This window comes from Equus asinus, chromosome 30 (assembly GCF_041296235.1).
Source record: "Equus asinus isolate D_3611 breed Donkey chromosome 30, EquAss-T2T_v2, whole genome shotgun sequence".
Taxonomy (NCBI): domain Eukaryota; kingdom Metazoa; phylum Chordata; class Mammalia; order Perissodactyla; family Equidae; genus Equus; species Equus asinus.
Window position 1 is genome coordinate 5,138,868 of NC_091819.1, and position 288,358 is coordinate 5,427,225.

General features: G+C 36.2%; 4 protein-coding genes across 12 annotated transcripts; all 4 read left to right on the forward strand.

Annotated features, from left to right (window-relative positions):
• Positions 1-2,892: 2,892 nt before the first annotated feature.
• ZBTB41 (zinc finger and BTB domain containing 41) lies at positions 2,893-44,945 on the forward strand. Its single transcript, XM_014829026.3, has 11 exons — positions 2,893-3,010; positions 3,647-4,901; positions 12,787-12,994; positions 13,723-13,792; positions 15,517-15,664; positions 22,794-22,923; positions 27,146-27,241; positions 28,658-28,764; positions 30,195-30,300; positions 34,143-34,231; positions 43,087-44,945. Exons 2-11 carry the CDS (start codon positions 3,779-3,781, stop codon positions 43,740-43,742), a joined length of 2,733 nt encoding a protein of 910 aa, XP_014684512.1. The 5' UTR covers positions 2,893-3,010; positions 3,647-3,778; the 3' UTR covers positions 43,743-44,945.
• Positions 44,946-56,995: 12,050 nt separating this feature from the next.
• Positions 56,996-114,638, forward strand: ASPM (assembly factor for spindle microtubules). 2 transcript variants are annotated; one of them, XM_070501428.1, is made up of 28 exons: positions 56,996-57,517; positions 59,831-59,974; positions 60,132-61,617; positions 66,019-66,123; positions 66,531-66,677; positions 68,009-68,254; positions 68,533-68,600; positions 70,877-71,018; positions 71,580-71,710; positions 72,489-72,664; positions 75,027-75,172; positions 75,257-75,342; positions 75,752-75,973; positions 76,643-76,850; positions 76,951-77,093; positions 77,212-77,340; positions 79,777-79,971; positions 85,271-89,590; positions 92,905-93,071; positions 95,252-95,348; positions 96,477-96,686; positions 97,705-97,854; positions 98,708-98,899; positions 99,420-99,612; positions 99,754-99,908; positions 101,400-101,576; positions 102,638-102,807; positions 105,975-114,638. In XM_070501428.1, the coding sequence occupies exons 1-28, from the start codon at positions 57,221-57,223 to the stop codon at positions 106,075-106,077; spliced, it is 10,005 nt and encodes a 3,334-aa protein (XP_070357529.1). In that variant the 5' UTR covers positions 56,996-57,220; the 3' UTR covers positions 106,078-114,638. The 2 variants fall into 2 exon arrangements, with proteins under 2 accessions (XP_070357529.1, XP_070357530.1); XM_070501429.1 differs by lacking the exon at positions 79,777-79,971.
• Positions 114,639-114,886: 248 nt separating this feature from the next.
• On the forward strand, positions 114,887-181,377 carry LOC106823391 (complement factor H-like). 3 transcript variants are annotated; one of them, XM_070501431.1, is made up of 17 exons: positions 114,887-115,028; positions 127,070-127,243; positions 139,278-139,467; positions 139,907-140,083; positions 150,234-150,416; positions 152,120-152,296; positions 157,004-157,180; positions 157,969-158,151; positions 158,262-158,441; positions 161,273-161,443; positions 167,082-167,264; positions 167,739-167,948; positions 168,670-168,843; positions 169,569-169,745; positions 170,847-171,020; positions 180,315-180,497; positions 180,955-181,377. In XM_070501431.1, exons 2-17 carry the CDS (start codon positions 127,100-127,102, stop codon positions 181,149-181,151), a joined length of 2,880 nt encoding a protein of 959 aa, XP_070357532.1. In that variant the 5' UTR covers positions 114,887-115,028; positions 127,070-127,099; the 3' UTR covers positions 181,152-181,377. The 3 variants fall into 3 exon arrangements, with proteins under 3 accessions (XP_070357532.1, XP_070357531.1, XP_014684514.3); XM_070501430.1 differs by lacking the exon at positions 114,887-115,028 and adding an exon at positions 120,356-120,637; XM_014829028.3 differs by lacking the exon at positions 114,887-115,028 and adding an exon at positions 120,360-120,637 and having other exon boundaries at positions 139,273-139,467.
• Positions 181,378-211,301: 29,924 nt separating this feature from the next.
• LOC106823392 (complement factor H-related protein 2-like) lies at positions 211,302-283,927 on the forward strand. Of its 6 annotated transcripts, XM_070501432.1 has the most exons (13): positions 236,403-236,560; positions 247,049-247,225; positions 256,348-256,530; positions 258,119-258,295; positions 263,823-263,999; positions 264,795-264,977; positions 265,071-265,250; positions 267,715-267,885; positions 275,670-275,852; positions 276,329-276,538; positions 277,470-277,643; positions 278,351-278,527; positions 279,557-279,858. In XM_070501432.1, exons 1-13 carry the CDS (start codon positions 236,482-236,484, stop codon positions 279,841-279,843), a joined length of 2,358 nt encoding a protein of 785 aa, XP_070357533.1. In that variant the 5' UTR covers positions 236,403-236,481; the 3' UTR covers positions 279,844-279,858. The 6 variants fall into 6 exon arrangements, with proteins under 6 accessions (XP_014684516.1, XP_070357537.1, XP_070357533.1 ...); XM_070501434.1 differs by lacking the exon at positions 275,670-275,852; XM_070501433.1 differs by lacking the exon at positions 256,348-256,530.
• Positions 283,928-288,358: the final 4,431 nt, after the last annotated feature.

The following is a 288,358-nucleotide window of genomic DNA, read 5'->3' on the forward strand; positions in this document are numbered from 1 at the left end:
GTTTTGAATAATTTGACCATTTCATATTGCTGAATTTATTGGAATAATGTCTTATTAATTTTTAATAATTGTAGCATATATAATGTTCTCACTTCTAAAATGCCTATAGTCAATTTTGGTACAGGTTTATCAATATTATTGTTTTTTTAAAGGATCAACATTTGGATTTGCTGATCTATAAGTAAGCTTCCTTTCTATTTCATTCATTTCTGTCATCTTTTTTTTGCTTTCCTTTTTCCTTATCTTTAATTTACTTTTCTAACTTCTTGAGAACTTAGATGCTCATTAATTTTCAGCCTTTTTTTCGGAAATACATGAATTTAAAGATATAAACTACCCTTAATGCATGGTTTAAGTTCTCTCTCACAGGTTTGCTATGCTGCATTTTCATTGCCATTAAATTAAAATTATTTGGTTTCTATTGTGATTGCTTTCTTGAATCATAGGCTATTTGGAAGTTACATTAGGTTCTAATATGGTAATTTTTAATTATCATTATTATTGTTGCTATTCACTGATAATCTCATTACACTGTGGGTGGAGTATTTGTTGTTATTCCTAGATTCTTTGAAATTTGTTAATAATTGCTTTACAGCTTAATACATGATCAGTTTTTCTCAGTGCTCCATGTGCATAGTGTAGCTGCTAGGTGCAGCATTTCACTTGTGCCATTTAGGTCAATTTTGTTAATAATTTGAAAAAATTGATCTACATTCTTAGTGATTTTATCTTCTGATCTAATCAGTTACTACAAGAGCTGTGTTAAACATTTCCCTGCTCTGAATTTAGCTTGTTTTTCTCACTTTAGTTCTGTCAATTTTTAAAGAACAGGTTGAAACTATATTGTTAGAGGATTATATCCATCATTTTAATCACTATTGCTTTCATAGTTACATTCTCGTTATGTTTCTAAGATTTGGCTGTCCATAAAACAGACTTACTGCTCAATTCAGTTAAGCATGCATTGAATAATAGGTTAAAGACTAGTAAATTCCATCAGAACAAACTGTTTTGCATATATAGACATTATTAATAATGGAATGTTTTTGTAATTTTTAAGGTAAATTGTAAATAACTCATCTGAAAAGAGTGCCATTATACGCATTCAACAGGAATTACAAAACTATTATGAAAATAAGCTCTTTAGAGTTTATATTTTTTCACTTTTATTAATAACTCAATCTTTCCAGAAAGTTCTCAACTTTTAAAGTATTCTAATTTCCAAAGTTTAGCTTTATTATTTCTCTGTATCACATATTTCACTATTTCATTATTTGCTCTTGTTAAAAATTTTTTCTAGGGGCAGGACCGGTGGTGAAGCAGTTAAGTTCTCACTTTCCACTTTGGCGGCCAGGGATTCACCGGTTCAGATCCCGGGTGTGGACATACGTACCACTTGCCAAGCCATGCTGTGGCAGGCATCCAACATACAAAGTAGAGGAAGATGGGCATGGATGTTAGCTCAGGGCCAGTCTTCCTTGGCAAAAAGAGGAGGATTAGCAGCAGATGTTAGCTCAGGGCTAATCTTCCTCAAAAAAAAATTTTTTTCTACTTCTTTGGATATATTCATTTTCCACCTTGTTTTAGCCTTTCTTCTGTTTTAATATAAGACTGTATAATTATACATTTCCATCTATGTTCTAAATACTAACATAATGAGAGCTTTCATTTCGAAATTATTTTCTTAATCTGCTTCGTTACTTTTAATAATTTCTTGTTTTTTCATTTTCCTCTTAATTCCTTTTATTTCTTAAATGTTTTAAATATACTTATTTTACTTTGTTTTTGAGAATTCCGTATATTCAGGCTTTGGGTATGCAAGCCCTGCAGATACTACTTTAATAATTCTTCCACTATCTTGTTTTCACACCCACTCCCATTTAAGATGGCTAGTTTTCTCAGGATGACTCACCCAGATGATATGAATCCTTCCTTGTCTGAATTCATGCGTGAATTTTTGCTAGAAGTTTTCCTGAAGAGCTTTAACAATTTATTTTCAAATCTCCAGAAAATTAGAGACAGTCAAGTTTCCTCAGTTTCCCTCTCTCTGTAGAAGGAATTTTTCCCTCAGTTCTCCCATTGAGAGCGTGGCCCTTCCAGGTTTCCCGCTATACCTGTGTGTGTGAGGGGTGATGGATGGGGCGGGGGAAGGCGTGGGGTCACCAATCTAGTCACTCATCCTATTCGGTCTCAGCCTCTGTCTTAGTTCCCCTGTGTCTGTAACATCACATGATCTAGAACCTTGCTACCAAAACTGTGGTCCTGAGACGAGCAACATCAGCATCACCTGGGGATTCCGTTAGAAATGCAAAATCTTAGGCACTGACTCCAACAGTTGTCCTTGTGCATTTTTCTCATTTTTCTTTTGGCTTCCTTTCCTGTCCTACCAGCTGCATACTCACATACACTTGTCTCCTATGTACAATAAGAAGTTAAAACATAATTTCTGGAGCAACCGGCTGAGCCGTTTAAATCACAAAAATAACGCAACGACGCCAACATCGGTTCTCGAGATGCAGTGAACCGGGTGCTGGGACCGGCTCCCGCCCGCGGCTGCCTGGTCCATTACAAACCAGCCAATACATCCGTGAGGATGAAAGCCGTTCGTGCTACCGCGCCTCTGCTAGTTTCCTCTCAACTCCCCATCCGTCCTCTCCTCTGCCTTCAATCACCACCAAACCACCGCGAAAACCCGGACTAACGGACTCGGGGCGTAGCTGGGCTCCCCGACGGAGCAGGGAGAACTGACGGAGCATGCGCGAAGCGGAGTGCGCGCACATGCGCAGTGGCCGGCGCAGGGCAGCGCGCCCGTCTCCCCGGGTGGCTGCGAGGCTGCGCGCGCGGGTGACGTGTGCGGCGGCGGCCGAGGCGGCGAGGCGCAGGGAGGGGAAGGAGCCGCCGGGGGGGGGAGGGGGAGGGGGCTGAACCCGGAAGTGGGTAGGCGCTGGAGCGAGCGCGCCCAGAGTGGAGCTCAGCGGCTGGGAGCCAGCGGGGGAGCCCTGGGTTCCCGGTAATGGATCTGTGGGGCGTCCGCCCAGGGAGACCGGGGTGGGAAGGGGAGCGGGCCCGCCGTGGCCGAGCGCAGTCTCCGCCCCGGCAGGGCCTGGCAAGGCTCCTCTGCCTCCTTTAGCCGTCCCTCTGGTTGACCCTGCTCCGCCTGCCCTGCGCCCCTCCTGGGGCCGTGTCCTGTCGGGTGGCCTCGGCCGGGGGATCCCCTCGGTCCCCAAAGAGGTGTGCCTGGCCGCCCTGGAAAAGCATGTTAATGGAGAGACTTGGATTTCGCGGCCGCGCTGGCCTTATTGTCACCATACCAGCGCCCCTAAACCACCCATGTCGCCCTCCTCGACCTGCACCCTCAAAGATCTGGAAGGGGTCCCTCTCTCTTCTGCCTTCCCTTTATCCACCCTGTTTCTGGATCAGCCTTGAAAGGTGTTGTCTAGCTTCCTTTAAAATTATTCTTTTGTTGGCTGTCTTTTCCAACCCGGCCGTCCTTGTTCCCCGCCCTAAAATCTTAGCCACAAATGGGTGGAAGCCGTGCCTTGATCATAATTTAGTTCGAATTCAGAAAAGATTCGTGGAAATGCCGTGAAGGATTTAGGATTGCTTTGCCGTGGAGTTATTTTACGTGGTTCTTCCTCTCTTGCAGACCATGACACCCTCGGGCACGCCCCTCCAGAAGCTGTTATCCAAGACAATCTAGTTTTTTTCTTTTTCTTTTTTTACAATAAATCCCTCAAGACACTTATGAAGCTTCTTGTTCTGAAATTGTTGTACTGCAATGAAGAAAAGGAGAAAGGTTACTTCAGATCTTGACGAGAAGATCCATCTAGGCTATCATAAAGATTCTGCAGAAGGCAATGTGGCAGTGGAGTGTGACCAAGTAGCCTATGCTCATCCCACAGAAAGACCAACTCCTGAAGCTCTTCACTGTTATCAGGAACTTCCTCCCTCTCCAGATCAGAGAAAACTTTTGAGTTCTTTGCAGTATAATAAGAATTTGCTAAAGTATTTAAATGATGACAGGCAGAAGCAACCGTCTTTCTGTGACTTGCTTATCATAGTAGAAGGAAAAGAATTTAGTGCACACAAAGTTGTTGTTGCTGTTGGCAGTAGTTATTTTCATGCGTGTTTGAGCAAAAATCCAAGCACTGATGTTGTCACCCTGGATCACGTAACACACTCAGTTTTTCAGCATTTGCTTGAATTTCTTTACACATCAGAATTTTTTGTGTACAAGTATGAAATACCTCTTGTTTTAGAGGCTGCAAAATTTCTGGACATTATAGATGCAGTTAAGCTGCTGAATAATGAAAATGTTGCCACTTTTCAGTCTGAGCTAACTGAAAAGTCATCACCAGAAGAAACACTAAATGAACTAACTGGAAGACTCTCAAATAATCATCAGTGTAAATTCTGTAGTAGACATTTTTGTTATAAAAAGTCTTTGGAGAATCATTTGGCTAAAACCCACAGGTCCCTTTTGTTAGGGAAAAAACATGGGTTAAAAATGCTGGAGAGAAGTTTTTCCACAAGAAGATCAAAAAGGAATCGGAAGTGCCCTGTTAAGTTTGATGACACCAGTGATGACGAACCGGAAAGTGGTGATGGGTCAGACAATTTGAATCAAGACAATTTCGAAAAGGAAAAGTCAGATAGAAATGATTCTGAGGATCCTGGAAGTGAATATAATGCTGAAGAAGATGAGCTAGAGGAGGAGATGTCAGATGAATACTCTGACATTGAAGAGCAAAGTGAAAAAGATAATAATGAGGCAGAAGAGGAGCCTGAGGCTGGTGATTCCTTAGGAAATATTCATGAGGGGTTAACTCCTGTAGTCATTCAGAACAGTAACAAAAAAATATTGCAGTGTCCTAAATGTGATAAAACTTTTGACCGAATAGGTAAGAAAAGAAAGCTGCTTTTCTGTCTTGTCATAACTTAACTTTTCATGGATATTTTAAGGTGATAACTAAAAACTAAGCTTTGAAATTAACTTTTAAAAAGAATACTTAAGTAGGATGGATATTTGATTTTCAATACATACTTTACCCTGTTATTTTAAATTTGTTGTGATTCAAGAATTAATTTCAGTATTTATATTAGCCTTTACTTTCTCTTCCTCTTGCCCCAACAGGAGGTGACAGTTCATTAGTTCATGTATTTGGTATAAAAAGCTCCAAAGTATCAAGAATTCTGAACGTAGAGCTTTGATTTATATGCTAATTTAATTTCATAGATAAGGGCTATTTTTGAGTCATAGAAAGTTGAATTAGATTATATCAGATTGTTTGCTATTTCCCCTTGAAGATGGTAGTATGTGAGTTAGAAATATAGTCACTTTTCCCGTATCTGGTACTTTTTAGAATTGGGATGTCTCAGATTAGACTGATAGTTAAGAATAAAACTGTACTGAATGCAATTTAATTCTGTAGGTAGAGACTTTAGGAAATGTCTTAATTAGTAGTATTCCTTGGTTATGATAATAGTGAATAAATCAACTTTTCCTTTGTGGGAAAAGTCTATGTAGGAAATGCGGTGTATAACCTTAAGTTAAAAATATGTCAGTGAACATTAATTTTAAGAGATCTAATATTTGCTAATAAAATACTTTTTGGAGGTGTCTTAAATGAACGGTTCTAATGTGAACTTTCAAATTGTAACAATGAAGCGATTTCCTTATAAGTTAAAGTTAAGGAATTGTGAAATGCATTCTACCACCTATAATGATAATGGGAACATGTAAGTGCAATTCGACCTTGTGAAATTACTGGTACAGTTTGCCATATCCCCAAGTTTCTTGCAATTTTGAGTTACACGTGTAACTGATATAGGTGGAAATTGGTTTTATAAGGTATTGGTAATCATTTGCTCTCAAAATATGTGACAGTATGCACTATGGCATAACCGTGGTAACCTGTTTTTGCTTTTTATTACGCCTTTGAATATTTTTCTCTCTAAATAGGAATACTTTTGACAATCGAATTTAATAATTATTTATTACTGTTTTTACTGTGTTTGAGGCTCTGTACAACCTTGAATAAAATAACTTCTCTTGAGTAACTCAATTGGAAGCGCATACAAATACAAGTGACTTGTTAAACTCAGGCTAGATAAGTGCTCTTGTAGAGCTGTGAACAAGTGCTATGAGGGGTATACGGGGAGAAAACGACGTTTTTGGGGTGAGATATCTGAGACTATTTTATCTTTCCAATAGATTCTGCTTCTTAGACTTTGTATTCTTAGCACATATTCCTTGTATTCTGCCTTAATTTTACCTAATTTGACTTGAGATGAGCGAGCAGGGGCCAGTTCATAAATGGCGTTGAAGGCCCGGCACATAGATCTCTAACTGTTCTGTTGAATTCTGGGCGTGTGAGAGAGGGGTTCTATGTTTGAGTAAGATTGGTGAAACTGTATACTGTAATTCACAGTCGGTATTAACTCTGTCAAATTCTCTACTAAAGAAACCTGCTAATTTTACTTAACCTGGCATTTCCTCTAATTATTGTACCACAGGACACTTTTGGGATATTTCTTTCATTATCCCAAGAAACTAGAGTTCTTTTGCTTACAATTTGGGAAAATACTGCTCAAGATTAAGGTTCTGATATTCTAAGAGGAAGGTGTTTTGCAGCTTTTTTAACCAAGGGAGGCCCAGATAGTTGTGGGAATCAATAGGTCACATTGTAGGCAAATTTCCAGCCTACCTTTCTGAATGTATTTACATTACACTCCTCTTTTCTCCACTCCCCGCTTTTGCATAGCCTCATTGGGACTGCTTACGTTTCCCCAGTTTTTAGAGCAAGAGATTGAGATTGAGATTATATCATTCTGGCTTAAAAAGCATGAGCTGTGGTGATGTCAGACAGCCTGCATTTTTGAATCCAGGTCTTGGGCAAGTTACTTAACCTGTCTGTGCTTTTGTTTGCTCTTAACATAGAGTGGGATGATGCTAATAGGATGCTAATAATACCTTCTTATGAAGGTTATTAGGAGAATTAAATGAGATAGTCCTTGTGAATCACTTAAGATATTTTATGGAATTTAGAAGGTGTTCAAGGAATGCTAGCTCCTCTTATTATTCATTAATCTAATATAGTTATTAAGTGTCTTTAATATGCCAAATACTGCTAAACAGATATGAATTGATAGATCATCTGTCCTCAAGAATCTTAGAGTTTAATGAGTACATGTAAAAACACAATCATATTGCAATAAAGATAATCTTATCAGGGTAAGTACAGAGGACTGAAGGAATCAGGAAAGATTTCACAGAGCAGATAGTGTTTGAGCTGAGACCTGAAGAATAGGGAGGAATTTACAAGGTAGAGGGACCAACGTGTGCAAAGACGTTGAGGTGTGTTGTGTTCTGGAAATTGCTGGGGAGTGGGTGCTTTCAAGGTGGACAAGGAGGCATAATGGACAAGACAGATGAGAATTGGCAAGTAAATTTTGAATGGTTTTTATGCTATACAGAAGAGTTTACATTTTATCCTGTAAGTGATAGAAACTTGAAAAAACTTTGACAAAGCAAGTGACAGTCTATGGAAGTTTTACAAAGATCATGCTGGCTTCAGTGTGGAGAGGGAAATTGGAAAGGACCATAAGGATATTGCAGACTATGAAGATGGGAATTGGGAATGGGATGTGGAATGAGGGTAGTACAGAGAGTTGTGCTGAGTATAGGCTAAGTGGACTGGTGATGGCTAGAACGAAACTATGTAGAAGGAGAGGACCTATGTTTCTTAAATGTGTTCCTTTATCATCTCTATCAGAAGTCCTATTTATTCTTCAAAACAACAGGGCAAGGGCCATTTCCCAATAATCCTTCTCATATTACCCACATTCCTTTCACAGGATTTAGAAATGTCCACCTAGGCTTTTGGTTGTTATTTATCTATCTCATTAGATTGTGAGCCTGAAAGCATTATATCTTACTTTTGGTTAGTATCCTTTGTGATACTCCAGGTCATTTCAAATAAGTTTTCAGTAAGTTCTTGTTTAATTGAACTAGGCTGAAAGGTTGATGCCTGACTTTACTTTGGACTTGTAAACAGCCAGTTAGGTTTCCTTATAAACTTCCAACATTTCTGTCTCAGAGTGGGTTTATGAGAGAGAATGAATAAGCTGAGACCTTCTGCTGGAACCATTAACTCCACAGTATGTAGTGGACTAATCTGATTCCATTACTTTGGGTCTGTTATCCTTTCTGATATATTTAGGAGTTGCTTGGAGTAAGACTCCTGATCCAGTTATATTTTTCCTTAGGCTACCAGCTGGCCTGTTCTCATGCAAATGAGAGTCCTTTGACCTTTTCCCCTTAAACCAAAAACCTAGTGGGTGAAAAGGCAAAAATAGGGAGAAGATGACAGATGGAGTGAGAGAGAAAATTTGGATAATTTATCTTTTTTATTGTTCCTACTAGGAACTAAAATCTTTCCTTGGATTAAATTTACAGTCTCTTCTAGAGGTAGAAAATGTTTTATAGCTTTTTGAAAAGATGTGACTCAGACCATCCTGACAGAGATTGCACTTGGTTCTTAATAGAGAAGCATTATAATAGTGGCACAATTCTCTACTTTAAGGTTAGATATTTTAGTATTCTTTAGGGTATGTCCTATGAATAAATTCAAGGTGTAATGTAAGATTTAGCAACATCAGATACATAATGAGCTAATTTGTTGATGTTTCTCTTTGTAAAAACTGCATCCAAAATCTGATTATGGTAATTTTTCGTGACCCATATAGGGGAATAATAAATTCTGAAGCACAAGGTAACGTTTTTTCATGTGAAAATATCTTTAGTTTGTTTCTGCTGATTTAGGACACAATTTATATTGGGTTTCAGTTCAGAAAAATACTGTGGACGAAATTTCTTAATATTATGTATTTTCCGTTGGTGATCAAGAATGGTTGCGTGTAGTTTAGTATTCTCTGAAGGAATACTCTTTTTTGATTGAAAATTTGTTTGAAATGAACATTTTGATATATTATTGACTTCTCTTCACTCCGTAGAAAAAGAAGAAATAGATGTGGATGTTGACTGTGTTTGTACTGAGGAGTAGCCCCCACTCCCCTACCGTTTGATTTAAATGTGGGAGTTCTTTGCAAATTAAAATTAAAATGTGCATTAGTAAGAAGAAAGCTTTTTCACTGTAGAGATTCTTCATGTCATAGTGGATTATTCAAATTTATATATTTTCATTGGTCTCTTTGGACTTTGCTGAATTTATTTAAATCATTTTTTAAAAATTTTGGCTGTCTCAGTTTAAATTTCCAAACTTTCTGTTTTCTTTTTCGTGGTTAAGTCTTGCTAAGTCTACTAGTCTGCAGGAAAATGGAAGTTAATAGTTAAAAGTGGCTTTGACTTTTAATTTAACTGCCATTTTATTGGTTTTAATATTCAACTACATGTAACCTACTTTTTATTTGCAAGTAGGAAAGAATTTCTTGCCTTTAAATACAGGGAAAATGTAACTAATTATTAATTGAACATCCTTCCAGCAAAGGCGTTTTCATAGAAAATAAAGATTTGGTGAAAAATTTTTCGTATACTTTGAGATTTTTATTAAGTTGCTGTTCCTGTTCACTTGGGTATAAAAATGAGGAGATTTAAGCATTTGAGGCTTGATAAGTTATCTTTCAGTCTTGAGAATCTGTGTGAAACATGCATGGTCAATCCCCAGTTAGGAATGGACCTATTCCAGAAATCACTTATAAGTTAGTCATTTAAAAATTGAATAGTGTACTCTTGATTTGTTTACTTTTTTTTTTTTTTACCACAGGTAGGTATCATCTACATAATTTAAAAAGCAAGTTTTAAAAAAACGAAAAAAATCTTTTTTTTAAATTCCATACAGTGTCCTCTATCTTTTCCAAATTAAAATTGAAGAATATTAATACATATTGATAATGTTTGGATTCTGTAGCTTATCTCATATCTCATGTGTAACAAATGTTAAGGTATCCAAAACAAGTATGCCATATTATAATAATAAAGAATAAAATCAACTCAGAAAACATTTTCCCCAAGAAATTACATTATACCAGTAGTGTTCTGGTTATACCCTGCAAAAAGTAATGTAAATCCGTGTTTTTCCAATTTTTTTGGATGGTTCAAGGTCAGCAATATGTTATTATGAATATACATACTTATACCTGTGTGCTCATACATAAATCGAAGCAAAAAAGTTTTATGAAACTAGTGTGAATGCTCTGTTTTCTACTCTATTCTATTCGTTTTTTCCTCCCAATGCTAGTCACAACCCAAGGAACTGATTTCATGAACACTGATGACCTTAGTTTGTCAAACACTGATCTAAACCATAATGTAGTGCACTCTTGTTTTACAGAACCTATTTATTATTTGTGATGTCTGTAAAAAGTCATTCCAGGTTTCACCTTGGGATGCACAGGAACACCTTTCGCCCAATAAAGTCCTGTATTAGAGCTCATCCCTTGAGCACAGCAGGGGCAGTGGTGGTGGTAGGGTGTGTATGTATGTGTAAGTGAAGCGTACGCCCCAGCAGTGGCGGAGGAAGAGCTGAGATACGAGGCAGTTTTAGCAGTGGCCAGGAGAGAAGGCGAAGTGCTTCCAGTGTTGTGAGACAGCTGAAACCTCAGTTTGAGCTGTTATAACATATACTCATAAATCAGCTGTATCCATATTTATATTTGAGATGTCCCTACACGTCCATACTGTGACTTGTAATCTATATAATAGTAATAATGACTAATATTTTAGTGCTTACTATGTGCTGGGATGTTTTAAGTGTTGTGAATATATTTACTCATTCACTTCTCACAACCTCATGAAGTGTTAATCAGTGTTGGTAGAGAGAGGTTAAATTATTAGCTTAATTAAGATCACACAACTAATTTAGCACGTGCCCAAGCATTGACTGAGTTTTCTGACTATATGCAGGTAAAAAAGGCGTAGACCACTATCTGTATGGTCTGTATCTAAATACCTAATGGATTTTTCATTATACTTTTGTTTTTCTTTGCTTATGATTGTTATCTTCCCTACCTTAAGGAAAATACCTTGTTCCCTTTCCTCAGTATTCTTTATGTAAGTGCAATGTAATTAATTTTTAGATAATATTCTACATGTTCATTAAATTTAATCATATATAGGATACATAATAAATTGGTGAATTTATTTTATTAAGTAGACAAGTAATTATGATAACCTTTTTTTCTTCAGTGCCCTTGGAATACTTGGGTTTTTTCTGATTTCCATTATATATGTGTATATATGATGTATCTTTTTTTTTTTAAGTGTGTGACTGAAATGCTAGACTTTTGCATTAGCCTTCGCCTGAAGAAAAATTTATACATTTACTTTGCAGGACAAAGCAAAGCTAAACTGCTAATTGAAAATTGCTCTTCATATGGATAGTATTTTTTCTTATTTTTATTGCCTGTTGCTTGAAAGTGTCCTTAATTGAAATTTCTACTTTCAGCTGCTAGGTGTGCTCATTCACAGCTTTGATTACAGAGTAATAATAATAGCCAGCATTAATTGGTAGCTTATAATGCCAGACACTGTTGTGAGTGCTTTATGTATATTCATTTATTCTTATGACAGTCCTCTGAGGTAAATATTATTCCATTTTAATTTTTATTTTATACATTTTTAATATTCGATTATTACTTTTTCAGATGAGAAAGATTTGACGCTTAAAAAGGTTTTGTGTCCAAGGTCACATAGGCTGCCATTTAAAGCTGCAGTATTCATTTCCAGGTCATGGATCCAGGGTCAGAGCTCTGGCCTTTGATGCTGCTCTGCCTCTGTAACGTGGACATCTATATTCTAAATAATGATGTAAAAGAATTTTAGTCTGAGTAGGAATATAAGTAAAAAGTAAGCCACATGTATATTTTTCCTTCATTTTTTTATTGTAACTTTTCTCTTTGGAAAGTCTACGTTGAAATTCTTGATTCTTTCTATAGGAAATACCTGTAATATTTGTATAGAACTCAGAGATGTATTCAAATTATAATACAAATTTCACATTAGTATGACTGCAGGTGTCTACATATTATATCTGTTCATCTTACTGTTTTTCCGCTTTCTCTGATATTGCCCGTGTATGTTGTTGGCTTCAGCAGTTTATTTGAAGCATGTAGTCAGGTACAGGCGATTTTCTTGTTTCCTAGTGTTTCTGAGTTGGAGGGGTCTCATATGAAAGGGCTGTGGTGAAGTTTAGGGTTTGTTGAGTATTCCAGAGTTGTAGTACCCTTTCCGGGTGACCTTTTGTGGGAAGAGAGATGAAAATATCATATATTATAAGATATATAAAATATCATTTTGCCTTTTTAGGATTTTTTAAAAGGACTGTCAGATCTGAAAATTCCTCTGTTTCATGCGTATACGTACTGAAAATGAAATGTGAAAATACTATATCTTAAATGATGAGTGGATCTTTTCCTGAAGGTCACTTTTAAACTAAAAGAATATATTTTAAAGTTTTTATTTAAGCTCAGAGAATTTGCCAACAGAATCTTAAGCAAATTTCCCAAAATTCTTGATTTTTAAAATGTTTAAATATGAATAAGTGGTTTTTTTTAAATGACCCAAGTTTTTGAGGAAAGGGATACTTTGAGCAGTAAGCTCGTCTGTGAGGTTTATCAGAGATATATACTTAGGTAAACTTTTTTCTAGTTTCTGATGTGGGTGTGGGTACTAAATATGTTATTATTCATGAGATTTTATTCCACTGTCAAATTGCAGCCACTATGTGGTAAGTGTACTGAATTTAATTTTAATTTCTCTTTTTATAGGGAAATATGAGAGCCACACACGTGTTCACACAGGTGAGAAGCCCTTTGAGTGTGATATTTGTCACCAGCGCTATTCGACAAAGTCTAACCTAACTGTTCACAGAAAGAAGCACAGTAATGAAACAGAATTTCATAAGAAGGAGCACAAGTGCCCTTACTGTAATAAACTTCATGCAAGCAAGAAGACTTTAGCCAAGCATGTTAAGAGGCAAGTATTATCTTGCTTCCGTAATACACTTGATTGTGCCTTCTGATTTAAGTATGGAGTAAGCTGAAAACATCTATGGAGTGCTGCTCTCCAGTTCTTTCATCGCTTAACGTTTTGCAGACTGCAAATTTATTAAGAAAAGAGCAGCCAATGTTAGTTCATATTTTTTATTAATGCTGTTGAGCTGAAGTTTTTTGATGTTGAAACCAGATCTGTAGTCTATACTATAGAGATTTAAGACAGAGCATTTTCATTATCCTGTTTTCTGTGTTGGGTTTGGGCAAGTATGTTTTCAAAATGTAGTGTTTTAGAACTCTAGGAGACTTATTTCTCATGCTCAGCTTTGTCTTTAGTGTATAAAAACTTGTGTGAGAAGAATGCTTAGTACAGTTTGCATATTTAACTCTAAGAAATTAAATTTACTGAAATCTGGACTAAAAAAAGAATCGAGTGAATTACCTTAAGATTGATTATCTGTGAATAGCTAGGTTCCTGAATATATTTAGAACATGATTAGGCTTTTCTTTGACTATTTCTGCATAAATTTAGGCGTACGCATTCATTTATTAAAATGATAACGATACCTATAATAAAGTACTCACATGTGCCTGCCTCTTTAAGAAAAGAATCGGTGATTGGTTCTTATAATCACTGTCAACAGATCCTATGGAATATTGACTTAACTACTGTAACTTTTCTCTAATAATCTTTTTATTTTTTTCTTACAGATTTCATCCTGAAAATGCACAAGAATTTATTTCCATTAAGAAGACTAAGAGTGAAAGTTGGAAATGTGATGTAAGAACTTTTCATTTGCAGTAGAAAACCAAAATAAATGTAATGTTACCTTTTGGGAAGACAATTAGATTTTAAAGTAAAGTATAATATAAGTAATATAAACTTATCTCACTTTTAGATCTTTCTTTTATACAAAGTTATCCTAATATTTTTATAAATTAAGCCTGGTATGAGTTAGTTTTTAGGTTATGGACCTGAGAAATAAAAATTGTACTTTTTATTTCTATTATAATCACTAAACCATATATTTACTGTGGCGTTACTGTTGCACAGAGTATAAAATGTTAGAATTTTCCCTCCATTTCTGATTATTTGTTGCTACACACGAACACCTCAAAACTTAGTGACCTTAAACAACCGTTTTATTTTATCTTACCATTTTGTGGGTCAGTAATCTAAATTTGGGGCAGCGCTTTGCTAGGTAATTCTTCTGTTCCACATGGTTTCAGCTGAAGTCACTCAGTTGTTTTCAGCTGGTGGATGGTCTGATCTGGTCTGGTTTGTGGCCACTGTTAAAGCTGCGCACTCTCACGGCCAGCAACGTGGTGCTGACCAACAGCTAGTTGCTCAGCGAAGACAGGTGGCTGGGGGCCTTGATTCTTCTCCACTTTGGTCTCTTCCTCGGGCCCCTTGAGCTTCCTTGTAGCATGGCATCTAGACTCCAAGAGTGAGTGCGTGTTCCAAGAAGCCTGGGTAAAAACTATAAGGCTTTTTACCGACCAGCCTCTGAGGTCTCAGAGCACCACTTCCAACACTTTCTGTTGGTCAAACAAGTGACTACAGCCAGGGGAATTTAAGGAGTGGGGAATTAGTCTCTATTTTTCATTGGTAGGAGTAGCAAAGAATTTGTAGATATCTTTATTCTACCACTCTCCCTAAAGGACTTTTCCATTATTTAGGTAAATATTGTTTAAAGGAACCACCAGCTATCATTTTGTCTTCTTTACGCCCAGGCTTCAATTTATATATACAGCAAAGTTCTCACATTTCTCTGATTTTCGCCTATAGGAATTGAAGTTAATTCTTAATTATTTGGATCTACATGAGTTGGTTTCTTCTCTTACTAAGTTTCATCATCCTTAGCTGTAAAATGATGATAATTATATCTACCTCATGGGATGATTGTGACAATTAAGTAAAATAATCTGTGGATTACTTAGCATTGTGTCTGGTATATAGTACATGCTATATTATGATCACTGTGCCGTTGTTATTAGAGCAACCCCTCCTTCCCCTTTTTAAATCTGATGTCTGCCAAATTTCTTTAAAAAGCTATGTCTCTTCTTTCTGCCCACTTCAAGAAATAAATTTTAAAATGATTTTTCTGTAGTTTCGTACTCCTGTTTCTAATCAAATATATGGCAATAATGGTAAAACCATTTATTCGGGACATATAAGTGGTTTAAAATATAAGTTTAATGGATTTAGAAATCTTGACTAGAATTAAGAATGTAAGATTACTCTCCAATCTTGGAAATTAGCCTATTAGAAATGTAAGGAGTAGAAATTTGTCTCCCTTGAGTACTAATTTAAATAATTCCTTACTGTAATTCATCCAAGGTGTTTTTCTGTACAGTTGGAATTTGATTATACTTTTGGTAAGTTTTCTGTTGGGAGAAATTTCTCTTTAGCTGCTTGAATTTATGTGTTTATTTCTCATCATGAGCTTTGTATTTTAATTTTTAATTCGGGTTCCCTTACATTTTATGTACATTTTCTTTTAGATTTGTAAGAAATCTTTTACTCGAAGGCCCCACTTGGAGGAACACATGATTCTGCATTCTCAAGATAAACCTTTTAAGTGTACCTATTGTGAAGAACATTTCAAATCACGATTTGCACGGTTAAAGCATCAAGAAAAGTTCCATCTGGGTAAGCGAATTGCTTTTTCTAAAAGCAGCCGTGGCAATGACTGATTATCATGTCATGCTGGAGGAGCCTGCTGCTGTTGGACCACTTATGAGAAGGAAGTCATATAAATTGGGGGGAGTACTGGATCTGCTGCAATTCCTAGAGATGAGTAAATGTGTGTGTTTAATTTTTTGCTGGCAGTGTGTCTGTGGTCATAAACTGCATTTATTCACAGATGGTTATTGGATATGTTTGTGAATTTTTAGGATAAGGCTTTTTGTTTTGGAAAAAACTCATTTTTCAGAGAGTGCAATAAATTTTAGTATATTTGGAGTTTAGTATTGTATTTGATGCATTCCCCTCTATAGCTTATGGCCAAGGTGGAGACTTGTGTCCTAGATGGTAGTACATTTAGGTACATTTATGACAATTAATCCCAATAATAAATTGTCACCCCAAGTGGAGGCCTTTTCCTTGTTGTCCTCTTCAGTGTTTTTATTGAGAACTTGGATCAAAATAGATACTTGATGCTTATGAAGTTTGCAGATGACATAAAGCCGGCAGGGGTAGTTAATATAGCAGAAAATGAAAATGTAAAGAAAATCCCTGTGCTGTACAAAAGGTTAAAACAAATTAAGTTAATTAAGAATAAATGCAAAGTCATAAACATGGGAATGATCTGAGTTTTAGTCGTTGGGGTTTGCAGAACTGAAAAATACTGCAGAATCCAAACTCCTCATTCCACAGAGGTGCCGAGTGGCAGAAGCTTTTTAGGCATGATCTGAACCAATAACGTCAGATGACTGACAAAAACCATTGTAGTCTTAAACTATATTCATAGAAATGTATTGTTCAGAGTTAGGGAGATAATCATCTCACTGATTTTAAATTGATAGGGTTAGTATTTCCTCTCAGCATTTCTAAGATGCCATCACATGGAAATACATTTTGTGATGACTGGAACCGTGGTTGGAGACATTTATGGTTGCATGTTGCATGTGTGAAGTTTCTTTAGGCATTAGTTCCAGGAAAAACAGTTTCTATTGGGGAATTGGTGGACTTCTTCCTTTTTGAAATGAGAACCATAGGTAATCTTTTTTTGTCCCACCTTGTAGAAACATCAGAGCCAAATCTAATAATTTTTATTATTAACGTATTTGCTTCCACTTCCTTTTTCTGTTCTTGATATTGTATTTCAACTTTCATTAAATACATCAGTTGGTAAATAAATAGACATTCTAAGGACATTGAGTGGAAATTCTAAAGTATAGGTTTATTTATTTTTTTTTTATTAATGTTATGATAGATTGCAACCTTGTGAGATTTCAGTTGTACATTTTTGTTAGTCATGTTGTGGGTACACCACTTCCCCCTTTGTGCCCTCCCCCCACCCCCCCTTTTCCCTGGTAACCACCGATCAGATCTCCTTATCAATATACTAACTTCCACCTATGAGTGGAGTCATATAGAGTTCGTCTTTCTCTGACTGGCTTATTTCGCTTAACATAATACCCTCGAGGTCCATCCACGTTGTTGTGAATGGGCCAATTTTGTCTTTTTTTATGGCTGAGTAGTATTCCATTGTATATATACCACATCTTCTTTATCCAATCATCAGTTTCTGGGCATGTAGGTTGGTTCCACGTCTTGGCTATTGTAAATAATGCTGCGATGAACATAGGGGTGCAACGGACTCTTGAGATTTCTGATTTCAGGTTCTTAGGATAGATACCCAGTAATGGGATGGCTGGGTCATAGGGTATTTCTATTTTTAACTTTTTGAGAAATCTCCATACTGTTTTCCATAGTGGCTGTACCAGTTTGCATTCCCACCAACAGTGTATGAGGGTTCCTTTTTCTCCACAACCTCTCCAACATTTGTCGCTCTTGGTTTTGGATGTTTTTGCCAATCTAACGGGTGTAAGGTGATATCTTAGTGTAGTTTTGATTTGCATTTCCCTGATGATTAGCGATGATGAACATCTTTTCATGTGTCTCTTGGCCATACTCATATCTTCTTTTGAGAAATGTCTGTTCATGTCCTCTGCCCATTTTGTGATCGGGTTGTTTGTTTTTTTGTTGTTAAGCAGTGTGAGTTCTTTGTATATTATGGAGATTAAACCTTTGTCGGATAAGTGGCTTGTAAATATTTTTTCCCAATTAGTGAGCTGTTGTTTTGTTTCAATCCTGTTTTCCCTTGCCTTGAAGAAGCTCTTTAGTCTGATGAAGTCCCATTTGTTTATTCTTTCTATTGTTTCCCTCAACTGAGGAGTTATAGTGTCTGAAAAGATTCTTTTGAAACTGATGTCAAAGAGTGTACTGCCTATATTCTCTTCCAAAAGACTTATTGTCTCAGGCCTAATCTTTAGGTCTTTGATCCATTTTGAGTTTATTTTGGTGTGTGGTGAAAAAGAATGGTCAATTTTCAATCTTTTGCATGTGGCTGTCCAGTTTTCCCAGCACCATTTGTTGAAGAGACTTTCTTTTCTCCATTGTAGGCCCTCTGCTCCTTTGTCGAAGATTAGCTGTCCATAGATGTGTGGCTTTATCTCTGGGCTTTCAATTCTGTTCCATTGATCTGTGGACCTGTTTTTGTACCAGTACCATGCTGTTTTGATCACTGTAGCTTTGTAGTATGTTTTGAAATCAGGGATTGTGATTCCACCGGCTTTGTTTTTCTTGCTCAGGATTGCTTTAGCAATTCGTGGTCTTTTTTTGCCCCATATGAATTTTAGGATTGTTTGTTCAATTTCTGTGAAGAATGTTCTTGGGATTCTGATTGGGATAGCATTGAATCTGTAGATTGCTTTAGGTAGTATGGACATTTTAACTATGTTTATTCTTCCAATCCATGTGCATGGAATGTCTTTCCATCTCTTTATGTCATCGTCAATTTCTTTCAAGAAAGTCTTGTAGTTTTCATTGTATAGATCCTTCACTTCCTTGGTTAAGTTTATCCCAAGGTATTTTATTCTTTTCGTTGCGATTGTGAATGGGATTGAGTTCTTGAGTTCTTTTTCTGTTAGTTCAGTGTTAGTGTATAGAAATGCTACTGATTTATGCACGTTAATTTTATACCCTGCTACTTTGCTGTAGTTTTTGATTATTTCTAATAGTTTTTCTATGGATTCTTTGGGGTTTTCTATATATAAGATCATGTCGTCTGCAAACAGCGAGAGTTTTACTTCTTTGTTACCTATTTGGATTCCTTTTATTTCTTTTTCCTGCCAAATTGCTCTGGCCAGCACCTCCAGTACTATGTTGAATAGGAGTGGTGAAAGTGGGCACCCTTGTCTTGTTCCTGTCCTCAGAGGGATGGCTTTCAGTTTTTGTCCATTGAGTATGATGTTGGCTGTGGGTCTGTCATATATGGCTTTTATTATGTTGAGGTACTTTCCTTCTATACCCATTTTATTGAGGGTTTTTATCATAAATGGGTGTTGGATCTTGTCGAATGCTTTCTCTGCATCTATTGAGATGATCATGTGGTTTTTGTTTTTCATTTTGTTGATGTAGTGTATCACGTTGATTGACTTGCGGATGTTGAACCATCCCTGTGTCCCTGGTATAAATCCCACTTGATCATGGTGTATAATCTTTTTGATGTATTGCTGTATTCGGTTTGCCAAAATTTTGTTGAGGATTTTTGCATCTATGTTCATCAGTGATATTGGCCTGTAGTTCTCCTTCTTTGTGTTGTCCTTGTCAGGTTTGGGGATCAGAGTGATGTTGGCTTCATAGAATGTGTTAGGGAGTACTCCATCTTCCTCAATTTTCTGGAACAGTTTGAGAAGAATAGGTATTAAGTCTTCTTTGAATGTTTGGTAGAATTCTCTAGAGAAGCCGTCTGGTCCTGGACTCTTATTTTTGGGGAGGTTTTTGATTACCGTTTCTATTTCCTTACTTGTGATTGGCCTATTCAGATTCTCCATTTCTTCCTGATTCAGTTTGGGGAGATTGTAGGAGTCTAGGAATTTGTCCATTTCTTCCAGGTTGTTCAATTTGTTGGCATATAGTTTTTCATAGTATTCTCTCATGATCTCTTGTATTTCATTGGTATCTGTTGTGATTTCTCCTCTCTCATTCCTAATTTTATTTATTTGCGATTTCTCTCTTCTTTTCTTGGTGAGTCTGGCTATATAGGTTTATTTTTAATTTAGAAAATTTTTTAAGTATTGGAACTTACAAATTGAAGTAACTTGTCTTGTACAGTAGTTACTTTCCTCCCAGTGAAAGTATACAAGCAGGTACTGAACTGATCAGAGGTTAGTGTTGTCGAAGAGAGCATTCCTGAAAAGGTGGTCAAACCAGGAGATTTTTATGATTTGTTGTTAAAGGATTATTTTTCTATCATGCTCCAGGGTTTCAATAAGGAGAAGTGTCTCAGAAATCCTAGGTAGTAAGATTTAGCTAACCTGCTAACTAAAGTTTACTGAAGCAAATACCCAAGGGAAGTACATTCACCATGCAAAGTAGTAAATATTTATTGAACAACTGTTAACTATATGATCAGCTCTGCGTTAGGATCTAGAGACACAATTCCTGCCAAATTAAATTACAGCCCCCTGGGTAATCAAACTAGTAAATAAACCATTACATTATAATGCTATGCCCACTCAGATATTTCACAAGTGATTAGATAGTTTGTATAATTTTTAATAAGAGTTGACATTTACTATGTTAGGTTGGCATTTACGGGAACTAAAGTTTAATAGGAGTGGCGTGATATAGAACTGGAAGGTAGGAGACTTTATATCCAGGCTTGTTTTCCACGTCTGACTTCGCTGCTCACTGTGTGAGCTGGTGCAGCCTTGCAGAGTGCCAGCCTCGTTTATGAAACAGGGTTGACACCTGCCTCCTAGACATTGTCATGAGGATTTAATGAGGTAACGCGTGTGGAGAGCCAAGGATAGAGCCAGGCCTGGTTTGCTTTGCTTTCTCTTTCTCTGAATATATTATCGTTTATAGTATTATAAGTATTAATTTTCAAACCTTTGAGAAATACGGTTTGTGAAATAAAACAGTAGCTTTCCATTTTTGACCGTCATTATTTATGAAAAAAATATACCAAATAGGATATACACACACACACTTAGATACTCAGCTTTGCGTCCCATTTCTGTACTTCTCTTTCCTGGAATCACTGAATATTTCAGATAAGTGGTTCAAGTCTGGGGTGTGGTCCAAGTATTTGCATTTCTAACAAGTTTCCAGGTGATGCTGGTGCTGATGGTCCAGATACCACACATCTGACACACCTGAGAATTACTGCTTTAGGTTATTCAAAGCCACACGTGTGCTCCCCACATTAGGGTTACATATTCTGTAAATCAGAGGGAGAGATATCTGAGAAACACAATCTGAACACTTAGGGGAGAAGAATTTTTAATATAGCTCTATTTATAAGTGCAGAAGTTACAGTTTGGCTTTAAAAAGTCAGATCTTCTCATTCTGTCCTATCTAGAGTGTTGGCATGAAAATCAGCTTTAGTTTTAAGTTCCCAGCACAGCTTCATAAATAAAAGTTCAAAGAAGTTTGGCTGCATGCAAAACTGGATATCCAGTACAGGAAAAAAACTATAGTTGGTATTTTCTTTGAAGAACCCTGATAAGTAACAACATGAAAGAGAATGCTCCTTTCTTCCTTCACCCAGCTGGAGTCTTCAGTAATACATACAGTTATTACTTTATAAAAAGTTTTACAGGTAGCTATTTCACTCTTCCCTAACACGCACTTCCCATAACAAGCACATCTTGGCACTTTTATTTGCTTCCTCTATTTTTTCAACTCTGTAAATGTTGACTCTCGTTTTCCCAACTTCTTGGAGCCTCTTGCTAGGGGGAGGGATGTGAGAGGGAGTGGAGGAATTTTTCTTAGTGCTTTAGTAAACCTAGTGCTAGGTATGAATTAAGAATCAATCAATACTTGTTGAATGAGTTAAGGAATGAATAAAAGACTCAGATGCCAACAAAGATGAAATATTAGAGATTTTAAATATGCTAAAGATAATACCATATACATTTTGAGGTCATCTCTCATTTCTCATGTGCAAAAACATGTTGAAACTCCCCCAAAACTACTGTGGCTATGCACACTTTTGCTTGTAGACATTTTTCTGAATTCTAGTGTCCAAATGCCATTTTCTTTCCATTGTGCTATTATGATTAATTCTTCCTTAGAATTTTCTTCTTCGGTTTACTTTTCCTAATTCTGAGACATCTTCTTCCAGATACACAGCTCCCTTGACCTGCATATACTGTACTTCTTTTTCACACATCCTTCGTCTTCCTTTTAGTTCTCCATTCAGCAGAACTCTGTCTTCTTCTCTCCAGTTGTTGATTTGGTAAAATCGTGGTGAAATTGGGAATCCAGCTAGCGTCAATATTACTGTGAGAAATCTGGGTTTAATGTTGTAAGACTGAATAGAAATGGGCCACAATATTTTCAATCTGGTCAACATCATTCCAAGTTTGTGATTATAAGGAACAGCAATACATCTCCAAACCATGAGTTCTCTTAAGTCCTCTGTTTATTCTTCCACAGTTTCTCATTACCTCCTTTTCCCAGAAGTTTACTGTGTAACATTTTCTACTTGTTTCAGTCTGATTTCAAACTAGGAATCGGCCATTTCAATTTGTTAACTCATTAGCTTATTTTTTTTTTTTTTTTAAAGATTTTTTTATTTTTTTTCCTTTTTTTTTTCTCCCCAAAGCGCCCCGGTACATAGTTGTATATTCTTCGTTGTGGGTCCTTCTAGTTGTGGCATGTGGGATGCTGCCTCAGCGTGGTCTGATGAGCAGTGCCATGTCCGCGCCCAGGATTCGAACCAACGAAACACTGGGCCGCCTGCAGCGGAGCACGCGAACTTAACCACTGGGCCACGGGGCCAGCCCCCTAACTCATTAGCTTATTCGGCATTTATTATATTAGATGCCAGGCCGTATACTCAGCTCTAGGAAAATAGAGATGATTGTAACCTGACATCTGCAAATAAACGATCTAGAAGGGAAGAGAAAACTAAAAATAAATAATTACAGTGTGTTATGATATATGCACTGATGGTAGTAGGTATAAATTTATAACATAGCTACTAAATTTCATTTAGTATCTACTCTTTAAACTTTAGATGCACACTCTTCTTTCCTTTTAGGTCCTTTTCCATGTGATATATGTGGTCGTCAGTTTAATGACACTGGAAATTTGAAACGCCATATAGAATGTACCCATGGTGGGAAGAGAAAATGGACTTGCTTTATCTGTGGAAAATCCGTACGAGAAAGGTGAGGAGTTACCTACACACCCAGAAAAATCCTGGTAGTGTGTGTAGAAATCATTAACAAATATAGTTTATAAGGATTAGGGTAATGCAAGACACAAGATACTTGAATCATGCTTTAATTTAAAATTTAAGGATAAAAGAAATTATGTAAGATGTTATTGAAGGTAATATGAAGTCAGGATTTGCAGGTTTAGATTTAATGTAGGTATCATTTTTTCTGTTTCTGAAACCTCACTATGAATACATTAAAGGTCGTTCATTTATTTTAAAGACAGTAAGCTACAGAGACGGGGGAACAGAAAGGTGACAAGAGCAGCACAGGTTTGGAAGCTAGAAAGCAGATGGATCAGTGGTAACTGACTTAGCAGATCTAAGAATGGCAGATCCCAAATTGGCAATGGAGAAATCAAGAACCTAGTTTACATCACAGAACCCACAAAAGGTACAGTGAGCGGCAGTATCAGATACCTGTGGGACTAGGGTGAAGGACGGAGGAACAAGGAGCACGAGAGGAGAAACTGCTTGAGAAGTTAGACCGTTGGGTCCTCCATCACCCACACAGGCCATTGCTGCTGGCACCTCCCATCTCCCACCTCGGCAGATGTCTGGACCAGAGTAGCCATGATGCTGTAGGATGGAATGCATTCTGAATGCTGAAAGCAGTGAGCCCCAGGCCTTATCTCTGCTGACACCTTGGCTTTTAGATTTTACCCTCTGAGCAGCAGATCAGAACACAATTCCTTGAAAACCTGAGCACCGAAGGTCCAATATATTTGCTAACAAATAGTACACCCAGCTCACCTACAGTGAAGCAGGGTCATCAAGGCCCACCTGTGCTTTGACCTTAGCCACTCACACTTAATCATCTGCAGATGGTGAGGAGTTACAAGACAGAACTGTGTTGTGTTTCCATCACAAACAAAGCAAAAACCTGAAGGAAACGTTATACAGGAAGGAAACTTACAAAAAAAGAAGTAGACAATTATTATTAATATCCCCAGTGGAAGCTATCGAATCCATTAGGCAAGAACAGAGTAACTCTATAAGAACAGAGTTGCTATATAGAAGAGTCACATAACAAATCACAGCTCCCAGAAATTCAAAGCATGACAAAGTAAACACCTTAATGGAAGGATTGAAAGGGACAGTTGAGGGAATCTTCCAAAAAGCAAAGCAAAAAGATACAGAAATGTAAAATAAAGATTAGAACTTTAGAAAACCAGACAAGAGGTCCAGAAAGAAAGAACAGAGAAAATGGAAGGAAAAAAAATCGTCACTGAAATAATGCAAGATGATTTCCCAGCACTGGGGGACACAAGTTGTGAGACAGAATTGACCATCATATGCTTAGGACATTAGATGAAAATAAACCCACTCCAAGGTACATCGTTACATTTCAGAACACTGAGGACAAAGAGAAGCTTCTCAATGCTTCTGCTTTTTCTAGGGAAAAAAGACACACACATTGAGGGGCCGGCCTGGTGGCGCAGCGGTTAAGTTCACATGTTCGGCTTCTCAGAGGCCCGGGGTTCGCTGGTTCGGATCCTGGGTGCGGACGTGGAACGGCTTGACAAGCCATGCTGTGGTAGGCATCCCACATATAAAGTAGAGGAAGATGGCCATGGATGTTAGCTCAGGGCCAGGCTTCCTCAGCAAAAAGAGGAGGACTGGCAGTAGTTAGCTCAGGGCTAATCTTCCTCAAAAAAAAAGTTAAAAAAAAAAACACACACACTGAATTAAGAGTTAGAATTACTTGGACTTCTCTCTCAATAGCAACACTAGAAGTAAGATAATGCAGTTGTACCCTTCAAAGTTCTGAAAGAAAGTAATTTTCAACCTAGAATTCTGCTTTTAGTCAAACTAACAATCAAGTCTGAGGATAAAATAAAGACATTTTTCGTGATGTCAAAAAATTAGCCTTTGCTATACTCTTTCTCATGAAGCAACTAAAAGGTGTGCTTCAGCGGAATGAGAAAGTAAACTGATGAAGAGGAAGACAAGAGCTACAGGAAACAGAAATTCTAATACAGGAAGGAGGGAAAGGGAGTTCAAAGGAGCATGGTGAATGAAGATCCCAGGATGTCAGATGTGCAACATATGTATGTTATGGGTAGCCAGTCCACACTAGTAGGAGTCATGACCTATGACATGTTGAGGGTGGTCACTGCTAAGATGTCTGCTGGCATGTCTCCTCTTTTAACTATGGACAGACTGCTAGAGCAGGTCTGACGCAAAATCTTTTCTTTTTTTAACTGTGGTAAGAACATTTAGCCTGAGAACTACCCTCTTAACAAATATTTAAGTGTACAGTACAGTATTGTTAACTGTAGGCACAGGTTGTACAGGAGTTCTTTAGAACTTACTCATCTTGCATAACTGGAACTTTATACCCGTCAAACCGCACCTCCACATTTCCCCCTCCCTGACCTAGATTCCTATCTGTACTCTGCCACCATATAGTACCTGTATGCTAATCAGGTTCCTACTTTTGTCTTTGTGCCTTGCTGTTCAATTTAACTGAGAATATTCATTTCATTTCACAGAAATGTTCTTTTTTGACCTATCCATGAGAATTAGAGGTAGGTCATGGGAAGCTTAGAAGCAAAATATATACAGCAGCCTACTTACTTTGTATTTCTGCCAGACTTCCAGTACCTGGTCCCCTCTGGCTTGTCAGATGCTCTGATTGTGACGAACCCTATGTTTTCCAGTATTTATTCCTGACTTTACCCACTGACATGCTGGAAAGGGCTCTCGCTAATGCTCAGGGAAGCTACAGCGAGACTTCGACACAGAGACCCTGTGCATCTTCTCTTGTGGGTCCTTATCTAATAGTGGCAATGTTGATACGTTTGTGCTTGCTACTCAGGTGTTCAAAAACATACGATATATTGTTTGGTGATATGTACTACATAGGTAGTAGAACAAATGAAAAAGAAAGAGAATCCTTGACATAAATGGTTATTTCTGAGAGAGGGAGGCTGAGATCAAGGAGGAACATGCCAGTCATTCTAAGGTGTGTAACGTTCTGTGTCTTTTCCTGCATAGTATTCGACACTATTCCTGAAACAGTGTAATTCAGTAAATAAAAGTTCCATCATTTAAAAAAATTATAAATGCCACTTTCTTGAAATAACAGATGGATATGATGGCAGAATAGGAAAATCAGTATGCTGTATTCATCTGAGAACTTATATTTACAGATTGATAAATTACAAAGTTTATGCATTATAAATTCTTTTTTTCCTCTTAAAGGTCTTTCTGTAAAAACAGAAAGCAAACAAACCAACAACCAAAACAACCTTTCCATCTTTTTACTTTTATTACTTAGTAGGTAAGGATCTAGGAATAGTTTTGTTGGTATTTTCCGCATGGCTGGGCTTACCTGCAGACTCACTTGTTGGGTGCTGGTGGGTCTGGTAAAAGAGCACCATCTACTGGCAGACTCAGCCTTTTCGCTCACTAGTTATGGGATTGAAATAAAAACCAAGTGGTAGTGACAGTAAGAAGCCTGCAAGGTCAGACACATTGCCTTTTACTTTCTTTCCCCCCAAAATAACCTTGTCTGTCCTTACTCAGCACTTTACATCTGTGGGAAATCTCTGAATGTCAGAACTATAGGAAATGCTGGGGATGTGTGTGGAGCAGCGGTGGTTACACAGCGGTCTGTCCAGGGGTCCGTAGGGCTGGGGAACTCAGGATCAGCCATGATTGTATCTTTTCTGTGGTTTCCCTTTTTCACCTTGGCATCTGCAAATTACAAGTACCTGTGAAGTTTTCTTTGCCTTAAAACATTCTTTTAACAAGTGTTGAGCACATATTTGAAAGGAATAGTACTGATAAACTGGATTCCTTATGTATTATTAAACTCTCTCCACTAAAATTCCCATCAATTTTACCTAATTCAGTAGTGACAATTGAGCATTTTTCATTTGTGCTTCTTGAAAGTTTGCTTAAGCTATCTAGTTAAATCTTTGAGCAAACCATTGGCAAACGATGCCAAAGTTAAATGTTTTCCTTCTTTTAAGAGAGAGACATAACAAGCACGTTTGTGTTCTGGTGAGACTAATCCAATAAGGAGCAAAAATATTGTAGGAGAAAGGGGACAACTGCCGTAGTATCTGTTAACTTGGACACCTTTCTAGCAAGATTTCTGGAAATCTGTGGTAATACATACGTTGGCATTAAAAAATCTTTAGTTAAATGTATGCTTTTTAACACAGAACTACTTTGAAAGAACATTTGAGAATCCATAGTGGAGAAAAGCCTCATCTTTGCAGTATTTGTGGGCAAAGTTTTCGTCATGGAAGCTCGTACAGGTCAGTCAAGCCATTTTTTTCCTATATTAACTAAGATAAAATTATATCTCCATTTTAATTCTGTTTTCTTAGCGTTGCATCAGTTGTTTGTTGAATTAAAACATTTCTTAGCACTTACGATAAGCAAAGTTGTGCAAAAAAACTTTATAGACTTTTTCCCTATGTTATAATTTTAATATTGTCTTCCTTCTGTGCTATAAACAAGTATTAAATATTTTCTCATCTCCAGGTTTGCTGAATGCTTTACTAAGTCGTTTAAATATTTATTTCACTGCCTTTTTTTTGAATCAAAATTCATTAAAACTCTGGTGTTCTAAACTTAGCGTATTTCTTCATTCTTGATTATCAAAGAATATTTTGGTGTGAAAGTATGGCAAAATGGAAAACTCGAGGATTCTCAATTTTAGGAAGTTTTCTGTGCATTAGTTGTAACTTATGTAATTATTTTTATAGCTGAATCTGGCACATTTGCAGTTGATTATGAAAAGTTGTCTTTTTCTGAATAAATAGTAGGTGGCTACCTACTGTGAGATATGTGTACAATTTTAATTTTTGTTAATACTCTTAAGAATTTTAATCTTAAGTCTTTAATTTTTACACTTTCATTTAGTATTTACTTCTTTTTAAGTTTTAACAGAATGTTTCCGCTTTAGATGTAGTCCAGCCAGTTTACTGGTTTTGGTCATGAGAATCAGCACCTGTTTTGGCAACTTGAATGGAGAAGCTGTTCATTTCACTAGGATATACATAGGTGGAGGATTGTGGGGATAAAAATAATTGAAGTTAAATGAATTTTAATAAATTAAACCTTTGATGATCTGTCTTTGGGTGACTATAAAATGAGCCACATTTTCTGTGGTTAGTGTGAAGAAAAGTAGTAAAATGTAATCATCAGAAAGTTGATTACTTATAAAATGTACTAGATTCTCAGCTGTCAGTTTAAGTGTGGTGTCAGTTGTCCAGAATAGGAGTAATCCCTAATTATTTGCTGTATCATTTGCTGTCATTGTATGTGGAAGTCGCTTGAACACCTACCCCATGGGTCTGAATCTAATTCTTTCCCATTCAGTCCTACTTTGGCTGTCTCTGACACTGTCTCAGTCAGACAGACAATGACCCTAGACGTTTGTAGGCTCAGTGAAGTAGGTTTAGGATCTAAAAACTCAGGAGGGAATATCATCCAGAAGCAGTGTGAGCGTGTGCAAATGTTGAAGTGCTTTTCTGAAAGATGCTTATATGAATCCTGGAGTCAGGTAGTGAAAGAGTGGGAAGAACTCTGAAAGTCACAGAAATGGAGCAAAAATAATGTGTGACGGTGGTTGAGTAAATGGTCCAGATTTCATTACTTAGAGTTAATCAAGTTTTTTCCTTCTGTGTCACCAGTTTCGATGGCCTTCAATTTTTTTTTCTTTATAGACTTCACTTGCGAGTACATCACGATGATAAAAGATATGAGTGTGACGAATGTGGGAAAACGTTTATTCGTCATGACCACCTCACAAAGCACAAAAAGATACATTCAGGTGAGGTGTATTTTGCGATGACATTTCCAAAATCCGTTTAAAAAGCACCTGAAAAGGACAGACTACCTCATGTTTGTGTTGGCTATAATTTTAATAATTTATTATATTTTGGTCACCCCTTTGTAATGCTGGTTCTAAAAACCTTTTCTAAAAAGCATCTGAAAGGGACATAATTCTATGACATATTTTTGTTCACTGTAATTTTAATCATTTGGTCACCCATTATGACTACAAACTATATTTTAAAGTTTGTTTTCATCAAATTCTCAAAATTTGCATTTTGTACATTATGTGGGTATGTGCAGTGATTGCTACTGGCACTTCTCTAAAGGGAGAAGCCAAAATAATATTTCTCATTTTGATTGGATTTGAAAGAAGTTAACAAAACTTAGATGTCTGAAGAGAAATGATTATAATTGTGTGTTAAAGTTTATGTTAGGGAATTTTTAAAACCCTATCTTTGGAAAAAGAGTACCTTAATAATCCTGATCAGTTTCAGATCTTTATACTGTATTTATAATTTTTATATTGTGAGGATTTCTTTCATATTTTCCTCTCAGATTGATGTTCAGGAAGTGCTAAGAGAGCCAACTCTATGAGCACAATAATGGGAAAGAGCCATCTCTATGAGCACAGTAGAACAGGTGATTTTTATTATTATAAACAATTTAAGTAGAAAGTATGCAACAGGTGTAATTACCTTCTTAAATGACCCCAGTGAGGCAGGTTGCAGTTGTTATCGCACTTTTAAGAGATGCTGAAGGTCTGATGACTTTTTCACTAGAATTACACATTTTTAGGAGAAGTCCACATTCCTAATTCTAGAGGTCACATGGTTAAATTTCACACTGGTATTGAGACAGTGGTTTTTAAAGGCCAAACCTTTGTAATTGAACATAAGAATAGAGATGAGAACTTGGACTCATCTAGAATTTTCCTTTATATTTGTGTTTTGGCTCATTACAAATGTAAGATATCCCTACAGATGAAAAATCTTTTAAAAGTAGAGTCTAAAGATCTGAAAATGTTCAGGTTCTTTTTATAAACAGTAAGATGGCCTCATCTTGATTCAGTGTATGTTCTTTTGAGGTGTTTGATATCCAGACCTTTATATTCCTAAAAATATCCTGAGTTTTGAAGTAATTTCATTTATCTTTCTCTGTTGTGTTGGAAGGTAAAATTTGAAGTCTACAGCTAAAGGTTACTGATTCCTTCTCCACCTGGGGAGAAGGATTCACATCCGTGAAAATAAGCATAGATTCATTGAAGAAAGATATTTGAGTAAGGAATGTAAAGCAAATAGCCCAGAATACAGGGTGGCTTTACTTTCGTGGTGTATGTCTCAGCATGTTATCGTACTGTTTGATAATTTGTCCCTGGGGGAAAAACCTTGAAATGCGTATTATAATCAAAATATTTGGGTCTTTAAGGTGAGAAGGCTCATCAGTGTGAAGAATGTGGGAAATGTTTTGGTCGTAGAGATCATCTCACTGTTCATTACAAAAGCGTACACCTTGGAGAGAAAGTGTGGCAAAAGTAAGTGAAAAAGCTAAGTTTCTCATAATTACCAAATTGGGTAAGGTTGGAGTAGTCGATTTTGTTTAATTGAAAATGGGTTACCCAGCTCTCTTTCCCTCGCTTCTCTGGCTTCTCTGCAGACCTAAAGGAATTGAAGGAAGCATATTTTCCCCACTTGTTTTCAGTTGATTCAAAGGCTAGGAGGTGGTGGACATTGAAGTTAATGACTAATATAAAATCTTGGCATTCTTTGGGGGTTTTGTTTGGTTGCTGTGGCTCTTTGAGAGCTAAATATAAATATACTGTCTATATATTATACTTAATAAGATAGTAATCATTGGGAAATATTTCTAGTCAGCATTTAAATCTCTTTCTAATCACACTAAGCATTTAAAATGGTATTTTATTTGACGCAGGCATGTGCTGTCCTGAATGTCAACTTTCTTAAAAGAATTTAGATATCCAAGTTTAACTGAGATTAGTTGTTGAGTGTAAAATGTTCAAAGAATTCACGTTACTGGATTAGGTATTTGGAGGAAATGCTAAGTAACAGACATGGTCTCAGGTGCCAGGAAACTTAGTTTAGTGGTACAGAGTGTGATCAACAAAGTATACATGGTATGTATAAATGTAGTAAATGATGGACTGACTTGAAGAAGAGTAGGAAGTGTCGACTTGTATTCAGCTTTTCCATTTTTGTTTTACTGGTTTATTGTTTCACTGATTTTGTTCGGTGATGCTCTTATTGAATCAGTGTATTCGTGTAGTCATTAAACTCTTGTATTCATTAGATACTAGGAATGCTGCTAAATGCCGGGATAGAAAGATACACATGATGCTGCCTAGAAAAGGAAATAAGCTCTTCAACGTATTGTATGAATGGGTGGAAAACAGACTTAGAACTGCAGGCTCGCCTGCTCCTGAGATTCTAGAACTGTTTTTCTCAACCCCTTTATACCCTGAAAAATTATTCCATACCTCAGGAGCTTTGGTTTATATAAATTATAATATAAAAATTGTATTATTGTTTAAATATATAGATCATATTAGAAATTGAAATGAGAAAAAATTAGGTACTTATTTATTAATTCATTTAAAAATAATAATACATACCCATCACATGCTAATGTAAACGGCAGTTCTGTGAAAAATAGCTACTTTACAAAAAAATATTAAAAGAGCGGTATTGTTTTACATTTTTGTAAATCTCTTTAGTGGCTTAATAGGAGACAGCCGGATTGTCATATCTGCTCTCGTGTTATTTTGTTTGAAGTAAATGAAGAAAACAGATACACAGTTGGTCAAAGGAGGAGTATTAAAATCGGCTTCTTAGATAGTTGTGGATGTTATTCTCTGCTACTCCAAAAGTAAACAAGTAGCAGTTTCTTCAGGATTGTTGCAAGGTGGAATCTGAAATAAGATTAATGAAGTTTTCATACCCCGTTTCATTTAGTCTGTTGGTCTGTCTGGTACTTTGAATGGATTTTTTACCTATGCATGATATTATAATATCATGGGTTTGTTATTTGGAAAATACGGGTTATGCAGATTTTCCAAATGTTAGCACATTTCACAGTATAGGATCAACAAGTTGCATTTGTTAATATTGCCTCCCTTCTCTCAGGAGTATTGGGAAGCTGTCACGATCACAGGGGCAGATACAAGTTTTCTAACGTTTCTTCTCTTCTGGACTTTTTAAAATAGTGACTCTACTTCAGTATTCACTTCTTCACTTTCTGTTCACTGTTCAAACTGTTGTGCTATGACTTTTGACCCTAGCATACCTCTCAAATTGCTGTCAAGTATGAGTTCCTTATTGCCAAATCTAATAGATTGATTTTCTCTCTCTCTCTCTCTTTCTTTTTTTTTTGGTGAGGAAGATTGGCCCTGAGCTAAAATCTGTAGCCAGTCTTCCTCCCTTTCTTGAGGAAGATGGTCCTTGAGCTAACATCTGTGCCGTTTTCCTCTATTTTATATGTGGGACACTGCCATAACATGTCCAACGAGCAGTGTACTAGGTCCGTGCCCAGGACCTGAACCTGTGAACCCTGGGCTGCTGAAATGGAATGCACAAACTTAACCACTATGCCACTGAGCTGGCCCCACAATAGATATTTTTAAGTCCTTTTCATGCTGGGCATCTCTGCTTCATTTGGAACTGTTTATCACTCCTGCCCCGAAAGTATATACTCCTTAGCATCCATGTGAGAATGGAGAGGTGTGTGCCTAGGGCCTGACCCATGCAGGTCCTTGTTGATTTTATTTTCACCCTGTGTCCACTGTGAGACAATCAAAGTGTTTTGAGACGTCTGTGTTCAAAACATCACTATATTCATAGTATAGATTTCTTAGCCACAGCACTGTTGGCATTTGGGGATGGATAATTCTTTATTGTAGTGTAGGAAGCTGTCCTGTGCACTACAGGATGTTTATCAGCATCCCTGGCCTCTACCCACTAGATGGCAGCACCTATCCGCCCCTAGTTGTGAAAAACAAAAATGTCTCAGGCATTGCCCGATGTCCCACGAGAGACAATATTGCCCCTGGCAGAGTACCACTGCATCTCTCTATCTGTGTCCATGGTGATCCTGTTTGTATCTCTGCATTTACCGTGGATTTGAATGGAACAAGACAAACCAAGCTTACCGGTTACAAGTCTTTTGCTAAGTTTATCAGGGACACTCCCAATTCACTAAATCCAAATTATCTTTTTAAATGTCTGTTTCATCGAGTAGAAGTAAGTCCCTAGAAGACAGGGCCTTGCATGGCATCTTTGTAGCTACTTAGTAAATGTTGAGTTGGATGAATTGACAAGTGTGAAGGGCGTTTGAAACCTTAGGCACACTATTGCTGTTTGATGTTGGTTAACAACATGCTAAACATTCCAGGAAGATTCAGTAGATATGTTGACAGCAAACAGTCTTACAGACATTGTAATAGCCTGTGTTTGATTTAATTATTTTTCCATGTACTCATTAGATGCAGATTACTTCCAAGGTGAGATGCTGTGGCTTTCCTAAAAACTGCCACTTAAATGCTAATCATTTTACAAATATCTTAATCCTCACAGTTAAATTTTGAGTTTAGGATCGCTTAACTCAAACACATATTCTTAGGCACTATATTGCTTAACTTTTGAGTGATTTATAGCTTTTTGTGTCTATTAATAAAAATAAAGGACTAGTATCTCATTCACTTTTACTTAAGTGTAAAGTTTAAGTTCAACTTTATAATATTTATTTGTTATAAAGTGGACCAAAGAGAGCAATGTCATCTTTTTGATGGATGCACAGTTTGAGATGCTAAGGTTCTTTTCATTCAGCCTCAGATCTTTTTATTTTAAATTTAGTTAAGGTATAATGTACCTAGAGAGAAATTCACTCTTTTTAGTGTACAGTTCTGCAAGTTTGGACAAATGCATGCAATCATGTACGACTCATTACCACAGTGAACATGTAGAATGGTTCTATCACCCCCAAAATTTCCACCACGCACCTTTGTTGTCAGCCCTTTGTTCCACCCTTCAGCCCATCATTGATCTGTGTCTGTCCCTATAATTTTTCATTTGGTATTTTTTAATAGCAAATTATAATAATTGTAAAGTTCAATGATTTAAAGGTTAAAACTAAGTGGTTTAAAGTTGAAAACCTAATGACCTCTTTGTATAGATTTGTTTGTTGACTATAACTGGGGAGGAGGAACCAGAGGTAAGGTTGGTACTTAAAAAGTATTTCCTTGTTCCTTTGGAGTTCTGTGCTTTAGTCGGAGAATTATATATAAAGTTGTACATGAAGTTGTAACTTATTTTTTCTTATTTATTAAAATTATATTGAAAAACTGAAATCTTTTTATTTTCTTAGATATAAAGCAACTTTTCATCAATGTGATGTTTGTAAGAAAATTTTTAAAGGCAAATCAAGTCTGGAAATGCATTTTCGGACGCATTCAGGTAAAACTTAATGGGTACTTTATACATAGTTGTGTAATTATTCAGTAATAAAATATAGCCATTTAAACTTTTTGTTCTTGATTAAATTGTTTTGTTTTTTCCTTATGAAGATTTTTACACATTATGTTAAAGTTGATGTCATGAATGAGCAATAGTTGGTCTTTTATTCTCTATTATATAAGCTTCCGTACTTTTGAATATCATTTCGTAGAATTTGGGAAAAATTTTTTCCATAGAGAATTTACTCAACTCTTAGCTCTCGTTTTCCCATTTTCTGGTTGTTTATGGTTCCTCTATATCTGTATAACTCTGAAGACACTCAGTTTCTTCTCTTTAAGAGAGTAGTTCAGATGTGACCTCATTGTCTTGGTTACCAAGTTACCATTGTATACTTTTCCTTTAAACATAGTCAGTTGTGATTTTTACGTAGTTTTGGTAGAATAATTTGCTTCAGCAGTTTTCCAGAAATTGTCATTTTCTAAGCCTTTCTTTTTTTTCCCCTTGGCAGTGCTACCATATTTTGAAATATAGACAGTGTTGGATTCTTTCCTCTATATTGTCAGAGTCCTTATTTGACTTCTCCTATAAATTAACAATTTTTAAAGCTTTCTGTTTTTTTAAGAAAGAAGTCCATTTATGCATTTGTGGCTGCTTTGTTGTATATTTAGTTTGGATTTTCTCAGGCTGTTGCTCTGGAATATGTAAATATTGATTTCATAAATATCAGAGGAGGAAATATCTGGACTTGGGCAATTTTAGTTGCAAAGAATTGCAGTAAAGAATTTATTACTGATACATTGCTGCCGTTAAAAACAAAATTGGGCCTCCCTCCAAATGAGAAAGTCAGAATTTGGGGTACATAAATAGTAGTGTCAAATGAGGAAACTCTATTAATGTTATCTTCCACATTAGTTATAAGTGATAAGCCTCTCGGGGCCGCCCCATGGCCGACTGGTTGAGTTCACGTGCTCTGCTTCGGAGGCCCAGGGTTTCCCCGGTTCGAATCTTGGGTGCGGACATGGCACTGCTCATTGGGCCATGCTGGGGCAGTGTCCCACATGCCACAGCTGGAAGGACCCACAACTAGAAATACACAATTGTGTACCGGGGCTCTTGGGGAGAAAAAGGACAAATAAAATCTTTAAAAAAAAAAAAAAGAAGAAGTGCAGTTGTTTGTGTATTGACTTTTTATCCAGTTACTTTGCTAAGGTCTCTTGTTAATTTTTATAGTTAGTCTCTAGCTGTTTTTGGATTTTCTAAGCATACAAACTGGCCATCTGTGAATGACAATTTTATTTCTCTCATTTTAAATCCTTGTAACTCTCCTTCTCTCTCTGTTTTTTTTTTGGCCTTATTCCTTTGGTTGACATCACCACTAGTGTAGAAATAGAAATATTGATAGTGGACATCCTTGTCTTATTCCCAATTTCCAGGGAAAAGCTTTCAGTATTCCACAATTAAGTATGATGTTTTCTATGGATTTTTTTTTTGTAGATACTATTTAGCAAATAAAGAAATTACGTTCTATTTCTAGTTTATTTAGTGTTTGTCATGAATAGGTGTTGAATTTTATCAGATTTTTTCTGCGTTTATTGAGGTGATCATATATTTTTCCTTTATTAATGTGGTAAATTACATTGATTGATATTTGAATGTTAAACAAAACTTGCATTACTGAAAAAAACACAGATTGGTCATGATGTATTATCCTGTGACTATATAGTTGAATTTTTTTTTGTCTATGTTCATGAGACATACTGCCTTTTTTTTCCCTTGTAATGTCCCTCACAGGTTTTGTTGTCATGACTATGCTGGCCTCAAAAAATGATTTGGGAAATAATACATCTTTTTCCATTAACTGGGGGAGTTTATGTAAAAGTGGCATTATTTCCTCATTAATATTTGGACGAATTCACTGATAAATCCCTCTGAACTTGTTGTTTTCTTTGGAGAAAGGTTTCAATTAAAGATTTGTTAGGGGCTGGCCTGGTGGCGCAGCAGTTAAGTTGGCATGTTCTACTTCAGAGGCCCAGGGTTCGTATCCTGGGTGTGGACCTACGCACCACCTGGCCAACCATGCTGTGGCAGGCATCCCACATATAAACTAGAGGAAGCTGGGCACGGATGTTAGCTCAGGGCCAGTCTTCCTCAGCAAAAAGAGGAGGATTGGCAGCAGATATTAGCTCAGGGCTAATCTTCCTTAAAAAAAAGGATTGTTTAACAGTTACAGAGCTGTCAGATTTTCAATATCTTTTTTGATTTTTAAGGAATTCTATTTAATCTGAAAGATCAAATCTGTTGGCAGATTCAGGATATTTTATTATCTTTTTAATGACCATAGAGTCTTTAATGATAACCTTTTTTCATTCGTATTATTGATAATTTGTCTTTTCTTGCTGAGAACTTATTGATTCTATTAATCTTTTCAGAGAAATTCTAGATTTTGGTGATTTTTCTCTGTTTTATATTTGTGTTATATTTCACTTCTGCTTTTATTTTTCCTGTGCCTTCTATTTTATTTAGGTTTAATTTCTTTCTGTCCCTAGTTTCTTTATATGGATGCCTAACTTAGTAAATTTTAGCATTTCTTATTTTTTATTATATGTATTTTAAAGCTCTAAGTTGTCCACTAAACATTACTTTAGTTATATTTCATGCTTCATTTTGTATTTCTTGTCTTTATTATAATTCAGTTAAAAATATTTTCTAATGTGTTTTCTGATTTATTCTCTTATTCATGGTTTACTTGGAATTGTATTGCCCAATTCCTAAATATTTTGGGATTTTCTAAGTATTTTATGTTACTGGTGTCTAGCTTAATTCCACTTTTGTCAGAGAACGTATTTTATTGTTCAGATAGTCTACATTCTTATTGATATTTTTTGTCTACTTATTCTATAAGTTATTGAGAGATCTGTGTTAAAATCTCTAACCTAATTGTTGATTGTAAATTATCTGCTTTTTCTTTTGAGTTCTTTAACTTTTTGCTTTATATATTTCAAGCTGTTATTAGATGTATACAGATTGTTGTATCTTTCTGTTGAATGGTCCTTTTTATTATAAAATATCTCTCTTTATACTGGGATAAGGATGTACCAGCTCTCTTTTCGACAATGTTTGTATGGTTCCATTTTTTCTATCTTTTTACTTTCAATCTTTCTGTGGACCTATATTTAAAATGTGTGACTTTGAAGTATTGTTTTATTATCTATTGTGATAATCTCTTTTAATTGGAATGTTTAGTTCATTTAAATATCACGTGATTTCTCATATATTTGGGTTAAATCTGTCATCATGCTATCATCTCATCTGTTCCTTCATCCTTTTTTCTTGTCTTCACTTCCCTGTAATCATGAAGTATTTTTATTACCCACTTTTCCTCACTTAGCTTGTCAGTCTTATGTTCTTTTCTTATTTATTTATTTTTTTTTGAGGAAGATTAGCTCTGAGCTAACTACTGCCAGTCCTCCTCTTTTTTGCTGAGGAAGCCTGGCCCTGAGCTAACATCATGCCCATCTTCCTCTACTTTATACGTGGGACGCCTACCACAGCATGGCGTGCCAAGCAGTGCCATGTCCGCACCTGGGATCCGAACCCGTGAACCCCAGGCTGCTGAGAAGCAGAACGTGTGAACTTAACTGCTGCGCCACCAGGCCGGCCCCTGTTCTTTTCTTATTCTTTGAGTAGTCACTCTGAAGATCACAGTGTGTCTTCCTAAACTATTAGTCTATCTTAAATTAGTTCTTCATTGCTTTCTAGACAATGCAAAGACCTTACAACATCCTCTCTCACCTTTTATGCATTGTATATATTTTAATCCTACATATACTTTAAACCACCTGCAACATTATTTTTGTTGTTTTAAGTAAGCAATATTATTTGTTTTTAATCATATATTTACTCTTTACTGTTCACTTCCTCCTATATTACCATTCTTCCACTTGGAATCATTTTTCTTCTGCATGAAGAACTCCCTTTTGGTGCATATCTGCTGGTAGCAGATTCTCTTAGATTTTGATTGTCTGAAAATGTTTTAATTTTACTTTTTGGAGAATATTTTTACTGACTATAGAATTTATGTTGGCAGTTATTTTTCTTTCAACATTTAATTATGTCATTTTTTCCTCTTTGAGCTTCCTTGGTTTTTGTTGAAAAATATACTGTCAGGCTTATTGTTGCTCATATAAAGGAAGTGTCTCTTTAATTGGCTACTTTTATCTTTGATTTTCAGTAGTTTTATTGAAGTGTATCTAGATGTGCTTTTTTGTTTTTGTTTTTTGTATTTTGTGAGGTTTGTAGAACTTCTTGTATCTATGACTTGATGTCTTTCTCTTTAGGAAGATTCTCAGCTTTTTTTTTTTTTCCAAATATTGTCTTTGCCCTACATTCTGTCCTGTTTCTGGGACTCCAATTACATATATGTTAGACTTTTCACTTGTCTTATGTATGTTTCTCATGCTGTTTTCTGTATTTTCAATCTTATTTCTCTGTGTGCTTCCATCTGGATATTTTCTATTGATCTATTTCTCATTGTACTAATCATTTCTTCTGTGGTGTCTAATTTGCTATTAAATCCATCTACTGAATTATTCAATTATTTTATCTGTTCTAGAATTTCCTTTTTTCCCTAGATTCCAATTCTCCTATGAAATTCTCTTTTCCTATATTTTCTTGAACATATTAATCATATTCATTTTAATATCTCAGTTTTATGTGGTATCTCTTTACCTTTAGATGTATCTATTAGCTTTTTTTTTTCTCTCTCTTGGCATTTGGTCATTTGATCCTGTTTCTTGACGTACCTGGTAGTTTTGAAGTGAACTTTAGATTTTTGTGAATGAAAAATTGTAGAGGCTCTTGAAGTTGTGTTTTTTCCCAGACAGACTTAATTTTCTTTGCACGAGCTGATAGAATATGAGATGACACTGATCTTCTCTGGTCTATTTCTAGGCTACTTTTCATCTAGTTCATCATCATTGTGAGGTCTCAACTGAAAACTGTATAGTGTTTGTTCCAGAGTCCCTCCACTTTGGTGAGACTTGAACTCTAATGTCTGTCTCCCCAGTACCCTTGGGATTGCTGAAAAATCTGTTAACCCTTTAGCCTCCCAGCCCCTGGTGTCTAGCTATCTCATCCAGCAAACGTTCATCTTAGGAGTTGGCAAATATGGGTATTTTGGTTCATTTCTCTGTTGTTCCTTCCCTTCCAGGCTCGTGACCCCTCAAGTCCTTGGTAGTTCCAAACTCTGACTTTATCTTCCCATTCCAGTGAGATGTCCTCAGGCTGCCATGTGGGCTCTCTTTCCCTATACACTAAATCTGGAAGTGCACTGAGGAGAGAAAACACCTCCATCCCTTTGTGCGTCTCCAGAATCTTGGCCCCTTGAGTTCTGGCTGTCTTGGTTGCACTTCAGTGCTTCTAGAGAGTAGGGTTTTTGTTACAGCCTTTGTAATCTTTTCTCTTTCCCCCTTCACCAGCAGGAGGCACGGTATGGTATAAACTTCTCTCTCAAGTCTGAAATGGTAGTCCTCAAGTCACACTTTTCACATACTAATTTTAATATCTAAACATAACTGATCCAGTGGAATATATTTTTTAATTCTAAAAGCTCACAGGTTACTATGATTTTAGCTGAGAAATAGTTTACTTCTCTTTGAGTGTTGTTTTGTCTCCTTTGCCTCTTAAAATATAGACTCCTTTCTGTAAATCTTGCAAGGGACCTTACCTGTTTTTCTTATGTCTCTGATTTATGATCTTGGGATGCACCCAACTTGGGTTAACTGTTGTCAAATAGATAATTTTATGGCAGAAAGTCTTGCTATAGAAAATGTTTTGGGGGCTGGCCCCATGGCCTAGTGGTTAAGTTCGCTGTGCTCTGCTTCAGTGCCCCAGGTTCAGTTCCCAGACTCAGACCTATACCACTCATTGGTGGCTGTGCTTTGGTGGCAAGCCACACACAAAGTAGAGGAAGATTGGTACAGATGTTAGCTCATGGCAAATCTTCCTCAGCGAAAAAAAAGAAGAAGAAGAAGAAAAGCAAAGATATGTTTCTTTAATTTGTACTTCTTCTTTCATCAAGTTCATAGTACTGGCCCTTTCTACTTGTGTATCTTTAGGCACCCTAGATTTGCTTTTGAAATTTAATAATGTGAACATTTTCTTTGTGGATTGTTGTCTTTTTACAAACCTAAATTGATTTTTCTGTTGAAAATGACATTTGTTTAAAATGAGAATAGAGGGGCCGGCCCCATGGCTGAGTGGTTAAGTTCACGAGCTCTGCTGCAGGCGGCCCAGGGTTTTGCTGGTTCAGATCCTGGGTGTGGACATGGCACAGCTCATCAAGCCATGCTGAGGCTGCATCCCACCTGCCACAACTAGAAGGACCCACAACTAAAAATATACAAGTATGTATCAGGGGGCTTTGGGGAGAAAAAGGAAAAAAAAATAAATAAAATGAAATGAGAATAGAAATTTTTTCAAGAAATATGCCCAGCTGGGTCCCAGTTTTTTAAAGGTATTGGATACAGAGCTGATTGACTATGGCTTTAAGTTCAAAATCAATCTTTGCATTTATAAAACCTTTTGAATTAACACATTGAAGGAACCATCATGGCTAGTACTGTGCCAAAGGAGAACACTTAAAACCAATACTTCTGTCTTTATAAATAAATTCTGTGCTTCTCGGTGATGTTAGTAATGTTATGGTAGTGTTTTTATTTTCAAAAAAAAAAATCATAAAATGCTTCCTGCATGACAAATTTTGATGCCAGGGATTATAGAAAGAACTTTATACTTGTTGCATTTGGAAGTGTAACTTTTTTCCAAAACACTCTTTTACGACTTTTTCATTTTATTCCTGATTCTGGGTATTCTAGGTAGAATCAGGTGTCTGGGTACAGTGTGTTCTATACACAGTTGCAAGTACTTTCTTTTCAGAAATATGTTAACCCTTTATATAATGTATTACTTTGTGTCTTACTTCCTTTCTAGTGACATCAGTACTGATATTAGTCCAGAAACAAGTAGAAATCTAATAGTAGCAGGAACCTAGCATCCTGGCCTCTATAAATTTTCTGTCACTGAGATTTGAAAGTTCCAATGGGCCACAAAATAATAATTAAACAATAATATTTAACAAGTAATTCATTATTTGATATTGGTGTTTCAAGTTGAAGTTGTAATTATTTCTTCATTATCTAGGAGAATTGATGATGTTTTCAATGGCAAGATGAAGAAGATAATGATATCAACAAACCTATGTAACTATTAATATAAAATCTTTTCATTTTGTTTTAAAATGTGCCTTTCTGTCTATTGTAATATTAGTATGGCTGGCTGTATTAGTTTTCTCTTGCTGCTGTACTTTTTATAAATGCAAGTTATCACAAGCTTAGTGGCTTAAACAATACAAATTGATGATCTTACAGCTCCGTAGGTAAGAAGTCTGACACCAGCCCAAAACCGAGTTGTCGGCAGGGCTGCATTTCTTTCTGGAGACTCTCAGGAAGAATCTTTCCTGCTCAGTTGGGTTATTGGTAGAGTCGACTCTTCGAGTTGTAGGACCAGGACCCAGATTCTCGTTTTCTTTCTGTTTGTAATCTGGGAGCCTTTCTTGGCTTCTAGAGGCTGACACATTCCTTGAGTCCTGGCCTGCTTCTTCCGTGTTCAAAGCCAGCGCTTTGGGGTTTTGTTCTCCTCTTGGCATATCTCTCTGACCCATTCTTCTTCATTTATCTGTCACTTTTAAAGACTCATATGATTAGATTGGGCCCACCTGCACATTCCAGTTAATTTCCCCGTTTCAAGATCTTTAGCCTTAATCATATCTGTAAAGTCCCCTTTGCTATGTGAGGGGACGTATTCCCATTTTCCTGGGATTGGAATGTGTGCATCTTTGGGAAGCTATTATTCTGCCTACCATACTGGCTAACCTATAATGTTTCATATTGAAAAAACAAAAACCAAAAAATTACAGTGTGAGAACCTGACTCAGGAAAAATTGAAAACTGGTCCAGCTTCCTTATTCTTTATTCTGATAAACTCTCCTTATTTTGGCCTCAGGCTAGAGATAGGTGTCACTACTTCTAATTCTGATCCAAAGAACCAGGTTAATCGGAATTACTGTTTTGGTTTTTATCCTTCTTTGGTGGGAAGAAATCAAATGTTTTGGTTTTACAACTTTTTTAGAGGCTATAGTGGAAATAAAAGCAAGCAATAATAATAATAGCCTAGGTTTACCAGGTACTCATATGTGTCAGGTACAGTGTTAAATGCTATGACTTCATTTTCTCATTCAATCCATTCACCAGCTCTATGAGGTAGGTAGTGTTATTATTCCCTATTACAGGTGAGGAAACTATGCTTCAAAGTTGGGTAGCTTGCTCAGGGTTTGGCTAGTAAGTGGTATTGCTAGGATCCAAACCCAAATCTTTTTTTTTTTTTTAAGATTTTTTTTGAATTTTTTTCCTTTTTCTCCCCAAAGCCCTCCGGTACATAGTTGTATATTCTTCGTTGTGGGTCCTTCTAGTTGTGGCATGTGGGACGCTGCCTCAGCGTGGTTTGATGAGCAGTGCCATGTCCGCGCCCAGGATTTCAACCAACGAAACACTGGGCCGCCTGTAGCGGAGCGCGCGAACTCAACCACTCGGCCACGGGGCCAGCCCCAACCCAAATCTTTTTGATGTTTGACCCATTCTCTTTACCAACTTACTGTACTGTCTCTATTTTGTGACAGCATATAATATGACTGCTTTTATTAAGTTCTTATACATGTTCACATGGGAAATTGGCTACATAAAATCATTGTCTTAGTGAGCGAGTGCATTTTGTCCTTAATTTCATTTTTGTTCATACAGGTGAAAAACCATACAAGTGTCAAATTTGCAATCAATCTTTCAGAATTAAGAAAACTTTAACGAAACACCTGGTTATCCATTCCGATGCCCGACCTTTCAACTGTCAGCACTGTAATGCAACATTTAAGCGGAAAGACAAGCTGAAATACCACATTGACCACGTGCATGGCATAAAATCTCCTGACGATCCTCTTAGTACTTCTGAGGAAAAACTGGTATCCTTGCCAGTAGAGTACTCATCTGATGACAAAATCTTTCAAACAGAATCAAAACAATACATGGACCAGCCCAAAGTTTACCAGTCGGAAGCCAAGACTATGTTACAGAACGTGTCTGCCGAAGTGTGTGTTCCAGTAACGTTGGTCCCAGTTCAGATGCCTGATGCTCAGAGCGACCTGGTGCGCCATACCACCACACTTCCACCCTCTTCTCATGAGATCTTGTCGTCACCACCGCAATCAACAGATTATCCACGAGCAGCTGATCTAGCGTTTCTGGAAAAATATACTCTTACTCCTCAGCCTGCAAATATAGTTCATCCAGTCCGACCTGAACAAATGCTTGATCCTAGAGAACAGTCTTATCTTGGAACACTATTGGGCCTTGATAACACTACTGCTGTACAAAATATTTCTAATAATGAGCATCATTCATGAGTAAATCTCAACATTCCACAGACTTTTTTGATGGTTATGTGCTAATGGTAGCCTAGAGCTGATGGCTTTTAAATTAGTAGAGCTGCTGTTTTTTCATTTTCTCTCATTTCTCAAGTCCTCAGAACTATTTCAAATCAAGAAAAATATGTATTTCTGTTTACTGAACAGATGAATATTTGGACACATTTTGCGGTATAATATTTGAAGTGAACATTTTTAAAGATTAGTACTAATTTTTAATGGTTTCTCAAACTTTTCAAAATTATCAGCTGTTGACATTATGGGTTTTCTTTTTTTCAAAATCATCAGTGTAAATTTTAGTCTTTAATCCTTTTCCTCTTTGCTTTCTTCCCCATCTTCCAAACACATTTAAGGACCATGTGCCCTTTAAGAAAGAAAATAAGAGCATACTGATAATTGCAGCTGTTCCTTATCTTAAGATTCATTATTATTTCTTCTAGATTCTTTTACATTGAAATTAGGAATTTGAATTTATAAGACAGCCTTGGATATTTCTGTTTTTTTTAATCTGGCCATAATTTCAAGCTATCATTTTCCTTTTGTCTTTGGACAAACTCCAAGCCAGAAAGCTAACTAATGTAAGATTAGCTTGTTAAATGTAGAATTGAAATAATTATCCAAATGATTGGTTTTTGCCCATGCTTCAAATATTATGAATAAGAAATGCAAATATAGATCTAGGCATTAAATTACACAAGTTGAAAATGTGTTAAAAGCAAACTATGACAGTTTTAACTAGCTATCTCTCAAGGTAAGTTCACCTTTTGTATTTTGCCATTTATTTCAGAAACATTAACAACATGTCACAGCATATATCTTCATCTCACTAACGGAGGGGCACTTGTAACTAATTAATGAAATTTAATTAACAAGCTACTTTTGGTCTCATTTACCTTGGCTAACTGAAACTCTGGGAAACAGAACCTAGATTATTCATATATAATTGCTAGAAAAGGTGCCAAACAAATTAGAAAATTTGTGTCTAGCTGAACTTAATGTTGTTTACTTTAATTAAAGGGAACCACTACTTGTATACAGATTTACATGTAATCCAGATCTTTATTTTTGCTTTTTACATAAGCCTAATGTCTAATTATCCTTGATTTTTATTTTTGTATGAGGCAAAAGTTGAGGACTTGTTGAAAGGAAATAGCAGTTACAGCAGAACCTCACTGATTAAAATTAATTGAGGAGAAAGTCAAAATTATAAAATACCTTTAAAGATGTGCACTTTCCATATTTTCAAGTCAATTTAAACTTAAACTAGGATAATTTCCTAGTAGAGCTGCTTGAAGGATTAGAATAGGCAGGGTTGATTTATTATTAGCATGTCATTTGTATGTAAACTACTGGAAAATAGCAATTTTAAGAGTTTTCTATTTCCGTTTTGTTTACACTCCTAATTGCTTTAAGCACTTTTTTTGTGTAAACTGTAAAGTCTGGCCCAGCCATTGTGAAAAAAAATCACAAATAAAATAATGAAGTTTTAGTGAATAAAATTTAACCACTTATTGGGAAACTTGTTTGCTGAAGCACTTAAGAAATTAAGGTACTCTACAGGAACATTCACCATACTAGTGGAAATAAAACAAAAGAAAATGTTGAGAACTGAGGCAGTTAACGAAAGTAGCATAATAATAAAACCAACCTGAGTTTTGCCTCATTTATCAAGGTTTGGTTGTAATTATCCTAGGACCAGTAGCTATAATTAATGTATTAATTTTTCTTTTTAAAGAATTACTACTTTTGTGTGGAAATGTTATATCTGGGGTACTTTCATGATTGAACTTGACTATATGAGGTACTATTAGTCTGTTAGTCTTTCAAATTGACTTTTAAAAATACGTATCTTTATGATTTTTATCATAAAGACCAATGAGACTTTTAACTAAAAATTTACTATAATGAGAAGAAATCATACATGAAAATGTACCCTGCCTTACATGTAAGCCAATGTAGACAAGTTTGGACTTATAAAAAGGCAAATGGTATATATGTGTATGTGTATGGTATATTATATGTTTGGTAGCGGAAAAAGAGGGTGTTGCATTTTCACATTGAAAAGAATCCTTTGCTTCGCAGGTATTGACGTTAGGGTTCCTTTAATAATAATCTCTAATGCTTTAAATATGTGATTTGATGGTAGGAATTGGTTTACAGTAGAGAACTTTTCTGGAATACATCTCATATAAAGTGAAATATAATTATATTTACTTATTATTGTACATAACTTAAACTTGAATAGTGGTTGACTGTTGCATAAATTGCTTTTACAGTTATCTCACGTAAACCTCGTAGCTGGCTCTGGACTAGAACGGACGTGCTGTATCCCCGTCTTAGAGAGGGAGTCTGGGGGGAAGATAAAGGACTCAGTGCGGCTCGCATCCTCGGGGGCGGAGCTGCCCTTAGGGAGAGAACACCACCTTAGTGAGTGCTTCCTTGTGCCAGGCGCGAGGCAGCACTCTCGTGTCATTTTACACAGTCCTGGAGGCAGGTAGTGTGATGCTTATGAAGAAATCGTCTCAGCGAGGGTGAACACACAAAAACATCTGCTGCCTCTAATTTCCCGATTAGAATATAAGAAATTTTTAAATTGTGAAAACCTCATAGATTTGGGCAAACTGAATGTATATATAAGTTTTTGAAGTTGGCACAAAAAAATATGAAGTGAGGCCTACTCTTTTCAGTTAACCTGTTTGTAATATTTGATTTGGAGTATTTTGGACAAATGTTCCATTACACTCTAAAATCTATTATTTCTGCAGCTATACTTAAAATTTTGAATCTTGCAACTAAGTTTAGCCTCATTCAGAATTTTTTATTTTATGAGCATAATTTATTGTTTTAAATTAATTTTTTAGCTGATAGCAGTTAGCACTTAATATGTAAATTGAATAATTTATCAAGTGTAGAAACTTGTTAACCTAATCAGTTTTTACGTAACTACACCAAAGATTTTTAGTAGGTATTAAATAGTTTAAAAGAATTTAAATTCTTTGTTGTTTGAATACATATTTGTCCAAAGAAGCACAGTTGAAGTCCTAGGATTATGGATTTTTACAAAAATCGTTAGTTTGAATACTAAAATTAAGTGTTTATGTTATATGTATAAAAATAAGAACAGAAGAAAATACTCTGGGAATAGTCATACTGACAAACCAATTACAAGTAAGAATACTCAGTTTTTCTCAGTTTAATTAATTGAATGTTATCTTTTATGTGGACACTATTAAATGGTAAATAAGCTTATTTTTTACACTACACTATTAAAATAATTTTGCCTTAGAATTTTTTTTAAGACACATTGAAGTTGTTTTTGTGAGAAACCCTACCTATTTTTTGCAGCCTAAAATACCATTTTAAGGTTAGGGTTTGTTCTTGATGCCAGCAAGATTTAACCAACAACTGTAAAGGTAGCGACTTTTGCATACTTTTGAGTAATTTAGTCGTTTATTGCCGGGAGAAGAGAAGTATCAGGAAGAGGGTTTTAAACTGGTGCTTTATTTGAGTAACTTCCCTTTAAGTGATGGTAGGTCGTGCAATAGGTACGCTAATAATTTTCTGTCAACCTTAAAAGTGTCAAAACATCTTTGCAGAGTGACTATAAATTGTTAGTTAAGGGCTAATAAGTAATTAAATATCATTCATTGCTTTTGAGTCTATAATTGCAAATAAATTAAAAACACAGTTAAACTGGTATGTTTCTAAGTTTGAGTTTTCTTTCTACCAGATCATTCTAACATGTCGTTGACGAAAAGTCCGATGTGGAGCATTAGCTCTTTGACAGTGTCCTTTGACATAAACCCAGTCTCTTCTGGATTGAATGCTTTGTGCCTTTTCAATGTGTTGTAGTTGCTTAGAGTTGATTCTGCTGGCTAGACTGTACTGGTTAATAAACGATTTTGATTTTTTTGTTGTTGTTATGGGTCTTATGTTTGTGTGGCCTGCTGGTCAGGCAACACTTTTTTTTTAGGTTGATTTGTGTTTATGTAGGGCAATTGGCACTAAGTACTCATGTGAACATTGTTTTTGTTAAAAATCTCTATTGTGGCCTTTATTGTTACCGTGAAGCCACTCCTGGGCCTGTCTCTAGAGGTTTATTAGAGGAATCTGACAAATAAAATGAGTCGTGTGTCTGCCTCTGTCTCCTCCTCTCACCACTCCCCCCTTTTATTTTTGATAATCAGTCCCCATAACCACGCAGCTCTACACCGATGGCTCCTTATTTCAGTTTGCCTAAAGCTGAGCAAGAGGTGGTAGTTTGAGATGAGGTTCCCTTTAGGAGCAGCAACATCCCAGCCAAGGTACAACTTGAGTTGGTGAACTCAGGAAAAATTACGACTTTACAAGTCATATTTGGATTATTCTAAGATTTCAGTGCCAAATTTAAAATGACTGAAAATGTATTCTTTGCTGTGGAGCAAGTAGCATTTCTAAAACTTCAATTGGTATTATGGTAAATGTTACTTGCTATTAGAGTGAATAATGGATAATGTGAGAATAATTTTCTAAACAGTTTCTAGGAACTATAGACAATTCTTAGATCCTCCCCTTTCTTTTGCACATTCCTCTCTTGGTAAAATCTATAGTGGCTTTTTTTGGGGGGGATCTCCCCCTTGTTTCTTCTAAAGTTATCTTTTATTTTATTATGATATACTTTTATCATAGAATATCAGCATGCTTTCCGCTCTTCCTCTCTGAAAGTAGCATTAGTAAGATAGAAGTAATAGGATTAGGTTGTGTGGAAGATGAGAGAAAGAAGATTTTGGTAGAGCGAGTGCCTATGTTTTGTTTACTCTACTCTTCATGTTTCAACTTGCCGTGTATTAATCTTAAATCTATGACTCTTGAAAAATCCCCAAATGATTTAAACTTAGCCTCTGCAGCCACGTCCATAAAGAGAAGTTAAGAATTGTAGTCAGAGAATAGAGGTTATACAAAGATGGACATACCTTTTTTTTCCCCCCAAATTCTTAGGTACAGAAGTAATTTCAGTGTTTGCGTTACTGTTGGAGATTCTAAAGCATTTCTTGAATGAAGAGCATGTACACTTCTCATTGTTATTGCACCTCTTTGCTTGATATTCCTGCTTGCGTAAAGTGTACTGTGGTGTAATTACAAAATTTTTATTCCTTCCAACAATTGGATTTTTCTCATCCCTATATATAACACTGTATTACAATTCATGAATGTGGCTGCCAAAAAATGAGTGCAGAGGGGGGCGTTTAGCTGCTCGACGTTGTGAAGTGAATGTTCTGGTTAAGGGGATTTATGATGTACATTGAAATGGAAATGCTTTTGAACTTGGTTTTCAGTCTCAAATCATAATTTTTTGTTTTTAAGGACACTTTTAAAAGCAATTACAAAGAAAAATCTAAAATATCAAAATTCATTATTTTGTCAACTGTGTGTAAAGTATCTTGTGAGTTTTATAGATATTTTGGCTGTCTCGTGTTTCTTAAGTACAAATGTCTTTATAGAAAAATTCATTTCTCTGTGAAGAGTAGGAAGTGTATTGTATACTGAACTAGTTCTTTGTGTTATTTTGATATTTAAAATAAATATAAAGTTCTTTGGTCCTAATAAAGCATATCTAGGTTTTATTGAACACATTTACCAGCATAGGAACGCAGTATTCTGCATGCCTCCTTAAAAATTGAATACAGGGGCCGGCCTGGTAGCATAGTGGTTAAGTTCGCACACTCTGCTTTGGTGGCCTGGGATTTGTGGGTTCAGATCCCAGGCATGGGCCTACATACCGCTCACCAAGCTGTGCTGTGGCAGCATCCCACATACAAAATAGAGGAAGTTTGGCAGAGATGTTAGCTCAGCAACAATCTTCCTCAAGCAAAACGAGGGAGATTGGCAATATTAGCTCAGGGCCAGTCTTCCTCACAAAAAAAAATTAAAATTTGCAAAGATCATGAACAAATGGAAAACCAAGTGTCTTGGGGCACATTTATTTAAGTTTTATTTATTTCTCATAAGCTAGATACTATTTTGAAATATATATTAAATGTATAACTCATTAAACTATTTAATGGCTTTTAAATGGTTAATATAAATTCAAATATTAATAGTGACTATTGTCCTTGAAGTAGTCATATGCTGTTTTTTGGAGAAAAGTGAAGTGTAGCAAAAGTCCATTAATGAGTTGTTTCATATTATAGTGAGAAGGGCCACTCTTACCTCGACTCCTACCCCATTCCCAGAACTATACATTCCGGTCTGTTGCTGGTTTAGGCAGAAACTATGTTATAGGATGGTACCCCAACCTTGCAAGCTGTTGTCTCCTTCTGGCACCATAACTGAGCCTTCCACAGGCAGCTGCTTCTGAGTATTAGAAGACTAGTAAATTCTATGGACACGAGCCCATTTCTGCAAAATAAATCCCATTGGAGGCAATATTGTGTGGGATACTTAATTATCTATTGCTGTGTAACAAATTATACCAAATTTTATGGATTAAAACAATAGACATTACCTCGCAGTTTCTGTAGGTCCGGGATCCAGGCGTGGCTTAGCTGAGTGGTTCTGGCTCAGGATCTCTCAGGAGGTTGAAGTCAAACTGTTCATCAGAGCTGCAGTCGCCAGAAGCTTGAGTGGAGAAGGCTTTACCTCCAAGCTCACTTGGAGGGCTGCCGGCCTCAGCTCCTCACCAGATGGCCTCGCTACTGGGCTGCTAGTGATAAACAGCTGGCTTCACCTCAAGAAAAAAAAAAAAAAAAGAGTGAGAATATACCCAGGATTTAAGTTGCAGACTTTTTATAACCTAATCTAGGAAGTGATATTGTATGACTTGTTTGATTGTGAATGACTAAGTCCATACCCCTCAAGGGACACAAATTAAACTTCCCTTCTTGAAGAGAGGAGTAGTAAAGAATTTGGGGACATATTTTGAGAATCATCACAGACTCATTGGTTCTAGATAAAGCATTCTATAAGTCCATAGATAGTGGGGCAGGTACAGCAATCTATACCCAGAAAATGCATCTATCCCAGAGAGAAAAATACCACCTCTTCCATGCTGGAAAGGGTTACAAGTGACCAACATGCCACAGGTTGCTGGTTGGTCCCACTGAGAATGAGTCATACTGGGCGTCAGCATTGGCCTCTGTTAGCAGACTGGGCACTCAGCAGTGGTACGTCACATCAGCCTTGAGAAGGGGGAGACTGTGTTTAAGATCTTTCGTAGCCTCCAGCCCTGCTGCCATGGCCACTTTGCACATGGGTGAACTAAGCAAGGAATGGGGTCCCTGACGAAAGAGGCTGACGTCCAACAGGCCAAAGGTTTTCTTGTTTACCCGATTTTTGAGTTCCTTCTTTGCCACGTCTGCTTTCGGATGGGTATTTACATAGGACACAAGTTTCTTCCTATACCTATGTTGAGAGCCCCTGTTACATACCTCTTTGCCCCACACCTGATCGTCACCAATTTTCCATTTTGGTTTTCCCAAAGCTTTGACCAGCTGGCCAACCCGTTAGCCATTGCCCATAAATCAGCATAGAGCTTTACCTTAGGTCATGCCTTCCTCCTTATGAAGTGGACTACTAGCTGTACCATCCAAAATTCTGCTCATTGAGAGTGCTTCCCGTCTATCCTTGAGGGAAGGCTGTAATGTAGCTGTGTTCACATCTGGCCCACCATACAGGTCCATCCATAAACCAGGCTTTTTCTTCCTTTATGCAGTGGTCATAAGGAAATCCCTAATTTTCCCAAGGTGTAGTTTGAGAGAGGGGCAGCAAAATGGCAGTAGGAGATATTACAGGAATCTGAGTCATCTGTGCAGCTGACTTGTGAATTCCTGGCCTGCCCAGCCCTCGGCTTGTATATGCCACTTTTATTTGATAATGGACTGTTGCTTGTCCCATTCCGTTTTATGGTTCTTTGGATTAGACCCCTAGTCAGCAAACCTCTTTGTAAAGGGACAGATGCTGAATATTATAGGCTTTGCAGGCCATCTGATTTCTGTCACAACTATTCAACCCTGCCATTGTATTATGAAAGCAGTCATAGATAATAGGTAAACGGGTGGGTGTAGCTGCGTTCCAATAAAACTTTATTTGCAACAAAACAAAACAGCCTATGAGTGTTTTGGTCCTCAAGACATAGTTTGCTGATTCCTGAATTAGACAATTGTTGATGACGGGCAGTTGATGACGGGTCACACATCCTATGATCAGGCATTCAGTCTCTACCAGGACCCAACAGCTAAACTAGGAGCTGCTTTTCAAATGGTGGATGCTTGTCTGCAGAGGAAGGCACAGCCTTATTCCCAAGCCTGGAATTTTGTGCTGTGATGCTTCTCTTGAAACTTGCTGGGGCTTCTATTCCACGCCTCTAATTCTCCGATTGCCATGGACACTTGAGTCTTTTAGGCTATATGGCATAAGCAGCAGGGCAGCACACATGCTCTGGGCCCCACCAAAATATGTCAGTCTTACAGGTTACTAGGTAAATGGATTGGAGAGACATACGCTAATAAGGTATGTGTTGCCTCCAAAGTCTAAAGAGGCCTTCCCTCCAAATGGTACAAAGTACAGCAAGTTAGAAGGGATACCATGACATTTCTCAGACCCTTGGCCCCTTGAAAACTTTATCAATGTGGCAGAACCCTGAACTTTGTCACGCTTTCTCTCCTACTTTCTGGCTTACGTTTGTTTTCCTACTGGTATCTGGAATGCTTGCTGCTGTTAGAGAGGCAACTCACCATGGGCCCTGAAGCCCTGTGCATTCTGCTGGTTGTGCCAAGAATGCAAGGCCCTGACTAATCTTACCCAGGTCATTTCTCAGGATTGTGTGTGCAGCCAGCAGTCTTGAAGGATGAGGTGAAGTCTCCTTGCCCAAACATAGTTTATGAAAGTGGTTGAATCTCCAGTTCAGTGTTCTCCTCTTGTGATGCAACCCACTGGGTGGCCAGGCATCCAACATGGGCCCTTTCTATTGCCCCCATGAAACTTGGGGAGCAGGGGGAATCAATGTGAATGAATATGCTGACATTCTGGCTACTGCTTTTTCCATGAGTAATAAAGTCGTTAGTCTTTGACCCTGGAGAATTGTATCTTCTGCCCGCATTTATGAAACTGGCAAGCTAGGTGGGGTGGAATCTCAGACCCTCACAATTCTTGACAGCTATTTCTTGCTCATCAGATTTCATTAGCAAATGTCATCAATATAGTGAACGAGTGTGATATTTTGAGAGACATCAGGAAGATCCCAGTGCCTCTGGACAATATTACAGCTTAGGCAGGAGACTTGATCAGCCCTGAGGCCAGACAGTAATGCTGTGGTATTGCCGCTCTACATACATACAAACTGCTCCAGTTTTTCCATACTAGATGAATGGGGAGAAACTAGAAAAATACATTCGCCAGGTCAGTAGTTGCATACCAGCCAGCGAAGGTGTGTTGATTTGTATATAAAGATAACACAGCTGAAACTGCAGCAGTAATTGACATCATCACCTAATTGACATAATTAATCTACCGTCATTCTCCAGGACAAATCTGGCTTTTGCACTGACCAACCAACCAACTGTGCAAGGTAAGTGGGTAGATGGATGTAATCACTTTTCCTACGTCTCTCAGTAATCTCAGAATTGGAGGGGTGGGGAAGAGGGCATTTTCAGGGTCTTCCACTTGACCCTTTCTATCATAATAGCCCTCACTTCTTGAATCTGGGAACCAGTGTGAGAATCCTGTTGTTAAGTATTCCTATTTTGTATCCTGGAACTGGATGGATCCCACTGGACACTCGGTGAGACAGTTTCAGCCCTGGATGTCATGTATCACCTGATCTCCAGATCTCCAGAAGCTCTCACTATGGCTGGTGATCCACGATGGCATTTCAGGTTTCTGGAGTGTAGCAGAAAGGCAGAGCCATTATCTAATAACCCCTGGGAGGTCTGATTATTCCCCTGCCTCTAATCCATAGTCACATTGGTAAATGACTGCAGTTCCCTCTGGGGAAAGTTTGCAGGAAGATTTATGGTACGTATTTGTATTCATGTTGCAGAATCCTTTCTCATAGGGCCAAGACTTTTCTTGGTCAAGGAGATTGACTTAGGTCTGGGAACGAGGCAAGAAGCAATATCTACAACATTGCCCTCAGGTTTCTGCTTTGCAGATCTAGAATTTTTTCCACTATACAACTACCAAAATAATTGGCAATTATTGAAAATACCAGAGCATTATAAATCTGACACTTTGGAAGCTACAGGAAATCAACTTGGTGATGCAGCTACTAAGCAGGGAGCTTTAAAAACTTATCCAGCCTCAAGAATGCCCACTGCTCTCTGTTAACCCTGCTAACCCAGGGAAAAATTTCCCTCTACAGGCTCAAGAAATCACCATAGAAGAAGAGAAACAAAAATGGCAACAAAAAAGGGGAATTTTTCACCATGCCACACACATGCAGTTTAGACCTGGTAAAATCTATAGTACCTGTTGGAGTACAATTGCTGTTACTCCAACATGTATGTCATTTAACTCATTGGGCACCTGAAAAGATGATTTTATGGGGAAAACAGTGTTTTTGGAAACTCTCTCCCACAGTGGCTCATAAAGCATATGCTTGTTGTACCATCTGTCCTAAATATAATCCCAGGAAAACACTTCATGAGTCACAAGGTCACTTTCCCCTTCATAAGGGACCCTTTGAGGATGGCAATTGAACTTTGTTCAAATGCCACCATCTCAAGGATATAAATGGATCTTAATAGTGATTTGTCTGTTTTCACATTGGGTTGAGGCCTTTCCTTGCAGAAGAGCAATGGCTTTAACAGTAGGTAAATTATTATTAAAAAGGGTAATTCCTGTTTGGGGAATTCCTATTGAATTACACAGTGACCAGCGAACTCATTTCACTGGATGAATAATTAAATCCATTTGTGATATTCGGCCTATAATGCAGCACTTTCACAATGCTTATCATCCCCAGTCCTTGGGATAAATAGAAAGAACTAAGGACACTATCAAAACTCAATTGGCAAAACTTTCAGAAGCATTTAATCTCTCGTGGCCAAAAGCCCTTTTGCTGGTACTTCTCAGTCTTAGATCTACACATTTTGGTACACATCAGCTGTCTCCTTTTGAAATAATAACAGGACGGTCTATGCAATTAGATGAGGGAATGTAGGAACCAACTTTGCTCAAGGGAGATATAATACATTGTTGTCAGGGTCTTACTAAGACACTTAAAAGAAATGAGAAATTGGTAGCTGATTACTTTCACAGTGAGCTCCTGGGAAATGAAGACCTTAAGGATCACGGACCACACCCTGGAGAATTTGTTTATTGGAAGAGGCATCAAATAAAAGACTCTTTATAATCCCATTGGAAAGGAACACATCAGGTACTTTTAACCAATCCATGTGCTGTGAAATTAAAAGGCATAAACTCATGGATTCACATTTCTCATTTTAAAAAGGCCCCTCCTGAATAGATTTCAACTCCTGTTTCAGTCACCTAACTTCGACTGACCAAGACAAATATCTTCAAACCAGGTTGAGAAGAAGACGGCATCTGTTTAGACAGCTGTCCCAAGACTCAGGACCAGGCCTGCATTTCCAACCTTATGTCTCCTCATATAAACCCCTGTAATGCATAAACTATATGCCTACTTTATAATTGCAGTTCTTTACTCGCTGTTGTAAGACTGGCATGCAGGCAAGAATGACTATTGCTTAATGACTTGAGATGGTCAAGTGATCTTATAATTCTGGATGAATTTCTTTTCCTGAGGAAGACTATGCCTAAAACTCGTTCTTCTAAACTTATTACCATTGTTACTATATCTGTTCTATAATTGTTATAAACAATGTAATCATAAGAAGTCATATAAGAGCCCATGTACAATGTCTGTGCAATAATCTAAAAATACTTGCCAAATTACATAGCCTATGAAATGCCTCTCCTGTCAATATACACCTTCATGCTTGTATACCAACTTCTGCAAATTAAAATAAAGCCAAGGGACTTGATGGACCCAGGGCAGGAAGCAACCACCCTAGCTTTGAGGGAACCACTTTGATCATCAGTGCTTTCTGTGGAAAGATTATTGATCAAAAGGAGAAAATGATGTAAGAAAAATTTAAAATGCTAAAGTGTATGAAGTAGCTATTCTGGTTTAAATCTGATTTGACCTGATTTTTAACCAGACCAGCCTGTTTTACAGCCTGACAAACATATATTGTACATCTGCTTTAACCCACTATCTCAAAACAAAGGATGCACTCTTTGAAGACAGAAATGAATGCCTCCCTTCCTCTGACATCAATACGAGTATTCTTTAAGATGTTTTTCTTCCCCAAAACCAGGGTCAAGTTGACCTGCTGAGTATGTGTTAAACTGCAGCAAAATATCTCCTTGTAACTTTGAAAAAAAAAATGTATCCCTGTCATGCTTGATGTATGTTCTTTGTTCTGAAATGGTATATAATCATGCTGCAAACCACACTTCTCCAGAATGCTTTCTTCCTTTTGTGGAGACAGTCTCCTCAGCTCAAGTAAAATTCACCTTCTCCCTCCCATCTGGAGAATGGTTATTGGTTATTTGTGGGGACAACAGTAATAGATAAGCTATACTCATTATTATTAGATAACTACAATTAAAATAAAAACCAAGAAATTATTTGTCAGGGGCATTGCCTATCAAAACCATCACTTATGAATTATTGGGAATCTCAAGTTTCACTTGTTTATCTGGTTTTGCTCCCTGTATCCCTAGGTAAGGACCAGCATGCAAAATTACTGCACCCCTGCTGTGGTCAGTCACTGAAATAAGCATGTTCTTCCAAGCTATAAATTTAATTTTCTTTATTTTTCTCCCATTCAGCCCCAGGAAACCGCGAAAGGAAAGCTAATAAATATAATTCTGGGCGGGGTCTATTGAATGAGAAGAATTACCTAACCAATTTTTGCGTACTTAACGGTTTTGCCTAACGTTGTCCGGGGCAACGGCAGTGATTGCTGCAATTATCGTGGAAATGCCGTTCATCTCTTCCCTTCCTCACAGCCTGCTGACAAAAATCAACAGGCGAATTTCAATTCTAAAGCACAGGTTTCAGAGAGCCGCCAGGATTCCGCCTCCTCCGCGGAGAGCGACTGGCGGCGGATGCAATCATTTAAATGAAGCCCTGGCATCCCATTGGCCAAGGGCTGCTGCCCAGTGATTGGCCCTGCGAGGAGGTGGGCGGGGCCCTGGCGCGCCCATTGGTGGAGGCGGGAAGTTTAAACGGAGGAGAAGGGCCGCACTTGTTTTGCTCCTCTTTTGAGTCTGCGAGCTTGTGGGCGTTGCTTCCTCTTGCCTAGGGTGTGGGCGACGGGAAAAGAAAGGGGGCATTCGCCCCCAGGACCTGCACAGCCGCCCCGGGGAAGCAGTCGGCGTTCCTCCGCGTCCCCGCTCCGGAGCAGCCTGGTGGGAGCCGCCCTGAGGTCGGGGGAGAACCCAGCGCTGCCATGGCGACCCGGCGTGGGGGGCGAAGGTGCTGGCGGGTGAGCCCCCCGGAGCCCAGGCCGCCGGCGGGGCTGCGGGACCCCGCGGCCCAGGAGGAGGCGGCTGCCCCGCCGGTGCTGTCGCTCAGCCACTTCTGCAGGTCGCCTTTCCTGTGCTTCGGGGACGTCCGCCTGGGAGCCTCGCGGACGCTGCCTCTGGCCCTGGACAACCCGAACGAGGAGGTGGCCGAGGTGCAGGTGGCGCACTTCCCCGCCGCCGAGCGCGGCTTCAGCGTCTCGCCGCGCTCCTGGGTGCTGCAGGTGGGTCGGGGCCGGGAGCCCGGGGCGCGCATCCTCCCCCGCCGTCTGAACCGCCCCTCCTAGGACGGGTGCGGCCGGAGAGAAGGGACCAGACGGGAGACCCTTAGGGAGTCGAGTCAACTCCATCTCACGGATCTGGCGGGTCCAGTCCGATATATATGGAAGGTTGGGGTATGCGGTCAGTGGGGCGGAGACAGCGCGCGTGCACGTAGCATCAGGAGAAGCACTGAGATAGATTTCTATTCAATCAATAAGCGATTTTAATAGAATTCAGGGGTTGCGACAGACTCTTGCGGTTCTAAAGTAACGGGCGGCACTTTTAAAATGAATCCTCTTACTCTCCTGTCTGTCTTTCTGGCCAGCCCTGGTGATCTGGTGGTTCAGATTCTTTGCTCTCACTGCCTCAGCTCGGGTTCCTTTCCGCGGTCAGGGAATCACACCACCCGTCTGTTGTCATCCTGTGGCGGCTGCCTGTGGCTGTGACGCTGAAAGCTCTGCCACCGAGATTGGTGGACCGTTTCAGCGGGGCTTCCAGACTTAAGGCAGACTAGGAAGAAGGACCTGGCCACCCACTTGGGAAGAAGTTAGCCATGGAAAACCTGTAATTCGAAGCAGAGCATTGTCTGATACAGAGCTGGAAGGGCAGAGGATGTGCTCTCCACAGGGTTGCTAGGGGTTGGAATCCACTCCTGGGCACTAACGGCAACAAATCTATTTTTAAGATTGCCAGGGGTACTTTGGTTAGAGCAGCTTTTAAAAATATTTTTATTGCTTCCTATCAGTCACCTTGTTATGCATTTTAGTTTCTGTAAGTATCGGGGAAACTGACTCCAGGTAGAGTCAGGGTAACTACGTATTCTGCTGAAATAGTAAGCTTTGTTTTGGCTAAATATCTATAGCAAAAAAAGCAAAATCACCTTTTCAGGGCTATTTTCAACAAGGATGTGTGCTTTGATAAGCACACTTTAGTATTTTAATCCATTTTCTTTTTCCTTCGCTGTGGTGTGATTTTTGATGGTGAATCGCACTTTATGATCGTTGTTTCAAGAACTTCGTGGGTAACTTTTCTGCATTGCATTGGCCAGAGTAATGTTCCCATCCCTGTCCCAAAACCCAGTAAATTTATGTTCTTATTTTGGCTGCTGTAGCTTTTCCATTGGGTAGACCCTCTGAAAGCGTGAAAATAAACCATTAGCTGAGGGAGTCTGACAAGTTGTCTAAGTAACTGCTTCATAAGCAGTGAGAAGAGGCTCCAGTCTCAGGTCCATTGGTTTGTGTGTCAGCAGTGGTTCAGCTACACTTAAGAACCTACCCCTCCCCTCTATTCTAGCAATGCTTGCTTTTTTTTCTGTCTACAGAAAAAGAGATTTTGTTTTTCTACATAATGCCTTTACTTATTCCTTTTTGTTACGTGGAACTAAAAGGTTTGGTTTTGTTTTAGAATTTTCTGTTTTATAAAGTTCACTATTTTTATTTTTTAAAACCAGCTATTTATGATGTTTTATGGTTTAAAATGTTAAATGGCTTATATGTTTTATGCTTTAGAACAAAACATCTTTTTTCCCCTGAAAAACAACAGAGACAGAGTTTGCTTTGTCGTGTCAGGGTTTTGCATTTGGCAAATTCCTGCCAGGCTGTGGGTGCCCATATGAAAGTCTGAACTCGGAGTCAGGCTGCCTGGATTCTAATTACTAGTGGTTTGATTTTGGCAAAATACTTAAAGCTTTGTGGACCTTGGTGAGTTCATCTGTAAAATCAGAGTACCTGCTGTCTAGGGACATGAGGATTAAACTAGTTGCATAAGACCCCTGAAACTCTGCCCGGAAGATAAGAAGTGTTTAACAAATGTCAGTAACGATGACGTTGTGGATTATAGAGGAGTTTGTGGGGAAGGAAGAATTTAATTGATCATCTTTATATTTCTTTTTAAGAAAGTCTTCATAATGCAAGTTCATTCTATTTGAAATAGAAGTACTGTACATATTCTAAAGAAGTAAAAATATGTGATTAAATTTTTAAAAACTATTGAACTAAAATAGAATAATTTGGAGACTCTGTTGCATTGCTTTCATATACAATTAAGATTTTATTAGCATGTAATTTAGTTGTGAGTCTTGTTATTCCTAGTGGCTTTTTTCCTTATAATGAAACGAGATAGGGTAGGACAATATATTTGACTTGTTCAATGTTATTAGGCTGTAGAGTGTTGGTGACTAACACTCATTAATCCTCTAATGTATTCTCAGTTGTATATTGTCGGTTATTATACATCACTCTGTGATAGTCATTTAAAATGTGTTCTTTTGATTATAGCCCAAAGAAAAAATTGTTATTTCTGTTAACTGGACACCTTTAAAAGAAGGCCGAGTAAGAGAGATTGTGACATTTCTTGTAAATGATGTTGTGAAACACCAAGCTATCCTACTAGGGAATGCAGAAGAGCAGAAAAAGAAAAAGGTAATAAGTTTTAATCATTCTGTGGTTTACTCTATGAAAATAATAATATGTAAAAATTATTTTGACAGTCGAAGTGAGTAACATACGTAATATTGTTTATTTAAAGGTGACATTCAATACCTATCAATTTAATCTGTGTGACTGCTTATCTTTGCAGAGGAGTCTTTGGAATACCATTAATAAGAAGAAAGTTTCAGCCTCTTCGAGTCATAAGAAGAGGATTTCGAAGATTCACAATGTTAATAAAACATTTAATGTTTCCCCAAAAGTTGACAGAGTTAGGAGCCCACTACAAGCCTGTGAAAATTTGGCTGTGAATGAAGGCAGTTCCCCAACAGAAAACAGCTCTTTAATCCTTGAAGAAAATAAAATACCCATATCACCTATTAACCCCACTTTCAAAGAGTGCCATGGTGAGGCTTGCTTGCCGCTCGCTGTCCGCAGATCTACTACTTACACATTTCTTCATGCATCTGAAAATGGGGAAGTATTGAAAGAAGGGACCACCGTTTCGAAAGATTTTAATTTTAATGAGAAAGTCGTGACTGAAACTTCCTTTGACTCCCTAAATAACAGTAATGGCCAAATTGGCGAGAATAGTAAACTTCTTCTCACCCCAAACTATTCTTCAACTTCGAACGTTACACAAAACCATGGAAATTTTCTAAGTCCTGATTCATTTGCAAATGATCTTCATGCAGCTAATAATGAGCTAGACTTAGTAGCACGTTTTTCATCAAATACGTTTATGAAAGAAAATTCAAGCCCTGTGCATTTGGAATCAAAAACTGTGCATCAAATTTATCGGACAATTTTAAGTCCAGATTCTTTCATAAATGATAATTATGGACTAAATCAGGATCTAGAATCAGGGTCGATTAATCCAATTCTATCCCCACATCAATTTGTAAAAGATAATATGGCATATTTGTGTATATCTCAGCAAACATGTAAATTATCACCATTAGCAAATGAAAATTCTCAGGCCTCACAGTCTCTTCAAAATCAGAGTGAAAATGAAGTTTTACTTTGTGTTCCTAAATGTCAGGGTTTAAACTCTCCCAAGGCTGTTTTTGAAGAACCCAAAGCTTTAGAAATGAAGTCTAACTGTTACAGTTTTACAAAACAAAATCAGCCTAAATTTCCTGCAGCTCAGGATATTTCTAAACACGATAAACAGCTTAAGAGACGCCCAATACTTTCTGCCACTGTTACTAAAAGGAAGTCCACTTGTGCCAGAGAAAACCAACCTGAGACCAATAAACCAAAGGCAAAAAGATGTCTCAGCAGTGTAGCAGGTGAAGGTGAAAATGGAGCAGAGAATTCAAAAGAGAAGGATGCTTTTCCTTCTTACCTTCCAGCTGTGGATCCAGTCGTCAATCAATCTAAGAGTTATGAAAATGTCGCGACTCCTGCCTCAATGACAGCTTTAGTTGCTCGTAAAAGAAGGGGTGAGGGCAACATGGAAGATGCCAACGTGAGGGTTACAGTTACAGAACATACAGAAGTGAAAGAAATCAAAAGAATGCATTTTTCTCCTGTGGAATCGGAAACATCAACCGTTAAAAGAACGGAAAAGGTGATAACACTCGTCTCGAAACGCATTAGCAACAGAGAGAAATTAAGCCTGAGGAAGAAAAGTGGTGAGTCCTGTCTATGAAATCTTTGACAAAAGTACACCTCTACAGGGCATGTTTTCTGTTTTTTTTTGGTTTAGTTCATTTGCTGTCGATAAGCTTGAATTAACTTGTACTTTTCATTTACCAACTAGCTTAGCGGAAGATGGGGCAAAGGCATTGTGGGGCTGAGTTCTAAGATAGTTGCGATCTTGTTCTTGTTGAAACTTTTGATAGTATGTTCAACATGACTTTTCCGCATTAATTTTGATTTTTAACTACTATCGCATTCAAATACTTATCTCGATGACGGAGTGTTTTGGCCCTCCCTCAACTTGTGTACACAGGGGAAGTACTTGACTTGCCTCACCTTGGTCCAGGCCCTGATTGGAAGACTCAGTGAGGGGCCTGGCCCCTGCAGCACCATCTGAGGGAATGTGGAAGAGGCCTTTGCATACCCTGTGCTCCTGGTGACGTGATTCTCCCTCAGCCTTTCCTCGGCTGTTAATTAGGAATAAACATAGGGCCCCAGAGCTCTGCCTTCCTTTGGGGAAAAAACTCGTTGTTCCCTCCCCATTACTCACAGCCTGGCTGCCTCAAAAACAGGACTAATCCCACCAAGCCTGTTTTAACCCAAATAACCCCATGTGACCATCAAGGTCCAGGCAGGAAAACAAACCACGCTAGTTATTTAACCGCCAGTTCCAGTCCCAATCCGCCTCTGCATGCTCCATGTGGGCTGCTCTTTAAATTCATGACTATATATCTCAAGTAAGCCCTTCTTTCCTTTGGGGTACATTTTCCTGGTTTATTGACTTTATCACTTTGCTACAGACTATCTCATCCCTCCTTTTTCTCCTGAAACCTCCAACACCTGTCTCTCCTCTTCTCCCCTGATTGATAACAGTATCTAACATTTACTGACTGAGCACGGGGCTCTGTCAGACCCAGCTGTAAGTGCCTTACAATTACCTCCTTCAATACAACAAGGATACGAAGTAGGTGTTATCAGTCCTACATTTTTCAAGCGAGAAAGCCAGTGCATTGAGGCGTTGCCCGAGGTCACAGAGGTAGTAAGGGACAAAGCTGGTGTTCTCCGCCAGGCAGTTAGGCTCCAGAGCTGCTCTCTGATCCCCATCTAAGCTGATGATCTGCTTCCTACTTCACTGAGGAAATAGAAGCTTGAAATAAATAGGGAGCCCGATGCCTCCAGCTTTGTTCTTCTTTTCCAGGATTGCTTTGGCTGTTCAGGGTCTTTGCGGTTCCATACCGATTTTAAGATTGTTTGTTCTATTGCTGTGAAAATTGCCATTGGAATTTTGATAGGGACTGTATTGAATCTGCAGGTTGCCTTGGGTAGTATGGACATTTCCCAATATTTCTTCAAATCCATAAGCACAAAATATCTTTCCATTTGTTTATGCCGCCTTTGGTTTCTTTGATCAACGTCTTATAGTTTTCACTGCACAGGTCTTTCACCTCCTTGGTTAAATTTATTCCTAGATATTTTATTTTTTTTTTGATACAGTTGTAAATGGAATTGTTTTCTTAATTTCTTTTTCTGATAGTTTGCTATCAGTGCATAGAAACGCAACACATTTTTACATATTGATTTTGTATCCTACAACTTCTCTGAAGTCGTTTATTAGTTTTAACAGTTTTTCGTGGAGTCTTTAGCATTCTCTGTGTATAATACCATGCTGCCAATGGTGACACTTTTACTTCTTCCTTTCCAATTTGGATGCCTTTTATTTATTTTTCTTGCCCAATTGCTCTGGCTGGGATTCCAATAATATGTTGAATAAAAGTGGCGAGAGTGGGCATCCTCCTTGTGTTGTTACTGACTGTTTATCCCTTTGTTAACTTTCTTATCTCTGGTTTTCTCACTAATTCCAATCTTTCACTTATTTCAAGTACTATAATTAACTTATATTAACTCTGCTCCCTGCTGACTTTTTCCTCTAGGGACATTCTCTTAGCAAATTTGAATGTAGCATATGTGACATCTCGTATCTCTCTGTTAACTCTGTTTCTTTGCTTGTATTGTTTTCCTGCTTCCTATAAATATGTTCTGACCAGATAACAAATTCTTTGACTGCAAGGAACATATTTTGATCTCCTACAAGGTGTGCAATAAATGATGACCGAATGACTTAGTAACTGAATGAATGAGCAAACGAACCACTAGAGTGTTGACATTTGAACCTCTAGTTTGTTTGAGGTGGCCACCTAGTTGAGCCTCTTTGCAAGGTTTAGAGAGAAGTGGACTCGTTCGGTCTCTGATTTATAAGCCAATATGAGAGCATGATAACTCACTAAGAGTGGCTCTAGCTTCTTTGTATTCTGACAAACCTAGGAGAGCAGAGAAGTCCATTTCTCAAGATGCATTTATTTGATGTTGATAAGGTGCCTACTGTGCGCCGTGCATTGTTCTAGGCTCTGTGGATACAGGGAGAAAAGATATCATTCCTGTGCTCACGTTGCTCTAGTCCTCTGGTTGGACTGTGCACAGGGAACTGTGAAAGCACAGAAATGCAGACACTTCGCTTGGCTTTGTGTGCATGGCAAGGAGCAGTGCGGTAGTTCCAACAAAGGCTTCCCACAGAATAAAAGGGTGCCAGGCAGAGGCACTAGCTTCCGCAAGGTTGCAGAGTGAGGAATTTTTCCTCATAAATTTATTTTCAAAATGCTCAAATACTAAGACCCTTGTAACTTAATAAATATGATGTCATTATTTGGTCATGTTTCTTCTTTTCACAGTTGACATACATTTGCAATCCTTCTAAATCAAAGCTAAGCAAACTTTTCCTCCAAAGGTCCAGATAGTAAATATTTAGATTTTGCACACACACAAAATAATCTCTATTGCAACTACTGAGCTCAGCCATTGTCAGAGGGAAAACAGCCGTAGACAAATGTGTAAATGAATGAGTTGCTGTGTTCTAATAAAATTTTTACTTATGGACCCTGAAATTTGGATTTCATATAATTTTCATGTGTCAGGAAATATAATTCTTTTGATTTTTTTCCCACTATTTACAAGTGAAAAAACTATTCTTAGATTGCAGACTGTACAAAAACAGGCAGTGGGCTGGATTTTGCCTGTGGGCCTTGGTTTGCCCTCCTGTGCTTTTATTAGCTCTTTGTTTAGATTTAGCAGTGGTATAAGCTGGTGTAAAACCTGCTTTTGAGGGCGTGAACTGCTCTTCTGGTAGGTTATTTGCCGCCATGACTTCCAGTGCGCTTTCCTTTGTGGTTGCCACCTACCGTCTACCTCACTCCACCTGGGTTAGATATCTGGATATCGTCTGGAGTTCTCATTCTCCATCTCTCGCCTAGTCACTTGATTATTAAGGCTTGTTGGTTCTACTATGAAAATAATTCTTCTGTCTAATTTGTTTCCACTGCTTCTGTTTTAAATTCTTTTAGCTAACTTGGGCCATTGGAATAGCTGCCTTTTAGCTTTCTGTCTCTAGTCTTGACCCCTTTTATTCCACTGTCCATATCATGTTCTAAAATATAAATGATGGTGTTCCTTCCTAGATTGAAGTCCTTCATGGGCGTACCAGGTCCTTCAAACTGATGAACAGTGCAGGCTCTGGAACCGTACTGCCCAGCTCTGCGGCTTACTAGCTTATATATGACTTTGACCAAGTGGCTTAAATGCTCTGAGCTCCAGCATCCTAATTACATAAAATGTGGATAATCATATTACACTTCGCATAGGTTTGCTGTGATGATTGCATGAGGTGATCTACGCTAAAAGACTAGGATAGTGCCTGGCACACAGTATTCAAATATTAGCTGCCACAATTTTTTTTAATATTGAACTCTTTTCTACTTCATCCAACCTCTTCTTGTAGTTTTCTTGTATGGATTCTCTGCTCCAGTCATCTTGCAGTTCTGTCAGCAGGCCGATTCCTCATGCCCAATTTCTCCTTCAAGAGTCAGCTCAAGTGTATTCCCATTTAGAAAGGGTCTTCTACCCTTTTAGGTGAAGTGAGCTCTTCCTTCTTCTTGTTTTCATAACTGCTGATACGTACTTCTCCTTTCCGTGGTATATTATAATTCCTTTTAAATTTCTATACTCGACTGAGAACTTCCTAAGGGCTGGGACCATATCTTTCCGTTCTGCATTCTCAGCACCTAACACAGAATCCGGAATCGATACACACAATAAATTTTGGTTGAATCTCAATCATATTTCCTATAGGCACAAAATAAATTGTAGTGTCTGGTCTATAACTTCCAGATGTAGGTTTTCTTGACCACCGAGTTCGTAGCATATAGTGCTTGTGACAGCAGTTATTCAGTATTTGCTAAACGGATATGATTATGGAGAACCCAAATTTTAACTTTTAAACAGTTCATTCAGGGAATTTATTTCATTTTTTTAATGCTGTTATTCTACTTTCTAATTTATTTTAGATTCATTAGTCTACCGAACTCCTAATTCTAAAACAAACAAAAGGACGAAACCTATCTTTGCCGTGGCACAGTCTAGTTTGACCTTCATAAAACCATTAAAAACAGGCAAGTGTTTATCTTTTAAGTCTCTGGAAAGTTGACAAGGAATGAAGCCTTCATTGCATTTCAAATAGAAATGAACTGATCCTTTTTTGTTGAATAAAAGCCTTGAAGAATTGTCCAAGTGTGCAGTCAAATAACAATTAGCATATTTTCTGACTTTAATGAAACTGACTCACAGTGATTTGGTGTTTTTAAATAACCAGGAGGCACTGCCTTACTTGTTCCCTTTTTACTTTGAATGCATTTCGTACCCAAAATGCTTTCAACCATTTCCAGCTAGAAGCGGAAAATTAAATATTGTTGTTCAGTGTTTTAAAGCTGGTTTTTCCTAGTTAAAATGGTTTTTTGCTATATATTGTATAATAAGTTAGAGGAAAAGTTCTTATTCAATAACATAATTGTGTTCTTAGATATTCCTAGGCATCCAATGCCGTTTGCTGCGAAAAACATGTTTTATGATGAACGCTGGAAGGAAAAGCAGCAACAGGGCTTCACGTGGTGGCTAAACTTTATATTAACTCCTGATGACTTCACTGTAAAAACAAATATTTCTGAAGGTAAACGTTAAATTAATGTTTAAATGAAAACTCACTTTTACAGAGTTTTTAACATGAATTTTTCATTCTTTAATTAGACATATTTTATTTATTGTATGATAGTTAATGGCATGGTCCACTAATTCATTGCCATGAATGCTAAAGATTACGTAGGTGACAGTTTTTAGAGAATTCTGTACTGTGTGTATTGAACTTTTCTTTTTGCTCTCCATTCTCACTCATCAGCCAGTACAATTTCCAGCCTTTCAGGTGAATGAGTTTTATTTCAAAACAGATTTAATCTGAGTTAACAGTGAGACGTGGCTGCTAAGAAATCCAATTCAGTCTTAGCTACGTTAATAAAGTGTAATGTCCTGATGACTATATTTCACAGTCTCGTGTGGCCTGATCACTTGAGACATATTTTCTCCACTTTCTTCTTTTTTTGGTCTCCACTTTCAAGTACCTTAGTTTGTAGGCAAGCTCTAGAATTATGAGGGATCTGAAAACTGGTTGATATGGGGAGTTTTTAAAACATCTCAGTATTTATTCTGGAAAAGAGAGGACTCAGTTGTAGGACAAGATGGAAACATGCTGTCTTTCAAACATTTGAAGGATCTTCTCCTGAAAGAGAAGGAAGCTTAACTCGAGCTGCTATCCCACAGCAGCTATAGGGATCACTTCAACTCAAGATAAGGGAAAAATCCTTATAAACGTCTAAATTGTCAAACCATCTTATAGGCTGTCTTTAAGAAGATGATTTCTCCCTTGTTGCAGTGTTTTAACAAAGGCTGGTCTGTGTTCGTTGGAGAAGCTTGTACAGGATTTTTACATTAAAAGCCTCTTTGATTAGATGATCTCTAAGGTCACTTTTCTTTTTTTCCAAAAGTATGCAAAGCCTCATTTTTAGTTCTCTTCTTGAGAGAAAACGTGCTTTATAAAAACTCAAATTGCGTTTCAAAATGTAATTGATTTCTTAAAAAGCAATTCTTTAGGAGCTTATATCTTTAATTTACAGAGAGGATGGAAGCATTGAAACCAGGTGGGAGGCTATTTCCTTAGTCTGGTTTAGGATGATCACGTGTGAACTTGGATCACAGTAGTGGAGGTTATGAGAAGTGGTTGGATGTGGGATGCATTTTGTAGGTGGAGTACAGAGGCTGCAATGGTAGATTGGCCTAAGGTATTGAGTGAATGGTGATACCTTTATTTTGAGGTAGGAAAGAGAAGAGCAAGCTTGGAAGGGGTAGGGAGTAGAGTCTGTTTCAGTCATCTTAAAGAGCATTTATTGCTGGATTTAAGGACATATATAAATATTTAACCAGAAACATTCTTCCTTTGTTTCTACCCAGTAAATGCTGCTACTCTTCTTTTGGGAGTCGAGAGTCAACATAAAATAAGTGTTCCCAGAGCTCCGACAAAAGATGAAGTGTCCCTCCGAGCTTACACTGCTCGGTGCAGGTTGAATCGATTGCGTCGTGCAGCCTGTCATTTATTTACTTCCGAAAAAATGGTTAAAGCTATTAGAAAGCTTGAAATCGAAATCGAAGCTAGACGATTAGTTGTTCGAAAAGATAGACACCTCTGGAAAGACGTGGGTAAGAAGATTATGGAAATCTTGAGATTAATTCTTTAAAAACACACTAGAGATTTTGCATTTCAGAGTCAAATGTGTACATGATTTGTCCTTGCTGCCTAAAACCTCACATACTTAAATATGATCACATATATATTTAAGAGTAGAAGAATACCTTATTTAAATTATTTCATAAAAGTGATTATCCTTTCTTTCCACTGATTTTTCTCCATGAAATTTTATTTATTGCCTCTATTTGGTTATTGGTCTGAGCTTACTCACTTTTCACCTGCGTTTCAGGAGAACGGCAGAAAGTCCTGAACTGGCTTTTGTCATATAATCCTTTGTGGCTACGAATTGGCCTAGAGGTAAGTATACCTTTCAGTTATTGAAAAAAATTGTACTTTTTTTATTATATACTTTTAATAGACTTTAATAAAATATGGTTTCACTTATAAAGTCATTTGGTTATCATAATTGATCTTTCAATATAAAATTGAAGGTCATTTAATAAATGCTCACTAGGTAACTGGACCATGCCTTTATATATTATTGCCATTTCCTTGTGTAGCAGTTTTCCTGTTTGTTTCTTAAATATATACAATTTGGTAGTGCCTAGAATAACAGCTATAGTAAGATCCTTTTTGAACATTTACAAATGTCAATGTTAGGCTGTTTAAATACATTTTCTAATTTAAACCTCTTCAAAATCCAATGAGGTATATATTATTATTTCCACTTCACTGATGAAACAGAAGCTTTGATGTTAAGTGACTTGCTGAATGCCAATAATTGGTCAGGATTTGAATCTACACCAGTCTGATGCCTCTGGAACCATTTTGATGGAACACTGCTCCTAAAAATGTCATCGGAATTGGAGTTTTTCACCTGGTGCATGGCTCAATAATATTTAAAACGTTAACACTAACTGAATTAGAAAGCCACTAGTAGATGGCTGTGAAAAAGATGCTTTTAGTTTAAGAAAACTTCTGTGATTCCATTTCCATTAGTCTTTTACTTGTATACCTTTATATTTTCTTTTGGCTTTTTTACCTTTGTCACGTGGGATATCCTATTCTTACTTCAACTGATTCTACATTTTAGAGTAGAAAAATCTTTGGGACTGAGAGGAATCTTTTATAAAAGTCTGGCTTTATTTATCAAGAAATTGAGGCTGAGAGTGAACAAATGATGAGCTTACTACGGTCACATAGCTTGGAAATGTCATTGCTAAGATTTGTTTCAACTCTTATTTGAGTTGAATTTCAAGTCAATAACTTCTTTCAATGAAAGATTAATCAGAAAATTACATACCAACTGGTTCTGCCTCACGTGTCAAATAATCGGAACCTCAATTGAAGTAGAAACTCTGTTTGGGACATAGCTTTCTTGTGGCAGAGGTAAAAAGCAGGAGAATTAGGGAGAAACTTGCACTGCCTCTTTTTTTTTTTTTTTTTTTCGTGAGGAAGATTGGCCTTGAGCTAACATCTGTTGCCAATCTTCCTTTTTTTGCTTGAGGAAGATTGTCACTGGGCTAACATCTATGCCAGTCTTCCTCTATTTTTTGTATGTGGGATGCCACCTCAGCATGGCTTGATGAGTGGTGTGTAGGTCCACGCTCAGGAGCTGAACCCGTGAACCTCAGGCCGCCGAAGCTGAGTGTGCAAACTTAACCACTATGCCACCCGGCTAGCCCTTGCAATGCCTTTTAAAACATCTGCTTAGGTGTAGTGTGCATCACTTCTGTCCATATTCCACTGGCCAAACATGCATGGGGCAGGAAATATTATCCTCGCAGAAGAGACACAGCAAGTCTACGGCAGTTGGTGGGGATGTATAATAATCCTTTTAGGGGGAAGGGAGGGATGAATAATTTGAACAAAACTTCCTACCTCACCACCACACCTTAGGGTTCTGTTAGTGGGCATGATCTTTGAGGATTTTAAGAAAGCGTCAAAGGCCAAAAAAATAAGTAAATCAAGGTAAAGTTTTCCTATTTTGGCAGGTATTAGTACTTTTGCATGCCTTTGCCTCTATATTTTGTCAATGTAAGGTTATAGAACATAATTTGCTATGTTTTTAGTGTTCTCTAATTGCTTTAAAAATCATCAATAATAAGCATATTGATACTAAGCGAATTTCATATTTAAGTCATTGATTATAAACACATCTGAACTTCCTAAATTATGATCTTAGATGATTTACAAATGGTTTTCCACTTGTTAACTGTTAGGAAAGTTTGAATATTTAGGTTTCTCTTGTGCCTTCATGATATACTTAGCGGGACACTTATAGTTAAATTTGAACAACATGCCTGCCTCAGATAGTTCTTTAACTTAAAGGAAAAAATTCAAATGCATATATTGCTTGTCATATGCTTTTTAAGAATTTATCTCAGTCCTGAGTTTTGTCTTTTTTTATTGTGGAGCATGCCTTATATACTAAGAAATGCACAAAACGTATATGTACAGTTTAAAGAGGTTACTTGGCAAATATCCGTGTCACTTCCGTGCTATTTCACTGCTATTAACTACAGGATGTTGCCAGTTCCTTAGAACACCATTGTCTGCCCTTCTCTTACTGCTGCATCCCTTTGCTTCTTGGAGATAACACAGGCCTGACTTTACCTTTAATGTCTTTTCAGACAGTTTATGGAGAACTCATCCCTTTGGAAGACAACAGTGATGTCACGGGGTTGGCCATGTTTATTCTGAATCGCTTGCTTTGGAATCCCGATATAGCAGCTGAATACAGGCACCCCACTGTTCCTCATCTGTATGGGGAAGGTAAAGAGTTCTGTCTCCACTGCGTTCTCTCCACACCACGCATAAATGGCTTCTTCTCATTCTTTCTGTCTCTGTTTAAATTTTACCTTCCTAGAGAAACCAACATGAATAGTCTTTCTTTTCCCTGCCCTCCCTTCCTCCACCCCCTTCACTGTAATTATTTTCGCCTGTCTGTTATCTCTACCCACGCTCTCCCACCAAGTAGGCTGTAAGCCCTATGCGGATCACATTTGTTTTAGTCTGCCACTGCATTTATAGCACCCGGGATGGTGCCTGCATCGATTAGGTGCTCATTAATTATTTGCTGAGTGAGAAGAGCTAAATCAGTTGATGTCTCTGTGCCTCTGTTTCATTCTCCACGAATTGGAAATATTAAACGGCAGCTGCCCCCTGCCGTTTTTGTGAGCGTTCAGTGAATTCCATCGCGTAAAGCACTAGGAAAGGCACATGCTGCTATATGAGTGCTATTATTCTTTTACTAGCACATTATTATTATCATATTTTAAGGCGAAACTTGTCTTTCGCAGTTAACTTGCTACGCTTTTTTATACTTTCTTTAAGGTCATGAAGAAGCTTTGTCTAAGTTTACGCTGAAAAAGTTACTGTTGTTGGTGTGTTTCCTTGATTATGCCAAACTCTCCAGACTTATTGATCATGATCCTTGTCTCTTCTGTAAAGATGCTGAGTTCAAGGTAGAGTTTTCTTTTTATATTTTATATTTCACATTTAAGGCTTTTGCCTGCTTTTATTGTATATTTTCTCTTTAGAAAAAAATGAGTTTCTCAAAGAATAGTGCCCTGGAGGAGAGCAGGAATACTTATCTAGTGAGTCCTATCGTAGTTCTAACTCTGCCTAACTTGCTGGTTGACATTCTACCAGCACCTCACCTTATTCGTTTTGTTTTTTTTTTTTGAGGAAGATTAGCCCTGAGCTAACTGCTGCCAATCCTCTTTTTTTTTTTTTCTGAGGAAGACTGGCCCTGAGCTCACATCTGTGCCCATCTTCCTCTACTTTATGCGTGGGATGCCTACCACAGCATGGCATGCCAAGTGGTGCCATGTCGGCGCCCTGGATCCGAACCGGCGAACCCTGGGCTGTGGAAGTGGAACGTGTGAACTTAACCACTGCACCACAGGGCCAGCCCTCATCACATTATTCTTAGTTTTGATTTGAGAAGGAATGAAACTATGCTTCTAAGGAATTAATTTGGGGGAGAATTTCTTTCCTAATTTAGTATATCATCAAATTAATGCTGATTTTTAGAGTGTATTATTAATTATGAGCAGTTTTTTCCAAGGTCTTAAATTGAGATTTGCATTATTCCCATATGATATGAAGCTGACAATCTTTTTTATGCTACTGTTAATTTTACGTTATTTCTATATGTACAGAACGATTTGAAGGATTTGTTTTTATTGTAAACAAAATTATAATAGTGGAATACAATACCTGTAACTTCTTTCTCCATAGACTAGTAAAGAAATCCTTCTGGCTTTTTCACGAGACTTCCTCAGCGGTAGCGGTGACCTTTCCCGTCACCTTAGCTTATTGGGATTGCCTGTTAACCACGTTCAAACACCACTTGATGAGTTTGATTTTGCTGTTACAAATCTTGCTGTAGACTTGCAATGTGGAGTGCGCCTTGTGTAAGTACAGGAAATAGAGTTATCTTAATGGAAGAGAATATAATTTTCTGGAAAACACTTATTTCTATATTTCTACAACCTTTCTTGCTCTTTCATTTAAGGAAATAAATTTAGGGTTAAAAAAACTGGGATAAGTATCTGCAACACTTTTGAGAAAATAGTGTCAATTTTAGGCCCAGAAACCTTATCTCTTCTCCATACTCTTTTTCCCTGATGGCATGTGGCTAGGGTCTGTGAGTAGGAACGACTGATGCCCCAGAACAGGAGTTGGGAAAAGCATGGAACTAATTAAAATACCAAACATTTAAGTGGCACGCTATGTCCACAGTGCTTTCATGAGTACTGCATCACTGGAAACCAATTTTAGTAGCACTTTTCTTTTTTTAAAGATTGGCACCTGAGCTAACAAGTGTCGCAATGTTTTTTTTTTTTTTCCCTTCTCCCCAAAGCCCCCCAGTACATAGTTGTATAGTGTAGTTGTGGGTCCTTCTGGCTCTGCTGTGTGGGACGCTGCCTCAGCATGGCCTGATGAGCGGTGCCATGTCTGCACCTGGGATCCAAACCAACAAAATCCCACACTGCCGAATCAGAGCGCACGAACTTAACCACTTGGCCATGGGGCCGGCCCCAATTTTAGTAGTATTAGCCTTGTTTTACACATGAGGAAAAGTAAGATGAAGAAGTAAACTGGCTCGCCCAAGTTTTGTACAGGGGTTTTGGGACGTAAACTCAGGATGCCTGGCTTCCAATCACACAATATTTCCTCGTAACACCACATTTTTGGAAGGCTCAAAATCAGCTTTGGTAGGAGTACAGTGAGTTACCAATTCCTGCTTTGGCAGGAGTGGCCTTTAGCATGGTACCAGCCTTGTCCTCTTTTAGGATATCTGGATTGGGGACGTTCATGTTGTTTCGAGGAAATTCTCCAATTTTTTACGTCACGTTTGACATAAGTGCGGAAGGGATCCCTCGATCTTTACGAATCTCCAGTTCTTCAAAAACAACGTACATATCATTTGATTCCTCCTAAATTAAGTTTCTGTGAACACTCTTTTCTGACGATATATCCTCACAACGAGGTAACAGGCTTTTGCACTTTGCTGCAGCTTTCTCTCTCTCGAGCCATTTCCATATAGGCTAGAGCACTTGCTGACCGTGCTTCCCTTAGGACTTTTCTATTTGTTTCGTCTGTTCATTTCATAAACCCAAGCCACCACCTTGTTTTCTGGCTGATAGGAATTCACAGTTTTAGACGTTTTCCCCTTTCCAGGAGGAGCGGTGATTGGTTTTATGTTCAGTGCTATTTTTCACAAAGAGAGACATGTTTTATGTTTCTGCGCGAGTTACCGAGGACCTAGCAGTGTTGGATGCTGATGCTTCGTAGTCGGTCAGGAACTCTCACCAGTTAAGAGACTCTATCTTGGATCCCAAATATCTCTTTTCTTCAGTGTCAGCAAAATGATCGTAGATCTTTGAGGCCACCTGAGAATCCTTGGGAATGGTTAAGCCACCAAGGCCGTAGGTGACAGGTCGGTCTACTGTGGCAGACATGGTTCATACGTCAATTTAGTGGCTCGCCTAGAATGATGTTAAGTTGCTTTCCAGCCTTTAGAAATCATGATTCTATAAGTGATTCTGCCCAACTTTAACTATACACAGTAATCAAATGGGGCTTGCTTTTTCTGTGGAAACAGCGATTACTGTCCAGTAGATAAAACACTAGCGACACAGACAGTGTGAGGGGTTTGACTTTCAACTGTGGTATATATGTCTTTTTAAGGTAGCCACTCAAATATTTTTACAGTAATTTGGAATAGATACAAGAGAATGGCTTTGATCACTGATGAAACTAGGTTTTAGTTCTGATCTTAGATCTCTCATTCCTAGCTGTGTGACCATGGGCAATTTACTTAACTTCTCTGGGCTTTGGTTTCTTCATCTGCGAAAAAACTGGGATAATAGTGCCTAATTGTGGGATTTGTCATGAGGACCAAAATAAGTCAAGAAAGTACTTGGTTGTCATGTAGAATATGGTAACCCCTCAAGGAATATCCATTTTCCTTTTCTTTCCCTTTCCCTGTAGAACCCTGTTACCTTGTTCATGTGTGCGTCATGTGTGTGTGTCTCATTTTTCTTTCTTACATTCTGGTCATAGACCTCAACTCCCAGGCTTAAGATGAGAAATAACTCTATTTGCTAACTGTGGAGCAACAGAGTTTTGAGATAGTTTTTTGGAGTCTTTCTAACCTAAAAGTCTTGAAATTTGGGGGGTTTATGTGGGTGATAACTCTATTTAAATGAAGTTCGTTTTTCACATGTGCTTTTATATAATAATTACATCTGAACATTCCTTTACTGTCAGGCGAACCATGGAACTTCTCACAGGGGACCGGACTCTCTCAAAAAAACTCAGGATTCCTGCAATAAGTCGTCTTCAGAAGATGCACAATGTTGACATTGTTCTTCAAATTCTTAAATCACGAGGAATTCAATTAAACGATGAGCACGGTAAAAATTGAGTGAAGATGAAACTTCTCACTGAAAATCGATTTGTACATACATTGTGCTGACGGACTATCTTTTCATTTGCAGGAAATACAATCCTACCTAAGGATATTGTGGACCGGCACAGAGAAAAAACTCTCGCGTTGCTTTGGAAAATAGCATTTGCTTTTCAGGTATTGTACATTTGGTACATTTTGCACTTTTTATCAATTGTCAATATTCATTTATAAAAGCAATTTGTGTCAACTAAAGACTAACAATAATAACTATTACTTACTCGAGTTTATTCTATCCCAGAACTGTGATAATTGCTTTATGCATTTTCTAGTTTAATCCTCACAACACCCCTGTAAGGTCGGTGTTATCACGACTTCCTAGGCGAGGAAACCGAAGCTGAAGTTCACATCATTGATAAGACAGAGATGAGATTAGGACCCAGGCTCCTGTGGCCCCAAATCTCCTGTACTTATCCACTACACATTTGTTTGCCTTGGAAAATAAATAATAGAAGAATTTAACTTCTGTGGGTTAAAAAATCGTATATGAAAATATGAAGATATTTATCCTTTTTGTGTGTTTCAGGTGGATATTTCCCTTAATTTAGATCAGTTAAAGGAAGAAATTGACTTTTTACAACACACGCAGAATATGAAGAAGACAATGTCTGCACTCTCATGCCGATCGGATACTATTATCAATAAGAAAAAAGACAAAAGGAGCAGTGGTTCCTTTGAACAATATGGTGGAAACATAAAGCTGTTGATGGATTGGGTGAATGCCGTTTGTGCCTTCTATAATAAAAAAGTAAGTTTCTTTGTTTTCATTTGAACCTAGTATCTTTAAATAAATTTTAAAGTCAACTAAACTTAATGTGTAAAATCTTTTTTTGCATTTCTCAAATGATTTAGTTTATATGTGTAAGCAACCTTTTCCTCAAATGAGTGAGGATGTTATCACACTCTGTGTTTTATCTAATCTAAGATGTCACCAACTATATAATGCATGATTATTTTATGTATCAGTAAGAAAGAAAAAATCCCTAGTGGGTGTCTTAATAAGAGTGGGGATCTTAATAAGAGAGATGCTTGCACAGAACTGGGCACCGAAGCATCACACCCTTTTTACAAAGGTAAATGCAGATGAACTCACCATGTGGAAAAGGACAATGGAGAATATTACCACTAGGTAGAGGGAGGAAGAAAAAAATTTAATTTCTATCCTTTATAAGCATTTTTAGACTGATGTTGTATTTCTGCAAGAAATGTACGTTTACATGTAAATAATCAAATTCTACTTTTGGAATAGTTAATATGTTATAATTGAGAATTTGGCTATGACTGTGGTATTATACTAGGTACTATTAAAATTAATGTGATATTCTTAGCTATTAAAAGGAAGTATGGACTACAAAACGATCAGTGTCTATATTACTATCTAAATCCAATTAATTATTTTTCTGGTGTTTCCAATCAGGTGGAGAATTTTACAGTGTCTTTCTCAGACGGTCGTGTGTTATGTTACCTGATCCACCACTACCATCCTTGCTATGTGCCTTTTGACGCTATCTGTCAGCATACTACCCAAACTGTGGAATGTGCGCAGACGGGTTCAGTGGTGTTAAATTCATCATCTGAGTCTGATGCAAGCTTTGCAGAAATGTCTCTTAAAGCACTTGATGATGGTCAGTCCCTTTTGGTTGGTTAACTTTTCCAGCGTTTTCTTTGCCGTGTCTGATTTTGGGCCAGAGCAGTCTGATCTCTCTCTTTTTATTTGTATCGTAGAAAATACTTCAGAAGTCTACAAAGAACTCCTAGAAAACGAAAGGAAAAATTTTCAGTTGGTGAAGTCTGCAGTTAGAGACCTTGGTGGGGTTCCTGCCATGATTCATCATTCAGACATGTCCAACACAATTCCAGATGAAAAGGTGAGTAAAAGGGGAGTTTCCTAGCTAATAACTCTTAGGAGTAAGAGTCTCAGAAGACGATAGGCAGTTGTATATTCTCTGTCGATCTTCTGCTTTCATCTTTCCTGTTTTCTCGTAGGTGGTTATCACCTTTTTGTCCTGTCTTTGTGCAAGGCTTTTAGATCTTCGTAAAGAAACAAGGGCTGCTCGACTTATACAGACAACTTGGAGAAAATATAAACTGAAAACAGATCTGAAACGCCATCAGGTACTCCTCAAAAATGAAAACGCTGTCATGTAAATTGTGGTTCATAAGATGCTGGTTGACTGATGCTTGATAGGGTTTTTACATTTTACTGATGTATGAAATTATTGGGATTGCTAGATCATATGGTAGGTCTATTTTTAATTTTTTGAGGAACCACCGTCCTATTTTCCATAGCAGTCACTATGGGTCGCATTTGACAGTCCACCAACAGTGCATAGGGATCCAACTTCCCCACATCCCTGCCAACACTTGTTACTTTTTGGTTTTTTGGGTTTTTTAAAAGTGCAGAGATATCTCATTGTGGTTTTGATTCGCATTTCTCTGATGATTAATGTTGTTGAGCATCTTTTCCTATACTTCATGGCCATTTATATGTCTTCTTTGGAGAAATGTCTATTCATTTGTCCGTATTTTAATTGAGTTATTTGATTTTTTATTGTTGAATTGTAGGAATACTTTATATATTTTAGATATAAGTTCTTTACTAGACACACCATTTGCAAATATTTTCTTTTTCGTTCTATACCTTGCCCCTGCACTCTGTTGATTGTGTCCTTTGATGAACAAAATTTTTTTAAATCTGATGAATCACATTTGTCTATTTTTTGCCTTTGTTGCTTGTGTTTTGGTGTCATATCCAATAAATCATTACTAAATCCAATGTTACACAACTTTTCCTTATGTTTCCTACTAGGAGTTTTATAGTTGGGGGTCTTGCGTTTAGGACTTTAATCCATTTTTAGTTAATTTATGTTTGTGGTGTAAGATAAGGGTCCAACTTCATTTTTTTGTATGTGGAGATCCAGTTTTCTCAGCACCATTTGTTGAAGTGATTGTGTTTTCCCCAGTGAGTGGTCTTGGCACCCTTGTCAAAGATCATTTATCCGCCTACGTGAGGGTTTATGTCTAGGCTCTATATTCGGTTCCACTGGTCTATATGTCTGTCTTTATGCCAGTACCACACTGTTTGATTATTGTAGCTTTGTCATAGGTTTTGAAAGTGTTGTTTGTGTTGGGGGGGTGCTTTTAACTTGTATCTCTATAGCCTAAAAGGCCATAGGCTTCACAGGGGCACTGACAGTGATATGAGATGGCTTCATCACCTTGTTGGACATAATTCTTCAGTCTAATTATAGAATCGTCTAATCTTTTCTCACTCAGAGGAGTAATCTCATGTATGGCTCTCATCATTCCTTAGTATTTGCTTCAGTCCATTAAATCCATTAATTACCTTTTTCCTTTGTCAGAATAGCAGTTTGATTGCTTTTAGAGTTGAGTGTATTCTCATACGGTGCAGGTTCCATCCACAAACACCAGCGACTGATTATAGTTAAATAATAATTGGAATCTACAGGTAATCTCTGTGTAGAGCCGACCTTTGCATGGTGGGCTGTTACAGATAGTAACATAAAGAGTTATCAGACATGCTGTAAGTTGTTCCCTTCCGCCAGAGGAAATAACTTGTATTCTGGTCTCCAATTCAGTAGAACTAAAGTGATAAATCGAGCCTTGGAGAGTATAGCAAAGTGATTAAGAGCATGAACTCCAAAGCCAGACTGGCTCCTTCAAATCCTGGGTATCCTACCAGTGGACTGACAATCGGCTGGACCTCTCTGCCTTGGTTTCCTCGTGGTTATAAGAATAGTACCTGTTCATGTATTCTTAGGGTTTTTGTGAGGTTTAGGTGAATCTTTCATGAAGTGTTTAGGATGCTGCCTGACACCTACTAAGTATTCAATACATGTTATTTTCATGGTAATTCATTAATATGGGAAGTAACAAATAGAGACATGCAAGGTACTGGCTTCTAGAGCTCCAGGGCAGCCACCTCCTCTTTGGCCGTTGATGCTCTCGGGCAGCCCTGATGCCACTTCTGACAGCCCAATATTCTGCTCTCCTGAACCTCTGTAGCTCAAAGCCACAGTGCATCTGTGCTACAGGGGATCATTTTGCTTCTCCCTTTTTGTGGATTCCTTTGTCCAAATTGTAACAGAGCAATACTACCGTGTACTGTAAACCATATTGTTTATTTCAGAGTCTCTTTTTTTCTTTTCTTTTTTTTCATAACAATCTACCCCTTTCGTAAAAGTCAAGCATGAGTTCACTGCATACCACATTTAAATTTCCTTTATATTGATCACCGAGGATCTGTGATACATCAAACACGTCTATGATCTTTATCTTAAGATGATATTTCCTGGGAATCTTTGTTTCATCATATAAATATATCTGCAAGTCGACCTATTAGCTATTTCAGTGTGCCCAGAAGTATCTATATTCCAAACATGAGCATACCTTACAATAAGTCCATGGAGTGTTTTATCTCCAGGATCAATTTGATTAATATTTAACAGATGATTTTCTTACAAATAATAAAATAGGGTCTTAAGTCATTAAGTGTTCAATTCATATTTGCTTTTTTCCCCTTTTTTTTAGGAGAGAGATAAAGCTGCAAGAGTAATTCAATCAGCTGTAATCAATTTTCTAACTAAACAAAGATTGAAAAGGGAGGTTAACGCCTCATTGACCATTCAGAAACATTGTCGAAGATTCTTAGCACAGAGAAAATTATTCCTGTTAAAAAAGGAAAAACTAGAAAAAGTCCAAAATGAATCAGCATCCATTATTCAGGTATAGTATCCTGGAATTTCCAAATTTAAAAAGTTAAAATGACATTTTTAAGGGAGAAAGCAAAGTATGATAAAGCCTTAAAGTATTGTATTTTAGGCTTGTATATTTTATCTAGTACTTAACTTTAACAAATATTTAATACCTCTCTACTACTTATGAAACTCTTTGCTGTGTTCAGAATAAGGTTCAAACAATTCGAAATGCCTGCTTTGCTCTGATGGAGCAAACAATCTGATTCTATAGCCCTTGCTGTCTTGTTCTATATTAGAGATTTGCAGTCTTCCACTCAGTGGGACATGCTGACATCCTGTACCATTCCACTTTGTCTATCCATGTACCCAGCCAAGCTCTCTTATTTATCTTTACTATGAGTCCTGGAAACTTCTCTTTTGGGATGAATTTGCATGTTTCCTCTCTAGCCCACTTAGTTGGCACGTAATGGAAATATTGCTTATAATTAGTCTACAGAATGTCATTTTTCTATTGAGTAATCTAAACTTTTAACATATTTACATAACAGACGTGTTCCTTACGTCTGTATTTCTATTTCAATACCATCAGAGAGGTGTACTATTTGAATTTACCTGATGTAAATGCCATTGAACCTTTATCCCATAAATCTATCTGTTTTATAAATTTGGAAATATTTTGGGTCTGCCTCCTACTATTGATAAGTGAGGGATTCTGATTTAATAAATTACCTTTTTTTGTATGTGAGATATTACACATAGAAAATAGCAAAAAATGCAAATGTAGAAGCTACTGGTTTTTCACAAAGTGAACACTCATCTAACCCCCACCTAAGCCAAGAAATAAAACATCGCCAGCCTTTCAGAAGCCATTTCTCAGTCAATTAACTCCCCCACCCCAGCCCAGGGTAACCATTATCCTAATACATGCTAATCATGCATTTTTCCTATGCATTTGTTCTTCTTAAATACTATAATTTTGTCTTGCCTGCTTTTTACAACCGGATTTTTTGACTCAGCAGAATGTGTTTGACACTTATCCAAGTTGTTGCATGTGTCAATAGTTTATTCCTTTTCATTGCTGAGTAGTATTCCACTGTATGGATGTACCACAATTTGCTTACGCATTAATCTGTTGAAGGATATTTGCGTTGTGTCCAGTTTTAGGTGATTTCATTTCATTAGGGTAAATATCTAGGAGTGGGATTGCTTGATCATATTATAAAACTGTGTTTAGGTTTGTGAGAAACTGCCAAACTGTCTTCCAAAGTGGCTGTACCATTTTGCATTCCTATTAGCAGTGAATGAGAGTTCCTGTTGCTCCACTTCCTGACCAGTATTTGGTGTTGTCAGTGTTTCAGATTTTAACCATTCTAATAGATGCGCACTGGCATCACATTGGTGTTTCAATTTGCGATTCTGCTAATGACATACGATGTTGAACATCTTTTCCTATGCCTATTTACCACCTGTATATCTTCTTTGGTGAGGTGGTCAGATCCTTTGCCCATTTTTTATTTCTTATTGTTGAGTTTTAAGAGTTCTTTGTATATTTGGATGCAAATCCTTTATCAGATACGTATTTTGCAAACATTTTCTCCTCGTCTGTGGCTTATCTTTTTGTCCTGTTAACAGTCTTTCACACAGTAGAATTTTTAAAGGTTAATGAAATCCTACATCAGTTTTTTTTAATGAGAGGTAAAGAGTCAGTGTTTAGATTCATTTTCTTCTTTCATATGGATGTCCTATTGTTCCAGTACCATTTGTTGAAAAAACTACCCTTTATCCATTCAGTTATGTTGTTCTTTTGTCAAAGGTCAACTGTTGCCTGGGTCTGTTTCTGGGCTCTTTATCTGTCCCATTGATCCATTTGTCTATTTAATTGTGCTGGTACCACACTGTCTTAATTACTGTATCTTTATAGTAGGTTTTGAAGTTGGATAATGTTAGTTCTCCAACTTGGTTCTTCTTCAGTATCGTGTTTGCTATTGTGGTCTTTTGCCTCTCCATTTCAACTCTAGAATCAGTTTGCTGATGTCCACAAAGTAAAGCGGTGGGATTTTGATTGAGATTGCATTGAATCTCTAGATGAAGTTGGGAAGAACTGACATCTTAACAAAATTGAAGCTTCCCATCCGTGAACATGAAATATCTCTTTGTTTATTTAGATCGTCTTTGATTTCGTTTATCAGTTTTCCTCATACAGATCTTGTATATATTTTGTTAGATGTATTTCTAAGTATTTCTTTTGCTACTAATGTTAATGATGCTGTATCCTACAGATTTGCTGTAATTGCTTATTAGTTTCAGGAGTTTTTTGTCCTCTCTTTGGGTTTTATACATAGGTGATCGTGTCATCTGTGAACAAAGAAAGGTTTCTTTCTTTCTTCTCTGTCGGCACTGTAGCCTTTGCTTGTTGCATTAGCCGAGACTTCCGGTAGATGTAGAATAGGCGTGGTGAAGGGTACATCATTGCATCATTCCAGACCTTAGGAGGAAGCATCTGATTCCTCACCATTAACTTTGATGTCATCGCTAGTTTTGTATGGATCTTCTTTATCATATTAAGGAAGTTCCCCTCTATTCCTAGTTTGTTGACGCATTTCGTTTTTCAATCGTTTTTTTCTTTCTAGTTCAGCCTAGATAATTGGTATTGATCTTCAATTTCATTGATTCTTTTGTCTCTTATCTCTATTCTGCTATTGAACCATTCCAGTGAGTTTTTTATTTTAGTTATTGTGCTTTTAAGTTCTAATTTCTATTTAGTTCTTATTTGCATCTTTGATGTTTTACTGAGACCTTCCGTCCTTCCATTTGTTTCAACTTGCCGGAGCATTTTTACATTAGTTGCCTTATAGTCTTTCCGATGTAATTCCAATGTCTGTGTCATCTCGCCATTGACTTCTGTTAATTGTCTTTTCCTATGCAAGGTGAAATTTTCCTTGTATTTTTTATGCCAAGTAATTTTTAATTACATCCTGGATATTTTAAACGTTATGCTATGAGACTCTTTCTTTTTTTCTTTAAATCCTATGTGAATGTGATATTTTAGTTTTAGCAGGTAATGCGCCTGGTTGGGTTCAGGCTACCAGTTCTGATGAGCCTTCAGTGGGTAAGGCTTCAGCGTCAGTTCCTTCTCCAAAGTGTTTGCAGTGATATTTGTATTATCCAATGTGTGTCTCAGCCAGTGTGCAGTCCGGGGTCTGGGTGGTGATCTGTATCTTAATTCAGTTCTCTAAGTCTAGTCTGCTGCTAGATCCACATGTACACAGCTTGGTGATGAACCCAGGAATTCCTAAACACCGTTAAGGGATTTCTCTCCTGCGTTATCCCCTCTCTTTGATCTCCCTGGCACTCTCCAGTTTCTTAGGGCTGCCCTGTTTGTTCCTCTGGCCTGAAAGCTGACGCTTTTGTTAGTTACCTGCTATGTTGTGTCCTTTCTGTGACTGCACCCACATCCGGGGTCAAGCAGAGACTCTGCATCTTTAGTGAGAAGAAATACAAAGCATGGCAGAGGTTGTGGATGCAGTGAGAAATGAGGAATTGGGGCTATTAAGACCATCTGCCACAGATATCTACAGTAGAGTAGAAAGAACACTTTATTTTGGTATTAAAATCTAGGCCCTAACGTCAACTCTTGTCACTTGCTATGTGACTTTGGAAAAAGTTTTGCGACGTAAGTGTTCCTTTCTTTAAGTGAAGAAAGAATGCTAACTTATTCTGTTTGTGAGAATTAAATGAGGAAATTATATGCAATGCTCTTCAGTAAAAGCTATTTATTTTTTAATAGATAGATGGCAGTCCTGATAAAATTGCTATTATTATGAGCATTTATTAGGAGAGGAGATGAACTTACCTCCCATGTTCCATATCAAGACTGAAATGTTAACATCGCAGTAACAGTATTTAGAAGAAATGATTATTGAAGTGTAAAATAAGCTATCCACACTGACCTTTCAATTTCTGAGGTGGAAGGTTTTACAAACATTTAGGGAAAAAGAAAAGAAAAATAATGGTTTCCGCAACTCTCAACACTGTTTCAACTTTACTCGTTTTAAGGTGCCTTAATGATACCTTACATTTATATAGATCTTATAGTTTTCAAAGCCATTTTGCATAAATAAGCTTAACAGTAGTTGGATAGATGTTTTAATTACTTATGCATCTCTTCATAGTAAGAGAAACAATGTGGTGCACACATCATTTCCTATCAGACTGAAGGGTAGGAACAAAACTACAGTTGACATGGAGTAGAGGAATGAGGCAGTATCTATTGGGGAAAACTTAGGGTCAGCAGGATGCACATGTTCTCCCCTAACTCTCCTCACCCGTGGGTAGGGGTGCTTGGACCATGCACAGGTGCATCTGCAGTGGGCAGTGCTATAGGAGAGGAAGGTACCCAGCCCCTATACTACTTTACTTATATGTAAGGACAGTTAAGATGCAATAGGAAATCCCCTCTACCTCCCGCCCCAATCTTAGCAATATTTGTAGTGTTTTGGACAAAGGAGTGATCTTATTGCTCGAAGAACATCCAGAACTTGATGACCCATAGCCAAGGGTCGTTTAGATACCAGCCACCAGAATCAGCTTGAGACTTTGCAGCCCTTTCTGTTGAGCCAGCATGTTGCTGCGTTAGCTAAGGAGTTGGGGAATGTGGGGTAGTGTGGGAGGGAAGCAACTTTCAAGAGACAAACAGTTTACCGCTTCTCAAGTCTTTCCAGAATTCTACTTTTGAACCATGTATCTATAATTCCTAAATTTGGGAAAAGGAAGAAATTTTATTCTTAATGAAAATAATGACTCTGGAAGTGATCTGGCTCACTTATTTCTCAAATACCTGTGTTTATATTATCAGACCTATAAAGTGGTAGTATAGAAGCCCCCACATAAACAGTTTCCAACCATTATACGATAGCATAGCAACCTTGATATAAGGGGAAAGTATAAGATCCAGAGGTATATTCATAGGGAATTACTTAGAATCAATAGATAGAATGTTACTATAGTTTTATTTTGACTCTTGCTTCTAATATATTGAGTTTTTCTAATATAACATAACGTTGCTTCTATTTCTCATGTCTGTGCAATACAAACACGATATAAATATCATTAGAATTGAGACAATGGTTTCTGAATTGGCAACGGTTGTATCAATGTACCAACTAAACTACAAACCAAAGAGACAAATACCTTTTTCAAAAATATATTGTTTTTTAATTTAATGTGTTTATTTTTAAGCAAAGTGTTAGAAAAATTAATACTTTCAAGGGTGTTAAGTATAGGAAGTTATGTCTATTTTACTTTGTGTCTTTTCTTACCTTTTTCAGAAGTATTGGAGAAGCTATTCCACTAGAAAAAAGTTTCTGAAGTTGAAATATTATTCAATCATCCTGCAATCTAGGATAAGAATGATAATTGCTCTTACTTCTTATAAACGATATCTTTGGGCTACAGTTACAATTCAGAGGCATTGGCTTGCTTGTTTAAAAAGAAAACACGATCAAGAGAGATATAAAATGCTAAAATCATCATCCCTTAAAATCCAGTCTATGTTCAGAAGATGGAAGCGACGTAAAATGCATTTACAAATAAAAGCTGCAATAATATTGCAAAGAGCTTTCAGAGAATGGCATGTCAGGAAACGAGCTAAAGAAGAAAAATCTGCTGTTGTCATACAATCATGGTACAGAATGCACAGAGAATTACGGAAATATATTCACATTAGATCTTGTGTTGTTATAATTCAGGCAAGATTCCGGTGCTTTCAAGCCCAAAAGTTATATAAAAGAAAAAAAGAGTCTATACTGACTATCCAGAAGTACTACAGAGCATATCTGAAAGGAAAGATGGAGCGTACCAACTATTTGCAGAAGCGGGCTGCAGCCATTCGACTGCAGGCTGCTTTCAGGAGAATGAAGGCTCGTCATTTACACAGACAAATTAGAGCTGCTTGTGTCTTTCAGTCATATTGGAGAATGAGGCAAGACAGATCTCGATTTCTAAACCTTAAGAAAAATGTCATCAGATTGCAGGCACACGTAAGAAAACATCAACAATTACAGAAATATAAGAAGATGAAGCAAGCCGCCCTTGTAATTCAGATTCACTTTCGAGCTTACATTTCAGCCAAGAAAGTTCTAGCATCTTACCAGGAAACACGTTCCGCTGTCATTGTTCTACAGTCTGCCTATAGAGGGATGCAAGCCAGGAAAAAGTTTGTTCACATCCGCACATGTGTTACAAAGATTCAGTCATGTTATCGAGCTTATATTTGCAGAAAAAAATTTCTGAGCCTAAGAAAGGCTTCGATAAAGTTACAATCACTTGTCAGGATGAAAAAAACACGTAAACAATATTTACATTTAAGAGCAGCTGCGCTGTCTATCCAGCAATGGTACAGATCTACAAAACTGGCTGCACGACAGAGACAGGAGTACATGCAGGTGCGGGAATCTTGTATCCAACTGCAAGCTCTCGTAAGAGGATTCCTGGTTCGAAAGCAGATGAGGTTGCAAAGAAAAGCTGCTATTTCACTACAGTCTTATTTCAGAATGGGAAAGGTACGGCAATCCTACCTGAAAGCTCGGAAAGCAACTGTTGTCATCCAGAATTACTATCGTGCATACAAAACACAGGTCAATCAGAGGAAGAAGTTCTTGGAAATCAAAAGAGCGGCTACTTGCTTGCAAGCGGCTTACAGAGGTTATAAAGTGCGCCAGCTAATCAAGCAACAGTCTATAGCTGCTCTTCAGATTCAAACTGCTTTTAGAGGCCACAGTCAAAGGAGGAAATATCAATCTGTGCTTCAGTCGGCTATCAAGATTCAAAGATGGTACAGGGCACGCAAGACTGTTAAGGATACAAGAACACATTTTCTAAAGACAAGGGCAGCTGTGGTTTCTCTCCAGTCTGCTTATCGTGGCTGGAAAGTTCGGAAGCAAATCAGAAGGGAAATTCAAGCTGCAGTGAAGATTCAGTCTGCTTTTAGGATGGCCAAGGCCCAGAAACAGTTCAGATTGTTGAAAACAGCAGCATTAGTCATCCAGCAGCGTCTGAGAGCATGGGTGGCAGGAAGGAAGCAACGCATGGAGTATCTGGAACTGCGTCATGCAGTCCTGACACTTCAGTCTTCATGGAGGGGAAGAACAGCCAGAAGACAGATTCAAAGGCAACGTGCATGTGCTGTCATCATACAGTCATACTATAGAATGTATGTGCAAAGAAGGAAGTGGAAAAGCATGAAAAGAGCTGCTTGTCTGATTCAAATGTATTATAGAGCTTACAGTCTTGGAAGGAAGCAGCATCGTTTGTATTTGAAAACCAAAACAGCTGTAGTAATTTTACAGTCAGCCTACCGAAGTATGAGAGTGAGAAAAGCAATAAAAGAATGCAACAAAGCGGCAGCCACTATCCAGGCTACATACAGAGCTTACAAAGCCAGAAGGAAATATGCAGCCCATAGAGCTTCAGCAATTGTCATTCAGAGATGGTATCAAAATATTAAAATTGCAAACCGTCAGCGTAAGGAATATCTTGATTTAAAGCAGGCAGCAATTAAAATCCAAGCTGTTTATAGAGGTGTTAGAGTAAGAAGACGTATTCGACGTATGCACATGGCAGCCACGTTTATTAAAGCCGTGTTTAAAATGCATCAGTCAAAAATAAGATACCATAAAATGAGAACTGCAGCTGTTGTCATTCAAGTCAGATACAGAGCATATTATCAAGGCAAAACTCAGCGTGCAAAGTACTTGGCCCTTTTAAAAGCTGTTACTATTCTTCAGGCAAGTTTTCGAGGAATGAGAGTTAGACAGACCCTGAGCAAGATGCAGGTTGCAGCCACACTCATTCAGTCCTACTATAGAAGACACAGACAGCAAACGTATTTTAATAAGCTAAAGAAGGTAACCAAAATGGTACAGCAAAGGTACCGGGCAGTGAAGGAAAGAAACGTCCAGTTTCAAAGGTACAACAAACTGAGGCAGTCTGTAATACGCATTCAGGCTGCTTTTAGGGGCATGAGAGCCAGAAGACATCTAAAAGTTATGCATTTAGCTGCAACTCTTATTCAGAGGAGATTTAGGACTGTAATGATGAGAAAAAGATTCCTATCTCTCAGGAAAACTGCTCTTTGGGTTCAGAGAAAATATCGTGCAAATGTCTGTGCAAAGCATCACCTCCAACAATTCCTACAGTTACAAAAGGCAGCCATTACAATCCAGTCATCTTACCGAAGACTGATGGTGAAGAAGAAGTTACAGGAGATGCACAGGGCTGCGGTTCTCATCCAGGCTACTTTCAGAATGCACAGAGCCCACGTTACATTTCAGACTTGGAAGCGTGCCTCAATTCTAATTCAGCAACGTTACCGAACGTATAGAGCTGCAAAATTGCAAAGAGAAAATTATATCAGACAAAGGCATTCTGCAGTGGTCATTCAGGCTGCATATAAGGGAATGAAAGCAAGACAGCTTTTAAGGGAAAAACACAGAGCGGCCGTCATAATACAGAGTACATATAGAATGTACAGGCAGTATTATTTCTACCGAAAGCTTCACTGGGCCACAAAAGTAGTACAAGAAAAATACAGAGCAAATAAAGAGAAGCAGAAAGCTCTACAACTCGGTGCACTCGAGAAAGCAGCAACCTGTAGTCAGGCAGGTGTTCAGGACATGAGCATAAGGACACAGATTCCAGAAGAGCATCAGGCTGCCATTATTGTTCAGAAGCATTTTAAAGCCTTTAAAATAAGGAAGCAGTATCTGCATTTTAGAGCAACAGTGGTTTTTGTCCAAAGAAGATACAGAGCACGAACTGCAGTGCGTACCCGGGCACTCATCCGTATACAGTCTTTTTACAGAGGCTGCAAAGTTCGCAGGGATATCCAACAAATGCACCTGGCTGCCACGCGAATTCAGTCATTCTACCGCATGCACAGGGCCAGAGTCGATTACCAAACAAAGAAAGCTGCCATTGTTGCTATACAGAATCTCTATAGGTCGTACATCAGAGTAAAAATGGAAAGGACAAAATTTTTAGCCGTTCAGAAATCCGTACGAACTCTTCAGGCTGCTTTTAGAGGCATGAAACTTAGACAGAAATCAAAACACATACCTGGGGAAGAAATGGCAGCCGGTGCTCATCAGTCTGCGTTGTGCCGTCACGGGACTGAGACTCCGTGTGAAGCTGGTCAAAGCTCATCGGTGAAGATTCCAAAGTGGGATGAAGCTGCCCGAGTCGCTCCTTCACAGGAAGCAGAGGCTTCGCCAGGAAAGCCTGCAGTAACGATTCAAAAAGCTTCCCGTGAAATGGTCACCAGAAAACTGGAAACGCAAGAGCGGGCTGCCCTGCGAATTCAGTCCTTCCTTCGGATGGCTGTGTGTCGAAGAAGATTTGTTCAGCAGAGAAGAGCTGCTGTGACCTTACAGCAGTATTTCAGGACCTGGGAAACCAGAAAACAGCTTTCATCGTACGGAGAAGCAGCACTTGTCTTAAAAAACCACCACGGTGCCTTTTTGTCCGCAGAACGTCAAAGAGAAGTTCCTTTACAAATAAGGAGCAGTGTTAGCACTCTTCAAGCTACACTGAGAGGATCTATACAGAGACGGAAGTTTCAGAGAATTAAAGAGAGCACCATAAAAATCCAGGTATTTCTATCTTTCAATATAAAGCCTTCATTCTTTCTTTGACCGATGTTTGTTAGAATTCATAAAATGAGCTTGAGCAAGTCATAGGGAATAATACTTAGTTTACGTAACCATTTCATTTATCTGCCAACATGAAATATTTTTGAGAGTGGAGAAAGGGCACCCATACTAATTCAGCCGAGACAGCGCAGAGCTGGGGTTGTTCTGGGCGTGATCACCCACTCCTTCTGCATTTCAATAGGTGAGCACTCCTGGAAGAGTTGTGAAAATATAGCTTGATTAATGGGAGTTCTCTATTGGGTGAAATTATTTTTTTAAGTGAAAAATTTAAGCTAAGGTAAATTGGTGTAATTTAGGCCAAATGGGATAGCGTGATTCCTGTACTAATCTGTTCCTAAGAGCTGCATCGGCTGGGTGGACATACGTCCTTTATTCAGAGTTTAGCACTTCTGGTTTCCAAAGCACTTTTATATTATTTTGTTCATTGTGTTCTCACAGTGTATGAGAACTGTAGAGTATTTTCTTTTTTGAAATATGAGGGGGCCGAGAAGGGTTAAATGACTTGCTAACGTGGCGTGGAGAGAGGCAGATCCAGGAATTGAATCTGGGTACTTCAGCTATTTCTGTTCCACCTGTAATAACCGGGGCTTTGAACCTAGGTGTGAGATGTCGGGATCTTGCTGGGTTGCTGTGAAGCTTAGAAATAATGTTTTCATTCAACAAATGCCAAGTGCTGGTAATGTGCCAAATACCGTAGTGGGCAACAGGAGCGGATGGTAAGATACACTTAGCTGCTGTCCTCAGAGAACTGAATTGAGCCAGGAAGAGTCACTGGAGTAGAAATGACAAGTATCTGTTGCTGGGAACCTAAAGAAGGGAAACCTGAGTTCACCCCAGGGGTCAGAGAAGGCTTCCCAGAGCAAGAGGCATTGAAGTTAAGATGTTCAGCTGAAGGATGATTTGGAAATAGCCAAGTAAAATGTATGGAAGGAATATTCCAGTTAGGGAGGTAACTTGGAGCTCAAAAACTAGGGAGAGTGTGTGCACTGCCATTAAGAAGAGCAATATGGGGCTAGGTTGGCAGTGAAGGGAGTGAGATTATGGATAGCTTGGTGAGACATGGAAAAAAGTTTAGTCTTTATCCTCTTGACTAAAAGAAGTTTCTAGAGGAGTTTAAGCAGGGGGAGACCAGAATCATAATTTGTTTTTTAAAGAATCACTCAGGGCTGGTCCAGTGGCGTGGTGGGTTCATCGGTTCAGATCCCAGGTGCAGACCTACACAGCACTGGTCAAGCCATGCTGTGGCTGCATCCCACATACAAAGTAGAGGAAGATGGGCACGGATGTTAGTTCAGGGCTAATCTTCCTCAAAAAAAAAAAAAAGAGTCACTTTGGCAGGAATGTGGAAGATGGACGGACAGGGAGCAAGGCCAGAAGCAGGGAGACCAGCCAGGAGGCTATTGGCAGACGGTCAGGGGAAAGATGTCATAGTTTAGTATCGGCTAGTGACAGCGGGGCTGTCAGGGTGAGTGGGAGTGGAAGGATAGTACTGGCATTTCGTGGCACATGCACAAGGAACCAAGCCATGTTTATGGCTTCAGCAACTGGGCAGATGGCACCACTCACTGACAGGGAACAAAGGGAGGAGCAGGTGTTGAGATTGATGCTGAGCTCAGTTTGGGGACAGGAGGCTGAAGTGCCCAGCAGGTGTCCCAGTTGAGATGTCAGCTGTTTGTCTGGCGTTCGGAGAGTGGTGTGGCTTTTAGAATTTGACTTCTCCGTTATTGGCATATACGTGATAATCGACCTTGTGGTAGTGATGGGCTCACCTAGGAAGAATGTATAAAATGGGCAAAAGAAGAGGGCCTGGGGCTTGAACATTGAAGAAAGTCAAAATTTAAGGGTATCGAGAAGAGAAGCCAACATGTGGTATTAAGAGGGAACAAAGAAAACTAAAATAAAGGTATCAGGAAGCCAAGGGTCGAGGGAGGAAGAAAGGAACGCTCCAATTCCAAATGCTGCCCAGAAGTTAAGGACTGAAAGGTGTTAACTGGATGTGTTAGTTACGGTGATAGTTAGCCGAAATGATACAAAAGCCAAAATAACAACCTTGTGAAAACACAACCTTGTTTTTTTCTTTTATATAATTAAATTATAAAATTATACTTATACATCTAGTCGTTAACATAGTCCAGTGGTCTCAAACTTTAATGCACATTGAAATCACTTGGAATCTTTAAAAGTACTGATGCCTGACTCCCACAATGAATACCGATATGTTGGTATTCAGCTTTGTTTACATAAAAACCACGTATAATATACGGTGAGTGAGTTACGGCCATCACAAGAGTAGTTTTGACTCTACATAAAAGTCTTGCCTGTTAACTGAATTTGGAGCTTAATTCCCTTACAAGGTGAGGCTGCAGGATTTATTGTAGGTGTTTTGGAGTCAAACAGACTTTCGTTCGGATCTTGACTCTATCACTTACTAGCTATGTGGTAACAAGTCTCTTCTTTCTCAACGTCAATTTCTGTTTTGTAAAATAGAGATCTTAATAATCTCACAAGATATTTATAAAGATTAAATAAGATACCTCTGCTACTTATTACCTGTGACGTCAACAAGTTACTCAACTTCTCTGGGCCGTGGTTCCCTCATCTCCAGATTAGAGGGAATAATATTGCCTACCTGTGTTATTGTAGGGCTTACACCGCTTCGTACAGCACTAAGCGCTTTATGAGTTTAAGCTGTTACTGAAACTCTTAGTCGGCCACAAGGCGACCGAAATTGGAAAATCTGACAGTCCTCCGATAGACACCTGCTCTCAGGATACTGCTGCAGGCAGGACACGCAACCCTGGATGTGTGTGGGGTGGGTGGGTGGGGTGGGAGGTGGGAAGGATTCCTAGTTCTTTCCCGGAAGTGGAGTACTCAGGGTGTCCGTTTTCTTTCTGTTCTTCCAAATGGATTGAGATAGTGAGCACAATACACATATCTGGCTTTCCAGATGTTGTGCACATCGTACAGTTTTTGTGCGTTTGTCAGGGTTATGGTGGGCTCAGTTGTCTGCCAGCCACAGGGTATGCGTGATGGAGCAGGTGACAGGCGTTCACTGTGGTGAGCTCCACTGTTCTTAGAGGCTCGTTATGTGTCGGAGATGAATGAGTCTAATAGAAGAGTCGGGATCTGACTTTATTTCTGCAATTGATTTTTGTCTGCTTAACCTTGTATTAACTGTCTTTACTCGTGATTCTTCCAATTTACGAGAAAATAGACATCTCACTGCATCTTTGTTATATTTACGTGTTTAACAGGCTGTGTGGAGGGGATATAAAGCCAGGAAATATTTGCGTGAAGTGAAAGCTGCCTGTAAGATTCAAGCCTGGTATAGGAGCCGGAAAGCCCGTAAGGATTATCTAGCTGTACTACAAGCTGTTAAAATCATTCAAGGTTACTTCTCTACCAAACTGGAGAGAAGACGGTAATGTATCATAGCTGTGTGGGAGAGTATGAGGGGTGCCGTGTGTAGTAGCCAGGTCTTTATATAAAGTGATACTGCTTATTGATTTTTTTTCCTGAGGAAGATTCACCCTGAGCTAACATCTATTGCCACCTTCCTCTTTTTTTTTTTTTTTTTTTTTTTTTTGCTGAGGAAGATTTGCCCTGAGCTAACGTCTGTTGCCAATCTTCCTCTTTTTGTATGTGAGCCACCACGACAGCTTGGCCACTGACAGACGAGTGGTGTAGGTCTGCACCAAGGAACAGAACCTGGGCCTCTGAAGTGGAGTGCACTGAATTTAACCACTAGGCCACTGGGGCTGGCCCTGATTTTTCTTTTAAAATACTTGCTATACCTAATTTGTATAGTTTGATTTGTTGGTGTTTTCTCCATTAGTGGAACAAAATATATCTCTAAGACTTTTTTTGTTTTGTTTTTTGGTGAAGAAGATTGGCCCTGAGCTAACATCTGTGCCAGTCTTCCTCCATTTTCTATGTGGGACACTGCCACAGCATGATTTGATGAGCAGTGTGTCTGTCAGCACCAGGATCCGAACCTGCAAACCCCAGGTCTCTGAAGCAGAGTGCACGAACCCAACCACCATGCCATTGGGCCGGCCCCTAAGACTCTTATTTTTTAAGATAAAGCCTTGATGATATAATTCAGTAAAAAATATTTTCATGAACTGGATTACTTCAGGTTCATAGGGATGAAGGTAATGATGGAAGGGTGGGAAGTGAATAAAATAAAGCTAGTAAATCTTGGTTTTCTTATTAAAGTGCATTGGCCCCTTTTGTTTATTGATTCAGCTGCTGACAAAATTTGTTTTCTTACTCATTTTTCTTTTTTTTTCTTGTTACTTTGTACTGTTTCCTGTACTTTTTATCCTTAATGATGAAGACCTAATTCCCAACTTGTCTATGTTAATTGTATTTCCCTATTTCTAGTTCATTTCTTTTAAACACATTTTCAGAAGCTCTTACCAGATCACCTATATTATTTTTTATTTTATAGTTTAAGAATTTTTCTTCAGTTCCAAGACTTGGTGAATTATCGTATCAGTGATGGTTTTAAAGGTTGTTGTAGGAAAGCACATTGGTATTAGAAGAGTTCCTTAATGAGTTTCGTGGTGGAATCAGGGCTTCCCATATAAAGATGGAGTTGCCACTGTCCACTGAAGGACCAATATCTAATTTTCCTGTAGCAAAATGCTGCATTTTTCTCATTGACACTCAGCCTTAATTTCTAAGAGATGTGGCAACGTGACTTTAGTTTCAACTTTCTCCGTGTTACCAGGAGCAGGTCAAGGAGCCTGTCCATTCTCAATTTTCGTCTGTGACACTATGTTGATTGGCTCAAGTTTAGTCTCTAGCCCCCACGTTTTTAATTTTTCTCCAATTCTGTTTACAGACTCTTTCTGTTTAGATTTTTTTTTTCCTTTGAGGAAGATTAGCCCTGAGCTAACATCCACTGACAATCCTCCTCTTTTTGCTGAGGAAGACTGGCCCTGAGCTAACATCTGTGCCCATCTTCCTCTACTTTATATGTGGGATGCCTACCACAGTGTGGCTTGATAAGTGGTGCCATGTCCACACCCAGGATCCGAACCTGCGAACCCTGGCTGCTGAAGCAGAGCATGCGAATTTAACTGCTATGCCACCAGGCCAACCCCAGTTTAGATATTTTGATTCCTGCCTTTCCCTTCAGATGAGTGTCCACGTTGCACTTTTCTGGTGCTGCCCTCATCCCTCCAGTCTCTTCTTGGCCATGTCGTGTCTGCCCGTGACTCACGTGTGATATGGCCTCAAATTATAGACTCCACCATTACTTCCCCCACCACCCCCTTTACCCAGGCTGTGTCTGGTCTGCATCATCGCACCTTCTTTCGATCCTGTTCAGAATTCTTTGTCGTTCTACAACTTCCTATTTCTTGCCCACTGGAATATTGCCGGTTGCACAACTTGTTTTTCATTGTGTCAATTTCTGTGTGTAAAATTCTGATGGCTAGAACTCAGGAATAAGTTATACTCCTCCACTTTCCTTCATTCTCTCATTGCCTTTCTCATTTTTTCTTTCTGTTCTAGTATTTAAAACGGAGGCAATAAATACTTGTTGCATAGATGAAAATAATTTGAAATTGCTTTCCAATAACTACTCTTTAGGTTTTTGAATGTGAGAGCATCGGCAGTTATCATTCAGAGAAAATGGAGAGCTACACTTTCTGGAAGAATAGCTCGTGAGCGCTTCTTAGTGATAAAAGTAGGTGTAAAAAAACACAGCTCATTTGCAAAGAACTACTTTAGGAAATAGAAAACAAGAAAAATGATTTTAAGACCTAACTGTACATGTATTTTAAACACATCATTGCAATCAAGTAAAAATTATATTCACATAAAAATAGTATTTGTGGGTATTTTTGTTTATATATCTGTATTTATAAAATATTCTCAAACCCAAGTTTGAAGTGATTTTTAGAATAAATAATTGCTCTGGAGAAAGCCATAATAGATCTAGTATATTTTATCTAGTATAAGTCGAAAATTTAACATACTCTCTAAGCCACAATCGGTGATCTATATAAAATATTTAGCATCAAAGTTTTAGAATACCTGCAGTACCTATGCTCTTTTTTTAAAGAAATCAAAATGAAAATTTTACTTGAAAGTTCCGATATTCATGTAATATTCACTGTGATTGTATAGGCACTGTTGTTATTACACCTGCTCCTGTTTATTTACTGACTAATGTGATCCTTGTAATAACCTGCGAGGTAGTTATTACTACTGTACCCATTTTATGAGGAGGAACCTGAGGTCTAGAAAAGGAGCATGGCTGCCCAAGCTCATTCAGCTAGTAGGTGGGGATCTATGCTGTAAAACAAACCAATTCCCATTTCAACTCATTATACTTCTGTATGTGTCTTAGAATTTGGTCCTCAAGTGTTATATAATTAAGGAATAAGATGTGCTGGTTGTATGCTATGGTTCTTGAAGCAACAGCTTCCCTCATAGCTGTTTCTAATGCCCATTCTGTACTGTATATGGTAGCTAGCATTTTTACCAAAGGTATTTGTCCTGTAGTCATATTAGTCCTTTTCCCTTTCACAATGAAAAGTTTCAAGAGGATGAGAGAGAAAGAGCATCAGGCATCTCTTGACCCTGGCTTGCGCCTTCATGAAAACTTCATTTTTAGCTGTGGACCAGTATGGGTTTAGAAATCATACACCATCACCTTTTCTTGTCTATGAAATATGACATTCTTAAGCTAAAAATGTAAAAAAAGTCATAATTACACCATCTCACATTACAGTGAGAAATTCAAGAATCTCGGGTGCGTGGGAATTATTATTTCTATCTATTAATGTTACTTGCAAATGTTTTCTTATAGAGACATCAAGCTGCTTGTTTGATCCAAGCGAGTTTTAGAGGATATAAAGGAAGGCAGCTCTTTCTTCGGCAGAAGTCTGCCGCCTTGACCATACAAAGATATATTCGAGCCAGAAAGGCTGGGAAGTGTGAAAGAATAAAATATCTTGAGTTAAAAAAATCTATAGTTGTTCTGCAAGCACTGGTGCGTGGTTGGTTAGTAAGAAAAAGAGTAAGTATTTTTAAGTAGAATATCTCACTCTTTTGAAATGAAAGTATTTGATGTTAAATTGTGTTAAGAAATTTTAGATTTTGAAGAACAATTTCAGAACTAATATAACCGTTAACTTGAGTTTATTCAACTTCAGCAGAGCCATGGATCAAGATCCCTGGTGGCTGTAGATTTTTGTTCCATAAGCCTATTTCCCATAGATGCTCACCAAAAATGCAGAATAAACTTTCTCTTGTGTAATAAATCTTAACAAAGGAGCAGAAAGGAGGATGAGGGAAGCGCTCCCATATGTGAAGGAGGTTGTTGCGCAAGTAGCCTTTTGCTTCCACAAGCTACTCTTTGAGGTGTTGTAAGTACCATTCCTGTAATAACGTCCACGTCTTCAGCGGAGAGAATCCTTCGTAGGGAGTTCATGAGGTCTTGTGCATCCAATAGACGAAGCGCTGGCAAAGACAAAATAATTAAATTTTAGGTGAAAAAGGAGAAATCTTTTCCATTTTGTTCATTAAATATAAATTGGAAGTCTGACGGCCAAAGGCCACGGTAGAAAGCTTCTACGAAAGTCTTATGCTGGACTTGTGCTAGACCGTCTAATACGGGAGAAATCAATTCAAGTGATTTTGTCTGCTTAAATATCACCATCTCCCACAGTTCTGCCTGGAACACTGTAACCTTTTTAAAGTTTAATATTTATATACCTCTCTCATAATTAGTACATTCAAAGGTTTAGCTAGCTGTTATTTGGCAGTCTAGTTAAATTAAATGCTATTATTCTTTCGTAAAGTGCCTCAAATATAACTTTGCATTCTATACTCGATTACAGCTACACAATTGGAAATACTGTATATTAAAGAAGTATAATCACTTAGAGTTACAATGTAAATCATTTTAATAATTAAACGTTCATTCTTCATTGCTAATTTATATACTTTGTTATGGAAGATATACAAAAATAAACACTGATTGAAGTCTTAAGATTCAAATATTTGGTAATTAATATATTTCTTTTCTTCTTTAGATTTTAGAACAGAGAGCCAAAACTAGGCTTCTTCACTTCACAGCCGCTGCGTATTATCACCTGTCCGCTGTTAGAATTCAAAGAGCATACAAATGTCACGTGGCTGTGAAGAATGCGGAAGAGCAGGTTAATTCAGTTATCTGTATCCAGGTTAGCATTTCCTTTGCAGTAAAAATGTGTGATATAATTTTTGTTATAAATTTCTTATATTATAATAAGCAATTTCCAAATTCTTTATGCTAAGGTCGTATAATATTTAGCCTTTTGCCATATAGCTGTTGGGATGATTTGATGGGTTAGAAATAGGTCAATGTTTTACGACACAGGAATGAAGCCATGAATTATTCTCTGAAGTAATTGTACTCATTTACACTCCTACAAACAAAGTTGGAAGGTACCTGTTTCTCTACATCCTTGCCGACATGCGCATTAGAAGACCTGATTTTTGCCATTTTGATGAATGACAAATTATACTTCATTTTTGCTTGTAATTTCCTTGATTGCTAGCAGTTGTAAAAAATTTTTCTTGAGTGTTGATTATTCAAATTCTTATGTGTGTATTGTGTGCTTTTTTTTAATGTGTTTTTCCCCCATATACTTTGCTCATTTTTCTGTTGAGTATCTTTTTTCTTATAATTTATAGGAGTTCTTTATGTATTCTGAATAAGAATTATGTTTGTATATGTTAACATATATATATATAAAATATTGTTGGAAGAATAAATTGCAGAATGATATGTACAACTTGATAGAATTTTTATAAATTGTGAAATGAAGGCAATGTTGTGCAGGGTCAAATTCACACACACACACACACACCCACCCCAATGCGGACTGGAAGGATTTGCATCAAGTGGAGTAGAGAAGTAATGCCACAGGGAGGGTTGAAAGATAATTCGAGATAGTATTCTGTTTGTTTCATTTATATATGTATGTGTATATGTGTATTTATTTACTTTAAAAACCTGAAGTAAAGAAAAATATCTTCATGTGTTTTAAACAGAGATGGTTTCGAGCAAGATTACAGCACAGAAAGTTTCTTCAGAGATATCATAGCATCATGAAAGTTCAGCATGAAGTTCAAGAACGTCTGAGCCAGCGAAATAGGGCCGCATCAGTAATACAGAAAGCAGTACGCCGTTTTCTCCTCCGTAAAAAACAGGAACAGTTAAATGCCAGAATCACTAAAATTCAGGTAACTGAAAATGTAATGATTTTAGTTCAAGACTTTGGTTTGAAATTCATCCACATGATGTCTAACATGTAACAACACAGTCACATACATTTTAGAAAGCCTGAGATTAGCCAATAGAATAACTCATAAATACTGTACAATGAAATTATGATGAGGAAGATCAGCCTGTCATCTCAATACCTTTGATCTTCCCCACCATGATTTCATTGCTAGGCCTTTATTTTTGAATTTCCTAAAGGAAGTTTCTGACTGAAAGATGGAAAAGTGTTTTAGCATTTGGAGTACTTAGACATCTTTGATCATTGGATGATGTTTTAGTTTATACACAGGAATATTATATGTATTTCTTTTTAGAAAAATTGATTTTGCTATTTATTAGAACCTGAACTGAGGCATTAGTTGAATCTGCTCACATAATATACATTTACTGAAACTATTTACTTTGTGGAAATAGATGTAGATACACGTTGAAAACATCACGGGCTGTAACCTTAAAATTGCTATGTTTTATCTCCTTAAGGCATTATGGAGAGGGTATTCTTGGAGGAAGAAAAATGATTGTACGAAAATTAAAGCTATACGACTAAGTCTTCAGCTTGTGAATAAGGAGATTCGAGAAGAAAACAAACTCTACAGAAGAACCACACTTGCCCTTCATTATCTTTTGACATATAAGCACCTGTCTGCCATTCTTGAGGCTTTAAAGCACCTAGGTTAGTTGCTGTGTTTTAACGATACCTTGTATAAGGTTAGAAATGCATTTTTACCTTTGAGAATAAAAAGAATCTTATACTAATATGTTATTAGCTGAAACATTTTGTTGCTGTGAATTCATCCCTTTTTATCTCTTTCAGAGGTGGTTACTCGATTGTCTCCCCTCTGTTGTGAGAACATGGCCCAGAGTGGAGCGATTTCTAAAATATTTGTTCTGATCCGAAGTTGCAATCGTAGTGTCCCTTGTATGGAAGTCATCAGCTACGCTGTACAAGTCCTGCTTAATGTCGCTAAGGTGGTTTTCCATTTTAATAACGAAACGTTCATTGGTCAAGAAATCTGACTCAGCAAATTAAGTTTATGCTTGCTCGTCACGAGAACTTAGATCTCCAAGTTAAAATTCATTCATGTGCCAGAGTCTTAGGGGGAAGAATGTTTAATCTGTTAACATCACTGTGCAGAGAAATGTAGAAAAAATAGAATTTTTTACAATTTTATTTCTTCTGTCTTTACAATGTAAATAACAATGATGACTAACATTTGTTGAGTACTTACTGTGTGCTACTGTTTTTCATTCATCATTTAATTTAGTCTGCACAGTAACCCTCTGAGCTAGTTCCTGTTATTTTTCACGTTCATAGAGAAGGAACAGTAATTCTCATAGATGTGAAGTTCCTCGCCTTAGGCCTCGAGTGAGCTAAGTGCTGGAGCTGAATGTGGATCATTTCTGTCTATTTCCGGAGGTGGTGTTCTTATCCACTGCCTTGTATCAGAACAATAGGACCTCTTATATTCATGTCTGGGATAACACGATAAAGATACTGCTCTAACTTAGTCACCCTGTAGGACTCTGTTCTGGGATTTAAGTCGTTTGGCTTTGGGCTGGGAGCAGATAGCTGTACTAAACTATAATGCGTGCAACCCAAGGTACCGAGATGACAGATTGATCTTCGCCACCCACCCCCTCAGCCACAACTCAAAGCACTTTACCCAGTATCTTCTTATTGAGAAGGAGGGGTTAAGAACACAGACTCTGATGCCAAACTGCTTGGGTTTAAACCCCAGCTCTGCAGTTTACTGTAGGTTACTTAGCCTCTCTGTGCTTCCCTTTCTTTAACTGCAATATGGGTGCAGTAACAGTACCTACCTCATAATGTTATTCTGAGGATTAAATGAGTCAGTGTACATAAAGTGCTTGATACGCAGACGTGCCAAATTTTAAATATTAATTGTGAACATTGTCTTCTTGTTATCTTTGGCTTAGTGTCATTAGCATTATTTGTTACCATGCAAATTTCAATAGGAATCTAATGATGCAGTTGGATAACTGGGGCAGGGAACGTATATCCTAGACTTACTAGTGTCAGATTTATTTTGTTTTAAAGCAAGCTCCTCTTCCTCTTGAGAAGCATGTATTAGGGTCACTAAATCCTGCCTTTATCTTTATCTCCCCCTGTGATGAGCTATCACAGATAAGTTACCTTTTCCCTAAGAGGTTCTCACCAAAACGACCTTGTCTTTAAGCTTGTTTCTATTTCCTTTAAGGTGTTCATTTTCAGAGGTTTTAGATTTGATTCATTTTCTGTAGGCTGGGAAGAAAACAAAATGCCGATGTGCATAGGAGATGGATACAGAAGTGAAAGTAATGTCAAAATGTCATTTCATGAAGTCCTTGGCACTTGCTGCAGATCGACCCAAAATTTCTTTGAGCTTTCTTTTTGGTTGGGCTGTTTCTAAGAGTGTATGTGTTTGTTATAACTTTTAATTTCATTCTGTTCTTTTCAAGTATGAAAAAACTACTTCGGCAGTTTATGATGTAGAAAATTGTATAGATACACTGTTGCAGCTTTTGCAAATGTACCGAGAAAAGCCTGGTGACAAAGTTGCAGACAAAGGTGGAAGCATTTTCATAAAAACCTGTTGTTTGTTAGCTCTTTTACTGAAGACAACAAATCGAGCCTCTGTAAGTATTAAGCAGTTACTTTCTTTGAGGTTATTTTGATTTGTTCTTAGGTCTAAGACTTTTATACTTTTCCTTCAGTAACTATCACATCGTAAGTAGCATTTTGTGTGTGTTCAAACCTACTTTTTGTGCTGATATATGAGTTGTTGCTTATGTATTAAAGAAACTGAATTATAAAAGTAGAATCTTGCACCACCAGAAGGACCTACAATGAGAACATACAACTATGTACTGGGGGGCTTTGGGGAGGAGAAAAAGAAGGAGAAAAAAGATTGGCAACACATGTTAGCTGAGGTGCCAATCTTAAAAAAAAAAAAAAAAGGAATCTATTGCAGCCGTATTAGTAACCATTTTCCATTTAACTGAGGGAAGTGACAAATTATCCTAGCCAGGTAGAAAATCAGAGATGTGTGACTCCTCCTCCTTCTGTTGTAACCATAAGTATATTTCAAGCTTTTCTACTGTGAGACCTCTGAGTTATTCTCTTGAGGTGATACAGTCAATGTAGATGTGGTCATAGGCTGGGATAGGATTGTGGCCTTTCCTGAGAACAACAGGAAACCACTGAAGCCTTTTAAGCAAGGGAACGTGTTCCAGTCTAAGTTTTAACATCAGTCTGGCTGGTGATTGAAGGATGGATGTGGGAGAGCATGCGTGGATGCAGGGAGACCATTAGGGAAGGAGGCAAGTGAGATGTGCAGTGGTCCAGGCAAGAGATGGTACTTGACCTGGGGTTGTCTCAGTGAGAGGGAAGTGGATAACTTCGGGATCTTTGAAAACGTAAAATTCACAGGACTTGGTAACTGGATAAAATTTGCCTTTTAATTCAGTATGGAGTTAAGTGTACAATTTTTGAATATTTGCCTTCTTTATAATTCTTACATATTAATTCATAATTTAAACCAATCTTACTACTAAACTTAGAGAGCTTGACTTTTAATTGTTAAAAGCTCCTAAGTTTACTGCATAGTGTTTATTCATTATGATTGACTTTGTTAGCACAGAAGGGATACAAAATTTAATTCTTATTCATTTTAATAAAGGTAGATTTTCTTTTTTAGGATGTTCGAAGTAGGTCCAAAATTGTTGACTGCATTTATAGTCTCTACAAACTTACAGCTCGTAAACATAAAATGAATACTGAAAGAATACTGTATAAACAAAAGGTGAATTCTTCTATGAGCATCCCCTTTATTCCAGAAACACCTGTCAGAACCAGAATAGTTTCAAGGTAAGCAGAAATGTACTCTATCATTTTGTGTCATTCATTCATTCATTCATTCATTCAGCAAATATTTAAGTACCTACTATAAGCAAAATATTGTACTTGACATTGGAGAAACAACCTATGAAAAAGAATAGAATCCTTGGTAAATTTTTAAAGGAGATGGTCTCAATAAATAATGAAGTAATAACATGATAGCTTTGGGTATTTAGTAGTTATTCAATAAATTCCTTCTATTAAATAGTAAAGCACTAAGACTAAGAATTAGGTTTTTATAAGCTTTGCTATGCCAATTTTTTTTCTGCACGTAGGACAAGCTACACTGTTTGAGAGCTGTCAGAAATCCCTCTTGGCCAAAATATCAACCTCTAACCCCTCCTGGGATCACCCTGATACTGCAAATTTCTCCTTCTAGAGAGGTTCTCTGTGAGACCTTGTGTTAGTTTCCTAGAGCTGCTGTAACAGATAACCACAAACCTAGTGGCCTTAAACCACAGTAACCTGTTCTCTCACAGTTCTTGAAAGCAGAAGTTCCAAGTCAAGGAGTCAGTGAGGCCCTCATTTTCTCTGAAGGCTCTAGGGTAGCTTTCTTCCTGGACTTCTCCAGTTCTGGTGACTCCAGGTGTCCTGACTTCTGGCTGTAGAACTCCCTCCTCTGCCTGTCTTCTCCTTCTCCCTCCTCTGTGTCTCTGGAAGGACACCTGTTGTTGGGTTTAGGGCCAGTCTGCATCATACAGGGTGATCTGATCTCCTCGTACACAAGACCGTCTGAGTAGGATTCTTGTCACAGAATCAGACATGAAGCACCGCCAGCCCTTGTGCAGTGCTCCAGCTGTGACCCGCAGACCAGTGCCAGATGCAGACTCTGCTGCTGCTCTGTGTGGATGAAGGTCTGAAGTTTAGAGTCAGCACTTAGAAGCTTTATAGTCATTTCACTTTGCTATTGCATAGTTTTAAAGTCAAGTTTATTGAGATATAATTTGCATACAGTAAAATTCATCCTCTTGTACGAGTAATATTTGATGAATTTCCTATGACAAATATTGGTCTTCTATTGTGGAGAACTCCAGCAACATTCTTCTGTTAGATGACGTAAATTAGAATTATAATACTGATTTAAGGTACAGATTTGTTATTAGTCATGAATTCATTTGTAACTTTATAACTTTATATAACCAAAATTTATAACTTTAGAACTTGAGCTATGACTTTATATTTTGCTCAGGCAGTAAAATTTTATTTAAACGATCAATTTATCATTTTCTGATTTTCCCTTATTAATAAAAAGATTTAATTGATGAACTAAATTAGCTCGTGATATTTACTTTCCTTCCTTCCTCCCTCTCTCCCTTCCCTCCCTCTCTCCCTTCCCTCCCTCTCTCCCTTCTTCCTTTCTATGATTCAACAATTCTCTACTAGGTATAAATTCCATGGTGTTGACAATGCACTCTTTCTTGATCTGGGTTACATAGCAGTCAGCTTTATAATTACTCATAATTATAATCTGTATAATACTTGTAAATTGCTTTCGTGCACTCATATTTCACATTATAAAAGTAAAAATATCTCCTTGCTTGAAATTTTTAATGGAGACCCTTTCTACAAAGGATTTTTATTGAAGGACTTGGTAAATTTTAATATTAATTATGTTTTAAAAACTATTATTAAAGGCATATGAATGAATAGATTCTTCTTTTCCTTTTGATATAGTCAGGTTTTTTGAGGCAAAATGACCAACAGTGTAAATGCGCCCTAGTGTAGATATGTGGGTCAATGGAGTTTTGACCAGTGTATACAGATGTGAAACCCACTACCACTGAGACAAAATATTTCTGTCACACCAGAGTTCCCTTGTGCCCCTTTGCAGTCAGTTCTCTCCCTTTAACCCCTAGAGTCTGGCAACTACTGATCTGGTTTAGTTTTGCCTTTTGTACATTGTCACGTGAATAGAATCACGCGGTACGTAGATTTCTGTGATTGGATTCTTTTACTGCCCTTAAGGCGTTTGAGGTCCCTCCGTGTTGATGCAGAGATTAGATTTCATTCTCTTTTATCACAGAGTACGATTCTGTCCTGTGGCTATCGCACGCTTTGTTTGACCACTCACCAGTTAATAGCTATTTGGATTTTTAACAGCAAAGTATAAGAAGATGGAAATGCATATAGTAGTAGGGATTTATGTGAGAATGATGTATGAGCTCCCCTCTGATGGAATTAGCTCAGAAGCAGATCAGAAAGGGTATGGAGGGGACATCTGAAAAGAAGAAAGGAATAAGATCGTCACCTTGGGGAAAGAGAAAGGAAGCATATTAGGAAATATCAAATGCCCATTTAGATTTGCAATTATGGGCATAAATCACTCAGCCTGGTTCTATAAATTTCTTTAGCAATGTCCAGCTGTACAGGAATGAAGAAGGCAGATATTTGAATTCAACTTGGAATCCAAATAGAACTTTCCAGTTGAATTCAACAGGAAAGAGAAACAGTAGAGTTAATGCATCTGCAAAGGGGATTGTATTGATGGACCTAAGACAGCCAACAGAGGCGAGTGAGAAAAGCATTCTGATGCATGATGGGTGTGCGTTGAGGTCAAGTGAATTGGAGATCTCAGTGAGGTGGAAGAATATACCCAGTGGGTGTATGAAGTCAAATGATGTTGTTGAATCAGAAGTAGTGGTTGGAGAGTGGAAGTCCCCAAATGAGACGTCAGGGGTGGTGCACTTTGTGGTCACAAAGTCTGTAATATGATCATGTGAGAAGGGATTGGTTGTGGTGGAAAAGAAGGAAAGGGAAGCAAAGACTGAGAGATGAGGGGATTGGCTTTTTGGCCACATGGGTGTTGAAGTTACTGAGCATGGTGACAGGAGCTGAGAGAAGACCAGGAACCAAGTTTACAAAGCAGAATACACTGGAAGTTTGGGAGCTGACCCAAAGGCAATGGTGGAGCTAAATAGCGTAAGCTTCCAAAGGAGCCAGGATCATCTTTCAGGAAAGATGGAGAGAAATACCCTGAAAGTAGTAAAAGCTGTAACATGGAGCCCTCCATCCTGTCTGAGAGCCTTGTCAGGGAAGTGATGTGTTCGGGAGTGGCCACATTTTAGTTAAGACAGACAGGTAAAGGTAACTTTTAAGAGAAGAAGTTTGTTAACGCAAGATTTTTCTTCTCTTCACAGACTTAAACCAGCTTGGGTTTTGAGAAGAGATAACAAGGAAGAAATCACAAATTCCTTGCAAGCTATTCAAATGGTTATGGATACACTTGGGCTTCCTTATTAGTTAATGTAAACATTTTATCAGTATGTACAGTAAAAAAATATTAAAGCTAATCATGCGTAGTAAGGTGTTTTCAGCTTTGTATAACTTCAAAAATCTGACTTTGTATTAAAATTTAAAATGTATATAACAAACTTTTTATAGTCATTGTTTCTTTTATTATTTAATAGCTCTATGCATGTAACAAACTTGTATGTCATAAAATGATTATAACTCTGTTATTCATGTCTGTTATCTTAAGATATTATTTTATTTTGAATATAGGTATATTCGTAAAGGGAGAAAAATAGCTTATTACTCCTGTTTTATAGACATATTGAGGCATTTTTCTAAAACAGATGTTGGAAATTTAAGAGTCTGCCAACTCAGTGAGAAGAGGGTACAGTAATCTCACAAATGCCATAGACAACATCTCCATTTCTTTCCCTGCCTGTCTGGACCATCCGATAGGCATTGGGCCCCTGTAGGGAAATCAAAGGAATTCATATACTAAAAACCCTTATCTTTGAACTGATTAGTGTTATAATTGGACCTAGGATGAGCCTGGTGTTGCTTATAGTAGAACCTTGTTGTCCAGCCACATACCACAGGCCTGAAAATGATTCAGTGTTGAAATAAAAGCATATTCTTTTTCTACAGCTGTGGGTACTCTTATCGATACTGAACTGATGTGGTCCCAGGGCCATGGAAGCCTATTTCTAGCATCTATTTGAAATCTGGTAGAGTCCCAAAGTCTGTCCATACAGGGAAGCCATAAAGGTTTTTAACTATCTGAAGTAAATCAGTAGTATCTGGAAATGGAGAGAACAATTAACTACTTAATGTGTTAATTTTTAGCCTAAAGATTAAACCTTATTAGTCTGAAATTGTCAAGGATTTGGTTAGGATTGTTCTAAAGACCAGACTGGCATATTAAAGAGTATATTGAAATTAACTCTGGAGAATTTTTGATATTGTCATGCCTCTTTTTTTTTTTTGTTCCTTTCAATAAAGTATTTTAGGAACTCTTGGTACTTAGTATTTTCCGAACACTTTCTCTTTCATTTAACAGAATCTTAATACAATCAATCTATTACTTTGCTAAGTTATACTTCTAGGATATAATCAACCAGCATAAAAATAATTGCTAAAGATGAAGACATCTTTCTTTACTTTTAGTTCTGAAAATATTTTTAGTGGTTATAGCATTGTAGATTGTCAGGTATTTTCGTTTAACACATTAAAGATGTTATTCCATTTCCTCCTTGTTTTCATCATCTGTGTTAAGAAGTTCAACACTCATATTATTGCATGTTTGAAAGTAATGTTTTTTTCTCTCTCAATAATATTAAGATTTTTTTCTTTAGTTTCCATAAGTTTTACACTGAGCCTCCAATTAGATGTTTGATGGACCTCTTCTGCATTGCAAACCACAAGTCTGCATACTCCTACTTCTAGTACCATGCCACAAAAGTGGCCTGGGCACGTGCTTTTTCCCACCATGAACTTGAAGTTGAGGCATCAAGGAGACACCTGCACAAATACTGGCCTCAGGACCACGCCATGCTTACTGTATCGCTCTCAGCAGGAAATGCTCCACAACCTGCCCCTTGACATCCGTGAAGCTGGAGCTGAGATTCTCAGGCTTCTGCTGGAGCAGTTTTGGTAAAGCCTCGTGCCTCCAGCATTGTCGTAAGTAGGCCAAGTGGCCGAACCAACGCAAATGTGGCTTCTGCTTTATAATACTCACTTTGAGATCCATTTCTTCTCAGCATGCCTCTACTGGGTAGAAACTAGGTTGGTTCAAACGCTGTGGTGTCCTGATGTCTTGGAGGTGTACTTTGGCCTGTGGTTAGGGAAACTAGAGTAGTCGGAAAGGAGTGGAGGGGGTCAAACTTTTCTTATTTATCCCTAAAGTGCCAATTTTGGAAAAATGTTGGGTAGAAATGATACTTTGTCAAGCATGCATATAGCCCATAGACTATGTTGTTATATAATTAAAATGAAATTTTTATTATAACTGGCTCTTCAAAGCCAAATGAAGAGAGATTTTAGATTTTTATTATTGCCGAGTAAGCTTCAGAGATAATAAAAGAAGGAAGAAGGAAAGAGAATTAGAATGACACACTTATAATTTCATCTTTTAATATTTCCATTAAATGTATTATTGCCCTTTTTTTACCTGGATGGGCATATATTTCCTTAGAATGTATTTATGAAACTTGGCTTAATATTTTGTCTCTCAAACTATTTTTAATAGTGACTCTTTTAGGGATAAGCAAACTGTGGAGTACTAAATTATCCTCAGCAGCGTTTCTGTGATGTGCTTGAGGCCGCTACTATTTTTACCGTTATTTTAGAGATGAAGAAATGTGGGTACAAATGAGTGCTCTCTTTCCAAAGTTGCAGTCCGTATATTGTGATTATAAGTCAGAGCTGAGGGGCCGGCCCGGTGACACAGCTATTAAGTTCGCACGTTGTGCTTCTCGGCGGCCTGGGGTTCGCCAGTTCTGATCCTGGGTGCACACATGGCACTGCCTGGTGAAAGCCATGCTGTGGCAGGCGTCCTATATATAAAGTAGAGGAAGATGGGCACGGATGTGAGCTCAGGGCCCATCTTCCTCAGCAAAAAGAAGAGAATTGGCAGCAGTTAGCTCAGGGCTAATCTTCCTCAAAGAAAAAAAAAGTAAGTCAGAGCCGAGTGACTCGATGGTCTACTCCAAACCTGTAGTATTTAACCAAGCAAAACACGACAGGAAATTTTTGAAAAAGGACTAAAGTGTGAGGACTAGACGACTTATATGCTCTCATGTATTCTATAACTAGGGTAGCTAAAAGGATGGTACTAAAAAATATGATTAAACAATAAAGCACAATAGAGAATCTAAAAGTAGACCTAAAATATATAGTACAGGAATTGAACATATGAGGAAGGAAATCCACTGGCAAAAAAATGAATCGTTTGATAAATAATTGGAGCAGCATGGCAACTCTCTGGGAAAAAATAAGCTTGTGTACTTACCTGATATCATTCACAAAGATTTATATTATATACATTCATTCAAAGTTAAACCAAAAATGTAGTATAAGAAACTGGCAATATTTTTTTTAAAAAAAAACAACATTGGAGTAATTCTAACTATAACGCAAATCCCAAAATCTTGAAGGAAAAGATTAATTTACTTGCAAAATCCACTGTAACAAAGTTGAAAGATAAATAGCATACCAGGAAATGTATATACAACTCAAAGTCACAGACCAATGCCATTTATCTTAATATATAACAAGTCCATAAAGTCGGGGCTGGCCCAGTGGCATAGCTGTTGAGTTCACGCACTCTGCTTTGGCTGCCCGGGGTTTGCCAGTTTGGATCCCAGGCACGGATCTACACACTCCTCATCAAGCCATGCTGTGGTAGGCGTCCCACATATAAAGTAGAGGAAGATGGGCACAGATGTTAGCTCAGGGCCAGTCTTCCTCGCAAAAAGAGGAGGATTGGCGGCAGATGTTAGCTCAGGGCTAATCTTCCTCAAGAACCAAAAAAGTCCGTACAAGTCCATAGGAAAAAGCCAACAGTCCAACAGAAGAAGGAGCAAAGAATATGCACAAGTACCTCACAGAAATAAAGTAAAAATGACTTTGAGATTCATGTAAAAGTCTTCAATCTCACACATAGTAAGAGAAATGTGAATTAATTTATACAGTGATTATGCTTTTACTTATCAAATTGAAACATGAACTGTTTAATAATGCTGTGTGGGTGCTATGGAAAAACATCCTCTTGTACAGTGCTATTGGGAGAGTTGATTGGCATAATTTCCATTAGAAAAGCTTATCAATATTTGTATCATAAATGCACATTTTGCTTCTGGGGATTTATTGTACTTAATGTATTCTCACGTGCAAAACAACATGTACCATCCTAGACACTGCAGAAATTTTAGCAACAATAAAACATTGTAAACAACTTCATTACCCAACAAGAATGAATTTGATTTAAATTATCTGTCAATATACTAGAAAACTATACTGATTTAAAAACAAATAAGCAAGCCATTTATGCTCTGCCATGAAGCAATCTCCAATATATACTGTTAAGTGCGAAAGAAATCAGTTAAAAGGTAGATGTTTGCTGTATATGTGTATATGGAAAAATGCAAAAGGTACTGAGGACATTATTTACCCTCTTAGAGAGGGGAGCTGGGTGACTGAGGGACAGTATGGGACAGAGACATCTCACTTTACATCCTTTGAAGTTTGCACCATTTAAATATATTGACTATTTCAAAAAATATTTAAAAATTATGTTTAGTTTTGTTCTTACCTGGAATAGAAGATTCTTCCAGACTTATGATTTTTGAAACATTTCATGTACTTCCTCGCTTAGTTTGATTTTTAGACATAATACTCTTACTATATTTACTGAAATTAGTAGATGCTATAACTTTTAATTGATTAAAAATTTAAGTATTTAATTATGATATCTCAATACAGATCTTACTTTTTGAAAAAGGACTTTCTTTGAATCCTTGCTCTGACACTTGCTAGCGTAGTGATCTTTGATAAGCCACTTCAACTTCAATGCTTTCTAAGCTTCAGTGTATTCTTTTATAAAGTTGAGCACTAAAAAGAAATGAAGTACTGAATCAATAACATGGATAAATCCCAAAACATTATGCTGAAAGAAAGAAGGATTACGAAAAAGAGTGCTTGTATATTTCCACTTATATGAGGTTCTAGAACAGAAAAACGGTGTGATTGGTGGCAAAATCAGAACAAGTAGTTGCCTGTAAGAAGTGGAGGTGAGGACTGACTAGGAAGGAGCATGAGGGAACTTTCTGGAAGGATAAATGGTAACTGGTAGGGGTTTGAGATATACAGGTGTGTGCATTACTCAAGAACTCAAGACCTATACTTAAAAGTTGTGCATCTCTTTCTAGATTTCATATCAACAGAATAATCTATAAAAAATATTGAATTTGAGTTAATGAGGGGCCGGCCTTGTGGCACAGCAGTTAAGTTTGCACGTTCTGATTCTCTGTGGCCCGGGATTCACCAGTTCGGATCCCGGGTGCGGACATGGCACCGCTTGGCACGCCATGCTGTGGCAGGCATCCCACATATAAAGTAGAGGAAGATGGGCACGATGTTAGCTCAGGGCCAGGCTTCCTCAGCAAAAAAGAGGAGGACTGGCAGTAGTTAGCTCAGGGCTAATCTTCCTCAAAAACAACAACAACAACAACAACAAAAAAAGAACTTGAGTTAATGAAATATTTGCTTAAGTATGTAGGGGGCATGCACAGATAGCTGCGATTTACTGTGAAAGGCATCGAAAAAGGATGGGTGGATGGATAAATATGAGATTTTAGAAGTATAATAAAATGTTAAATGGTAGGATCCAGGTGGAGGTTATGTCTGAAAATTTTTTAATTAAAAAAAAGTTTGACAATAAGCAGAGATCGTATCATATCCCTAAACTGGAAGTCACCCAAATATCCATGAGCAGTCGAATGAATAGATAATTTGTGGCATATTGACAGAATTGGAATACTATACAGGGAAAGAACTATCTTCTACAGCCCAAGATATGGATGAATCTTGCAAGCAAAACGTTAACCAAAAGAAGCCAGATTAAAAAATAATACTACATGATTCCGTTATGTAGTATAAAACCAAGCTATTATAAGCCAAGATAGTGTTTAACATTGAGAGTGGGCGTGGGCTGTGACTTGGAGGGAAATTCTGGGCTGCTGGTACATGCTGCTTCTTGTTCTGGGTGCTGGTTTCATGGATGTGCTCAGTTTGTGAGACTCCATTGATCCGTGCACTTACGGTGTGTGCACTTTTCTCCTAATATGTTGTATTTTAATAAAAAGTTACAAAAGTGAAATAATAATAGCTCCCACCTCACAGTATCATTTTATAGTTTAAATTAAAAGCCATTAGAATGTAAACTCCATGATGGCGGTAATTTTAATGTATTTTTTCACTGTTATGTAACCAAGAGCAGACATGACCGGGTACATGGTGAACACACACAACATTTCTCATGAATGAATCATACACAGCGCAGTGCCCATCTCACCACCTGCCACAGAATGCACTCTTTAAACGTCGGACTCGCTTATCAATAACATTATCCTCTCATTGCTTGATGCAGTTAAGGTCATTTTTCTCTTTAAGCAGCGCGATCTAGACAACACCTTATTTTGCTATCAGGTATTCATGACCTCATGTTCCCAAGTTCATCTCTTCGTTTAATCAGTGGTAGTAAAGAAATCAAAGGCCACAAATGAACTTTACTCAATGGACTTACAAGTGGGTATTGCTGTTGAAAATTTACCCTGATTTTCATGCGGTCTGAGTTAATTATTTATGCTGCTTGTTATTGTGACTTCCATTGGTTATCATGTTCTTATTGAACTCCAGCATGAAAAGTATTATAAATGAATATAGCTGTGTTATTTTAGTGTAATTCAAAAATATTTTAAATGAGATATAAGGTCTGTTACAAAGGGACTTAAACAAATGTGATAAGTAATTAACTTTTTCTTCCAGAGGGACATTGTGTACTTAATGAGGAGTCCCTGCTGCTTTAGAATTGTTGAAATCTTTATTCAGCACACCACTGAAGATGAGGTCGAAAGCTTAGTGTTTATCATCTTATTAATCATCTCAGGAGAACTCTATGCAGAAGGCATGTATTAATTCTTAATGCTCTCTAAAAAACATAAAGGGAAATTCCAACATGCATTTAACTTGAGTTTTTAATATGCTCTTTCATTTTGGCATGTCAATTTTATGTAAAACATAATTCTTGTAAATATAATTTGTTATAATATTTAAACAGACTTTTCCCTTTGGGTGAAACTAGTAAACTATTCTTACAGTAACATAACTTAGAAAAACCAAACCAGATAAAAAACCCTTTGTATCGATAGGTTTGGGGGGATAAAAGAGCAGGATCTAAATACTCTAAAGGGCTTTCAGGCTAACAGTACTGCCATTTAGATGTTCTGTGTTAACCCTAATTCTCGTTTCACGCTAGAATCTACTCCTAACACTGACAAAGCTTGTACACTTTTAATTCTCTGTTCATGGAGTGAGCTTAATGGGAAATTTGAAAAAGAAATAACCGTAAATCATCAGCAAGATTTTTGACTCTCAACACTTTGATTTTTATCGTAGTGATTTATTCATTGGCTGAAGTCATTCCCTTATCTATTTAAGGATATTCATTATGCAAATTTTAATTTCTCAGTTGATCTGTTCCACTAACTGTGCTCCATGTGGTATTGATTGTCCAGATCATGGCCTTTCTTGCATTTTGGTTGAGCTCCTCACATTTCCAATTTTTTTTTTCTCATGAATCCTGTTCCCCAAGATATATCAGCTAGCTTGACAGGTAATGCCTCTCCTGGTGAAGGAGGGACATGCCCCAGGACAGAGAGTCCTTGAAGCCACAAGCTCGGATTGGCCACTCGTTTGCTGCCCCTCCCTGAGGAGCAGCCATACCTCTCAGGGACGCTTCTTGTATACTCACCACCACACTGCTGTTTTCGAAGAGTCTTGTCATTGTAAACCCCTGGTGGTATTGTCACCAGCTAACTGCCCTGAGTTGCTTAAAGAGTTACTTAGGCTTAAAGAGAGACTTAAAGGGTTGCTTTCTGCTTAAGTTGCTTAAAGAGCTGCTTAACAAATGCCCTCAGCATTCAGTAGTTCCTCAAAGTTGTTTTTCAGAAAGATGAACAGCTACCCACCAATTGAACCAGCTCAGACCAGTTTAAACCACACTGCAGGAATGACCTGTGCAGAAGAATGGAAAAGTGTACAAAAGTAACCTTTGCTTCATTATAATACTAGACACACTGCCTTGGGAGAAGCTAAAGTCCTATTAACGTAACATGTGATGTGTATGGATGCATGTATCTGAACTGCACACGTCAGCCTGTGTCTGCTACATGGAATAGCAAAACTCCCCTCTTGCATATTCATTCCCTATGCAAAATAAAAGGCACCCACTCTCTTTGTTTGGGGAGCCATAGCTTTGTGAAATTATTCCTTATGGTCTCCATTTTGTTTGCAGCATGCTGAAAATAAAATTATGCTTTGTGTGACAACTACTTGTGGTGCAGTTTAATTAAACAGGCAAGGAATGGGTTCACTTTGGTCCTGTAACAGTATGGGTAAGGAGAATGGTGAGAATGCTTTATATCGCTTTTGGAGCCAGTTTATTACTGTTCTTAAAGGAAGTTGTAAAAGTGATACCGGCCCTGATATCAGTTCCCCCACATTAAACCCAGCATATATGAGGTTAAAACCAAAACACTCATTCCCTGCTTACTCTCTGGCTTCCTGGCTCCAGAATCCACTATCCTCCATGGAGACAGACACTGTCAAGGACAAGTACCTGGATTATCTCCTCCCCACAAAGAGATACAGGCTGGTGGGAAAGCTGCTGACCAGCAAGGTCATGGGCTCCCTCCTCTCTGCAAGTGTCTCAAGGCCAAAGACAGGCTGGTGGGAAAGCTCCAACCAGCAAGCCCATATGCTCCCCCTCCCCTACCTAAAACTCCAAATAAAAAACCCTTCTTTTTAGCTTTTCGGGGAGTTTGGGATTTCAGCCTTAGCTGCCCTCTCTCCTTGCTTAGTGCTGTGCAATAATAAAATTCCTACTTTCTTCCACTACCCCCGGTGTCAGAGATTGGCTTGCTGCCCAACCTGTAAGCGAACTCACTTCAGGTTCGATATCAATTTGGCAACCTAGATGGGACAATGTCCCAGGTGGACATCTCGCCTGTGGCACACCAGCCTCTGGCTAAAGGCCTCTCTTGGAAGCTGTCCTGCAGCTGCCTGAGCCCCTTGTCTCAGGGACAGCCTCAAGCAACTGGCTGCTAACCAGACGTCGTTGGCCCACAGCGCTTTTGCTTTGGTGGTGGAAGAAACTAGGTTTAGGACTTAGGAAGACGTCTCTTGTAAGTGGCTGGTAGTTTTTGTCTTTGTCTTTGTGTTAACCTTTTCCAACAGGACCTGCCAGAAATAATGGATACCTTGGCAGCCCTCAGGGCTCTGTTTGTTTTGAAGTCACGAGGCTCCGGCCACATTTTGGTTAGTCCCCCTGGTGTGCACAACCGAGGTCCCTTGTCCTTGCTCATTTGGGAAGATCTGCGGGGCCGATCTTCATTTGTTGGGCGCCTGCAGAGTATAGGACATGGACTAAGCTGAGACTGGAAGCACTTTGGTTTTGGTTTTGGTCTTTGTTTTGGCTTCCGTTTGTGGCTGAGGGTTTTTGGGAAAGTGCGCTTGTTTGGTGTTTGCTGTTGTCTGTCTGTCTTTCCTTTTAAAAGTGTTAACATGGGAGGTGATGCATCTATTCCACCTAAGAGCCACTTGGGAAAAACTTTGGCTGATGGTCGACCTATAGCTATAAGCCAATGTCTAAAGAGGGATGATTTTCTTTTGTAACACCACGTGGCCACAATATTCTTTAGACTCCGGAGGAAAAAAAGGCCAAACAATGGATCCTTAAGTTGGGAAACTTTTTAGAGAGCTCTTATGATAAACAGCTGTTTTACTGGTACCTATGAAAAGACCAAATTAAAAGGAAACTATAATGACTAGTCTTAAGAACTTAATCAAACTTGGGGTCTCGGCTTCTCGTAGTCTTACAGATGCTAATGAAAATGTTAAGTTAACACAGAGAAATCAGAAAGGGAAGAGTCACAGGACTCACCCCAATGGGATAAAAATCTTTAGCTAGTTATTAAAAGAAAAATAGGGTAAATGGAACAGGTGTAAATAAGGTTAAAACAAACGTTTTAATAAAACGCTGCCTAAGGTTGAATGGGCTAAAGGAACCCCCCCCCCCATTGGCTCTCCAACATTAAAGGACATCAGACAAACCTCTTCTATTTACCCTAGTATGAAAAATTTAAAAGGTCAGGAGGCAGAAATCAGAGTGAGAAACCTGACCAACAATGGTTTGAGGCAACAGTTAGGCTACTAAGGTTAATAAGACTATAAAGATTAAAGTGTTTAAGCTAATATTATATGAAGAGGTTATGTCAACTTTCCCTGGATATCTGCTTTGGGAATAAATGTTATGTCTAACTGGGAATGCTTCCCCTACAAAATATTGTAATTAAAAAACTTGTTAGTGGAATTCTAATGTAAGTTATAATTAAAAGTATGAGTTAGTAAAACTAAGATAAAGTGTTGTAAAAATTGATATACTTAAATGGAACAATTTCAGTTCACCCAAACTGATGTATACAATTGGAAAAGCCAGCTGCAACAATGGGGAGCCTGTCTTAATCTTTTGAGGCTTCTAAATAAAATTAGAAATACTTTACCATCAGTTTAAGAAAACATAATTAAACATGCCAGCAGCCGAACCCAAATCTGCTGCTTTTGTCTACTCTCTTGCTGAGCTTCCCAGCAAGCTTCAACTCCCCCAAAATTCCTGATCTAAAATTGAACAAGTAAAACTAAGTAAACTTTTAAGATAATTTGAAATTGTAATGTCCATTCTGGAGAACCTGTTTCGGAAGAGGATTCAAAATCTCTCATAATGGAATGCAGTTTTTAATGAATATGCAAAAACTTCTAAGAGACAAAGTTATTTAACATGATATAAAATGGTCTTTGGCAAATAAGAACCTGTTTAAGTGTACTGGGTTTGATTTAAAATAGACATCTTCTCAGATTTATTTGCATTGGATATGGTGCAAACATACAGCCTGGTTTTGCTGGTCAAATGAGCTCATGTCATCTCTGTTAGAAAATTTATCAGCAAAACTAATAACTCAGTATAATAGCTAATTTTGCTTAATGTTTCATGGGGTTTTTGTAGACGATCTAAATAAAATTGTTACGAACAGGTAAACTAAACAAATGTAAAAAGATAAAAGTTTTTGGAAAAATTTTTGAGCAATAATTCTATGTATTATGATGTATATACTTAAAACAACTGAAGATGATAGTTAACTGCTGTAATGTCACATGAAGTTTTTAAGAGAAATTCTTAAAACTGGGTAAGAGTTTTAAGTACAATAATTATGTTTTATAGTCTGCATACTTAAGAAACAGCTTCCAAAAATCTTTTTGAAAACAAACTTTATAGCTTTACTAAGTTAAGTTAAATAATAACAGTTTATTGGGTATCCAGGTCATTTCCACATAAGATAAAATATTAAAGGTTAACTACTAAGCATATATTTATCTGCCTTTGGTTTCTTATATCAAAGAAACGGAAAAGTGCTTAGCTTTATTGATAAACATGTTTTATGTACACTGAGAAATTTTCTATGAAAAAACATATTTCTAAAATGTCTGTTTACAAGGAAAGTAAAATATATGTTTTCAGTAAAAAGATATAAAGAATGGAAATATTTTTGTTTCTTGAGTTAAGAAAAATAAATTTGTCCTAAAGTACTGGGACAAATTCTAAATGTAAAGAAAGTAACCAAAGGTTTGTAAAAGTAAAGCCCTAAAGAGTTTTAGGTATAGTCAACTTGGCTAAGATTAAAGTAAATCCAATTAATTAGAGAAATTTTGATGTTAAAAGTAAACTGGTGTAAAATTAAAACTTGGTCTCCTCTTTTTTAAAAGGATAATTTTCCTAAACTTTTAATATGCTCTTGATAAAAAGATTATTAAAGGGTTTTTAAAAAACTATTTTAGCTCTGTTTCCCCTTGATTGTTTCTGTTGTCACTTTGAATAGATACCTGAACACGGTTTTGCAGTGAACCTGGTTTCCCATCTGAACAAATGTTTTAAAGCTTTTAATATTTTTGACAAGCTTTCCCCCCTCAAAAAAAACATATTCAAGTCCCGAATAAAAGCTTTCTTTTGACCTAGAGGAGGAGGGAAGTTTTCTCTGGGGATTTTCAGAGGGCCCCTGGACTTCTCAAAGAAATTTTCTCTCTTTCCATAAGAAAAATGCTAAACTAAAAGGGTTAGTTTGTATGTTAAATTACATGAAAAACGTTGTCAAATAAGTGATGATAAACTTTCTTAAATGGTATTATATAAATGAGTGTTATTGATATAAGTATTTAAAAAATCATCTAAAACTCTGATCTGTTCTGATTGTCAGCCATAATTCTGGTTATTATCTTAAAACATTGTACATCGCAGAGATGGTCAAATGCCTTTGTCAGTTACCAGTTTTGAATGTTTTGTTATTTGAAAACAGTTGCTGTTTTACTTTGATGTTTGTGCAAATATATTTCATCTTCAGAGAAATTCATGGAAAAGGCTCTCATGCTTACTTTAGAATACAGCTTCTGATAAACGTTCAGATCGTAAAACTAAACTGGGTGAAAATTACAGAACTCTAACAGAGAAACTGATGACTTCACAAACTGCTGATAGAAGATTAAGATCAAGAACCAATTACACAAGACAGAATAAACTGATAGGGATGATTATAATTTTTATAACTTTTTGATTGAGATATTGTTGATTTTTGATGTTTTGTTTTTTCTAAATTTAAGAAAACCTTTTTCTCTATTCTATTAAGGAACTATGACTTACAGTAATTTGTAAACAAAATTGAAACATTTATCTTTTTCTCCCTGAGTCCTCCAAAATGTAAAAACTCCTGATGAGTAAGTATTCTTATTCTCGTGGCAATATGGTTATTTGCATAAGTCCAATAAGCCTCTGTTCTTCTTATAACAGGACACAATTGAAAACACTGGTTCTATTACCAAAGCTTTGAGTGGAACATCATATTTGAAAAAAAACATAAGGGCTTGGATATAACAAAACAGCTTTTGAGGAACGAAAGTTGACATTCTGGAATAAAGCCACTTGAAAATATTGGCCTGGTACCTTGCTTATGGGTTCAGTGACCTGGTAAAGTTGAGCAAAGAATGTCACTCCCTCTGGCAGACATAAGGAACCTCAATATTTTGGGGAACCTCACAAAGAGAGGGATTCACCCAAATCTGTAGGAACTGCAGGCAAAGTCTAATGACAGGTCCTTTGATTGTCTTTCCTTGAGAGGCCTTTAAAGTTCAACCTGAGATTCCTTATAAGTTTCCAGCAAAGCAGATTTAAAAGAGCTTATATGATCAATTACTAGTCTTGCTGTACTCATGTAAATAATTATACCAAATTTATTAAAACTAGAGTTATTTTGCAAGCCAATTAGCCTTAATTTGGCTATGTCTAGTGAAATTGAGGGTGATTTTAGAGAAACAAATTATGCTTCAATAGAAACTGTAATACACATTTGTGGATATTGGATTTTGGTTTTATCATTTGTCTTTAAGATTTTTGTTACATCTGTTAACTGGACTGGATCCTGACTTCTTTTAGTCTCCTGAAATATCTGGCTACAAACCTCCAAACTAACATTTTCAGGGGTTTTTTTTCCCCCATCATTTTCATTTGGAGTCATTGAAACTATATCTGCCCTTTTTCTTGAAGCCTTGCAAATTGAAGCTAAGGAACTTGATATAAACTTAAGAAAGATTCATGTCTACTGCTGTATAAGCCACTCAAAAAGCTACCTGAGTGCCCAGTGACGCCGTCAGAGACATTTCAAACTGCAAAAGATGTTTCAACCCTGACTTTGAGGAATCTTGATTGGCTGCCCCCTGGGCTCAAAAGCTAGTTTATAATTTGCTGCAACAATTAACCTTGTTTTTCTCTTTTTGTTTCTCTAGAAAAACTTCTTATTAAATACCTGGTTACTTACTTACATGATACACCCCTAACTCTGGGAGCCCACCTGCATCACTGCCTTATTAAAAGACTGGTTCAATGAGATGAAAGAACCTACACCCCATTTCAGCAGGAAGTAGCTAGATCAGTCACCATCCCAAATCCCTCAAGATTGAGGGATGGACATAAAATAGGGGGGAATTGATACCGACCCTGATATCAGTTCCCCCACATTAAACCCACCATACATGGGGTTAAAACCAAAACACTCATTCTCTGCTTACTCTCTGGCTTCCTGGCTCCAAAATCTACTATCCTCCATGGAGACAGACGCTGCCAAGGGCAAGCACCTAGATTCACTATCTCCTCCCCACAAAGAGATACAAGCTGGTGGGAAAGCTCCAACCAGCAAGGCCGTATGCTCCCTCTCCCCTACATAAAACCACAAATAAAAACCCTTGCTTTTAGCTTTTGGGGAGTTTGGCATTTCAGCTTTAGCTACCCTCTCTCCTTGCTCACCGCTGTGCAAAAATAAAATTCCTACTTTCTTCCAGTACCCCTGGTGTCAGAGATTGGCTTGCTGCACAACGGATGAGCGAACTCACTTCAGGTTCAGTATCCAAAGGATATCAGGGAATGAATTCAAGAAATTATTGTGAAACAACAGGAATTGAACAATTTTTCAAAGCTCTTTGAACTTTGATATTTACTAACTGACCTCAATTAACTTGCTTCATGGGAGTGCACTTAAATTTGGAGTCACACTTGATAACTTCTGATGACGCAGATTTAAAACCCCAAACATCACAACTGGAATATTTAGTATTAACATACTGTTGGGAATATCTAACATGCTGTTACTAATCAATGTCATTCTCACCTTCTGGGTTTCCTGTGCTCAGGGAGAAGGTAAGTTGAAAACAACGGTGAACTCTCAGCTTCCGTCTTAAATGTAACTCCATGTCGTATTGACTTTTGTGTCTCTTTTTTTAAATGAGTCAGCTAGTAGGAGTAATCTGTATTTTAACATCATAATAGAGAATAACTTTACAGAAAAATTATCTCATATTCATCTGAGGGGAAAACAAATTATGTTTTCTCTGTTTCCTGAGTTCCACAGATTATCCACATTAGGAAATATATCACAAGAAAAGCTAGAATCTCACTTCAAAATGTATGGTGATTTCTTATTTTTAATACAAGGATAACTTTGAGAGCAATGGATATCTTTATAATCTTTCATATGTTGATGGCTTTATGGATTCGTATGTGAAAACTCATTAAATCAGTCATTTCAAATATATGCAGTTTATTATATTTCAATTATACTTTAATAAAGCTCTCAGAGTCTTCCCCTGGTCCTGGATGGCAGTCCTTAAGTGGAGGGAATGAAGATTTCTCTTACCCTGTTCCACTTCTTCCAAGGGGGCTCCAGTCTCTCTGCCCTCCATTGTATGGCTGTGTGGGTCTTTCCAACATTTTTTGTGTTGTGTTTAGATGTCCTTTCTCGGATTATGGCTTTTTGTTGTTGTTGTATATTGGAGGGGAAAGATTTCTGTGAGACCTCACTCTGCCATGATGCTGACATCATTCCTCTAAAAGAAAACAAAATTTGTGTCTTTATATAATTGTGTCGTAGACACAGTCCTTTAATATATAACAAATAGTTTGGAATTTAATCTCCATTTAGAAATTTCCTGAGAGATGCTTGAAATTTTAAATGGATATTCTATATCTCTGAAGATAACTTATAAAGAAGATGAATGATTTCAATATAAATGTAATAACTACCATGAAGACAATACATCTTAAAATTTTATGTATACAAGGGCCATTTTGAGATCAATAGGTATGAATCTGTCAGTCTGAAGATAGTCATAAACAGGAGCAGAAAAATTCAAAGGTCATTAAGTAGATGGTGCCAGGCAAAAAGCAAGTTTAGACGAAAGCCAGGACTGTAAGAGTCTTCCTAATTCCCAGGTATATACACATATCAACAAGTAGATTGGTCTTCTAGAGCCAGCATTTACATTTAAAAAGTAATTTATATTAATATCATATGAAGAAACCCTCAGTTGACAATGGAATAAGTGGAAGAAAATGGAGATTTCAGTAGCCTAATATGAATCAACAGTGATGATGGCACTGAAAGAAACCAACTCTTTTAGGCTTTAAAATGGAAGGACGTTCTACAGAGCCAAAGATTTCTTCTCAACCTGTTCTATGCTCACCAAAACTTATGTCTGGAATATCATATTCTACTTAACTACTTCATTTTAAACGGGTAGTGTCAAACTCTTCTGGCCTGGAAGAGAGAATGTAGATAGTTGAGGAGTTGAAGAAATCATATCATAGGAAGAATAGCAAGAAGATATATCTATAGCCAAGTAAGAACTATGTTGAGATATTTGCAGACATTTATGAAAGTGGGGGAGTTAGTTTTTGATAAAGGCCGCTGCAGTGAGTGAAACAAGTGACCATGTATCATACATGAAATCAGAGGTCATGGGACCTTCTAAAAGGGTGACTTTAACTGATACTGTCATATTGTGGGGGGGGGGAAGAGAGCTAACCTCTCAAGAACCCTCTACTTTAAATCATAGGATTCTTAATTCCACATATAAACCTTGTTTTACTGTTCCTCTTTTACAAAAACTAGACAGTTTTTGAGTAGATTCTATTTTTTAAAAAAATGTTTTGATTGAGTTCATAAGCAGCTTCTTGGAAAATACACCCTCCTACACAACAGAGGGACCTCCACTTTCAGGCACTGTGAAGAAAATATTTTAACAAGAGGTTAACAAACACAATACAGTGATAACCCACATTAAATCCATTTTGGGCTCATGGTATGTTGAGTATGGCTGTTTGTCTACATGTCATCCTTGGGTCCTAAGCAAAGGAAGTGGGTGCACAAGTCCTCTGGCATTAACCTCTGCCATATGTTTTACTTCCAGAGCCTCTCTTAAATAATTGATTAGTTTATCTATCCAACCATCAAAATATAACATAAAAAATTTCTTTTATGTCAGGCCCTTTGTCTTGTATTGAGCATAAACAGCAGAATGAACCATCATTGCAGGTTTCAATTAATTCAAAGTAAGACTTCAAGAATTTAATTTTACTTGGAAATAGGACTCAGGACAGCATGACTGTATCATGGGAATCATATAATTATTTATTTTCTAGGTCACTTAGCTATCTACTTAAAACTCTTGCTTAGCACATATTTGTTTTAACAATGGGAAATCTGTTTTTCTTATACGTGTTACTACAATGCCTAGGCTTACTTCTCTTGAAATTTGACTTATTTACACACTCACAGACTCACACATGCACCAAAGTTTCCAAATTTATAGAACATCTTCCTTTTAGAATTTCTATTTCATTTTCTCAGTCATAATGTAGAAATTCAAGACTGTGTGCTTGAGGGTCCTGCTTTCTTTGGGCAGAGAGATGTCAGAATTGGGATGCACTGGGATTGGGCACTTTCTTTCACAAGATAGTTTACTGAAGATCACTATAAATACAGAGAGGTTCACCCCAAATTAAATAAGCATGGACTGTCTCGTACAACATGCTTCATCCTGTTGCAATGTGTTTTACATTAACTAGATGTAGGGACGTCTCTTATTAAAAGGAACTCCACTCTCTGTGCCTCAGCTAATACATCACAAATTCTTCTTATTTTCCTGGTACAATGGAAGGATCTACCTGCTGGTATGTGATGAATTCCAAATCTATATATCTTGTGTTATCCAAATCTTTAAAGAACTTAGAGCTAAATAACAAAAGAAAATTTACATAAAATAATCTACAATAAAATACGTAAATTTTCTTCCATCAGGTCTATGATTTGTATGTGTCAAGGGTTTTATTTGAGGATGATTTGTCAAAACTCTGTTCTCTGAATCCCATAAGGAAGTCTCTGACAATAAGTGATTTACAGGAATAATTAAAAATACCAAGACCTGCCCCCTTTGATCCAAATCCATCCGTTTCCTGTACAGACCAAATTTTCTACTGATTCACAACATAGAGTGCTAACTTTGAATTATTCTTATTTCAAATGCTTCATGGTTGTTTCTAACAAAAAAAAAACTGTTGCCCCACACATTTGGACAGTGTCAAAGATTTCTATTTTGAATAGAACCAACTGCCCTATCAATATTTTAATACCATCTTTTATCTTAATGGAGATTGTGAGAGTATAGAATTAAAATTTACCAAGGGATTTATGTCCACTGCTTGCAAATAATCACCAGAGTTCTTCTACTCTTAATTAATTTAACGGAAGTCTCTCAATATTATTTTGCTGGTCTCTTAGCAAAACTGATGTTTTCTAGATCTCATAGCTTTTGACTTCAAACATTGGTTTTAAGTTCAGTTATAATATGAGGTAAAAACTAAAGTATGTAAACTGGACTGCAATGGGTATATGAAAGTATGACAGGTATAGCAGACTGAAATGAGGGAGAAACAACAAAACAAAAGAAATGAACACATTTAAGGCTCATTTGAGGTTAGTGTCGATTAACATCAAACACTGAAGACGTATTTTACTTAAAATTTGTGTGTAGGTAGTCATATATTATTTCTAATATAACCATTGCTAATATAAGTATATTATCATGTTAGCAATAGAGGTATATTAAAGCTTGTTCTGGCAGAATGGTGTATAAATTGAAGACCAATTAAGAGACTATTGCAATATGTCTAGGACCTGAACATACACAGTGGAAGTACAGTATGGAGAAGATGAGATATATAAGCCATAATTACAACTTTCTAGAATATGCTGTTTGACTGAATATCAGAGCTATGGGGAGGAAGGAGTGTAGGGTAAATTTCCAGGCTTCTGTTGTGGGGTTCTTATGTTACAAATTAAAATGTTGAACACAGGAGGAAAAGCATCTATACAGGGGTGGAGGATGATTTAGTCTGACATAAATAAGTTGAATATACCTTTGAATTGTATACACGGACCTGTCCAGTGTGAAGCTTCAGTTGGACAGCTGGATTTGGATCACACTGAAGAGGTGATTAGCATAACAGTGATAGCTTTTCATCATGTGGCTTGAATCACACAGAGAATGTGAAGAGGAAAACAACAGAATCCAGAACAAATACTCATGGAGAACCGCCTGTAAAGCCTAGATATCCAATCAGACAATAGCTAGAGGGTCTCCGGGGAAGATATTTCTGAAATGGTGTTAAGAACCAATATGAAGATCTAGAGGAGAGTTATTCAAGAAACCAGGAATATGAAGTGTAGGTGATGGGAATAAGCGTGGCCTGTGTAAAGACAGGACAGAAGGCTATCATGTGGGAAGTACAGAGAGTGAGCAGGAGCGTTGTAGGAGATGAGACCTGGAAGCAGGCAGGGCCTAAAAATTAAATAGAGCAGAAGAGGAGCAGCTAGAAGTGAAACAAGTAAAATAAAATATGGCTGTTCAGACAAAGGTACAGATATCATAGGAATATAAGGCACTGGTGAACTTCAAGAATCAGTGACCAACAGTGTCAAATAGCTCAGAATCTTTTTATCTCTTCAGTTCAACAAATATTTAAGGAGCCCATAATATATACCAGCCACTGTGATATGTGGACTACAGAGAGTTTTGGATTTGGAAATTGGAGGATAATGGTGACATTTGTCAGAGCAGTGCCAGCACAATTTAGATGTCAGAATTCAGATAGTAGTGGGTTGAAGAGTAAAAGGGAGGTGGGAAAGTGGAGACAGTAATTGTAAGATGGTGTTTTAAGGATGTGGGCTGTGAAGGAGAGGAGAAATGTAGTACATTAGCTGAACTTGGACCCAGAGTTCTGAGAGGGAGTTTAAAATTGGAGAAGATTGGGTATCCACTTAAGATAGAGTGGTTGACAAAATGAGAGAGAAGCAAGGAATAAACAGTGGTTCAAGAGTCGTGTGAAAACGACAGACTTGAGAAGCTAGTTTTAACATGAAATTTTAAAAAAGCATCTTATCATCGAAGATTAAAGGAAAAGCTTAAGTCCAGAACAGCTACAGCTAAAGTTTAAGGAATATTAGAAAGAAATCTAGAGAACCCAAAGCTGGTAGTCTCGATTAATTTCTGTGAATGCAGGGACTTATTATCTACGAAGGGTTAATTGTTTTAGGTGACTTGAAGATAATGAGGAGATTATGGGTCACGTACTTTGGGAATGGAAAAGGAAGTAATTTACAGGCAAATGAATGGATTTCAGCCAACGCTGAATGTCCTCTACAAGCTTTTAGTGCAAAATACAATATGGCACCAATATAAGAGGTTATGTAACATTTTAACTCTAGTTAAAAGGCATGGTATTTTGTTAAAAAGGGAACATTGCAAATTGATCCATTGCTGAGATATAGCAAAGTTGATGGAAAGAACTGAGAGAGAACTTTATAAATTAGGATGGACTAGGTCAATTGATAGCACGCTAGAGCCCACAGGTCAAATCCAGCCAGGTTTTTTTTTTTTTCTTTTTCGTAAATGAAGTTTTATTAGAATACAGCCATGCTCATTTGTTTATCTATTACTTATGGCTACTTTAGTGTTACAATGGCAGAACTGAGTAGATGTGACAGAGACCTTTTATCTGATCTTTTCAATAAAGGTTTTCCACATCCTGGCCCCGGTTGTTCTATTACAGTAAGAAAAACGTATTCCAGAACCTCAGTAGCCTAATCAACTAAGGTTTATTTCCCATTCATGCTCACATCCAATGTAGGTCTGAATGGATTCTGCTCATTGTGTTCGTTCTAAGAAGCAGGGGATGGAGACATCATCTTTCCATGTCCTTCCTTAATCACAGCAGCTGTGGGGAAGAGACCATAAAAATTCACACAATGGCTTTTAAAACTTCCTCCCTAAATAGAAACTTCCACATTCATTTCCTTGTCCTATGCAAGCCATATGGCCATGTCCACTTCAAAGGGGAAGGGATATGCAATCCTACGAACTTTCTGGAAGGCAGAGACTCAGAACATTTGTAAGCAGTCCTTAGGGAAACTACAGAAGCCAAGGAAGTTGAAGGAAGTGGGAAGAGTAGTCAAAGTGATACATCATGAATTCATTGCCGTGCATGGAATATCATGATGTATGTGGTGGCTTTGGAGAAAGAAGATTCAAGAGTCCAGGAGGCACAAATACATCAGATGAGAGATATAGCCGAGGGAAATGTGTGATATAGGGTAAGGATACGAGTCTGTGCTCATTTTAATGCCCTTTGTGCTGCAGTAAAGACAAAAAAAAATAGCATCTACTTTATTTTCATGTAGTCGATTATTTTAATGGGCAGAGTTCTACCTTATCCACATATCCTTTTTCTTTTCAGAAACTACATGTGATCCTCCTTATATTCCAAATGGTGTCTACACACCTGAAAGAACTGAACACAGAATTGAACAGGAAATCAGATACAAGTGTAAAAATGGCTTTTATCCTGCAACACGAGGAAATACTGCAAAATGCACCAGTTCAGGCTGGGTACCTTCTCCAAGATGTATCTGTAAGTTCCATTCATATCTTGACCTACTTCTTAATTCTGAAATTACTTTCTCTTAAACACAAAAACATAGGGACACAACAGGTCCAAATATTTGCCTTACCATGTAAGTAAAGCAGAGATATTAAATGTATTCTTTGCTTTTCAAAGTAGCCAATTCTAAGTAAGATCAAAAACAGTTTTTGAAATTAATGAATTTTATTTTTATTTCTTTGAGGAAGATTAGCCCTGAGCTAACATCTGCGCCAATCCTCCTCTTTTTGCTGAGGAAGACTGGCCCTGAGCTAACATCTGTGCCCATCTTCCTCTACTTTATATGTGGGATGCCTGCCACAGCATGGCTTGCCATGTCTGCACCTGAGATCCGAATCGGCGAACCCCGGACCGCCGGAGCGGAACGTGTGCACTTAACCACTGTGCCACTGAGCCAGCCCCCAAAAACCATATTTTTGTAAATGAGAAACTCTTTTAATTTTTTGCTATTAAACATTAAATATATGTGTACATGTGTATGTGTGATTATATATTTCTCTAACTAATGTAATTCTAACATCTGAACTAAAACATCAGGTAAGACGAGTGTCTTTGAACCCCTAGTCTATTTGTTATTTATTTTTGCATTACACATTTATTCCAAAACATATTGGCTTAAAGTAACAAAACTGCATCATCTCAGAGTTACTACGGGTCAGCAAGTTGGGATGGCTTAGCTGGCTAGTTCTGAGTCAGACTCCTGTGTTGCAGTCCAGATGTTGGCCTGGGCTGCAGTCACTGGAGGGCTTGGCTGGGCTGGAGGACCTGCTTCCAAGACAGCCCACCCACGTGGCTTTTGGTAGAAGCCTCAGTTCCGTATCACATGGGTGTCTCCCATAGGCTGCTTGAATGGCAGCTAACTTTCTCCAGAGCCAGTGATTGGAGAGAGAGAGAGAAGGAATCCTCCATCCCGTTTATGACTTAGTCATATATTGTCACTTCAGCCATACCTACTCCTTAGAAGTGAGTCACTGAGTCCAGCACACTCAAGGGGAGAGGAATTAGGCTTCACTTTTTGGAGGGAGCTGTGTTGAAGACATTGTGGAATTTTCTAAAACCATCACGGAACAAAATGCCACTCAATTCAACAGAGCGTTTTATTTCTGGGGACGTTTCCTCTGCCCTTTTCCAAGTGTTTTCTGTCTCTACAAATATATTCCTTTTCTCTATATCACAGTTTATTGTAAAAGTGAACCCAATCAAGCTGGATATTCCATGAACGAAAAATGTAATGATACAAATAATAGGTCAATGGCCTCAATGTTAATTCCAGGCCTAAGTCCAAAATGGATTTTTGATGCATGAGGCTCATGAAGAAGAAGCTGTTATCAGTAAGAAACAGACTTCAATGTTCATTGGCTATAAGGAAAATGTTTATTTAGTTAGAATTGACATACAACATTATATTGGTTTCAGATGTACAACCTAATGATTTGATATTTGTATATATTGCTTAATGATCACAACAAGAAGTCTAGCTAACATATATTATTAACACACACAGTTATATACTTTTTTCCCCTTGTGATGAGAACTTTGAAGATCTACCCTCATAGAAACTTTCAAATATACAATACAGTGATAAAACTACAATCACCATGCTGTGCATTACATCTCCATGACTTAATTATTTTATAACTGGAAGTTTGGATCATTTGACCACCTTCACCCATTTTGCTGCCACACCCCACCGGCAGTCACTAATCAGTTCTCTGTATCTATCAATTTTTTTTTTTTTTTAGATTCCATATATAAGTGAGCTCATACAGTACTTGTATTTCTGTCTTTGCCTTATTTCACTTAGCATAATGCCCTCAAGGTCCATCAATGTTGTCACAAATGGCAAGATTTCCTTCTTTATTATGGCTGAATAATATCCCATTGTGTGCATATATATATATATATATATATATATCCATACATCCATATACCACATTTTCTTTATTCATTCATCTATTTATGGACGTGTAGGTGGCTTCCACGTCTTGGCTGTTGTAAATAATTCTGTAATGAACATGGGATGATAGATATCTCTTCAAGATAGTGACTTCATTTCCTTTGGATAAATACCCAGAAGTGAAATTGCTGGATCATATGATAGTTCTATTTTTAATTTTTTGAGGAACCTCCATACTGTTTTCCACAGTGGCTACAAGTTACATTTCCACCACAGTTCACAAGGCTTCCCTTTTCCCCATATCCTCACCAACACTTGTTATCTCTTGTGTTTGAGGATAGCCATTCTAACAGGTGTGAGGTGATATCTCATTGTGGTTTTGATTTTCATTTCTCTAATGACTAATGATGTTGAATATCTTTTCATGTATGTGTTGTCCATCTGTATGGCTTCTTTGGAAAAATGTCTGTTCAGATCCTCTGCCCAGTTTCTGATTAGATTTTCTTTTTTGTTTCTGGCAATTGAGTTATATGAGTTCTTCATATCTTTTGGATATTAATCCCTTATCAGATATACGATTTACAAATATTTTCTCCCATTTGGTAGCTTGCCTTCTCATTTGTTGATGGTTTCCTTTGATGGGCAGACACTTTTTAGTTTAATATAGTTTTCCCACTGGCTTGTTTTTACTTTTTGTTGCCTTTACTTTTTATGTCAAATTAAAAAATCATCTCCAAGGCTCATGTCATGGACCTTACACTCTATGTTTCTTCTTGGTTTCAGGGCTTAGGTTCAAATCTCTAATCCATTTTGAGTTAGTTTTTGTGCATGGTGTAAGATAGTGGTCCAGATTCCTTCTTTTGCATATGGCCATCCAGCTTTCCCAGTACCATGTATAGAAGAGACTGTTCTTTCCTTACTATATATTCTTGGCTCCTTTGGCATTAATTAATTGTCCATATATGTGTATGTCCATATATGTGTTCTGGGCTCTCTATTCTGTTTCATTGATCTATATGTCTGTTTTTATGCCAGTACCACACTGCTTTGATTACTATAGCTTTGAAATATAGTTTGAAATCAAGAAGCAGGATTGTTCTCCTTTCTTAAGATTGCTTTGACTCTTTGGGGTCTTTTGTGGTCCCAAACAGATTTTAGGATTGTTTTCTCTATTTCTGTGAAAAATGCTGTTGGAATTTTAAAAGGGCTTGCTATGACTCTGCAGATTGCTTCGGATAGCATGGAAATTTTAACAATATTAATTATTCCATGAGCACTGAATATCTTTCTGTTTGTGCTTTCTTCAATTTATTTTATTATTGTCTTTTAGTTTTCAGTGTGTAGGTCTTTAACCTCCTTGGTTAGATTTATTCCTAGGTATTTTAGTCTTTTTGATTCAATTGTAAATGAGATTGTTTTCTTAATTTCTCTTTTTCATAATGCATTATTAATATACAGAAACGTAACATATTTTTATGTAATGATTTTGTAACCTGTAACTTTACTGACTTTGTTTATTAGTTCAGATGGATTGTTGGTGGAGTCTTTGGGGTTTTCTATAATATAACATCATGTCGTCTGCAAATAGTGACATTTTTACTTCTTCCTCTCCAATCTGGATAATTTTGTTTGTTTTTATTCCTAATTGCTGTAGCTCAGACTTCCAGTACTATGTTGAATAAAACTGGCAAGCATGGGCATTCTTGTCCTGTTCCTTATCTTAGAGGAATAGCTTTCAGCTTTTCACTGTTGTGTGTGATGTTGGCTGTGGGTTTGTCATATATTGCCTGTATCATGTTTGGTACATTGCCTCTATGCTTAGTTGTTGAGAGTGAAGTTCATGCTAAATTTTGTCAAATGCTTTTTCTGCATCTGTTGAGATGACCGTATCATTTTTATCATTTATCTTGTTAATGTGGTATAGTGCATTGATTGACTTATGAATGTTAAACCATCCTTGTAATACATCTCACTTGATGGTGGTGTATGATCCTTTTAATATATTGATGAATTTGGTTTGCTAATATTTTGTTGAGGATTTTTGCATCTATATGCATCAGGAATATTGGCCTGTCATTTTCTTTTCTTGAAGTGTCTTTGTCTGGTTTTGGAATCAGGGTACCGCTGGCCTCATAAAATGAGTTTGGAAGTATTCCTCCCTCTTCTATTTTTTTGAAGAGTTTGAGAAAGATTGGCATTTGTTCTTTTTTAAATATCTGCTATAATTGACCATTGAAGACGTCCGGTCTTGGACTCTTTTTTGGGAGATTTTTGATTACTGATTCAATCTCCTCACTAGTAATTAGTCTATTCAGATTTTTTATTTCTTCATGATTCAGTCTTGGTAGGTTGTATGTTTCTAGAAATTTATCCATTTATTCCAGTTGTCTCATTTGTTAGTATAACTGTTCATAGTTGTCTCTTCTGATCTTTTTTATTTCTGTGGTATCAGTGGTAATGTCTCCCTTTTATTTCTGATTTTCTTTATTTGACTCTTGGTGAATCCAGTCAAAGACTTGTCAGTTTTGTTTATCTTTTAAAACACCAGCTCTTTGTTTTACTGATCTCTTCTATTGTCTTTTTGTCTCTATTAAATTTATTTCCACTCTGCATTTTGTTATTTCCTTCCTTCTACTAACTTTGAGCTTCGTTTGCTCTTCTTTTTCTAGTTCCTGGAGGAATAAAGTTGGTTTGTTTATTTGAGATTTTTTTATTTCCTGATGTAGGCTTTTATCGCCATGAACATCCCTCATAGAATGGATTTTGCTGCATCCCATAAGTTTTGGTATGTTTTATTTCCATTTTCATTTGTCTCAAGGTGCGTTTTGATTTCTCTTTTGATTATTTTCTTTGACACATTGGTTGCTCAGTAGCATCTCCATGTATTTGTGGATTTTCCAGTTTTATTCTTGTAATTGATTTCTAGTTTCATGCCATTGCAGTTGGAAAAGATACTTGATATAATTTCAGTCTTCTCAAATGTATTATGCGTTGTTTTGTGATTTCTCCTGGAGACTGCTCCACGTGCACTTGAGAAGAATGTGTATTCCATTGCTTTTGGATGGAATATTCTGTACATATCTATTAAGTCCATCTGGTCTAACATGTTGTTTAAAGTCAATATTTTCTTATTGATTTTCTGCCTGGATGATCTATCCAGGGGTGAAAGTGGAGTATCAAAGTCTCCCACAATTATTGTATTGCTATCTGTTTCTTCCTTTAGGTCTGTAGATATTTGCTTTATGTATTTAAATGCTCCTATCTTGGGTGCATAAATATTTACGAATGTTATATCCTGTTGTTGGATTGACCCCTTTATCATTTTGTAATGCCCTTTGTTTGCCTCTTATTCTAGTTCTTTTTTTTAGAAGTCTATTTTGTATGATGTAAGTATGGCTACCTCATGTTTCTTTTGGTTTCCATCTGCATAGAATATCTTTTTCTATCCCTTCACTTTCAGTCTGTGTGTATCTTTAGATTCGAAGTCTCTTGTAGGCAGCATATAGATGGGTCTTGATTTTTATCCATTTAGACACTCTATGTATTTGAGTGGAGAAATTAGTCCATTTACATTTAAAGAAATTATTGATAGGTATGCACTTATTGCCATTTTGTTGATTTCTTTCCTGCTGCTTTGTAATTCCTCTGTTCTTTTCTTCTCTTTCCTTCTTCCTTAGTGATTTGATGATTTTCTGTTGTGCTATGCTTAGATTCCTTTCCCTTTAACTTTTGTTTATCTAATATAGATTTTGTTTTTGGTTACCATATGGCTTACATAAAATAACTTATATTTATTACAGTCTAGTTTAACTTGATAACAACTTAAGGCTGATTGAATTTTAAAACTCTACACTTTTTTCACACACCCCCACCCAACTTTTATGTTTTTGTTGTCACAACCTACATCTTTTGATCTTGTGTATCTCTTAAGAAATTATTGTAGTTATATTTTTACTACATGTTTCTCTTAATCTTTGTACTGACTTTATAAGTGATTATGCCACCACTTTTAGAACATTAGATTATTCAGAATTTACTCTATATTTACCTTGCCAGTGAGATTTATTCTTTCATATGTTTCCCTGTTACTAATTAGAAGCCTCTCATTTCAGCTTAAAGATGATCTCCTTTAGCTTTTGCTTGTCTGGAAAATTCTTTATTTCTCCTTCAATTCTGACGGACAGCTTTGCCATGTAGAATCTTGTTGGTTGGCAGGTTTTTTCCTTCAGCACTTTGAATATATTGTGCCTCTTTTCTGGCCTGCAAAGTTTCTGCTGAAAAATCTGCTTATAGTCTAATGGACTACACAGACTTGTACAGAACAAGTTGTGCTTCTCTTGCTGCTTTTAGATTCAATCCTTGTCGTTAACTTTTGGCATTTTAAGAATAATGTGTATTGGTGTGGTTCTTTTTGGGTTCAACTTATTTGGGAATCTCTCTGCTTCCTGACTCTGGATTCTGTTTCCTTCCCTCGGATAGAGAAGTTTTCAACCATTATTTCTTCTAATAAGTTTTCTGCCCCATTCTCTTTCTCTTCTCCTTCTGGAACTCCTATAATGAGAATGTTGGTCTGCTTGATATTGTCCCATAAGTCCCTTTAGTTATTTTCACTGATTTTCTTTCTTTTTTCTTTTCTAATTGGGTGAGCTCCACTTTGACTTCACTGATTCTTTCTTCTGTTTCTTCTAGCCTTCTGTTGAACTCTTATATTGTATTTTTTAGTTTACTTACTGTATTTCTTGGCTCTGTGACTTGCATTTGGTACTTTCTTATATTTGCTCTCTCTTTGTGGAAATTCTGACTTATGTTCTCCTGAACTCAGCATCTTTATGAGCATTATTTTGAACTCTTTTATGGATAAGTCGCTTATCTTCACTTCATTAAGGTCTTCTCTGAGGTGTTATCTTGTTCTTTCATTTGGAACATATTCTTTTGTTTCTTCATTTTTCTTGACTATCTGTGCTGATTTCTGTGCATTAGAGAAAACAGCCACTTTTTCCAGTCTTGAAAGTGTGATCTTGCATAGAAGGTGATTTTTTTTAAAAGATTTTACTTTTTCCTTTTTCTCCCCAAAGCTCCCCCCAGTACATAGTTGTATATTCTTCGTTGTGGGTCCTTCTAGCTGTGGTATGTGGGACGCTGCCGCAGCGGGTTGATGAGCAGTGCCATGTCCGCACCCAGGATTCGAACCAACGAAACAGTGGGCCGCCAGCAGCGGAGCACGTGAACTTAACCACTCGGCCACGGGGCCAGCCCCAGAAGGTGAATTTTATAGTTCAACTCTGTCCCAGCTCTTGGTTGTCTCTCAAGTCTTCGTGATTTACTTTTAGTGGTTCCCAGTAGTTGAGGGTGTGTCAAAGTCCATCAGTGTCCCAAAGAGGAAACTCTCAGTCAGCCCCTGGATTCAGGCTGATTGGAAGCCAGGTCCTCAGGCAGCAGCTTTTACAGTATGCAAATATACCTCTTTCAGGGAAGACTGGAATATGGACATTACGGTCTGCTCTCTCTGAGCTGAGCTGTGGGGTGACAGCCAATTAAGAACACTTTCTTTCATTGCTTCTGTCTTGTTGAAACCATGAACATAAGCCCCACTGGGAATCAGAGCCAGACAATCAAGCAGTAATATCTGGGCAGTAGCCACAAAAACTGGGGCAGCAGATGTACAAACCAGGACACCAGTTCCCGTCCAGGAGATACTAGTGCTATTGAGCTTGGCAAAGGGAGAGCGTGAAGTTAGCACTTGCCCTTGAAGGTCTCTGGAGGGAAGATTACCATGGGCCCTTACTTGTGTTCAATTAGAAGTCTGCCCCTCAGGCCTCAGCTATTAAGATAGGCTAATAGGTCTCTTTCTCAGTAAGATGACTCCTCAGTCTCGTCTCTACTGTGCTCTGGGGCAGGTAGCTAGTTAAAAATGCTTTCTCCCTTTGTTATAGTCCTGTGGGACCCATGAACATAAGCCCCACTGGCCACCAAAGCCCAGCAATCTAGACGTATCCCCTGGACTTGCAGCCATAGAAATTGGGGCCCAGAGGAGGGTACAGATATTGGTGAGCAGGAGCAAGGCAGAGGGAGAGCACACAGATGGTGTCCCCTGGTCTTTGTCCCTTGGGAGCACTTAGCAGACTTCTAGATGTGTGGCAAACCAGAAGCCTGCCCCTCAGTCCAAAGCTTCAGGACAAGGTAATAAGCTTCTTTCACAGAAGGAGCGAGGTTGTATTTCAGTCTGCATCTGCACTGTGCCATGCGGGTGGTAGATGGCCACAATTGTCTCTCCATTTGCTACAGTCTCATGGGATCCATGATCACAAACTTCAGTGGCCACCAAAGCTAAGTGATCAAAGAACATCCCTTGAGTGTCAGTGACTAAATCTGGTACCACAACACAAAAACTGGGGAGTCAGACCTTTGTACCGGCTTCTGTCTTGGCGATACCGGTGCTCTGGAGCACTGCAGAGGGAGAGCGTGAAGATATCACCTAAATTTTAAGGGCTTTGGAGAAGATTACATTCAATGCTTAGGTGTGTGTTTAATTAAAACTCTGAGCCTCAGGCCACAGCCATGAAAATAAATCTAATAGACTTCTCAAGGAAAGATGGGCATCTCAGACTGTGCCTCTCTGCTGTGCTCTTGGGATGGTAGCCTGTTAAAAACTCTTTCTCCCTTTGTTATAGTCCTGTGGAACCCACAAGTATAAGATCTGTTAGCCACCAGATCCAAGCAATCTAGAGGTATCTCCTGGGTGCCAGCAACAAATATCAGGGCATCATAGAATGGTACAAGCTCCTTTCTAGGAGATACTAGTGATTTGGAGCTAGGCAGAGGAAGAGTACAACCTGGTGCATTTCAGGAGGCCCCTGGACGTGAGTTAAATTAAGTGTCTGCACCACAGACCAATGCTTTATGGTAGGAAAGTAAGCTTCTTCCACAGAAGGTCTGGGCACTTTTCAGTTGGCTTCCTATGCTCTGGGCCCTGGGGTTGGTGAGTCCACACACGTGGGCCCTTTAAGAATGATTCCTCAGGTAACTATAGCTTTGTGAGTCTTGTGGACACAAGCCCTGTTGACTTTCAAAGATAGATGCTTTAGGGGGCTCATTTTTCAGGTGCTAGATGTGGTGTTCAAACCCTTCACTCCTCAGGGAGATGCTTGGGGTTTTGAGTTCCCTCCTGACTGTGGGTCACCATGATTGGGGTGAGGTTTATGGTGAGATGTGTCCAGTTTCTCCTACCCATGTCAAAGTGGATTTTTCCTCATTTGCCTGATGTGTAGGAGTCACTCAGCTCCTTCTATTTTTTTTTCCAGAGGAAATTATTCTGTTCGTAGCTGTAAATTTGATGTGTCTGTGGGTGGAGGTGAGTTCAGGATCCTCCTACATTGCCACCTGAACCACTTCCATAGGGAAAATATTTAATCATGTTTATGGTTGATTTACGAAAATGATAGATCAGCCCAATTGTATCTGGGTCTCAGCAAGGTTATTCCACAGAGGACCTTATGAGGTTCTTGTGGACAACATAGTGAGATGGACGGGCTAGATGGTTTATCAGAGAGTTTGCAGTTTCATTAAATGACCTTCTCTGATTCTCAGATGCAGGAATTTGTTCTTAGGCCCACTCCATCATTCATTTGTGTCATCAAACAGTTTGACGATTTGGAGGAAATGCAGTACAAATTCACACCTGGAATGATACCGGGCAAAGAGATAGTGAATCTCATTGGCACAGATTCATCGTTCAAAAAGAATCCTATACACTAGGTTGAATCTAATAACATGACATTTAACAGTGAGTGATAACTATAAGATCCTGAGCTTGGGTCAAACATATTAGCTGTACAAGTATGGAGAGAGTAGAAACAGTTTTAAAAATTAGTGAATATTTTAATCAATTTTGAGATAAATTTGAGTCAAAACTATGCTGGAACTACCATAACTGCCAATGAGACCACAACCTGCATTGGTAGAAGTGTAAGAGGTAGAAGGAAGCTATTGTAAGTGCTGCCAATGTAAGTGCTGATCAGACCAAATGGGAAATAGTATATTTGCTTCAGCAATGATGTTGTTAGATGGTAAAGACAGATTGAAGTGTGCCCAAATGAAAGAGAAAAATAACAAAGGAGCTCAGGCCTGTGATAATAATAACACAATTTTAATTATACTTACTTTGTGTACCTTTAGAAAAGAAATCTCATTGGACTATTTTACTTATCTCATATCCTTTGAAACACCATAATGTGATGGACAACCACGCTTGTTCTGAAATCAGACAACTGGGGTTCAATTTTCTCCCCTATAATTCAATGGAAAATTTAACTGAGCTCCTTAAGACTCCAGTTCTTGCAAATCCAAAGTCTCAAGCTTGCCCAAGGTAGAGTTATTGTTGAATGACACACATCTTGACATATGATGGTGAAATTCGTCCAAAGGTAAAGAGAAAATACTCTCAATCTCCAAAATGTAGTGGGGGAAAAAAAAAACCTGGAATGTTACTGAAAAGGAATGAGATTAAATAAGCATTTTAATCTCAATATTAGAAGCTTCAAAAAAGTGGACAAACATCTAAGGATGAGAGTTATGGACTTTAGGCCAAGAATCTATACCTAGAGAAGATATCACTCAAAAATCTTCTTTAAAGAAAGACATTAGTATATGCAAGGATTCAAAGTTTATAATCCACATAACAAGCCTGTAGAAACTATTGAAAATTTTCTCCAAACAAAAAAGAAAATGGATCAGTGAACTTAAGGAAGATGAAGAAGATAATGAATACTTGTGTGTATATATCCATGTGTGTGTGTTTGAACTTTTTTTTAACATGTTGCATAAAGTTTCTTGTAATAGAATCATATTTCATGGAAAAAATTTATACTCAGGGGCCTGCCTGGTGGCGTAGTGGTTAGGTTTGCACACTCTGATTTGGTGGCCTAGGTTCGCATGTTCGGATCCCGGGCATGGACCTAGCATGGCTTGTCAAGCCACGCTGTGGCAGTATATCATATAAAGTAAAGGAAGATTGGCACAGATGTTAGCTCAGTGACAGTCTTCCTCAAGCAAAAAGAGGAAGATTGGCAACAGATGTTAGCTCGGGGACAATCTTCCTCACCAAAAAAAGAAGAAGAAGAAGAAAAAGAAAGAAACAAACAAACAGATAAAACCTTAGACTCATCTGGTAGTAAAAGTTGTAGATTATCTCTAAAGCATCCAATTAAAAGGGCAAAATTTTCTGAAAAATATTATATATAAATGTTTGTAAACAACAAAACAACATAGCACTTAAACATATATGTTAAAATTATTCAATATATTAGAATAACTGAATAAAATGTAATTATATTATACCTCATTTAAAAATATTTATCAGATATATTTAAAAGCATCTCATTCTCCAACTAAAATCAGAAATAAAAAATCAAATGTTTACCATAATCTTAATGATTTGGATATTAAGAAATATTCCTACTTCATTTGTCTAGTTAAATAAAGAAGGGAACATTTGCCTCAATGACTGGTTTGAGGCTTGAATAAGAATGCTATTTTTCTGTGTGTTAGGACCCATGGAAACTTTTTGTGCTTCTCTGTATTTCTTGCGTTGTTTCCAATAAATAGAAAATAAACTAATGAATGTTAATCTAAAAGAAAATCATCCCACTATCTTCCTACATTGAGTTGGGCTGAGAAGAAAAGGCAGGACTCTGATTTCTGATGAGAATAACAAAGGAAAAGAACACAGATGAGTGGAGTGATAAAATCAGCACTTTCATCTCTCAAATGAGAAGCTCATTTAATCAACCTGGGCTAGGATTTATGTACTCAAGGAGACCTCATTCAATAGGTCTGCACAGTTTTCTTCCTGGAGAGTCTTCATACAAGTTTATATATCATATGACCCACAAGACATAATTTTATCTTCATTACCAAGGACTTCCTCACATACCTCAGTCATCTGAATTTGATAACTTCTCCTGTCCTAGAAACTCTAATGCAATGAGGATAATTAGGCTAATAAGAGAATATAATTCACCAATGAAACAATTCATCTCTAATCTGACTTTTTATTAAATTAAAACTTTATTTATACTGGTTTTCTTATGTTTTTTATTGAAAGTGAAGACTTGTGATTTTCCAGACATAAGACATGGAAGTCTATACAGTGAAGACTATTATAAGCCAAACTTTCCAGTGTCTGTAGGACGTTATTATTCCTACTACTGTGATAAAAATTTTGTGACTCCTTCAGGACATAGCTGGGATTATATTTATTGCAGACCAAAAGGATGGTCACCAGCAGTACCATGCTTCCGTAAGTAAACCTCTTTATAATTGTATGTGTATCAGTATTTCAAAGACTGGAGAGAGAAAAACACATAAGTGAATACAATTAAGTCTTGTTTGAAAAAATGAGGCTAAGGAAGGAGTTCTATGGGAAAAAAAATCAATGTAGGTCTTTCATAAGGAGCTCTTCATGAGAATCACCTGAGAGATAAGGATGGAGACTTTACAAAAATATCTATGTAATTTATGCATATTTTAGTAATGAAACGAGGTAAATAATATTGAATATTAATTTTTATTTTTTAAGGAATACTTGGTAGTAGCTATAGTTTTCCTTAAGTTATACATTATTTTTGGATGCTTATTCATTCTAATTTAAATGCTGAAAAGATAATTGTTAATTTAGTATTTGGACCAAATTTGTGGATTTTAAAAAAATATTCATCTATAATTTTTATGATCCTTAGGACAATGTAACTTCAATTATTTGGAACATGGAAACTATCCAAATTATGAAAAAAAATATTTACAGGGTCAATCGGTAAAAGTTGAATGCTATTCCGGCTACAGTTTTCCAAATGAGGAGAGCTTAATGACATGTACGGAGAACGGCTGGTCCCCTCCTCCCAGATGCATCCATGTCAGTAAGTAAACTGCTCTGAGAATCACCATGTTTCTGATTTGCTATATTAACTGTGATAAAATGTTTATATCAACATCTTTGTTTGACAGTGGACCTGTTTGATTTTATTTTCTCCAAGGGTGTATGAATGGATCTAAAATTTTCTCGATACATATATAGCAAAATAAATTAGCTTGATAGACATTAGCCAAGAAAATAGCAAAAGCACCACAAAGAAGAAACCTGTAATGATAGAATGACATCAGCAAGATGGTAGAAAAGGAGTTTCTATTTTCTTTGCCACAAAGAACACTGACTTTGACAATCACCCATGGACAAGATCAACTTTGTGAGAGTTTGGGAATCTAGCAGAGAAGTTTCAGCACACCACTTGAGCAAAAAATCCAAGATTGGATGCATTGACGAGGGTGAGTTTAAAAGTTTCACTTACCTGAGTCACCCCTCCCCTAAAGTGGCACAGCTCAGTGCCAAGAAAGATCCACTCAGCCCGTGATTTATCTACTAGGGGAAAGAAAGAGCTTGTGAGTCAATGATTGGCTCCCTCATCTGTCTGTACCACTGACAAAAAGTCCCATTTCTTTCCAACTACATCCAGAATACTGAAGTGATATGCATCCTTGAGGGGTTTGAGAGAACCTTGGAGCACAGCAGCCAGGGCTCAGAATGCCTCAAGAGACACAGATCCTGCTAACCACTCTGCAGACTCTACCAGGAAGCCCACTCATTAGCCACTGGGGATCCCTTGCCTGCAGATCCTGCTCACCAAGGGGCACCCCCGACACAAGACACATCTCACCCACACACTCCCCTCCCTGTGTACACCCCCAAAAGTAGTGAGTGGGAGCCTTTGCCAATGGCTAGTGAGCAAATTCAGAAAGCAAATCTGACTGCACAGGAATGGGAGAGCACAAACTTGATCATTGAGCATTGCCCCAAGGAAAGCAAACAGGAAGCTGTTAGCATCCAGACTGGCTTTGCAAGATTTAGAGAAAGCATATAATGTAAGAATTCCCTCCCAGGAGGTAACAAGGCATGTTGAGCAAGTGTATTCATAAAAAGATCTGAAAAAGCCTCAGATTTCCTAGTAGGGGTGACAGAAGTTATTTCCTTCCAAAAGTTAGTCTTAAGGACTAGAGGAATTAACTTCTTCTTCAAATGTAAAGACAGCAATGCAACATTTCAGGAACCATGAAAAAATCAAAGAAACATGACACCACAAAATGCACACAATAATTTTCCACAAACTGACCTCAAATAATGAGAATCAATGATTTACCTTATAAAGAACTCGAAATAGTTATTTCAAGGAAGCTCAGTGAGCTACAAGAAAACAGAAAAAGACAATTCAAAGAAATCAGGAAAACAATGAGATAGAAATAATAAAAAGAACCAAATAGAAATTCTGGTATTTAAGAATACAATGAATGCAATGAAAAATACAGTGAGAGCATCAATAACAGACTTTATCAAACAGAAGAAAGAACATGTGAAGTAGAAGACAGGTTATTTGAAATTGTCCAATCAGAGGAGAACAAAGGAAAAAGAATTACAGAGTGAAGAGAGCCTACATGAATTATGGGAGATTATGAAGGGAAACATTTTAGGCATTAAGGGAGTCCCAGAATGGGATGAGTTGGAGAAAAGGGCATAAAGTTTAAAGAAATAGTGGATGATATCTTACCAAAGCTGGGAAGAGATACAGACAACCAAAATGAAGAAGCTCGTAAGTCCCCAAACGGATTCAACCCAAAGATATCTTTTACAAGACACATTCTCATAAAACTAGCTGAATAAAAAGAAAGAGAGAATTTTGAAAGCAGCAAGAGAGAAAAAAGTACCTCACATACATGGGAACCCCTGTAAGGATATCAGGAGATTTATCAACAAAAAACTTGATGCCAGGTGAGTGGGTGATATATTCAAAGTGCTGAAATAAAAAAACACCTGCCACTCAGGAATACTTTACCCAGCAAAGCTGTCTTACAGAAATGAAGGAGAGATGACTTCACCAGACAAATCAAAGCTGAGGGAATTCCTCAACACTAGACCTGCTTTACAAGAAACGTTAAAAGGAGTTCTTCAAGTTGAAATGAAAGAGCATTAATTAGTAACATGAAAACACATACAAATATATACCACATTGATAAAAGTAAACATATAGTTAAATGTAGAATACTCTAATACCATAATATGGTGGTGTATAAGTGACTTAATTCCAATATAAAGATCAAAGGACACGTTTAAAAAATAAATATAGCTATCACTTTTGGCCCTGGCGTTCTCAAATAGTGGCATATCACAAGATTCTAATGCATAACAGAACTGAGGATTTCATTTCTAGTATTATTAAATGGACAATCTAAATGAGTAAGTCCCATCCCAAAAGAAAAAGAAAACTTTATTAATAAGTATATGCTGATAAATTATCACATGAAAATGATCTAAGAATACCACTGAGGCTGAATTAGTAATCAAAATCATTCCTACGAAGAAAAGCCCAGAACCAGATGTTTTCACTGGCATATTCTATGAAACATTTAAAGAAGAGTAAATGCCAATCCTTCTTAAACCATTCTAAAGAATTCAAGAGGAGAGAATACTTCCAAAATCATTTTACTAGGTCAGCATTGCCTTGTTACCAAAGCTAGACAAGAATGCTACAAAAAAATAAAATGATAAACCAATATCATTGATAAACATAGACGCAAAAATGCTCAGTAAAATATTAGCAAACTGAATTCAACAGCACTTTAAGAAAATAATACACCATCGTGAAGTTGGATGTACCCATGAAATTCAAGGATGGTTCAGCAGATGCAAATCAGTAAACTTGACACACCACATTAACGATATGAAGAGTAAAAATCATATGATTATCTCAATAGACACAGGAAAAGCATTTGGCAAAATTCAGCATCCATTTATGATTAAAAAAATAAGACTGTCAACAAAGTAGGTATCAAAGGAATATACCTCAACATAATAAAGGTCATGCTTGAGAAGCCCACAACTAAGATCGTACTCAACAGTGAAAAGCTGAAAGCTTTTCCTCAAGGGTTAGGAAAAAGACAAGGATGCCCACTCTCACCATTTATACTCAGCATAGTATTGGATGTCCTAGCCAAAGCAATTAGGCGACAAAAGGAAATAAAAGCCAGCCAAATAGGAAAGAAAAAGTGAAACGGTCTCTCTTGGCAGCTGACATGATCTTATACATAGAAAACCCTAAAGAGGGCACCAAAAAGCTGTTAGAACTAATAAAAGAATTCAGCAAAGCTGTAGGATACAAAATCAATATATGAAAATCATTTGCATCTATAAACTAACAGAAAACTATCAGAGAAATTAAGAAAGTGATCCATTTATAATAGCATCAAAAATAACAAAATATCTAGGAATAAATTTAACTAATGAAGTGAAAGATCTTTAGCCTGAAAACCTAAGACATAGATGAAATATATTGAAGAAGACATAAATAAATGGAAAGATATCCCATGTTCATGGCCTGGAAGAATTAGTATTGTTAAAATGTCCATACTACCCAAAGTGACCTGCAGAGATAGTGAAATCCTTGTTAAAATCCCATGGGCATTTTCCCCAGAAATATTTTTTAAAAATCCTAAAATACTTGTGCACCCACAAAGGACCCCCAAATAGCCAAATCAATCTTGCAAGAGAAGAACAAAGAGATATCACACTTCATGATTTCATAATAAGGATAAGGATAATAAGGGAAACAATATGGTAGTGGCATAAAAAATAGACACACAGATAAATGGAACAGAATCAGCAGTCCAGAAATAAACTCATGCATATATAATCAACCAATATTTGAGAGGGGAGCCAAGCATACACAATGGGGAAAGGAACGTCTTCAGTAAATGGTGTTGGAAAAACTGGATATCCACAAGCAAAAGAATGAAATTAGACCCCTATATTAAACCACTGACAAAAATTAACTCTAAATGGACTCTCCCTATTTTGCAGCATAGATGAGTTTGTTCTTCTTAAATATAAGACTTGAAACCACAAAATTACTAGAAGAAAACATAGAGAAATATCTTCTTGATATTGGTCAGGGCCATGACTTTTTTTGATATGACGCCAAAAGCACAGACATCAAAAGCTAAAATAAATAAAGAGGACCAATCAAAATAAAATCTTCTGTGCAGTAAATCAACAAAACGAAAAGGCAACCTATGGAAAGGGAGAAAATATTTTTTAAAACATATATCTGATAAAGAGTTAATAAAAAATAATATGAGTAACATACAACTTCATAGCAAAACAAACAGTTCAATTAAAAAATGGCAAAGGAGTTGAATAGACATTTTTCTGAAGAATACATGCAAATAGGAAACCAGTACATGAAAAAATACTCAAAATCACTAATCATCATGTATATGCAAATCAAAACTTACAAGGGGATATCACTTCATATCTGTTAGAATAACTTTTATCGAAAAGGCAAGGGATAACAAGTGTTGGTGAAGATGTGGAGAAAAGGGAATCCTTGTACAGTTTTGGTGGCAATGTAATTTGTTACAGCCATAGAGAAGACAGTATAGAAGTTCCTCAGAAAGTTAATAGAACTATCATATGATCCTGCAATCCCATTTTTGGCTATGTATCCAAAGGAAGTGAAGTAAGTATCTTGAAGAGAGATCTTTAAACCCATGTTCACTGCAGCATTATTCACAATAGCCAAGCTATGAAATCAACCTAAGTGTCTATGACTGGATGAATGGATAAGGAAGATGTAGTACATATTTGTAAAATGGAATGTTATCCCACCATGAGAAAGAAGGAAATCCTGCCATTTAGGACAACATGGGTAAACCCAGAGGACATTATGTTAAGTGTAATAAGCCAGAGAAAGACAAATACTTAGGATAAAACTTACAGAATATTTTCTATAATAAAAAAAAGAAGAAAAAAACCCCAAATTCATAGAAACAGAGAGTAAAATGATAGTTACTAGGGGCTCGGGAGTGAGAGAAATTGGGAAATGCTGACCCAAGGCTGTAAGCCTTCAGTTATAAGAAGAATAATTCTGGAGATCTAATGCACAGCTTGGTGACTATAGTTAGTAATAATGTGTACTTGAGATTTGCTAAGAGAGGAGATTGTAAGCTTTCCAACTACAAAAACAAAAAAATATAACTATGTGAGGTGATAGATGTATTAATTAACTTGATTTTTGGAATCATTTCACGATGTATTTGTGTAACAAATCATCCCATTGTACACTTTATATATATGCTATACATATGTGTATATCTATATATGCACACAGAATTTTATTACTATTTTATATAGATATATATATATATACAATTTTGTCAATTATACTTTCATAAAGCTGGGGGGACTGTAATAGACACACAAAGGATAAGGGGAAAAGAATCAAAGCAAATAACTATGAAACATAATCAAATAAAGGAGGACATCAAGAAGGGAAGAGATTCAAAGAACAATTGTGAAATAGAAAACAATTAGCAAAATGGCAAAAGCAAGTCTTCACCTATCAGTAATTACTTTAAATGTAAATGGATTAAGCTCACCCATTAAAAGGAATAGAGTCTCTGAATGATTAAGAAAAACAGGAACAAATGATATGCTATCTATAAAAGACTGTCTTTGGACTTAAAGACACAGGTAGAATAAAAGTGAAGGAATGGAAAAAATATTTCATGCAAATGGCAACCGAAAGAATGCAGGAGTGGCTAAACTTACATAAAAAAATTACTTTATGCCTAAAACTGTCTCTAGAAACAAAGAAGGTCATTATATTATAATAAAAGAGTCAATTCGGCAGGAAGGTATAACAATTTTAAACATATGTGCACTCCACACTACAACTCTTAAATATATAAAGGAAATAGACAGATTTCAAGAGGAGAAATTGACAGCAATACAATAATTTTGAGTTGATTTTTGTAAGTTGTGTAAAATAAGGTCCCAATTTCATTCTTCTGTATGTGGATATCCAGTTTTTGTGACACTATTTCTTGAAGAAACCATCCTTTCTCCATTGTGTTTTCTTGGCACTCATGATGAAGATCAGCTGACTCTATATGTGTGGATTTATTTCTGGGATCTCTATCCTTTTCGATTGATTTATTTGTCTGTTTTTATGCCGGTAACATATTGCTTTAATTAATGTAGCTTTATAATATATATTTTTTTCAAGTAATTTTATTGGGATTATAATGGTTTATAACCTTATGTAATTTCGGGTGTACCTTATTGTTTATCAGTTCCTGAATACATTTCATCATGCTCACCCCAGTAGTCTAATTTTTATCCATCACCATACATATGTGCCCCTTTATCCCTTTCGCCCACCCCCCAACCTCCTTCCCCTCTGGTAACCTCTAATCTGTCTCTTTATCCATGTACTTGTTATCTTCCACATATGAGTGAAATCATGCAGTATTTGTCTTTCTCTGTCTGGCTTATTTTGCTTACTCATACACTCAAGCTCCAACCATGTGGTCACAAACGGGACAATTTTGTCTTTTTTATGGTTGAATAGTATTCTATTGTATATATATACCACATCTTCTTTATCCATTCATCTGTAGAAGGGCACTTTGGTTGCTTCCACATCTTGGCTGTTGTGAATAATGCTGCAATGAACATAAGGGTGCATAAATCTCTTTGATCATTGATTTCAAGCTCTTTGGATAAATACCAAGTAGTGGTGTAGCTGGATTGTATGGTATATCTATTTTTAATGTTTTTTGAGAAATCTCTATACTCTTTTCCCTAGTGGCTGCGCCACTTTGTAGTCCCACCAGCAGTATATGAGGGTTCCTTTTTCTCCACATCTTCTCCAACATTTGTTGTTTTTTTGTCTTGTTAATTATAGCCATTCTGACTGGTGTAAGGTGATATCTCATTGGGGTTTTGATTTGCATTTCCCTAATAATTAGGGATATTGAGCATGGTTTCATGTGTCTGTTGGCCATCTGTATTTCTCCCCTGGAAAAATGTCTGTTCATATCCTGTGTCCTTTTCTTGATTGGGTTGTTTGTTTGTTTTTTGTTGAGATGTATGGGTTCTTTATATACTTGGAGATCAACCCCTTGTCTGATAAATGATTTGCAAATATTATCTCCCAGTTGGTGGGTTGTCTTTTCATTTTGTTTATGGTTTCCTTTGCTTTGGAGAAGCTTTTTCATGTGATGTAGTCCCATTCATTAACTTTTTCTTTTGTTCCCCTTGCCTAAGTAGACGTGGTATTCCAAAAGATGTTGCTAAGATCAATGTCAAAAAGTGTATTGCTTATATTTTCTTCTATGAGTTTTATGGTTTCAGGTCTTACATTCAAATCTTCGATCCATTTAGAGTTACTTTTTGTGTGTGGTGCAAAATAATGGTCTACTTTCATTCTTTTGTATGTGGCTGTCCAGTTTTCCCAACACCATTTATTGAAGGGACTTTCCTTTCTCCATTGTTTGTTCTTAGCTCGTTTTTCAAAGATTAACTGTCCATAGATGTGTGGATCAGGGAGTGTGTGATATCCTTAGCTTTGTTCTTGCTCAAGATTGCTTTGGCTACTCAGGGTCTTTTGTAGTTACCTATTAATTTTAGGATTATTTTTCCTATTTCTGTAAAGGATGCCATTGGGATTTGATGGGGATTGTATTGAATCTGTGGGTCACTTAAGGTAGTATGGGCATTTAAAAATATTGAGGATTCCAATCCATGAACACTTGGTAACTTTCCATTTATCTGTCTTCTTTAATTTCCTTCAACAATGTTTTATAATTTTCACTGTACATGTCATTCGCTTATTTGGTTAAGTTTATTCCTAAGTATTATATTCTTTTTTGGTTATCATAAATGAGGTTGTTTTGTTAATTCTCTTTTCAGATAGTTTGTTGCTAGTGTATAGAAATGTCACTGATTTTTGTATATTCATTTTGTAACCTATGACTTTGTTGAAGTTATTTGTTCTAAGAACTTCTTTGTTCAATCTTTAAGATTTCCTAAATACATAATCATGTCATCTACATACAGAGATAATTTTACTTCTTCCTTCCCAATTTGGATGGCTTTCTTTCTTTTTTTATTTTTTAAAAAAATTTCTTATTGAGGTAACAATGGTTTATAACATAATATAAATCTCAGGTGTATATCATTATATTTCCATTTCTGTAGAGACACCTGGTGTTCACCATCAAAAGTCCAGTTGCCATCCATCACCATATACATGTACCCCTCTACCCCTTTCACTTCTTCTTGACTAAATGCTCTGTCTAGGACTTCCAAGACTCTGTTGAATGAAAGTGAGAGTGGGCACACTCATCTTCTTTTTGATTGCTGAGGAATCAATCAATCATCCCAGCCAGAGATTCTGGGTACCTCTAAAAAATCTGTGCTCATATAACTTACTGTCTTTTTACTTAGCATTCCCCAGGAGTATAGAGTAAGCCAAGTCCCATCAGTGCCCTGTGATAGGCGAGATAGTAGTCAGTCCCTCCAATGGTGGCCAGAAATGTTGAGGTGCTAGAGGTGTGGTCCAATTCCTTCTGTATTCAGGGTAAAGCTAGGAGTTGGAGTTTACCGTTCCACTCACTGTGCCCTGTGTTGGGGAGAGGAGCTATGGCAAAACACTCCTTCAAACCATATGCTCTTTCAAATCTTTATTTTGCTCTCTGAAGCCCCTAGGTGTCTAGCCAGTTGTGGTCTTTGTCATCTCTCAGAGAGAGGTTAAATGATGAAACCTATCCTTCAGGCAGCAGCTGGAAATGTTGGGGGTCTAGATGTGCAGTCTAACTCCTTCCAGAGAGAAGCTGGAACCTGGGCTTTATCACCTGCTCACTCTGCACTCTGCTGGGGGATGAACTGTGAGAAGTGCTTACACCCCTATTCATAACTGACCCTTTGTTCTCTGTAATCCCCAGAAGACCAGCAAATGCTGGGCCCTCTAGTTCCAGAGAAAGGCAAGTTAGAAACCAGACCCTGGAGTAGCAGTTGGAAACTTGGGGCCCTACGTATGTCATTCCAACCCTTTGCTCCACAAGGAGAAGCTGGGAATTGGGTGTTCCTTTCCAAATGGAGGATGGTGCACCAGAGGTGGGGTTTCCAATGAGAATGTACCTCAGTTTCTCCTGCTAGTTAGGCTGTTGGTATTTTCTCACTTGCCTGATGTGCAGGAATCTGTCAGCCAGTTTTTGTATTTCTAATGAGAGGAATTGATACATCTTTCGCTGTTAATTCAATGTCTCTGTGGGGAGAGGGAGAGGTCTAGGAATCCTATTCCACCATCTTACTAATGTCACTTTTTTTTTTTTTCAAATTTATACTTATGTTGGGTTTTGTTTGCTTTTCTTTTTCTATTCTCTTAACGTGGAAGCAATTCTTGATTTTCAGTCTTTATTCTTTTCTATTATAGCTATTTCATGGTAGGATTTCCTTTCATCACTACATTAGTGTCATCTCACAAAATTTTATTTAACATGCTTTTATCATCGTTCAATTCAAAATATTTAATGTCTTCCGTTTTGATTTCTTCTTTATCCACGCGTTATTTAATAAGTGAAGCTGAGTTCTGTGAGGAGCTTTAGTTACTGACAGAAGTCTAGTTTTACTGTGTTAAGTTGTATGTAATTTGAGGAGTCATCACTTTGGCCTTAGAAGATCCAGGAATATGTTGATCTTTGGCATCTTCAGTGAACTCCTTGTATCCGTATGGTTTTAAGTACGCGATTATGATGACCAACATTTCAAATTCTCAGAGCCAAAGGCAGCAGTAGCTATGGTGGAATATTCTCAGAGATCTTTACCTGATCTAAAATACTCCAATTGGTTAACTGAGTTCTGTGATTGCTTAAGAGATCCAACCAAGGGAATACCGAAAACAAGTTCCAGGAAAGGACCCATTGCTAAGAGAGCTCTGCCATGCTATAGGATTCCAGATCCACTAGACCAACAGATCTCAAATTATTTCTTGGAAGGAATTCTGAGTATTTTAAATCTTGCTTTGTTCCCAAAAATTTGAATAAATTATCTTGATTTAATATCTTTTGAAACTCACAGCCTATTTTCTCTGACACAAGAACTTGGATGCTTAGAACCTTTCTAGGTTATCATTTACAAACGACATGTGCTTGTCTTCTCCTTTGCTTTCTCCCTTTTAGAAACATGTTCAAAATCAGATATAGAAATTGAGAATGGATTTTTTTCTGAATCTAATTTTCAATATCCCTTAAATAAACAAACGCAATACAAGTGTAAACCAGGATATGTAACAGCAGATGGTAGAACATCAGGATCAATTACATGTCTGGAGAGTGGATGGTCAGCTCAACCCACATGCGTTAGTAAGTAATTGATGAGGTGAATATTCTTTATCCTGATGATCATTGTACAAAAAGTTACTTTTAAGATTAATTACTATTGGGGTAAACTATCAGTCCATCTTTCAGCTCAAGTTCTTCCCCTTTAAGACCTCCTGGGATTTCAAAACTACTTGAGGAAACTTATGTATATTCTGGTGTAAACTCATTTACTAGTAGCTGAGATCTTTTGTGCCTGTTGCACCCTCTTTTAAGTGATCAGACTTTATTGTCACAGTCTTTGGTCCTAGACATGAAAGGTATTTTTTTAAGTGAAGATATGAGTCCATAGGACATAATCTTAAATTATATATAAATTATATATTTGATGCTGTAGGGTCTGTCCATTTCTGAGTGATCCTCTCCGTTAGTAAATCTTCCTGAACATTTAATTAGTGGAGACTGAGAAACACTTCTACAGAGTACCAAATTTTGCTGTGTTGAAAGACTTCCCTGTTCCACTACCTAGATGTTTGTGATATTTTCTAAAAACAATTTGCTCAGTTTATCTTATTATCCTAAAGCCATACAGTGATATTTTTTGAAATTATATTAACTTATTCACTTTAAGTGAAGAGGATATTTATTTATTTACTTATTTATTTTAAGAGGTGAAGTAAGCTTTATTTGAATAACACTGGGTTGCAGTACAATGCTTCTACTTTTACCCATGTCTTTTTTTTTTAATTTTAATTTTTTTTGGATGTACATCCTATTTCGAATTCTGTATACATTACATCATGTTCACCACCCAAACACTTAAATTGTCCATTTAATTTCATTTCTTTTTCAATCTCTATGCTTACTATGGGCACTAGCCAAAGGAAAAATGATAAAATTTGCCCCCATATCAAACTCATTTTTTACTAAATTGTGATCAATTATCCATTGTAACACTATTGTGGAAGAGGAAATATCTCTCATTATTTTTTTACCACTATAATGTTGCTTTATTTTTTTTAAAGCTTTATGGTAGCTAGCTAAATAACACATTTTAAAATTTGAAGTAAATTATGTGAACATTTATTAACATCACTGGTATAATGTTTGTGAAAATTGAGATTATTTTTTAACAGTTTACTTTCTTATAGCTAACTAGAAACAATGGAACAGTCTCTACATTCAATTTTGATAAGCATTAAAGAATACACAGCATTTAAGAAAATATTTGGCAAAGCAAAATCAGCATGTGAGCTTTAAAAATTAGTATGTTGTAAAGTAAATTTTATAGAATGTTTAAAAATTTACTTGCTTTGTTGAAAATTAAGCTTTAACTCTGCTAATCCATTTTTCTCTGGCATATATGTCACAACTGTTAATAAGTTTGGCATCTTAATTCACAAAATGCTGTTCTGCTTTGCTACAATACATATGATACAAATGTAATGGCCTATTTTATTACTAGCATGGGATAGACACTAAGTATAACTGAATTGAGAAAAGTGTTCTTAAAATAAATTTTTCAGAGAGTTTAAGTGATGAGAAAAATCCTATGTAGAAATTTTTTTTCGACTATTGATTTCAGGACAATGATTATCAGTGATATTCTTAGATTGTTGTCACGTGATAATTGATCAGCATATACTTATTAATAAAGTCATTTTTTTTCTTTTGGGATGGAACTTACTCATTCAGATTGTCCATTTAATAATGCTAGAAATGAAATCTTCAATTCTATTATGCATTAGAATCTTGTGATATGCCACTATTTGAGAATGCCAGAGCCAAAAGTGATGGCATGTGGTTTAAGCTCAATGACACATTGGACTACGTGTGCCACAGTGGATATGAAAGCAGAGATGGACACACAATAGGTTCCTTAGTTTGTGGTTACGATGGTTGGTCTGATACAGCCACATGTTATGGTAAGTACTGTTTTCTCAGGTAATCTTTTGTTCAAGATTAACAAAATTAACATTAATTATTGAAAATTTGAATTATCTAGAGTTGTTTTATGGAACAAAGATTAAAATCAAGGTGTCTCCTTCTGGTTTAATGCAAACTGGGAGGAGAGGGTGTTTTGAAGGCCAAAGATAATAATCTACCTTTAACATCGTGCATTAAAGTAATGTTTCCCATGGGCCATATACATCGTAGGTTTGAGTTTAAAGTATAATTGTTTTTGTTATTCTAAATGCAAGTTTTCATATTATTTAAAATTGGGCGCTTATTGCGAAATTATAGTTTCTTCCAACTTACTCAGCTATTTCGCTCCTGAGTTTCTGCTTTATCCCTCCCACCTTGAGTGTTCATTTCTGCAGGTCCTGAGAGGAGGTCTTTATTTGCCAAATTGACAAGCTCTGTGGCCTATTACATGAATCCCTTTTCTGTTTGCCAATCAGCTGTCTGTTTTCCAGGATTAGAATAAGGCTTGACTCTCTGGAAAACTGAGTGGATGTAGAGTGTTCCAAGCCAAAGGAACAGTATCTGCAAAGCTTTGAAAACAAGACAATATTTAAGAAATATCAGGGTGAGCAGATTCTACTCAAGATGTGGGAGAATTTCACAAGCTGAGGCTGGATGGGAGGCAAAGGAAAGATCATCCAGATTATTTTAGGTTATGTTAGCATCTGGATTAATATTATGATTGATGAAAAATCATAAAGTAGTTTTAAAGAAAGGAATGATATAATTTTCTTCTGAGTTTTGAAAGTCTTTTTTTCCTTCTATGCTGTGCTTGTGGTGGACAAGAGAAGATTCAGGAGTCCATGTAGGGTAAGAAAGGGTGGAGATTGGGGTAAGGTGATTGCTGGAAGATGCAAGCAGAGGACAGATTTGGGATATGTTTTAGGGGTATAAAGCACATGTAATGTTACAAAATGACTTGTGTGCGAAAGAGTAAGAAGTCAGCTGAAATGTTTATTTGATTTTATTGTTCTAAAGAAGCAGGTAAATGGCAATGCCTTTTGGTGAAGTGGTTCTAGCAGGAGAGAGCACTTCGGAAGGATCATCACAAGTTTGGACTTTGACACATCATGGTTGAGCTGCCCGTGGACAGTGAAAATCAGATATGTAAACCACTGAGTTGGATGTATAGGTCTAGTCGAGAGATATACACGTGGGATTATCAACATATAAATGATGCTATCAAATTGGAAAAAAATGTAGAATGAAAGGAAAAGAGAGCTCGGGACTGGGCCCTGAGGCTTCCTGACATTTAGGCATCAGCTAGAAGAGGATTAGGTAGCAAAGTAGATGGAAAAAAGGAGGACCCAGGGAATTGAGAGGAAAAAGTGTGGAAATGAAGGTTCTCATAGATATGGAGAGAAGGAAATGACAGATGGAAAAGGGAATAGAGCAAAATGATTAATAGTGAAGCCTGTGGAGACAGCCTGGCCAGGTTTTACTTCCAGTTCTACCACTTGCTAAGCGTGTTTATTATGTCAACAACCAAGCGTATTTGAAGCTTTGTTTACTCTTCGTTATCTGTAAAGTGTTTTAATATTTGCAATTGTCATAATTTTTCTAAAGATTGTTTTGATTGAGACTAAATTATCCATATAAAATTCTTGCCACAGGGCCTGCCGTAAAATAAATTCATGGAAACTGTAATTTGATTACATTATTATGATAATTTGAGTTGTAACTATTTCTAATTAAGTTGATACATCCAGTTAGGAGACTAAAAATGCAATGGATTTGGCTATATCAGGGCCAACAATAACTGTATCAGAAACAGTTTTGGATGGAGTACATGGGGTGGAACCTAAGTAGAATTTACTGAAGAAAAATGGTTAACAAAAAGTTTCATACAGTATGTAGGCATAACTCTTCCAAGAAGTTTGGCTGTGCCAGAAATAGAAAATTCATAATATTTCTAGATGAAATCATGCACTGAAGAGAGTACATTTCTTTAAAGATGGGAGACCTGAGAGTGGACTGAGGCTGAGGAGGATGGAGTGGAGAGCCAAGCAGGCAGAGATGAGGTCGACAGTTCCCTGTGAAGGTGGGAGGGAAAGGGAACCAGGGCTCCTGTGGAAGTACCAGGCTTCTGGCGACAGGGCTACTTCCAACTTTTCACAGGAAGAAGGAAGGAAAATGGATGTGTAAATGTCATGCTGGGAAGAAGCAGGAGCTGATCGTTTCTACCTTCCTTTCGTGTATGAGACAAAGTCACGTGAGATTGAGTGGTGCATGGGGAAAGGAAGGGAAGGAACACTAGGTAGACTAAAATAGGTTTCGAATAGAGCCTTCTGAGAGAAATGCAGGTGAGCTTCTTGCAGAGCTGAGGTAGACTTGCTTAGCAGCGTCTTGATCCCAGTTAAATTTGATTCACTCAGGCTGTCGACAAATACCTATCATGGGCTAGAAATAGGCTAGGAGAAAATGGTGAAAAACACAAACATGGGTCTGCCTTTCAAGAACTTTCATTTTAGCATAAAAAAACAGACAAATTAAGCCAAATAATGAATGAGACAGTAAAAAATTTTAATTATATTTTATATATGACTGTGGTCAAAGAAACATAAGAATCCAAGAGCTTAGAAAATAGGAGGGGATTGAGTGATCTACTTCATACAGGAAGGCATCTGTGCAAAGAAAGATTGAAAACTGTTCAGGATAGAGATAGGGGCCTGTGCTACAGCTGAGGCAGCAAAGAACTGGACCTATTTAAAAAATTCAATGATAATAATGCTTGGAGTGTTGAGTGACAGGCGGAGAGAGATAGAAGATGACATTAGAAGTGCAGGCAAAGGAGGGGTCATAAAGAGCTTGGACTTTATTCTAAGTAAAAGGAGAGGCTTTCATGATGATCATGAATTTCTTTTCTGGGAACAAAGGCAGATCTAGGATCTATGAAGCCAGAAGCTTTTATTATTTTCAGGGGCCTTCTTTAGAAAAAAATGCGAAATCATGAATCTGTAATTCCCATGGTCTTTCCAATGTCACCACATGACAGGAAAACGTGAAGGAGAGAAAGCAGGAGTGAGAGACAGCAGTAGCAACTGATGTGGCCAACGTGGCTTTCTATTACAATTTTTACAAAAACTTATAACCTTGTGAACACGTTGGTAGGAATTTGACACGATGTAGGCCTCCAAAAGTTGAAGGAACAAATGACAGCTTAGTATTCTTTGCAAGTAACTTCCCTCAACCGTGTGGCAGAAAATTGCTCATAGATTGATTGATATTTGAATTTATTTCAAATATCCTGGGTGTTCTCTCCTTTGGGGAGAGGTTTCCAATGAATCATTGTTACTATAATCCACTTAAGCCAAACAATGTTTACAGCTATCTTAAATAAATTTTCACTTTAGTGTAAAAAATTCATACATTTCCAAGTCTCAGTGCTAGGATTTAGTATTTTGACTTTTGGATAAAGCCAAATACCTCTAATTCAGAGTATATCCATTCAAACTCTTCTTTAAATCATATTTCTTAAGTCACAATCTTTTTATAAGCACAACACTTGAAAAATAGCCAACAGCCAGGATATTTCATTGTCGTTAAGGCAGTTCTTCTTGCAATGTGATGAGATGGAGAATTTATACAAAATGAGCACAAAATATATAAACAAAGACTCATACAAATAAAAGAATTTCTACGTAGAAGACAGGAAAAGAATTTTAAGAGAGGATTCCCAATAGTTCTCATCAAATGTAACCTTCTCAAGTAAGCTACAAAACTCAACATTAAAACAACAAAAAAGTAAATTTAATTGAGTAATTTTTTGTGGCATTGCTTTTAAAAATAGTTAACAAATGCCTCATTTTATAATTGTGTTAATACTTGAGTTTTAGATAGTATAAAATTTCCTTTTAGTCTGATTCTAATTTTTGAATTCATTTTTAATTTTATAGGTTAATTAGCAAGACAGGAAAATTCCAAATAAGAAAAATGCATTTTTTGATAATATTTAGCAATGTCACAGATTTTACAAATTTTAAGGAATAATTTTAGGCAGTTCTAATTTGAATCAGAGTAATTAACAATTTATTAGTAACTAGTGTAAATTATAGGTGTAATAAGAATATATAGTTTTATATTATATGAATATTAAGAATAGTTACAGTACGCCTAGCTGTGAGGTCTTGAATATTTCTTCATTTTGTTTCATGTTTTTGATTGACTTCTTCACTTATAGAATATTAATCAGCAATTTTTAATGTTTCTCTAACTAAAATGCATTAGAAATATCTCTTTTGTGTGTTGTGGTTGTCCAATTATGTTCAACAATAATACCAATTTTTATTTAATTGTGCAATTTAAAAATTGTAGAATTCGTTTTTTTAATGTGAGGGAATACTTTTAGGTTTTGAGAGTACAAAAAATTTAACATTAAATTTTATAAATGTCAGTGAGAAAATCAGATCCAGTATAAGCAAGTTGACTTTACAAATAAATTTTCAGGACACATATGTTGCTATTCCATACCTGAATATTTCTCGAAAAGTCTCATATGGACTTAGAAGGTATACAAAACCTAATAAGTAATGTTTTTCAAAGAAGAGGATTTGTCTGTTGCCTCTCTCTGTATGCTGTTGTGAGCGCTTCATTTTTACATGACACACATAAAATTTACTTTGGCAATTTTTATATATTGTCATTAAATTATTTGTTCTCTCTTGTAGAAAGAGAATGCAGTATTCCTCAAATAGAAAGATACTTAAATGTCGAGCCCAAGAAAGACATATACAAAGTTGGAGATGTGTTGAAATTCTCCTGCAGACAAAGGCTTAGAAGAGTTGGAGCAGACTCAGTTCAGTGCTACCACTTTGGATGGTCCCCTGGTTTTCCAACATGTAAATGTAAATATGCATCTTACAATTTCTGAATCGTAAGTTAGAATTTTGGATATCAAGGTTCATTTTTCCTCTCTTAATTTGCTGTTGGCTTCCACAGTGTCTGTAATCTAATGCATTAAGCCAGAGGGATACCTATGAAGGACATGTGTTCCATAGTAGATACATCTTCTCTAAGAAATTAATCTCCAATTGTTTCTTGCAACATGTAGTGAAAGTCTCCATAGATACAGACATGATGTCTGACACTGGAGAGATTTATTTTCTTACTTTTCCTTTTGCCTACAATTCCATCATTAACATTGAACATTTTATAGAGTATGCACCTCACCTCAAGTTTTATTGAGTATGTCTAAACAATGTTCAAGCAGCTTATAGTCAGTTCAATCACAGGTATGACTTAATCAAAGCTACAATATGTTGATCAAATTCTTGCCTCAAATGGTGATATTTTTTCAAAAAGTTTTGATAAAATGTTTCCATGGAATATGAATACTTCTAGAATTAACACAACCATATTTATTAACTGGTTTGCATACAGCTTTAGAATATCTAGATTATTGAACATATTTTCTGGGCTTAAAATACACTTCCAATGTGCTAGTTCAGTTGTATGCAATCGAACTGGGAAACATGAATCTGAGGTAAATGCTATTGTTTTGTCATTGTTTAAGAACGCTTTAGTGAATTATATAATAATAAATTAATTAAAGAAAAAAACTCTCCATTTTACTGGGTTTTTAAGTTGTAAAATGGACAATTTACCCAATAATTACACAGTCTTTCTGCTGCAGGGAAAGTACAATCGTGTCATCCACCTCCTCAACTTCCTAATGGGAAGGTTAAAGGAACACAGAAAGAGGAATATGGACACAATGAAGTGGTGGAATATGTTTGTAATCCTAGGTTTCTATTGAAGGGTCCTAACAAAATTCAGTGTGTTGATGGAGAATGGCCAACTTTGCCTATATGTGTTGGTAATGTATACAAAATATGAATATTTAAACTTAAATCAACTTTTTGTTGTTTTCATATGCACAAACAACTTATATCCTAAAGATAAACACATTTTTGTGAAAATTCACAGAGGACAAGAGTACATGTGGACATATACCTGACCTTGATCATGGCTATGTCCTGTTTTCTACTCCTCCCTATCGCCATGGAGATTCAGTGGAGTTCAACTGCAGAGAAGCATTTATAATGATTGGACACAGATCAATTACGTGTATTCGTGGAAAGTGGACCCAACTTCCTCAGTGCGTTGGTGAGAATACACTTCTCAAATTGACACAATAGACTTTAATACTTTTGTTGTAAAAACTATATTTACAACCATATTTTTGAAATTTAGAGATATTCTTGAAAATTTCAGGTCTTAAGTTGTGATGAATCCAAACATTTTTTTGCTGATAATTCAATGTGTCTACAGAGAACAAATACAAACTGGCAATAGAATTTTATGAATTTTTCTGTCCCTGATATTGACATTGTTTATCTTTATAAGCATAAAGCTAAACTTTACTTATAGATATTTATATGATTAAAACATGAGTTCTAATTACCAGGAAAATGCAACTATATTTGTACAAATACCAGTTTTGTTTTTCTATGATACTCTTTCTTTCAGGCCCCTAAAGGGAGTAAAGTTGAGAAAATGTCCACTTGCTACACTCCTACAGGAATCTTGCCTCTCTCAGAGCTTCTACCAATGATAATTTCTCAGTCTGTTTCAAATGCAGTAAAAAAGAAGTTAATGAGCCAGAGAATGGGTGGGTCACAGGCCCTCTCAGTCAGGAGTGTAGCTCAGTCATAGGAGGCAGCTGGGATTGGGCCAGGAAACAAATCTGATTGATGCCCTTCACTCTGTAAGTGAATCATCCTGACCATTGGATGACCAAGCCTTTGATGACTACCTGGGAGAATCCTGGAGGCCCTCTTCCATTTTTCCTTTAGAATGAGTTCCTTCCTGGAGTTGTCCTGGGTCCTACACTCAAAGAGAGCCCTGGATGTCCAGTTTTACGAAATGAGAGTTTGAGTGGGTCATCTATAAGGGATCTTCCAACTCTGCTGTGTTGTGATTCTACAGAGGCCATAAGAGGTGCCAATATTATACACAACCTGCTTCATGTTTTTACCATGAACTTATCCATCAGATTTCTAGTCATTGCTTATCCCAAGGAGAAGGTAGAGCTGAGCCTCTGCTGCATTAGAGCAGGAAGTCGTAGCTGTTTTGTTCACGTGATGTATTCCTAACTCCCAAGAGACTGGCTGACATAAAGGAGACATTTATTAGGAATTTGTTACATGAATCAGTAAATTTTGTTATTCTTAATCCTTACATTTTTGCTAAACACATTCATGTCACAGGTATTGCCAGTCCTTCAAGAGTAAACTTCATCTTTGTCCTCTTCTATCTCCACAAATGATCTCACCTCACTTCATATGGGAGAAAAACCCAAGGTAGTAGCAGGCATGAAAACTCTCGACTTTTCTTCCTAACTTATACCAAACATCTGCTTTACTTATTACTCTCTTCTGATCTCAGAGTTTCCCTTTCTAAGGTGAATCCTCTACCTATATTCAACTTCACATAATCTCCTTCCAGCTGTCATAGGATTTATCCCAATTTTCTCTTCTCAGTGTCAATTTTTCACCTCTCTCCAGTATAGCTGGTCACTCTTCTCAATGTGTTTGTTTTCTCCTAATAAACAAAGAATCCTTTCAGAAACCAAGCAATCGTGAGACATAATGACAACAACCTCTATCACTCCTATTGACTGTAGCTCTTCCTTCAGTTTTCACTCCTTGAAGAATATCTAGTTTTATCTCCCTCAACACTCAGGACTAGTCCCCAAAATGGGACTATTTCTCCAGCCTCTGGTGTGTTTTGAATTAGTCTCCTTCAGCTTATGTTTTTTCAAGGTTGAAGTACAAAATCATTACTGTTTTTTGTCCAACTACTTGACTTTTCTTTATTCTGCTCATCTTCACCTGACTCTGATCATTAAAAAATAATGAACAAATACTACCAAAAACCTACACTGATAATTTATTAGAATCAATACAGACTCTTATCTGCTTTAAATTTTCTGTATAAAAAGCTTCTATAGTGAATTTTTTCACTCATACTGGAACCAGCAAAAATTTATTATTATGGCATTGTAATATTATTGAATTATAGGATGATTCATGAATAAAATGTGTTCTTAAAAATTCTAAGATTGTAGGGGCCGGCCTGGTGGCACAGTGGTTAAGTTTGCACACTCTGCTTTGGTGGCTTGGGGTTTGCTGGTTTGGATCCTGGGTGTGGATCTACGCACCGCTTGTCAAGCCATGCTGTGGCAGGCATCCCACATATAAAGAAAGGAAGATGGGCACTAATGTTAGCTCAGGGCCAGTCTTCTTCAGCACATAAAAAAGGAGGGTTGGTGGCAGATGTTAGCTTAGGTCTAATCTTCCTACAAAACAAAAGAAGTTCTAAGATTGTATATAGGAAAGAGGTCGTGACTTTAAGCTCCTAATTTCTTATTCCAGTTCTCTCTCTCTCGTTTAAATATCTGCTTAAATATTCACATTCTATATAATACATCTTAAATATATTTCCTATTATATTACCTTTCTTGAAAAAAATATATTTAAATTGGCAACTTTATATAGTCTAGTTCCACAGATAACTGTTTTTATTTTAATGTTTTAAGATTGTGGATTAAAAGTGATGTAGAGATGCTTGAGATAAAGAAACAAACGAATGCGAACATTTCCACGGATTTCAAATATGGAACAAATTTTAGTCATGAGATGACTTTTCACTGTGTAGATCATCCAAGAAAGTGACTCTCTTATGTTCTTCCAAAACCCAAAGTGCAAAATGTCTGTATGATGGCTATTGTCTCTGAAATTTCAAAGACCGGACACAGGACTTATGTTCATGCAGAATAGCCCATCTTATACAATATGATTGGGCATAACTTGATTGGTGGAATTTACAGGCATGCATTCTAATTTCATTATAGTATTGACTCTATAGCTGTTTTTCTGTAGTAGTTTCTTTGATGCTTTTAATTAGTCTTTTCAAGGAAATGTTTTATTTTACAGCAAGAGATGAACTTGAGACGTGCAAAACATCAAGCCTAATTGCACGTGAGGCAAAACTATCACAAAGGACTGAATTTTATCATAACACCAATGTGAGTTACAAATGTAAAGGAAAATACAAACACTCGGTCTGCATAAATGGAAGATGGGATCCTGAAGTAACTTGTAGAGGTAGGCTCTTATTTATAATGCTTTAAAATTTTATTCTATTTCTTCAATAAGTTGTCAAAGTAGTATTTTTGTGTCTTTTAAAATTTTTAGCTCTTTATTATTATAAATAATTTTCAAGCTGGAAGGTAATTTAGAAACTAACCTAAACACTGTTTCTACAAATTAATTGCATCAAGTGCAGTAGTCAGCTATATAGCAAACCACCTAGAAACTTGGTAGTTTTAAATTAACATCTGGGCAAGAGATGCGCTCATTACTATTAGAACAACATTGTTTCTAATTTCTTATATTACACACAAATCCAGCTATGCCTATTATGTGTCATTGTATCTATATATGTATGCATCTATGTGTGTACATATTTACCTATCTAGTCACCTATTATCTATTTGTTTATCTGTCTATCTTGAACACTCTGAGCCATACTGACAACATCAATTTCAAACAAATAGAGCAGAGTTCATTCCAGTTTTCCACTTTTCATATCTGTATTTCTCTTCTCTAAGTGTAGGGCACCTTGACTCACTGTCCTTGATATTTTTACCAATTTCCTCAAGCCTAGAACATACAGAAAGTAGTTTCATAGCAATATAAAAACAAATCTATCTACAATTTAACATATTTTTAGTTCTGTTTTAAAAGAAACAAGTGATATTTACAGGCAGCAAAGTACACATAATACATTTTCTTCTAGAAGCTGTATAGTTTCACCTTTTATGTTTATGTGTATTATCCATCTTACATTAATTTTTGAGTATTGTGTAATATGGGAATGGGTATTCTTTATTACATGTGGATAGCCAGTTGTTCCAACAATATACATGGAAAAGATTTTGAAATGAAAATCAATTGACTATGGAAGTGTTGATTTACTTCTCGACTCTGTATTTAGTTCATTTAGCCATTTATCTTTCCTTAGCCATGACACATTGCCTTGGTAACTGTAGTTTTAAAGTAGGTCTTGATGTCTGGTAGATATATTTCCCAATTACGTTCTTCCTTTTCAAGATTGTTTTAGTTATGCTGGTCTTTTCATTAACATAGAAATTTTAGGGAGCACATCAATTTCTATAAATTACCTGTTTGTTTAATGAGAGGGATGGCTTGTATAATGAAAGATAAATTAGGGAGAATTGACATCTCAACCATATTGAGTGTTCAATCTGTAGACATGATATATCTCTTCAATTATTTATTTCTACGTCTATTTTCCCAGTAATGTTTTAAGTGTAGAAGATTTACAGTTCTAAAAAAAGATTCGTATTTTATGTTTTTAATATTACAAATTAATTTTTCACACTTATATTCTCCTATATTTTTGCTGCAAGTATAAAGAAATGCACTTGAATTTGGGATATTAATTTTATCCTCTGAAACTGTACTAAAGTTCCTTATTCATTTTAGGTATTGTTTTATAAGTAACTATATCATAGCAAATGCAAAATTTTATCTCTGCTGGTCCATTTTTATTTTGATTTTTTGTTTTCTTATCCTATTGAACGCACTAGGACCTCCAGGAAACTATTGAAGAGAAGTGATGAGAACAAGCATCTTTGTTTTGTTCCTGACCACTGGGAGCGGATATTAAAAATTTTACCACAAATATAATGTCAGTTTAAGATTTTTGTAGATGTCCTTTATGAGATTATGGGAATTTCCTTTTATCCCTACTTAGCCAAGTGAGAAATTGTACCATCAACTGCCGTTGAATGTTTTTAAATGCTTCTTATGCATCTATCGATATAACTTTATTAATTCTGTTAACGTAGTGAATTGCATATATAAATTTTTGAATGTTGTTCAAATCTCTCATTCCTAGAGTTAAGTCTACTTGGTGGGGATATTTTATTCTCTCTATGTTTTCATGTACTTGATTTGCTGATATATTTTTAAGGATTCTTGCATCTGTGTTCATGGGGATATTAATCTACAGTTACTTTTTTTGTAATGTCTCTGCCAGGGTGTTATTAGGGGTAGTGTGGCCTCGTAAAACAAATTGAGAAGTGCTGTCTTCTCCTCTGTTTTCTGAAAGTACATCTGTAATATTATTATTGTATTTTTTTCCCTTAAATGATCGATAGAATTCACCTGTGAAGTCATCTGATATGTAGTTTACTTTTTTGGAAGGTTTTCTTCATGGAAAATTTAATTTCTTTAATGGGTAGTGGGCTATTCAGATTTTCTATGCTGTCTTTTGTCAAAATGTAAGGAAGTTGAATTTTTCAAGAAGTATCTCCATTTTATCTAATTTATCAAATTGATTGGTATGCAATTGTGTTTAATAGTCACTTAATATTCTATTTTCTTTCTAATTCTATAGTATCTTCAGTGATATCACATCTTTCATTCTTGATATTGACATTTGTTTCCCTCTTTTATCTTGCTAATTCTTCTCATGGTCTTTTTAAATTAATATTTTCTAATTAACTTTAACACAATTTTCTCTCTATTTTTTAGCTTTATTAACATTCACTATTTTAGCTTTGGTAGTTTTCTTTTTACTATTTGTCTTTCTCAATTTTCTCTATTTCCTCTCTTCCAGGGAATCATTTCCTTCCAAATACTTTGATTTTTTTTTTTTTTTTTGAGGAAGATTAGCCCTGAGCTAACTACAGCCAATCCTCCTCTTTTGCTGGGGAAGACTGGCCCTGAGCTAACATCCATGCCCATCTTCCTCTACTTTATACGTGGGACGCCCACCACAGCATGGCTTTTGCCAAGCGGGGCCATGTCCGCACTCGGAATCCGAATCAGTGAACCCTGGGCCGCCGAGAATCAGAACGTGCGAACTTAACCGCTGCGCCACCGGGCTGGCCCCTAATTACTTCGATTTTAATTTTACTCTTTTTCAAATTTCTTAAGCAGAAATGAAAACATGGATTTAAACCATCCTACTTTTTAAATATAAACTTTTAACCCTATATTTTTCTTTCTTTCTTTTCTTTTTCTTCTTCTCCCCAAAGCCCCCCAGTACATAGTTGTTTATTCTAGTTATAAGTCCTTTTGGTTGTGCTACATGGGACGCCACCTCTGCATGGCTTGATGTGTGGTGCGATGTTTGCACTCAGGATCTGAACCAGCGTAAGCCCGGGCTGCCAAAACCAAGAGTGCAAACTTAACCACTTGACCACTGCGCCAGCCCCCATTTTTCTTTCTAAATACTGCTTTAGTTGTGTCTGAAAAAATTTTATATCCATTTTATTTTCACTTAATTCTGTGTGAAATATTTTCTAATATTCTTTGTGGTTTCATCTTTGACCTGTCAGTTACAAGTTTGTTGTTTAATTTCCCAATATTTATGTTTTTCCAAACAATTTATTCTCTTTTTACAGCTTTATTGTGGTGTGATTGTTGTATAAAGTACTGACATATTTAATATATATAATTTGATAAGGATGATGGATGTTTGCATAGATGATTTATTCTTATTGATTTCTAATCTAATATTTTTGTCACAGAGCAGACTGTAAGATTTCATATTCTGAAATTTATTCTTGCTTCTTTTACTGCTCAGCTTATTTCTTAACTTTGTGATGGTTTCACTTTCGTATAAAAGCACACATATACTCTAGTTGTTGGATCAGGCTAAAGTGGTTCATGGTGTTCTTCACATTTATCTATGTCCTTTAAAAATTTTTGTCTAGTTGTTCTATCAGTCAGAGGAAGAAGCTCTCAGTATTGCTAACTAGCATTGTGGATTTGTCTATTTCTTCCTTTCGTTCTGTCCATCTATGCTTCACGTATTTAACGCATTTTTACATGCATCTACATTTATGATAAATCTGTTGTGAGTTATTTTTATAATGATAAAATATTTCTTGATCATTCCTGTAATACTCCTTGTCTTGAAATCTATATTATCTTATTGTAACATAGTCAATTTATTTAAAACAATTGTTCATTTCCGTGTCATAAATAAATTTCCAACAGATTTCAAGTAATCAATGTCCTCAAACCATTCTCTCTAAATTAAAAGCAAAAGTAAAATAATAAAAGAACTAGCCACACACCTTATTCACCCATCTTACACATCTCAAAAATAAAAAAAAATCCTTTTATGAATGATTAACTAACAGAAAATACTTTAAATCAAATGACATTGGTAGCAGTAGACATTGAGATCTGGGATACAGCAAAGGCAAACCTTTTGGGTTACTATTTATAGCTTTAAAACATGCGTTATAAAACAAAGAACAAAATGAAGGCAATAAGTATTACAATCTAGAAGCTAGAGAAGAACATACATCCAAAGAACATCGAAGGAAAAAATAACCAAAGCATCAATTATTATTATAAGAATCTTAAAAATGCATAAACAGCTGATTTGCAGAATAATAATTCAGCTTTTAGTGAAATTTAGTATAGACCAACCTCGGGCAAGATTTATCAAGAGAAAGTTCAAATTAAGACTATTGAGTCAAAGACGGTTAAACATTAGACAAGAAGAAAATAAATCCTTGCAAATATATAGAAAAATATGCCAATATATTTAAAACAGAACTATGAAAAAGATATTTTTGATGGAATATAACAAACTCCTATTGACTTAGGTAGAAACAAAAAATCTGACAATAATAATCATGAATGAAATGTATTAAGTCAAATATTTACCTGAATTGAATAGAAAATGTTGGACAATTGAAAGGATTTACAGGACTTCCCAGTGTATACTTGCAGAATTAAATAAAGATACAGTAGTGAAATTTTATTTCATTTCATCAATATTTCTTTCTTTCATCAATTTTTCCATTATTTTCAAGTTCAATATCTTTAACGAAATAGAGACATAGTATGACAAGAGAAAGTAAAATCAAGAAATCATGGAGAGGTTCTAAAGCTTCCAGATGTAGTCATTCAGAGTCTTCCCTTAGTTGAACAGGACATGCTCTATCTTCAGATTGGGAACTGCCAAGACATAGCTGAGGTATCTGAGTTTTATGGGCGTTCAGACACAAGTTTACAAAGGTATCTTTTATAGCCTGCTGGTCAGGTAACTAAAGCCAGATTGTCTAATCTGTTCAACTGGGTGCATTTCATCAATCCATATATCCCTTAGCAGTGTGTAGATAAGCTGGTAAACGGTATCTCAGGAGGAATTTTGAGCTTTTCACAACACACTATAAACCACGGTTGAACGTAGCTAATTCTCATCTTGGCCGAGAAGCTCTATCAAATTAATTGATCATGAACTGCATACAATTCTTCCTCTGTAATCACCTTCCATTGGTAGAACATACTGTGAGGATTTTAATCTAATCCCAATACATTTGATCATGGATATCTGTGCAGAAGATTCTGGTATCAGTCTTTATTTAATGCCTGGTATGGAATGACTAATTCAGGTAGAACATCTAATGGTTCGAAATAATCAAAGTTGGTTTTACATAAATTGCACAAGATTAATGAAAGAAAGAATAAAAGGAAGAAACTCCAAGGAAGATCATGAGAATATAAACCAAATGTGATAGATTAAAGGGCTTAACAAACTGAAAAGTATAACACATTGAAATATAGAACATAACTTTATTATTTGATCACTTATGGTATGTTATTATTGAGTTTTCTGTTTTCTGGATTATCCTTTGAATATTTGTAACTTATGATTTTTAACCAAGAAATCTAATTTTAATATTTTTAGAAGTACGCATACAATCGTGCCCACCTCCACCTCAGATTCCCAATGCTCAAGATATGACAAGTACAGTGAATTATCGAGATGGAGAAAAAATATCTGTTCTCTGTCAAGAAAAATATCTAATTCGGGGAACAGAAGAAATTGTGTGCAAAGACGGAAGATGGCAGTCAATACCACGCTGCGTGGGTCAGTAGTGCATAATTTGCTTCACGACATTCTTTCAAATAAGCTAATACTCCCCTGTGCTTTGTGTAGATGAACAAAATGAAGATCTGTCTCTATACCTGTTCGACTCTATCTTCAAACAGTGAATTACAATCTAGGTATACAAAGCAATCAGCATCCTTTCGCTTCTACTGTGAAATGAATATAGACAAAATCTTTGGGTTACTATGTAGATACCAGATAAAATTTCTGTTCAGGCCTATTTTACTCCTCATGATGAACAGGACAAGAATGAAAAGGCATATTGAACAAGTGGATAGTAGCATAGATTTAGTGGGACACACATCCTTGCAGATTTCAAATAGTTTTCAGTTTTAAAAGAATTCCATTTGTTCAAATTATCCTTATTTTAAAATCCCAAATGGTATTTAATTTTACTTTTCAGTTTAAACATTGTATTTGTGCTTGACTCTTTGATTTCTATTCTTCATATAGAAAAAATTCCATGTTCTCAACCACCTCATATAGAACATGGAACCATTAAATCATCTGTCTCTTCAGAAGGAAGGAAACAGAGATTTGAACCCAAGCTTTATGTACATAACACCAGATTAAGTTACATTTGTGAAGATGGTTTCAGGTTATCTGGAGGAAATGGGATAACATGCCACATGGGAAAATGGAGTTCTCCACCTCAGTGTGTAGGTAAGGACAGTATACAAACTAAAATCCTACTTTCAGTACAATTCATTAAAAATAATTCCTTTGTCATCAAAGTCATGAGACAGAATCCTTTAGATTTCTAAATATATAAAATCATTTATGTATTTACTATCATTTATATGTTTACATATTTTACCAAATAATTTTTGCACAATCAAATCAATCACGTTTTTGTTAATTTCTTCGATTTGTTATAGAATCACTTCAAATTCTGGCTTTTGTTTTTGGTATTAAAAGTGGATGTGTAGTGTAATTAAACCTACCTATTTGCAGTTATACCTATTCATTTTCTTACCTATTCATGTAAGTTGTAGTGTTTGCTTTGTCATTAGGTTTTAAAAAAATTTCTTATGTTCTTCCTACAATGTCCCTTCTGATTTCTTACAATATATAGTACTTTTCTGAAGACCATTAACTCTCAATGTGTTCTCTTTTATTGTTCATAATTGATTAGAGAGGTATTGATAGTTTTTCATAAACATATTGACATTTTTATTGAAGTTCTTGCTCAAGTTGACAGCTGGACACACACAAGAATGGTGGTTTTAGGAAGCTTTTTTGCATATTCTCTGTAATGTGATGGTAGCTCCTGTGTGATCATTTCTTGAGAAATGAAACTATGAAATATGACAACCAGTACATAAAATTAAATTTCAAAGTTTGTGAAACCTGGAGTCATTCTTTCATTTTTCTTTTTGTTTAGGAATTCCTTGTGAACCACCACCTTTGATTCCGCACGGTGTTCTATCTCATGAGTTAGACAGTTACCAATATGGAGAAGAAGTGATGTACAGCTGTACTGAAGGTTTTGTGATTGATGGACCTGCAGCTATAAAATGTTTAGGAGGAAAATGGCCCCGTCCACCAGAATGCATAAGTATGGTGCATTTAATTTTGTTCTAAGGCTGATAAATATCTTTAACTCAGAGCATAAATAGTACAAATATGAAACTAAGGAATAATTCTAGAATTTAAGAATGTATCACTGGAAAGTTCTGGATTCTGGTAGAGAATTAATAGCCCTAGTAATAAGAAAAGTTTGAAACGTGAGCCAAATTATTTCATTTTCGCATTATCTTGTGTGCACTTGCAGCATCCTCTGATACATTCTCAGACCTTTCATCTCTCGTCCTGTATCACATCTAGCCCCTGCACATCCATCTCATTATTATTCAATTTATGTTCGTTTATCAGTTATCTCCTTACAAATATATAAGTTTCTAAGATATTTAACATAACTGAAATTAAACATATAAATGTAACTTTGACAGAAACACAAAGTAGAAATACATCCATAATGTCAGTGGTCTGTATGGGCAAATAAGAATCTAGATGTAAGAAGTATGGTCTCAAGCATTACATCCATCCATATCTCTCCAGGCTTTCAAAACCACTATTGCCATGTTATACTTTTGATAAATGTAGAACCATTCAATGCAATTAAGTCAAGACTGCTAACATATTTTTTCAAATTATAAGAAAAATGTTGTACAGTGTTCACTGGTTTGATATGTATCTAACCATTATTGAAGAAAGTAATTATTGGCCGTTATGTATTTTTAACACTTTACTGAACAAATCTGTATTCTTTTTTTCTTTCAGAAACAGATTGTTTTAGCTTACCCAGCTTTGATGATGCCATACTCATAGGCCAGAAGAAGGAATCATATAGGTCAGGAGAACAAGTGTCTTATAAATGTCCAAAATATTACCAATTGGATGGATCCAGTATTGTCCAGTGTATTAATGGCCAATGGATAGGAAGGCCAACATGCAGAGGTAATTTGATGAAATTTTAAAATTTATTAATAAAGTATCTTAAGGAATATAATACAGAATTGCCACTAGCATCATTAAACACTGGACATAGATTATTTTTTTCAGCCAAGTTTTTAGGCCAAAGAATTCTTATACCTTAACGTAAAGGGATGGAATTGCGTACTCAATGGTTAATCTTATAGCCCAATAGTTCTCCAAGTGTGGTCCCTGGAATAGCAGCATCAGCATCTTCTGGGAATTGTTAGAAATGCAAATACAAATTTGCAAATACACAGGATCAGTCAGACCTGTTGAATCACAAACTCTGAGGGTGCAATCCTGAAACTGTTTTAACAATTCCCAAGGGATTCCATGCACACTTTGGGTTAGGAATCATAGTTACAGTCTACTATACTTTATATCCACCTGAATGAATCTCACTGATGAATTACACATTGCTCGTTGTAGAGTCCTTTAGCATTTGCCCCATCCCAATCATTAGAGAGTGTTTTTATAAATTATACATTTAATTTCTGTTATGTTTTTACACTTCCTATTTGAATACTTTGATTAATCATCATCTTCCTTCCACTATGGTATTCTTCAAGGTGTGTTCATTCTTGACTTATTCTCTAAGGAAGTGGCTACTTGCAATTACTTTTCTAGGAGCCTAAAATTACAATTCACAAACAGGATGATTGCAAACCAAATTACACTGTCAAGTAATCTCTTTATTATTTTTTGTGGTTTATAAATTCTTTTTTTAATTTATGTAATTTATAATATTTATTTTATTATTTATCAAAGGGAAATGTCTAGGAAAACTTACATTTTCACTGACCTACACACACACATGCGCACACACACACACACATAAATGTCTACCAACAGTCTAATAAAGGATGGGAGAGAGTTTAAGGTATAGTAGCTTAAATCTTACAAAACAGTACTTTATCCCCCTTTCCTCAATCTCACATTTAAGTTTATTAAAAGTAGCAGTCTTTTATGACAGATTAACGATTGATTTTAAATCTTCCTTGAGATATATTTGGAATCTCATTTGTTGATTTGCCATTCAAAAATGATCATTACCTTGGGGATACTTTTTTTCTTTCTCTTCAGATGTTTCCTGTAAGAAACCACCCAAAGTGGAAAATGCTGTTATACCAAATGAGATGTCTAGGTATCCATCTGGGGAGAGAGTACATTATGAATGCATCAAACCTTTTGATCTGTTTGGGGAAACAGAAGTGATATGTTTGAATGGAACCTGGACAGATCCACCTCAGTGCAAAGGTAGAGTATCTTATTTCCCCTCAAATTTGAGAGTATATATTAGGGACAAAATATGTTGATATTAAATACAGAATGAAGTAGTTTTTACGGAATAAATTTTTTAAGTGTAAATAAAATGATGGGGCTTAAATCTAATTCTTTTTGTGGACTGAATAAGTAATACGTTGTGTATATGTATTTATGAAAGATTTGATCAGATTAGGACAGTTTGTATCATGGATAATTTCCTGTTGTAAGCATTAAGACACAGTTATTTCCTGAGGAATAAATTCTTAAAGATACCTTAAGTACATTTGACAGCGCTTTGAAATTCTACTTTGAGACATGGAATAGATAGTGGGGGAGGACATAGAATGTGATTTAATTTGGGCTTTTTTAGCTTATGAATTATATTTAAGGGTGTGTTATTAGCTGAGCTCATCCATGGAATTAGTGTATATAGAAAAAAAGCATCTGAGAACTGGGTCATGGGACACTCCAGTATTTAGAGTTCAGGAAATAAGTGAAGCCAACAAAGGAGATATTATACTAGCCATTTATAGTTTTTTAAGTTAAGTTTTACCTGGTATATATTTTTCCAGTCTTTCACTTTGAGCCTTCCTATGTTTTCATGTTTGAAATGAGTTTCTGTAGACAGCATATAGTTGAGTCCTGTTTGTGTGTCCGCCCTGCCATATTCAGTCTTTTTCTAGTATATTTAGACCGCTTACAATTAAAGTAACTATTGCTATGTTAGGGGCTGTGTCAGCCATTTCATTCTTTGTTTTGTGTGCTTTTCCTGTGTCTCATTCCTGTCTCCTTTTCTTGCTTAGATTTTTTTGAAATTTTAAAATAATTTTATATATAGAGAGAGATATATATAATTCTTGAGTATGTCTCTTTGTACAGTTTTATTAGGGGTTGCTCTAGGTACGAAGATATACATATCTGGCTTATCACACTCTAATGGTATTGACATTTTACCACTTCAAGTGAAATGTGGAAAATTTACTTTCATTTAGGGTCCATTTACTCTCCCCACATTTTAAACAGAAATTATATTTACCCTTATTTTTTATCAATTCTTTTGTTTTTTCTTTCTTTGTCAAGTCTCAGTCCTCCTGTTATCATTTCCTTTCTTTTATTAAAAAAATTTCAGGAGTACATCATTATATTTTGATTTCTGTATATATTACATCATGTTCAAAACCAAAAGACTAGTTACCATCCATCACCGTAAACATGTGAGAATCACCCCTTCCCTCCTCCTCCTCTCTCCCCACTTCCCCTCTGGGAACCACCAATCCAATCTCTGTCTCTATCTGTTTGTTTGTTGTTGTTTTTATCTTCTACTTATGAGTGAGATCATATGGTATCTGATTTTCTCCCTCTGACTTATTCTGTTTAGCATAATACCCTCAAGGTCCGTTCATGTTGTCACAAATGGAAAGATTTCATCTTTTTTATGGCTGAGTAGTATTCCACTGTGTATGTATACCACATCTTCTTTATCCATTCATCCCTCGATGGGCACCTAGGTTGCTTCCCAGTCTTGGCTATTGTGAATAATGCCACGGTGAACACAGGGATGCAGATATCTTTGTGCATTCAGGCTTTCATGTTCTTTGGATAAATACTCCAGCATGGAATATCTGGATCTCATGGTAGTTCTATTTTTAAGTTTTTGAGGACTCTCTATACTATTTTCCATGATGGCTGCACTCATTTGCATTCCCAGCAGCAGTGTGTGAAGGTTTCCTTTTCTCCACATCCTCTCCAACACTTGTTATTTCCTGTCTTGTTAGTTATAGTCTTTCTGACAGGTGTGAGGTGATATCTTATTGTAGTTTTGATTTGCATTGCCCTAATAATTAGTGACATCGAACATCTTTTCATGTGTCTGTTGGCCATCTGTATATCTTCTTTGGCAAAATGTCTGTTCAGATCTTTTGTCCGTTTTTTAATTGGATTGTTAGCTTTTTGTTGTTGTTGAGATGTATGAGTTCTTTACATATTTTGGATGTTAGCCCCTTATCAGATATGTTATATGGTTTGCAAATCTCTTCTCCTAGTTGTTAGGTCATCTTTCAGTTTTGTTGATGGCTTCCTTTGCTGTGAAGAAGCTTTTTGGTTTGATGTAGTCCCCTTTGTTTATCTTTTTCTTTGATTTCCCTTGCCTGGTCAGACACAGTATTTGAAAATATGCTCCTAAGACAGATGTCAAAGAGTGTACTGCCTATGTTTTCTTCTAGAAGTTTTATGGTTTCAGGTCTCACATTCAAGTCTTTAATCCATTTTGAGTTGATTTTTGTGTGTGGTATAAGATAATGATCTGTTTTCATTCTTTTGCATGTGACTGTCCAGTTTTCCCAGCACCATTTATTGAAGAGATTTTCCTTTCTCCATTGTATGTTCTTGGCTCCCTTGTCAAGAATTAGTTGTCCATAGATGTGTGGGTTTATTCCTGGGCTATTAATTCTGTTCCATCAATCCGTGTGTCTGTTTTGGTGCTAGTGCCATGCTGTTTTGATTACTATGGCTTTGTAGTATATTTTGAAATCAGGGAGTATGATACCTCTAACTTTGTTCTTTTTTCTCAAGATTCCTTTGGCTATTCAGAGTCCTTTGCTGTTTCACATAAATTTTAGGATTCTTTGTTCTATTTCTGTGAAAAATGTCATTGGAACTTTGATATGGATTGCATTGAATCTGTAGATTGCTTTAGGAAGTATGGATATTTTAAGTGTTTTACTCTTCTAGTCTAAGTGCATGGAATATCTTTCCATTTCTTTACATCTTTTTCAATTTCTTTCGATGATGTTTTATTTTTCAGTATGCACGTCTTTCACCTCTTTGGTTAAATTTATTCCTAGGTATTTTATTACTTTTGCAATTGTAAATGGGATTGTATTTCTATTTCTCTTTCCACTACTTCATTGTTAGTGTATAGAAACAAAACTGATTTTTCTATGTTGATTTTGTATCCTGCAACTTTAGTGTATACTTTTATTATTTCTAAAAGTTTTTTGGTGAATTCTTTAGGGTTTTCTCTATATAAAATCATGCCATCTGCAAATAGTGACAGTTTCACTTCTTCCTTCCAATTTGGATCCCTTTTATCTCTTTTTCTTGCCTGATTGCTCTGCCTAGGACTTCCAATACTATGTTAAATAAGAGTGGTGAAATTGGGCATCTTTGTCTAGTTCCTGTTCTTGGGAAGCATAGCTTTCAGATTTTCTCTATTGAGTATGATATTGGCTCTGGGTTTGTCATATATAGCCTTTATTATGTTGAGATGCTTTCCTTCTGTACCCATTTTACTTACAGTTATTTTTAACTACATCTTTTTTTTAAGATTTTATTTTATTTATTTTAAACAATTTTCCTTCTTCTCTCCAAAGCCCCCTAGTACATAGTTGTGCATTTTAGTTGTGAGTACTTCTAGTTCTGGCATGTGGGACGCCACCTCAGCATGGCTTGACGAGTGGCGCCATATCTGTCAGTTTTGTTTATCTTTTCAAAGAACAAGCTCTTGGTTTCATTAATTTTTTCTATTTTTTTTATACTCTTTATTTCTGCTCTGATTTTCTTTATTTCCTTCCTTCTACTGATTTTGGGCTTTGCTTGTTCTTCTTATTCCAAGTCCTTTAGGCACACTGTTAGATTGTTTGGGATTTTTATTGTTTGTTAAGATAGGCCTGTATTGCTATGAACTTCCCTCTTAGAACTGCTGTTGCTGTATGTCATAAATTTTGGAGTGTCTTATTTTCATTTTCACTTGTCTCCAGATATTTTTTGATTTCTCCATTGATTTCTTCATTGACCCAATGGTTTTTCAGTAGTATTTTGTGTAATCTCCACATATTTATGGATTTCTGATTTTCTTCCTCTAGTTGATTTCTAGTTTCATACCATTGCTGTCAGAAAAGATACCAGGTATTATTTCAATCTTCTTAAATTGATTGATACTTGTTTTGTTGCCATCAGTGTGGTCTATCCTGGAGAATGTTCCATGTGCATTTGAAAATAATGTGTATCCTGCAGTTTTTGGATGGAAAGTTCTGTATATACCTACTAAGTCTAAGTGGTCTAATGTGTCACTTAAGGCCAATGTTTCTTTTGATCTTCTGTTTGAATGATTTATCCACTGGTGTAAGTAGAGTGTGAAACTCCCCTACTATTATTGTGTTGCTGTCTGTTTCTCCTTTTATGTCTGTTAATAATTGCTTTATATATTTAGGTGCTCCTGTGTTGGGTGCACCAATGTTACAAGTGTTATATCCTCTTGTTGGATTGTTCAGTTTATCATTATGTAGTGCCCTTCTTTGTCTCTTGTTACAGTTTTGTTTTAAAGTCTACTTCTTCTGATACCAGTATTGCTGCCCCAGCTGTTTTTCATTGCCATTTGCATTTCTCCACCCCTTCATTTTCAGTTTGTGTATGTCTGAAATGTGTCTCCTGTATTCAGCATGTATATGGGTCTTGTTTTTGCATCCGATTAGTCACCCTATGTCTTTTGATTAGAGCATTTACTCTATTGACATTTAAAGTAGCTATTGATAAGTGTGTATTTATTACCATTTTGTTACCTTTTTTCTGGGTATTTTAGTGGTCCTTTTCTGTTCCTTTCTTCTTTTGCTCTCTTCCCTTGTGGTTTGATGTCTTTCTTTAGTATTATGTTTGAGTTCTTTTCTCTTAATATTTTGTGTATTTATTATAGGTTTCTGGTACGTGATTACCATGAGGTTCATATATAATAACCTAGTATATAGCAATCTATGTTAAGTTAGTGATCTCTTATGATTGAACTCTTGCTAAAAGCTCTACACTTTTACTCCCCTCCTCTAACATTTTATGTTTTTCATATCATATTTATCCTCTTTTTTGTGCATGTATATTCATTACCTTCTTATCATGGTAATAGATAACTTTTTGTACTTTTGTCTTTTGACCTTCATATTGGCCTCCTACGTGGTTGATCTGCTACCTTTACTGTATTTTTGCCTTTACCAGTGATTTAATTGTTTTTTTGTGTGTGATAATTTTCTTATTCCTATTTGTGGTCTTTTCTTTTCCACTTATGTTCTTTTTGCATTTATTGTAAGGCTAGTTTATTGGTAATAAGCTCCTTTAGTTCTGCTTGTTTAGAAAACTCCTTCCATTCCAAATGATAACATTGCCTGGTCGAGTATTCTTGGCTGTAGGTTTTTTCCTTTCAGCACTTTATATATATCATGTCACTCCCTTCTACCCTGTAAGATTCTCCTGAGAAGTCAGCTGATAGCCTTATGGGGTTTCCTTTGTGTGCAACTTGTTGACTTTCTCTTGCAGATTTCAGGATTCTCTTTTTATTTTTAATTCTTTAAATTTTAATTACAATGTATCTTGGTGTGGGCCTCTTTAGACTTATCTTGTTTGGTGCTCTCTGTGATTCCTGTACTTGGATGCTTAGGTTAGGAAAGTTTTCAGATATTATTTCTTCAAATTGATTCTCTGCCCCTTTGTATCTCACTTCTCCTTGTGGGACACCTATAATATGGATGTTAGTGCCCTTGATGTTGTCCCAGAGGCCCACTAGACTGTCCTCATTCTCTTTTATTCTGCTTTCTTATATTTGTTCAGCTTAGGTGATTTCCTCTAATCTTTTGTTCAGCTCTCTGATCCATTCTTCTGTATCATCTACTCTGCTGTTGAGTCTGTCTAGTGAAGTTTTCATTTCCCTTATTGTATTATTCAATTCTGATTGGTTCTTTTTTATATTTTCCAATTCTTTGTTGAAGTTATCATTGAATTCATCCATTCTTCTCCCAAGATCAGTGAGCATCCTTATGACTATTTTAGTTTGTACTCTTTATCAGGTAGATTATCTCTGTTTCATTTAGTTCTTTTTCTGAGGATTTACCCTGTTCTCTTATTTTGGAACATATTCCTTTGTCTCCTCATTTTGCCTCTTTCTTTGTGCTTATATCTATGTATTTGGTCAATCAACTATGTCTCCCAGTCTTGGAGAGGTGGCCTTATGTAAGAGATGTCTTACCAGGCCCATCAGTGTGCTTCCCTGTTGTCACCAGTTCCAAATATTCCAGGAATGTCCCCCGTGTGGGCTACATGTGTCCTTCTGTTGTGGTAGGGTTCTCTTGCTGCAGGTACACAGGGAGGCTAGACTGTCACCCTGGCTTGCTGGTTGTAATTCTCAGCTGCATGCTGCGGCCATGGTCCCTTTAGTCACTTTCTTGGGCATGGGGAGCCCCAGGACAGTTGGCTGCAGTCTAATAACACATTCCTGCTGCAGTTTTTCTGTTAAGTGAGTAGGTGCCCAGTGTGGCAGGTTGCTAGGCTCAGTGGCCTACAACAGCTGTAGGTCTCTGGCCTGCAAAGCTGTTGTCAGCTCTTTCAGGAGTGCAGCTGAGTGAGACTGGTTCTAGGCATGGTAGCACACAATTTTTTCAGGCATTGTAAGTTGGTGCCAATCCCCTATGTGGCTGTTTGAGAAGAACAAGTCTGCTACAGCTGACAAGCCCTACCACCCACAGATCTATCTATCACACAACCTATTAATGAAGTCCTGCCCTTTGTGCATTCCCTGTCCCACTGAAGCAGACACACTCATCCCACTGCAGAGGTCCTACACATCCTGCCTGTGTGGGCTCACAAGTTTTCTGAGGGCTTGCTCTTGGGTGGGACCAGTCCCTAGGGTGGGCTGCCTGTCCTAGCTGAGCTGGATTAAACTGGTGCTCTAGTGGCTGTGGCAGACCCTGGGCTAACAGGCCAGGGGAAGAACTCCAATGGCATCTGCCAGCATCTGTGTCAGCGCACCAGTACTAGGTGACAACAATGGCTGCTGCCGATGTCTTAGGTCCTGGAGAGGTGGTCTCACCCTGGGGAGGTCTCACCCCTTGCTGAGATGCACACAAGCCTATCAAGTGAGTCTCTTTTCACCAAAGGACTGTGCACATCTCTTTTGGGTGATTTTATGTTACTTTTCAAAACAGGTGAATTTGTGTGGGGGCCGTTTAAGAGTAGGCTTTTATTTCCCTACATCTGATAGCTTTTCTGTGGGTATTCCCCATTGTAGTTAGTATTCAGCAAAGTCAGATATTATGACACTTATCTTGGCTGTGCTGAGTCCAAAAGGTGCTTATTGTGGCAATGCTCTCCTGCTCAGATCCCCCATTCCTCCAGGGAACACTTTGTACCTTAAGATTGCTCCTGACCATGAAGTGCCGTGGCTAAAATATGACTTTTTCCAGTCCTGGAAGGAATTTCTGCCTCTTCCACCTCGCTCTTGTCATGGGGCTTCTTTACATTCAGTTTTCAGTTCTCTCTCTGGGTAATTGTTCCAAGAATAATTGTAAATTTGTTGAATCCGTGGGAAGAGGTGAGTTCGGAGTTTTTCTACACTGCCATCTTCCCAGAAATCCTATCTTTTCCTTTCTATTTGAAGAATTCCTTTAGTAATTCTTCAAGCATAGATCTGCTGGAGACAAATCTTCTCCATTTTCCTATGTGTGTGAACTTCTTTATTTCTCCCTTTATTCCTAAAGAATAATGTCACTGGATGTAGAATTGGAGTTGACAGTTCTTTCCTTCCTGCACTTAAAAAATGTTGTCAATTCTCTCTGGCTCCATGGTCACAGATGAGAAACACACTGACATTAGAATCCTTTTCCCCCTATAGTTTTGTATAATTTCTATGTAGCTTCTTTTGAGATTTTTCTTTAGTTTTCAGTTGTTTTATTATTATGTGTCTTGGCATTAATTTCTTGAGATTATCCTGTTTGGCATTCACTCGCCTTTTTAGTATGTGGGTTTATGCCTTATGCCTAATTTGGATATTTTCAGCCATTATTTTTTGAATTTTTTTCTCATCTCCAACCCCTTCCTTTTCTCTTTCTGGGTCTCCAGTCTCTTGCCGTCTTCCCATAGGTCCCTGAAACCCTGTCCATTTTTTTTGTTTTCAGTCTATATTCAAAGTGAGTAATTTGTATTGTTTTGTCTACAAGTTTATTTATCCTTCTATCATCTGCAATCTATTATTCATCCCATCCAGTGTAGTTATTGTATTCTGTTATCTTCTTAAGCTCTATAATTCCCATTGGAGTTTTAAAACCACTGTAAAATAATTCCAACATCTGTATCATCTTAGTGTTGTCTTCTGTTGATTGTCTTTTCTCTTTTGAGATTTTCCCCTTCAGTAGTAAGATGAGTGATTTTCAGTTGTATTATGGACATTTTGAGTATGATGTTTTGAGACTCTGAATTTTATTGAAATCTTTTATTTATCAGACCTCCACTACTGTCATGCAGTGTGCTAGTTCAGGCTTCCCACTTGGCCTCCACTGACACCACAGAAAAGGGGAGAGGTGTCTTGTTCCCTCAGAGTGTGGGTGGAAGTACAGTTTCCTCACATGGTCTCTGTTGATCAAGGTGGGGAGTGGGTTGGTCTCAGGTTTCTTCTATAGTGCTTTTCTAGAGTAAGTGGACTATTGTAAAAAATGGTTGTGTCTTGCTAGGCTGCTCTTTTCATGGGCTTCTTTTGGCTAAAGAGACAAGGCTCTTTGTGGAAATGTTTTCAGTTTTTTTTTTTTTTTTTGCCTGAACTTTATATTATTTATGCGTTACACTCTCCTTCAGTCTCCAGTTTAGGATACGTGGAAAGAAAAATGAAAACCAAAAAACCTCATTGCAGTGTAAGTCCCCGAATCCCAAGGTCCCTAATCAGATCAAGTTCCTCTCTACATCTCTTACAATCTCTTATGGTGTTTTTTATAAGATTTTTAGCTATTCTTAGCAGAAGGAATAAACAGAAATATTTCTACTTCATCTTGTCCAGAACAGGAAGCCAGTAATTCTCTTTCACATTGTGAATTTCACATAAATTAGAAATTTCACATAAATTTCTGCTTGAATTTTATTAGAGGAGTTGATGTTTCTTTTTTAATCAAAATGAAAATCAATAAAAAATGACTAGAGATCCAATAGGCACCGTAGTGTGTTGTGTAAAGAACAGGAATATTTCTTTGTTTATCTTATCTATCCCCCTGTCTAGCATATATTTACTAATAAAAACATTTTTTAATACTGGAGTATTGCAAAAAAGACAAATTTGTTAATAGTTTATAAGGCTTTCTTGTGGGGTGAAAGGAAGGGCTTAAAAACGTGACTCAGGTTAAGTGATTCAAATTTCTTCAACAAATCATTTCTGTCATCAGAAATCACAAGTCTTGATATTAATATTGTAATATATTTTTATTTGCTTTATTTTGATCTGTGTTTTTCTTTGGTTTTTCAATAAATGAAATCATATTTTTATAGTGTCTAAAAGAAAATGTGGTTCCCCTCCACCGATTGACAATGGAGACATTACCACATTCCCATTACCAGCATATTCTCCAGGATCAACAGTTGAGTACCAATGCCAGTCCCTCTATGTACTTCAGGGAAACAGGATTATGACATGCAGGAATGGAGAGTGGTCAAAACCACCAAAATGCTTAGGTAAATATTTTAATAGTCTCATGAATCTTGGGAAAATCTGTGTAATGAGTATGACGTGCTGTTTATAACAGAATTTTCATGGATTAACAAGCAAACATTCTATTGAATGCTTGCTACCAAATATCAACGTGTGAGGAAATAAGGTTTGTAAAATTCTTGTTGAAGCAACAACTGTAACAATATATTCTTTAATGAAAGATTTTCATGTGATAATTGAAATTATGAATCTGATTATAAACTTAGGTTATCACACGTTAGACATCACACCTTGCTTTTACATCATTAATTGTTTAAAATGATTTAAATCTACATGATGGATTTTCAATGAGTTGTTTTAGAAAACTTTTTAAGAATGAAGCCCTGAACCAGTGTAAAAGACTCTACTTGAGTCTGAAATTTTGTGGACAATATTTGTGTTCTCCTTAATGTTTTATGTTTTGTTTTTTGTTGCCTTCAGATGCATGTGTAATATCAGAAGAAATCATGGAAGAACATAAAATACAATTACGATGGAAATATCAGAAAAAAATTTATTCTAAAACAGGGGAGACTACTGAATTTATGTGTATACCTGGATATCATAAAAAGACAGTGCCCGAAACATTTCGAGCAACCTGTCGAGAAGGGAAACTGTTGTATCCCACCTGTGGATAGAATCATGGTTAAACCGCAGTCATAGAATTCACATATATACATTTATTCGAAATTTGTTGTTATTAATCCTCTTCTTCTTAGTTTATTTCTTGAAGTATTGTTTAACTCATTTTTACTCATACATCAGAATTTGTGTTAAATATTATGTAGACAATGTTAGACACCAATGAATCACTTCTAAGAGGACCTCATTAAAACTTGGCTAACCAAAATGCTCTGTGTCCTGTTCATCAATACCTATGGCTAGAAACTAGGTGCAATCACTTCAGTGCCTGCTTCCATCCATCCTTCTCCCAACTTTCTCAAAGCTTCGCCGCAACTTCTGAGGCTTTCTGAGACTCTCTATTTCAGAGGAAATGGAAAAAAAGGGCTATCTTCATCTTCAAAATAATATCACTTCTTCACAAACACATAAAAACCAAATTATATTATATCTATGTTAGTAATAAGATTTAAGTAGTTATTACTTACTTTTTCTTATTTATCAATAGATAAATAACCAAAATTGATAAATATACCAAAAAGTGATGAAATGCATGATCTTTCACAAGACGTCTATCTAACACACATCATTATTCAAACAAATCATAAAAAGGAATCATAATGTAATTGACTGCACAGCTAGCATAACCTTGACTTGAAATATGATTTTAAAAAGCCCCCAATATCAAGTATAAACACACACACACACACATACTATGCTTTGACCACTCAGTAAATGTTTATAGAACAAAGATTGGCAGGAAGTACAATAAGATATTTGCAATAACTAGAGTTAAATTTAGAGATAGTAGGGGTAAGAGTTGATGTTTAACTCTTTATACTTAGCTGTATTCTCCAATTTTTCTATTTTTAGTGTTTCTCACCTTTGAACCACAAGCATATGTTGTTTTAAAATAAAGATATATAAAAAGTGAGATAATGCATGTGGAGAACTCTCAAGACCTCTTTAGTAATGATCTTCAGATCTAATGACTTTTTCATGATTTTGCTGGTATAAAGGCTTTTGGAATTTATTCAACCTCAGGAGTCTGAAATATGATTTTTATGTTCATACATTTCAAACAGCATAATTAGTTAAAATCGTTTGACTTTAAACACTTTTAGTTTCTACAAAAACATGAAAACTTTAAGATAAAAATAAAGATATAAATAATTAAGGTAAAAATATCTTAAGGTGATACCTCGTTACTTTGTATTGCATCAAATCAAGTGACAATTTTAGAATGAGAGCCCTGGCTGTCGCCAGTGGAGCCAATTCATATAAATCTAAATCACTGATGACAGCCAATTTTCTCACATTTAAAGGAACATTGTCACAATTGGCAAGTAATCTTTGCTATTAATGTTAACATTTGTGTATACCCTATTTCTCCAAAACCTTTCACATAATGGTTGTGTAATTTATTTTTGATTCTTGCCTATAATCAATTATTTCATTATTGGCTGAAAAGTAGTTATTTTTAAGATCAATTTTATCATTTTTCTGCATTTATTAATTGTCTTCTTATGTAAAGATGAATGTTAATTTACCAACTCTGTGTAAACTAAACTTTCACTTAAAAAGATATGGTACATCTCTATTTTGGCTGTTTAATTTCCAATTTTTGGAGCAGAGACTTGATATGTAGTGACCTTCCACGATGACTTTAAAGAGGTTTTTGCTTCTTTTTTAAAAATGAGATGTGTATCATCATAGCTTGATGATTTTTTACTTATTCAATTTTTCACAATCAATTATGCTCATTAGTGTATTTGAAGCTCAAACTATCCCACATTTGGCAAGTGGGTAACTCTTGAAGCTGGCTCCTGAATGCTTTTGTTGTGTCCTAATTAGTCTTCAAGTATTTCTCTTCTTTTTAGCACAACACCATGTTCCAGGCTCATGGGGCACTTCGCCTGCTCAACACCCCTAATCATATGTCTTGCCAAGAAGGTCTGATTTTTTAATTGAGGAATAGTGTGTAGAACACAAGAATTGTGCTTTTGGTGCTAGACGGGAGTATTCAATAGTGTTGAAATGTCTTTACTTCTAGGGTCTTTTTGTTTTTAGACTTTTGAAATAAAAAGGAAATTTGAAAATCCTCAGTTCCTATTAGGTTTTACGATTCAAGTTTAAAAACGGGGTTAAAACAACCTTTTTAATACATTTTCTGTCTTTTCTCTTTACTTAAATATTCTTATTTTTCCATGTTCATGAAAATAATATCGAAAGTGGATGTAAACATTACTATTAGCAGTTAAACCTGTTGAATGAGGGTTCAAATGTCTTTGCATTTATTTTGTTCCAGTCTATTTGACTCTGAGCGTAAGTATCCTCTTCAAAAAGACTTGAAATAATTCTGATCTCTGGTTGCCTTACTTACCAAATTAACAGAATTTTACATTTATTTGCATTAGTATCTTTTTTTTTTTCAATTTTAGAGTTTTCTCCTTCTTTCTCTCTTTCACATTTTTTGGAATGTGAAAAATAGCTACATGTTTTAAAAGTCATAATTATACCAGAAGGGTCTATGTAGAGTAGTCTTACTTCCATCATGCCTGTTTCCTCATTTAATGAAATTATAATTTTATTAGTTTCTGAAATCCCTCCAGTGTTCACTAATCTCCTTTTTTTTAATAGAGAAGGGAGATTGCTTTAAGCATTTATATTTATGTTCTAGTTTCATTTTAGAATGTATCCACTCAGGCCATTCTGATATTTTACTATTACAGATAAGGAATTATATGATGAACACACTCGTGTGGACCCATTATCAGGCTATATTGCTGGAAGTGAAATGAATGGATCATTAGGCAAATGTATTTGTGAATTTCTTAGATATTTCGGATTCTTTTCCATAAGAGTGTTGTACCTTATTCTATAGTGTTCTAGAAGGACTATTTTCCTTGGCCTTGTCAACAGAGGATGTCGTCAACTTTTTGGATATTTTTCCTATTTGGTAGATAATAAATGGTACCCCTGTGTAGATTTAATTTGTATTTTATTATTATGAATGTGCTTATTTTCATTCAAGGTGTTTAAGGCCCATTTGCTTTGTTTTGTTATTTTCTCTTAATTTTCTGATGAAGACACTAGTCCCTTTTTCCTATTATTATTCTTTGATTTAGAAATAATGAGATTATCACTTTTCATTTTCTATTTCTGTGATATGAATTAGACATATTTCCCAATTTGTTATTTGGCTTTTGAGTTCATGTTAATTTATCTAGACAGAAATTTTCAAATTTTATGCACGTAGAATTATCAATCATTTTTTATTTCCTCAAATTCTGAGTCAAAGATTTACATGTCCTATTCTTAACAAAGGCACCCATTGTTTTTGTATTAAATGTATGGAAACTTTTTCTTACTTGGAGATCTCTAAAATTAAAAAACAAGGTGAAATTATGTATATATTTTACTTTTTAAGTGACTCTCCAGTTGTCTCGACAGTATTTCTTCAAAACACTATTTTCCTAGTCATTTGAAATGTGACCTTAATCACGTAACAGTTTCTTTTGGGAATGTGTCTCTTTTTATACTTTCTATTCTAATCTACTTTCTTTCCATCCATTCTTGTGCCAGCATCAACTGTATAATTGTAAAGGCTTCTTAGATGTGATATGCAGTGGGACCAGCCATCAGGTAACCTTTTCTTCATTTTTAGAGCTTTCCCGGCTATCGTTACCTGTCCCTAGGAACTTTAGAATGAACTTGTCTGACTCCAAAATAAAAGCTGTAGGTATTTGCGTTGCCCACTCTGTTGAAGATCAGTGGTCTTCAGTTCAGACATTCATTCTAACAGGAAACTAATAGGAGGTTCTGGCAAAAGTTGTCCCAGATCTGCTGAACGATTAAGGGCTGAAACTACAGCACATCATAAAGCACAGCACCAGGAGTCCTTGCAGCCATCCATGTCTATACTGCATCTCCCTCAGGTGACACCTTAGAAGAAGAAAATGAACCTCTGTGACATGACGGGTGTCGTCTAGACTAGGACTCTTCAATTCCATAGGGGTCCATATCTATCAAAAGAGAATTTTATCGGAGCTTCCAGGACCTGGCAAGGCGGACGATGGTATACAAATTACAAGACTCTAAAACCCCAAAGTTATGGCTGTCCCCCAGGTATTATCAATCTCAGCCTTGCTCCTGCTAACACATATGATATTTCCTATTTCCCAGGTTTCCAAGGCAGCTGATTTAGAAGACAACAAACCCTGGGTTCTTTTCCAATAAAAAAAGGAGAAAGGGATTTGTGAAAACTTTCTCAGAGTAAATTTTTAAGTTGTATAAATGTGTATATGAACTTTAGACATTGACAAAATGCTGCTGAGGCATCCTATTCAAGATTTTATATTTTTATTTTTGTGCAAGTGTTTACTTGCGTCCTCTAGGAGGAATACTATGTTGTCTTCCTCAGATATGTTTTGTACATTTCCATGTAACAGTTAGACTCAACACATTGGTTCCCTGACCAGTGCAATGAGGGCTATTATGGTGGAAAATGCCAAGCGAAAGCCAGTAGAACTGCCTCTACTTAGAAAAATAGCAAACCAAAAGCAATACTGCATTCCTGGAGAGACTGAAGACATGAGGGCAACCATCAAATATTTGAAAGATGCAGGAGTGGTGATTCATGCCACATCCCCATCAACCTGCCTGTTTGGCTGATGCAGAAAACAGATGGATCTTTGAGAAGGACAGTGGATTATTGTAAGCTTAACCAGATGGTGGGTCCAATTGTAGCTGCTTTACCAGATGTTACTTCATTGCTTGAGCAAGTTAGCACATCTCCTGTAATATCTTAGAAACAGCTAGTATGCTATGATTGATCTGGTAAATGATTTTTTCCCTATCCTTGTTAGTAAACACCAATAGAAGTTATTTTCTTTCAGTAGACAAGGTCATCAATGCACCTTTACCATCCTATGTCAGGAATATATCAACTCTGCAGTCCTATGTCATAATTTAGTTTGTAGGGACATTGATTATCTTTTCCTTCCACAAGGAATCACTCTGATCCATATATTGATCATATCATACTGATGATACTCTGGCCTGCTTTACAGAAGGTTCTGCAGAATATGCAGGCACTTCCTGAGAGTGGACAGCTACAGCAATGTCCTGGGAGATCCCTGAATGATAGTGGTGAAGGGAAATGTCCTGGGACATCTCTGAATCATAGTGGTGAAAGGAAATGATCCAGGAGGCCAGTACTCTGAGTGGAACACCAGGCTGTTCATTTTGCTTGGTTAAAGAATTGGCCAGATATGTGATTGTAAACCATTTTGTAGGTTTAGGCCAATGGTCTGGGTAAATGGTCAGGGACTCAGAAAGAACATGATTGGAAAATTGGTGACAAGGAGATTAAAGGAAGTGATATGTGGTTAGATCTCTCTAAATGTGCACAGCATGTGAAAATGTTTATATCCCATTTGAATGCTCACCAAAAGGTGACCTCAGCAGAGGAGCATTTTAATACCCAAGTAGATAAGATGATCCATTCTTTGGGTACCAGTCAGCCTCTTTCTCCAGTCATTTCTGTCAATATCTAATGAGCTCATGAACAAAGGGGCTTTGGTGACAGGGATGGAGATCATGCATGGGCTCAGAAACATGGACTTCCACTCACCATGGCTGACCTAGCGATGGCCACTGTTGAGTACCCAGTCTGCTAGCAGCATAGACCAACACTGACACCCTGATATGGCACAATCCCTGGGGTGATCAACCTGATGATAGGTTGATTAAAGTGGACCACTTCCATCATGGAATGAACTGTGTTTTTTCTTGCTTGAGCAGATATTTACTCTGGGCATGGATTTGCCTTCTCTTCACAAAACCCTTCTGCCAAAACTACCGTGCATGCACTTACAGAATGCCTTATCCACTGTTATTGTATTCCACCCAGTATTGCTTCTGATCAAGGAATTCACTTCACAGCAAATGAAGTGCAGAAATAGGCTCATGCTTTTTTCATCCACTGGTCTTACCATCTTCCCCAGCATCTTGAAGTAGCTGGCTTGATAGAATGGTGAAAAGGCCTTTTGAAGACTCAATTCCAGTGCCAGCTGCATGGCCATATCTTGCAGGGCCATGACAAGGTTCTCCAGCAGCCTATAGATGCTCTTAATCTATAATCCAAAATATGGTGCTGTCTCTCTCTTGGCCATGATTCACAGGTGCAGGAATCAAAGGGTGTAGATTGGAGCGCCAACACTCATATTACCCCTAATGACCCACTAGCAAAATTTTTGCTTCCTGAACCTGCGACCTTATGTTCTGATGGTCTGAAGGTCCTATTTCCAAAGGGAAGAATGCTTCCATCAGAAGACACAACAATGATTCCATTTAATTGAAAGTTGAGACTGTCATCTGGGCAAATGTAGAATTTTCATTTAAGTATGCTTTTAGTTCTTTGAGCACATGTATTGCAGCTGGTATAAGATTTATTTATTTTTTTTTAGTTCAATACGTGGTCCCTCTTAGTGACTCTTGATATTGAGTTTTCCTTTTGTATAGGTCACCCTTTTCTATTTCTTTGCAAGTCTCAATTTTTCTTGGAAAACTTGACATTTCTTATAATGTGATTTGTAGCCACATGGAATCTGAACCCATCAGTATTCCTTGCTGCAGTTTGTCTGTATAGTGGTTTAGTGACTCTACTGGTTTGCCTGCACTAAATCTGTAGCATCTCTCTCCTCGAGTGGATGCAGCCACTGGTGTCTCAATTTTTTTTTTCAATTCGTGTTAAGCCTGACTTCCAATGGTTTTCCAGTAGGTCAGCAGAGCTAGTGGTCACGGGTTGTACCAAAGAAGGGGGCTATGGGGTGCCAAGTCAGCAGCACTCATTGGGAAATCTCTGTGCAACCAGGAGAAGCCACTCACAGAGATGTGCCCTCCCAGTGGCACTCCACTGCAAAGCCACCCAAGGGAGTGCCATGGAAAGCTGCCCATGGAAGGATGGTGCATCCTGCTGGCCTCTAAACACTGCAGAAGAACACTCTCACCTCAGGAGCCTGAAGAGAGAAGCACACAGGAAGATAAATTCTTTTCTTCTTCAGTAATCCTCCTCCTGACAAAGATTATCATTGTGCCAGTCAGCAAGGATAGAATACTTAGAAAGTCCTGCTGTATTATCACAGTGTAAGCAAGGAAGGGAGGCTGGATTTGCAGCTGAGAGGCCCACACTCTCTTCTCTTTCACAAACGGTCTTTCTAAGACTGCCCCCTCCTGTCCTGCACACTTTTAAAGATCGTTCCCTGTAGTCAGTCCCCTAGTGTATCAGGTCTACTCCTGTTTTCAGGAATTTCACATATCTATTAAGATACTCTCTTTCCCAGGTGATTTCGTTTGTAATCTGTCAAGGTTGTAATCTGAGAAGGTTCCACTCTTCTCTCTCCCACACATTCTCCTTAGACTCTCCCTTCTCCAAACAGGCTGGTGTCATGAACCTTCAGAATTAGTTTTGCTTGAATTTGTGGTGATACCTCTCCTCATAGTTAGTACGAAGTTTGTAAGAATCTTGAACAATTAGTCATGCTAAAGACAGGAGTTATTTGCTCTCTTTGTTGATCTATATGTTTCTCATTTTTGCTTTTTTAAGAATGTGTAGAGAGATTTCGATCAACATATTCTCATCCTAGGGCGAACGGGAAGTATCTACACTTTGTATTTATTACAAAAGAGATTTTTTTGTACTACAAAATATTTAAACATATATAAAAGTCCGTTATCTGATCATTTAGAACATCTGTTAATGATGTTTCACCTCCGCATTTCTTATGTCTCTATTATTTAATAATATTCGGTGCTCTGTCTAGTACAAGATCCATTCTGCTTATTTCTGATCTGCTTCATTACCATGCTGTAGCTGCACTATTTCCCTGAAATTATTTTTAATGAAAATTCAGGTATAAATGCTTTCAAGGGTAATTTGTCTTCTCTCAGGAACAGAGATCGTGAGTCCTAAATGAATTGAACAACCTGTATAATTATGCTAATTAAATTTTTATTTGATCTCTCAGCTCAGTTAACTCATCCTGTAGAAATCCACAAATAGGATCTACTTTTATTTCAAATGCATAAATTATTCAGCGTTGTTACAAGTTGTGTAATCATAATCTATTTAAAAAATCTATGTAAATGACACTCATATATTTCCTACTTAACATATTTAAGCCTGATTTAACTATTACAGAGAGAGAAACCAAAAATTTGTTGTAAGCATACTTACTTTGAAAAGAATTTTAAGTTTATTTGATGTCTATGTAATAAATCTAATCACACTTCTTTCATTTTCTTTTGAACTAACAAAGACATCATCTGAACAATCTTTGTACTTTTCCTTTAAATCTAAAATTATTTCATAATAAAAGCTCTATTTAAAAAAACATAAAAATGTTAAAAAAATTTCACTTTGAATATTTAATTTTGCATCCATTGAATTAAAAACACTATAATAGTATCAATTAATGCATACAATCTCCTAAAACAATTTTCTTTGAAGAACTTTGTTACTTTCATTTGTGGGGTTATATATTCAATATCTTTTTCTTTACCATCACATACTTTAAAAATCAATCAATTAATAAAGGACTACTCTTAATCCTGTTAAGAGCACAGCTAACACTATTAATAGATTCGTGACACTCTTCTCTAAGATTCTTGGTGATTAGCTCCTGATTATATTTTATGTTATTAACTGTGAAAACACCTTGTGCTACTTTTTAGAGTTAGAGTCCATACTTATGACCAACTCAAAGTGGCTGCAAAAGCAATGACTCTGGAAAAGGAAATATTCTTTTTTGGGAGATGTTTCCTTTTTCTTTTAGAATTTCGAATATTGACAACACTAATTTAAATACTACCAGTAATTTTGAAAATAACATTAATTTTTAAATTCTTTACAAACATTACTTATGAAAAGAGTGAAATATTTCATTATAACTGAAGAAATTTTCAATTTTCAGGAATGAAGAAATCACTCCTGCCTAAAATTCATTATTCAGCTGATTTCTGCCATTCTTCTTGGCACTTTGACGCTGCTCAATTGATCAAAAAGTTATCTCCTTTTAATTTCTTGCCATCATTGTATTAAAAACTATGTTACAGCCTAAAAATATGACCTGGCTTCTCAATTTTGTTATCCTTTGTGTTGTTATGTAGAAAAGAACATAGTAGGAAAGTAACATAGTAAGATGATTCTTTTTTAAGATTTTAAACACTATGTGACAGAATGGAGTTTTCAAATCTTGTCTTCAAATTTCAAACATATCCCAACACAACCATCAGTGTTTTCTTTTGATTTCACTTAATATTAATTATTCTATTGCTTCCTTAGCAACAAAGGTGGGAACTTAGATGAATTGGTTTGGAGCATTTTTTACAAAATCAATGAAGCACTTTGGGCATTTTAGACTGATTATAGTTGATTATTTTCCCCTGACATTTAACATGCATATAATCAAGCACAGAAGGTGCATTAATCTTAGGGTAATCTTGTGATTTTTTAATGCTTATGCACCCATATAACCACCACCCAGATCAAGACATAGAAAATTTCCAGCACCTCATAAGCAACCCTGTTACGCCACCTCCTAGTTCATGTACTACTCATCTCCAGAGTTACCCAGAGTTCTGCATTTACAAATTCTGATTAATTTTCACCGTTTTTGAACTTCATATGAGTGGAATTATACTTTATTAACATCTTTATGTCAGGCGTTTTTCTCTGAAGAAAATGTCTGTTATTTGCACGCTAGTGTTGCATGTAGCGGTAGGTCATCCTTTTTATCGTCAAGTAGTACCCACTGGATAGATAGAGCAAAAAATATTCGTCCAGTCTCCTGATTTCAATGGTTAGCTATTATGGAAAAAGCTACTATGAAGGATTGAATCTATCTCTTGATACCTATACACCCTTATTTCTCACAAAAATTTACCTCGGTGTGGAATCGGTTACCAAAGAATTTCCCAAAGTGATTGTACCATTTCAACTTCTTGCAGTAACCTCTGAAAGTTCTAGCTGACCTGATTCTTACAAAGATTTGCAAATGGCAGACTTTTAAACACTAGCCATTATCTGAGCCTGTAGTGGTATTTAAGGCGCTTCTCTTCTGAGTATTACTGATGAGTCGTGATAGTGAACACATCGTCAGGTTTGTGGGTGATTTTTGCCAGTATTAGATTGGATTGTTTATATTTTCTCTTGGTTTATGAATTTACTTTATGTATAATCCATTTGAGTCTTTTGTCCCATATATGTATTGTGATTGTTTTCTCCAAATATATGTTTTTCTTCTTCTTGTGATGATGTTTTTTGATGGATTAGAAAATTAAAGTATTACCGAAATCCAATTTGAATTCCATTTGGTCTACTATGAGTGATTGGAAGAATAACACTATCCTTATTTAGAGGCTTGTATTTAGACCTATGATCCAATTTTAATTGATATTTGGTATGAGAAAGAGGCCAAGGTTCCATTTTGTTTATCATAATAAAATCCAATTGATACCTCACCCTCTCTAGGGAAAAGTTTCTTTCCCCATTGAATTCCACTGGTGCATAAAACAAGTGATCTGTGTGTGGGTGTGTATTTCTGGACTCCTTTCTTTCCATTGATCAATTTGTCTTTCATTAGAATTGTACCACACTGTGTGAAACAGAGGATCTTTATTAGAAATCTAGATACCTGGTAATACAAATCTTCCAACTGGTTCTTCTTTTTCAAGAATGCCCTGGCCATTTCCACATGCATCTTTGAATTACATTGTCAAATATTTTTTAGTGAAATAAGACAATTTTACTTGGGTTTACTTTAATGCATAAATTAATTGGGGGAGAATTGACATCTTAATGATATTAAATCTTCCAAGTCATGAACATATGTACTTCTTCCTTTATTGTCTTCTTCAATAGTCTCAGTAATGTTTTGCAGTTTTCAACGGAGAAACTGTACAAATATTTTGTTGAATTTACTCCCTAATATTTTAAGTGTTTTAATATTTATAAAAGATATTGTTCTTTCTAAAATTTCATTTTCCAATTTGTATTCCTAATAGAACGAAACTATTTTTTTGTGTTAGTTCTAATAGCTCTTTTTTTGTGGAATCCTTTAAATTTTTAAAAATTACTTAATATGTTTTACTCTTTACTTAAAATTTTCATACCTTTTGTTTTCCTTGCCTTAGTAAATTTGACATCACCTGAATTGATCACCTTTTTATTATGAAATACTTTTCATTATTCTCTGGTAATTCTCTTGAATTTTACTTTTTCTGATAGTGACATAACCACTCCACCTTTCACATACTCAGTTTATATAAGGTATAAATTTTTCAACTTTTGCTTTCAGCTTGTCAGTGTGTTTATATTTAAATTGCTTTCTTTGGAAACAGCATATAATTGGGTTTTCCATTTTTATCCAATCCTACTTTACCTTCCTTTTCATTAGCCTAGTTAGCTTCAATTTAATATCTATAATTAATTTTAATGAGTTTATTCATATCATTTACCAATTGCTTCTATTTGTCCAATCTGTTCTTTAGAATCTTTTCTGGCATTCTTTTAGATTAGTCCCATGCTTTTAGCGTTTCATTTTATATAATTTGTTGGTTATTTATCCATTGTTTTGATACTTGATCTAAGACTTATAATGTACATCCTTAGCCAATCACAGACCAACTGTAATTAATATATCTCCCCAGTTTATGTAAAATGTAAGAATCGTGAATATTTTCTCATATTTTTTTCTGTATCATTTTTCTTACATTTTTGTTTTAAACTCTGCATTATATTTTAGCAAATTTAAGCATAGGAACATGTATGTTTACCATTCATATTTTTACCATTTCCAGGCTCTGCATTTTTTTCTGGGATCCACTTTTCCAGCTAGTATCAATTTTCTTTCTCTGGAATAATTTCTTTTCACCTTGCTTGTAGAATGATTCATTTGCAACAAATTCTCTGAGTTTAGGTTGTTCTGAAAATGTATTTATTTCACTTTTGTTTTTAAAGAATCTTTTTGATGATTATAGTATTCTCATTTTATCAATTTTTTTTCTTTAACATTTTAAAGATGTTATTCTATAGTTTTCAGCTCCATTGTTTTTGATGAGAAGTCTGCTGACAGCATTAGCCTTGTCTCTGGGTTAACATTGTCTATGTATTATGAATTTTGTTTCTCTATCCTGCATCCAGGAAGCTTTAAATTTTTCTCTTTAATGTTGATTTTCCCAAGTTTTGCTTTTCTTTGCCTAATTATGGTTTTATTTGTATTTATCATTCTTGACGTTAGCTGAGCTTCTCTGTTCTGAGATTTCATGTCTGTAATAATATTTGGAAGATTCTTATCTATAGTTTGCCAAATTGGACTTCTGCCCTAAACTTTCTCTTCTTCCTGTTTCATGACAAGACACTGCTCCATAGGGCGTTGAGTTTTAATTTTTTAATCTTCTTTTTGTCTTTAAGGTTTATTTCAGATAATTTCTAATGACCTGTCTTCAAGTCTATTTATTTTTTCTTTGACATTGCTTATTCTAATATTATTTTTCCTTTGTTGTACAGAAGAGCTTTAGTTTGATGTAATCCCATTTGTTTATTTTTTCTTTTGTTTCCCTTGCCTGGGGAGACATGGTAGTCCAAAAGATACTGCTAAGACTAATGCCAAAGAGCATACTGCCTATGTTTTCTTAGAGTTTTATGGTTTCAGTTCTTACATTCAAGTCTTTTTATTTTTATTTTTTTTTTGCTGGAGGAAGATTTGCCCTGAGCTAATATCTGTGGCCAGTCTTCCTTTATTTTGTATGTCGGTCACTGCCACTGCATGGCTGATGAGTGGTGTAGGTCCATGCCTAGGAACCAAACTGGGCTGCCAAAGCAGACTGTGCTGGACTTAACTACTAAGCCACTGGGCTGGTCCCTACACTCAAGTCTTTAATCCATTTTGAGTTAATTTCTGTGTATGGTGTAATAATGGTCACTTTCATTGTTTTGCATGAGGCTTTCCAGTGTTGCCAACACCATTTATTGAAGAGAAAGTCCTTTATCTATTGTATGTTCTTGGCTCATTTGTCCAAAGTTAGCTGTGCATAGAGTGTGCATTTATCTCTGGGCTCTGAATCATTAAATTTTTACCTTTATATTATCTTTAATGTTTATTTCAGATAATTTCTATTAACCTGTCCACAAGTCCATTTGTTTCTTCTTTTACATTACTCTTTCAGTTATTTTTCTCCAGTTTTTATCAATATTATATTTTTAATTCTAGGATTCACATTTAGTTCTTTCTTAAAATCTATATACCTCTTCTGAAATGCCACACTCTTAACTAATTATGTATAACTTTTCCCATAGATTCTTTTCATAATCATTTTAAAGTTCTGTTGTTCTTACTTATTTTAGCAAATTGTTTGTCCTTAGGTTTATTTCTCTTGATAACTCTTTTCCTCTGAATATGGTTCATATTTTCTGCTTCTTTGCATGTCTAGTAAGTTTTTATTCTACACTAAACATCACCAATAACACATTGTAGAGATTATAGATTCTGATATTTGCCTTTGAATAATGTAGCTTTTTCTTCCAGTAAGAAGTTGTATTATACATATTTTTCATTTTTTGTATATTGTGATGGTTTTATATCTTATGTAACCTTTCTGGCGGGAGTGAGATGGCCAAATCTGAGAGAGAGGAAAGATCCCAGCCGTTAGCGTGTTTCTGATAAGCAAACTAACCAATACTTTGCCATAACTTTTCTATCTGATCCCTAACTCACAGCAGGCAATGGTCCTCCACCTTAATCATTTCAGAGCCAAGAGCTAGGCAACTAGAGACCACCCATATAACCCAGAGCCCACTAGAATTATTCAGACTAGCCAATCCAAATCAGTGCACTCTGTCCTGCCTTGCCTTTCCTAAGGAAATCCCAATAAAAGCCATGGCCAAAACCTTCCCCTAACTCTTATCATACACCTCTGACTCTAGGACTTGTGAATCTAATAAACTTTGATTTCTTTCTGAATGTATTCTCTGTCTCTTCTTACCATCACGTCTGGCTGACCATCTCATAGAAGAACAAAATGATCAGACTTTTGGTGGTAAACATGATGCAATCTATAGAGAAGTTGAAGTACAATGATGTACAACTGAAATTTACGTAATGCTATAAACCAATGTGAACTCAATAAAAAAAAAAAGCAGATTATGTTCCTGGTGGAACACTATTATCCTGTGAGTTCTTGGTTTTAAGCATTTTTATGGTTGGTCTATTTCAGCCTTGCCTAACTATAAGTATATAGTTATTAGTTAACTCTTGGGACTAAGTATTTACTCCCAAGACATATCCGCTTGGGTTCAGGGAAAATATGAGGAATTTAACAAACTCTCCTGGCCTTGAACTTCAGCTCCTTCTCCTCCACTCTGGGTATTATCTGAAATTTTCAAAGTTTCCAGGCTTTCAGCAATTTCTTTCACTGGACTGCTTAGAGTTTCACCCCATGCATGCTCATGTAGATTTAGTAAATAATTTCAGGGGAAATATGAAAATTATTGGGGGTTTCCCTGGTGGGGCTCCATGGATTTCCCTTCTAATATGGCAGATATTTTGTCAGCTTCATACTCAGATCTCTAAATTGTCACACAAATAAGACTCCTGCTGGAACTCTACTATCCATGGACCATGTGGACATGGGTGGGTTCTAAGTCCAGAAAATGAATAAACATAGATCTCACTGTTTGATTCCATTCTTTCAAAGGTTGGATGCTTTTCATTTTCTGATTGCTTTTACTCATTCACTCATGAAGTTCATTTTTACAATTTGTTTTGAGTTTATATTTGTTATTTATAGAAGGTTTAGTTTGATACAGGCTCTTCTCTTTTTCTTTCTGGAAGTCTTAAGTATGTACATTACTAAATTATTTAATATTTTGAAATTATAATAGTTATAGCAAGGAAGGAAATAAATAAATATATTTCAGTATGTTAACTATGACATTGGTGACTCATTTACTTTCTGCTCCTTTATAATATTTTTTCATATTGATTATCTGCTTAAAAGCAATTCTCTTATATTAAGTAATTGTGTTGTAAAAGATATAAAACACTCCTATTGAGTTAGATAGAAATATGACAATATTAGTAAGCATGAGTGAAGTGTATTCAGTCAAACATTTCCTTGAATTGAATAGAAAATGTTGGCCAATTGAAAGGATTTACTAGCCTTCCTGTTGTATACCCAGTGTAATGAAATAAAGATCCAGTATGAAGACCATATGAAATTTTATTATTTCATCAACATTTCATTCTTTCATCCTTTTTTCATTGTTTTCAAATTCATTGTCTTTAATGAAATAAAGACACAGTATGACAAGAAAACATAAAACCAAGAAATCATGGAGAGGTCCTAAGTTTTCCAGGGATAGTCATCCAGAGTCTTCCCTCAGTTGAACACGACATGCTCTGTCTTCAGATTGGGAACTGCCAAGATACATCTGCAGTATCTCAGTTTTATACAAGTTTACAGAGGGACTTTTTATAGCTTTCTGGTCATGTAACTAAAGCCAGGCTATCTTACCTGTTCAACCGGGTGCATTTCATCAATCCATATATATGTTAACAGTGTAGGCAAGCTGGTAAACAGTTCCTCCAGGGGAGTTTTCAACTTTTAACAACACACTAGAAACCATTAGTGAACATACCTAATTCTTATCTTGGCCAAGAAGCTCTATCAAATTAATTGAACATTAACTACATATATTTCTTCCTCTAGCTAATCAGCTTCCATTGGTAGAACATCTTGTGAGGGTTTTAATCCAATCCCAATGTATTTATTCATGGATATCTGTAAAAAAGATCCCAGGGGCCAGCCCCATTGCTTAATGGTTAAGTTCCAGTGCTCTGCTTTGATGTCTGAGGGTTTTGAGGCTCGGATCCTGGGTGTAGATATGTCACCACTCATCAAGCCATGCTGAGACAGCATCCCACATAGCACAACCAGAAGGACCACAACTACAATATACAACTATGTAGTGGGGGGCTTTGGGGAGAAAAGAAGGGAAAATAAATGAAGATTGGCTACAGATGTTAGCTCAAGTACCAATCTTTTTTTTTTTTTTAAAAGATTTTATTTTTTTTCCTTTTTCTCCCCAAAGCCCCCCGGTACATAGTTGTATATTCTTCGTTGTGGGTCCTTCTAGTTGTGGCATGTGGGACGCTGCCTCAGCGTGGTCTGATGAGCAGTGCCATGTCCGCGCCCAGGACTCGAACCAACGAAACACTGGGCCGCCTGCAGCAGAGCGCGCGAACTTAACCACTCGGCCACGGGGCCAGCCCCTCAAGTGCCAATCTTTAAAAAAAAACGGGGCCCACCCCGTGGTTAAGTCCGCGTGCTCCACTGCGATGGCCCAGGATTTCACTGGTTCGGATCCTGGGTGCGGATGTGGCACTGCTCGTCAGGACTCGTCGAGGGGGTGTCCCACATGACACAACTAGAAGGACCTGCAGCTAAGATATACAGCTATGTACCGGGGGGTTGGGGGAGAAAAAGCAGAAAAATAAAAAAGAAAATTGAAAGATTGGCAACAATTGTTAGCTCAGGTGCTGATCTTTAAAATTAAAAAAAAGCTTGGCAACAGTTGTTAGCTCAGGTGCCGATCGTTAAAAAAATAAAGACAACAAACCAAAAAAAAAAAAAAACAAACCTGTGATTAAAAAAAAAAAATCCCAGTATCAGTCTTTAATTGGTGCCTGGGGTTGAATGAGTAACTCAGAACATCCAAAGGTTAGGAATAATCAAAATAGATTTTTCTTAAATTATGTAAGATTGATTACAGAAAGTAGAAAAGGAAGAAACTCCAAGGAAGACCGTGGTAATGTAAACTAAACATGATAGATTAAAGGGCTATATAAGATGAAAAGTATAACATACTGAAACACAGAACATAACATAAATGTTTAATCTTTTATGGTACATTATTATTGAGTTTTCTACTTATTGACTTATTTGAATATTTTTAACTTATGACTTTTAATGAGGAAATCTAATTTTAATATTTTTAGAAGTACAAATACAGTCGTGCCCACCTCCACCTCAGATTCCCAATGCTCAAAATATGACAAGTACAGTGAATTATCGAGATGGAGAAAAAATATCTGTTCTCTGTCAAGAAAAATATCTAATTCGGGGAGCAGAAGAAATTGTGTGCAAAGACGGAAGATGGCAGTCAATACCACGCTGCGTGGGTCAGTAGTGCATGACTTGTTTCATGACATTCTTTCAAATAAGCTAATACTCCCCTGTGCTTTGTGTAGATGAACAATATGAAGACCTTTCTCTATATCTGTTCCACTTTACCTTGAAACAGTGAATTGCAATCTAGGTATACAAATCAATCAGCATTCTTTCACTTCTACTGCGAAATTAATACAGACAAAAACTTTGAATTATTATGTAAGTATCAGACAACATTTCTGTTTAGGACTATTTTACTCCTCATGATGAACAGGACAAGAATGAAGTGGCATATTGAAGACGTGCATAGTAGCATAGATTTTTTGGAGCACCAAAATGCTTAGGTAAATGTTATAGTAGTCTTACAGGTCCTGGGAAAAAGAGTGTAATGAGGATTATGCTGTGCTGATAATAAAATTTTCATGGATTAACAACAAACCATTCTGTTGAATGCTTTCTACCAAAGGGTAATATGTGACGAAATAAAGTTTAACAAATTCTTGTTTTAGCAACAACAGCAACAAAGAGTTTTTTAATGAAAGCTCTTCATGTGATAATTGAATTATGAATCTTTGATTATAACCTTTGATTATCACATTAAACATAGTATCTTATTTTTACATCATTAATTAATTAAAATGATTTAAATCTACATGATGGATTTTCAATGAGTTGGTTTACAAAAGGTTTTAAGAATGATGTCCTTGATTGGCATACAAGATTCTACTTGAGTCTGAAATATTGTGGAAAATATTTATATACTCCCTAATGTTTTATGTTCCTATTTTTCACCTTCAGGTGCATGAGTAATATCAGAAGAAATCATTGAAAAACAGAAGATACAACTACAATGGAAAATTGAGAAAAAAATTTATTCTAAAACAGAAGATGCTGTTGAATTTATGTGTAGACCTGGATATCATAAAAAGACCACCCGAAACATTTCCAGCAACCTGTCAGGAAAGAAAACTGTTGTATCCCACCTGTGGATAGAAGGATGGTTAAAATACAGTCATAAAATTCACATACATAAATTTATTTATAATTTTTCCCTATTAATCCAGCTCTCAGTTTATTTCTTCAAGTATTGTTTAACTCGTTTTTACTTGTACAACTGAATTTGGGTTAAATATTATGTGGATGATATGATTATATCTGAGAAAGCAATGAATCACTTCTAAAAGGACTTCATTTAAACTTCACAAACCAAAGTGCTCTGTGTCCTGTTTATCAAATATCTATGGCTAGAAACTAGATGCAACCACTTCAGTGCCTGTTTCCATCCATCCTTCTCCCAACTTTCTCAAAGCTTCTCCATAACTTCTGAAACCTTCTGAGAATTTCTATTTCAGAGGAGATGGGAACAAAACTTGTTTCTATCTTCAAAATAGTACCACTTCTTCACAAAAACGTTAAAACCAAACTATGTCATACCTATGCTAGTAATAATATGTAAGTAGTTATTACTTACTTTTGCTTACTTATCAATAGATGAATATACCAAAGAAAACGATGAAATGCATAACCTTCTACAAGATGTCTATCTAACACACACCATAATTCAAACAAATCATAAAGAGAAAATAGAATCTAACTGGGTGCATAATTGGCATAACTTTGACATGAAATGTGATAAAAATTCCAATATCAAGTATAAACACACACACACTATGCCTTGAGCACTGAATAAATGTTTATAGAACAAAGATTGGCAGGAAGTGCAATAAAATACTTACCATAACTAGAGTTGAATATAGATAGTAAGAGTTGCTGTTTAACTCTTTATACTTAGTTGTGTTCTCCAATTTTTTGATCTTTAATGTATATCACCTTCGAACCACAAAAATATACGATTTAAAATAAAGATATGTAAAAAGTAAGACAATACTGGTGGAGAGCTATAAAGACCTCTTTGGTAATGATCTTCAGATCTAATAGCTTTTTCATGATTTTGCGGCTATAGAGAGTTTTGGAATTATCAATCACAAGAGTCTGAAATACGATTTTTGTGCTCATATATTTCAAACAGCATAATTAGTTAAAATTGGTTGACTAAAACATTTTTTGATTCTACGAAAACATGAAAACTTTAAGATGAAAATAAAGATATAATTAATTAAGGCAAAAATATTTTAAGGTGATATCTTGTTACTTCTATTGCATCAAATCAAGTGACAATCTTAGAATGAGAGATCTGGCTGTCACCAATGGAGCCAATTTATATAAATCTGAATCACTGGTGACAGCCAGTTTTCTCACATTTAAAGGAATATTGTCACAATTGGCAAGTAATCTTTGCTGTTAATGTTAATATTTGTATATATATTATTCTCCAAAATATTTCACAGAATAGTTGTGGAATCTATTTATGAGACTTTCCTATAATCAAATATTTCATCATTGTCTGTAAAATAGGGATTTTAAAGGTCAATCATCATTTTTCTGCATTTGTTGATTATTATTCTTGTGTAAAGATGTCTTAATTTACAAACCCTGTTTAAATTAAACTTGTACCTAAAAGATTTGATAAATCTCTACTTTGACCCTTAATTTCCAATTTTTGGAGTAAGGATTTGATGTAATAGTGAGCTTCCATGATGGAGATAAAGATGTTTTTCTTTCTTTTTTAAAAATGTTGCGTGCATCAGCATGGAACATGAATTTTTACTTATTCAATTTGTTACAATCAATTATAATCATTATTCTGTTGAAGATCAAATTATCCCACATTTGGCAAGTGGTGACCGTTTGGAACCAACTCCTGATTGCTTTTGTTGTATCCCCATTAGTCTGAGCATTTGTCTTCTTTTTAGCACAACACCATCATCCAGGCTCATTGTCGACTTCCCCTGCCCACCACCCATAATCATACCTCTTTCCAAGAAGGTCTGATTCTTTTTCTATGGCAGTAGTGTTTAGAAGCCAAGAGTTGTGCTAATGCTGCTAGATGAGAGTTTTCAGCAGTGTTGAAATGTCTTTACTTCCAGGGTCTTTTGGTTGTCAGATCTTTGAAATACAAATGAAATTTACAATTATCAATTCCTTTTGGATTTTACAATTCAAGTTTAATAATACAGCTTAAAAAAGCTTTTTAGTAGTTTTTCTCTCTCTTCTATTTACTTACATATATATTTGTTTTTCAATATCCGTGAAAACAATATCAAAGAGATAATGCAAACATTACTATTAGCAATTAAACCAGTGAATGAAGGTCCAAATGTCTGCATTTGTTTTGTCCCAAGATGTTTGACTCTGAGTGTAACATCTTTAAACAAGACTTGAAAAAATTCTTATCTCTGGTTGGCTCACTTACCAAATTAATAGAATTTTATGCTTATTTGCAGTAGTATTTTTTTGTAATCTTAGATTTTTTCTTCTTCCTCTTTTACTCTAATCTTTTTTGAATGTGAAACACACCTACATGTTTTAAAAGTCGAAGTGACATGAGAAAAGACTATGCAGAATAGTCTTACTTCTGTCAAATCTGTTCCCTCATTTAATAAACTTATATTAGTTTCTGACATCCCTCCTTTGTTCATTAATCTTTTTTTTATTGAGAAAGGAGGTTACCTTACACATTTATCTGTATTTTGCTGTTTTCATTTTAGAATGGATCTCACTCAGACCATTCTGATATTTTACTATTACAGATAAGGAATGATATGATGAATACACTTGTGTGGACCTATTGCCAAGAATATATTTCTGGAAGTGAAATGAATGGATCATTAGGCAAATGTATTTGTAAGTTTCTTAGATATTTCAAATTCTTTTCCATAATGGCGTTATACATTATTCTGTAATGTTCTAGAGAGCCTCTTTTCCTTGGCCTTGCCAACTGAGGGTTTTGTCAACCTTTTGGATGTGTTTCCTGCTTGGCAGATAATAAATAGTACCCCTGTGTAGTTTTCATGTGTATTTTCTTATTACAAATGTGCTTATTTTCATTTACGATATCTGAAGTCCATTTGTTTTGTTTTGTTTTTACCTCTTAATTTTCTGATGACGACTCTAGCCCCTTTTTCCTATTATTCTTCTTTCCTTTAGAAATAATGAGATTATCACTTTTCATTTCTCATTTCTATGATATGAATAAGACATATTTTCCAAGTTTTTATTTGGCTTTTGAGTTCATGTTAATTTTTCTAGGCACAAATTTTTGAATTTTATGCACATAATTATCAATCATTTTTTACTTCCTCAAATTCTGAGTCATAAATTTTTGTGTCCTATTCTTAACAAATGCACCCATTATTTTTGTATTGAAAGTGTGTTTTTTCTTCTTACTTGGAAACGTTTAAACTTAAAAATGATGTGGAAGCGTGCTATATTTTAAATTTTTTTAAATGGCTCTGCAATTCTTTCAACAGTATTTATTAAAAACAATGTCATCCTAGTCATTTGAATTGTGACTTTAATCATATAACAATTTCTTTGGGCATGTGTATCTTTTCATTCTTTCTATTCTAATCCACTTTCTGGCTGTCCAGTCCTGTGCCAGCACCAACTATATAATTGTAAAGGCTTCTTAGATGTGATATGCAGTTGGACAAGCCATCGTCTAATTTTTTCTTTGTTTTTAAAGCTTTCGTGGCTATTTTTACTTATCCCTAGGAACCTTAGAATGAACTTGTCTGACTCTAAAATAAAAGCTGTAGGTATTTGCATTGTCCCCTCTACTTGAAGATTAGTAGTAGTCTTTGGTTCAGGCATTCATACTAACATGAAACTAATAGACCATTCTGGCAAAAGTTATCCCAGACTTGCTAAGAAGTTAAGGGCAGTAAATACAGCATGTCTTGAAGGACAGCACCAGGAGTCCCTGCAGCCATCCTGATCTGTACTGCATCTCCCCCAGGTGACATCTTGTAACCAGGAAAGGAAATCTGTGTGTCAGTGAGGGTGTCGTCTAATTTTGGACTCTTCCTCTCCACAGGAGTCCATATCTCTCAAAAAAGAACTTGAGCAGAGCTTCCAGGACCTGGCAAGGGGGACATTGATATACAAATCATAAGACTCAAAAACCCTAAAACTATGGCTGCCCCCCAAGTATTATCAACATGAGCCTGGTTCCTGCTAACTCAGATAATATTTCCTATTCCCCAGATTTTCAAGGAAACAGTGTTAGAAGATGGTTAACTCTGGGTTATTTTCCAATAAGAAAAGGAGAAAGGAATTTGTGAAAACTTTCTTAGAGTAAAGTTGTAGGTTGTACAAATGTGTGTATGAACTTGACAATTATAAAATCATACTGATGCTTACTATCGAAGATTTTATATGTTTCTTTTTGTGTAAGTGTCCGCTTGTGTTCCTTAGGAGGAACATTATATTTTGTTCTTCAGAAATGCTTTCTACATTTCTGAGCAACAGGAGGTATCAGCACACTGGTTACTCAACCAGGGAACTGAGGGCTATTATCATAGAAAAGGTGAAGTGAAAGCCAGTAGAACTACCTCCGCCTAGGAAAATAGTAAAGAAAAGCAATACTGCATTCCTGGAGAAATTGCAGAGACGAGGGCTCCCACCAAGGATTTGAAAGATGCAGGGTGGTGATTCATAGCACATCCCCATCAACTTGCCTATCTGGTGGTGCAGAAAACCGATGGATCTTTGACAGTGGATTACTGTCTGCTTAACCAGATGGTGACTCCAACTGTAGCTGCTTTACCGGGTGTTGCTTTATTGCCTGTGCAAATTAACACGTGTCCTGTAATGTCTTAGAACACGACCATATGCCTCTACTGATCTGGTAAATGCTTTTTTCTCCATCCTTGTTAGTACACACCAGCAGAAGCAGTTGTCTTTCCCCTGGCAAGGTCATCAATACACATTAATAGTCTTACGTCAGGAGTGTATCAACTTTGAAGCCCTATGTCATGACCTGGTTTGCAGGGTTGGATCATCTTTCCCTTCCACAAGGAATCATACTGGTCCATATATTGATAATATCATGCTTATTTGATCTACTGAGCAAGAAGCAGTAATTAGTCTAGAGTTACTTCTTAGACATTTGTGTGTCAGATGATAGGAATAAATCCAGCAAATATTCAGAGCCCTATACCTCAGTGAAATTTCTAGGGTTCAAGGTTGTGGGGCATGTTGAGATATCCCTTTTAAGGTTAAACATAAGTTACTGCCTCTGTGCCCCCCACCCCGCTTCCCCACAAACCAAAAAAGAAGTGCAGCACCTTGTGGGCCTCTTCAGGTTTTTGAGACTACATAGTCCTCATTTGAAGGTGTTATTCCAGTCCATTTACCAATGGTCCCCTAAAAGCTGCCAGTTTTAAGTGAGGCGTAGAAATATGGAAGGTTCTGCAGCAGATTCCGGGTGACATGCAAGATGCTGTGCTGCTTGGGCCATGTGATCCAGCACGTCCAATGGTGCTTGGCATTTCAGTGGTAGATATGAATGCTCTTTGGAGTCTTTCACAGGCTCCTATAGGTGATGCACTGAGCAGACCTTTAGGATACTGGAGCAAAGCCCTGTCATTGTCTGTGAATAACTGTTCTCCTTTTGAGAAACAGCTTTTGGGTGTTAGTAGAGACTGAACATTTGACCATGGGCCACCAAGTTACCATGTGAGTTGTGCTGCCCATTGTGAACTGAGAGTTTCTGATCTACCAACTCATAACGTAGGGCACGCACAGCAGCACTCATTCATGAAAAGGAAGTGGCGTATATGAGGTTGGGCCTCACCAGCCCCTGATGGTGCAAGTAGGTTGCATGGAGAAGTAGTCCAAAAGGTCATAGTCCCCACTCACTCCTGTTATACTATCCTTTCTCTTTCAACCTTTACCTGTGGCTTCATAGAGAGTTCCCTAAGATTACTGGATAGAAGGGGAAAAAATTCTGGCCTGGTTTACAGAGGGTTCTGCAGAATATGCAGGAATTGTCTGAGAGTGGATAGCACACATACAGTGGACATACATCCCTTCCTGGGATGTCCCTGAATGATAATGGTGAAGTAAAATCACCCAGGAGGCCAGTATGCTGAGCAGAACACCTGGCTGTTCATTTTGCTTGGTTAAAGAATGCCTAGATAGGTGATTGTAAACCCTTTTGTAGATTTAGGCCAATGCTTAGGTTTGGCTGAGCATTCCAGGACTTAGAAGGAACGTGATAGGAAAATTGGTGACAAGGAGATCAAAGGAAGAGGTATGTGGATAGACCTCTTCAAATGGGCACAAAATGTGAAGAAATTTATAACCTTTATGAATGTTCACCAAAGGGTGACCTCAGCAAAGGAGGATTTTAATAACCAAGTAGATAGGGTGATCCATTCTGTGGATACCAGTCAGCCTCTTTCTCCAGTCACTTCTGTCATTATCCAACGGACTCATGAACAAAGGGTTCATGGTGACAGGATGGTTGTCATGCATGGGCTCACTGACATGGACTTCCTCCACTCACCAAGGTTGACCTGGCTATGGCCATTGCTGAGTAACTAATATGTTGGCAGCATAGACCAACATTGAGTCCCTGATATGACACAATCCCAGGGGTAATCAGCCACTACCTGGAGGTAGGTTGATTACATTGGATCACTTCCATCATGGAATGAGCTGTTCTTTTGTTCCTACTTGAGTAGACTCTTACTCTGGGTATGGGTTTGCCTTCTCTGAACAAAGTATTTCTGCCAAAATTACCATCCATGGACTTGTGGAATGCCTTATCCATTGTCATGGTATTCCACTCAGTTTTGCTTCTGATCTAGGAATTCTCATCACAGCAAATGAAATGCAACAACAGGGTCTTACATTTTTAATCCACTGGTCTTACCATGTTACCCATCATCTTGAAGTCGCTGTCTTGATAGAATGGTGAAATGGCCTCTTGAAGACTCAGTTCCAGTGCTGGTTGCATGGCAATATCTTGCAGAGCCATGACAAGGTTCTCCAGCAGGTTATAGATGTTCTAAATCAGCGTCCAATGGACAGTGCCATCTGTCTCTTGGCCATGATTCACAGGACCAGGAATTAAGAGGTGGAGATGGGAGTACCACCACTCATATTACCCCTAATGACCTGCTGGCAAAATTTTGCTTCCTGAATCTGTGACCTTATGCTCTGCTGGTCTGAAGGTCCTAGTTCCAAAGGGAACAATTCTTCCATCAGAAGACACAACAATGATTCCATTTAACTGGAAGTTTAGACTGTCACCTGAGTGTAGAATTTTCAATTAAACACGTTACTAGTTTTTTAGTTCCTTGAGCATATTTATGGCAGCTGCTATGTTTTATTTGTTCTTAGTCCCATACCTGGGCCCTCTTAGTGACCCTATTGATTTTTTTTTCCCTTTCTGTAAGTCACAACTTTCTATGTCTTTGTATGTCTCTATGTCTTTTGGAAAACTTGACATTTCTTATAATGTGATTTGTAGCCACATGGAATCTGAACCCATCAGTATTTCTTGCTGCAGTTTGTCTGTATACCTGTTTAGTGACTCTACGGTTTTGCCCGCTCTAAATCTGTAGCATCTCTCTCCCCGAGTGGATGCAGCCACTGGTGTATCTCAATTTTTTTTTTCAACTCTTGTTAAGCCTTACTTCCAATGGTTTGTCACTAGGTCAGCAGAGCTAGTCATCACAGGTTGAAACAAAGAAGGGGGCCACGGGTGCCAAATCAGCAGCACTCACTGGGAAACCTCTGCGGAACCAGGAGAAGCCATTCACAGATAGGTGCCCACCCAATGGCACTCTACTGCAAAGCCACCCAAAGGAGTGCCGTGGAAAACTCCCAATGGAAAGATGGTTCATGCTGCTGATCTCCAATCACTGCAGAAGAATCGCTCTCATTGCAGAAGCCTGAAGGGAGAAGGACACAGAAAGAGAAATTCCTTCCTCCTTCAGGAATCCACCTCCTGACAAAGTTTAGCATTGTGCCAATCAGCAAAGGAAGAATATTTACAGAGTCCTGCTGTATTATCAAAGCACCAGAAAGGAAATAAAGGTGGATTTGGAGCTGAGAGGTCCACATTCTCTTCTCTTTCAGAAACAATGACTTTCTAAGACTGCCCCCTCATGTCCTGCACAGCTTTGAAGATCTTTCCTCTAGATCTTCGTAGTCAGTCCTCTAGTCTATCAGGTTCACTCCTGTTTTCAGAAGTTTCACACATCCCGTAGGATGCTCTCTTTCCAAGGTGATTTGGTTTGTAGTCTCTGAATGTTACGCCCTCTGTGCCTCTCTTCTCTCTCCCACATAGTCTCATTAGACTCTCTTCCTTCTTCAAACAGGCTGGTGCCATGACCATCCAGAATTAGTTCTGCTTGAATTTGTGGTGATCCCTGTCCTTATAGCTAGTATGAAGTTTCTAAGAATCTTGGACAGTTAGCGACACTAAAGACAGGAGTTACTTGCTCTGTTTGTTGATCTATACGTTTTCCTTTTTACTTTTTTAAGGATCTGTAGAGAGTTTTGGATTGACACATTCTTGTCTAGAGCAAACAGGAATTGTCTACACTTTGTGTTTATTACAAAAGACATCTCGTTTTCTGCCACAAAATATTTAAATATATATAAAAGCCAGTTATCTGATCATTTAGAATATCTGTTAAAGATGTTGCAGCTCAGCATTTCTTGTGTCTCCATCATTTTAATATTGTTTGGTGCTGTGTCTAGTGCAAGATCTATTCTGCTGTTAATTTCTGATCAGCTCATTACTATGGCCATAACTGAACTACTTCCATGGCATGATTTTTAATGAAAAATAAAGGTAAAAATGCTTTCATAAGCAATTTGGCTTCTCTCAGAAACAGAGGTTATGGGTCCTGAACTGAATAACTCATTTACTTATGCGTATTAAATTTTTATGTGATCTTTTTGCTCAACCAACTCATCCTGCAATAATTGATCTATATCATCCACTTTTATTCAAATGTATAAAATATTCAATGTAATGTTTTTAGTTTAAGTGAATCATCATGTAATCACAATCTACTTTTAAAAATCTATGCAAATGACAGCCATATATTTCCCGCTTATATTTAAGCCTTATATGACTACTACAGAGAGAGAGACTAAAAATTTGGTGGATGCATGCTTACTTTACAAAAAGATTCTAAGTTTATTTGATGTTTATGTAATAAATCTAATCATACTTCCTTCATTTGCTTTCAAATTAACAAAAAATTCATCTGAATGATCTTTGCAGGCTTTCTTCAAATCTAAAATTATTAAATAATAACTTTATTTGAAACGAGACTTTAAAATTTTTACTTTAACATTTAATTTTGCAGTTTTTGAATTAAAAATTATATTAAATAATGTATACATCTCCTAAAACAATTTTCTTTGAATAATCTTCTTGCTATCATGTATAGGATTGGATATTCAGTATTTTTTCTTTTAATTTAAATCAATTAATAAAGAACTCACTCAATTCTGTTACTAGCACAGTTAACAATATTAATAGATTCAAGATATCTTTCAGTAAGATTTTTGGTGAGTAATATCTAATTTTCTTTTTTATGCAATTACCTTTGAAAATACCTTGTACTACCTTTTAAGGTTAATTAGAGTCCATATTTATGACCAACCCAGGCTGGTTGCAAAAGTAGTGAGTAGGGAAAAAGAACTATATTTTTTTGAGATGTTCTGTTTTTTTCTTTTTAAGGATTTCAAATATTGACAACTTCATTCTAAATACCATCAATAATTTTGAAAATAATTTTTAACTCTGTAAATATTAATTATGAAATAATAAAATTTCATTATAACTGAAGACATTTTCATTCACATGTCATTGCTGGCTAAAGTTCATTATTCAGCCGATTTCTACCACTTTTCTTGTCACAAGCTGTCATATACAGCAAAGGATCATCCTTTTTATTGTCAAATAGTATCCACCAGCTAGATAGAGCAAAATTTATTCTTCCATTCTCCTGATGTCAACGTTTAGCTATTATGAAAAAAGCTGCTATGAAGCGCCGAGTCTACAACTCTTGATACTATACACATTTATTTCTCTTAAGCATTTGCCTATATGTGGAATCAGTTACAAAATAATTTCCCAAAGTGATTGTACCACTTCACCTTCTTTCAGTAACATATGAAAGTTCTAGTTGACCTGATCCTCACAAAGACTTAGAAATAGCAGACTTTTAAACAGTAGCCACTCTCTGAGTCTGTAGTGATATTTAATGTGATATTTAATTTTCTTACATTTTTCTACATTTTTTGTTACTTTTTTTATAACCTCTGCTATATTTTAGCAAATTTAAGAATAGGAACATATATGTTTATCATTCACATTTTTACCATTTCTAGGGCTCTTCATTCTTTTCTAGAATCTTCATTTCCAGTTAGTACCAATTTTCTTTCTCTGCAACAATTTCTTTTCACATTACATGTAGCATGGGTCACTTGCAACAAATTCCCTGAGTTTAGGTTATTCTGAAAATGTACTTATTTCACTTGTTTTTTGAAGAATATTTTGATGGTGATAGTATTCTATACTATAGTATTCCATACCATGTTTGACACTTTTTTTTCTTAACACTTTAAAGATATTATTCTATAGTGTTTTGCTGCATTGTTTGGGATGAGATGTCTGCTGACAGCATCCGCCTTGTCTCTGTATTAGCAATGTCTATGTATTATGGATGCTTTTTCTCTATTCATCTTCCAGGTTGCTTTAATGTTGACACTCAGCAGTTTTGTTTTCCTTTGCCTAGGTATGATTTTCTTTGCATTTATCATTCTTGATGTTAGCTGAGCTTCTTGATTCTGTGGGTTCATGTCTCTAGTACATTTAGAAGATTTTTATCCATTGTTTGTCAAATTGGATTTCTGCCTCAAACTTTCTCTCTTGTCTTCCTGTTTGACCGCACGATACTGCTCCACAAGTCATTGAGTCCTTAATTCTTTTACTCATTTTTTATCTTTAAGATTTATTTCAGAGAATTTCTAATAACCTCTCTTCATGTCCATTTATGTCTTCCTTATATTGCTCATTCTATTATTATTTATCTCCAGTTTTTATAGATAGTATATTTTCAATTCTAGGATGCATATTTGGTTCTTTCTTAGAAACTATATACCTCCATTCTGATATTCCACATTCTTTTTTTTTTCCTGCTTTTTTTTTTTCTCCCCAAATCCCCCCAGTACATAGTTGTATATTTTAGTTATGGGTCCTTCTAGTTGTGGCATGTGGGACACGGCCTCAACATGGCCTAATGAGCGGTGCCATGTCCGCGCCCAGGATCCGAACCCTGGGCTGCAGAAGCAGAGCGCGGGAACTTAGCCACTTGGCCACAGACCAGCCCCTAAAATTCCACATTCTTAACCAGTTATAGTTATGGTAAAGAAGGAAACAAATACATTTCAATACATTAACTCTGACATTCCACTTCTTTATAGTAATGTTTTTCTATATTAATTGTCTGCTTGAAAGCAACTTTCTTACATTAAGTAATTGTGTTGTAAAAGATGACAAATATAATTTGTACGTATACTAAGTATTATATATATGTCTATCTAAAGAAAATAAAGAATAAATGCAATTAATGTCAGTGGAAGGACAAGTGATGATGCTTTCGTTATATTCCTACAACAAAAGGGAAATTATCATATGCATCTAAATCTATTCCATCCTAAAAGAAAAGGTGCCTCACAGCACATTAGTTAAAAAATATTTCAATGCCAAGACTATGCTGAAACTCTCGTACTCTATAGTGACGTGGACTCAAAGTTATTCACATATAATTCACCTGGTTGAGAAAGAACCTCACTTGTTTTGGAGAGGTTTTGAATTTAAAAATGGATGTTTTATATCACTTTTGAGCCAGTCTATTACTATTCCTAAAGGAAGTTGTATAAGTACATGTCAGACAATGAATTCAAATAATTATTGTGAAACCACTACCAGGAATTAAGAAATTTTGCAAGACTCTTTGAACTTTGATATTTACTAAGTGACCTCAATTAACTTCCTTCATGGTACTGCTCTTAAATTCAGAATCACTCTTGATGACGGCTAACAAAACAGTTTTAAAACCTGAACAGCAAAAATGGAATATTTGTATTAACATGTCATTGGGAACATCTAACATGCTGTTACTAATCAATGTCATTCTCATCTTCTGGGTTTCCTGTGCTCACGGACAAGGTAAGTTGAAAACAGATCAGAACTCTCAACTTCCCTCTTAAATGTAACTTCACGTTGTATCTACTTTCATGTGTCTTTTCTTTTTAAAGAATCAACTACTAGGAATAATCTGTATTGTGACTTCATAATAGAGAATAACTTTATAGAAAAATTATCTCATTTACATCTACAGGGAAAATAAAATAAAGCAAATTTTGTTTTCTTTGTTTCCTGAGTGCCCCAGAGAAGGAACTCTCAATATTTATGGAGATATGTGAATATGCTCACACAACTTTAGGAAGCATGTCACCAGAAAATCTGGAATCTGGCTTCAAAATCCTTGGGAGTTTTTATTTTTAATATGAGGAAATCTTTGGGAATGATGGGCATCTTCATAATCTTGCATATAGCGATACTTTTGTGGATTCATATGTGAAAACATGAAATCAGTCATTTCAAATATATGAGATTTACTATATCTCATTTATACCTTAATAAAGCTGTTAAAAGTCATTTACATCACGATCAATTTACTGTTTCAACAAAATTAGCAGCAGGTACAAAGGAACATATATTTCAACAAGTGGAATGACAATAAATCTTAATTTACATTTCTGAGGTCTCTGGTAAATGTTTAGTAAATAAATAAATTGTTTTCAGAGCATTAACTCTAGCATATTGTTCACTGATTTGTTTTCACCTTTATAATAGATTTTATATATTAATAATCTCTGAATGAGTTCCTTGTATCTTAGAAAATTATATTTTATAACTGTAGATTCTTTATCTTCAAATTAAAAAGTAACTACATTTTTGTGTGTATTATTTCTAATAGCTTTTTTGGCATTTAAAAAACCTCTAAGATTTTATTGACAATTACTTTTCTTCTCTTTCCTTAATATCTTTATAAATTCTTCATTATGATACCTTTATAGAGTCTCATTTCTTTTAAAATCAAATACTCTCATTTCCAATTTACTGTAAAAAAAATCCTCTAATGTCCCTTAATCTCCTTCATTGCACTGTTTATGCATATAATATGCATCACTATGCTTTATTCCTTCACTACAAGAAGAATTCATTTTAATAGTTTGCTGCATGCTGGGTTTTGTATGCTATTTACATCTATATTTGGGCAATTTCTTTCTCTAGCAGCAACAACGACAACAATTCAGCAAAGCTTCCTTGTCCAGTTTAAAATTATTCTCTTTCTGTGAACTCTTTCTAAAAATAGGCTTTGAGCTGAATGCCTTGTAAACTTAGGTTTCACTAATGTTTCTCAAAGGAGAAAGGAACCCACTTAGTGGAAGAATGCTTTTGTGTAGATAGAAGTGTCTTTGTGTATTTAGTGGGCATGAGTTCAATTGTTTCTCTCCAAAATTCATATGGTGAGTTCCTAACTCCCTAGATCTCAGAATGTGACTGCATATGGAAATAGGGTCTTTAAATTCAGTTAAAATGAGATCATGGGGGGTGGCCATTATCCAATACAACTGGTGTCTGTATAAGAGGAAGAAATTGGGACACACACACATAGAGGAAAGACCATGGAGAGACACTGGGAGAAAGTACCCATCTAGAAGTCACAGAGAGAGGCTACAAATGAAACCAACCCTGTCGACGCTTTAATCTCAGACTTTTAGCCTCTAGAATGGTGAGAAAATAAATTTCTGTTGCTTAAGCCTCCCAGTCTGTAGTGCTTTGTTATGGTAGCCGTAACAAATGAATACAATGTACTTAGACATTTTTAAAGGGACAGTAATAATCAAAAATTATTTTCCTATTTTTCACTTGACTATATATACCTACCTACATCCATACTTTTAGAAGACATTCATCAGAATTCAGTAATTATATCTTGGTTGTATTTTTGTTGCTGATTTTTGTCCTTTCTGAATATTTTATGCTCAAATTTTCTTCACTGATTCACTAAAAATGTTTTATGTAGTCATATATACATGCATATTCCCTTGACTGGGAGAAGAGTGATGAAAGGGCTAGGATACCCAGGGGATTTCCACAGAAGACACAGGAAGAAGAGGCACAGGAAGTGAATGGAGAACTATAAACAGTCTTAGCAACCAAGCAAAAGCAAATTACTTAGATCTGGGAGGTACAGTGAATAGATCCCATTTTAATCTCTTCCTCAGTGTTTATACTTTTCTGTGTGTTTTTAATCTTGGAAATACTTCTATAAAACTTAAACATCATGAGCTCCTCAAATACTCTGTATTCTTAGTTATACATTGTCCCAGTTCTCAAATCACTAACACAAGTGGAAAGATTAAGCTAAGTAGAATAATAAATTCATCAATGTGATTATTAAAATAAAGTAGAATTATTCATTAATGTAGCATACTATTTTTTTTTTCTTAAGGAAGAACTTGTGATTTTCCAGAAATAAAACATGGAAACATATATGATGAAAACAGATATAAACAAAGCTTCCCAGTTGCTGTGGGAAAATATTTCTACTATTCCTGTCATTATAGCTTTGTGTCTCGTTCACAATCACTCTGGACTGCAATAATGTGTACAGAGGAAGGATGGTCACCAGCACCAAAGTGTCTCAGTGAGTAAATACCCTGATCACTATCTGGATAAAATATTCAGTGGATTCAGTGCTTGGAGGTGGGGGGGTGGTGCTTGAAGGGAATCACAGAATCTGGACAGTCATTGCAGCAGATATTGGGTGAGCCAGAAAAGTGAAGATATGTCATTTCTCTTTTGTAAGAAACTGTTTGTGGAAATCAAATCAAAAAATTGAGGTAAAAACTTTTGTGGAATGTCTGAATCCTCGCATTTCAAATACGAATGGGCAACAATTTTAACTGCTAATATTTGATTTAAACACACTTGTTTGGTAATTATATGAACACATTTTCGGAAGAAAGTTTATTTTTAATGTGTAATTTCTGATTCAAAATGTGCTATTCCTTTGAATATTCAAGAAGTGTTTCTACTATTTTACTCACTTTTGTGGTTTTTATTAATCATCTCTTTGTTCTTTAAAATTATATCTGTCTTACCTGCTCAATGAGTACAGAGAAAAGGCAGAAAAGTGAAGACAGAATCATGAAAGAGAAAAGCAAAAGAGAGGTGAATGTCATCTCCTCCTCCTCTAGAAAGCGATTTAGAGAAGCAAATGAGAAATAAAAACAGTAACTTTTCTGATATCTAAAAGAACTTTAAAATGTGAAATGTTTAATATATGCAAGTACTAATTGACGACATTACATATTAATTTTTTTAACATTCATGAACTAATTTTTAAGAAACTAATTTTTGTGCTTGATTTCTCTTTTGAAGTTTGCAAAATGTGGTACTCTTGCATTTCAAGATTTACATTAGTCATCTTTTGGGTTTTTAGGACAGTGCTTTTTCCCTTGGGTGGAAAATGGTCATTCTGCATCTTCAGGACAAACACACCGGGAAGGTGACACTGTACAAATTGTCTGTGATAAGGGCTACAGCCTCCCAAATAACCAGAGCAACATTACATGTATAGAAAGTGGCTGGTCCATCCATCCTAAATGCAGTCCTATCCGTAAGTAAGACATCATCCTCTGGGATCCAGTATTTTTTTTTTTAAGAAATAACCATATTAAACATATGCAATATTGTTTCTATTGTCATCTTTTTGGTCTTAGGATTACAATTGTGTCTATGTAAATATTCAAATCTCTGGATAATCACTGGAAGACCATTTTGTGTACTTACATAAATTAAATGTAGGCAATATTAGAAAAAACTAATCAAGACCACAGTGAAAAATTTCAAAAGGCATTTACATGTTTAAGTAACACAAATTTACTGTTTATAGTGAAATTATGCAAAATCAGTTGATACAACATGAGGATAAAATTAAATTTTACGTAGAGTGAGTTAAAATATCACACTTGTAAAATTCTGTGGCTAGCAAGCATTTATCTTTTTTGGTAAACGTTACGTTTAGATGATCTAGAGCCTAGCACAAAAGTATTGATAATTTCCACATTGTTAGAACTTTGTACTTCTGTAATTCAGGTTTCCAGTGTATAACTTATGATGTGGAATTCCCTTTCATAAGAAACTATACAAAATTAGGAATATATTGGAGCTGAAGTTGAGTTGGAGTTTTCTTACATTTTTATACGGAAACCAAAGAGTTGCTGAATTTGAATACAGGAGCATGAGAATAAGATTCTTAAAGTACAGTCAAAGCCTTGAAGAGAATAGTCTGTTCTTGCCCTCTATATCTTCCCACCCAAGCAGGAAAATTGGTTATTGTTAATTCATCTAATCAATATTTATTGTGCACCTTTTATATCCATGCGCTACTACAGATGATGGAGATCAATGCTCTACAATCATCAGTGTCTTTGTCATTGACTCTTAATGTCAAGTGAAAGACTTATGGTAAAAAAGAAGAAAATACAAAATTAAAGATTATGAATCATGAACCTTATTAAAGACGGTATTAAGGTGACTGTGGGAGGGGTATATTTCATGTAAGATAGTTTTGGAAGCTTGCCCAACCTTAAGGTTGACATCTGGAAAGAAGTAGTCAGATAAATAGCCTTGTGGCATAAAAAGGCTTGGATCCTTTGAAGAGAAATAGGAACATCAGTGTGGCTAAGGATAAGGCGAAGTGTTGAATTATTTAATTTAGGAGTCATAGGCCATGATAAATATTTTGGATTTTAGTCCGTGTGCAATTGGAAACTTCTGGGAGGTTTTAAGCAGGGAACAACACAAAATTCATTTTAAACAAGATCACTATGGCTGTTCTTTGGAAAATGGATCAAAAGTGACCAAGAAGAGAAAGGAAGACCAGTTACCTGAACATTATCATATTCCAAATGTGATATGTTCTGGGGTACAAGGAAGTGAAGAAAAGAAGTATTTTTCTGGGGTTTCAGTTTATGTTATTTGCAATGAAGCAAAAAAGAGAATTGGATTGTCTGTACAGGCTGAATATTACTGATGTGAAGTATACTTTTAAATAAGCGGAAAGCAAAAGAAATCAAGAAGAATCTTAAAAAACTCCAGTTGAGCAAAAAATATTTATATTACTTACAATTATAGGAAGTATACAATATATACACTTTCGTGTCTGACATTTTTCACTCAGCGACATTTATAATAATTTAAAAATTGCACACACAATTGAACATATCCGTAGTTTTTTATTTTCTTCTGAATAGTATTCTCTTGCATTCACATTAATGTGTCACAATGTTTTACCTATTCTCCTGTTGATGGAAATTTGGTTGCTTTTTCATATTGTGAATAAGTCTGTTATACACAGTGTTTTTAAGTCTTTTAGTGAATGGCAGGGGATAGACATTTCCATTTCTCTTGTGTAAATATTTGAGGCAAAATTGCTGGATCTTAGACTAGAAGCATGCTTAACTATATAAGACATTACTACAAAGTTCTCCAAGTGGTTGTCATCATTATCGTGAGAGAGTCCTGGTTGTTCCACCTCCTCAGTAACATTTAGGTTGGTAAATCTGTGGGCTTTCAGCCATTTTATGGCTGTGAAACAGTATTTCACTTTCAATGTAGATTGTGTATCCTTGGTGACTAGTGATGCTGAGTACATTTTTGCGTGGTCATAGGCTATTTGTATATCTTCTTTTAAAACATCTGTTCAATACTTTGGCCCAATTTTGGCTACTATTTGCATAGAATGTTTTTTCATCCTTTATTTTCAGTCACTTTCAGTCTTTGTTTCCAAAGTGAATCTCTGATGATTAATGATGATGAGCATTGTTTCATTTAACTTGACAATTTGAATGTCTCCTTTGGAAAAATGTCTATTTAGATTCTTTACTTACTTTTTAATCAGATTATTTGTGTTTTCTCTTTTTTTCTACTGAGTTAGATGAGTTCCTTATATATTTTGGATATTAACCCTTTATCGGGTGGATGGTTTGCAAATATTTTCTCCCGTTTGGTAGGTTGCCTTTTCATTTTGTTGATTCTTTCTTTTGCTTTGCAAAAACATTTTAGTGTAATCTAGTTCCACTTGTTTATTTTTTCTTCTGTTGCTTATACTTTGGTGTCATATCCAAAATATCATTGCCAAGACTGATGTCAAGGAGTTTCTTCCCTATGTTTTCTTCCAGGAATTTTATAATTTCAAGTCTTACATTTAACTCTCTAACCCATTTTAAGTTGACTTTTGTGAGTACTGAAAGATACGGGTCCAATTTCATTCTTTTACATTTAATATCCGATTTTCTCAATACCATTTATTGAAGAGACTACCCTTTTCCCACTGAGTATCGTTGGTGCCCCTGTCAAATCTTAGTTGACTGTATCTTCCTGGGTTTATTTCTGGGCTCTCAATTCTGTTCCATTGGTCTATGTATCTGTTTTTATGCTATTAAGATATTGTTTTGATGATTAATCTTTGTAATCTATTTTGAAATCACAAAGTGTGATGCATCTTGCTTTGTTTTTTTTTTCCTCAGGATTGCCTTGACTATTTGAAGTCTTTTGTGGTTCCAAAATGTTATTGGAATTTTGGGGGATTGCATTGAATCTATAGATGGTTTTGGGTTGTATGGACATTTAAACAATATTCTTCTAATCCGTGAAGACGAAATATATTCCCATTTATTTATATTTTCTTTAATTTCTTTCATCGATGTCTTACAGTTTTCAGTGTATAGATCTTTTACTTCCTTTTTTAAAATTTATTCATAAGCATTTTATTGGTTTCCATGCTATTGTAAATGAGATTGTTTTATTTCTTTTTCAGATAGTTTATTGTTAGTGTATAGAAATGCACTGATTTTTGCATGTTGATTTGGTAACCTGCAACTGTATTATATTTGTTTATTAGTTCTAACAGTTTTTTGTAGAGTTTTTAGGCTATTCTATATAATGTCATCTCCAAACACAATTTAACTACTTCCTTTCTGATTTTCACCCCTTCATATCTTTTTCTTGACTGAATGTTCTGGGTAGCACTTCCAGTAGGCTGTTGAGTTGCCACAGTAAGAGTGGGCACCCTTGTCTTGTTTATGAACTTAGAGGAACGTTTTCAGTGTTTTACAACTGAGTATGATGTTAGCTGTAGACTTCTCATTTATGGCATGTATTTGTTTTAAATATGTTCTTTCTAACACAATTTGTTGAGAGTTTTTATCATGAAAAGATGTTGAATTTTGTCAAATGCTTTTTCTGCATCTACTGAGATGATCATATGATTTTCATTCTATTAATGTGGTATATCACTTATTGATTTGTTTATGTAGAACCATTGTCGCATCCCAGGGATAAATCCTGTCTGATTATGATGTCTGTTGATCTTTTCTGTTGTTTTTCTTGGCTCTATCATGAATCATCAAGGAAATGCAAATAAAAACCACCATGAAATATCACCTCATACCTTTTATATTGCTATTATCAATAACAAGTCTTGGCAAGAATGTGGAGAAAAGGGAAGCCCTGTGCACTGTTGGTGGGAAGGTATATTGGTACAGACACTATAGAAAATAGTATAGAGTTTCTTCAAAAAATTAAAAACATAACTACCAGCAATGATCCAGAAATTCCGTATCTTGGTATTTATCCAGAGGAAACAAAATCACTCTCTTAAAGATATATCAGTATCCCCACAACCGTAGCAGCAGTATTCGTAATTTTTAAGAGAGGAAGTTACTCATGTCCATTGACGGGTAAATGAATAAAGAAAATGTGATATAATGTTATTTGGAAATTAAAAAATGGAAATCCTAACATTTGAGACAACATGGGTAGACCTTGAGGCATTATGTGAACTAAGTTAGAGAAAGACAAATATTGTATGCTATCACCTATATGTGGAGTCTAAAAAACTGGATTCATAGAAACAGAGAGCAGAATGGTAGTTGCTAGGTGTTGGGGGTTGGGGGAAATGGGACAATGTTGGTCAAAGTGTACAAATTTTCAGTTATAAAATAAATCAATTCTGGGGATCTAACGTATAGCAAGGTGACTATATTTAACAATACCGTACTTCAGTCATACACTTCATAGTGATGTTTGGGTCAATAATGCACCCCATCTGTGAGTGTGGTCTCATAAGATTATAAGTGGCAATGAAAAATTCCTATTGCCTGCTGATGTTATAACCATTATAACATCATAGTGCAACACATTACTCACGTATTTGTGGTGCTGCTTGTGTAAATCAACTTACTGTGTTGCCATTCATATAAAAGTATAGCACACACAATTTTGTACAGTCCATAATATTTGATAATGATAATAAAGGACTATGTTACTGGTTTATTTATTTACTATACTATTTTTTTTCATTATTTTAGAGTACACTCTTTCTGCTTATAAAAAAAGTTTACTCTAAAACAGTATGCCATGTTGCACCACAGTAGCCTCATACATCTCGTGTTTACTGTGTCTCTTGATTGCATCATTTTCTCTTCTGCTTGATTTATCTCATGTTGTTTTCCTTGTTATGGCCCATGAGTGTACAAAATCCACTGATAATGTTGCTAGTTAGAGGCCATGTCAACGGCTAGACCTGGAAACGAAATTAAAAGTGACTAAGGACTATGAAGGTGGAAAATGATTGATAGTCATTTCTCACCAGTCAGGCATGTCCCATTTCACCATAGCTATAATCTTGAAGAACAGGAACAAAGTGATGTAAGCTGTTAAAGGATCTGCCTCATTGAAGGCAATGAGACTAACAAAACTTTAAGAAGGGCCTATATAAGATATGGAGAAACTTCTAGTGACTTGGATTGAAAACCAGACACAGAAGTGTACCCCTCTCAGCACCATGACAATCATAGAGCAAAATTTTGTTTGAAACGTTGCAAGAAAAGACTGGACCCAATGATAATGCTGAATTTGCTGCCAGCTTTCAGTGGTTTAAACGCTTCAAGAATTGTTACTCGTTATATAAAGTGAAAGTAAGTGGTGAGTCTGTGAGTGTTGATGTTAAGGCAGCTGAAGAACTTTTGGAAGCTCTACATAAGCTGACTGTGGAGGAAAATTACTTGCCAGAGCAAATATTCAATATGAATGAAACCTCCGTATTCTGTAAACAGATGCCTGCAAACTCTTTCATCCATAAGGAGGCCAAGTCAATGTCAGGTTTCAAGGTTTTTAAGAAGAGGATAACAGTCTTTCGTGGGGGCGATATTACAGACTACAAGTTGAATTCCCTTGTGGTCTGGCACAACGATCACCAGAGGACTTTCAAGCATATCAGTAAGCACACATTGCCAGTGTACCAGAGGAGCAATAAGAAGTCATGGATGATCCAGCTCCTCTTCCAAAATGCTCTCCTGAATTCTTATGCCTGTAAAATGAAGAGGTACTGTTTGAAGAATAATATGCCTTTTGAGATTTTGCTTATTGTTGATGATACTCCTGGACATCCTCATTGGTGATCTTCATTTTAATAGCAAAGCAGTGTTTCTTCCTCCAAACACTACCTTTTTGATCCAACCAATGGGTCAAGGAATCAGAGCAGCTTTTAAAGTCTACTATCTGAGGAAGACCTTTGTCCAGGCTATTGCCGAATCTGAGGAAGACACTGATGAAATTCTGGAAGGATTGCAACACCTATGACTGCATCAAGAACCTTGTCTGGGCTTGGGGTGGTGTCACCAAGGAGTGTATGAATGGCATCTGGAAGAAGACACTCAAGAGGTTCACCCATAACTTCAAAGGATTTGCCAAGGGTGAGGAGGTTACAAAAATCAACAAGGCTGTGGTTGAGATGGCAAACAACTTTAACCTGGGTGTGGATGAAGATGAGATTGAGGACCTCCTAGAGGTGGTTACTGAGGTATTGACTAATGAGGAGTTGTTGAAATTGGAACAGGAATGCATAGCTGAAGAAGAAGCAAGAGAAAAGGAAACTACAGGAGATAAAGAAGAAAAACCCGAAGAAAATTTACAGTAAAAGATTTAGCAGAAGCTTTTTCAGACTTCAACAAGCTCCTTAAAAAGTTTGAGAGGCTGGCCTGGTGGCCAAGTGGTTAGTTTGGCACACTCTGCTTTGACAGCCCGAGTTAGGTTCCCAGGCACAGATGTACACCACTTATTGACGGCCATGCTGTGGTAGAAACACACATATAAAATAGAAGAAATTGGCACAGATGTTACCTCAGGGTGAATCTTCCTCAGGAAAAGAAAAGTTTGAAAACGTGGACCCCACACTGAAAGGTTTTCATTAATAGAGGAGAATGTTCATGGTCCGCTATCTGCTTACAAGCAAATCTATGATGAGAAAAGAAACAAGCCAAGCAAACCTCCATGGACATATTTATGAAAGAGTGACACCTCCTCAAGACAGTGTCAGGCAGGTCCTTCAGGAGGTATTCCAGAAGAAGACATTGCTACCATAGGAGGTGACAACTCCATGGATGTTATTGCCCCTGAAGATCTTCCAGTGGGACAAGATATGGAGAAGGAAGAGAGTGATAGGGATGATCCTGATCCTGTGTAGGCGTAGGCTAATGTTTATGGTTCTATCCTAGTTTTTAACAATAAAGTTTAAAAAGTTAAAGATTTGAAAATAGAAAAAAGCCTATAGAATAAGGAGATAAAGAAAATATTTTTTGTAGGTGTGCAATGTATGAGTGTTATTACAAAGGAGTCAAAAAGTTAAAAAAATATTAGAAAGTTTTGAAGTAAAAAAGTTACAGTAAGCTAAGGTTAATTTATTATTGAAGAAAGAAAAGTATTTTTAAAAATAAATTTAGTGTAGACTAAGTGTAGAGTTTATAAAGTCTACAGTAGTGTACAGTAACGTCCTAGGTGTTTACATCCACCCATTAGTCACTCACTGACTCACCCACAGCAACCTCTAATCCTGCAAGCTCCATTCATGGTAAGTGTCCTATACAGGTGTACCAGTTTTTTATCTTTTATACCATATTTTTACTGTACCTTTTCTCTGTTTAGATATGTTTAGATACGCAAATACTTACCATTGTGCTACCATTGCCTACAGTATTTACTACAGTAACATGCTGCAGCTAAGTTTGTAGCCTAGGAGCAATAGGCTATACCAAATAGCCTAGGTGTGTAGTAGGCTATACCATCTGGGTTTGTGAACGTACACTCTGTGATGTTCACATAATGACAAAATCACCTTACAAAGCATTTTTCAGAAAGTATCCCCATAGTAAAGTGACACATGACTGTACAGTTAGAAAGAAAGGCATAGGAGTTGAGAGTGTATGCCAAAGGCTCTTCAGCCATACTGTATTTGTCTTTTTGTGACAAGCTTATTTCACTTAGCATGATATCCATGGCATTCCATGTTGTAGCAGGACATAACAGGATTTCCTTCCTTTTTAAGGCTAAATAATATTCCATGGTATCATATACCATATATTTTTTTAATCCATTCATCCATCAATAGGCAATATTGATGGATGTCATCAATATTAACATCAATACTTCCAACTCTTGGCTATTGTGAATACTATTGTAATGAACATGGATGTGCAAATATCTCTTTTAGACCTGGCTTACAATTCTTTTGGGTATAATACCCAAAAGTGGGATTGCTGGATCATATGGTATTCTATTTTTAATTTTTTGAGGCACCTCTACACTGTTTCAACTTCGGTTGCATGATTTTGCAATGGCTCCAAAAGAGCACAAGGGTCCAATTTCTCTACATCTTCACCAATACTTGTTGTTTTCTAGTTTTTTTGATAGTAGTCGTCATAATACATGAGATGATATTTCATTGTGGTTTTGATTTACATTTCTCTGATGGTTAATGATGTTTAGCATCTTTTCATATGCTTATTGGCAATTTGTGTATCATTAGTTGGAGAAATGTCTATTCAATTTCTTTGCCCATTTTTGAATCAGGTTATTTGGTGTTTTGTGTTGAATTGTAGGAATTCTTTATATATTCTGTATATTAACCCCTTATAAGATATATAGCTTGCAAATATTTTCTGCCATTCCATAGAGTGACTTTTCACTCAACTGATTGTTTCCTTTGCTGTGCACAACCATTTTAGTTTGATGCAGTCCCATTTGTTTAATTCTTGCTTTCGTTTCCTGTGCTTTTGGTGTCATATCCATGGAGTCATTTCCATGTCCAATGTTATTAAGGTTTTCCTCTCTGTTTTCTTCTAGGGATTTTATAGTTTTGGGTCTTACATTTAGGTCTTAATCTATTTTGAGTTAGTTTTTGTATATGGTGTAAGATGAGGATCAAAATTCATTCTTGTACATGTGGATATCCAGTTTTCTCAACACCATTTCTTGAAGAAACTATCCTTTTTCTATTGAGTGGTCTTGGCATCCTTGTCTAAAGTTCTTTCATCACATATGTGAGGCTTTCCTTTGGGGCTAACTACTCTATTCCATTGGCATATTTGTCTGTCTTTGTACCATTGCCACACTGTTTTGATTATTGGAGCCTTGTAATATGTTTTAAATCAAGAAGTGTTAGTCCTCCAACTTTGTCCTTTTTTTCTCTTTAATTGTTTTTTAAGTTTTGATTTCTTAGCACTAATTGCACTAATCAGCATTAACTGAACAACCTTAGCACTAGTTGACCTCTTCAGACTTACATTTAGCACCTTCTACTTTTTCCTCTTCACTCCATCTATGTGCATCTATTTTTCTTCCCAAATATGTCAGAATCTTCTCTACCTCATGATCTTGCAAGAGCTCAGAAAAATCTAAAACCTTACCTTTGAAGATAAAATGTACTTATTTGTCTTAATTTGTAAAACATTCCCTCATGAAAATTTTTGTATTCTCTAAACCTGGTAAAGATTTTTTCTTTTATGTAACAGCACAGTTGTGTCTTGAATTGTGTAAAGGATGGTAAATTTGTACATTGGAACACAACTCTGCCACTGCAAGAGTCAGATTGAGATAACACTCTCTGGCTGGGAAGGACGTGCACGATATATTTTTACATACAAAAGCATGTAGAGGACAATGAATATTATCCAATTTTTGTGAAAACAGAGGTGTATAGGATTGTAGAGATAGATTGTATATGCCTCAGAGAATATTAGCAAGGAATGTATTACTTAGATTTTGCCTTGGAAATTGTGTATTTTAAAAAGTTTTGCTAAGATATAATGTAACAAAAATATTTCTTTAGTATTTGTTATAAAAATAACAATAAAAAAGGTGTCTAGGGGCCGGTCCTGTGGCATAGTGGTTAAGTTCAGCACATTCCACTTTGGCAGCCCGGGTTTGGTACGTGGGTGCAGACCTACACCACTTATTGGTGGCCATGCTGTGGCAGTGACTCACATACAAAATAGAGGAAGACTGGCACAGATGTTAGCTCAGGATGAATCTTCCTCAGTAGGGAAAAAGATGTCTGCAACCCAACGTTGTTTTCTATTAAGGAGAGTTCAGTGCTTTTGCTCTAAGACAATTTTTTTAGTAGTACTTCTTTCTGGCATTATTCAGAAATATTTTATTTCTAACTGTGCCTTACAAAGCTCTGAGATTTTTCACCGAATGTGTTATGTGTGTTTTATCTTAGGGTGAAAAGTGGAAGTGTATATTTTGTGGATATATGCATGAAATTCTCTAATGAACGATTTGGGTTCTCAGGCACTGTTTATGTATTGTGGATAAATATATGGTGTTGTATTTATATTTATGGTTTAAATTTTGCCTATGTATTAATTTTCTCTCTCTACAAATCAAATTCCATTTTTTAAGATTCTACAGAAAAGTGCGGACCTCCTCCACCTATTAACAATGGAGATATTACTTCTTTCCTATTAAAAGAATATCCTACAGGATCCAGAGTAGAATATCAATGCCAGTCCTTTTATGAACTCCAGGGATCCAAAGATATTGCATGTATAAATGGACAGTGGTCAGAACGACCAAGATGTTCAAGCAAGTTCTTAGCATACTCCTATAGTAAATGCAGCCTAATAAGCAGGGTGTTTTTTACATTTACAGTAGAATTTTTATGTAGTAATGATCTAGACTTGTTTTTAACAGCCAGTTGTACCAATTAAGACCAGAACAATTAATTAAAAATTTTTAATGGATGAGAGAATAAATTTGTAAAATTCTGATTTGAACAAAATAGTTGGCTTATTTAATACATCAAAATCAATAATACATGAATATTAAATATTAATATGTGAATATGCTGATGTGCATTATAACTCATCAAAATTTGCATTGAGATGATCTCAAACATATTATCCATGGAACTACATTTTCCTCCTACTAACCAATTTCAAATTATATGTGATCATCTCCTTAAGACTTTTCAAATAGATAGTTTGCAACAAGTTAGTCTAGGCAGAGTATTCTGAACCAGTATGAATGTTTCTACTTAAAAACTTGGAAAGTACTTCTGGTACAATGCTAAGCTAATTGCCACTAGCAAGTCATTTCTCTGATAATATCTCTTACCTGCATCTTACCACAAAAACTTACAGGGATGGGACACAAGATGAAAGCCAGCCATTTTTGATAGCATCTCCATCACTTCACTCCCTCACCCATATCCCAATAAGTATATTCAGGAACTTTCCTTTCAGGAATGTCCTTCCAAATTCCCCATCCCCACATTTTGGAAATATGTGGTATTTGAAGGCAATTTTTAAAAAGTTTTCCCCTTAGGAAACATCAGGGAGTAACAGGAATATGTTTTAATGGGAAGGATAAGTGTAATGGGATAAAAGTGAAGAAATAGGAGTCAAAATAAAAATAGCAAAATAACAAAATATTAACAATGTTTGATGTCAACACCTACTAACCTTTGTGGTGGGAAATTAAGACTTCCATAAAGCCCTTCTGGTTCCAGTACAAACTTCTATGAATGACCACCTATTCTGCTAGACTTCCCAGAATGTTCAATCCCTCTCTATACAGGATGGAGCCAGTATTTTCTCACAGCCACGTGAGCTCCTTTCCTCTCTGACTATATTGATTTTATTTAATGAATTAAACAATGTTGCTGATGGGAACTGCTGCCCTAAATTATCTGAAGTCTTAGTCACTGTCGCTCAAATCTGTCTCCACATTCTTAGCAGATCATAGCAATAGCAGTCTGAATATTGAATTCAGAGAGTGGCCATGCAGATAGAGACAAATTTGTATTTCAAAGTCTAAATAGGCCAGAAATATTATCTGAATAGATTTGATCAGATAAAAGATAAGTTTCAGAGAAGGGTATTTTCTTGGCCAGAATAAGAAGCCATCAATTCCCTTTCACATTATACAAGTTGTTAATTCTTTGCATTTTATTAAAGGAGTTGGTTTCTTTTGTAATAAAAATGAAAATCAATAAAAAATCAATAGAGACCCAATAGACACTGTAGTATGTTGTGTAAAGAACAAGAAACATTCTTTTTTATCTTATCTATCCTTCTGTCTAGCATACATTCACTAAGGTAAAAATTTTTTAATGCTAAAATACTGTAAAATGAACATATTTGTTAACACTTGATGTGTGCTTTCATGTAGGGTAAAGGAATGGCTTAAAAATGTAACTCACTTTAAGTGATTCAAATGTCTTCAATGAACGATTTCCTGTCATCAGATATCATAAATCTTGTTATTACATATTGTGCTATGTTTTTATTTGCTTTATTTTAACCTGTGTTTTTCTTTAGTCTTTCAATAAATCAAATCATATTCTTTTTAGTCTCTAAAGGAACATGTGGTCCCCCTCCACCGATTGACAATGGAGACATTACCACATTCCCATTACCAGCATATCCTCCAGGATCAACAGTTGAGTATCAATGCCAGTTCCTCCACCAACTTCAGGGAAACAGGATTATAACATGTTGGAATGGAGAGTGGTCAAAGCCACCAAAATGCTTAGGTAAATATTTTAATATTCTCATGGGTCCTGAGAAAACCCATGTAATAACTATGATGTTTTGCTGTTTATAACAGAATTCTCAGAGATTAACAACCAAGCATTCTGTTAAATGCTTGCTACCAAATATTAATGTGTGAGGAAATAAAGTTTGAAAAATTCTTGTTGAAGCAACAACAGCAACTAAACATTCTTTAATGAAAGCTCTTCATATATTGATATTACGATTCTTAGATTATAACCTTTAGTTGTCACACATTAAACATAGTACCTCATTTTTACATCATTAATTGTTTAAAATGGTTTAAATCTACATGCTGGATTTTCAATGAGTTGGTTTATAAAAGGTTTTAAGAATGAAGCCCTGGACTAGCTTGGAAAATTCTATTTGAGTTAGAATTTTTGTGTACAATATTTGTATATCTCTTAATGTGTTCATTTTTTTTTGCCTTCAGATGCATGTGTAATATCAGAAGAAAAGATGGAAAAACATAACATAGAACTACGATGGAGGGATGAGAAAAAAGTTTATTCTAGAACAGGGGATGTTGTTGAATTTGTTTGTAAACCTGGATATCGTAGAAAGAGAGACTCCACAGAATTTCGAGCAACCTGTCAGGAAGGAAAACTGGAGTATCCCACCTGTGAAAGACAGAGATTTAACACGCGTTCATAAAATCCTCATGTGTGCATTTATTCAGAATTTGTCATTATTAATCCAATTCTTCTCAAGTCATTCCTTCAAGTATTGTTTAACTCATTTTGACTCAAACATCAGAATTTGTGTTAAATATTACGTAGACAATGTTAGACACCAATGAATCACTTCTAAAAGGACCTCATTAAAACTTGGCTAACCAAAATGCTCTGTGTCCTGTTCATCAAATATCTATGGCCAGAAACTAGATGCAATCACTGCAGTGCCTGCTTCCATCCATCCTTCTCCCAACTTTCTCAAAGCCTCTCCATAACTTCTGAGGCTTTCTGAGACTCTCTATGTCAGAGGAAATGGAAAAAAAAAGGCTAGTCACCATCTTCAAAATAAAATTACTTCACAAACATATAAAAACCAAACTGTCATACCTATGTTAGTAATAAGATGTAAGTAGTTATTACTTACATTGCTTACTTCTCAATAGATAAACATACCAAAAAATGGTGAAATGCGTGATCTTCTACAAGACGTCTATGTAGCACACATCATAATTCAAACAAATTATAAAAGAGGAATTAGGATCTATTTGAGTGCACAGCTATTATACCATACATGCATATCATACATAGTGCATATCATACATGAAACATGATAAAGAATCCAATATCAGGTATAAACACACACACACAGACACACACACACACAGTAGGCTTTGAGCACTGAAAATGTTTATAGAACAAACATTCACAGGAAGTACAATAAAATATTTACCATAACTAGAGTTGAATTTAGAGATAATAGGAGTAAAAGTTGATGTTTAACTCTTTATGCTTCGCTATATTCTCCAATTTTTCTATCTTTAACACATATCACCTTTGAACCACAAGAATATGTTGTTTAGAAATTAAAGATACAGAAAAAGTAAAACAATGCATGTTGAGAACTATAAAGATCTCTTTGGCGATGATCTTTAGATCTAATGACTTTTTCATGATTTTGCTGGTATAGAGAATTTTGGAAACATTTAACCACAAGAGTCTGAAATATGATTTTTATGTTTTGCATTACAAAGAGCATAATTAATTAAAATTGGTTGACTATAAACATTTTTCACTTCTACAAAAACATGAAAAGTTGAAGATGATAATAAAGATATAAATAATGAAGGCGAAAATATTTTATGGTGATACCTTGTTACTTTGTATTGCACCAAATCAAGTGGCATCCTTAGAATAGAGACCTGGCTGTCACCAAGGAAGCCAATTTATATAAATGTGAATCACTGGTGAGAGTCAATTATCTCACGTTTAAAGAAACGTTGTCATAATTGGCAAGTTATCTTTGCTGTTAATGTTAACATTTGTTTATCTACTATTTCTCTAAAACCTTTCAGCTAATTGGTTGTGGAATCTATTTATGACACTTTCATTTAACAATTATTTCATTGTTGGCTGCAAAATGGTGATTTTTAAGATCAATTCTATCATTTTTCTGCATTTATTAATTGTCATTCTTACACAAAGAGGAGTGTTAACTTACCTACTCTGTTTAAATTAGAGTTTCACCTAAAGGATTTGGTAAATCTCTGTTTTGGCTCTTTAATTTCCAATTTTTGGAATGAGGATTTGATGTGTAGTGACCTTTCATTATGGCTTTCAACATGTTTTTCTTTCTGTTTTAAAAATGTCATATGGGCATGAATTTTTGTTTATTCAGTTTGTCACAATCAATTATAGTCATTATTCTATTTGAAACTCCAATTATGCCACAATTGGCAAGTGGGACCTCTTAAAACTGGCTCCTGATTGCTTTTGTTATATCCCCATTAGTCTTTGAGCATTTCTCTTCTTTTTAGCACAACACGATGTTCCAGGCTCACTGTGCACTTTCGCTGTCCGACACCTATAATCATATGTCTTTCCGAGAGGGTTTGAATTTTTTTATTGGGCAATAATGTTCTGAATCCAAGAATTGTGCTATTGCTGCTAGATGGGAGTGTTCAATAGTGTTGAAATGTCTTTACTTCCGTTTATTTTTGTTCTCAGACCTTTGAAATAGAAATGAAATTTAAAATTTATTAGTTCCTACTGGATTTTACAATTCAAACTTAATAATACAGAGTTAAAAAAACTTTTTAGTGGGACCAGCCTGGTGGGGCAGAGGTTAAGTTTGCACGTTCCGCTTCAGCAGCCCGGGGTTCCCCGGTTCGGATCCTGGGTGTGGACATACCAACCGCTTGTCAAGCCATGCTGTGGTAGGCATCCCACACATAAAGTAGAGGAAGATGGGCACGGACGTTAGCTCAGGGCCAGTCATCCTCAGCAAAAAAGAGGACGATTGGTGGCAGATGTTAGCTCAGGGCTAATCTTCCTCAAAAAAAAAAACACACTTTGTAGTACATCTTCTCTCTTTACTTATATTTTTATTTTTCCATATTCATGAAAATAATATCAAATGTGTAATGCAAACATTACTATTAGTATTTAACTCAGTGAATAAAGATTCAAACGTCTTTCCATTTACTATGTCCCAGGAGGTTTGACTCTGAGTACAAGTATCAGCTTCAAAAAAAAGACTTGAAATAATTCTTACCTCTGGTGACTCACCTACCAAATCAATAGAGTTTTACATTTATTTCCATTAGTGTTTTTTTCAGTTTAAAATTTGTCTTGGTCTCTCTCTTTTAACCTAATCTTTTTTTGAATGTGAGATACACTTACATATTTTAAAAATCAAAGTGATTCAAGAAGGGTCTGTGGAGATCACTCTCACTTCCATCACACCTGGTTCCTCATTTTAAAAAGTTATAATTTTATTAGTTTCTGACATCCCTCCTGTGTTCATTAATCTCCTTGTTTTATTGAGAAGGGAGGTTACTTTACACGTTATCTGGACCTTGCAGTTTTCGTTTTAGAATGTATCTCACTCAGACCGTTGTGATGTTTTACTATTACAGATAATGAATGATAGATGAATAGGCTTGGGTGAACCTATTGTGAGGAAACATTGCTGGAAATGAAACGAATGACTCATCAGGCAAATGTATTTGTAAATTTCTTGCGTGTTTCAAATTCTTTTCTATAGGGGCATTGTACTGATTCTGTAATTTTGTAGAAAGCATACTTTGCCTTGTCCTTGCCAACTGAGGATGTCGTCAACCTTTTGGGTATTTTCCTGTTTGCTGGATGGTAAATGGCATCCCTGTGTAGTTTTCATGTGCATTTTTATTATGAATGTGCTTCTTTTCGTTTAAGATATATAAGGACGATTTGTTATAGCATTTGTTATAGAAGCAATAGAGTTAATAGCATTTGCAAAGGGGATTGTATTGATGGACCTAAACCAGTCAAGGAGAGAAGTGAGCAAAGCATTGTGGTGGATGATGAGGCCAAGTGAATGGGAGATCTCAGTGAGGTGGAAGAATATGTACAGTGGATGTAGTAAGTCTAATGACATGGATGAATCAGAAGTGATGGTTGGAGAATGGAAGTCTCTGGTTGAGACGTCAGTGTGGTGCACTTTGTGGTCACAAAGTCTATTATGTGATCATGTGAGAAGGGATTGGTTGTGGTGGAAAAGAAGGAAAGGGTGGCACAAACTGAGAGATGAGGATATCGGCTTTTTGGCCACATGGGTCTTGAAGTTCCTGAGAATGGTGACAGGGGTTGAGAAAAGATCAGGAACCAAGCTGAAAAAGAAGAAAACATTGGGAATTTGGTAGCTGACCAAAGGGCAATGGTGGATCTAAATAGCGTAAGCTTCAAAGGAACCAGAATCATCTTTCAGGAAAGATGGAGAGAAATACCCTGAAAGTAGTAAAAGCTGTAAAATGAAGCCCACCATCCTGTTTGAGAGGCTTGTAAGGGAAGTGATGTGTTCAGGAGTAGCCACATTTTAGTTAAGATCAAAAAGTAAAGACAACTCTTTTAAGAGAAGAGCTTTATTAATGCAAGATTTTTGTTCTTTTCACAGACTTTAAAAGATTGGGTTTTGAGATGACATGACATGGAAGAAATCACAAATTTCTTGCAAGCTATTCAAATGGTGATGCATACACCTGGCCTTCCTTATAAGTCAATGTAAACATTCTATCAGTATGTACAGTAAAAAGAATAGTAAAGCTAATCATGAATGTGTAAGGTGGTTTTGGCTTTCATTATATAACTTCAAGAATCTGACTCTGTATTAAATTTAATATATATATAAAATAAATTGATTTTATATTCATTGTTTCTTCTGTTAATAGTTTTATGCATGTAACAAACTGATATGTCATAAAGTAATTATAACACTGTTATTCATGTCTTATCTTAAAATCTTATATTAGTTTGAAAGTAATCATATTCCTAAAGAGAAAAGAATAGCCTATTACTCCAGTTTTATAGGTAAATTGAGGAATTTTTCTAAAGCAAATGTTGGAAGTCACCCACATGTCCACAAACAGTCAAATGAGGAGACGTTTTGTGGCACATTAGCAGAATGGAACACTATACAGAGAAGGAACTATTTCTACACCTCAAGACATGGATGAATCTCACAAGCAAAATGTTAAACAAAAGAAGCCAGACATAAAAAGAAAATACTATAAGATTCATGATTTAGTGTGAAATCAAGCTGTTAGAAGTGAAGATGGTGTTTAATATTGGGGTTCGGCATAGGCAGTGACTTGGAAGGAAAGTCTGGGCTGCTGGTACGTTCTGTTTGTCTGGGTGCTGCTTTCACGGATGTGCAGTCTGTGAGAATCCATTGATCTGTGCACTTGTGGTACATCTGCTTTTCTCTTAATACGCAGTATTTTAATAAAAAGTTTCCAAGTTAAAATAATAATAGCTCCCATCTCACAGTATTATTTTGTAGTTTAAATTAATACCCAATGGAATCTAAGCTATTAGAGGGCAGTAATTTTACTGTTTTTTCTCTGCTGTGTACCATTTAATCTGTTCTTTTCACTGCTATGTAACCAAGACCAGAACATGTCCAAATACGTAGTGAATACTCACAACATTTCTCATAAATGAATGATAACACAACACAGCGCCCATCTCATCACGTCACCGAATACAAAATCTGTAAACTTTAGATACGACTGTCAATAATATTATCCTCTCATTGTTGGAGACAGTTAAGGTCATTTTTCTCCTTATGCAGCGCAATCAAGAAAACACCCTATTTTAACATCAGGTATCCCTGACCTCATGTTCCTAAGTAAACTCTTCATTTGATCAATGATGGAAAGAAATCAATGGTCACAATGAACTTTACTCTATGGACTAACAATTGGGAATTGGTGATGAAAATTTCCCGTTTTTTATGTATTCTGAGTTAATTATTTATGTTCCTACTATGGTGGCTCTTACTGGTTATCATGTCCTTATTGGACTCTGGCAAGAAAAGTATTGTAATGGACACAGTTGTGTTGTTTTAGTATTATTTAAAAATATTTTAAATGAAATGTAGGACTTACTCCAAAGGGACTTAGACAGATGTCGCAAATAATTAACTTTTTCTTCCAGAGTAGTATTGTGTACTTAAAGAGGACTCCCTACTGGTTTAGAATTGTTAAAATCTTTACTGAGCGCACCACTGAGGATGAGGTCAAAAGACTTGGTGTTCATCATCTTATTAATCATCTCAGGAGAACTCTAGGCAGAACGTAAAATTAATTCTTGATATTATTTATGCTCTAAAAAATGTAAACAGAAATTCCAACACTCATTTAACTTGAGTTTTTAACATGCCCTTTCACTTGGGCATGTCAATTTTATATGAAACATGCTTCTTGTAAATAAAATTTGTTACAATATGTAGACAGACTTTTACCTTTGGGTGAAGCTAGTAAATTATCCTTATAGTTACATAACTTAGAAAAAGAAAGCAAGACAAAAAATCTTTTGTATAGATAGGTGTGGGGAGATAAGAACTGGGATCTAGGTACTTTAAAGGATTATCAGGTTAACAGTACTGCCATTTAGAAGTTGTGTGTTGACCTTAATTCTCGTTTCACACTGGAATGCACTCCTAACACTGACAAAGCTTGTACAGTTTTAATTTCCTGTTCATAGAGTGAGAGCTTAATGTGGGAAATTTGAAAAAGAAAAAACCATAAATCATTGGCAAGATTTTCAACTCTCAGCACTATGGTTTTTATCCTCATGATTTATTCATTGGTTGAAGTCATTAATTAGTCATTAGTAGGAAGGCCAGTAATTGATTATGCAAACAGGACACTTTTGAGAGTGAAGGGACTCTATGAATAATTATGTGAGACAACAGGTGTAAATCACGACTGTCGAGAGGAACAATACCTGTGGACTCCCTGAGTATTAGAAATCTTAGCCAGAATGCCTAGGGCTGAGGTGAGTGTGAGAGTGACGGGGGCAGTGTACTCGTGTGGGTTACTTAGTGACAGTCATCAGTGTTTTTAGGGTGTAGGGATCAGAAACCAGGCATGTCATGAAGGGTCAGCAAGAGTGAATATACAAAGTAGGACATCACAGCAATAAGGCTTTTCTAGAATAAACACCTTAGGGGATTTGGGGAAATCAAACATTCTATGGATTATCATTGTCTTTTAGCTGAATAGTTTACAAGAAAATTTCTACCAAAAAAGGGTGTGCAATTAAAATTATGAAAGTGAAATAAATAGAATTCATCTTCCTTGACACACTTCATTCTACAATAAGATAATTTTTGTATGAATAGTTTCCTTTGGTTTTGCTTTTCTGTCTAAATAGGGGAAAACCATCGGCTATGATTATCTATTATTAATCCTATGAAGACATTGCAATCTTCTAGCTAATTTTGTAGTTATTTATGATTATAATCTTATTTCATATAAACAAAAAAATGTGCACTGCTTGAAGACAGGGCCCAGGATCTCCTATCCCCATGCTTTCTCCCATCCCAATCAGGAACCTGAGGGGCAAGGATTGGGATAAACACACTTCTCATTTCATGGCATGCAATCATCATTGACCTATGAAAGGTGTCATTTTTCCTTTATTTATGCATTTCCCCCTTTTATCTTTGACTCTGGATTCCATCTCCCCTACCACCAAACAGGGGCCCACTATAATGTGTTTATATATCCTTACATCTGTAAACGTCTTTGTAAACGGTCTTGTTTTGTGTGTTTTACATTCACATAAATGAAAATTTAAAATAGTCTTTATCTCATTGTTTCGCTTAACTTGCTACGGTTCATTAAACCTATTTCCATGTTGCTGACTCTATTTTGTTGCATTCAACTGGGGCATAGGGCTTCATATATGTCAGTTATCCTCCCTCCTAAAGGTGGACACAGAGTTACCTCTAATTTCCTCTTAACCACAGGCAACTCTGAAATGAATCCTGTCCCATAATCACTTTATTTCTCTGAGAATTTCTTTGGCCTGTGTGTACTCACATGTGGGATTACTGGGTCAATATTTTTTCTCGATTTCATGATTTGTGTGTCATTAGGACTTTCCTTGGTTTTATGCCTTTTTATAGCTGATTTGTGGGAGCTCTTTGTAGAGTATGCATTTTAACTTCTTCTCGAATTTTGCCTTTGCAAATTTCTTCTTCCAAAATGTTCTGTGTTTTGTCAGCAATGCTTTTCACTGAAAGAAATCCTTCATTTTGATGTAATCAAATTCATCAACTTTTGCCTTGTAGTTTCTACTTCTCATCCCACAAGCCCCAGATCACACAATATCAATGGTTCGTTTGTAACTGTAAAACATGGAGCCCCTAAGGTCATAAAGTTGCAATTTTTAAATGTTATACTCAAATGTACCAATTAGATTTCACTACAACTGTTCTGCTATTTTCCACATTTAATGGGTCGTTTATATCCAGTGGTACATTTCCCTACGCAGTATTTCTAATTGTTTCTTCTTTATAACCATTTATTCCTGCTCTATATTACCAGTATCTTCCTATATCTAAGAACACTAATTATGCAAATTTTCATTTCTCAGTTGATCTGTTCCATGAATTGTGCTCCATGTGGTATTGCCTTTCTTTCTTTGTGGTTGAAATTCATTGTGGTCCTTACATTTCCTATTCCTTTTTTCTCATGAATCATGGTTCCCAAGACATATCAGCTACCTTCACAGGTAATGTGCCTCTCCTGATGAAGGAGGGACACGGCCCAGGACAGGGAGTCTTAGAAGCAACAAGCTAGGATTGGCCACTCATTTGCTGCCCCTCCCTGAGCCAACATGTCTCTCATGGAGAGTCCTTGTGTATTCACCACCACACTGCTGTTTTTTTAGTCTTGTCCTTATATACCCCTGGTGGTATGGGTAAGGTAAATGGTGAGAAGGTTTTATGTCAGTTTTGGAGCCAGTCTACTACTGTTCTTAAAGGAAGTTGTACAAGTACATATCAGAGAATGTATTCCAGAAATTATTGTGAAACCACTTACAGGAATTGAGATTTCACAAAGCTCTTTGAACTTCATATTTACTAGGGGACCTCACTTAACTTCCTTCTTGGTAGTGCACTTAAATTACGTCACACTTGATAACTGCCAACGAAGCTGATATAAAACCCAAACAGCTCAAGTGGAATATATGCATTAATATGCCCTTGGTAATATCTAACATGCTGTTCCTAATCAACGTCATCGTCACCTTCTGGGTTTCTGGTGTTCATGGACAAGGTAAGTTGGAAACAAGTCTGAACTCTCAGCTTCCCTCTTAAATTAACTTCATGTCGGACCTAGTTTCATGTGTCTTTTCTTTTTAATGAATCAAGTAGCAGGAATAGTCTGTATTGTGACATGATAATAGAGAATAGCTTTATAGGAAAATTAGCTTATATTTATCTATGGGAAAATTAAAATAAATTATATTTTCTCTGTTTCCTGATTTCCACTGAGAAAGAACTGAATATTTATGGAGATCTGTGACTATGCTCACACAACTTTAGGAAATAGGTCACCAGAAAAGCTATAATCTGACTTCAGAATGTACGGAGGTTTATATTTTTAATTCAAGGAATCCTTTGGGAGTGACGGTTATTTTCATAATCTTGCTGGTGATGGTGTCATGGATTCATATTTGAAAACTCATTAAATCAGTCATTTCAAATTTATCCAGTTTACTATATTTCAATTATACTTTAGTAAAGCTGTCAAAAGTCTTTAACATAATCAGTTTAATATTTAAAAATTACCTGCAGATAAAAAGGAATATATATATTTCAAGAAAAAGTAGAATATATATTTTTTGTTTATATTTAAATTTAAAAATTATTATGGTATTATTGGCTTATAACATTGCATAACGTTCAGATGTACATTATTATATGTCAGTTTCTGTATAGACTGCGTTGTGTTCACCACCAATAGTCTGATTTTTATCTATCATTATATGTATGTGTCCCTTTATCCCTTTACCTTCCACCTCGTCCCCTCGGATAACCATGAGTCTGTTTTCCTTATCCATGTGTCATTTATCTTCCACATATGAGTGAAATCATACAGTGTTTGTCTTTCTCTGTCTGGCTTACTTCGATTAGCGTAATACCCTCAAGGTCCTTGCATGTTGTCACAAATGGCAGGATTTTGTCTTTTTTGTGGCTGAGTAGTATTCCATTGTGTGTGTATGTGTGTGTGTGTGTATGGCATTTTCTCTATCCATTCATCCCTTGAGGGGCACTTGCACTGCTTCCACATCTTGGCTATTGTGAACAGTGCTGCAATGAACATAGAGGTGCATATATCTTTATACATTTATGTTTTCATGTTCTTTGGAAAAATACCCAGTAGTGGAACAGCTAGATGATATGGTATTTCCATTTTTTATTTTTTGAGAACTCTCCATACTTTTATCCGTCGTGGCCTCACCAGTTTGCATTCCCTCCAGCAGGGTATGAGTGTTCCCTTTCAACACATCCTCTCCAACATTTGTTATTTCTTATCTTGTGGATTACAGCCATTCTGATGGGTGTAAGGAGATATCTCTTTGTGGTTTTGATTTGCATTTCCCTAATAATTAGCAATATTGAACATCTTTTCATATGCCCGTTGGCCACGTGTATATCTTCTTTGGAAAAATGTCTGTTCATATCCTCTGTCCATTTTTCGATCAGCTTGTTTTTTTTTTTTTGTTATTGAGTTGTATGAGTTCTTTATATATTTCGGAAATTAGTCCCTTGTTGGATATATAAATTGCAAATACTTTCTTCCAGTTGGTGGGTGTCTTTTAATTTTGATCATGGTTTCCTTTGCATTGCAGAACCTATGTTGTCTGATGTTGTCCCATTTGTTTATTTTTTCCTTTATTTCCCTTGCCTGAGCAGACATTTACTAGAAAAAATGCTGGTAAGACCAATGTCAAAAAGTGTACTGTGTATATTTTCTTCTATGGAGAGAAGGATGATGATTTAGTTTGATGTATAATAAGTTGAATATGCCTTTGAATTATATACATGGACCTGTCCAGTGTGAAGTTGCAGTTGGACAGATGGATTTGGATCGCACTGAAGAAGTGATTAGCCTAACAGTGGTAGCTTTTTATCATGGAAGTGTCTTGAATCACACAGAGAATGTGAAGAGGAAAACAACAGAACCAGGAAAATACCCCTGTAGAACCAACTGTGAAGCCTAGATATCCATTCACAAAATACCTGGAGGGTCTCCAGGGAAGATGTTTCTGAAATGGTGTTAAGAATCGGTATGAAGATCTAGAGGAGAATCATTCAGAAATAAAGAACAGGAAGTGCAGATGATAGGAATAAGCTTGATCTGTGTGAAGACAGGACAGAAGGCTATCGTGTTGGTAGGACAGAGAGTGAGCAGAAACGTGGTAGGAGATGAGACCTGGAAGCACGTAGGTCCTGCAAATTAAGAAGAGCAGAGGAAGAGGAGCCACTAGCAGTAAAATAAGTAAGATAAAATAGTGTTGTTCAGACAGAGAAGGAGAACATAAGGATGTGAGGCATTGGAGAACTTCAAAGAGACAGTGATCAACGGTGTCAAATATCACAGGTTTATATCTTTGCAGTTTAACAAGTAATTAAGGAGCCAGTAATACACAGCAGCCACTGTGATATGTGGACTACAGAGAGTTTTGGATTTGGAAATTGGAGGACACTGGTGACATTTGTCACGTGGCTTTTGGTAGAAGCCTCAGGTCCATATCACATGGGTGTCTCCATAGGTTGCTTGAATGGCAGTTAACTTTCTCCAGAGCCGGTGATTGGAGAGAGAGAGAGAAGGAAGCCTCTATCCCATTTATGACTTAGTCATATACTGTCACTTCAGCCATACCTGCTCCTTAGAAGTGAGTCACTGAGTCCAGCACACTCAAGGGGAGAGGAATTAGGCTTCCCTTTTTGGAGGGAGCTGTGTTGAAGACATTGTGGAATTTTCTAAAACCATCACGGAACAAAATGCCACTCAATTCAACAGACTGTTTTATTTCTGGGGATGTTTCCTCTGCCCTTCTCCAAGTGTTTTCTGTCTCTACAGCTATAATCATTTTCTTTATATATCACTGTTCATTGTAAAAGTGAACCCACTTAGACTTGATATTGCATGAATGAAAAATGCAATGGATACAAATAACAGGTCAGTGGCCTCGATGTTAATTCTAGGCGTAAGTCCAAAATGAATTTTCAAAACATGAGACCCTTGAAGAGACAGCTATTATCAGTAAGAAACAGCCATCAATATTTATCAGTTATAAGGAAAGTATTTATTTACTTAGTTATAACTGACACATAACATTATCTTAGTTCCAGATTTAAAACATAATGATTTGATGTTTGTATATATTGCTAAATGATCACAATAGGAAGTCTAGTTAAAAATCCTACCACACGTTTACATATTTTTCCCCTTATGACGACAACTTTTAAGATATACTCCCATAGCAACTTTCAAAAATACAATGCAGATACAACTATAGTCACCATGCTGTGCATTATAGCTCCATGACTTAATTATTTTGTAACTTGAAGGTTTGTACCTCTTGACCACCTTCACCCATTTTGCCTACCTGCCCCCCAACTCCTGCCTCTAGCAACCACCAACTGGTTCTCTGTATCTATGAGTTCGCTTTTTTTAGATTCCACATATAAGTGAGACCATCCAGTACCTATCTTTCTCTGCTGGCTTTATTTCACTTAGCATTATGCCTTCTGGTTCCATCCATGCTGTCACAAAAGGCAAGATTTCCTTGTTTTTTATGGCTGAATAATATTCTATTGTCTATATACAGCACATTTTCCTTATTAATTCATCCCTCGATGGACACTTAGGTTGCTTCCCTGTCTTGGCTACTGTAAATAATGCTGCAATGAACATGGCATTACAGACTCTTGGATATAGTGATTTCATTTCCTTCAGGTAAATACCCAGAAGTTAAACTGCTGATCATATGGTAGTTCTATTTTAATTCTTCGAGAAATCTCCATACCGTTTTCCATAGTGGCTACACCAGTTTACATTTCCACCAACAGTTCACAAGGGTTCCCTTTTCCCACATCCCCATCAACACTTGTTATCTCTTTTGTTTGATGATAGCTGTTCTAACAAGTGTGAGGTGATGTCTCATTGTGGTTTAGATTTTAATTTCCCTGATGATGAATGGTGTTCAGCATCTTTTCAGGTACATGTTGGCCAGCGATATGGCTTCTTTAAGAAAATGTTCAGATCCTCTGGCCAATTTTTAATTAGATTTTTTTTTACTATTGAATTGTATGAATTCTTTATGTATTTTGGGTATTAATCCCTTATTAGATTTATAATTTGCAGATATTTTCTCCCATTTGGTAGGGAGAATCTCATTTGTTGATGTTTTCCTTTGATGTACAGAAGATTTTTAGTCTAATATAGTCCCACTCATTTATTTTCAGTTTTTTCTTGCCTTTGCTTTGGATGTCAAATCAAAAAAATCATCTCCACGACTGATGTAAAGGACCTTACCCTCTCTGTTTTCTTCTTGGAGTTTTATGGTTTCAGGTCTTAGTTCAAATCTTTAATCCCCTTTGAGTTTGTTTTGTTTTGTTCAGATTCTTTCTTTTGCATATGGCTGTCGAGTTTTCCCAAAGTCACTTGTTGAAGAGAATGTCTTTTCCCTACTACATATTCTTGGCTCCTTTGTCATTAGTTAATTGACCCTATATGCATGAGTTTATTTCTGGGCTGTCTATTCTTTTTCACTGATCTATGTGTCTGATTATATGCCACTATTATACTGTTTTGAGGACTATAGCTTTGAAATATAATTTGAAATTAGGAAACAAGAATCCTCCAGCTTTGTTCTTCTTTCATAGGATTGCTTCAACTTTTTGGAGTCTTTTGTGGATCAGAACAAATTTTAGGATTGTTTGCTCTATTTCTGTGAAAAATGCCATTGTACTTTTGAAAGGGCTTGCTATGAATCTGTAGAGGGCTTTGGGTAATATGGAAATTTTAACATCATGAATTCTTCCAATCCATGAGCATGGACTATCTTTCTCTGTGTTTTCTTCAATTTCTTTTATCATTGTCTTATAGTTTTCAACATATAGGTCTTTCATCTCATTAGATAGAGTTATTCATAGGTATTTTAGTCTTTTGATGTAACTGGAATTGAGATTGCTTTCTTAATTTCTCTTTCTGATAATGCATTTTTAGTGTATAGAAATGCAACCGATTTCTGTATATTGATTTCTTAACCTATGAATCTACCAAATTCGTTTAATAGTTCAAACATATTTTGATGGATTCTTTAGGGTTTTCTGCAGTGTAATACCACGTCATCTGCAAATAATGACAGTTTTGCTTCTTCCTCTCCAATCCGGATGCTTTTGTTGCTTTTTCTCACCTAATTGCTGTAGCTAGAACTTCCAATACCATGTTAAATAAAAATGTCAAGAATGGCTATTCTTGTCTTCTTCTTGATCTTAGAGGAGGCAGCTTTGCACCTGTGTGATGTTGGCTCTGGGCTTAGCGTATATGGCCTTTATTATGTTGAGGTTAATTCCCTCTATACTCACTGTGTTGAGAGTAAAGTAAATGCTGAATTTTGTCAAATCCTTCTTTCTCTATCTATTGAGGTGATCGTATAATTTTTATCCTTAGTTTTGTTAACATGGTATATTGCAGTGATTAATTTGGGAATGTTGAACGATCCTTGCAACCCTGAAATAAATCCCACTTGATCATGGTTTATGATCCTTCTAATGTATTGTTGAATTTGGTTTGCTAACATTTTGTTGAGGACGTTCATGTCTATGTTCATCAAGATGTTGGCCAGTAATTTTCTTTTCTTGTGGTGTCCTTATTTGGTTTTGGAATCAGTTTGAGACTATGAGTTTGGAAGTGTTCCCTCCTCTTCCACTTTTTTGAAGAGCTGGCATTAATTCTTCCTTAACGTTTGGTAGAATTCACCAGTGAAGTCATCTTGTCCTGGACTCTTGTTTTGGGGAAGTTTTTTTTTTTTTTAAAGATTTTATTTTTTTCCTTTTTCTCCCCAAAGCCCCCAGGGACATAGTTGTATACTCTTCATTGTGGGTCCTTCTAGTTGTGGCATGTGGGACGCTGCCTCAGCGTGGTTTGATGAGCAGTGCCATGCCGGCACCCAGGATTTGAACCAATGAAACACCCGGCCGCCCGCAGCGGAGCCCGCGAACTTAACCACTCAGCCACGGGGCCAGCCCCTGTTTTGGGGAAGTTTTTGATTCCTAATTCGATCTCCTTATTACTGATCAATCTGTTCAGATTTTCTGTTTCTTCCTGATTCAGTCTTGGTTGGTTGTGTGTTTCTAGAAATTTATCTGTTTCTTTTATGTTGTCAAGTTTGGTCGTATAATTGTTCATTGTTGTCTCTTATGATCCTGTGTATTTCTGAGGTATTAGTGAGAATATCTCCTCTTTCACTTCTGATTTTATTTATTTGAGTCCTCTTTCTTTTTATCTAGTTATTTACTTTTTTGCAGGCAGTGATTTGTCCTGAGCTACCATCTGTTGCCAATCTTTTTCCTTTTTTCTTCACTTTTTACTCCCCCAAAATCCTAGTATATTTGTATGTAGCTGAAGTTCCTTTGGTTCTTCTATGTGGGCTGTCACTACAGTGTGGCTACTGACAGATGAGTGGTGGCATAGTTCCACACCTGGGAACTGAACCTGGGCTGCTGAAGCAGAGAGTGCTGAACTTTCATTGCTAGGCCATCAGGCCTGCTTGAGGCCTTTATGTTTTTATCTTGGTGAGGCCACTAACGGTTTGTCAATTTTGTTTATCTTTGCAAAATTCCAGCTCTTAGTTTTCTTGATCTCTTCTATTGCCTTTTTGTCTCTATTTCATTTATTTCCACTCCGATGTTTGTTATCCCCCTCCTTCTGCCAACTTTGGGCTTTGTTTGTTCTTCTCTATATAGTTCCTTGAGATATAAAGTTAGTTTGTTTATTTCCTATTTTTGGTTGTCAATGTAGGCATTTATGGCTTCGACTTCCCTCATAGAACTGCTTATGCTGCATCCCATAACTTTGGTGTGTTGTGTTTCTATTTTCTTTTGTCCGAAGTTATTTCTTGATTTTGCTTTTGATTTTTATGTTGACCCATTGGTTATTTGGCAGCATGTTGTTTAATGTCCGTATTTATGGATTTTCCATTTTTCTTCTTGTCATTGATTTCTAGTTTCATACCATTGTGGTTGGAAAAGACACTTGATGATTTTAGTTTTCTTAACTATATTGACTTGTTTTGTACTTAAATTGTTTTGTGCTTTATCCCGAAGACTGTTCCATGTGCAGTTGAGAAGAACGTGTGTTCTGTGACCTTTGGATGCAGTGTTCTCTGCATATCTGTTAAGACCATCTGGTCTAATCTGTCATTTAATGTTGATGTTTTCTTATTGATTTTCAGTCTGTAGCATCTATCCATTGATGAAAGTGGAGTATTAAAGTCCCCTACTATTATTGTATTGCTGTCTGTTTCTCCCCCTAGGTCTGTTAATATTTCTTTATGCATTTAAATGCTCCTATGTTGGATGCATAGATATTTTCAAATATTATATGTTTTTGTATATTGACCCTTTCATCATTATGTAATGTCCTTTTTGCCTCTTATTACAGTCTTTGCTTTAAAGTCTACTTTGTCTGATAGAAGTATAGCTACCCAGTCTTTCTTTTGGTTTCCATTTGGAGGGAACATCTTTTTCTGTCCCTTCACTTTCAGTCTGTGTGTGTCCTTATGCCTAAATTGAGTCTCCTATAGGCTGAGTGTGGATGGATCTTGTTCTTTTAATCTATTTAGACACTCTCTGTCTTTTGATTGGAGAATTTAGTCCATTTACGTTTAAAGTAATTATTGATAAGTATGCACTTACTGCCATTTGACATGGTGTTAATTGTTTTCTTGCTGTTTTGTAATTCCTCGCTTGTTTGTATCTTCTCTTGTTCTCTTCCTTTGTGATGCGATGACTTTCTGTTGTAGTATGCTTAGATTCCTTTCTTTTTACTTTTATTTAGCTAACATAGGTTTTCCTTTGTGGTTACCATGTGTCTTATATAAAATATCTTACATTTATAACAGTGTATTTTAACTTGATAACAACTTAAATTTGATTTCCTTCTAAAGTCCTACATTTTTACCCATTTGTGATGTCACAATTTAAGTCTTATCTTGTATACCTCAACAAATGATTGCAGTTATACTTTTACTACTTTTGTCTCTTAATCTTTGTACTAACTTTTTAAGTGATCAACCCAACACCTTTAGAACATTAGATTATTCTGAATTACCTTACATTTACCTTTACTAGTGAAATTTATTCTTTCGTATGTTTTCCTGTTACTGATTAGCACTGTTTCATGGCAGCTTAATGAAGTCCTTTTAACATTTCTTATAAATGACGTCTAGTGGTGATGAGCTCCTCTAGCTTTTGTTTGTGTGGACAATTCTTTAGCTGTCCTTCAATTCTGATGGACAACTTTTCTAAGTAGAGTATTGTTGTTGGCAGCTTTTTTTCTTTCTGTGGTTTGAATATATTGTGCTATTCCCTTCTGTCATGCAAAGTCTGTGCTGAAAAGTCTGCTTATAGTCCAATGCAGGTTCACTTGTACAACAAGTTTTTTTCACTTGTGACTTTTACAGTTCTCTTCTTGTCTTTGACATTTGGTGTTTTAAATATAAGGTGTGTTGGTTTGGTTCTCTTTGGGTTCAACTTATGTGGAGCTCTCTCTGCTTCCTGAAAGTGGATACTGTTTCCTTTTCCAGGGTAGGGAAGTCTTCCACCATTATTCCTGTGGAATTTTCTGCCCCTTTCTCCTTCTCTTTTCCTCCTGGGACTCTTATTATGTGAATGTTTGTCTGCTTTTTGTTTCCCATAAGTCCCATCTGCTATCTTCACTCTTTTTCATTCTTCTCTTTTTTCTATTCTTTTTTTTTTTTGCTGTTCTAAGTGGGTGAATTCCATTACCCTGTCTTTGACTTCACTGATCCTTTCTTCTGCTTTATCTACTCTGATATTGAATCCTTTTATTGTATTTTTCCATTTAGTTATTGTATTTCTCAGCTCTGTGACTTCTATTTGGTACTTTCTTATCTTTAGCACCTCTTTGAGGAAGACGTTAGTATATGCAAGGATCCAAAATTTATAGTCCACATAATGAGTGTGTAGAAACAATTTGAACAATTTCTCCAATAAAACAAAAAAGGAAATTGATCACTACATGAACAACATGTGCTTAAACATAAATGTTAAAAGTATTTAATAGATTAAATCAACAAATTGTAATTATAGTATATCTCATTTAAAAGTATTTATAAGACATCTTAACAAGCATCTCATTCTCCAATAAAATTAGAAATAAGCAATCAAATGTTTACTATAATCTTAACTAATTGGAAATTAAGAAATATTCCTACTTCGTTTCTCTAGTTAAAGACAGAAAGGGAAAGTTGCCTCAATGACTGATTGGAGGCATGAATAAGAATGTTATTTTTCTGTCTGAAGTGATCAATGGAAAATTTTTGTTCTTCTCTCTGCTTCTCACGTTGTTTCCAATAAGTAGAAAACAAACTAATGAATGTTAATCCAAAAAACCCCCACCACACCAAAAATCCTCACTCTCATCCTACATTGAGTTGGTCTGAGAAGAAAAGACAGGGCTCTGATTTCTGATGAGAATGGGAAAAATAGGAAAAGAGGACAGATGAGCTGAGTGATAAAACCAGTACTTCCAACTCTCAACCAAGATGCTCATTGAATCAACCAGGGCTAGGATGCATGTACTCAAGGAAAAGTCATTAAATGAGTCTGTACAGTTTTCTTCCTGGAGAGTCTTAATATAAGTTTATATATCGTATGACACACAAGCCATAATTTTATCTTCTTTACCAAAGAATTCCCTATATACCTCAGTCATCTGAATTTTATAACTTTTCTTGTCCTAGAAACTCTAGTGCAATGAGTGTAAATATACTAGTAAGAGAATATAATTCATCAAAGAAATAATTCATCTCTAGTTTGATTTTTTTACTAAGATAAAACATTATTTATACTAATTTTGTTATGTTTTTATATTGCAAGTGAAGCCTTGTGATTTTCCAGAAATAAAACATGGATATCTATATGATGAACATTATTATAAACCATACTTTCCAGTGCCTATAGGAAAATATTTTTACTATTACTGTAATCAAAATTTTGTGACTCCTTCAAAATCTCGTGGGGGTTATATTTATTGCAGAGCAGAAGGATGGTCACCAGCAGTACCATGCCTCAGTATGTAAACCTCTTTATAATTGTATGTGTAGAGATATTTCAAAGAGTGGAGAGAGAAAAACACATAGGGGAATAGAACTAAGTTTTACATGAAAAAAATAAGGCCAAAGATGAATTCTACAGCCAAAATGACCAGTATAGATCTTTCCTTTCAGAAGGAGATTTTCATGAAAATCACATGAGAGATAAAGATAGAGACTTCACAGGAATATCTATATCTTTTATACATATTTTAGTCATAAAACTGAAAGTAAATAATGTTGACTATTAATTTTTCATTTTAAAAAATGGTAATAACGTTAGTTTTTCTTAAGTTCTATATTACTTTTGGATGCTTATTCATTTCAATTTAAATATTGCAAACAAAGTTGGTAATTTGGTATTTTTGCCAAATGTATGGGTTCTTAAAATTTTTATTTATGATCCTTAGGACAATGTACTTCCACTCACTTGGAAAATGGAAAGTTTCCATATTGGGGAAGAACATATTTACAGGGTGAATCTGTAAAAGTGGAATGCTATTCTGGCTATAGTCTTCCAGATCAGCAGAGCTTAATGACATGTACAGAGAATGGCTGGTCCCCTCCTCCCAGATGCATCCGTGTCGGTAAGTAAACTGATCTGAGATCCCAATACGTTTATGATTTGCAAAGACACATCTACATTAATTGTGACAAAATGTTTATCTCGACTTCTTCTTTTGCCAATGGGCCTATTTGATTTTATTGTTTCCAAGTGTGTACAAATGGATATAAAAGATTCTTGATACATATGTAGCAAAATAAATGAGCCTACTGATAGACATTAGTCAAGAAAACAGTCAAAGAATCAGGAAACCAATGAGGCACAAACCATGAAAAGAAACCAACAGAAATTCTGGAACTGAAAAATACAATGAATGTAATGAAAAATACAATCAGAGCATCAACAACAGATTTTACCAAACAGGAGAAAGCATATGTCAAGTACAAGACAGGTTATTTGAAAGGTTCCAGTCAGAGGAGAACAAAAGAAAAAGAACCATAGAGTGATGAGAGCTTACATGAATTATGGGAGTTTCTCAAGGGAAACGTTTTAGGCCTTGAGAAGGTCCCAGAGTGAGAAGACTTGGAGAAAGGGGCAGTAAGTTTATATAAAGAAATAATCGCTGAGGCCTTACCAAATCTGAGAGAAGATATGGACTATCAAAATCAAGAAACTCACAAATCCCTAAACAGATTTAGCAAAAGCATCATTTACAAAACTTACTAATAAAAATGGCACAACCAAACACAGAATTTTGAAATAAGCAAGAGAAAAAAAAAAACCCACATACAAGGGAACCCACATAATGATATCAGGAGGTTCATCAACAGAAACCCTGACACCAGAAGAGAGTAGGATGATACATTGAAAGCGATTAAATTAAAAAACAAATTAAAAAAACCCTGCCAACCAAGAGTACTTTACCCAGAAAAGCTGTCTTACAGAAAGGAAGGAGACATAAAGATGTCACCAGACAATTCAAGGCTGAGGAAATTCCTCAACACTAGACCTGCCTTGCAAGAAATGCTAAAAGGAGTTCTTCAAGTTGAAATGAAAGGACATTATTGACTAACATAAAAACGTTTAAAGATAAATCAGATACTGGTAAAGGTAAACAGATAGTCAAACTTAGAATACTTAAATACTCTAGTATGGTGGTGTAAAAGCCACTTATTTCCAATAGAATGATCAAAGGACAGAAGTTCTAAAAATAATTATAGCTACAATAATTTGTTAATGGATACTCCATATAAACATATGTATATTGTGACAAAATACGTGGAGAGGAGTAAGAGGGTAGAGTTCGTGCGTGCAAACAAAGTGACTTTGTCATCAGCTTAAACTTATCTGTGATATGTATGTTAGTTTCATGTAAACCACAAAGCAAAACCTATAGTAGATTCAGAAAAGATAACGAGGAAGAAATCAAGGTGTAGCACTATGGAAAGTCATTAATTCACAAAGGAAGGCAGCAAGAGAAAGGGAAAGGAGCATTGGAACTACAAAGAAGCTAGAAAACAATTAATTGGATGGCATTAGTAAGTCCTTACCTATCAATGATTATTCTGAATGTAAGTGAATTAAATTATCCACTCAAAAGACATAGAGGGATGAATGGATGAAAAATAAAAGACACAACTATGCCCCACCTACAAGCCTCACTTCAGCTCTGAGGACACAGATGTGCTGAAAGTAAAGGGACGGGATAAGACACTCCGTGCAAACGGAAACCAGAAGAGCCCGGGGGGAGGTAAAGTTATATCAGAGAAATAGACTTTAAGTCAAATAGTAACAAGACACAGAGAAGCCATTATACAATGATGGAGGGGCCAAATCCTCAAAAAAATTGTAAACGTGTATGCATCCAACTTTGGAGCACGTAAAAATATTAAGCAAATACTGACATATCTGAGGGCAGAAATAGACAGCCATACAATAATAGGAGGAGAATTCAATACCTCACTTTCAACAATGAATAGCTCATCCACAGAGAAATTCAATAGGAAAATGTCGAACATGAAATGTACTTTTGACCAAATGGACCTAAAAGACACATACAGAACTTTCCATCCAACAGCAGGTGAGTATATGTTTTCTGAAGCGCACACAGTACATTCTCCAGGATAGATAAAACATTAGATCACAAAACAAGTCTTAAAACTTTTAAGAAGATTAAACTAATGCTGACTATCTTTTATGACTATGGTTTTATGAAATTAAATATCAACAACAGAAGGAAAACGAAAATTCACAAATATGTGGAAATGAAACTACTCACTCCTGATAAAAGAATGGGCCAAAGAAGACATCAAAAAGGGACATCAGAATACATCTTAAATGAAACAAGAAACCACAACATACTAGAGAGCTGCAAAAGTAGTTCTATGAGAGGTGTTTTTAGTGATAGATGCCAGAAAGAGAAAAGAATGACGTCCAATAAATAATCTAACTTTAAGCCTCAAAAACTAGAAAATGAACAGTTAAGCCTAAAGTTAGGAAAATAAAAGAATAACCAAAATTAGAGCAGAAATATATGGAATAGAGACCAGAAAAAATATTAAAAAGCAACAAAACTAAGACTTAGTTTTTTTTTTGAAAAAGATAAGGTAAATTGATGAATCTAAGACTGATAAAGAAAAAGAGGCAATCAAATAAATAAAATAAAAAATGAAAGAAAAGACGTTACAACAGATGCCACAGAATTAGAAATGATCCTAAGAGACAATTCTAAATAATTATACACCAACCAATTGGATAACCTAGAAGAAATGGATAAATTCATTAAAACATGCAACTTATCAAGACTGGATCATAAAGAAATAGAAAATCTGAACAGACCAATGACAAGGAAGGTAAAATTGGAACAGTAATCAACAACATTCCTACAAAGAAAAGCCCAGGACTAGTAGTTTTCACTGAATACTACCAAACATTTAAAGGAGAATTAATGCCAATCCTTCTCAAACCATTCTAAGTAATTGAAGAGCTGGGAGCACTTCCAAAGTCATTTTACAAGATCAGCCTTACCTTGATAGCAGAGCCAAACAAGAATACAACTAAAAAGAAAATTTTATGCCAATATCACTGATAAAGATACATGCAAAAATGATCAACAAAATATTAGCAAACTGAATTCAACAGCACATTAAGAGAATCATATACCGTGATGAAGTTGGATTTATCCATGGGATTCAAGGATGGTTCAACAGATGCAAAAACTTGGCACACCACTTTAACAATATGAAGGGTAAAATACATATTATAGTCTCAATAGATGCAGAAAAGGCATTTGAGAAAATTAAACACCCTTTATGATTAAAAAATAAAAAACCCTACTCTCAAGAAATTACGTATTGAAAGAACGTAACTCAACATAATGTATATCATGTATGACAAGGCCACAACTAACATCTTATTCAATGGTGAAAAGCTGAAAGCTTTTTCTCAAGGATAAAGGAAGAGAGAAGGATGTCCACTCTCATCATTTTTCTTCGGCATAGTACTGGAGGTCGCAACCAAATGAATTAGGCAACAAAAGGAAATAAAAGTCACTCCAAATAGGAAAGAAAGAAGTAAAATGGTGTCTGTTTGCAGCTGACATGATCTTATGCTTACACAACCCTAAAGACTGCACAAAAAACTGTTAGAATTAATAAAAGAATTCATTAAAGCTGCAGGAGACAAAAATCAACATATGAACATAACTCGCACCTAACACTAAACTATCAGAAAGAGAAATTAAGAGAACAATCATTTACAATCACATCAAAAAGAAGAAAATATCTAGGAATAAACGTAATCAAGGAGGTGAAAGACTTGTAGCCTGAAATCTATACGACAGATGAAATCAATTGAAGAAGACACAAATAAATGGAATGATATCCCATGTTCATGAACTGAAAGAATTAATATTGTTAAAATGTCCATACTACCCAAAGTCACCTACAGAGATAATGCAAACTTTATCAAAATCCCACTGGCATTTTCACAGAAAGATAAAATATAGTCCTAAAATTCTTGTGGAACCACAAATGGCCAAAGCAATCTTCAGAGAGAAGAACAAAGCGTCCTGAAGAACACCACACGTCCTGATTTCATACTACATTACAAAGCAACAATAGTGAAAACTATAGGGTCCTGGCATTAAAATAGACACAGAGATCAAGAGCAGAGTCAGGAGGCGAGAAATAAGCCCATGCAGATATACACAACCAATATTCAAGAGGGGTGCAAAGAATACGCAATGGGAACACAGTGTCTTCAGTAAAAGGTGTTGGAAACCTGGATATCCACAAGCAAAGGAATGAAATGAGACCCCTATATTAAATCACTGACAGAAATTAACTCTAAATCTATTAAAGAGTTAATTATAAGACGTGAAACTATAAAATTCCTAGAAAAAAACATAGACAAATATCTTCTTGACATCGGTCTGGGCAATGATTCTTTTTATATGACACCAAAAGCACAGGAAACAAAAGTTGAAATAAATAAATAGGACTACATCAAACTAAAATGCTTCTGTTCAGCAAATCAGAATGAAAAGGCAACCTATGGAATGGGAGAAAATATTTGCAAACCATATATCTAATAGGAGTTTAATAAAAAATATGATAATGAACTTAGAGAACTCAATGCCTAAATAAAGAATCCAATTAATAAATGGGCAAAGGATCTGATTGACATTTTCTGAAAAATACATGCAAATAGCAAACCAGTACATGAAAAGGTACCCCAAATCACTAATCCTAAGGTACGTGCAAATCAAAACTACAAGGAGATATCACCTCGTATCCGATAGAATGGCTTTTATCAAAAAGACCAGGGATTACAAGTGTTGGTGAAGATGTGGAGAAAAGAGAATACTCGTACATTTTTGGTGGGAAGGTAACTTGTTACAACCATATGGAAAACAGTGTGGAAGTTCCTCAGAAATTTAATAGAACTATCATATAATCCATTTTTGGGGTGTGTATCCGAAGGAAATGAAATCAGCATCTGGAAAAGCTATCTTCACTCTCGTTTTCACTACAGCATTATTCACAATAGCCAGGCCATGGAAACAACCTAAGTGTCTGTGGATGGATGAATGGATGAGGAAGATGTGGTGTATATATATATATATATATATACATACACACCAGTGCATATATATATACCAGTGTATAACATTCCATCATGTATATATGTCTATATATGTATGATGGAAAATATTTATATATTTTCTCCAAACAGGAGAAAGAAGGAAATCTTGCTATTTATAACAACATGGATAAAGCTAGGGTACAGTGTGTCTAGCCAGAGAGAGACAAATACTTCCTGATAAAACTTATATGTGGAATCAGAAAAGAAAAAAGAACGAAAAGTCAAATTCATAGAAACAGAGAGTAGACTGGGGGTTACCAGAGGCTAGGGAGTGAGGGAAATTGGGAGATGCTGATCCAAGGGTGTTAGCCTTCAGTTATAAGATGGCTAATTCTGGAGATCTAACGCACAGAATGGTGACCATAGTTAGTAATAACGTATTGTATACTTGAAATTCGATGAGTGGAGATCTTAAGCATTTCAACTACAAAAAAAAAAAAAGATTACTATATGAGGTGATAGATGTGTTAATTAACCTGACTTACAGAATCATTTCACAGTGTATATGTGTACCAAATTCTCTCATTGTACACAATATATATATATGATTTTGTTAATTATACTTCCATAAACCTAGTGGGGAAAACTGTAATAGACATGCAAAAGAAAAGGAGAAAAGAATTAAAGCAAATAACTACAAAACATAATCAAATAACAAAGGAAGACATCAAGAGGAGAAGGGACTGAAAAAACTATTGCAAAGCAGAAAACAATTAGAAAAGTGTCAAGTCAGTCCTCATCTATCAACAGTTACTTAATGTAAATGAATTAAGCCCAACTATTAAGAGAATAGAGTACCCGAATGAGTAAAAAACAAGAGAAAATGGTACGCTATCTATAAAAGACTCACTTTAGACTTAAAGACGCAGAATTAACGTGAGGGGATGGGAGAAAATATGTCTTGAAAAATGGCAGCCAAAAGAAAGCAGGAGTGGCTATCATTATATGAAAAAAATTGATTTTATGTCCAAAACCATCTGTAGAGACAAAGAAGGTCATTGTATAATAATAAAAAAGTCAATTCAACAGGAAATATAACGATTTTAAACATATATGCACCCCACATCAGAACTCCTAAAGATAGAAAGCAAATATTGACGTGTTTGAAGAGGAGAAATTAACAGCAATACAATAATTTCGAGCTGATTTTTGTATATGGTGTAAGATAAGGGCCCAGTTTTATTTTTCTGTATGTGGATATCTAGTTTTCATAGCACTATTTGCTGAAGAAACCATCCTTTCCCCATGGGGTGTTCTTGGCATCCTTGATGAAGATCAGTTGATCACATGTGTGTGGATTTATTTCTAGGCTCTCTATCCTTTTACATTGATCTATTTGTCTGTTTTTATGCCACAACCATGCTGTTTTGATTAATGTAGGTTTATAATATATTTTGAAGTCAGGAAGTGTGATATCCTCAGCTTTGTTTTGGCTCAAGATTGTTTTGGCTATTTGGGGTCTTTTGTAGTTACTTACTAATTTCAGGATTGTTTTTTCTATTTCTGTAAAGAATGCCATTGGGATTTTGATTGGGATTGCATTGAATCTGTAGGTCACTTAAGATAGTATGGACATTTAACAATATTGAAGACTCTAATCCGTGAATACTGGATATCTTTGCATTTCTCTGTCTTCTTTAATTTCCTTCATCAATGTTTTGTAATTTTCAGTGTATCAGTCATTCACTTATTTGTTTAAGTTTATTCCTAAGTTTATATTCTTTTTGCCCTTAATGTAAATGGGATTGTTTTGTTAATTCCTTTTTCAGATAGTTTCTTGTTACTGTATAGAAATACCACTGATCTTTGCATGTTGACTTTATCTCCTGTAAATTTGTTGAAATTATTTATTAGTTCTAACAGCTTCTTTGTTCAAACTTTAGGATTTTCTACATATAAGATCATGTCGTCTGCATACAGAGACAATTTTATTTCTTCCTTCCCAGTTTGGATTCCTTTTATCTATTTATATATTTATCGTGCTATTTTTAAAATTTCTTAAAAGGGTCACATTAGTTTATAACATTATTTAAACTTCAAGTGTATATTATTTTATTTCAACTTCTGTATAGACTACCTCATGTTCCTCACCAAATTTGACATCTATCACTGTACACATGTGCCCATTTACCCTTCACTTCCTGTTCTTGATTAATTGCTCTGGCTAGGATTTCCAGTACTCTATTGAATAAATGTGGTGAGAGTGGGCACACTGGTCTTCTTCCTGAGGAACCAATCATCAGTCAGCCCAGCCAGAGATTCTAGGTGCCTCTAAAAACTCTGCACTTATCCAACCTGCTGTTTTTGTACTTGGCATTCCCTAGGAGTCTAGAATAATTCCAGTCCCATGAGTGTCCTGAGATAGGCGAGATAGTAGCCAGTCCTTCCAGGAGGAGGCAGAACATTTGAGGTGTTAGATGTGTGGTCCAGTTCCTTCTGTACTCAGGATAAAGCTAGGAGTTGGGGTTTATCATTTCACTTGCTCTGCCCTGAGCTAGAGAGGGCAGCTGTGGCAAATGCATGCATACACCTTCAGATTGCTGCTCTTTCAAACCATTATTTTGCTCTCTGGATCCCCTAGTCATCTGGCAAATTGTGATCTTTGTCAGCTCTCAGAGATGAGTTAATTAGAAGCTAGTCCCTTAGGCAGCAGCCTGAAAAGTTGGGGGTCTGGATGTGCTGTCCACCTCCTTCCAGGGAGAAACTGGGAGTTGGGCTTATCACCTACTAACTCAGCACTCAGCTGGGGATGAACTGTGAGAAGTGCTCACGCCCCCATTCGTAACTGATACTTTGTCCTCTGTAGTCACCTGGAGACTAGCAAATGCGGGGGCCTCTAGCTCCCAGAGACAAGAGAGTTGGAAGCCAGACCCTGGAGTAGCACTTGGAAACTTGGGGCAGGAGATGTGGGCTTCCAACCATTTGCTCCTGAAGTAGAAGCTGGGAGTTGGGTGTTCCTTTCCGATTGGATGGTGCTACAGCAGGGATGGGGCTTATGATGAGAGTGTAGCTCAGTTTCTCCTACCAGTTAAGATATTGGCATTTTCTCACTCTCGTGGTTTGCAGGAATCTCTCAATGAGTTTTTGTATGTCTAATAAAAGGAAGTGATACACCTATAGCTGTTAATTTGCTGTGTCTAGGGGAGAGGGTGAGGTCGAAGCATGCTGTTCTGCCATCTTACCAACATCTCTCTATTTTTTTCAAATTTACACTTACGTTGGGTTTTCTTTGCTTTTCTTCTTCTAATCTCTTAAGGTGGAAGCAATTCTTGATGTTCAGTCTTTATTCTTTTCTATTACAGCTATTTAATGGTAAAATTTTCCTCTCAGCACTATCTTAGTGTCAAGTCCCAAAATTTTATTTAACATTTTTTTATTATCAGTCAGTTCAAAATATTTAATCTCTTCTCTTTTTATTTCTTCTTTATCCACATGTATTTAACAAATGAAGCAGAGTTCTGTGAGGAGACACAGTAACTGACAGGAGTCTACTTTCACTGTTTCAAGTTAAATTATATGTAATTTGAGGAATCATCATTTTAGGCTTAGAAGGTCAATGAATGTGTTTACCTTTGTCATCTTCATTGAACTCCTTATATCCATATAGTTTATGCACCCCATTATGATGACCAACGTTTCAAAATCTCAGAGCCAAAGACTACAGTAGCTATGGTGGAAGATTCTCTGAGATCATCACCTGATCTGAGATACCCCAATTGGTTAACTGAGTTCTGGGGTTGCTTAAAAAATCCAAACTAGGTAAATTTAATGCAAGCCCCAGGAAAGCACTCATTGCTATGAGAGCTCTGGCATGCTGCAGGATTCCAGATAGATCAGACTGACAGATTTCTAGTGATTTCTTAGAAGGGATTCTGGATTCTGAGTATTTTAAATCTTGCTTTGTTCCAAAGACTTTTTAATGGAGTATCTTGATTTAATATTTTTGGAAATTCATAGCTCATTTTCTCTGACAGAAGAAGGTGAATGATTAGAACTTTTCCAGGTTTTCCTTTACCAATGACGTACGCTTGTCTTTTCCTTATGCTTCCTCTGTTTTAGAAACATGTTCAAAATCAGATATAGAAATTGAGAATGGATTTATTTCTGAACCTGACTTTACATATCCCTTCTATAAACGGGCACAGTATAAGTGTAAGCCAGGATATGTAACAGCAGATGGTAAAACATCAGGATCAGTTATATGTCTGCAGAGTGGATGGTCAGCTCAATCCACATGCGTTAGTAAGTAATTGATGATGTTAGTTTTCATTATCCTGATGGTCATTGTACAAAACTTCACTTTAATTCTTCTTTGGGGGCGGGACTAAGGTGGTTCCATTCGAAAAGATAAAAAAAAGCTTTGAGAAAAATGTGTAATTTTTGCCTTCCAAGATTAATTACTAGTGGGGTAGAATATCAGTCCATATTTCAGTTCAAGTTTTTCCGCTTTCAGACCTTCTGGGGTTTTGAAACTAGTTGGGGAGCCTTATGTGTATTCTTTGTAAACTCGTTTGTTATTTACTGAGAGCTTTGTACCTGTTGCGTCTGCTTTTAGGTGATCAGTCTTTTATGTCACAGTCTTTGCTCCTAGGCATGAAAGGTTTTTTTAAGGTGAAGATATGGGTTCATAATGCATAATTTTGGATTATGTATAATTTACATATATTTGATACTACAGGATAGGTCCACTTCCGAAAACTCCTTTCCCTTAGGAAATCTTCCTCAACATCTAATAGGTGGCGACTGAGAAACACTTCTAGATAGTACCAAACTTTGCTTTGTTGAAAGAGTTCCCTGTCCTACTACCTGGATGTTTATGGCGATTTTCTAAGAACAATTTGCTCAGTTTATCTTATTACCCTAAAGCCACACAGTGATACCTTTTGAAATGGTATGTAACATATATACTTTAAGTGACGAAGGTATTTAAAATATCCATTTTTACCGTTTTCGTTTCATTTTTATCAATCTCTATGCTTACTATGAGCACTAGCCAAAGAAAAAAGATGTTAATAGTTGCCTCCATAACAAATTCGTTTTATTCTAAATTGTGATCAGTTTTCTCTTATAACAGTTGTTATAGAAGAGGAAATGTTTCTATTAAATAAATGTTTTACCAGTATAGTTTTGCTTTTTTTAAAAAAGCTTTAAACTGCTGGGTGCATACATTATAAAATTTGAGATAAATTATTTAAACTTTATCAACATCACTCTAGTATCATGTTAGTGAAAATTGAGACTACTTTTTAACATTTTACTTTCCTATAACTAATTATAAACAATAGAATTCTCTCTAGATTTAATGTTGATAAGTATAAAAGGATATACAGCATTTAGGAGGATATTTGGGAAAGCAGCGTCAGCATATGAGCTTTAAAACTTAGTATGTTTTAATGCACACTTTTATAGAATATTTTAAAAGTTGCTTGCATTGTTCCAAATTAATCTTTTTATTCAACTAATTCATTTTTCTCTGACATATAACTGCTAACTTACAAAATGCTATTCTGATATCCTAAGAATATACTGGACTATTTCACTAATAACGTGGGATAAATGCATATGCATAATTGAATTGAGGAGATTATTCTTAAAGTAAACTTTCAGAGATTTTAAGTGGTGAGAAAAATGCTATGTAGAAATATTTTGTTTTGTGTAATGATTACATGACAATGATTTATCACTGATATCCTTAGATTTTTTCATATGATACTTAATTTATCAGCATATATTAATTGAGAAAGGTTTTTTATTTTTTCCCTTGGGATGGAACTTACTCATTTAGATTGTCCACTTAATAATATTAGAAATCAATTCTATTATGCGTTAGAATATTGTGATATGCCAGTATTTGAGAATGCCAGAGCCAAAAGTGACAGAACATGGTTTAAACTCAATGACACATTGGACTATGTGTGCCATAATGGATATGAAAGCAGAAGTGGACACACCACAGGCTCCATAGTTTGTGGTAAGGATGGTTGGTCTGATACAGCCACGTGTTATGGTAAGTACTGTTTTTTCAGGTCTTCTTTTGTCCTGGATTAACAAAATTAACAAAATTTGTTCCAAATGAAACATTTTCAACAAATTTGAAACATCTATAGTCGTGTCATTTTATGCAACAATGATTAAAATCAAGGTGTCTCGTTCTGAATTTATGTAAATTGGGAAGAGAGGGTGTTTTGAAGCCCAGAGATCATAATATACTTTTACATTTTGTGTTAAAGTAATGTTTCCTATGGGCCATATACACCATAGATTTGTGAGTAAAGTACAGTTGTTTTAGTTATTCTAAATGGAAACTTTCATGTTCTTTAAAACTGGGCACTCATTAGCAAAATTCTAATTTCTTACCACTCACTCAGCTATTTTGCTCCTGAGTTTCTGCTTTACCCCTCCCACCCTGAGTGTTCATTTCTGCAGGCCCTGAGAGGAGCTCTTTATTTTCCGACCTTGAACAAGTTCTGTGGACTAGGACATGACTCTCTTTAATGTTTGCCGACCAGCTGTCTGTTTTCCAGGGTTAGAAGTAGGGCTTGAATCTGTGGAAAACTGAGTGGATGCAGAGTGTTCCAAGCCAAAGGAACAGTGTTTGCAAAGCTTTGGAAAAAATACAACATGTAGGAAAAGTCAGGGGGGTGGATTGTACTCAAGAGAATCTCATGAGCTGAGTCTGGACAGGAGGCAAAGGAAGGCTTATCCAGGTTGTTTCAGTGCATGTTCGCAACTCGATTAATTTTACGCTTGACAAAAAGCCACAGAGGAGTTTTAAGGAAAGGAATGATATAATTTTTCTTGGATTTTTGAAAGTTTTCTTTTCCTTTATGCTGTGCTTGTGGTGAATAAAGAAGATTCAGGAGTCCATGTAGGGTGAGAAGGAGTGGGGATTGTGATACGACGGTGACTGAGAGACGCAGAGCAGAGGAGAGATATGAGATACATTTTGGTGGTAGAAAGCAAAGGCAAAGTTATGAAATGTTCAATGTGTTAAACATTTGAACATTAAACTTAAAACATTAAAGTTTAATGTTTTAAACTTTAAACATTAAAGTCATGAAATGAATAAGAAAGTGTAAGAGGTCAACTCACGTGTTTATTGATTTGATTTTTCTAAGCAAGCAGGTAAATGGCAATGCCTTTTGGTGACGTGATTCTGGCAGGAGAGAGAGCGTTTTGGAAGGACTATCACAACTTTTGACTTGGACACATTATGGTTGGGCTGCCCATGGACAATGAAAATCAAATATGTAAACCACAGTTAGATGTGTAGGTCTAGCCAAGAGATATACTTGTGGGATTACCACCATATAAATGATGATATCAAATTGGAAAAGAATATAGAATGAAAGGAAAAGAGAGCCCAGGACTGGACCCTGAAGTGCTCCAACATTTAGGTGTCAGACAGAAGAGCAATAGGCAGCTAAGCAGATGGAAAAAAGGGGGCCTCTGAGAATCGGGAGAAAAACGGGTAGGAATGAAGGTCGTCCTAGATATGGAGAGAAGGAAATGACTAAAGGAAGAGGAGCTAGACCAGAATGATTAATAGTGGAGCCTGTGGAGTCAGCCTGGCCAGGTTCTACTTCCAATTCTAACACTTGCTAAGCAGGTATCTTAGGTCAACAACCAAGCCTATTTGAAGCTTTGTTTACTCTTCCTTGTCTGTAACGTGCTTTAATATTTACAATTGTCAAAATATTTCAAAGGCTTGTGTTGATCAATAGACTAAATTATCCATATAAAGTTCTTGCCACAGTGCCTGCCATATAATAAACTCAAGGAAATTGTAATCCAATTATATTATTTTATTATGACAATTCAAGTAGTGAATGTGTCTAATTCAGTTGATATGTCCAGATTGAAGAGTGTAAAAGTGTGATGGATTTGGCTACATTGATGCCAAAAATAACTGTAACAGGAGCAGTTTTCGATGGAGTATACAGGGCAAAACCTAAATAGAATTTACTGAAGAAAAATGATTAGTAACAAATTTCATATAGCATATGGACAGAACTCTTTCAAGAAAGTTGGCTGTGTCAGACAATAGGAATTTCAGAAAATTGCTAGAGAAAATTATGCACTGAAGGGAGTATTTATGTTTTAAAGTTAGGAGACATGAGAATGGGCTGAATGTTGGGGAGGATGGAGTAGGGAGGGAAGCAGGCAGAGATGGAACACATGAGGTGGATAGTTCCCTGTGAAGGTGGGAGAGAAAGGGAACCAGGGCTCCCGTGGAAGTACCAGCCTTTGGTGCGGACAGGGCTACTTCCAACTTTTCACAGGAGGAAGGAAGGAAGGAAATGAGTGTGTAAACGTCATGCTGGGAAGAAGCAGGAGCTGATGGTTTCTATTTTCCAAAGAAGTATGAGACACAGTCATCTGAGATTGAGTGGTGCATGGGGAGAGGAGCAGAAGGAAGGTGGAGTAGAAAAGTTTCTAAGAGAGACTTCTGGGAGAGATGCAGGTGAGCTTCTTAGAGAGCTGAGGTAGACGTGCTTAGTGGTGTCTCGGTCCCACTTAAATCTGATTCACTCAGGCTGTCAAAAAACGCTTATCGTGGTCTAGAAATAGACCAGGAGAAAATGGTGAAAAACACAAACATGGGTCTGCATTTCAAGAGCTTTCATCTCACCATGAAAAACACCAATGAATTAATCCAAATAATGAATCGAATGGTAAAAATATTTTAAATATATTTTATGTATAACTGTGTTCAAAGAAACAAAAGAATCCAAGGACTTAAAATACAGGAGGGGATTGAAACATCTACTTTATAGAGGAATGCATCTATGCAAAGAAATGTTGATAATCTTGGAAAAAAATCAAAGATTGTAAAGCCCGGAGTCTGGAGTGACAGGGGGAGGGAGATATGAGATGACATTGGAAGTGCAGGCTAAGGAGGGGTCGAAAAGAGTTTGGATTTGATTCTAAGTAGAAGGGGAGGCTTTTAAGATGATCGTGAACTTCCTTTCTTGGATTAGAAGCAGATGCTGGTTTTGTGAAGCCAAAAGCTTTTACAATTTTGAGGAGTTTTCTTTTAAAAACAAGAATGCAAAATCATGAATATATAATTCCCATGGTGTTTCCCGTGTCGCCACATGACAGGAAACGTAAAGGAGAGGAAGTAGGAGCGACAGAGACAGCAGTGGCAACTAATGGCAAATTTTATAAAAACGTATGACCTTGTGAACACATTGGTAGGAATTCACCACGACAGTGTAGGCCTCCAAAATTTGAAAGAACAAATGACAGCTTAGTATTCTTTTCAACTAACTTCTCTCAACCATGTAGCAGAAACTTGCACACATATTGGCTGAAATCTGAGTTTATTTCAAATGTCCTGTGTGTTCTCTCCTTTGGGGAGAGGTTTCCAATGAGTAGTTGCTATCACAAGCCACTTAAGCCCAAAATATTTACAGCAATCTTAAATTAATGTACACTTGAGAGAAAAATTCATACTCATGTTTCCAAGCATCAGTGCTAGGATTTAGGATTTTGACTTTGGATAAAGACAAATACCCCTAATTCAGAGTATGCCCATTCAAACTCTTCTTTAAATCACATTTCTTAAGTCATTATCTTTTTGTTGTTGTTGTTTTTAAGATTGGCACCTGAACTAACAACTGTTGCCATTTTTTTTTTGTGCTTTTTCTCTCCAAAAACCCCCAGTGCATAGTTGTATCTTTTAGTTGTGGGTCCTTCTAGTTGCGGCGTGTGGGATGCTGCCTCAGCATGGCCTGCTGAGCGGTGCCTTGTCCACGTCCAGGATTGGAAGTGGCAAAACCCTGGGCCACCAAAGCAGAACACACGAACTTAACCACACAGGGCCGGCCCCCCCTTAAGTCATTATCCTTATATAAATATAACGGTTCAAAAATAGCCAACAGCCAAGACCTGTTGTTGTTGTTGTTACAGCAGCATTTTTCACAATGTGATGAGACAGAAAATTTATATAAAATGAGCACCAAATGTATAAACAAAGACACATACAAGTGAAAGAATTGCTACATAGAAAATTGGAATTGAATTTTAGGAGAAGAATCCAAGTGGTTCTCATCAAGCCTTATCTTCTCAACTAAGCTACAGAAGTCAACATTAAAACAAGAAAAAAGCTTATTTCACTTAACACAATTCTCTCAAGGTCCATCCGTGTTGTTGCAAATGGGACGATTTTGTTCTTTTTTATGGCTGTGTAGTAGTCCATTGTATATATATACCCTATCTTCTTTATCCAATCATCTGTTGATGGTCACTTAGGTTGCTTCCACGTCTTGGCTATTGTAAATAATGCTGCAATGAACATAGAGGTGCATGGGACTTTTGGAATTGCTGATTTCAGGTTCTTTGGATAGATACCCAGTAGTGGGATAGCTGGATCGTGTGGTATTATGTTAAGTGAAATAAGCCAGATAGAGAAAGACAATCTCTGTATGACTCCACTCATATGAGGAATTTAAACATGTGGACAAAGAGAACAGATTAGTGGCTACAGGGGAAAGGTGGTGTGGGGGGGTGGGCACAAAGGGTGAAGGGGTGCACCTACAACACGACTGACAGACAATAATGTACAACTGAAATTTCACAAGATTGTAACCTATCAATTCAATAAAAAATAAAAAAAACTAAAAAAACAAGAAAAAAGCAAATTTATTGTGTTTCTTTGTGTGGCATTACTTTCAATAACAGTTTACATATCTAATTTTATGAATATGTTTTAATACTTGACTTTTAGACAGTATAAAATGTCATTTTAGTCTGATTCTAATTTTTAAATTAATTAGCAAGATAGAAAAATTCCAAATGATAAAAATGCATTTTTTTAAATATTTAGGAATGTCACAAATTTTACAATTTTTAAGGGACTATTTTACACATTTCTAATTTGGATCAGAATAATTAACAATTTATTAGTAGGTAGTGTAAATTAAATGTATAGTAAGAATACATGGTTGTATATATGTAACTATTTGGAATACCTAGAATTTGCCTAGCTATGTGACTCGAACATGTTTCTTCAGTTTATTTCATGTTTCAGTGTGATTCTTCGCTTACAGAATATTAATTAAGCAGTTTTCAGTGTTCCTCTAACTAAAGTGCATTAGAAATCCCTCTTCTGTGTGTTCTTGTTTCCCAATTGAATTCAGCAAAAATACCAATTTTTATTTGTGTGCAATTTAAAAATTGCAGCATTAGTTTTTTAATGTGAGAAAATACTTTTATGTTGTGAGAGTACAGAAAATGTAACATTAAATTTTATGAGTGACAGCGATAAAATCAGATCTAGACTAAGCAAGCTGACTTTACAAATAAATTTGCAGGACACGTATATTGCTGTTCGATGCCGTAATATTTCTCAAAGAGTCTTATGTGGATTTAGAGGGTGTAGAAAACCTAATATGTAACAGTTTTCAAGCAAGAGGTTTACCTGGTGCCTCTGTATGTGCAGTTCCCAGCACCTCTTTTTACATGACACATGTAAAATTACTTTGGCAATGATTATACATTCTCATTAAATTATTTGACCTTTGTTATAGAAAGAGAATGCAAGATTCCCCAAATAGAAAGATATTTAAATGTTGAGCCCAAGAGAGACATTTACAAAGTTGGAACCGTGTTGAAATTCTCCTGCAGACAAAGACATATAATTGTTGGAGCCGATTCAGTTCAGTGCTACCACTTTGGATGGTCCCCTGGTTTTCCAACATGTAAAGGTGAATATGTTTTACAATTGCTGAAACAAAGATTAAAATTGTGGATATCAACATTGTTTTTCTCTTTTAATTTTCTGTTGGCTTGCAGTGTGTCTATAAGCTAATGCATTAACCCAGAGATATACCTGCGACAGACATGTGTTCTGTAGTGGATACTGCAGATTTACTTCTTTAAGAAATTAATCTCCAGTTGTTTCCTGAAATACGCAGTGGAAGTCTCTGTACATACATACATGGTATCAGACACTAGGGGGATTTCCTTTATTACTTTTCCTTTGCCTACAAGCCCGCCATTAATGTTGGACATTTTACATGGCATGGGTCTTACCTCAAGTTTCACTGAGTATGTCTAAAGAATATTCAAGCAGCTCATAGTCAGTTCAGTCACAGGTATGACTTAATCAAGGTGAATATGTGTTGATCAAATGCTTGCCTCAAATGATGGTATTTGTTTCAAAAAGTTTTGATAAAATGTTTCAGTGGAATATGAATATTGCTGTAAGTTATACACTATATATATTAACTGGTTTGCATACATCTTTAGAGTATCTAGATTATTGAAGATATTTTCTGGGCTTAAATATACTTCCAATGTGCTACTTCAGTAGTATAAGTAATAGAACCAGGAAACATGAATCTGCTGTAAACACCATTGTTTTGTCATTGTTTAAGAATGCTTTAATAAATTAGACAATAAATAATAAATTAATTAAAGAAAAAATCTCTCCATTTGACTGGGTTTTTAAGTTGTAAGTAGACAATTTAACCACTAATTACACAGCATTTCTACTGTAGCTGAAGTAAGATCGTGTGGTCCACCTCCTCAACTCGCGAATGGGAAAGTTAAAGAAGCACAGAAGCAAGAATATGGACACAGTGAAGTGGTAGAGTGTGTTTGCCATCCTGGATTTCTGCTGAAGGGTTCAAACAAAATTCAATGTGTTGATGGAGAATGGACCACCTTGCCTACGTGTATTGGTAATGTATGAAAATATTAATATTTAAACTTAAATCAACACTTTGTTTTCATATATATACACAAATAAACACATTTTTGTGAGATTTTCACAGAGGAGGACAGTACATGTGGAGATGTACCTGACCTTGATCATGGCTATGTCGAGCCTTCTGACCCTCCCTATCGCCATGGAGACTCAATAGAGTTCACTTGCAGAGAAGCATTTACAATGATTGGACACAAGTCAATTATGTGTATTCGTGGAACGTGGACCCAACTTCCACAGTGCATTGGTGAGAATACGCTTCTCAAATTGGCATTCAATAGGATTTAATATTTTTATTGTAAAAACTGTATTCACAACCATATTTTTAAAATTTAGATATATTCTTGAACATGTCAGTTTTAAATTATAATGAATCCCAACATTTGTTGTTGATAATTCAATATGTGTGTCCAGAGGACAGACATAAAATAGCAATAGAAATTTATGAATCTTTCTGTCTCTCATATTAATATTGTTTATAAGTGTGAAGCTACTTTTTACCTATAGGTATGTATATGATTAAAATAGTACTAATTACCAGGAAAATAGAACTATATTTGCACAGGTACCATTTTTGTTTTTCTATGGTACTCTTTCTTTCGGGCCCTGGCAAACAAGGAAATAAAGTTGAGCAAATATGCATTTGCTACACTCCTACAGAAATCTTGCCTCTCTCAGAGCTTCTAACAATGATAATTTTTCAGTCTGTTTCAAATGCAGTAAAAGAAGTTAATGAGCCGGAGGGTGGGTGGGTCACAAGCTCTCTCGTTCAGTAGCGTAGCCCAGTCATAGAAGACAGTCAGGTTTGGGCCAGGAAACTAACCTGATTGATGCCCTTTGCTCTGTCAGTGAGTCATCCCCACCTTTGGATGACCACGTCTTTGATGACTAACTGGGAGAATCTTGGGGACCCTCTTGATTTTCCTTTAGAATGAGTTCTTTCCTGGAGTTTTGTGGGTCCTGCATTCAAAGAGAGCCCTGGATGTCCAGTATTAGTTATTCATCAGACTTCTAGTCATTACTTATTCAAGGAGAAGGTAGAGCTGAGCCTCTGCTCCTCTAGAGCAGGATTTCATATTGTTTTGCTCACTGTGTATTCTCAACACCCAAAAATGGGCTGTACATGCAGGTAACATTCGATAGGAGTTTGTTACATGAATCAGTAAATTTTGTTGCTTCTTAATCCTTAGATTTTTCTAAACACATTCCTCTCAAAGGTATTGTAAGTCCTTCAAGACCAAACCTCATCTTTGCCCTGTTCTGTCTCCACAAATGATCTTGTCTCATTTCGTATGAGGGAAAAACCCAAGGCAATATTAGGTATGAAATTTCTCAATTTTCATCCTGGCTTATACCAAACATCTGCTTCAATTGTTACTGCCTTCTGTTCTCAGAGCTTTCCTTTCTGAGGTGAATCCTCTACCTATATTCGACTTCACGTACTCCCCTGCCAGCTGTCAGAGGCTTTATTCCAAGTTTCTCCTCTCAATGTTTATTTTGCACCTCCCTCTACTCTGGCTGTTCACTCGTCTCACTGTGTTTATTTTCTCCTAATAAACAAAGAAATCCTTTCAGAAACCAAGAAATCACAGAACAGAATGACAACCTTCACCACCACTCCCTTTGACTATTGATCTTCCTTAAGTTACCGTCTCTTGAGGAAGATCTAGTTTTGTCTTCCTCACCACGCTGGACTAGTCCTAAAAATAGCACTATTTCTGCAGCCTCTGGTGTGTTTTGAGTTAGTCTCTTTTATTTTATTTTTTTTCAAGGTTGCAGTACAAAATCATTACATTTCGTTGAACAATTACTTGACTTTTCTTTATTCTGTTCATCCTTACTTGACTCTGATCATTAACAAATCATTAACAACTACTGCTAAAAACCTACAATGATATTTTATCATAACCAAAAAGGATTCTCATCTGCATTGAATTTTTGAAATATGTAACTATTTTAAAAGCTTCTATAGTCAATATTTAACTCATACTCAAACCAGCAAAAGTTTACTATTATGGCATTATAATATTATTGAAATATAGAATGATCTGGTGTATAAATTAGCTTCTTGAAAATTCTGAGAGTATATATAGAAAACATTGTGACTTTACGAACCCAATTTCTTATTCCAATTTTGTGTCTCTGTTTAAATGTCTGCTTTAATATTCACACTCTATACAATATACCTTAGATATACTTTTCTTATTATATTATATTATATTACCCCACCTTTTTTGAAAAAATGTCTTTAAACTAACAACTTCTTATCGTCTAGTTCCACAAATAATTATTTTATTTTAATGTTTGAAGACTTTGGGTAAAAAGTACTGTAGAGATACTTGAGATTAAGAAAGAAATGAATGTGACCATTTGCACAGATTTTAAATATGGAACCAAATTTAGCCATGGGATGACTATTCGCTATGTACACCATCCACAAAAGTCAACCTCTTATGCTCTTCTAGTCCCCTAAATGCAAAATGTTTTTATGATGGATATTTTCTATGAAATTTCAAATACTGGACACAGGATTTTCTTTCATACAGAATAGCCCATCTTGTGCAATATGATCTGGAACCAAGTTTGGTTGGTGGAATGTATGGGCATACATTTTAATTTCATAATACTATTGACCGTATAGCTATTTTTTTTGTAGTAGACGCTTTGATTCTTCTAATTAGTCTTCTCAAGAAAACATTTTCATGTTATAGCAACAGATGAACTTGCGAAGTGTAAATTGTCAAAGTTGATTACACATGAGGAAAGCTATTCAGATAAGATTGAATTTAATCATAACGCCAACATAAGTTACAAATGTAGAGGAAAATACAAACACTCAACCTGCGTAAATGGAAGATGGGAGCCTGAAGCAACATGCCCAGGTAAGCTCTTATTTGCAATCTTTTCAAAGTTTTATTCTATTTCTTCCTAACTTGTAAAAGTAATATATGTGTCTTTCTAAAAACTTTAGCTATTTATTATGACAAATAAGGTTCAAGCTGGAAAGTAGTTTAGAAACTAACCAGACCCTGATTCTACGTATTACTTGTATCGTGTGCAGCAGTCAGCTATAGAACAAACCACCCAGAAACTTGATGGCTGTAAACTAACATCTGGACAGTAGGTGTGCTCATTACTATGAGAGCACCAGTGCTTCTAATTCCTTCTATTACTTGCAAATCTCCCTATGCCTACGCCTGTGACTATTATGTATGAATATATCTATCTACATATTTATCTATGTTTGTATGTATCTGTCTCTAGTTATCTATTTATCTATATCTATCTTAAAAACTCTGAGTCATCTTGACACCACCAATTTGAATTGAACAGCACATAGTTCATTGCAGTTTTCCACTTTTCATATCTCTATTTTTCTTCTCTAAGTGTAGGACACCTTGACTCACTATCCACAATATTTTTACCAATTTCCTCAATCCTAGAATATACAGAAAGTGGTTTCACAGCAATAGAAAAACGAATCTCCTATCTACAGTTTAGCACATTTTTAGTTCTTATTTATTTGTTTATTTATTTGAGCCTTGAAAATATTTTATTTTATTTTTTCAGTTATTTTATTGAGGTCATAATGGTTTATAACATTGTGTGATTTCAGGTGTACGCTATTATTTATCAGTTTCTCTATAGACTGCATTGTGCACGCCACCAATAGTCTAATTTTTATCCATCACCATATATGTGTGCCCCTTTACCTCTTTCACCCACCTCCTAACCCCCTTCCCCTCTGGTAACTGCTAATCTGTTCTCTTTAACTACCTGTTTGTTTATGTTCCACATGTGAATGAAATCATGTGGTGTTTGTCTTTCTCTGTCTGGCTTATCTCCCTTATCATTATACTCTCAGGTCTATCCATGTTGTTACAAATGGGACAATTTTGTCTTTTTTGTGGCTCAGTAGTATTCCACTGTGTATAAATATACCACATCTTCTTTATCCATTCATCAGTTGATGGGCACGTCTTGGCTATGGTGAATAATGCTGCAATGAACGTAAGGGTGCATAAATCTCTTTGAATTGTTGATTTCAGTTGCTTTGGATAAATACCCAGCAGCGGGATAGCTGGATTGTGTGGTATTTCCGTTTTTAATTTTTTGAGAAGTCTCCATACTGTTTTCCATAGTGGCTGCACGAGTTTGTGTTCCCACCAGCAGTGTGTGAGGGTTCTGCTTTCTCCACATCTCCTCCAATATTTGTTATTTTTAGTCTTGGCAATTATAGCCATTCTGACAGGTGCAAGGTGACATCTCACCGCAGTTCTGATTTGCACTTCCCCAACAATTAGCAGTGCTGAAAATCTTTTCAGGCACCTGCTGCCCATCTGTACATCTTCCTTGGAAAAATGTCTGCTCATATCCTCTGCCCATTTTCTGATTGGATGGTCTACTTTTTTTGTTGTTGGGTTGTATGAGTTCTTTATATATTTTGGAAATTAATCCTTTATAGGATATATGCTTTGCAAATATTTTCTCTCCGTTGGTGGGTTTTCTTTTTGTTTTGTTTGTGATTTCCTTTGCCTTGCAGAACCTCTTTACTCTGAGGTATTCCTATTTGTTTATTTTTTTCTTTTGTTTCCTTTGGCTGAATAGACATGGTATTTGAAAAGATGTTGTCAAGACCAATGTCAAAGAGTATACTGCCTATATTTTCTTCTAGAAGTTTTATGGTTTCAGGTCTTACATTCAAGTCTTAAATGCACTTTGAGTTAATTTTTGTGTATGGTGTAATATAATGGTCCATTTTCATTATTTTGCATGTGGCTGTTCAGTCTTCCCAACACCATTTATCAAAGAGAACTTCCTTCTCCATTGTATGTTCCAGGCTCCTTTGTCAAAGATTAGCTGTCCAGAGATGTGTGGTTTTATTTCTGGGCTTTCAATTCTATTCCATTGATCTGTGTCTGTTTTTGTGCCAGTACCATGCTGTTTTGATTACTATAACTTTGCAGTATATTTGGAAGTGAGGGATTGTGACGCCTCCATCTTTGCTCCTTTTTCTCAGGATTGCTTTAGGGATTTGGAGTCTTTCCTGGTTCCACATAACCTTTAGCATTCTTTGTTCTATTTCCATGAGGAATGTTATTGGTATTCTGATTGGGATTTCATTGATCTATGGATTACTTTAGGTAATATGGACATTTTAAATATGTTTATTCTTCCAATCTATGAGCATGGAATATCTTTCCATTTCTTTAGGTCATCTTTGACTTCTTTCAATAATGCCTTGTAGTTTTCAGTGTATAGGTCTTTCACCTCCTTGGTTAAATTTGTTCCTAGATATTTTATTCCTTTTATTTGGGATTTAAATGGGATTGTATTCTTGAGTTCCCTTTCTGCTATCTCGTTATCATTGTTGTATCATAGAAATGCAACTGATTTTTGTAAGTTGATTTTATATTGTGCAACTTTACTGTAGCTGTTGATTATTTTTGATATTTTTCTGGTTGGTTTTTTAGAGTTTTCTACATATAGGATCGTGTCATCCACAAGCAGTGAGAGTTTCATTTCTTCATTGCCAATTTGGATATCTTTTATTTCTTTTTCTTGCCTAATTGCCTCAGCAAAAACCTCCGGTACTATGTTGAATAGGCGTGGCAAGAGTCGCCACCCTTCTCTTGTTTCTGTTCTCAGAGAGATGGCTTTCAGTTTTTAACCATTGAGTATGATGTTGTCTGTGGGTTTGTCATATACGGTCTTTATTATATTGAGGTAATTTCCTTCTATAGCCATTTTATTGAGAGGTTTTATGATAAACGGATGTTGGATCTTATCAAATGCAATCTCTGCATCCATTAAGATGATCAAGTGATCTTTATTCCTCATTTTCTTAATGTAGTGTATCACATTGCTTGATTTTGCGGATGTAGAACCATTCCTCCATCCCTGGTATAAATCCCACTTGATCATGTTGTATGATACTTTTAATGTATTGCTGTATTCAGTTTGCCGATATCCGTTTGGTTGTAATTTAGCGGGGAGAAGCTAAAGGAACAGTCCATTTGTCCATTTATCTCTCTTTAGCCCTGCCACATTGCCTTGATAACTACAGCATTACATTAAGTCCTGAAATCTGATGTGTATCTATCTATCTATCTATATATCTATATATATATATATCTATATAGATAGATAGATATATAGATATATAGATATATTTATTCTCCAATTATGTTCTTCCTTTTCAAGTTTGTTTTAGTTCTTCTAGCCTTTTCATTAACATAGAAATTTCAGGGAACACATCAATTTCTATAGCATGTCTGCCAGTGTAACGAAAAGGATGGTTTATATAATGAAAGATATATTAGGGACAACTGACATCTTAACCATATTGAGTGTTCAATCCCGTAAACATGATATATCTCTTAAATTATTTACTTTTGCTTCTGTTTTCCCACTTTTTTTCCATAAGATCTGTTGCTAATCTTCCTCCTTTTTTCTCCTTTTCTTTATCCTCCAAAGCTCCACTACATAATTGTGTATAGTTGTGAGTTCTGGTTCTTCTAGCTGCCACCACAGCATGGCTACTGACAGATGAGTGATGTGCTTCTGTGCCTGGGAACTGAAGCTGCAGAAGTGGAGGCACTAGGCCATCAGGGCTGGCTCCCCAGTAATGTTTGAAATGTAGAAGATTTATGGTTCCAGAAAATTTGTTCATATTTTATTTTTAATATTGTAAATGTAATTTTAAGAATTACATTTTTAATATTATAAACGTAGTTTTTCAAAATTACATTTCACTTTTTTGCTGCAAGTATAAAGAAATGTACTTGATTTTTGTATATTAATTTTATCTTCTGAAACTATACTAAGTTGCCTTGTTCATTCTACGTCTTGCTTTGTAGGTGTCTTACAGTTTTCTGTAAACAACTATATGATTGCAAATACAAGATTTTATTTCTGCTGGTCTATTTTTATTTTTATTTTTTGTTTATTTTCTTATCTTGTTGCACTGACTAGGACCTCAAGGAAGCTGTTGAAAGGAAGTGATGAGAACAAATGTCTTTGTCTTATTCTTGACCATTGGGAGAGCGTATTCAATGTTTTACTACAACTATAATGTCAGTGTAGGATTTTTGTAGATGCCCTGTATGAGATTAAGGGAATATCCTTCTGTTCCGACTTAGCTGAGTGAGAAATTGTATCATTAACCATGGTTGAATGTTTTTAAATGACTTTTATGCATCTATTGATTTGGTAACATGACTTTCTTAATTTCGTTAATGTAGCGCATGGCATATATAAATTTTTGAATGTTGAACAAATCTCTCATTCCTAGAGGTACCTCTCCTTGGTGGTGATATATTATACTCTCTCTATTTTCACGTACTTGATTTGCTCATATATTTTTAAGGGTTCTTGCATCTATGTTCACAAGGGATATTAATCTGTAGTTATTTCTTTTGGAAATGTCTCTGCCAGGTTTTGTCATCAGGGATTTTGTGTCCTCATGAAACAAATTGAGAAGAGTTCTCTGCTCTTCTGTTTTCTGAACATACATATGCAAGAGTATTATCCGTATTATTGTTGTATTATTTCTTCCTTAAATGATGGATAGAATTCACCTGTGAAGTCATCTGATATGTAGATTGTTTTTTTGGAAGGTTTTCCTGATGAAGAATTTAATTTATTTAATAGGTAGTGGGCTATTCATATTTTCTATATTGTCTTTGGTCCAAATGTAAGGAAGTCATATTTTTCAATAAATATCTCTGTTTAATCTAATTTATCAAATTTGTTTGTATACAATTGTTTCTACTAGCCACTTAATATTTTATTTTTTTTTTAATTCTAGAGTCTCTTAGGTGATATCACTTCCTTCCTTCTTGATATTGACATTTGTTTCTCTTTTTTATCTTAATCATTCTTCCTAAGGTTTTTTTTCATTAATATTTTCAAATCACCAATTTTAACACTCTTAATTTGCTCTCTTTTCTCTTTTTTAGCTTTATTAACATTCACTCTTTTAGCTCTATTAATTTCTTCTGTTTTCTCTTTGTCTTAATTTTCTCTGTTTCCTGTTCTATGGAATTACTGTTTCCTTCCTTCTTGTCACTTTGATTTTAATGTACTCTTTTTCTCATTTCTCAAGTAGAAAATGAAAACGTGGTTTTAAACTCTCCTACTTTTTAAGTATAAACTTTAAAACTACAGTTTTCTTTCTAAATACTGATTTAGCTGTCTCAAAAAACTTTTTATTCATTTTATTTTCATTTAATTCTGTATGTAATATTTTCTGACATTCCTTTTGATTTTTTCTTAGTCTTGTCAGTTATTTAGAAGTTTCTTCTTTAATTTCCAAATATTTATGTTTTTCTAAATAATTTATTACCTTTTAACGATGTATTGTGTTATGGTCATTATATAAAGAAGTGCACGTATTTAATGTATATAATTTGATGAGTATCATGAATGTTTGCATAGATAATTGATTTATTTATCTCTAATCTAATTCTATAGTCACAGAACTAACTGTAAAAGATTTCAATATTTTGAAATGTATTCATGCTTTTTTTGTCACATGGCATATTTTCAATCTTTGCAATGTTGAAAAACGTTGCATGCAAAGTGTTGAAAAAATATTTTAATATGAAAATCTATGCATACTCTTGTTATTTGATCAGTTTAAAGTGGTTCATAGTGTTCTTCTAATTTACGTATGTCTTTTTAAACTTTTTTGTCTGGTTGTTTATCAGTCAGAGAAAGAAGACTCTCAGTGTTACTAACCAGGATGGTGGATTTGCATATTTCTTCCTTTCATTCTGTCCGTCTTTGCTCCATGTATTTAATGCACTTTTTAGATACATATAACTTTATGATCAATCTGTCCCTGTGAATTACCATTTTTATAATGATCAAATATTTATTGACTATTTTTGTAATACTGCTTGTCTTGAGGTCTATATTATTTTACTTTAATAGTCAATTATTTTAAAACAATTAACTATTTCCATGTGATAAAAGAATTCCCAAAGGATTTCAAATAATTAGTGTCCTCAAACCAGTCTCTCTAAATTAAAAGCAAAAATAAAATAAATAAGAACTAGCTACATACCTTATTCGTCCATCTTAAAAATCTGGAAAATAAAAAGATTACCCTTTATCAATGATTAACCAACAGAAAATCTTTTAAATAAAATGGCAATGGTAGCACTACACATTGAACTCTATGGGATACAGCAAAGGCAGATATTTATAGCTTTAAAACATGCATTATAAAATTAAGAACAAAATAAAAGCAATAAGTATTACAATCTAGAAGTTAGAAAAGAATATAAACCCAAAGAATATCAAAGATTATTAGGAGAAGCTTAAAAATGCATAAAGAGTTGATTTGCAGAATAACAATTCAGCTTTTAGGGAAATTTAGTAGATGGACCAATCTTTGGCAAAAACTTATCAGGAAGTTCAACCTAAGATTCTCCAGACAAAGATAGCTAAATCTTAGATACAGAAGAAAATAAATCCTTGAGAATATAAAGAAAATAATGCCAAAATATTTAAAATAGATATATGAGAAAATGTTTTTGATAGAATATAAAATAGTCCTATTGACTTGAGAGAAATATGGCAATATTTCTGATAATCTTAGTAAGCCTGAATGAAGTGTATTCAGTCAATTATTTGCCTGATGTGAATAGGAAATGTTGCACAATTGAAAGGATTTACAAGACTTCCCAGTATATCCTTGCATAATGAAATAAAGATACAGCATGAAATTTTATCATTTCATCAATATTTCATTCTTTCATCAATGTTTTCATTATTTTGAAATTCATTATCTTTATTGAAATAAAAACACAGTATGACAAGAGAAAGTGAAAGTAATAAATTGTAGAGAGGTCATAAAGCTTCCAGGGATAGTCATCCAGAGTCTTCCCTTGTTTGAACAAGACGTGCTTTGTCTTCAGATTAGGAACTGCCAAGATACATCTGAGGTATCTCAGTTTTATGGGCGCTAAGACACAAGTTTACAAAGGGATATTTTATAACCTACTTGTTAGGTAACTGTAGCCAAGCCATCTAACCTGTTCAACTGGGTACATTACATCCATCTCTATATCCCTTAACAATGTAGGCAAGCTGGTAAACAGTACCTCCAGGGGAGTTTTGAACTTTTAACAGCGCACTATAAACCACTAGTGAACATGTCTACTTCTTATCTAGGCCAAGAAGCTCTATCAAATTAATTGATCACTAACTAAATGTGATTATTCCTCTGGCTAATCAGCCTCCATTGGTAGAACATCTTTCCAGGGTTTTAATCTAATCACAAAATATTTGATCACCAATATCTGTAGAAAGATCCCATTATCAGTCTTTATTTAGTGCCTAGTATTGAATGAGTAATTAAGTTAGAACCACCTAATTGTTAAAAGTAGTCAAACTAGGTTTTACATAAATTATGCAGGACTGGTCATAGAAAGAATAAAAGGAAGAAACTCCAAGGAAGACCATGAGAATATAAAGCAAACCTGGCAGATTAAAGGGCTATCCAAGCTGAAAGGTAAACATATTGAAACATAGATTACAACACTATTAGTTGATCATTTATGGTGCATTATTATTGAGTTTCGTATTTACTGAATTATCTTGTTAATATTTTTAACTTAAGATGTTTAATCAAGAAATCTAAATTTAATCTTTTTAGAAGTACAAATGCAATTGTGCCCACCTCCACCTCAGATTCCCAATGCTCAAGATATGACAACTACAGTGAATTATCAGGATGGAGAAAAAATATCTATTCTCTGTAAAGAAGAGTATCTAATCCAGAGAGGAGAAGAAATCGTGTGCAAAGATGGCAGATGGCAGTCAATACCACGCTGTGTGGGTCAGTCGTGTGTAACCTGTTTCATGACATTCTCTCAAATAAGCTGATACTCCTCTGTGTTTTGTGTAAATGAACAAGATGAAGGCCCTTCTCTGTATCTATTCCACTTTATCTTGAAACAGTGAATTACAATCTAGGTATACAAAGCAATCAGCATTCTTTCACTTCTAATGTGAAAAGAATACAGACAAAAACTTTGGATTACTGTGTAAATACTGGATAAAATTTCTGTTCAGGCCTATTTTACTCCTCAGGATGAACAGGACAAGAATCAAGGGACACATTGAAGAAGTGGACTGTAGCATAGGTTTTTATGGAGACTTACACCCTTGCAAGTTTCAAATGTTTTTCAGTTTTTAAATAATTTAATTTGTTCAAATTATCCTTATTATAAAGCCCCAAAGAGTATTTGACTTTCTTTGGCAATTTAAACATTATATTTGTGGTTGACTCCTTGATCTCTTTTCCTCATTTAGAAAAAACACCATGCTCTCAACCGCCTCGTATAGAACATGGTACCATTGAATCATCTAAATCTACAGAAGAAATGAAAGAGAGATCTGAACCCAAGCGTTACGCACATGGCACCAGATTAAGTTATATTTGTGAAGATGGTTTCAGGTTGTCTGAAGGCAATGGGATAACCTGCAACATGGGAAAATGGAGTTCTCCACCTCAGTGTGTAGGTAAGGACAGTACACAAACTGAAATCCTATTTTCAGAAGAATTCATTAAAAATAATCAGTTGTCAAATTCTGTCATGAGCCAGAATCCTTTCGACTTCTAAATATACAAAATCATTTATACATTTATCTATCTTTTACCAAATAATTTTTGCATAATCAAATCAGCCTTATTTCTGTTAATTTCATTGGTTCGCTGTTAAATCACTTTTAATTCTGGCTTTTTTGGTATTAAAAATGGATGTATAGTGAAATTAAACCTATCTATGTATTGTTATACCTACTCATATTCTTACCTATTCAGGTAAGTTATAGTGTTTGCTTTGCCTCCAGGTTTTAAAAAAAATTTCTTATGTTCTCCCTACAACATCCCTTCTGATTTCTTACGGTAAATAGTACTTTTCTGAAGAGGATTAATTCTCAATTTGTTTGCTTTTATTATTCACGATTGGTTAGAGAAGCATTGATGGTCTTTCGTACATATATTGACACTTTTGGTTTCAAGTTCTTGCTCAAGTTGACAGCTGGACACACCCCAGAACGGTAGTTTCAGGAAAGATTTGTGCATCTTCTCTGTAATGTGATGGTAGCTCCTGTGTGATCATGTCTTGTAAATTAAAACTACCACATATAATAACTGGTACATAGGGGCTGGCCCCGTGGCCGAGTGGTTAAGTTCGCGCGCTCTGCTGCAGGCGGAGTTTTGTTGGTTCGAATCCTGGGCGCGGACATGGCACTGCTCATCAGACCACGCTGAGGCAGCGTCCCATATGCCACAACTAGAAAGACCCACAAAGAAGAATATACAACTATGCACCGGGGGGCTTTGGGGAGAAAAAGGAAAAAATAAAATCTTTAAAAAAAAAATAACTGGTACATAAAAAGTTAGTGAAACATGGAGTCATTCTTTCATTTCTTTTATTTTTTTTTAAAGGAATTCCTTGTGAACCACCAGCATTGATTCCGCACGGTGTTCTATCTCACAAGTTAGACAGTTACCAATATGGAGAAGAAGTGATGTACAGCTGTACCGAAGGTTTTGGGATTGACGGACCTGCAGCTATAAGATGTTTAGGAGGAAAATGGTCTGATCCGCCATCATGCATAAGTATAGTGCATTTCATTTTATCGTAAAACTGACAAATATCTTTAATTTAGCACATAAATGGTACAAATATGAAACTAAGGAGTAATTATGAACTTAATAAGTTATCTCTGGAAAGATCTGGATTCTGGTAGAGATGAATAATCCAGGTAATAAGAAGAGTTTGACAACATGAGCCAAATTATTTCATTCTCACGTCCTCTTGTGTGTGCTTGTGACATCTCTGATCTACATTCTCAGACTTTTCATTTCTGTTCCTGTATCACAGCTGGCCCCTGCTGATCAGTCTCATTATTATTCTACTTACTGTTACTTTTCCAGTTATCTCCTTATAAATATAGAATATTCTAAGATATTTGACATAATTAGTCTTAACAGATTTTGATGGAAGCACAAGGTAGAAATATGTCCAAAATGCCAGTGGCCTCTATGGGCAAATAAGAATTCAAATGTAAGAAGTATGGTCTCAAGCATTACATGTGTCCATATCTCTTCATAGTTTCAAAATCACTGTTTCAATGTTATACTTTTGATGAATGTAGAACCATTCAATGTAATTAAGTCAAAACTGCTAACATTTTTTTTCAAGTGAAGAAAAATATTGTACAGTATTCTTTGGTTTGATATGTAGCTAACTATTATTCTAGAATAATTATTGGCCTTTATATATTTTTAATGATTTACTGAACAAGTACTTTTTTTTGTTTCAGAAACGGATTGTCTTAGCTTACCCATCTTTAATGATGTCATACTCATAGGCCAGAAAAAGGAATCATATAGGTCAGGAGAACAAGTGGCTTATAAATGTCCAGAATATTACCAATTGGATGGATCCAGTTTTGTCCAGTGTGTTAACGGCAAATGGATAGGAAGGCCAACATGCAGAGGCATTTCGATGAAATTTTTAAATTTATTTATGAAAGTGCCTGAAGTAAAATAATATAGAATTCCCTCTAGCATCATCATAAAGTGGACGTAGATTATTTTTTCAGGCCGGGATTTCAGGCCAAAGAAGGTTTATGCCTTAACGTCAAAGGATGGAATTGTGTACTCAGTAGTTAGTCTTATAGCTCAGTAGTTCTCAACGTGCGGTCCCTGGAAGAGCAGCATCAGCATCTTCTGGGAAATTGTTGGAAGTACAAATGCAAATTCACAGGCGTAGTCAGACCTGTTGAATCACAAACTCTGGGGTCAAGAGGCTCCATGCACACTTTGGGTTAGGAACCGTTGCCATAGCCAATTATACATTATATCTACCTGAATCTCACTGATAAATTACACATGACTCATTGTAGTATCCTTAAGCATTTGCCCCCCAAAAGTCATTGAATAGTGTTTTTATAAATCATACAGTTATTTTTCTGTTGTTTTTCTACACCTCCTGTTTGGATCCTTTGATTAGTAAACTTCTTCCTTCAACAATGATATTCTTCAAAGTGTTTTCATGCTTGACTTATTCTCTAAGTAAGTGTCTACTTGTGTTTATTTTTCTAGGGGCTTAAAACTACAATTCACATATAGGATGGTTGCAAGCCAAATTCTGCTATCAAAATTCTATTTATTATGATTTTCTTGTGGTTTATAAATTCATTTTTAATTTCTATAACGAGAACTCAAAGGGAAATGTTCAGAAAAACTCATTTTCATTGCCCTCCGTACACACACACAAATATCTATCAAGCTTCTAGTAAAGAATCGGGGAGAGATTTAAGGTAGAGAAGCTTAAGTCTTCCTAAAAAAATATTGCTTTCTCTCCTTTTCCTCAATCTTACATGTAAATTTATTAAAAGAAGCAATCTTTTATGACAGATTGATTAATTTGAAACCCCTCTGGAAATATAGTTGGAATCTCATTTGTTGATTTGCTACTCAAAATGATCATTACCTTGGAGATACTTTTTTCCTTCTCTATTCAGATGTTTCCTGTAAGAAACCACCTGAAGTCAAAAATGCCATTACCTCAAATCATATGTCTAGGTATCCATCTGGGGAGAGAGTACGTTATGAATGCATCAAACCTTTTTATCCATTTGGGGAAATAGATGTGACATGTTTGAATGGAACCTGGACAGACCCACCTCAATGCAAAGGGAGACTGTCTTATTTTACCCCCAGTGTTAGAGTATATCTTAGGGACAAAATACATTGTTTTAAAGGGAGAATGAAGCAGTTCTTATGGAATAAATTTTGTAAACACAAATAAAATGATGATGCTTAAAATCCAGTTCCTTTTGTGGATGGACTAAGTAATAAGGCATATTTATTTGATGAAAGATTTGTCCAGATTAGAAGAACAATTGGAATCCCAGATAATTCCCTATCTTAACCATTAAGATGCTCAGTTACTTGCCGAGGAATAAATGTAATCAAGATACCCTGAGTACCTTTGACAGCCCTTTGAAATTCTACTTTGAGACATGAAATAGGCAGTGGGGCAGGGGTGAGAATCATAGAATGTGAACTAAATTTGGGTTTCTTTAGCATATGGATTCTATTTAAATGTATTTTACTAGTAGAGCTCATCTGCGATGTTAGTGTAACTATGTAAAAAATAAATAGTCTGAGAACTTGGTCACGGGACACTCCAGTGTTCACAGTTCAGAAAATAAGGGGAGCCAACAAAGGAGATATTGTATTAGTAACTTCTAGTTTTTCAAATTAAGTTTTGCCTGGTATTTATTTTTTCCAATATTTTACTTTGAACCTACCTATGTTTTCATGTTTAAAGTGAGTTTCTTGTAGACAGCATGTAGTTGGCTCTTGTTTCTGTAACCAATCTGCCATTTTCAGTCTTTTAACTCGTGTATTTAGAACACTTACCTTTAAAGTAACTACTGCCTTGTTAGGGGCTCTGTCAGCCATTTTATTATTTGCTTTTGTGTGTTTCCTCTGTTTCTGATTCTTGTTTCCTTTTATTGCCTTCCCTATAGATTTTTTGAACATGTAAAATAATTTTACTTTAATATGTCTGTAGTATTCTTGAGTATATCTCTTTGTACAATTTTATCAGGGGTTGCTCTAGGCATGAAGACATACACATGTAACTTACCGCTGCCTATGGGTATTGACATTTTGCCACCTCAAGTTAACTGTGGAAGCTTTACTTCCATTTTGGTCCATTTAGTACCCCACATTCTGAATATAAACGTCTTATGTATTTCCTTTATATACATACAGCACCTTATCAAATAGTGTAATCTTGCAGTCAAATTTAACAAAGTCATTAGGAAAAAGATAGTCTATTATATTTGTTCCTATTATTATCACTTCCCTTGTTTTTTCTGCCTTTCTGAAGTCTCACTCCTCCTTCTGTTATCTTTTGCTTTCTATTCGAAGAATTCCTTTAGCCATTGTTTTAAGTATAAGTCTGCTGGAGGCCAATTCTCTCCATTTTCCTTCGTCTGGGAGTGCCTTTATTTCTCCCTTTATTCCTAAGGGATAATGCCACTGGATATGGAATAGGAGTTGACAATTCTTTTCTTCTAGCACTTGAGAAATGTCACTTCTTTCTGGTTCCTTGGTGACAGATGAGAACCACCCTGGCATTTGAATCCTTTTTCCCTGTAGGTTTGCATAATTTCTATCTAGCTGCTTTTGAGATCTTTTCTTTTTCTTTAGTTTAGTTTAGTTTTAGTTTCTTTAGTTTAGCTTTAGTTTAGTTTTCTTTAGTTTTCTTTAGTTTCTTTAGTTTCCAGCAGTAGGATTATTATGTATCTTGGCATGAATTTCTTGGTTTTGTCTTGTTTAGTATTCACGCATCTTTTTGGATATATAGATTTATGCCTTGTGCCCAATTTGGTAAATATTCAGCCTTAGTTTTTGAATTTTTTTTATCATCTCTAACCTCCTTCTTTTTGCTTCCTTAGTCTTTAACCTTTTGCTATCTTCCCACAGGTCCCTGAAGCTCTGTCTATTTTTTTGTTTTCAGTCCATTTTCAAAGCAAGTAATTTGTATTGTTCTACCTTCAAGTTTATTTACCCTTCTGTCATCAGCAATCTAACACTGAGCACATCCAGTAAGGTTATTTTATTCTGTTCTATTTTTCAGTTCTATAATTCCCATTGGATTTTTAAAAGCCATTGTCATTAATTCCAATATCTGTGTCATCTCAATGCTGTCTTCTCTTGATTATCTTTTCTCTTTGGAGATTTTCCCAGTCCTAGGGACAATGAGTGATTTTCAGTTGTATTCTGAACATTTTGGGTATTATAGCTTGAGACTCTGGATTTTATTGAAATCTTTTCTTTATCAGGTCTCCATCACTGACATGCAGTGGTGCCAATTCAGGCCCCCACTTTGCCTCCACTGACACCACAGAAACGTGGAGTGGTGTCTTGATCCCCACAGAGTGTGGATGGATGTTCAGGCCCCTTACTTCACCTCTGTTTATGAAGGTGGAGAGTGGGCTGTTCTTAGTTTTATTCTATGATGTTTTTCTAGAGTAATGCAGGTGTTGTAAAAAATGTTTGTGTCTTGGTAGGCTGCTTACTTCCTGAGCTTTAGTCTAAAGAGAGCAGGCTACCCAGGGGACTGTATTTTTCCCTGCCTAACTTTGATATCATTTCTGGGTTGCAGACTCTTTCAGTGCTCAGTCCAGGATACATAGAAGGCAAAATGAAACCAAAAGAACTCATTGCACTTTAATTCCTTGAATCCCAAAGTCCCTAACCTTATTGACTTCCTTGCTACATCTTTCCAAATCTCTTCTGTTGCTTTTTATAATATGTTCAGGATTTTTAGCTATACTAAGCAGAAAGAAGAAACAGAAAGCTTTCTAGTTCATCTTGTCCAGAACACGAAGCCAGCAATTCCCTTTCACATTATGTAAATTTGTAATTCTTGAATCTTATTAAAGGAGTGATGTTTCTCTTACAATAAAAATGTAAATTAATAAAAAAGGACTAGATATCCAATAACCACTTCAATATCTTGTTTATAGAACAAGAATCTTTTTTGTTTGTCTTAGCTATCCCAACATATCCAGCATATATTAAGAAAAACATTTCTTAATACTGGAATATTGTAAAACAGATGTGTCTGTGAATGCTTTATGTGTGCTTTCATGGAGAGTGAAAAGAAGGGCTTAAAAATGTGTCTCTCAGTTTAAACGATTAAAATTTCGTCAATGAATCATTTCTGTTATCAGAAATCACAAGACTTGATATTACATATTGAGTTATATTTTTATTTTAACCTGTGGTTTTTTTGATCTTTCAATAGTTCAAATAATATTTTTTTAGACCCTAGAGGAAAATGCGGACCCCCTCCACCGATCGACAATGGAGACATTACCACATTCCCATCACCAGCATATCCTCCAGGATCAACAGTTGAGTACCAATGCCAGTTGCTCCACCAACTTCAGGGAAACAGGATTATAACATGTAGGAATGGAGAATGGACCAAACCACCAAAATGCTTAGGTAAATATTTAAATATTCTCATGGGTCCTGGGAAAATCAGTGTAAGTAAAACGAAGTTTTGCTGCTTACTATAGATTTTCATGGATTGATAACCAACCATTCTGTTGAATGCTTGCTATCAAATAGGAACGTATGAGGCAATAAAGTTTGAGAAATTGTTACTGAAGCAACAACAGCAACAAAACATTCTTTAATGAAAGATTTTCATCTGATGATTGACATTATGAATCTTTGATTATAACCTTTAGTCTCACACATTAAACACAATACCTGATTTTTACATCATTAATTGTGTAAAGTGGTTTAAATCCACATGCTGGATTTTCACTGAGTTGGTTTATAAAAGGTTTTAAGTACGACATCCTGGACAGCACAGGAGATTCAACTTGAGTGAGAATTTTTGTTTACACTATTTGTATATCCCTTAATGTGTTAAATTTTTTTTTGGCCTTCAGATCCATGTGTAGTATCACCAGAAATGATGGAAAAACATAACATAGAACTACGATGGAGGGGGGACCAGAAACTTTATTCTGAAACAGGGGATGTTGTTGAATTTGTTTGTAAACCTGGATATCGTAGAAAGACAAATTCCGCAAAATTTCAAACAACCTGTCGGGAAGGAAAACTGGAGTATCCCACCTGTGAAAGACAGAGATTTAACACGCGTTCATAAAATCCTCATGTGTGCATTCATTCAGAATTTGTCATTATTAATCCAATTCTTCTCAAGTCATTCCTTCAAGTATTGTTTAATTCATTTTGACTCATACATCAGAATTTGTGTTAAATATTATGTAGACAATGTTAGACACCAATGAATCACTTCTAAAAGGACCTCATTAAAACTTGGCTAACCAAAATGCTCTGTGTCCTGTTCATCAAATATCTGTGGCCAGAAACTAGATGCAATCACTGCAGTGCCTACTTCCATCCATCCTTCTCCCAACTTTCTCAAAGCTCCTCCATAACTTCTGAGGCTTTCTGAGACTCTCTCTGTCAGAGGAAATGGAAAAAAAAAAAGGCTAGTCACCATCTTCAAAATAATATTACTTCACAAACACGAAAAACCAAACTGTCATACCTATGTTAGTAATGATTTAAGTAGTTATTACTTACATTGCTTATTTCTCAATAGATAAATATACCAAAAAAATGGTGAAATGCGTGATCTTCTACAAGACATCTATGTAGCACACATCATAATTCAAACAAATCATAAAGAGGAATTAGGATCTGTTTGAGTACATAGCTAGCATACCATACCTGCGTATCATTCATAGTGCATATCATACATGAAACATGATAAAGAATCCAGTACCAGGTATAAACACACACACACATGCACAGTAGGCTTTGAGCACTGAAAATGTTTATAGAACAAAGATTTGCAGGAAGTACAACAAAATATTACCATAAGTAGAGTTGAAGTTGGAGATAATAGGGGTAAGAGTTGATGTTTAACTCTTTATACTTCACTATATGCTCCAATTTTTCTATCTTTTAACACATGTCACCTTTGAACCACAAGAGTATGTTGTTTAGAAATAAAGATACAGAAAAAGTAAAACAATACATGGTGAGAAGTATAAAGAGCTAATGGTAGTGATCTTTAGATGTAACAACTTTTTCATGATTTTGCTGGTATAGAGAGTTGTGGAAACATTCAACCCAAGAGTCCAAAATACGATTTTTATGTTCGGCATTTCAAACAGCATACTTAGTTAAAATCATTTGACTATAAACATTTTTCACTTCTACAAAAACATAAAAACTTGAAGATGATAATAAAGATACAAATAACGAAGGTAAAAATATTTTATGGTGATACCTTGTCACTTTGTATTGCATGAAATCAAGTGGCATTCTTAGACTAGAGACATGGCTGTCACCAATAGAGCCACTTTGTATAAGTCTGAATCACTGGTGACAGCCAGTTTTCTTGCATTTAAAGAAACATTGTCACAATCGGCAAGTTATCTCTGCCGTTAATGTTAACATTTGTACATCTACTATTTTTCCAAAACCTTTCAGCTAATGGTTGTGGAATCTGTTTATGACACTTTCCTATAAACAATTATTTCATTGTTGACTGCAAAATAGTGATTTTTAAGATGAATTGTACCATTTGTCTGCCTTTATTAATTGTCATTCTTGTGTGAAGATGAGTGTTAACTTACCAACTCTGTTTAAGTTAAACTTTCACCTAAAGGGTTTGGTAAATCTCTATTTTGGCCCTTTAATTCCCAATTTTGGGAATGCAGATTTGATGTATCATGAACTTCCATTATGGCGTTAAAGATGTTTTCTTCTCTTTTTAAAATATGTACATATATATATATATATATATTTTTTTTTTTTTTTAAGGAAGATTAGCCCTGAGCTAACTACTGCCAATCCTCCTCTTTTGTTCTGAGGAAGACTGGCCCTGAGCTAACATCCGTGCCCATCTTCCTCTACTTTATATGTGGGATGCCTTCCACAGCATGGCGTGCCAAGCGGTGCCATGTCCGCACCCAGGATCCGAACTGGCGAACCCCGGGCCACCGAGAAGCGGAACGTGCAAACTTAACCGCTGTGCGGCCGGGCCGGCCCCTTTTTTTAAAAATATTGTGTGGGTGGATTCCGCATGAAATCAGCATGGATTCATGAATTTTTATTTATTCAATTTGTCACAATCAATTATAGACATTATTCTATTGAAGCTCAAATTATCTCACATTTGGCAAGTGGGGACCTCTTGAAACTGGCTCCTGTTGGCTTTCATTGTATCCCCGTTAGTCCTTGAGTATTTCTCTTCATTTTAGCACAACACGATGTTCCAGGCTCACTGTGCACTTCCCCGCCCGACATCCATAATCTTATGTCTTTCCAAGAAGGTCGGAATTTTTTTTATTGGACAATAGTGTTTAGAACCCAAGAATTGTGCTGTTGCTGCTAGATGGATGTTCAATAGTGTTGAAAAGCTTTTATTTCCAGGATATTTTTGTTCTCAAACCTTTCAAATAGAAGTGAAATTTAAAATTCATTAGTTCCTACTGGATTTTACAATTCAATTAAATAATAAGGAGTTTAGAAACTTTTTAGTATATAATTTCTCTTTACTAATATATTTTTATTTTTCAATATTCATGAAAATAATATCACATGTGTAATGCAAAGATTACAATTAGCAGTTAACCAGTGAATGAAGGTTCCAACCTCTGTGCATTTACTTTATCCCAGGAGGTCTGACTGTATCAGGACCCACTTCAAAAAAGACTGGAAACAATTCTTATCTCTAGCGGCTCACTTACCAAATAGTTTTACATTTAATTCTATTAGCATTTTTTTAAATATGAAATTTTCCTTCTCTCTCTTTTAATCTAACCTTTTTTTTTGAATGTGCGATGCACCTACACGCTTTAGAAATCAAAGTGATACAAGAAGGGTCTATGCAGATTAGTCTCATTTCCATCACACCTGTTCCCACATTTTAAAAAGCTATAATTTTTTCAGTTTCTGACATCCCTCCTGTGTTTGTTAATCTTTTTTAATTGAGAATGGAGGTTACTTTACTCTTTGTCTGGACCTTGCAGTTTTCCTTTTAGAATGTATCTCACTCAGATGATTCTATTTTACTATGACAGATAAAGGATGATATAATGAACACACTTGGGGGGACCTCATTTAAGGATACGTTGCTGGAAGTGAAATGAATGGATCACCAGGTGAATGTATTTGTAAATTTCTTAGATATTTCAAATCCTTTTCGATACAGTTGTTGTATGTTATTCTGTAGTGTTCTAGAGAGCATCTTTCCCTTGGCCTTGCCAAGAGAGGGTGCTGTCAACCTTTTGGATATATTTCCTGCTTTGCAGATAATAAATGGTGCCCCGTGTAGTATTCGTGTGTATCTTATTATTATTATGAATGTGCTTATTTTCATTTAAGATATGTAAGGACCATTTGTTTTGTTTTGTTCTTTAATCTTAATTTTTGATTAAGCCACTAGACCTTTTTTCCTATTATTATTTTCTATAGAAATAATGAGATTAGCACTTTTAATTTCTCATTTCTCTGATATGAATTAGATATATTCTCCAATATGTTATTTGGCTTTTAAGTTCATGTTGATTTTTCTAGGCAGAAATTTTTTAATTATATGCACTTGTAATTATCAGTCATTTTTTTGTTTCCTCAAATTCTAAGTCATAGATTTACACGTCTTATTCTCAACAAATGCCATCGTTTTTCTTTTGAATGTGTGTCGGGTTTTTCTTACTTGGAGATCACTAAAATTAAAAATGACATGGAAGTATGGATATATTTTATTTTTTAAATGACTCTCCAGTAGTCTCAACTGTATTTATTAAAAGCACTGTATTTTTCCTAGTCATTTGAGGTGTGACTTTAAGCATATAAGAATTTTTGTGGGCATGTGTCTCTTTTCATAATTTCTGTTCTAATCCACTTCCTGTCTATTCTTGTACCAACACCAACTCTATAATCTTAAAGACTTCTTAGAAGAGATATGCACTGGGATGAGCCATCATCTATTTTTTTCTCTTTTGTTTTTTGAGATTTCCTGTCTGTTGTTATTATCCCGAGACACTTTAGAATGAACTTGTCTGACTCCAAAATAAAAGCTGCAGGTATTTGCATGGCCCACTCTACTGGAAGGTCAGTGGTGTGCTTTATTTCAGACATTCATACTAACAGGAAACCAATAGGCCATTCTGGCAAAAGTTATCTCAGATTTTCTGAAAGACTAGGGGCAGAAGATACAGCACCTCATGAAGCACAGCGCCAGGAGTCCTCGCAGCCGTCCAGGTCTACGCAGCCTCCACCCCAGGTGACACCTTAGTAAGAAGGAAATGATATCCCTGTGTCAGTGAGGGTGTCATCTGGACTTGGACTCTTCAGTTCCACAGGGGTCCATATCTCTCAAAGGAGAACTTGAGCAGAGCCCAGACCTGGCAAGGGAGTCGATACATAAATCACAAGACTCAAAAACCCCAAAGCTCTGGCTGTCCCCCGGGTATTATCAATCTGTGCCTGGTTCCTGCTAACACAGATGACATTTCCTGTTTCCTAGATTTCCAGGGAAATAGTATTAGAAGAAGGTAAACTCTGAGTTATTTTCCAATAAAAAATGAAGAAAAGGATTTATGAAAACTTTCTCAGAGTAAACTTATGGGTTGTACAGATGTGTGTATAAACTTAAGAATTATTGACACAATGCTGTGGAGGCTTCTTACTGAAGAATTTACATTTTTCTTTCTCTGTAAGTGTAAAGTTGCATTCTTTAAGAA

Excerpts from the sequence above, each read along its gene's own strand:
- ZBTB41 (XM_014829026.3), top strand. The coding sequence starts at position 3,779 with ATGAAGAAAAGGAGAAAGGTTACTTCAGATCTTGACGAGAAGATCCAT. Across the intron at positions 22,924-27,145 it reads GGAAAATCCGTACGAGAAAG|AACTACTTTGAAAGAACATT; the intron begins GTGAGGAGTTAC and ends TTTTTAACACAG. Across the intron at positions 34,232-43,086 it reads GCATTTTCGGACGCATTCAG|GTGAAAAACCATACAAGTGT; the intron begins GTAAAACTTAAT and ends TTGTTCATACAG.
- ASPM (XM_070501428.1), top strand. The coding sequence starts at position 57,221 with ATGGCGACCCGGCGTGGGGGGCGAAGGTGCTGGCGGGTGAGCCCCCCG. Across the intron at positions 57,518-59,830 it reads CGCGCTCCTGGGTGCTGCAG|CCCAAAGAAAAAATTGTTAT; the intron begins GTGGGTCGGGGC and ends TTTTGATTATAG. Across the intron at positions 68,601-70,876 it reads GGCTACGAATTGGCCTAGAG|ACAGTTTATGGAGAACTCAT; the intron begins GTAAGTATACCT and ends ATGTCTTTTCAG.
- LOC106823391 (XM_014829028.3), top strand. The coding sequence starts at position 120,580 with ATGCTGTTACTAATCAATGTCATTCTCACCTTCTGGGTTTCCTGTGCT. Across the intron at positions 139,468-139,906 it reads ACCAGCAGTACCATGCTTCC|GACAATGTAACTTCAATTAT; the intron begins GTAAGTAAACCT and ends TATGATCCTTAG. Across the intron at positions 161,444-167,081 it reads TCCTGAAGTAACTTGTAGAG|AAGTACGCATACAATCGTGC; the intron begins GTAGGCTCTTAT and ends TAATATTTTTAG.
- LOC106823392 (XM_070501432.1), top strand. The coding sequence starts at position 236,482 with ATGCCCTTGGTAATATCTAACATGCTGTTCCTAATCAACGTCATCGTC. Across the intron at positions 258,296-263,822 it reads TGATACAGCCACGTGTTATG|AAAGAGAATGCAAGATTCCC; the intron begins GTAAGTACTGTT and ends CCTTTGTTATAG. Across the intron at positions 264,000-264,794 it reads TGGTTTTCCAACATGTAAAG|CTGAAGTAAGATCGTGTGGT; the intron begins GTGAATATGTTT and ends TTTCTACTGTAG.